The sequence below is a fragment of the Leucopleurus acutus genome (genome assembly GCF_964270905.1).
Source record: "Leucopleurus acutus genome assembly, chromosome: 2".
Lineage (NCBI taxonomy): Eukaryota > Metazoa > Chordata > Mammalia > Artiodactyla > Delphinidae > Leucopleurus > Leucopleurus acutus.
Genome location: NC_139143.1, coordinates 100613890 through 100902247, shown reverse-complemented (window position 1 = coordinate 100902247; position 288358 = coordinate 100613890). Strand labels below are relative to the sequence as shown.

At 35.0% G+C, this 288358-nt stretch overlaps 1 protein-coding gene across 1 annotated transcript; it reads right to left on the bottom strand.

Annotated features, from left to right (window-relative positions):
* Positions 1-286503: 286503 nt before the first annotated feature.
* LOC309958695 (protein BEX4-like) lies at positions 286504-287488 on the bottom strand. Its single transcript, XM_082834804.1, is given in 3 exon segments — positions 286504-287048; positions 287051-287201; positions 287203-287488. Coding segments are annotated over 3 exon segments (360 nt in total). The 5' UTR covers positions 287320-287488; the 3' UTR covers positions 286504-286956.
* Positions 287489-288358: the final 870 nt, after the last annotated feature.

Genomic DNA, 288358 nt, shown 5'->3' with positions numbered 1-288358 from the left:
AACATCTTTATTGGAGTATAATTGCTTTACAATGGTGTGTTAGTTTCTGCTTTATAACAAAGTGAATCAGGTATACATATACATATGTTCCCATATCTCTTCCCTCTTGCGTCTCCCTCCCTCCCACCCTCCCTATTCCACCCCTCTAGGTGGTCACAAAGCACCAAGCTGATCTCCCTGTGCTATGCGGCTGCTTCCCACTAGCTATCTGTTTTACATTTGGTAGTGTATATATGTCCATGCCACTCTGTCACTTTGTCACAGCTTACCCTACCCCCTCCCCATATACTCAAGACCATTCTCTAGCAGGTCTGTGTCTTTATTCCCATCTTGCCCCAAGTTTCTTCATGACCTTTTTTTTTGTTTTTAGATTTCATATATATGGTGAGCATATGGTATTTGTTTTTCTCTTTCTGACTTACTTCACTCTGTATGACAGTCTCTAGGTCCATCCGCCTCACTACAAAATAACTCAGTTTCGTTCCTTTTTATGGATGAGTAATATTCCATTGTATATATGTGCCACATCTTCTTTATCCATTCATCTGTTGATGGACACTTAGGTAGTTTCCATGTCCTGGCTATTGGAAATAGAACTGCAATGAACACTTTGGTACATAACTCTTTTTGAATTCTGGTTTTCTCAGGGTATATGCCCAGTAGTGGGATTGCCAAGTCATACGGTAGTTCTATTTGTAGTTTTTTAAGGAACCTCCATACTGTTCGCCATAGTGGCTGTATCAATTTACATTCCCATCAACAGTGCAAGAGGGTTCCCTTTTCTCCACAACCTCTCCAGCATTTATTGTTTGTAGATTTTTTGATGATGGACATTCTGACTGGTGTGAGATGATATCTCATTGTAGTTTTGATTTGCATTTCTCTAATGATTAATGATGTTGAGCATTCTTTCATGTGTCTGTTGGCAATCTGTATATCTTCTTTGGAGAAATGTATGTTTAGGTCTTTCTGCCCATTTTTGGGTTGGATTGTTGGTTTTTTTGATATTGAGCTGCATGAGCTGCTTGTAAATTTTGGAGATTAATCCTTTGTCAGTTGCTTCATTTGCAAATATTTTCTCCCATTCTGCGGGTTGTCTTTTCATCTTGTCTACAGTTTCCTTTGCTGTGCAAAAGCTTTGAAGTTTCATTAGGTCCCATTTGTTTATTTTTGTTTCCATTTCTGTAAGAGGTGCGTCAAAAAGGATCTTGCTGTGATTTATGTCATAGAGTGTTCTGCCTATGTTTTCCTCTAAGAGTTTGATGGTGTCTGGCCTTACATTTAGGTCTTCAATCCATTTTGAGTTTATTTTTGTGTATGGTGTTAGTGAGTGTTCTAATTTTATTCTTTTACATGTAGCTGTCCAGTTTTCCCAGCACCACTTATTGAAGAGGCTATCTTTTCTCCACTGTATATTCTTGCCTCCTTTATCGAAGACAAGGTGACCGTGTGTGCACAGGTTTATCTCTGGGCTTTCTATCATGTTCCATTGATCTGTATTTCTGTTTTTGTGCCAGTACCATACTGTCTGATTACTGTAGCTTTGTAGTATTGTCTGAAGTCAGGGAGTCAGATTCCTCCAACTCCGTTCTTCTTTCTCAAGATTGTTTTGGTTATTCAGGATCTTTTGTTTTTCCATACAAATTGTGAAATATTTTGTTCTAGTTCTGTGAAAAATGCCAGTGGTAGTTAGATAGGGATTGCATTGAATCTGTAGATTGCTTTGGGTAGTATAGTCATTTTCACAATGTTGGTTCTTCCAATTCAAGAACATGGTATATCTCTCCATCTATTTGTATCATCTTTAATTCCTTTCGTCAGTGTCTTATAATTTTCTGCATACAAGTCTTTTGTCTCTTTAGGTAGGTTTATTCCTAGATATTTTATTCTTTTTGTTGCAATGGTAAATGGGAGTGTTTTCTTAATTTCACCTTCAGATTTTTTATCATTAGTGTATAGGAATGCCAGAGATTTCTGTGCATTAATTTTGTATCCTGCTACTTTACCAAATTCATTGATTAGCTCTAGTAGTTTTCTGGTAGAGTCTTTGGGATTCTCTGTGTATAGGATCATGTCATCTGCAGACAGTGACAGCTTTACTTCTTTTCCAAATTGGATTCCTTTTAGTTCTTTCTCTTTTCTGATTGCTGTGGCTAAAACTTCCAAAACTATGTTGAATAATAGTGGTGAGATTGGGAAACTGTGTCTTTTTCCTCATCTTAGTGGAAATGGTTCCAGTTTTTCACCATTGAGGATGATTTTGGCTGTGGGTTTGTCATATATGGCCTTTATTATGTTGAGGAAAGTTCCGTCTATGCCTACTTTCTGGATGGTATTTATCATAAATGGGTGTTGAATTTTGTCGAAAGCTTTCTCTGCATCTATTGAGATGATTGTATGGTTTTTCTCCTTCAGTTTGTTAATATGGTGTATCATGTTGGTTGATTTGTGTATATTGAAGAATCCTTGCATTCCTTGGATAAACCCCACTTGATCATAGTGTATGATCCTTTTAATGTGCTGTGTGATCCTTTTAATGTGCTAGTATTTTGTTGAGGATTTTTGCATCTATGTTCATCAGTGATATTGGCCTGTAGTTTTCTTTCCTTGTGACATCTTTGTCTGGTTTTGGTATCAGAGTGATGGTGGCCTCATAGAATGAGTTTGGGAGTGTTCCTCCCTCTTCTATATTTTGGAAGAGTTTGAGAAGGATAGGTGTTAGCTCTTTTCTAAATGTTTGATAGAATTCGCCTGTGAAGCCATCTGGTCCTGGGCTTTCATTTGTTGGAAGATTTTTAATCACAGTTTCAATTTCAGTGCTTGTGATTGGTCTGTTCATATTTTCCATTTCTTCCTGGTTCAGTCTCGGAAGGTTGTGCACTTCTAAGAGTTTGTCCATTTCTTCCAGGTTGTCCATTTTATTGGCATATAGCTGCTTATAGTAATCTCTCATGATCCTTTTTATTTCTGCAGTGTCAGCTGTTACTTCTTGTTTTTTGTTTCTAATTCTATCGATTTGGGTCTTCCTTTTTTTCTTGATGAGTCTGGCTAATGCTTTATCAATGTTGTATAACTTCTCAAAGAACCACCTTTTAGTTTTATTGATCTTTGCTATTGTTTCCTTCATTTCTTTTTCATTTATTTGTGATCTGATCTCCATGATTTCTTTCCTTATGCTAACTTTGTTTTTTTTTTTGTCCTTCTTTCTCTAATTGCTTTAGGTGTAAGGCTAGGTTTTTTATTTAAGATCTTTCTTGTTTCTTAAGGTAGGATTGTATTGCTATAAATGTCCCTGTTAGAACTGATTTTGCTGCATCCTGTAGGTTTTGGGTTGTCGTGTTTTCATTGTCATTTGTTTCTAGGTATTTTATGATTTCCTCTTTGATTTCTTCAGTGATCTCTTGGTTATTAAGTAGTGTGTTATTTAGCCTCCATGTGTTTGTATTTCTTACAGATTTTTTCCTGTACTTGACATCTAGTCTCATAGCATTGTGGTCAGAAAGGATACTTGATACCATTTCAATTTTCTTAAATTTACCAAGGCTTGATTTGTGACCCAAGATATGATCTATCCTGGAGAATGTTCCATGAGCACTTGAGAAGAAAGTATATTCTGTTGTTTTTGGATGGAATGTCCTATAAATATGAATTAAGTCCATCTTGTTTAATGTATCATTTAAAGCTTCTGTTTCCTTATTTATTTTCATTTTGGATGGTGTGTTCATTGGTCAAAGTGGGGTGTTAAAGTCCCCTACTATGATTATGTTACTGTCAATTTCCCCTTTTATGGCTGTTAGCATTTGCCTTGTGTATTGAGGTGCTCCTATGTTGGGTGCATATATATTTACAACTGTTATATCTTCTCCTTGGATTCATCCTTTGATCATTATGTAGTGTCCTTCTTTGTCTCTTGTAATAGTCTTTGTTTTAAAGTCTATTTTGTCTGATAAGTGAATTGCTACTGCAGCTTTCTTTTGATTTCCATTTGCATGGAATATCTTTTTCCATCCCCTCACTTTCAATCTGTATGTGTCCCTAGGTCTGAAGTGGGTCTCTTGTATATATGGGTCTTTGTATCCATTCAGCAAATCTATGTCTTTTGGTTGGAGCATTTAATTCATTTACATTTAAGGTAATTATTGATATGTATGTTCCTATTACCATTTTCTTAATTGGGTTGGGTTTGTTACTGTAGGTCTTTTCCTTCTCTTGTGTTTCCTGTCTAGAGAAGTTCCTTTAGCATTTGTTGTAAAGCTGGTTTGGTGGTGCTGAATTCTCTTAGCTTTTGCTTCTCTGTAAAGGTTTTAATTTCTCCGTCAAATCTGAATGAGATCCTTGCTGGGTAGAGTAATCTTGGTTGTACGTTTTTCTCCTTCATCACTTTAAATATGTCCTGCCACTCCCTTCTGGCTTTCATAGTTTCTGCTGAAGGATCAGCTGTTAAGTTTATGGGGATTTCCTTATGTGTTATTTGTTGATTTTTCCTTGCTGCATTTAATATTTGTTCTTTGTATTTAATTTTTGATAGTTTGATTAATATGTGTGTTGTCGTGTTTCTCCTTGGATTTATGCTGTATGGGACTCTCTGTGCTTCCTGGACTTGATTAACTATTTCCTTTCCCATATTAGGGAAGTTTTCAACTATAATCTCTTCAAATATTTTCTCAGTCCCTTTCTCTTTCTCTGACCCCTGTAATTTGAATGCTGATGTGTTTAATGTTGTCCCAGAGGTTCTGAGACTGTCTTCAATTCTTTTCATTCTTTTATCTTCATTCTGCTCTGCAGTAGTTATTTCCACTATTTTATCCTCCAGGTCACTTACCCGTTTTTCTGCCTCAGTTATTCTGCTATTGATCCCTTCTAGAGAATTTTTAATTTCATTTATTTTGTTGTTCATCACTGTTTATTTGCTCTTTAGTTCTTCTGTGTCCTTGTTAAACGTTTCTTGTATTCTCTCCGTTTTATTTCCACGATTTTGGATCATCTTTACTGTCATTATTCTGAATTCTTTTTCAGGTAGACTGCCTATTTCCCCTTCATTTGTTAGGTCTGTTGGGTTTTTATCTTGCTCCTTCATCTGTGGTATGTTTTTCTGTCTTCTCATTTTGCTTAACTTACCGTGTTTGAGGTCTCCTTTTTGCAGGCTGCAGGTTCGTAGTATCCATTGTTTTTGGTGTCTGTCCCCAGTGGCTAAGGTTGGTTCAGTGGATTGTGTAGGCTTCCTGGTGGAGGGGCCTAGTGCCTGTGTTCTGGTGGATGAAGCTGGATCTTATCTTTCTGGTGGGCAGGTCCACGTCTGGTGGTGTGTTTTGGGGTGTCTGTGGCCTTATTGTGATTTTAGGCAGCCTCTGTGCTGATGCATGGGGTTGTGTTCCTGTCTTGCTAGTTGTTTGGCCTAGGGTGTCCATCACTGTAGCTTGCTGGTCATTGAGTGGAGATGGGTCTTGGCGTTGAGATGGAGTTCACTGGGAGACTTTCCCCATTTGATATTATGTGGAGCTGGATGGTCTCTTGTGGACCAGTGTCCTGAACTTTGCTCTCCCACCTCAGTTGCACAGCCTTGACACCTGGCTGGAGCACCAAGAACCTGTCCTCCACATGGCTCAGAATAAAAGGGCGAAAAAAAAGAAAGAAAGAAAAAGATAAAATAAAATAAAGTAAAATAAAATAAAGTTATTAAGATAAAAAATAATTATTAAGAAAATTTTTTTTAAGTATTTAAAAAAAAAAACGGACAGACAGAACCCTAGGACAAATGGTAAAAGCAAAGCTATACAGACAAAATCACACAAAGAAGCATACACATACACACTCCAAAAAGAGAAAAATGGTAAAAAAAAAATATATATCATTGCTCCCAAAGTCCACCTCTTCAGTTTGGGGTGATTCGTTGTCTATTCAGGAATTCCACAGATGCAGGGTACATCAAGTTGATTGTGGAGAGTTAATCCACTGCTCCTGAGGGTGCTGGGAGAAATTTCCCTTTTTCTACTTTGTTCACACAGCTCCTGGGATTCAGCTTTGGATTTGGACCCGCCTCTGCATGTAGGTCGCCTGAGGGCATGTGTTCTTCACTCAGACAGGACAGGGTTAAAGGAGCAGCTGATTTGGGCACTCTGGCTCACTCAGGCCAGGGGGAGGATGGGGTATGGAATGCAGGGAGAGCCTGTGGTGGCAGAGACCTGCGTGACGTTGCACCAGCCTGAGGCACCGTGTATTCTCCCGGGGAAGTTGTGCCTGGATCACGGGACCCTGGCAGTGGTGGGATGCACAGGCTCCTGGAAGGGGAGGTGTGGATAGTGACCTGTGCTTGCACACAGGCTTCTTGGTGGCTGCAGAAACAGTCTTAGCATCTCATGTCCATCTCTGGGGTCCACGCTGATAGCCGCGGCCTGCGCCTGTCTCTGGAGCTCATTTAGGCAGCGCTCCTAATACCCTCTCCTCGTGCACCAGGAAACAAAGAAGCAAGAAAAAGTCTCTTGTCTCTTTGGCAGCTCCAGACTTTTTCCCGGGCTAGCTGGGGTGCAGTAGCCCCTTCAGGCTGTGTTTATGCAGCCAACCCTAGTCCTCTCCCTGCAATACAACTGAAGCCTGAGCCTCAGCTCCCAGCCTCCGCTCGCCCCAGTGAGTGAGCAGACAAGCCTCTCGGGCTGATGAGTGCTGGTTAGCACCAATCCTCTGTGTGGGTATCTCTCCACTTTGCCCTCCACACCCCTGTTGATGCGCTATCCTCTGTGGCTCCAAAGCTTCCCCCCTCCGCCACCCAGTGTCTGCCCACGAAGGGCATTCCTAGTGTGTGGAAACCTTTCCTCCTTCACAGCTCCCTCCCACTGTTGCAGGTCCCTTCCTTATTCTTTTGTCTCTGTTTTTTCTTTTTTCTTTTGCCCTACCCAGGTATGTGGGGAGTTTCTTGCCTTTTGGGAGGTCTGAAGTCTTCTTCTAGCGTTCAGTAGGTGTTCTGTAGGAGTTGTTCCACGTGTAGAAGTATTTCTGATGTATTTGTGGGGAGGAAGGTTATCTCCGTGCCTTACTCTTCCACCATCTTCTAGCTCCTCCCCTCTCCCTCACTTTTGAAGAAAAGTTTTGCCAGGTATAGTATTCTTGATTGACAGTGTTTTTTTAAAAACACTTTGAATAAATATATCAGCCCACTGCCTTATGGCCTCCAATGTTTCTGATGAGAAATCTGCTGAGAATCTTATTGAGGTGCTTTATGTGTGATGAGTTACTTCTCTTTTTCTCCTTTCAAGGTTCTTTCTTTGTCTTTGTCTTTCAGCAGTTTGGTTATAAGGGTGTTTTGAGATGGATCTCTTTAAGTTCATCCTGTTTGGAAGTTACTGAGTTGTTGGATGTTTATATTAATATGTTTCATAAAACCTAGTATATTTCAGCCATTACTTCTTCAAATAATATCTCTCCCCCTTTCTATCTTCTCATTGTGGGTCTTCAAATTCACTGGTTCATTCTGCCTGGTTAAATCTGCCTTTGAATTCTTTTAGTAAATTTTTCATTTCAGTTATTGTACTTTTCAACTCTGTAATTTCTTTTTGATTTCTTTTTAGGTTTTCTTTATTTTATTAATGTTTTAATTTTGTTCATATATCATTTTTTTAACATTCTTCACATTTTCCTTTAGTTCTTTGTGCATCTCTAAGCTGTTGTTTTAAAAACTGTCTAATTGATATTTCATCCAGTTTTTCTCAGAGATAGTTTCTGTTGCTTTTTTTTTTTCCTTTGAATGGGCCATACTTTTCCCTTTCTATGTGTGCCTTGTGATCATGTGATTTTCTGTTGAACACTGGACATTTTTAATCTAATAATGTGGTAATCAAATTCTCCTCCATCCCCCAGGGTTTGCTGTTTTTGGTTCTTGTTATTTTTTGTTTTTGATCATTGTAGGCTGTCTTTATGCTGAGGATAAGCCTGAGGTGTAAATTAAAGGTCTTCTCTAGTTTAGTTTGATCCTGTACCTATTCTTGGGTATATCAGTGACTTTTTAGTTTCCCCTTTATATGCAGTTGATTTTGAATGCCCTAGTATTTAATCTCTGGGGAGTGAAAAATGAAGACAGAAATAATAAGGCTCTGCCCTAGAATCCCTAGAAGTTTCTTCACCCTAAGAGGGAGGGGCTTGCAACAATGGAGGAGGAGTGGAGCAAGGCCTACCCTCCTCTGTCTGCACCTCCATGATTAGAAGCAGTAATCATTGATCAGAACACACATCCCTGATATTTGGAGAATAGGGTTCTTATTGCTTGCCTTGGATCCTGAAATCTACAAGCTGCTCTAGGAATATGTGCATGGATCCCTGCCATGGGGCTGGGGGGTGGGGAATGGGTGGCAACTGCCCAGCTAATGTAATTGACCGAAGTTAACCCAATTTACCTTCCAAGGCTTCTCTTGGAAGTTGCAAGGCTTAATCGACTCCAGAGCTCCGAAATAACGAGGTCAGTAGATTCTGCCAGTGCAGTTGTTGTCTAGGTGAGGAAATGGATTCCTGGTGCTTCCTATTCCACAGTCTTCCCAGGGTTCTCCAGTCCTTCATTGTTTTTTCTTCCATGTAAATTACTCTGAATAAGTTTGTGTATCAAAAAAATCAGATATCCTTCCCTGATGATATTGTAGGTTCTTTCATTGTATTTTTCTCTTCATGAATTACTCAAACTTACTTATTTAAATCATCCTGTTTTTGCAAATATTTCCACTCTAAATATCAGTTAAGTATTATCTGGTCTCACTTCCTAGAACTAGTATTAAATTAAACCAAAGTTCTACAGCTAATTAGATTTTTGCTTTGAAATTGATTACCCCAGTAGAACTTTTATAAGAGTGTTTAGCAGTCAAATAAGGTATCAGTTTTCCTCAGCAAATCTGGCATTGAGGTTTTTCTAGTAAAATGCCATTCATTCAGAAAATACTGAAATATTCATGGTTGGAAATCAAATGGTAAATGAGTTTAAAGAATTTATAAAGCTTTTATCAAATCCAATATTTTTTTTCAGGCCCACCCATAAACTGACTAGGAAAAGCATTACCAAAGCCCTCTTTTGTTTTTTTTTTTCTTCCCAACTCTCTCCTTTATAGAATTTATTAGAGTCAAGATAGCCTTGGGCCTCTCCTTATTTGTTATTCCACTGAATGCCTGGTAAATAATTCCACATAGATATCTATAATAAAACCCATTTTGAAAGTATATGAACTTTCTTTTCTAAATGTCCTCTCTGTGCCAATGGTACCGCCAGACGTCACTTAAACTTATGAAGAGAGAACAAGGTAAAATGCCAACAGCATGGGCTTTGAATTTAGGAGATCCTGTTTCAAATTTTGACAAAGTGACTTTGAGAAAGCCCATAATAGCTCAAAACCACTGTTTTCACATACGTTACAGGAGTTCTATCATGTGGCTTGAATTGTTACTATAAAGCTTATTTGGAAAATGTATATTAAAGCACACAGACACTCAATTATTATTAGATCTTTTCCGCTTTCTCTTTTTGGTATCTTAATTGCATATTATTTCTTCTTCATTCCTATATCTAGTTATCCAGTTATGCAATCCAATTTGTTTCTCCTCTAAAGGAGTATTCTATTTACACATTCTTATTTTATTATAGTTTCTCATGCACTAATTGAAGACCACCTCACCTCATACTGTTTTCCCCCATAACCATGTTGTATCTGAATATTCTTCCCTAGATCTTTGCATAACTGACCTTGTCTTGTCATTGAAGTTTCATATCATATTTCCAGGAGAGCTTTTCTAAAATTCCCCACATTTCCCAACTCACTTTCCATAATTCGTCCTGTTTTGTTTACTTCATAATATTTACAGCTGAAATTGTCCTATCTCTTTATTCATTTATTTTCTGTCTTCATTGTTAGATCATAGGTTTTATGAAATCTAGGACCTCATTTCTTTTTTTTACTACTGTAAACTAAGAAGAAAAAACTGTTACTAAAATAGAGTGGACAGTAGACTTTTTGTCTATGGACAACTGACTTTCTGACCACATTCATAGGCAGAACTTTTCCATATCTTTCAATCTGTTATGTGCCATCATCCTAAAGCTTTCCACACTTTGATGTATGTTGGAAATATTTTACCATAGTTTTCACCAAATTTATTCATCACAGTCTCCCCACATATACTTTCTGACTAGGTCAAGAAGGTCTTTTCCAGCCCCAGACATATATTGTCTTTGTGTTTACTATTATGTGGAATGTACTTGACTGACTTTTTTGATCTAGGGAAATTCCATGAACTTAGATATTAAATTGTATCATGTTTATGAGTGGTTCTTCAGTTGTTTCCATTTGCATTCACTTCTATTTTTGAAATCTCCTATAGATTTTATAATGTATAGTGCACAATTTGGCAATTTAATAGAATTCTTTCACAGGTCACTGGCTATACTGTGGATATCCAGTCCTCCCCACAAAGCCTGCACTCTAGTTTTCATTCCATTCCATTCCTTACACTTCTCATACCTCAGTGTTTTTGTTTATGCTATTCCTTCTGTCTGAAAAATAGTTTTCTCTATTTCCCTCCCTGTGAAAGCACTACTCAGCCTTCAAAGTGGACCTCACATTTTAGCGGCTCCATGATTATAATTAAGCTTTCCCTTCTCTAAATCAAAACTGTCCCTTTCTCTAATTTATGGCACTAATTCTAGTCATTTTTAGCTTTCCACCGGTAACAGTGTGAGCTTGTGATGGCAGTTAAATGGACATAGTTAACTGCTTAGCACAAAGGGCCTAGCACATAATGGTTTCATAAGAAGGAAAATCAGTTCTGAGATCATTCTACAGGCCAGAAATGTTTCTAAGGAAAATGAAATTATATATATATATTCATATACCCATTTAATCCCCACAATAACTATGTGGTAAAAACTCATATATCCCCATTTTATTATGAAGTAAGTGAAACAAATCTATGAGGAAGGGTTTGCTATTATAGCGAGTAAAGTAATTTACCCACAGTCCTGCAGCTAGGAAGTAATGGAGTTAGGTTTTTGTGATTAAGAGTCTGACTCCATTTTTGTGCTGATTGCTGATATCATTCAGGCCCCAAACCTCTCTCATCCCCTCTTGCTCCACATCTGGACAAGTTAGTAAGAAAGCACAGGTGCTTTCTCTTGACAACAGAGGGAGGGAGGTTGAAGCATAAACCTCTGTCCACACATTGGAATCCTCACCCCAGCCACAGCCCCTGACCACAATAAAAACCAAAGCTCCTTTAGCTCAAGACGTTTAAGACAGGCTTGGATGCTCTCTTCCTCTCCTGAGAAAGCCTCATAACATGAGTTATAAAACATTATACATTTTTGGTTGTGGGTGATTGTGGCATCATCAGTCTTGACATCTGAGCCAGTTCGGGATGGGGAGTTGATCCTGCCCACCATGGTATAACACAAAACAGTGTTGAGCCTGGGTTGTCTAAGTCCAGAATTTAAGCTCTTAACTATCATGCTACGTTACTTCTCAGATAAATAACTAGTTTTTACATGAACTAATTTATGAATTCCTTGGAGGACAAGGTATTTTTCTTGATAATTTTTATTAACTTACCCATTAATTATTGAAATGGGAAGTATACATTAACATTTTTTTTGGCAGAATGAAATAATAGAGAATTCGAATAGTCTAGAACAGAAAATATTGAAGGCTTTGGGACTGTTATATTAAGCATTATATGTATATTATAAAACATCATATAATAAATTCTGTTCATTAATCATAACAACATAAAAAGTAGGATTCACAGAAGATAAAAAATTGAATGAATCTCCAAATCAGCCAACAAATAGTTTTTAATTTATTCTGGTGCCAAATTATCAAGAACCAGTTGCCTAAAGTAGTTCATATTTCATGTATTTTAATTGAGCAGTCACATCAATTTAATGCTCAAAGTTTTATCTTTATTTTATATAATTATTTAAAAATGGGAGAAATATCTACAAAAAGAACTTTAATCTGTTTGTTATGACAAATTAAAACACAAATTATCTGTATTAATACTTACAATAACTTAGTAGAATGACAAGTTTGATTTAAAAAAAGATTTCCAAAAGGCTGCTTGAGTCAATCCAAACATCAAATACTTTGGAGATGAAGCATGATCTTTTAAAAATATATATAAATATCTTAATTAAGTGGAATTTTTAAAGTAAAATTTCTAGGCCATCACTTTTGGCACTCTTTATCCCAAGTCTTCCATATAAAAACCTTACAAATGCTAGTTTATTCATGGAAATATTATTAGTTAATTTAAATTATGTCTGAAATATATTTTATATATTGTATCTATGTTTTAATTTGAAGTTAAAGTATAGATTGTCATTGAATAAATTCATAATTTTCCCATACTTATGGAAAATATATAAAAAAGATCTTGAAGACATGGAATACTCCTCATTTGTAGTTTTGGTACAGTCTATTGTAAGGTCTTGCCCAAAGATCCTCCATCCCTTGCTTTCCCTTTTCCATCATACCCTCTCCTTCCCTCTTTTCTTTCTTTGTAGTTATTTAACAAATATTAAGGACTTACTATGTGCCTGCCTTCAAAGAAATAATGGAGGGTTCACAGTTGTTAAGTCTGGATCTGGAACAAGTTAACCAGGTCTGGTTGGGGTCAAAAATGTTAAAAAAAAATAAAGAAAGAAAGAAAGAAAAGGCATTTGATGGAAGTAAGGAAGTGTCAGATTGGTAATAGAGCTTCCCCAAAAGCAGCAGCAGAAGGGACCTCACTGACCAGCGTCTCTACTTAGTTTGGTGGACATTAGTGGTCACCATGTTCAACATCTCAGAATGGTGGGAGATAATACGTGGCTCAGATTTCATTTCAAAAGCTATGTTCAGATATTCTACCTAGAAATGGTGACAATATTCCAAATTTATGTATATTGATTATATATTGTGACGTTCTGTAGACAAACAACCTTTTCCATCACATGTGGATCTTCCAATAATTTCAATATCAATCCTACTTTATCTTAAAAATATTTTTCATTAAAGGAACTGTGCAGAAGAGGCTGAAATCAGATTATCCTGACTGAGTGTTGCCCCCAGAGGACACAGGCATAACAAAAGACTGAGAGAATCAATAGCTGAAACTTTTAGAGGCAGTTGGAAGTGTGGTATGAAAACCAAGTGGACTGTGACCAAGAGCAGTAGTAGATGAAGATAAACAGAAAGGTAAAATCAGATCACGAATTAAAAATTCAATACTAATTTCTATACCCCACATCATTCTTTAAAATGTTACTTCATTGGCTGCATACTTAAATGAATGTCCTATAATATAAAGTTCTGTGAGTTGTTAAATCAAAGGCAACCCACTAAGAGATCGCAAAGACAGAAAGAAATCTTTCCCTTTATATAGCCAAGCAGACACAACCCATTACATACATGCTCTCAAGATAAACAATAACTAATCTTCAAATAAGAGAACTTGACAATATCATTTGTCATGCATAGTTCATCTTAAATTCACTTGGTGATTGGTATGACCATCTATGTTAGCTTCTTGACTTTATCTAAAAAAAAAACCGAAAAACTTCTCATTTCTTTATGTCAAAAGGTGATTTTGCAACTTGAAGAGAGGCTCCCACTCAAATTAGGCTCCTACTTTTACGCAGAAATTGGGAAAGATGCAATTCTTATCTTCTGAAGTTCTAAAGTTAGCAATTTGCATCTGCCTTTACAGTCTCCTCTCTGTGTTACTATAAAATAGTAACACTGCAATTTCTAATGATTTTCATTTTTGTCAGTGTCTTTCTCTGGGCAGGTTACAGCAGTCTATTGATAAATACCCAGCAAATACACAGTAAAATACAAAGCAAAGCATTTTTCAGAACGACAAATAACAGAATTATTGAATTTTTAAAAGTCAGTACTTTTATTTTCTTTGAGGGATTAACCTTTGAATGTATCATACCAATGGTGAATGGTGAAATTAGTTTCCTAATTAGCAATTTACAAATATTTTTTAGCCATACATTAATTTACCAATTGTGTTATCCTTATTGCTTGCATTTTCAAATGGTTAACTATAGAAATATCATTTGGTGGTTCCTTATGAAGTCCCATCTCATCCAAACTTAAGGAATAGCTCAACTCTGGAACCTGAAAGTCTAAATTTTTAACTAGAAGTTTCCCTTGCAAGACCCAGTACATTTTGAGTGTCAATCACAACTGTCATCACATTAATATTTCAATTTAGTCTTTTTTAGTAATTGTCCTATCTTTTCCAACAGTTTTACTATTTCCCAGATGTGAAATGCAATGATATCCAAGGCCACCATCTAATATTTAAAGTCTTATTATGAAGCACTTATTGAAATGTACAGGTTGAACTTCTGGTGTTTATGTACATTCTAAGTCTTGAGGACAACCCTATGGGCTTTTGGGTTGTTTTTGTTTTTGTTTTTAGCATTGGGTCTAAATCAATACTTATACTATTATAACAGCCAACTAAATAGCATTCACCTTTGTTTATCCATCAATATTGGGATTGGAGATAATTTGCATCCCAAGGTTAACTGAGTGACATTGGACCTGTTTTTTGCAGTCTTTATCTATAAACGTCCAATTTCTATTTGTGTGTTAATCAGATGTTTTTCCTTTCTACATCATCCTTCCAAAAGACATCAAATTTTTTTGTGTCAAATTTAGGGCTTGAGTACCTGGACACATGCTAATTACTTTTACTTTGTTGCTATCAAAAATTACTAATGGATGGGCTTCCCTGGTGGCGCAGTGGTTGGGAGTCTGCCTGCCGAGGCAGGGGACGTGGGTTCGTGCCCCGGTCCGGGAAGATCCCACGTGCTGCGGAGCGGCTGGGCCCGTGAGCCATGGCCGCTGAGCCTGCGCGTCCGGAGCCTGTGCTCCGTGACGGGAGAGGCCACAGCAGTGAGAGGCCCGCGTACCACAAAAAAAAAAAAAAAAAAAAAAAAAATTACTAATGGAGATGGTCCCACTTTTACTTTGTCAATAATCAGATTGTTAAGAGTTATATATCCAGACCCTATTTATACTGGGAATACAATTTAAAGGTGATAGGAAATGAGATTGTAAGAACCATTACTGAGTATATTAGTTTGCTAAGGCTGCTGTAACAAAGTACCATATATTAGGTGGCTTAAAAAAGAAATTTATTGTTTCACAGTTCTGCAGGCTTGGAAGTCCAAGATTAAAATGTTAGCAGGGTTGGGTCCTTCTGAAGGAAGTGAGAGATACTCTGATCCCTCACACATATCATCTGGCATTCTGTTGGCAGTCTTTGTTGTTCCTTGGCTTATAGAAGCATCATTATGATCTCTGCCTTCATCTCTATGTGGCATTTTCCTTGTGTTTGTATCTGTTTCCATACTTCCCTTCTTTATATAGACACCTTATGGTCAATTCATCTTTGATAAAGGAGGCAAAAATGTACAACGGGGAAAAGATAGTCTCTTCAATAAGTGGTGCTGGGAAATCCGGACAGCTACATATATAGATACCAGTCATACTGGATTAGGAGCCCATCCTACTCCAACACGACCTCATATTAACTAATTACATTGGCAACACCCTGTTTCCAGTTATGATGCCATTCTAGGATATTGGTGTACATCATCATATGAATATTTGAGGAACATAATTCAACCCATAAAACTGGGAGTACAGAAAGAAAAAATAATGTAACAAATAACATGTTTGTTTTCTAGTAAAATGTGCCTCTTAAAGTAGTTGAAATAACCCTACTGTTAATAGGAGAGCAAAGCAGTCTATGAGAATAGTGATAAATTTGCTAGAAGAGCTACTTTCATTTGACTTCAGTAAAAATATCACTTATTCTAGACTACTTAAGTTTCAAGTCCTTGGTAAGAACCATAGTTTAGTGTTCTTGAGATTCTGGCTTTATATGAGAAGCATGAATCCAGATTTTGTTGTTGTTTTTGTTTTTTACTTTGATGGTTAATTTTATGTGTCAATGTGACTGGGCTAAGGAATGACCAGATATCTAGTTAAACATGATTTCTGGTTGTGTCTGTGAGATTATCTCTCCAAAAGAGTAGCATTTGAATTTGTGGACTGAGTAAAGCAGCTGGCCTTCTCCAGTGGCAGTAGGCATCATCTTATCTGTTGAGGGTCTTTAGAAACTTCATCATTCTGACCTCTGTGACTCTAATATGAAATACTGATATCTGAGCAGGCAATTATAAAGCTTTAACTCTGACAAATCAGCTACGCACTTTGCATGAGCTATAGTAGGTTTGTTGAGGTAAAAAAATTCTCTAATTTGCTCCAATTTTTTAAAGTGGGAGAAAAGCTGTAACCAATTTCACTTATAAAAAAGCCTCTTCATCCTCAAATCAGTGAATGTGATACACCTCACTAAAGTGAAGGATAAAAGTCACATGGTCTTCTCAATAAAAGCATGAAAAGCATTTGACAAAATTCAGCATTAATTCGTGATGAAAACTCTCATTATAGTGGGTATAGAGGGAACATATCTCAACATAATAAAGGCCATTTATGACAAATCCACAACTAAAATCATACTCAGTGGTGAAAAGTTGAAAACGTTTCTTTTAAAGTCAGGAACAAGACAAGGATGCCCTTTCTTGCCACTTCTATTTAACATAGTATTGGAAGTCCTACTCACAGCAATCAGGTAAGAAAAAGAAATAAAACACCCAGAAGGGAAGAGAAGTAAAACTGTCACCGTTTGCAGATTGCATGATAATATGTATAGAAAACCCTAAAGTCCCCACCAAAAAAACTATTAGAAATAATAAACGAATTCAGTAAAGTTGCAGGTTACAAAATTAACGTACAGAAATCTGTTGCTTTTCTATACATTAATAATGAAATATCAGAAAGAGAAAGCAAGAAGACAATCCCAGTTAAAACTGCCTCAAAAAGAAAAAAAATTACCTAGGAATAAACTTAACTGAGCAGGTGAAAGTCCTATACTCTGAAAACTATAAAACACTGGTGAAGGAATTTGAAAATGATACAGAAAAATGGAAAGATACCCTGTGTTCTTGGATTGGAAGAGTTATTGTTAAAATGTGCCTGCTACCTAAAGCAGTCTACAGATTTAATGTAATTCCTATCAAAGTACCCTTGATATTTTTTACAGAACTAGAACAAATAATCCTAAAATTTATATGGAACCACGAAAGACCCTGGATTGTCAAAGCAGTCTTGAGAAAAAATAACAAAGCTGTAGGTAACATGCTACCTGACTTTGGGCTAAACTACAAAGCTACAGTTACCAAAACAGTATGGTACTGGCACAAAACAGACACATAGATCATTGGAACAGACTAAAGAGCCCAGAAATAAACCCACGCCTGTATGGTCAATTAATCTTTGACAGAGGAGGCAGGAATATACAGTGGGGAAAATATAGTATCTTCAATAAGTAGTGCTGGGAAAACTGGACAGCTACATGTAAAAGAATGAGTTTAACACAGTTCCTCACACCATATACAAAAATAAACTCAAAATGGATCAAAGAGCTAAGTGTAAAATGGGAAACCATAAAACTCCTAGAAGACAACATAGGCAGAACACTCTTTGACATAAATCGTTAACAATATTTTTTTTGGACCTGTCTCCTAAGACAAAGGAAACAAAAGCATAAATAAGCAAATGGGACCTAATTAAACTTAAAGCCTTTTGCACAGCAAAGGAAACCATCAACGAAATAAAAAGATAACCACCTGAATGGGAGAAAATATTTGCAAATAATATGATAAGGGATTAATATCCAAATAGATAAACAGCTCACACAAGTCAATATAAGAAAAACAAACAAACTGATTAAAAAATGAGCAGAAGATCTGAACAGTTTTCCAAAGATGACATACTAATGGCCAATAGACATGTGAAAAGATGCTTAACATCGCCAAATCATCAGAAAAATGCAAATCAAAACTGCCATGAGATATCACCTCACACGTCAGAATAGCTATCATCAAAAAGACCACAAATAACAAATATTTGTGAAGATGTGGAGAAAATGGAACACTAGTAGACTGTTGGTGGGAATGTAAAAATGGTACAGCCACTATGCAATACAATATGGAGGTTCCTCAAAAACTAAAAATGGAACTACTATATAATTCAGCAATTCCATTCCTGGGTATATATATCTGCAGAAAATGAAAACACTGATTTGAAAAGATGCATGCACCCCAATGTTCATAGCAGCATTATTTATAATAACCAAAATGTGGAAGCAACCTAAGTGTCCATCATGGACGAATAAGAAAATGTGAGATATATATATGTAATACCTGGAGAGTATTATGCTTAGTGAAATGAGTCAGAGAATGACAAATACTGTATGTTATCAATTGTATGTGGAATCTAAAAAATAAAACAAATGAATATAAGAAAACTGAAATAGACTCACAGATATAGAGAACAAAGTAATGGTTACCAGTGGGTAGAGTGAAGTGAGGAGGGACAAAATATGGGTAGGATATTATGAGGTACAAAATGCTATGATCAGCACGGGAGTTTTGACCTGCTCCATTTCTGACCTGGGCCTGTTCACCCCTCTTTAAGGCAACCTTGTGGTCCCCCACTCCCGGGAGGTCACCATATTGATGCCAAACTTTGTGCAGTCACCTCATAGGCATAGTACACTACAGCCCAGAACTCCTGGGCTCAAGCAATCCTCCTGCCTTAGCCTCCCGAGTAGGTGGGATTACAGGCTCAGGCCACCACACCCAGTGATACAAAATACTATGAATAAAATAAATAAGCTGCAAGGATATATCGTACAGCACAAGGAATATAGACAATATTTTGTAATAACTTTAAATGGAGTATAATCTATAAAAATTTTGAATCACTCTGTTTTATACCTGAAACTAATATAATATTGTAAATCAACTATACTTCAATTTTTATAAAGCCTCTTAAGATTTTAGGGCCAAACCAAAAGATCTAGATAATTAGCACATAGTTGTTCCATCAGAGGTTTTGTTTTCCCTTCAGAAACTGGAACGCACTGTTTACAATATTGTACTAGTACCCCAAATAAATTGTGCATTTTTTGGTTTTCTTTTTTTTTTTAACTTTTAAAGTTTTGTTTTTTGTTTGTTTGTTTGGGGGTTTTTTGGTAGTACGTTATTTGCACAGTGAGCTGACTTGTAGATTGTAAAACTCTGTGGCCTACAACTGACAATAGATGCTGTAAATATCAGACTTCAGTTGAGCAATATTGAAATTTGTTCGGTGAGGCCTTATGTCCTGTGAAGCAAAGAACTGTAACAAAGCCAAAATATCAGTTTTGCAATGCTCTCAAGTTTCTGAGGACACCGGCAAGTCATCTACATTTTGAACACTTATAGATCCCCTTGGTGGGACAAATTTCTCTGAGTTCCTCTGTAAGTAACTAGAAAAACATGTAGGAAAGTCCTGAAACCCTTGAGGAATACTTTGATATAATACTGGACATAAGTAAACTATGATATAGATCCTTCCTCTAGAAGAACAGAAAGAAATAGAGAGAGAAAAATAAGAACATTGATAAATTACAGAGAAATACTTTGCAGACAGTGTTACCCAAGTCAGTAGTGAGAATGGTTGCAGAGTTGGGAACTACACAGATTAATGGTAAGATTTTGTACAATTCTGTATGGTGGTTAATCATCTTTATCAAATTTACCTTACTCTTTTATTGGAAATACAGCATTATAGATGAGTTTCCTATTTAAATTTTTCTTTATTTTTTATTCCTGTATTATAATTTTATTTCTTTTAACTGAGATATTGAAAAAGGATATTATTTTACATATGACCGTGGATTATTCTTTTGGTAAACTATTTTTATTGTTGTATATCTCAAATTAAATGAGTCTCATCATTCACTGGGACCCGAAGTGATGTATTGATTTGTTCAGATCAGAGTGCTTTTCAAGCAAGGTGTGAGTGCCACTCTATGTCATACCACAAAGCAGTGTAACTTGGGGTGCTTTTCCAGGCTGGTATGAGATTGCCACTTTCTGTCATAACCTTTTACTTTCAGAAGGTACATAGTTAATTAATGCAAATGCCTTTTTCCCAAGGAGCCCCACAGGCTTTCTCTCCAAAGTATAGGATATAGTAGCCTTTAAGTTATGTAGTAAGTCTGTCTCCAGTTAGATTTACAAGAAGATCAAGAGAAAGTAAGAACAGATGTTTCTCAGCAAGAAGACCTAGCTGTATGGTAAAAGCAGGGGAGAAGGGAGAAGTAGAAGGCTGACCTGAAATACCAGCAGCTTGTATTGATCCATCACCAAATGGAAAGAGAAATTTCTGAGGAAATTCCAGAATAAGTAGCACCAATATCACCAGTTCCCACCTCCGAGGTTCCCTAAATCTGTCCATTTTAAGACACTGTCATTCTCTGACTTTCTGGGCTTTCCTGATTTTCCTGTTCTTTCAGTTCCTGCATCCCCCAGAGTCTCTTTCTATAACCCCTTTTCCAATGTGCTGGCTTTTTGCAATAAGGACATACAGTATCCTTTCTTCCTTTCTTCCTTTTATAGGTTGGCCAGAATAAGAATTATTCCCATTAGTAATGAGTTTTAACTAAGCAGCCAACATTGCACTCTTTAATTTCTTTTCTTTTTTGTTTTTTCTCTAGATTGTCCCAAAACGGTATAGCTGCTATTAAAATTTGAGTAACCGTCTGTTCTTGCTATCCTACCACCTTTTTCTTAACTTGAGTTTAGAGAGTTGGTGATAGAGCCAGACAAAAGTTGCTAAGGATAGAGTGTAGATTTGATCTGTCCCCATATCCCTGCCAATGAATTCTGAGAAATTTTCAACAGTCTGCTGATGGAAATCAATGGGGAACTCACCTGTCTTCTGGGTATGTGGCTGCAATTCCTTCCAGCTCATCTTTAGTGGAGAGACTTCAGATACCACCTTTAGCAATCCCTCCTGATGAATCTCTAAGTCCCTCAGTTCTTCAATAGTTGTGTGAGGTGGTGGAAAGTCAGCTTCCCTTGGCTACCATACTCTTTGATGTGGTGATCTTCCAGACCCCAGTGTGCTTGCTCCATCAAATGCAAAGCCTCTGGTTGCAGAATTTCATGCAGTAACCAGTGTATACCCCCATTTATGGGGCAGTAAGCTGAAAGCATGCTGCAGAGTACTTTTGCAGATTTCTGGGGCACAGGGAAAAGAAACCTTTAAAAAAGTAATGTCAGTTGGTGAGAAAGGCATGTGGCTTATACCCCAGAGGCCTGGCTAGCTTCTCAGTGGCATTAGTTTCACTGGTGATCCGAGTAGGAAAAGCTGATCTTCCTTACACTGAGACAAGAGAAATATAAACTATATAGTAATGTGGTTCCCTTTCCTACATTGATGTTTGTCAGTTGAACACCTTACCTCATTTGTTTGCCCTCTTTGAAAAAACTAGTGTATCTTCTTCCCATCCTGCTGCCTTCATATGTGGCAATCCTTTGTTCAAGTTTTCAAAGATTTCCAGATTATGTGTCTTTACCATGTCTGCTTTCCTAGCTTCCTGGTGAGTAGATGATAAGGGACTCTTGGAGGTGGAATCTGGGCTAGGCTAAGAGACCCATAAATGTGTCATCAAAGAGAGAAGGTAATTCATTACTGTTTAAAGATATTATGCTCTCGTCTATCTTTGAGAGGAAATCAAACAATGAAGGGAACTACCCATCTAAACGACGATCGTCTCCCCCTTCCCTTCACTGGTCAGTTTGAAGCAGGGAGGAATAAAGACATGCAGGGAAAATAGAGGCAGCAGGGACAGCAGAGAAGTTCTCCATAGACCTTTCACTATAAATATTGGGATTATCATGTGAAAATTTAGAATACAAGCTTCATGAAGATAAATAAGAATTGTACTTCTAGGTGAATAAAATAGTGCTTGAATAGTCAGAAAATTTAATAAATATTAAAATATATTTAAAATAAGTATTAATATCATATCTATGCAAAATAGAACTAAAACTTGGAAGTTGGTCATCCTTACCCAAGAAGAAGCAATCAGTTGGCCTGTTGTATTCAATTTATTCCTTTTTCCCATAGAATAGTCATTAAAAAATGAACTTTATTGAAAAAACTTCAGTATCTTCTACTTTGAAAGGAAGCTATCTTCTTTTGCATCTATCACAAAGGATTCTGATTTGTGTTGGGAGAAACTGTTTTGAAATATAGCCTAAGTTGTATTGTAAAGTTAAAGAATAGTGTTTTTCAGCTCAGAACATAAAGTGAAATTAAACAGTGATTTTTCCATGATTCCTTTTTGTTTGGCAATACTTTATAAGTTTAAAATGTGATAGAGATGAATGGGAAATATATATGTTTATTATAAAATTTTTCTGAAAGAAATAAAATTGTACAACCTTTACAGCAAAATGAAATTTATTTTAATTACAGTTGCAACAAATTACACTCTATTTTGTTCACTGGAAATAGGAAGCTAAGGGAACATAGCTTACAATTTTCAAACCACAGTCTAGGGTTCCTTGTTTCAACAGCCAAAGGAATTATAAAAGGAATAAAAATGAAAATACTATATAATGCAACATTAATTTTTGCTTGAACCCAAATCATAAGAACTTTCCAAATCAAATCAGATCACTTGACCATAATATTGGGTCCCAAAATGTTGCTGACAAAGTGAGGAATCCTTCCTAGACTACACAGTGCATATGATCTCTAAGTTGGTTTGACTACGAATATGGCTCTCATATGTTCAAACCAAAAGATCTTTTATCAGAGGATGAATGGCCAAACATTTATCAGTTTCAAAAACAGTACTGTTTAAATTTTTCAGAAATAATCTATATATTTGGAGCCACTGTGGTGTACTCCTCAGTTAAAATCAAAAGCAAAATCATCCAATATCACTTATCAAATACCTTAGTTTTACCTCAGGAGAAATAATTAAAGGTAGTTTATTTGTTATAAAATAAAATTAAGCAAAATCTTAATTCTAATACTAAACACAGTTCCTATGCTTATCTATACAAAGGCCTTAGATATAAAGATATCAAGTGAGACAATGGTGGTACATAAACTATTAAAATAAAAAGACTTTCAGGGGGACTTTGGTGGTGGTGGTGATGGTGGTTAAGGATCCGCCTGCCAGTGCAGGGGACATGGGTTTGAGCCCTGGTCCAGAAAGATCCCACATGCTGTGGAGCAACTAAGCCCTGCACCACAACTAATGAGCCTGTGCTCTAGAGCCCGCAAGCTACAACTACTGAGCTCGCGTGCTACATCTACTGAAGCCTTCACGCCTAAAGCCCGTGCTCCACAAGAGAAGCCACCACAGTGAGAAGCCCACACACCACAGTGCAGAGTAGCCCCCACTCGCCACAACTAGAGAAAGCCCGTGCACAGCAACAAAGACCCAACACAGCCAAAAATAAATAAATAAATAAATTTTAAAAAAAGGGGCTTCCCTGGTGGCGCAGTGGTTGAGAGTCCGCCTGCCGATGCAGGGGACATGGGTTCGTGCCCCTGTCCAGGAAGATACCACATGCCACGGAGCGGCTAGGCCTGTGAGCCATGGCTGCTGGGCCTGTGCGTCCGGAGCCTGTGCTCCGCAACGGGAGAGGCCACAACAGTGAGAGGCCCAGGTACCGCAAAAAAAAAGAAAAAAGACTTTCAGGAAATACCTTCCTGAATCAGTGCAAAAGGGTCAACATTTATTGAAGATCTGCTATACGCCAGCCTGTATTCTAAATGTTCACAAGAAAATTCGAAAGTCTTTAGGGAAAAATGTGATTCTTTTCTAACATAGTAATTGTCCATGTTAGTCAGAATGGCATTTGAGCAGAATCATGCTTTTACAGTGTTGTACACTTTTCCTCTTTCACTCATTTGTCTTAGTACACAGTCTTTCTTATGGTAAGTATACCAACTAATAATACTAGTAAAAGTAATTTACTGTACACATGTAAAACTCTATCTTAAAGGGTTTATTACTCAACAAGTTTTCATCATATTAGAATGAATCATACAAATTAGCTAACTATAAATCATCTTGTGTTAATAAAGTGCCTAAATTATTTAACAAGTTGGGTAAGGGGTAAGCCAAGGATTGGCAAACTGATCTACTTTAATTATTGAAGACAGTGTCGCCTGTATGAAATTCAGATTTCATTGTACTGAATTTTACAATTAATAATACATAATGCTAAAGAAACCACACACTATTCTTTTCTTCTAAATAAGGAGTCTGTTTTAATAAGTGAGATCTCTGGTTTTATGCTGAGAGGTTTTTTGTTTGGTTATTATTTTGCTGTTTGATTGTTTTTTCTCCTTATTTAAATATTTAATGAAAGTTTTATCCAGCTTGTGCTCTAAGGCTTTAAAGCAAAGGGCATAATTTAAAATATCTAATAAGTAAATAAATGTCAGAATACTGAAAAAATATGGGATATGCAAAACATATTAAAAGCATTGTATTAATAATAGAATAACAAATTCTACTTTTCTCTTGAGATGATTAAGTGTAAGAAATGAGATTTAGTAAGGTATAAAATCTTTTAAAAACTTGTCTGTGCAGTACTAATTTTTGTATGGCTATCTGTTGCAATATCTTGTGCATAGTAGTTATTTAAAAATGATCAGTGATATAAAACAGGTCCTGCTAAAGATGCTTTCAGTAAATTACCAAATATCTCTTTAACATTTTCCACATGTCATTGTTGTTTGTACTGAATCAAGAGGAATTTTTAATAGTAGGTAGGGCAGTCAAAAGTATTTTTTTATAAATAAGAGGTTTTAAAATTTTATTAATACCCATATATGTGCTTACAACTAAATAAGTATTATTGTGGCCATTCTACAAAGTGTAATAAAATATTATAATAGAATGATAAAGATTTGACTGTTGGCAGTATTCAAAAGCATTTAGGAAGAGTACATCGAGAAAGTGTATAAAAAAGGTTATGTTTAAAAGAAAACATTTGCTACTTTAGACATAACTCTTAAGTGAGAGGGATTTGAAGATTGCATTATTATTGTATATATATATCTTTAGCCTGAGAGTGAGAAGGAAGAAAAAGCAATCAGAGATTAAGTATAGAAATGCACATATTGAAATGAGAGTCCCACATAGCTTGTGAGAATTTTAAAAAGTGGTCACTAAAACTGAAGAGGAACTGGAGCCAGGCTATTAATGTCTCCTTGCCTATGAATTTTATATTTGAGAAAAACTTGGGGAAACTCAACATACAAAGAAATCAAAGCTTATAACAGCAAATTTCTCTGAACTTAGTTTCCAACACTCTGGTTGACAATAGTTCTATTCTGTTGTAATGGTGTTCAGTCCACTAAGATGGGATTGGTTAGTCAACATAAAAATATTCAAAAACTCACTGAAGATTAGACTATTAGAGACTATCTTAGAAGTTAAAATTTTAGTCCCTGGCGTATTTTCTTTAATTCTCTTTATGTATTTAGTAAATACCCAAATAACTACTACAATATGATTGTTAATTGTACGTTTTCCAGTCCATTCTCAAACCCAGAGAGGTATTTTGAACAGCTCGCTCTGCAACAGGTAGCACTGTCACTAGGTATTATTATCTAATTCTGCAACAGAGCACTAGATTGGTACCCAAATGCCATGACTGAACAATGGTACTCTGTAAGGTGTTAACTAATGTTTTTTAGTCACAAGCTATTTACTTATTGATTATGTTTTTAGAATTAGACTAACGCTATGGATACTCTCTTCAAAAAATTAATTTAAAGAATATATATAAAGAGAATTTTTCATATAATCTCAGAAACTGCCTAGAAACATTCAATTCCATTCATAGATCTGCTGTTAGAATCCATGCAGATTAAAAATTGCTGTTCCATTTCAAAGGGAAGAAATGGAGTTTTCTTACCTACATTTATGTACATAATCCCTAGACCAGTGTTAAATAAATGTGGGCTCTGTTAAATAAATAATATGATCTAAAAAAATCCCAGTAATTGTATTTATAAATTTATGCATACAATTCTGTACTGAAATATATATATTATAGGATAGCTGTATATAAAATCAAAATTTTAAATTATGATATAAATAGAATATAAATACAATTTAAATATTTTATTATATGAATGAATACTTTTTTAAATACTTAAGGTATTTTTACTGTACACTGAACATCCCTGTTATAGGAAACAAATATTGCAACTTATACATTTTAAATGTTTCTAATTATTTGAAAAATATTTTGCAGTATTTAGTTTAAAACCTTTATATATGCTTATGATTTCTGTGAATTTTTATCGTAGAAACCACATATTATTTGTTTTTAAAACTAAATTTTCTTCCTTCTTTAGTTAATCAAAGTTAATTAGTTATCCAGGAAGATGTTCATTTGGGAAACTTATAGTTGAAAGACCATTGTGGAAGGACTGAATTCCTGAATTTTGGTTGAATAAAGCTTTCTAGATCCATCTTCTTTCACAAATACAATACAAACTGCTAATTTTATAAATTTAAGTGCAGTTGAGTTCAGCAAATGTTTTTAAAGTATTTTCTTGATGCTTTTGCAGTGTTGAAAACATAGAGGTGGATATGATATGGTTCCTACAAATAAGGGTCTTTTGGTCTAGTGGCAGAACAACTTCTATGTTTTACTTTTTATGTTTTTCGGACAAATGGATCAGTAGATAAGACATTATTGTTTATGCATCTCTTTTTATGATCTGTCCTCCCTGAACCACATTCATTTGAACTCCACCAAATACCTAGTAGTTGGTCAGAAATCCTCTGTCTAAATAATCCAAGCCCTATCTCCCTTGCTAGAGCAAGACATATTACAGTGAAGCTCCATAGTTAGAATTTAAATTCAGCCTTACATTGTGTGGACATAACAGTCATAAAAATTTTCACTAGTCTTAGTCCTGCCCTCTCTTAAAAATTCAAGTCAGTTCAGTTTTGCCATATGACAGTCTTTTAAACAGTTTAAGACTTAACTGTCTCCATTTATTCTGTATTTTTTAAATTAGCTTCAAACTCTTAACTAGCTATTCTTACCTTCAAATTATTTTATATGATGCATTTTGAGATCTCAAGACTCCTCAAAAAGTATCTTCCCTTATTCCTAATTCTAGTTCTAAATATTTGAGAAATAAAACAGATTAAATAAGGAAGCAAAAATGTCTCCTTTATTACTAATAGAGGTAAGTCAGAAAACATAGCTTATCTTAAGAATCAAATTCATCCATTGGCTGAACTCAGGTGAAATGACCCCAACAAACTTTGGCAGAGCAAATCTAGGGGAGGCCAATGAACAGTGTTGATCAATGCAATGTCAAATGAGACAAAAACTATAAAGTGTTTGAAACTAAAATGAGAATATACTACATGTGTTCTGGCATATCTTCAGTATTCATGAAAATGTTATTGTTCACTCTTTCCACTACCTTCCCCACAGCCTTCCTGTAGCATCCAAGATGAATCTTGGGAAAACTTTGAGAGAGGTTGAAATTGGGGGACTGACTAGTAAGAATATGTTGAGAAATATGTTCTGAAAATTGAGTAAAGGTTTTCGCCATAATGACTCTAATAGTAGTATATGCTGAGAACTTCATTACGTAATTCAAGAGTTCAATTAAGTGAGACATAAGCAGTAGGGATTAGAAGACAATGCCAGCTAAACAGACTAGAGCTGTGCTAGTTGAAAGCCTTTTAGAAAAGGGGAATAGAGGAACCGTGTATGCTGACATTTCCATCTGTGTATCTGAACACATGTGCATCTCTTGGAACTAATACAATAACCCATTAATTTACTAGCTAGTATGTAGCAAAGCCAAAGACATAGCCAGGAATAGCTGTCTGTCTTCAAAAATAGTGTATTGATATATGTAGTCACTGTATTATACTGACATGTCATCTACATGGACAATAGCTTTAAATATCATATTAAGAAAAGCTTGCTGTATGTAGACCCTGTTTATAGGCAATGCTCATAAAATTTTACATTTACACATTTATCTTTACTAACATTTATCTTTACTAACATCCCTACCTAGCATGTAATGATAATACATGTTGGTAAGAAAGCTGGCCCTTGGGAGTAAGCCCAGATTTATTAATTCTAGTTTGGTCATAAACCATGTCATCTTGCATGAGAATGCTAAGTTCCTCAAAGTTCATAGTCATGTTGTAAGAGTTGACTGTTATAAGTTATATAAAGCAAGTTTAGCACAATGCCTGGTTAGCACACAGTATATGTGAAATATTAGATTGAAAGCTTTAGATGGTTATGATAATGAAATCAAGATAAAGTGAACATTGGAAATTAGAGTGTAATCTGCTAGGATCTTATTTTGCCCTCAATCTCTTATAATACACTGTACACTCAAAATTTTAAATGACTATAAAACAATAAGTCACATGGATTATATTACATAATGTTAATAAAAACCAAGAAAAAAGAAAAACTCAGTTTCTGGTTTTCTGAATATACACAAGTATTTTTTTGAAGTACACCAAATAAAATGGAGCCTAACAAAAAGTCATATTATTATTAATACTATGACAGAATTTCAATATAAATACAAATATACTATAGGGCTTCCCTGGTGACGCAGTGGTTGAGAGTCCGCCTGCCAATTCAGGGAACATGGGTTCGTGCCCCAGTCCGGGAAGATCCCACATGCCGTGGAGCTGCTAGGCCTGTGAGCCATGGCCGCTGAGCCTGCGCGTCCGGAGCCTGTGCTCCGCAACGGGAGAGGCCACAACAGTGAGAGGCCCGCATACAACACACACACACACACACAAATATATATATATATATATATATACACTATATTATAAACTAAATAGATATAGTTAACATTGTTTTTATATCCTACCAGAAATAAATTTATGATTGTAAGATGAAATAAGGAAATAAAAGCCATAGAAGTTGGCAGAAAATATTTGCATATACTTCTCAAATCTTTTATTGACAGCACTTTGGAATCCAGCTGTTATTATAATCTGTAAAAAATCAACTTTGCTTTCCCATATAATTTCCAAAAGAGATGTCCATATATCATGCTACTACACCTCTGAAAAAAATCGGATTATAAACCTACCAACAGCTAAGCAAAAGTTTATGATGTTTATTTCCCCTTCGCTTAACTGCTGTAGATGTGAAAACTACATAAAGCCTATATACTTAAAGCCTATTCAAATTGAAAAAAAATTGTAGTTCTGAATCCACATTACCTGGAAATGTAATTGTGTTATCTACAATATCAGAAAAAACTTCATATTGAAAATGGCATCTCTTTTAAGAATGATGTGTATATGTGTGTGCATGTATGTCTGTGGTTTTATATTTGGAATGGAAAAAGATTAATAACAATGTATTAATATATGGCTTCCCCATTTAAGCTTTCTCTCACAATTTATGAACATAACCCAATTATTTCCTACACAGACCTTTATTACAATCAGTCATTTGCCATGTTTCTTGACTTCATGCTGTGAACATGAACAAAACAAAATTTCTAGCAACTGTATCTGATAAAATAATGTCAGAAAATGCTTTCAAGTATTTTTTTTTTTTTTTTTTTGTGGTACGTGGGCCTCTCACTGTTGTGGCCTCTCCCGTTGTGGAGCACAGGCTCCGGATGCACAGGCTCAGCGGCCATGGCTCACGGGCCCAGCCGCTCTGCAGCATGTGGGATCCTCCCGGGCCGGGGCACGAACCTGTGTCCCCTGAATCGGCAGGCGGACTCTCAACCACTGCGCCACCAGGGAAGCCCAGCTTTCAAGTATTTTTTCTCTACAGAAACAGCCCATTGGCATCACACTTCATATTAACCTCTATAATACCTGAGAAGAGCTTTAATTTCTCATTTTTCACCCCAATGCATTTATATAACCCTTGGCTAAGTAATCTGAGGAAGTTTTAATCCAGCTCTGATTAGTAAAGACCACTGTAAAACTGTTATCATCAGCATGTTAGTCCTAGTTATCAGAATAAAATGTTGCTGATAACAGGCCATTGTTTTCATCCCCTTTTGGTTACCCAGCCAACTCCAATTTCCTTTTCCATTTACATAACATTATCATAAAGAGGCAAACAGTCATACTCCATCCTTCATTCTGGATTTGTTACCACTCTTGTTTTTTACTCATAATCCCAGAAATGCCTAAGAGAATATATATATATATATATATAAAAATATAATTATCCGAATATGTGTATGCATAAGTGTGTATATGCCTTTTTTCAGAAAAAACACTAGCTACCTAAGACAGGCTTTCAATGTTTCTGCTTCCCTTTATCAGTAATATATTTTCCCCTGGGAATTTCACGATTCTTAACATTATCTTTTCTTTGGCACTACATCACCGTTGACATATGTGATTCCCTGTTCCTATGTTCCACATTTAATACAGAATGCATATTGTTCACATCACAGTCATTGGTTCATCCATCTTTTCCTTTGGTCTTTCATACTCAGAAAGTTCTCCTCTTGTACTACTTTGTCTGAATTCAGTACTTATAACATGAAGCTTTAGAAACATGCACTAAGAATAAGAATAGGTAATTAGATTCTGTCCTTGAGAAATAGTCTTTACAGTGTTAGACACATTAATATTTCATGGATATATTTCAGTATGATTTTATCCTATTTATTTAAGCAGTTTTAAAAAAGCAAACCAATTTGGCTATAGTGGTAGAGAGGTATTTCTTTAGAAAATGGCTTTTGTTCTTTTTTTCTTCAGAGATATGAAATGACTATTAACATATATTCATATTGGATTTATTTTAACTATTCCTATGGTGCTCAAGTTTGGAGTATCAGGTACTCTGTTGAAAAATACCACTTCCTGGCACAAAAAATTTATTCCAAAGCTGGAGCTTCTATTTATGCACAAAAACTCTCTAATTTGCTCTTCCTTGTCTGCTTCACAGAAATTGCTACATCTACTCCACAACTCTGGATCTGTGTCACATAGCTTGACTTTTTCCCAGTCTGAGGTCTCTCAAATGACCCACTGATCTCCAGATATTGCAACCACAGGCAAAGGTTATAGTATCTTGATTCATGCTGTTGGGGAGGTGTGTGTGTGTGTGTGTGTGTGTGTGTGTGTGTGTGTGTGTGTGTGTGTGTGCATGAGGAGATTTTAAAATATATTCACAGCATCACTAGTATTTGCCAATAACTAAGTCAGACACATACTTACTGGCTGTTACTATCATAAGGATCAGGTTAATCTCAGAACTAAAGTAACTGGAGTTACTGGAGTAATCATCTGTCTTTTCAATACTTTTACATTTGGATGTCCTTCAGAGTTCTAACTTTTGCCCTTATCTGTTATCAGTCTAAATATGCTTTCTTAGTGATCTTATCCCACTAGGTTCACAGGTAAAAAAATGTCATTTGTGATATTGGTTTACAAATCATTCCCTCCTAACTGTATTACTGAATGTCACGTGATAAAAAAAGCTAACTTTAATTAAGTAATCACTGTATTTTAGCGCTGTCCTAAGAACCTTTCATATTTTTACTGATTTGTCCCTCAAAGGAAATACATGAGGGAGGTACTGTTTTTATACCCTTTAGAGAGGGAAATTTGGGCACGCGTGTTATGTATAGGTAACCTGCTAAAATTCTCAATCCCTTTTAACCTACATTTAATTTGAAATGTTTCAGAAACAGTGTATTAAATCAAACAAATACCTTAAAAGTACAGTGGAATGCTGGCATGAGATAAGTTTCTGTATAAGTGTGTTCCAATGTTTATATTATATGAATGACCCTTTACTTCTTCAACATATTACACAGACAAATCGAACAAAAGCAGAAATTTGAAACCAGAGATATTTCCATAATCAGAGGTGGAGAAGTCATGTGTATCCCAGATATGATTCATTTGATATGTGTTCTTAGTGAGACAAAATTTAGATAGTAATTTTCATTTTTAATTCCTCTACCCAGAGATAACACTGATACTAACTTGCTTTGTATCTTTTCACTCTATTTTAACATATATTCCTATGTATATGTATTAACATATATACATATAAAAACGTACATCATATTTAATAGCTGCATAGTATTCCATGGTAGAGATACACTCTGGTATATTGTTATTTAGATTTGGATCTGTATCAGTTAGCTTTAGGTGAATAACAAATACACTACAAGTTAGTGACTTAAAAAATGTCTATTTATTATTTTGCATAGATCTATAAGTAAGTCAGATGTTTCTCCTGATTTGGGCCAGAATTGACTCATGTTGGGTAGGCTTGAACATGTGTGGTGACCAGACTGGCAGATTGGTTGGCTCTGGACTGGCTGACCTACAATAGCCTCAGCTGAAGAAAAATGAAGCTTTGTTCCATGTGATCTCTAGTCCTTCAAGACTACCTAGCTTGTTCTCATAGTTGTGACAAAGATCCGAGAGAGAGAGTGATCTCAAGCAAGTGTTCAAGGAGAAAGAGGATCAAGAGTGATAGTGGAAACATACAGTTGCTTATTTGGACATGTACTTCCATGAAATTTGCTGCTGTCCCATTGGTAAAAGTGAGTCAAATATATGAGCACAGACTTAGTACAGGGGTATATGAAATATTGAAGACATTGAGAAAATAAATTTACACAAAGATCTTTTATTATTTCAAATTTTTTTTCTAAAATACACAATACAACAGAGAACATCCTTTAGCTAATCTTTTTATATTTATAGTTTGATAAAATAATTTTACTTTTAGCTCTGGAAGATCCAGTGCTGAATATATTTTGTATAATATATTGAGTTTGTCAAATCACAAATGACAAAGTCTAACAGCTGTGGAATCGACTTTAAAACAAAACAAAACAACAAACAAAAATAACCCAATGTTGCTTGCTCTGAATCATGAGATGTTAAGATGTTGAAAAGTACTACGAAAAGGATATGATTTTTTTTTTACCTGTGGCCACAGGACACTGAAAAACAGCTTCAGAAACATTAAGAATCAATGATGTGTGAAATGTTGACATTTTCAGTATTTTGGTTCATACTGCTACATTGTTTGGAAGATGATTGCCTTCAGGATAGAATCCCCATCACTTTATGTCAAACTTGAAAAATATTAAGTACAACACTAGATATCGTTCTTACAAAATATACACAATGGCCTAGTCAGGCAATCAGCTCCTCTGAGCTTAAAAATGGTTGACCCTACCCTACAGCTATGTATTCTAACAGCTACATACATACATTCTATGTATTCTAACAGCTATGTATTCATATTATATTTGAGACCCTATAAGAAAATTTGTTCATGAGAGCATGAATGAGTAAAATTATCCAAGCACTGACCACTCAGTGTGTATAACCTTTACTTTTTTCATTAAATCTATTTCTGGAATACTGATAGAAACACTGACTGTAGATTACCTTTCACTTTCCATGGGGATGCTTTGCCATGCTACAACCAGAGCAATATGTGTATGATAAATAGGGAAGTATGGTATTGGTGTAGTGCAGGTTTTAAAATCTACTACAAATTAAATTTAATAGAACTACCGTATGACCCAGCAATCCCAGTACTGGGCATATACCCTGAGAAAACCATAATTCAAAAAGAGTCATGTACCAAAATGTTCATTGCAGCTCTATTTACAATGGCCAGGACAGGGAAGCAACCTAAGTGTCCATCAACAGATGAATGGATAAAGAAGATGTGGCACATATATACAATGGAATATTACTCAGCCATAAAAAGGAATGAAACAGAGTTATTTGTAGTGAGGTGGATGGACCTAGAGACTGTCATACAGAGTGAAGTAAGTCAGAAAGAGAAAAACAAATACCGTATGCTAACACATATATATGGAATCTAAAAAAATAAAATTGTCAGAAGAACCTAGGGGCAAGATGGGAATAAAGTTGCAGGCCTACTAGAGAATGGACTTGAGGATATGGGGAGGGGGAAGGGTAAGCTGGGACAAAGTGAGAGAGTGGCATGGACATATATACACTACCAAATGTAAAATAGATAGCTAGTGGGAAGCAGCCTCATAGCACAGGGAGATCAGCTCAGTGCTTTGTGACCACCTAGAGCGGTGGGATAGGGAAGGTGGGAGGGAGGGAGATGCAAGAGGGAAGAGATATGGGGGCATATGTATATGTATAACTGATTCACTTTGTTATAAAGCAGAAACTGACACACCATTGTAAAGCAATTATACTCAATAAAGATGTTAAAAAACAAAAAAAAGTAAAACAAAAAAAATAAAAAGACTCATGAGTATGTAAATATGAAATTAATTTTTTATATATAAACTAGTTGAAGAAAAACACACAGCCTAAAAGTTGTGAGTTAAATTTTATTTGGACCTTACTGAGGACCATAGTCCAGGAAATAGCCTCTCAGATAGCTCTGAGGAACTGCTCCAAAGAGGTAAGAGAGAAGCCAGGGTATATAGGAGTTTTTTGCTGAAAAAAATTACGTAGTTGAACACCAAAAGATTACTGCTAATGACAAAAAACAGACATCTCAAATTAATGATTTTAGTGATTTTCTTTGTACAGGAAGATGGAAGAATCTGGGCTCATTGAAATGTTATTCTTTAAATATGCAACTTAATTATCTAGGGCCAGTATCCAAAGAACGTAATGCTTCCCATTTTTCTCTCTCCTTAATTCCCCTCAGGATTGGCAGGCAACATTCTTGTTTACTGGAATGGTAGGCAACATTCCCTGTCCAAAAAAAGTCATAAATAACCCAAAACAGTGATATTTCTCAGAAGTAGTTGACTCTAAAACAAGGACTAGAATATGCCATCTCTGCTTAGGGATCATTTGTTCAAGAGAAAGTTTTAGTCAAATTTGTCTCATAGATATGCACTAATAAGAATCCCAACAGTGATATTCAGTTAATCCCATGTTGTTTCCTGCTGACAAAAACAAGACAACAAGCCCAAAATGGTGTTGCTTATGCTAAATTCCATGTCATCAGAGACTTAATTATAGCTCTCCCAGAAACGGAATCTTAAATACATCAGGAATCATCTGATGAGCATTAGTTAGGAAATCTGCCTGATAGATCCTGCCATCTCTTAAATAACGAATCCACTATTTTTGCCAAGTGTAATCTTGTTTTTGCTCCCTTCTGCCTATAATAGTCTTTCATTTTATATAGTTCTTTGGAGTTTCTTTCTATCTGTAGATTGGATGCTGTCTGATTCATGAATTATTGAATAGAGCCAGTAGAATCTTTAAAATTTACTCAGTTGAATTTTATTTTTTAACACTTCTTATCATCTAAAGTTTATATTCCAATTCATAGTTCCAGGACACATTAATTGGACTTCTGACTGTGTCATTTCCATTCCTCAGTGTGTGGTCACAGGTTTGTTTGTTTTTCATCTAAGGCCACTAAATAGCATTTTAAATTACAGAAAAACCATCAGCTTAGTTTATTTCACATATCTTAATTCAGTCTCCTATTAGGACATTTCTTATTTTGAGTGCAGAAGTAGAAGAGAGTTGTCATTATCCTTTCCTAAACTTATTTCTTTATGTGCTGTATCTTTAATGGACTTGACTGTATTTTATATTTACCTTGAAAGAGCATCCAAGTTCCTTATACTTAAGTTAATCAAAATATTTAGTTTCTAATATTACTAGAGATCAGTTGTTGCCCCCAAAAAACTAATATCCTCATACACATTTTTAAAAAATAACAACCAAAAAAAGCCACAAAAGATAATGGCTAGAGAAAAGACTACTACTTCTCAAACGTCATAATAGTTATGCTAACTAATTAATGAGATGGATGGGCAACCATTATGTATAAAACATTTTGATAAATTCTAAGATATATAAAAGAAAATAACGTGCATGATCCATGCCATTGAGGGATTATTAATATAATAGCTTCTTATATTGTAATGCCATAACCAGATCATCCAGTTAATATGGCAAAGTAATGTAGAAGTTGTTTGTAGTTATAGGTTTTAATAAATGATTCATGATAATATTTAGCCTAACATTTTAATTAAGCAAATAAATAATTTTTCATATAATTAAAATATAAATATTTGTAATATGTTAAAATATGTATTATGTATATGTTATAGCTATATATACATACACATATATAGTGTATAATAAGAACAAGAGTAGGTTCCTTATCTTTACTGGTCTTCAAAAATATGCACTGTCCAATATATCCGCAACTTGCATGAAGTATCATTAAGTTTATAGAACATCACACGTACTCTATCCTTGATCCTATTTCTTACTTGACTACAAATCACAGTTTTAACTTTTTAAAGGCATTAACACGTTCAGCCTAACAATATATGTTTATAACATTCTCAATTTTGCAGTATGCATCTGCATAAAACAAAAAGATCCATACACATTTTAAATACCATTTGGGGTATGGAGCAGTAACCTCTTTATGCAAATCTTTCACATAAAGAAACAATATAGGCTTAGTTTGTTCTTTTCCTAGTACCTTGAGGTGTAAAATTAGGTTGTTTGAAGGTCTTCCTTCTTTGTAAACATCAGCATTTACTGTAATAAACTTAATCTCTTAGTAACTTCTTTTGCCATATCTCATAAGTTTTGTTATATTGTGTTTTCATTTTTGTTTGCCTCAGGGTATTTTCTAATTTCCTATTGATTTCTTCTTTGATACAATATCATTGATCAGTGTGTTGTTTGATTTCCACATATTTGTGAATTTCCAGTTTTCCTTCTGCTGTTGATTTCTAGTTTCACTCCATTGTGGTCAGAAAAGATACTTGGTATGATTTCATTCTTAAATTTGTCAAAACTTGTTTCATGACCTAATATGTGATCTATTGTGGATAAAATTCCCTGTGTCCTTGAATGTATATTCTGCTGCTGTTGAGTGGAATGTTTTGTGTTGGAAAAACAGGATATCCACAAAAAAAGAATGAAATGTCTCACATTATACACAAAAATCAACTCAAAATGAAAGAAAGAATTAAATGTAAGATCTGAAACTGTAAAACTCCTGGAAGAACATATAGGGGAAATGTTTCATGACATTGGTCTTGGCAATGATTTCCTGGATATGACACCAAAAAGCACAGACTGACCTCAAAAACAAAAATTAGCAAATGGGACTGCATCAAACCCAAAAGCTTTTGCACAGCAAATGAAAACAAGTAATAAAATTAAAAGGCAACCTATAAAATGGAAGAAAATATTTGTAAGTCATATATCTGATAAGGGGTTAATATCCAAAATATACAAGAAAATCCTGTAACTCACTAGCAAAACAACTAAAATACTGATTACAAATGGGCTAAGAACTTGAATAGAAATTTCTCCAAAGAAGTACTAATGGCAAACAGACACATGAAAAGCTGCTGATGTCACTAATCATCAAGGAAATGAAAATCAAATCCACAATGAGATATTACCTCACAGGATACCTATCAGGATAGCTGTTATGGAAAAAAACAAAGATGAGTAGTGTTTACAAGGATGTGAAGAAATTGGAACCCTTTCGCACTGTTGGTGGTAGTGTAAAATAGTACAGATACTTTGGAAAACAGTGTGGCGGTTTCTCAAAAACTTAAATATAGAGCTGTCATATGATCCAGCAATCCCACTTCTGGATATATATATTCAAAAGAATTGCAATCAGGATCTCAAAGAGATTTCTGCATTCTCATGTTCATTGTAGCACTATTATCAATAACCAAGGTACGGAACAACCTAAATGTCCATTGTCAGATAAATGGATAAATAAAATAAGATACATATATACAATGGAATATTAATTAGCCTTAAAAAAAGAGGAAATCTCACCATATGCAACAAAATGGATGAACATGGAGGACATTATGCTAAGTGAAATAAGCCAGTCACAGAAGAGTAAATACTGCCTGATTCCCCTTATATAAGATATCTAAAACAGTCCAACTCATAGAAGCAGAGAGCAGAGTGGTGGTTGCCAGGGACTGGAGGGAGGGGAAAATGGGTAGTAGTTGTTCAATGGCTATAAATTTTTCAGTTATGCATGATGAGTAAGTTCTAGAGATCCTCTGTTTAACATAGTGCCTATAGTTAATAAAACTATATTGTAGAGATCTGTTAATAGCATATACCATGTTAAGTGTTCTTACCATTATATATTTTTAAAAATCTCCTGTTTTTGCTAATAAAACAACACTTTTATAAATATGTTTAAATACAGTGCTTTCTGTGTAACAGTATGGTCCTAAAAATGGAATGTCAAAGAGTAAATGTATTTTCAATTTTAATAGTACCAGATTTCTCTCCAAAAATGTTGAAGTAATTGGCCAATCTCCTGGAGTATTTGAGTGCTATGCCTTGTACTTAGTGCTAGAAATTAATTTTCTTTGTAAATATTTTGCTATCTAATGGTCATTAATAATATATCACAGTTAATTTAATTTGAAATCCTAATTATAAGTGAAGTAGATAATATATTTTTGGACTTCACTGGTAAATTATTTCTTCATATATTTTGTTAAAATATAGTATTTTTGAGTATTCTGCTTTTTGGTTTGTAGGAGCTAAACTGCTTGGGAACATGAACTCTCTGTGCCATCTTGTTGCAATGTTTTTCCATATTTCTTTTGATTTGGTTTATGTTGACTTTTCTCAAAATATTAGGTGGGTCTAATTTTATTTATTTTCAGATGTAAGGGTCAGTGATGTTTATTAAATTAACATGTCTTTTCCGTAAAGTAGAAATGTCCTCATTTGTTTACATTATTCTTAAACGAGTTTTTACATTTTTATAATTATGTTACTATTGAAATGACTAAAATTTTTACAATATTAAGCATTCTCATAGAAAATATTTTACACTTTCCATTTGGTCAAGTTGTGTTTTACATGTTTAACAATACTATGATTTGCCTCATACAACATCTCTACATTCTGATTATGTATATGCCTATATCTTTTATAGCTTTTGTCTCTATTTTCCATAGAATAACTTTACATTTCCTTTTGAAACTGGTTATTGTGCATGTATTAAGAGATTATTTTACTATATTTATTTTTTATCATCTAAACTATTTGTCAATGACTCTAGGAATTTTATGTTATTGTTTTTATCATAGATAGTGATGTCATTCACAAATTATGATGATTTTTCTCTTCCAATAATTCTGCCAATTATAAACTTTTCCTATTACATTGATTTTAGCTTTCTCCAATAAGGGCTACCAATGTTTGTGATAGCTGGAATGTTTATCCCTCTGGAATTTTGATAGAAATTGCTTCAGCATTTTGTTATCTAGCATAAAATTCCCTGTTGATTTTTGGCTAATAGTCGTTAATATATTTATATATTTTCTTTCTGTTCCTATGTTCCACTAGTTTACCTACCCTGTTACAACATTCAGGAAGAAGAGAAGTATATAGAGCTCAACCTTCCAAATTTACATAATTATTAATTAACTTTATATATTCATTTGGTGACTAGAATTCCTAATTTTGCAGCAAGACTGCAAAGTGTAAAAATTAGGTAAAATACGCAATATTGCATCTAGGCCTGGAAAGTTAATAGAAGAGAGCAATAGCACTTGTTAAATAGCAATTGGCCATAAAGCATTGCATTTTTCATGAATTGGAATTACAAGTCCTTTACAAACTAATCAGAGATAAAGTTCCTTCTGCCTAATTAGATGACCTGTAAGGAGAGTGATGAGTCATTCTTTATCCTGGAGTGCAGTATATATTGAATGTCAGAAACATGAGAGATATTTCTATAATTGCTCTTACTTTTAAATAACTTGTTGAATAAATACATTAGTAAAGAATTTAAGTTTACTCACTTATAGATAATTTCTGTAGTTACTGCATTACTTGTAATACTAAATATGTTTATTTTATGTATATACAGAACTAGCTTGTTCAGTGTTTCATAAGTGTGCATCTTTTCCTCTTATCTGATTGTAAACCAGTATAATATCACAGATTTTATATTCAACTTAATGTACTGGACATACTTGTTAAATCATGTTAATTCATTGGATGCTTATCCTAGCAATAGATGAGTGGTAGTTCACAAAGCAAGAAGAAAAAATATTGTTTCTGTCACTGGATATGTTGGTGATTTTTTAAACTCAAAACAGGTTAACTAAATTATAGAGTTCTCCACTTTCAATGATGGTTCTCGGTTCTCCATTTCACAGCATGAATTTTCCTTGGTTTGCTTGAATATAGAACTTACCAATGCAAAAGATATTCATTTGCGTATACACACTCACCAACTTTCAAGTAATACTTGTACTTTGTAAAGTGAGGTAGGTATAGGCTTATTTTCATATACTCACTTATTTGTCTAAAGAGATGACTGCATTGGACAACTGCAAAGTTTTTGTTATGAGAGACAAGAGGAAGGATTGAACATAGAGTTCAGTCATAATTGTTGCAGATATTATAATGGACTCACACTGTATGCAAATTTCAAGTTCATTTTGTTCATGTTGCTGCAGCACACTAGGAAATGTATATAATTCCAAACAATAATCCAATAAAGCTGAGTGATGCCACTTAATATCAAGCATTGGCCAAAACTTTTTCAACAGTTATAGATAAGTTTAGTACAGTGTATTGTGCCATGTTACTGCTTAGCAACCATAAGAATTAATTCATAGAGGGCTGCCACATGCTATCTTGTACCTGAATTAGGTGCAGCATGCCCCCAAACTGCTTGTTCTTGTAACAGTCTTTAAAAGTTAGTTTAAGCTAAACCTCCCATGCACATATCCACAAAATAATAACCCTACCTTGATGGTGAATCATGTTGAAAATTGTTTATTTTATTTCATCAAATGTAGAAGGGGATCATAAATTCTGTTCAATAAAAGGAGAATGTTAAGAATGTGGATTCACATGCCAGGTAGATATAGTAATAAATTTGACAACTAGAATTACTGTAATAAAAAGAATAGATTTTTATTGGCAGGGCAAGACTCTTGTACTAATCTATAAAACATAAATGCCATTAAAAAATCTTATATTTAATGATATGCATGTAAATTTCCCAAAGAATGTCATCCCCATCCAGGATCTTGCACTATCTGCTAATCAAAAATGTTAACATAAATTAATTGGCTAGAAATCAATATATAAGTAAATAACTAAACAGTAAATAGTAAGTAAATGTGGTGTTTCTAAATAAAAATCTTTGAACAAGCTGTAATATCTTTGGGAGGACTTAAAAAATGACAGTGATATTTGACAAGATAAAGATAAGTTAATGCAGCAGCAACAATGTTATTTGACTGTGGATTAATGAAGTAATGTTTCCATTTTCTTCCCTCCCAGTGGGTAAAGAATGTAAATGAGGAAGGCCTGGCAAAGAAAGAATGAACTATGAGAAAGTATAATGTATCTGGACTGCCCCTAAGGAGGGTTAAGGTTCTTTCTTCTCCTTTCAATGAAGTCTCAGTATTGCCTTTGATATTAAACCACAATAGCCTTTTAGTAAAAATTTTATATTAAATTCTCTCTCTGCCAAGCACTTCTTAAATGACAAAAGCAAATGATAGTATATACTCTCTAGATAGGTGATGTCTTTATTTGTGGAAAAAAAGTAATTTTTGTAATAATGGCTGTCTAGCCACTCTTCACCAAGCTAAAAGCAGAAAAGCTTTACAACGAACCTTATCTTACAGCCTAGTAACTGCCTAGTTTCTTTTATGGCAGCTCCTGGGTCTAAATCATCTCTGAAGTCCTCAAAGCCTCTAGTACAAATCATAGCCCTTTTTGGGTACTTAAATGTATTTGTTACAAAATTGAATAAATGAAGCACCCTTTAACTTAGCCCTGGAAAATGAAAGGGAAGTGTATAAAGTAAAAGCATTTCTGTTTCCAATTCTTCAAAGGCAAATCAGTAAAGGAGGAATGGAATCACTAAAATTTTTTCCCATTGTACTAGTTATCATAGACGTTACTTCTCATATTGATGAACTACTTTTGGAAAACTTAACATATATTTTTAATGTTTATGATCATTTTAAATTGCTTTTACAATCTATAGCTACTATCTTAAGCACAAGCAAAAGAGTCAATAATATCCTTTGAGAATTATTCACAAATGTCTAATGTTAAGTATATATGAAACTAATTTTTTTCTGATTAAACATGATCTTGTATCATTTTTAAAAATAAAAATCAGATATATTATGAAAAACTGTACTGTTATTTTCTTAGCTCTGCACTTAAAAGCACACTGGAAAGATACTTAGAAGGCCATTGCATTAAAATATTTTTTTAATTATAGGACTATGAATTTGGAAAGAATGTAAAATGTTAATTTAATTTGTTTTCCATTTATATGTACAAAAATGCTTAAATTATTTACTCATCTTCCTATTTTTAATTACTCCTGGAGATTAATCTTAAAACAAGTTTAGTAACTATCTTTTTTTTTGAAAGTTGGGATTATTCATCCCATGTGTATCTAATCTGCATGGCCTCCTTCATGCTATAGTTTAAACAATTTTTTTTTTCCTGACAACTTTTGCTTTCAGAGTCACAGCTACAAAAGCATATGTCAATTTTGTCATTTGATTAAATAAAAATATTATTTAATGATGTATATAATTTTTGACATAAGAACTTTAAAATTATAGATATCATAATTCAGTGGTTGCTACTTGTCAGTCACAATTCTAAGCAGTTGAAATTTATTTAATTTTCACAGTGACAATATAAAGTGTGCATTATTACTTGTATTACTTTTTCTCACATGAGAAGTCTCTGGATATACAGTAAGTCCCCTACATATAAACGAGTTCTGTTTGGAGAATGTGTTAGTAAATCCAATTTGTTCGTTAAGTCCAACTAAGTTAGCCTAGGTACCCAACTAACACAATTGGCTATATAGTACTGTACTGTAATAGGTTTATAATACTTTTCACATAAATAATACATAAAAATAAATACAAAAAACAAAGAAAATATTTTTAATCTTACAGTATGGTACCTTGAAAAGTACAGTAGTACAGTATGACAGCTGACATACAGGAGCTGTCATCGAGTGAACAGGCAAGAAGAGTTACTGACTGGAAGATAGGTGGGAGATGGTAGAGCTGAAGGATCGTCATCAATAGGAGATGGAGGGCAAACTGCAATTTCACTCATGCCTGATGTCAATGGAACTCATGTTCGCATCTTTGAAAGTTCTTAACTTGAAGGTTCGTATGTAGAGGACTTACTGTATAATAACTCTCTACCCATAACCACTATAATGTGAGTTGGAGGGACCCTCTGTAGGGGAGGAAAAAATTTTCTCTCATAGATTCAGTTCCAGTATCTGAAGATTAAACTAACAAAAGACAGATTAACAGGAGAAAAAGGTTTATTTTGTATGCATACGAGAGACAACAAAAGAAGTAGCTAGTTCACTAAGTGGTTAAAGTTAAAAGCTTATATACCTAACTTAGTAGAGGAAGGGAGTGGGGTAGAAAAGGCTTTTATGGGGATAAGAAATATATTTCCTTAGGAAAGATGAAAGGGTTTTTAGGAGAACAGATGGAGAACAGATGGTAGATAAGAAAATTTGTGATAATATTTGTCTATACCAGTATGAGTGGTCTTTCTGTCAAGGTCAGGATCATAAAACTCCCCTAGAGAATAGATTTATATAACTTCATGTTGATGAAAAAAATTAATAGTCAATCTAAGAAAGAAATAGAGAATTTTATTTGAGCCAACCTGAGGATTTTAACCTAGGAGATGGTCTTTCAGAAAGCTCTGAGGACTGGTCTGCCTATTAGAGGTCAAAGCACAGTTATGTAAACTTTTGAGACAAAGGTTAATTTAGATCAAAGAAACATATGGACAGTTTACATAGTCCAGATCTGCATGTACCAAGTGAGTAGCTGGTCATTGTGACCCCTTACACAATTAAGAAAGGAATCTTACTTCCTAAAGAGTTACCTTGCTGGGTCCAAGAGAAAATAGCCGATTTTTTTCCAGTCTAGCAGGCATTCCTGTGTCTTCCTAGGGGATCTAGTTAATGCATAATGCAGATGCACAATGCACACTAAAGGGGAGATGGTGGTGGCACAAATTACAGAGAAAATTTTCTGTTTAAATTTTTCTTGTTCTGCCTTAAAATAATTTTATTTCATCAGTTCCCACTTTTGTGTGTGTGTGTGTGGTACGCGGGCCTCTCACTGCTGTGGCCCCTCCCGCTGCGGAGCACAGGCTCCGGACGTGCAGGCCGAGCGGCCACGGCCCACGGGCCCAGCCGTTCCACAGTACATGGGATCCTCCCGGACCAGGGCACGAACCCGCGTCCCCTGCACCGGCAGGCGGACTCCCAACCACTGTGCCACCAGGGAAGCCCCCTTCAGTTCCCACTTTTGATCATTAATCTTTTGATAGAATGTGTAGGTGATTAAATATTTGGTCCCTTGATGCCAGGGTGGTTGCTTACCTGCCCTGTATCCATCATGTTTCTCAATGCTGGGTTTCAATATCCTAGTTCTTTATTTTCTTTTAGGGGTGTTGTACTGGTAAGATATCTGTCAAGGACTAACAGTCAATTCCAAATTGTCCAGTAGGACTTACGCCAATTTTACCTTGCATGTGCATTGTGCATGTCTACTATTTTATAGAGAACTATAGATGTGATCAATAGTTTAAAGTTGTTTAGATATCTTTATCTTAATAGGAGTAGGTGACACACAGTGCAAAATACAAGAAATAATCACTTTGTAAGTTACACAAACTATAAACAAAATTGCCAATAGGAGTAATAGTGTCATTAGTAAAGATTTAAGCCAAGATCCTCCTAAACCAAACCATTTTCCTAGTGTTTCCCCTAAACTGGGAAGAGGATCATTCACAATGGAAATTGATTTTTCATATGCATCATAAGATGGATTACATTAGAAGACTAATCAGGTTTAAAAACACAACATTCAATATGTATTATAACACAGGTTCTCCCTTGGGAATCAGTTAGAATAACAAGACCATGCGATTCTGAATGACTGATTTTATCATCATGGAGACTTCCAAATTGAGTAAGCTAATGGCTTGATTACTGTCATTCTAAGCTTGCTGAGTAAATTTTGTTAACACCTCTATGTGAGTAATGACATCTTCTATTCCAAGGAAGGAACAGATATCATGGCCAAATGATCATACCATTAGAAATCTGATTGAATCCAGCATGCTCACATTAAAGACAGATTGGCAGAGGTTGTTTCCAAGGCTACCTGTAGGTGACCTTGAGCCCAAAGGAAACTAATCGTGTGTCTTCCTAACTAACCTGGGGAAGTCAAGGATATAAATTTGTTCCACAAATCCATTGGGTCCCTTTAGGAGCTACCCATTATGTCCCTGGTCATCTTAACCAGTCAGTTCCATAGCAATCACTGGTCCTCAAAGTTATGGTATATTGACAATTTTCAGGTGCTATCCACCCTAATTTACAAGTTATTGTTAGGTTGATTATCTTTGGTATTAATATGTTTGGTTTGCTCCCAGCAAAGAAGGACCTTCATATTTAGGTGGTCCTATCCCAGCGTCAGCCAAATAAATCCATACCACAACTGGGGAATAATGCCACCACAGAGATGGTTTGTTATGTTTTTAGGTTTAGCTGCAGCACAATGTTCCGATTAGGATTGAGTAACATTGAGTAAAAAGGAATATTTATGACTAGGTTCAGAACAGGTGTCATTAATTGGCAAAGTTAAGAGGGTCCTACTTAATGATATTGATGGTGATTTACATGGTAGTAGAATTTGTTTCTTCTAAAATAAAATCTCTAAGGGCTAGCCAATCTGAATCCTGGAGAGGTGAAACCCACCAGGGTAATCCAGAAGTGCTGGACATTGGTAATTGGCCACAAACGCAGCAATTGGATTGATTTTTTGAAACTTGCATATGATTAAGCCCAAGAAAAAAATGTTTGGTTCATAAGCAAAAAGTGTGAGCAATTATCAAAGTAATTGGTATACAGGCCTGGTCCAGCATCTCAGATCAGCTCTCTATTTCAGATGTTACCTTCTTCTTGCCCTGTTCTTGTAGTGCTGGTTTTAGTTAGTAGAAGCCAGATGTGGAAACAGGAGTTGCAGTCCATTCAGAGGGGGAGGCCTTTTTGAGGTGGGAAATGTGAATCCAAGAGCTTACTCCTATAAAGTTTTGCAGCACAGAGACTTGTAAATAAGGCCTGATATGGCCCTTTCCAATGTGGCTGTAAAGAGTCCTTTATCTATGTCTTTTGCAATAGACAAAATCTCCACGCCATAACCCATGGTCCTTAAGGTCTTCGTCTCCTGAGAGTTTGCTGTGGAAGGAATTAGTTACTAAATTTTTAATTTTCTTTCAGTGCTTTAACAAGTCCTTGGCAATAATGTAATAAATCACCATTAAGTAATGCTGGTTCGTCCATGTTTTCATCTAAGTTCATAGGTGGCCCAGTGATTATTTCAAAAGGAGACAATTGATGTTTGCTAAAAGGAGTGAACTAAGATTGAGAAGCACTAATGGGGAAGATTTGGCTATGAAAGATGAAAAGCCTCTGAGAGTTTTGCCAATTGAGTTTTTGGTTTTTGTTGGTTTTTTTTGTTGTTGTTGTTGGTTTTTTTTTTAATACATTTATTTATTGGCTGTGTTGGGTCTTTGTTTCTGTGCAAGGGCTTTCTCTAGTTGCGGCGAGAGGGGGCCACTCTTCATCACGGTGCACGGGCCTCTCACTGTCGCAGCCTCTCTTGTTGTGGAGCACAGGCTCCAGATGTGCAGGCTCAGTAGTTGTGGCTCACGGGCCCAGTTGCTCCGTGGCATGTGGGATCTTCCCAGACCAGGGCTCGAACCTGTGTCCCCTGCATTGGCAGGCAGATTCTCAACCACTGTGCCACCAGGGAAGCCTGAGTTTTTTTAAATTTAATTTAATTTTTTTACTGGAGCATAGTTGCTTTACAATGTTGTGTTACTTTCTGCTGTACAGCAAAGTGAATCAGTGTGCATATACATATATCCCCTCTTTCTTGGATTCCCTTCCCATTTAGGTCACCATAGAGCACTGAATAGAGTTCCCTGTTCTATATAGTAGGTTCTCATTAGTTATCTGTATTATACATAGTAGTGTATATATGTCAATCCCAATCTCCCAATTCATCCCACCCCCCTTCCCCACCCCCAGTATCTGTACGTCCATTCTCTATATCTGTGTCTCTGTTTCTGCTTTGCAAATAAGTTCATCTGTATCATTTTTCTAGATTCCACATGTAAGTGATATTATACGAAATTTGTTGTTCTCTTTCCGACTTACTTCACTCTGTATGACAGTCTGTAGGTCCATCCATATCTCTACAAATGACCCAATTTCTTTCCTTTTTATGGCTGAGTAATATTCCATTGTATATATGTACCACATCTTCTTTATCCATTCTTCTGTTCATGGATATTTAGGTTGTTTCCATGTCCTGACTATCGTAAATAGTGCTACAGTGAATGCTGGGGTGCATGTATCTTTTTGAATTATGGTTTTCTCTGGGTATATGCCCAGTAGTGGGATTGCTATGGTAGTTCTACTTTTAGTTTTTTAAGGAACCTCCATAGTGTTCTCCACAGTGGCTGTATCAATTTACATTCGCACCAACATGTGTGAGAGAACCCTTTTCTCCACACCCTCTCCAACATTTATTGTTTGTAGATTTTTTTTTTTTTCTTGTGGTACGCAGGCCTCTCACTGTTGTGGCCTCTCCCATTGTGGAGCACAGGCTCCAGACATGCAGTCTCAGCAGCCATGGCTCACGAGCCTAGCCACTCTGTGGCATGTGGGATCTTCCCAGACCGGGACACGAACCTGTGTCCCCTGCATCGGCAGGCGGACTCTCAACCACTGCACCACCAGGGAAGCCCTCTGTAGATTTTTTGATTATGGCCATTCTGAACAGTGTGAGGTGATACCTCATTCTAGTTTTGATTTGCATTTTTCTAATAATTAGTGATGTTGAACATCTTTTCATGGGTTTGTTGGCCATCAGTATGTCTTCAGTGGAGAAATGTCTATTTAGGTCTGCTGCCCATTTTCTGATTGGGTTATTTGTATTTTTGATATTGAGCTGCATGAGCTGTTTGTATATTTTGGAGATTAATCCCTTGTCAGTTGCTTCATTTGCAAATATTTTCTCCCATTCTGAGGGTTGTCTTTTCATATTGTTTATGGTTTCCTTTGCTGTGCAAAAGCTTTTAAGTTTCATTAGGTCCCATTTGTTTATTTTTGTTTTTATTTTCATTACTCTAGGATGTGGGTCAAAAAAGAACGTGCTGCAATATATGTCATAGAGTGTTCTGTGTATGTTTTCCTCTAAGAGTTTTATAGTGTCCAGTCTTACATTTAGGTCTTTAATCCATTTTGAGTTTAATTTTGTGTATAGTGTTAGGGAATGTTCTAATTTCATTCTTTTACATGTAGCTGTCCAGTTTTCCCAGCACCACTTATTGAAGAGACTGTCTTTTCTCCATTGTGTATTCTTGCCTCCTTGGTCATAGATTAGGTGACCGTAGGTGTGTGGGTTTATCTCCGGGCTTTCTATCCTGTTCCATTGATCTATAGTTCTGTTTTTGTGCCAGTACCATACTGTCTTAATTACTGTAGCTTTGTAGTATAGTCTAAAGTCAGGGAATCTGATTCCTCCAGCTCTGTTTTTCTTTCTCAAGATTGCTTTGGCTATTCGTGTTCTTTTGTGTTTCCATACAAATTGTGAAATTTGTTGTTCTAATTCTGTGAAAAATGCCCTTAGTAATTTGATAGGGACTGCATTGGGTCTGTAGATTGCTTTGGGTAGTATATTTATTTTCACAATAATGATTATTCCAATCCAAGAACATGGTATATCTCTCCATCTGTTTGTGTCGTCTTTGATTTCTTTCATCAGTATCTTAGCGTTTTCTAAGTTCAGTCCTTTGCCTCCTTAGGTAGGTTTATTCCTAAGTATTTTATTTTTGTTGCAATGGTGAATGTGATTGTTTCTTTAACTTCACTTTCTGAAGTTTCATTGTTAGTGTATAGGAATGCAAGAGATTTTTATGTATTAATTTTGTATCCTGCAACTTAACCAAATTCACTGATTAGCTCTAGTAGTTTTCTGGTGTCATCTTTAGGATTTTCTATGTATAGTATTATGTCATCTGCAAACAGTGACAGTTTTACTTCTTCTTTTCCAATTTGGATTCCTTTTATTTCTTCTTCTTCTCTGATTGCCATGGCTAGGACTTCCAAAACTATGTTGAATAAAAGTTGTGAGAGTGGACATCCTTGTCTTCTTCCTGATCTTAGAGGAAGTGCTTTCAGTTTTTCACCTTTGAGAATGATGTTTTCTGTGTGTTTGTCATATATGGCCTTTATTCTGTTGAGGTAGGTTCCCTCTATGCCCACATTCTGGAGAGTTTTTATCATAAATATTGAATTTTGTCAAAAGCTTTTTCTGTATCTATTGAGATTATCATATGGTTTTTATTCTTCAGTTTGTTAATATGGTGTGTCACATTGATTGATTTGCATATATTGAAGAATTCTTGCATCTCTGGCATAAATCCTGCTTGATCATGGTGTATGATCCTTTTAATGTGTTGTTGGATTTGGTTTTCTAGTATTTTGTTGAGGATTTTTGTGTCTATATTCATCAGTGATACTGGCCTGTAATTTTCTTTTCTTGTGATATCTTTGTTTGGATTTGGTATCAGGGTGATGGTGGCCTCATATAATGAGCTTGGGAGTGTTCCTCCCTCTGCAATTTTTTTGGAAGGGTTTGAGAAGGATGGGTGTTAGCTCTTCTCTAAATGTTTGATAGAATTCTCCTGTGAAGCCATCTGGTCCTGTACTTTTGGTTTTTGGAAGATTCCTAATTGCAGTTTCAATTTCATTACTTGTGATTGGTCTATTTATATTTTCTATTTCTTCCTGGTTCAGTCTTGGAAGGTTGAACCTTTCTAAGGATTTGTTGGATTTGTTCATTTCTTCCAGGTTGTCCATTTTTTTTTGGCATATAGTTGCTTGTAGTAATCTCTTATGATCCTCTGTATTTCTGCTGTGTCAGTTGTAACCTCTCCTTTTTCATTTCTAATTTTATTGATTTTAGTCCTCTAGCTTTTTTTCTTGATAAGCCTTGCTAAAGGTTTATCAATTTTGTTTATCTTCTCAAAGAACCAGCTTTTAGTTTCATTCATCTTTGCTATTGTTTTCTTTATTTCTATGTCATTTGTTTCTGCTCTGATCTTTATGATTTCTTTCCTTCTACTACCTTTGGGTTTTGTTTGTTCTTCTTTCTTTAGTTGTTTTAAGTATAAGTTTACGTTGTTTATTTGAGATTTTTCTTGTTTCTTGAGGTGGGATTGTATTGGTATAAACTACCCTCTTAGAACTGCTTTTGCTGCATCCATAGTTTTTGGGTCATCGTGTTTTCATTGTCATTTGTCTCTAGGTGTTTTTTGATTTCCTCTTTGATTTCTCAGTGATGCATTGGTTATTTAGTAGCATATTGTTTAGCCTCCATATGTTTGTGTTTTTTACAGGGTTTTTTTTTCTGTAATTGATTTCACCAACTGAGTTTTGATAGTACCATTAGTCCTTTCTACCATTCCTGAAGATTGGGGATGATAAGTGGAGTGAAAATGCATTATTGGTCAAATATACAAATGGATTTAATTATTTTTCCAGGAAAGTGGGTCCTTCAGTCACTATGCAACTCGGAAAGGATCCCCCAAACAGGAATTATTCTTTCCCATAGCAATTTACCTACTGATAAAGTCATTGCTCTCTTGCAGGGAAAAGCTTCAACCTGGTGTGAAAACAATACAGATCATTACCAAAGTATATTAATATCCTTGAGATGGTGGCATTTGGACAAAATCCAATTGCCATACCTCAAAAGGTCCCTTAGGAAGGGAAAAGTGACCTTGAGATCCATGAAGTGGTTTTCTGGGATTATATATAAGGCAAATGGTGTATTGGGCATATGCCTTGTGGGCTTCTGTAGTGGTGGGTTTCCAAATATATCTTTTTCCTCATAAATTCACTCATTTCCCAGAATTTGCTACTTTTAGTCAGATAAGGGAAATTCTTAGAAGACTTTTTCTGCATGTGTTGAATCTCAAATGTCTTTAGCTTAAAATAATATTTATGTCAACTCTGGGCTTCTAAGTGGCTCCTCACACTTCCATGCATTTACAGTAATAAAAAAGACAGTACTGTTCATTACATAACTATTGAATAACTTCATTCATTTGAAGAACATCTTGATATAATATGCTCACTGTGTGTTCCATGATGAGCAATTTACTGCCCATGTATTCTATTTAATATAATCTATAGATATCACAATTAGTAACCTACATTTAATGGCCCCCAGAGGGGCAGAATTCTCTTTCCTGTTTTAGGGTATATATTCAAATATCCTGTCTTACAGATTTTGTATTTACAAGTAAATATAAAGCAAATTTGTGGGCTTTTTTTTTTTAACATCTTTATTGGAGTATAATTGCTTTACAATGCTATGTTAGTTTCAGCTTCGCAACAAAATGAATCAGTTATGTATATACATATATTCCCATATCTCTTCCTGCTTGCGTCTCCCTCCCTCCCACCCTCCCTATCCCACCCCTCCAGGCGGTCACAAAGCACCGAGCTGATCTCCCTGTGCTATGCGGCTGCTTCCCACTAGCTATCTACCTTACGTTTGGTAGTGTATATATTTGTGGGCTTTTGCTCAACTCTAGGGATTGAAACCAATTGGAGGTTTTTATGACATATTGATGCAAGAATCTATGTAATTACTTCATAGTTTTTTTTTTTTAAATGCCCTATAAATACAGTGAAGAAGCATCTTAGTTTTCCCTGAAAAGTCAATTTGTGCCTGCTGCACTGAGGTCCCATACGTGTCTTGGTTTAGATGATAAAATAGGTGGTTATGTTCCCTATAAACTCACCTCTGACAGTGTAGTTGTTATCCTACTGACCTTTTTACAGAGGAGAAAAATACTGGGTGACTAGTGCATGTTTCCTTAGCTGTAGCAGGTATCCTGAAAGGACAATCTGCAGTAAAATGGAAGAGTAAAAATAAAAGTACGGAAGTGGTAAATAAAATAAAGAAAGAGATGTTTGATGTCTTAAATAGTCCATAAAATATTCTTGAAGTTTCACAGAATGATAAACTCTATAGGAAGATGCTGTTGTTTACAAATTGCTTGACAAATTGTGAATGACAATGGATAGTTGAGCTCTCAACTCATTTCACGATGCTAAGACTAAAAAAAGCAGTTACCTCTCTGATTTCTGTGAACAATATTGTGGGCTTTTTTTCGTTTATTGCAGATCTTTAACCCTATGATCACAGAGAAAATGGTTTTAAAACTGTGATAAAAATGAAATTTCATTGCACTGCCAATCATGTCGTACCTATTTTCACCGATTTCTCAGGAATTTGCTTATTGTATGCTTAAGTTCTATAAATATGGCCTCATTGATTCCTCTAAAAAAGAGTTAATTGAATTTCAAGTAGATTGAAATGATGTTTTCATTCTGATGTAAGGGAACAAAATTTGCCATCCAAATTGTGTCTCTTTGGCATGAGAATTAATTTAGGCTGATTATTTTTGAGGTCCAGAAGACTCAAGAAGAATCTTTGACCTTCCCCCTAACCACAAGAAGAATGTAGATAGAGGACCTGTTCCAGGAAGGCAGCCATCACCATAGATAACTGTAGTATGAACTAGGTGTATAGAAAGGGAGGAACCTTGCAAAATCTGTGAGTTAAAATTCTTCTCTGTGTCCCATTGTCTCTGCATGGCCCAGCAAACATTTGCTTACCAAACATTTGCTTTTCCTCCTTGTCAGTTGCCTTGCTCTCTTTTGAGGTTCCAAACCACAACCCACAACGTTGTCTTTTGTCTTTAGCTGAAGATGGTTTTTAAGGTGAGGGCTTCAGTCGTTTTGGCTAGCTACTCACTTTGCCTGGGTCTCTTCCATGTGTACATGTTACTAAACTTTTGTTTGATTTTCTCCTGTTAATTTGCCTTCTGTCAATTTAATTCTTAGACCAGCCAGAAGAACCTAGAAAGATAAAGGAAAATTTCTTCTCCCTGATACAATATTTTTAGTCACTAAAAACAAATCTGGGGAACAATTTTGTTAAAAATCAACATATAAAATATTAGCTATAAATATACATTATCTGAAATCTGAAAATTCAGTATTACCACTTATAAATTAGATGATTACTACAAATAAGACTGGTTAAATCCATTGACCATTTTCTTATTGCTTGTCAACATCATTAAACATAATTTCTGGTGTTGCCGTAGCACTTAGAAAAAAGTTGAAATACCATACTTATAAAAGGAATAGTATGATTAATATTAAAAATGATTTTAAAAATATCTTTGACTATTACAGTATCACTTGACTTAATTTTCATAGTATTCATGTGTCAAGGCTAATCTGTTAAGTAAAACTGTTTTACGTTCCAGAAAAATGGCAACTGTAAGTTCAGTCATTTTATTCATCATTATCAGATAATCTTTTTCAATAACACATTTATTCAATCCTTACTTTAGATGACTTACTTCATATGACTGTTCTTACTTTCATTATAGTTAAGGCTAGAGTATACTTAAATTTTTCTTTTAAAAATACAATAGTTTAATCAGTATAGTTCAAACAATCAAAATTGTACTAAAATTAATTGCTTTTGAAAGAGTCAAATATTTTATCATTAAATTTACAAGTTAATTTGCTAGATTTATTTTTAATGCTAGTTTTTCTTTCCTTATGTAAAATATATACACAGTGAAATTTTATTTATTTATTATTATTTTATTTTTTTACTGTTTTTTCTCAAGATTTGTATGATATATGCATACTTTATTTTTTTTTATTTTATTTTTGGCTTCGTTGAATATTCATTGCTGCACGCAGGCTTTCTCTAGTAGTGGTGAGTGGGGGCTACTCTTTGTTGCAGTGTGTGGGCTTCTCATTGTGGTGGCTTCTCTTGTTGCGGAGCACGGGCTCTAGGCACATGGGCTTCAGTAGTTGCAGCACCCGGGCTCAGTAGTTGTGGCACCCAGGCCCTAGAGCATGCAGGCTTCAGTAGTTGTGGCACATGGGCTCTAGGGCACGTAGGCTTTAGTAGTTGTGGCACGTGGGCTCAGTAGTTGTGACTCGTGGGCTCTAGAGTGCAGGCTCAGTAGTTGTGGCACACGGGCTTACTTGCTCTGCGCCATGTGGGATCTTCCCAGCCCGGGGATCGAACCTGTGTCCCCTGCATTGGCAGGCGGATTCTTAACCACTGTGCCACCAGGGAAGTCCCCACACTGAAATTTTAGAAACATGAAATTATAGAGAAATTAAAATGCCATGTAACACCAACATTCATAAATAACAACTATTAATATTTTTATATGTTATATCATTGCTTTTCCATTGCTGTTGGTATGTTTTATAGTGAAGACCCTTATGTAACGGCTTTCTGTGATCACATCTTTCCTTCCTTCAGCAGGCTACAGTCTCTCTAATGTCACTTTATTAGGAGCTAAATTTATTTACAGTAAAGGTGGTAAGTCTGCACACTTTTTCCTTTGGTTCCATTGAGCCTCCCACTTATTAAACTTGAAACTAAGGTCATTTCCTACTTTGATTTGCTTACTTATGAACCTAAATCAAATTATCCTAAAAAAGATTTCACAACTAGGGCCACGGGCCACACAGAGTACAGCTCTCCAAAAGAGTCTTGGAATACTTGGAGACATTCTTGGTGGTGACAGTGCAAGGGCGATTTAGTGTGTGGTTCCAAGGAAGCTAAACGTCCTGCAATGCACTGGACATTTCCTGATCAAAAGACAAACCCTTACCATTGGAAACAGCCTTTAAGAAGAGTGTTTGTACTTTTAAGAAAAAGATCTTACCTTTGCTTAGGATATGAGAATGTATGTGTTGGCTCTAAGCATCTTTCCTCTTCTGAGTTCTGTTTCAAATTATGTCTCAGTATGCTTCACACATCATGATTGGGGGTTGTGATATTTTTACTAACTGCATTGTAGATGGAACATCTCTCTTCCATTTTATTGTTTATTTTTGTGGTTGTCGGTGGATTCAAGGAACCACAAGTATGTCCAGTAGATGTCTTTTACCAACCTTAACCTCTACCTGAGGATATTTAAATGTGTGTGAAAAAGGAATAAGTGAAATAAATGGCACAGTAATGGTTCTGTAAAGAAGAGTGGGGTTAGGATATCAGGTATATTAGAAATAATAGGGTATATATAGGGAAGGGCCATGTTATTCCTTACGTAAGTGAAGAAAGGATGGGTCATATGCCAATAATTGGTGGTTACAGGAAATTAAAGATACTCTTCCATATTAGTGCTGTTTTCCCCAGCCTAAATCTCTCTTGAAAATTCTAAATTCTTAGATTCAACTGCTTTCTCAACCTTGCTATTTGAATGGATATTATATTACCTCAACCTTAGAAAACCAAAAACTGAACTTGTGACCATCTACCTTGAGAACCTTTTCTGTTCATAGCCTTCCTCATCTCATTTTACCAAAACTCTATCTTTGCATTTGCACAGATTAAGGACACTAGAGTCATCCTTGACTCATTTCTTTTGCAATCTAAGTTCAATACAACAGAAAACTATAACAGCCGTATCTTAAGAGCACACATAAAATATGACCACTTCTTACTCCTTCCACTGCTCTAACACTAGAGCAAGCCACCATCATCTATTACTTTGATTACTGTAATAGACTCTAATTGGTCTTTCTGCTTTTGTTCTTATTCCAGAGAGCCAGATTCTATTGCAGCATGCAGAATGTTCCTTTATAATACCTAAACTTGATCTTGTCCTCCTTCTGCTCAAACCCTGCAATGATTCTCCGTGTCATGCAGAGTAAATATCAGAGATTTTATAGTGGTCTGCTCTGTAGTATTCTCTCTTCACTCTGCTCCAAGCACCCTGTCTCCTTGCTGTTCCTCCAGTAAGTCTAGGCACACTTTCATTGTATGGTCCATGCACTAGAAAACCGCCTGGCACACCCTTATCCTTTTTGTTCAGGGCTAATTTCTTCACCTCTTTCAAGTCTTTACTCAAATGTTACTCTCTTATTAGAGACTATAATTAACCACACTATTTAATACCTCCCTTCCTCAGACTCCTGATTTCTCTTACCTTGTTTTACTTTTTGTTTTTTTAGTTCAAATAGTTATTTCCTTTAGACGATTTATTTTAATCCATTTATTATGTTTGCTTCTTCTTATTCAAGGCACCAAGTGATCTAGTCAGTTTTATTCAGTGGTATATCCTAAGTGCCTCGAACAGGGTCCAGCACAGAGCAGGTGCTCAGAAAATAATTGTTGATTGAATGAATGAATGTAAAGCTGAGAGGGGAGATTATCTGTTGAGAGTGATTAAAGGATAAGGTAGGACATGCAAAAATTTCTCTTTCTCCTGCAGTATCAATTTTCCTCATTATTGTTTTATTGTTTGTTAATATATAAACATGTTGTGATTTCTCTGGTCCATAAAGAAAAACCTTCTTTGACCATATTTTCTCCATCCAGTAAGCCTTTTGCCTTACATTGTAGCAAAACTCTAAAAATTATTTTTCCCATCTCCACTTTATCCTCTATCATTCAATTTTCAACCCAACTCTCAGGTACTTACTTATTTGAAACAGCTCTTTTCAAGCCTCCAAAAACTTCCATGTAAGTCAAATGTTAATGACCATGTATCAGTCTTTAACATATTTTGTATCTCAAAACATTTGGAACAGTTGGTCCTACCTCTTTCTTGGAAATATTTCTCCATGCAATCCTAATTTCCCTCCTACCACTTGGAAAACTCCCAGTAAATCTTTCTCTTTTCTACCTTTTAAATGTTGGGGAACTCCATTTCTTATAATAATAAGACCTTTACAACTACTCTGGGTGCTTTTTACACTAATCCCATACATTTTATTATAATTTATAAGGTAAATATTCCCAAATATATTAAATATATCTCTATTGACATATTCCAAGCTACAGACTTATATAAGATATTGCTTAATATCTCCACTTAAACTTTTTTTTAATATCCATACTTCTACCCAGTTCTCTCCTTCTAATCTATTCCAAACCAGTGGTCACAGTCATATATTTAAAATGTAAATTAGGTTGTTATTTTATCATATATATGAAACACTCTTTTTCATACCTTACTAAGCCCTCCATAGATTGGCCTATATCTAACTTTCTAAAAATATTTTCTCCCAATCTTTTCACTGTATCTGCTTAAGCTATACTGGCCTTCTTAATATCTCATCTCAGGGATGTTTCAGTTATTGTTCCTGTACCATATGTCCCCATAATTCATCCTGGTTCCTGCTTACATGTTACATTCTTAAATGTTACCTTTCTATCTAAAATTACATCATTGCTTGCTTTTTTGTAGCACTAAATAAACCCCAAATAATATTTTTGTTCACTTGATTGTTACCTATTTTCATTCCTCTGATAAAGCATCGTGTAGGCAAGGATCATGGCCGTTTTATTCCTCTTTAAAAATATTTGGTCTCTATGTAAATAAAAGTATATTTAAGAAGAGGCTTGCATGCCATGAGGTTTAAGATAAACAGGTGTGTCAGGGGTCCCAGAGACCACCCTGAAACTTGATAATTCACCAGGAGGACTCAGAAAAGGGTGTTATACTAATGGTTATAAGTATTTTTTACAGTGAAAGAATACAAATTAAAATTAGCAAGAGGAAAAGGTATATAGGCAGTGTCCAGCAGAAACCAGGCATAAGCTTCCAGGTGTCTTTTTCTAGTGCAGTTATAAGGGTATGCTTAATTCTTCCCTCAACAATGTGTGACGACACATGCAAAGTGTTGTCAACCAGGGAAGCTCACCCAAGTCTTGGTGTCCAGGGTTTGTGTTGGAGGTCAATCACATAGACATGTAGCTCCTGAATGACTGACCATAGATACTCAGATTCCAGTCCCCCAGAGCAAAAACAGGCGAAACACTATAAATCACATTGCTAGCATAAACTACATGACCAAACTGGTCCCTTATAGCCAAAGTCCTTAGGCATAGAAAAACACACTTGTAAGTTTAAATATGAGCTGGCCAACTAGTCCTTTTTTGTGAATGTGCAGAGTTCAGACAACCTAGGGCTGCTGAGTTGACCCTTTCCTGCACAAAGGGAAGTAAGTTTAAATAGAAGAAGCTGCTATTAAAAAAAAAAAAGCTTGGATGTTCTCCAAGATGTACAGGTTTTAAGTAAGTAGTCTTCACTTTGTGTGATTCTGATATGCACACAGTTCAGTTACCATGGTTTAGTTAAAATAAGACCCATACTCCAACAACATGGTTCAATTTTTAACTACCACGAAGTATTAACTGTAATTGCATAAAGTACAAATTTTGCTGCTAATTCTTCATCCACAAATCTGTATGTAAACAAGATGTGTACCATGATTAATGACCAACACATCACTTCTGGTGACTCAGTTTACACACAGATAGCAAAGGGTGTAGTTGTGTTACATCCTTGTCTCCCAATGATAAATCTCCATGACATATTCCAAAAATGGAACCACATATATAAAATATATATTACATATAATATATGGGTATTCTATATTAATAGTTTCTAGATATTATAGCTATATATATCTATATGTAATATTTTATATAGTAATATCTATATAGGAATATTATACTTAGGTATATAATAAAGAAGATACTGTTGACAAAAAATTAATCAGTTGATCTAAGAAAGAAATGGAAAATTTTATTTGAGCCAAATTTGAGGATTATAACCTGGGAAGAGCATCTCAGAAAGCTCTGAGAACTGTCCCACCCATTAGAAGTCAAGTTTTTTGACACAGAGGACTGTACATTAAATGATGTATTATTGACTGTTTTCACAGTACAGATCTAAGCATCATTTTGACTCCTTACAAGATCAAGGAGAAATGTTATCTTTTAAGGAAGGAGGTGTCTTGTTGATACTAGGAGAATGTTGCTCTTTATGGCTGAGCAGTTATTTCTGCTGATAGAGGAGGTTTGGTCGATGCACAATGCAGATACACAATGCACAGTGGGGAGAAGAGAGGAGGGCAAAGGGCAGAGAAAAATTTTTATGTTTAAATTCTTCTTGTCTTCCCATAAAATATAAATTTTATTTCATAATAATATAGATGAAATAACTGGCCCTGGCAATGTTGACACTGCCACCATTCAAGAGACTCTAAATATGCTGCCAGAGGAACTTAGTGAAGGTGAATTTTTCAACATAAATGAGGAAAGTGATTGTGGTGAAAGAGTGAAGATGAACCAAAGTAAGTGAAAATGACCAAAACACTTCACATTAAAATATCTCTCAGAGATATTTCATGATATTTTTCACAGAACTAGAACAAATAATCCTAAAAATTATATGGAACCACAGAAGACCCAGAATTGCCAAAGCAGTCATGAGGAAAAAGAACAAAGCTGGAGCCATAACCCTCTCAGACTTCAGACAATGCTACAAAGCCACAATAATCAAAACAGCATGGTATTGACACAAAACCAGATAAATGGATCAATGGAACAGAATAGAGAACCCAGAAATAAACCCACACACCTACAGTCAATTATCTTTTGACAGAGGAGGCAAGAATATGCAGTAGAGAAAAGACAGTCTCTTAGGCAAGTGGTGTTGGGAAAACTGGACAGCCAGATGTAAATCAATGAAGTTAGAATACTCCCTCACATCATACACAAAAATAAACTCAAAATGGCTGAAAGACTTAAATATAATATGACACCATAAAACTCCTAGAAGAGAACATAGGCAAAACATTTTCTGACATAAATCATAGCAGTGTTTTCTTAGGTCAGTCTCCCACTACAAAAGAAATAAAAGCAAAAATAAACAAATGGGACATAATCAAACTTATAAGCTTTCACACAGCAAAGGATACCATCAACAAGACGAAAAGACAATCTACGGACTGGGAGAAAATATTTGCAAATACTGAGACCAACAAGGGATTAATTTCCAAAATATACAAACAACTCATACAGCTCAATATTAAAAACAAACAAACAACCCAATCAAAAAATGGACAGAAGACCTAAATAGACATTTCTCCAAAGAGAACATACAGATGGCCAACAGGTACATGAAAAGATGCTCAACATCACTGATTAGAGGAATGCAACTCAAAACTACCATAAGGTATCACCTCACACCAGTCAGAGTGGCCATGATTAAAAAGTCTACAAATAATAAATGCTGGAGATGGTGTGGAGAAAAAGGAACCCCCTACACTGTTGGTGGGAATGTAAATTGGTACAGCCACTATGGAGAACAGTATGGAGGTCCCTTAAAAAAACTAAAAATAGAGTTACCATATGATCCAGCAGTCCCACTCCTGAGCATATATCTGGGAAAGACAAAAGCTCTAATTTGAAAAGATACATGCAGTCCAATGTTTATATCAGCACTGTTTACAATTGTCAGCAGCACTGTTTAAATTGTCAAGACATGGAAGCAACCTAAGTGTCCATCAATGGATGAATGGATAAAGAAGGTGTGGTATATATATACAATGGAATATTACTCAGCCATAACAAAGAATGAAATAATGCCATTTGCAGCAACATGGATGGACCCAGAAATTATCATACTAAGTGAAGGAAGTCAGACAAAGAAAGACAAATATCATGTGATATCACTTATACATGGAATCTAAAAAAATTATATAAATGAACTTATTTACAAAACAGAAACAGACTCACAGACATAGTAAACAAATTTATGGTTACCAAAAGGGAAAGGGGAGGGGGAGGGGGAGGGATAAATTAGTAGTTTGGGATTAACATATATACACTACTATATATAAAATAAACACCAAGGTCCTACTGTATAGCACAGGAAACTATTCAATGTCTTCTAATAACCTATAATGGAAAAGAATCTGAAAAAGAGTGTGTGTGTGTGTGTGTGTTTGTGTGTTTGTGTCTGTGTGTGTATCATTGAATCACTTTGCTGTACACCAGAAACCAACACAACATTGTAATTCAACTATACTTCAATTAAAAAAATATATATATCCATTACCTTTACATACATGCTGTGTAAAAAAGTGTAAAGGAGAATTAGGTGACGTGATAGAGGTGCTAGCTAAAGCTATGGTGGTAATCATATAGCAATATATAAGTGTATCATATCAACACGTTGTACACCTTAAATTCACACAATGTTATATGTCAATTACAGCTCAATAAAATTTTTTAAAAGTGCAAAGGACAAAATGTCTGTAGCTGATTCAGACTTAGAAAGGAGTATGACAATTTGTTAAGGCATAGAAAAGATGGGCTTAATATTGTAAGTTATACAGCAAGAAGAAAGCAATCATTGTTTGAACTATTCTTGATAAGTTTTTTAAATAATGAACTAAAACATTTTAAGCCTCTGTGTTTCCAATGTTTTAAATTGTACTGTACTAAATAAATATTAGTTTCACTGTATTTTTCATTTCCATATACATTTATAATCAATAGCGTGGGAGGTTTTAATGTTTTAACAAAAATTTATTAAAAGTCATGGAACATTCATGATTTTTCCATTGATTATTAAAATTGCTTTGCATAGTTTCAGTGTTTACATTCTTATGATCCCACATTACCATACAAAGTGAAAGCTGCTTGTATTTAACAAAAATCATAAAATTTTAGTTATTTGCTTTTATCTATCTGTTACTTCAGGAATTTCTCTTCAGAAATCTTTTCCCTTATGGATTTCTGAAGGACAAGACTGTGACTTGCATATTTTACATAATGAGCACCAGACTGTAAAATTTGAATCAAAGTAAAATACTCCATTGAGCATAATTTATTTGAAATGGATAGGCAATTAACACTGAAATAAGATATGAAAAAACTGAATTAAAAATGTAAATGTCTGTATTATTCTGGAGTTTTAAAATGTATTCTTCCCACTAAGGCAAATATGTACCTAAAAAGATCAAACAGTTTAGCTGCATTCACTTGCCCCAGTTCCCTAATTCCTTGCCATTTATATATGCTATCCTTTAGCTTCTCACTTTCCCTGAGTTTTCCTCAGTTGTATCTCTGTGAAACTCTGCAGTGTTTCCTAACAAAATTTTTAAGCATTAGTCTTATTTGTAGCAATTTGGTAATTTATCTAATAAAAAATTTATACATATCTTAATATAACTTACTTGAATATGATAGAACAATGTCACAATTTACCAGTTCTTCTATTTCTCAATCTAAAGGGAAATTCACCAACTGTAAGTGAATATTGTGGCTTTAGGATATAAAACCTTAGTATTTTCTCTAACTGTACAGATTTTTTTTTTTTTAGAATCATAAATACTTTCAAGCTATTTTCTGCATATAGTGAAGGACAGTAGATGCTGTATGGACTTTCAGGTGCACTCAGTGCCTTGGGTCAAACTATAACTGACTGACCACTTAAGAATCAAACTTGAGGCTTTGACACTTCCCTAACTTGCTGCAATGGCTACTGTATTTAACAGATTTGTAGTAAATCTTTAAAAAAATGTATTGTTTAATATTGTGTTCCCACTTCTCCTGTAAAAATATTACAAGGGCTATACCTCCTGTGGCTATTATGGTAGTCAAATCCAGTATAAATGCAATGCTTTGCAATAATGATGTAAATATATGCCTGTTTTGATAGGAAAAAGAAAATGACTGCTTCTTATATTCATTGAAGAATATAAATGAATATATATGTGTATTATTTGTTAGTGCTTCTTCCCTAATGTTAAGAAGTTTTCAGTTTTTAAAATTTACTTTCAAACAGGAGTTATTAGGAATTTTTTTGGTATAGTCTATTCATTTGGTGATATAGTTTCCAAGAGTTTGTCTGTAAGAGTGATTTCTATGTACTGATTATCATTATGCTGCTGTTCTTTATACCTATGGTTGTTTTGCCAACTATAAGAAACATTTACTTATTTTAGATCATTTTGGCATATGATTAAGGGAAGAAAAATTTGAAATGGTTGAAAACATAATATAGGAATTGATTCTTAAATCTGTTGGATCTTTGAACCTTTTTCCCCCTCTACTCTAGTAGGTTGTAGTTATGCAGACTTCTACATTATATACATATTTTGCCCCCATATATATTTTTATTGTAACTCTTTTCTGCATCTTTTTCTATCCCTGTTTGAAAAGAGAATTTTTGAATGTTAGCAGCTTGAATTCCAATACTGTGGTTGCTAGGAGAGAGGAAGGTATCATGAGACACAACATTTCTCTTTTGGAATTTAAAGTTTGAGTACAAAGGTTGACTAGGAAACCCACATGTCTTACCTATAATCTCTTTAGTAGGATAAAATTCAAATCCTCAGTATGACTTCAGTATGCCACTGAGCAAACCCTGAGCCTTATTGCTACATTCTTTCAGCAGGAAAATAAAAATATAAAATAACTTTTTAAGTGGAGAGATTTCTGAACTTGTTACTCTTTTAATTTAGGTTATTCATTAGAATCTTACCTTGTTTGTGATGATAACAATTTAAAGGCAAACAATTTTGGCTGAATTCAAAGGGAAAAATATTAAGATTTCAAGGAGCTTTTTGTTTGGATTTCTAAAGAAATATAATTAGTTGAAGAAGTTGAAATTACTTATTTCTACTTAACCTCTTCATGTATTTAGCTATAGTAAATTGAGTGTGTGTGTGCATATGTGTACAAATATATAAAGTTTATGAAAATTATTACATAAATGAATATTTCTCCTGTTTATATTACAACCTGTCTTTCTCTTTTCTAAGTCAATATGTACTGGACAGTGAGGAGATGGTTTTATTCAGGCTACTGCAATAGAGAGAACATTTATTAATGATGAACATCTCAAATAAAAGGAGGTTTATAGAGTTAGCTACAAAGGAGTCATCCATGAGTCTCAGGGTAGTTATATCTGAAGGGTGAGTCTTATCTGCAGGATGGAGAGGTGGTTAGTTCTTGGAATATGTGAGAGCAGTGTGGTCCTCTGGAGCACAAAATGGTGGGAGGGTTTCTTAACAATGGTTCTTTTCTGGAAGCCCAGGGCTCAGCTGAAGTCCAACTCTGATACCCGTTGTAAACCTACTGATCTAAAAACAATGTAAGACTACATTACAAGTTCTATTTAATAATGGATCTAGCTTACAGCAGTTAGAAAAAACAGTAAACCTTTTACCAAAGGCATTTTCTCAGAAAAAGTGTTTGCATGAAGGGATTACAGTTTGGCTTGAGCATGATTTATTTACATTACAGTCAATAATATGGATAAAACGGCATTTGGTTATGTTTGTCTGTCTTGTTCTCTTTGAAAAAATATTAATTTAAAACTTATGCATTTTTAACCAGGCTCACAGTACAAATGAGCCAAAAAAAAAAAAAAGACCTTAGAATCAAATTTTCTCTTAGATTAATTGTTTTTAAAAATGAAAACCCAAAGTTACTTATCATGCACAGCTCTACCTGAATTTCCAATCTTCATGTCTATCTTTTGTAAAAACATTAATGCCATCTTTATTGTGTGAAATACTGAATATATCTAAAATCAACTAGTTTGTACACAAATAGTGCATTCTATTCTTTTAAACATATTGCTCCTAGAAATTTTTATAATTTATCTAAAAAAGTATAGAAATTTGTATCCCATAGGTAATATATTAGTATAAAATAGTGTCTTTTAAGCCTAGTCAGTATTAATCAGAAGAGTAAAAAATAAAGACATTAAAATAGTAAATGATGCATATTAATATAATAAACATATTTTTCAAACCATACAAGAAATGAAGATCAAAAGTATATTTCAGGTAGTAAGATCTATGCATTAAGTTAATAAAATAAAATGTTGAGCATTATGAGAATCACTGCTTTCACAAGACAAAAACGATTGAAAACATAAAAATGTCTACCCACAAACCCTTATCAGTTTATATATCTAGCTCAGCTTTAAGGAAACATTTAATAATTTTACATTCTTATGTATAGTGTATGATTAATTTTTCTGTCTGCCTTTTTCTATTTCCCCACACTATCTCTGAATGTATTAGATGAATAACAACAGAGGGTAGAAATTATTGGCTAAGATATCTTAAAGGATAAAAGACTAGAAAATATAGATTTATGGTCTCTCCTGAAAACAGCAATTTAACAGAGGATTGGAAATATATAGGAACATTCACTGAATAAAAATTCACTAACTCGCTTAACTACAGTACGTATTTAATAGGTGTAAGGCTGTGTGCACAGTTTCTGGTATAGGATTCCAATTTCTTGAACTCACTGCCTATGAAACCTGAGATGGCATGCAAAGGAATAATGATAACTGCTGAAATTAACATTAGAATTAAAAGTCATTAGATAAACTATATTTATGTATGTCTAAGCATTTTTAGTACAAAAGAAATTTTAGAGATGTTTATATACATAGAACTAAAAATATGTAAAATGCCTTTAAGTGGTACAATGAAATCTGACTAATAATAGAAATTTAAATGAACAGAAATAAAATTTGAAAAATGTTCATGTGAAAGCCATTATGTTCATAAACTCAAGCAAATATTATTACTCCATTTTGAATTTCTTCAGGATTTTATAAATTGCTTTTTACCTTTCCTCATCCACTCTGAAATTAATTTCAGAATAACAAAATGTAATACATTTTTATTTCCAAGTTTTGGTAAATATTTATATCAAATATACATTTATATTTATACTTCAGTGAAATATTTTTGATTCCTCTCTATATATAGATTTTTTGTTTATTCATTTATTCAACTACCTTTCATTTAATTCCTACAGTTCTAAAGCACTGTACTTAGAATACAATTACTAACAAGACCAATACAGGTGCCTTATCAGTGTGAAGCTTCCAGTCTCATAGAAAAGATATACATTATACAGGCACACCTCAGATATTGTGGGTTCAGTTCCAGACCACCATAATAAAGTGAATATTGCAGTAAAACGAGTTACATGAAATTTTTGTTTCCCACTGCATATAAAAGTTATGTTTACACTATACTGTAGTCTGTTAAATGTGCATTATGTCTTTAAAAAGTCTGCATGCCTTTAATTTTAAATACTTTATTGCTAAAAGTGATAACCATCATCAGAGCCTTCAGTGAGTCGCAATCTTTTTGCTAGTGGAGTCTTTGAATTATTGTAGGAATTACTGAAATGTGACACAGAGACATGAAGTGAGCAAGTGCTATTGGAAAAATTATGCTGATAGACTTGCTTAATGCAAGGTTGCCACAAACCTTCAATTTGTAAAAAACACAATGTCTGCAAAGCAAAATAAAGTGAAGTGCAATAAAACAAGGTATGCTTATACAATAAATTATAAATGTGATGATTATAAAGGGGTGACTTTCGATATTCTGAGAGTATATTTGATAGAAGAATCCAAATCAGTCTGTGTCTTTAGGTGAGCACACTTATAAAGGAGCAATAGGAGTTAGTGATACGTTTTTAGGCACAGGAAGACTGGCCCAGAACTTCATCATAGCAAATAAAGGTCAGTATAGCTAACATATTATATTCATTAGGATTCTCCAGAGAAACAGAACTAGTAGGAGATTATATATATATATATATATATATATATATATATATATGGAGATTTATTATAGGAATTGGCTCACACGATTTTAAGTGGCAGCAAGATCCCACAGTCCACTGTCTGCATGCTGGAGAACAAGAAAAACCAGTAACATAATTCAATCTGAGTCTGAAGGCCCAAGCTTTGATGTCTAAGGACAGGAGAAGATGGACATCCTAGCTCAGGAAGAGAAAGAAAATCTGCCCTTTCTTCACCTTTTTGTTCCATTCAGCCTACCAAGGATGCCTGGATGAGGGTGGATCTCTTCACTCAATCTTCTGAATCAAATGCTAATCTCTTCCAGACATACCCAGAATTGTTTGACCAGCTATCTTGGTATCCCTTATGTCAGCCAGTCACATTGACACATAAAATCGTGACAATGTTGAGTCTTCCTATCCATTACATGGAGTATTGCTCCATCTATTTAGTTCTTTTTTATTTTGTTTATCAGAGTTTTATAGTTTTCCTCATATAGATCTTGCTTATATTCATTACATTTATACCTAAGTATTTCATTTTTGGGGGTGCTAATGTAAATGGTATTGTGCTTTTCATTTCTAATTCCATTTATTCATTGTTAATATATAAGAGAGAAATTTACTTTTTTAATCTTAACTTTATATTCTGCAACCTTGCTATAATTATTAGTTCCTGGAGGTTTTTGTTTTTTGTTTATTGTTTGTTTGTTTTTGTTCATTCTTTTGGATTTTCTACATAGACAGTCATGCCATCCATGAACAAAGATAGTTTTATGTCTTACTTCCCACTTTGTATATCTTTATTTCCTTTTCTTGTCTTGTTGCATTAGCAAGGACTTCCAGTATGATGTTGAAATGGAGTCCTGAGAGGGGACATCCTTGCCTTATACCTGATCTTGGTGGGAAAGCTTCATGTTTCTCACCATTAAGTATGATGCTAACTGTAGGTTTTTTACAGATATCCTTTATCAAGTTGAGAAGGTCTCCCCAGCCTCCAATCCATTCCTGGTTTCCTGAGAGTTTTTATCATGAATGGTGCTGGAATTTGTCAAATGCTTTTTCTGCATCTATTGATATGATTATATGACTTTTCTTTTTTTTTTGTCTGTTGATGTGATGGATTAACTGATTTTTGAATGTTGAACCAACATTGTATACCTAAGGTAAATCCCACTTGGTTGTAGTGTATAATCTTTAAATACTTTTTCCCATTTACTAATATTTTTTGAGGACTTTTGCATCCAACATTATCTTTTTCTTATTCCTACTCTTCTTCCCTACTCCTATAGAATATTTTCTACCATGACAGTTTATAAGACTGAATATCAAATAAACTGTGAAGAGGGTGAATATGCCTCTAACTAAAGCACTCTACCAGAGTCTAGAAGTCTAGAAGCAAAAAGCAGATCAAGAAGGATGGTACAAGAAACAGAATAAACAAATTACTTAAGCCTCCCTTGATGTTGTTTTTCATTTCCATTTCCCTGATACAGACTCTAGTCAGTAACCCAGTGGGAACTGATTGATAGCCATTGTTAAATTCACAATGGAATTACTAATCTATAAATTAACTATTCATTTCATTAATAAATTTTTGTACTAATTTATCTGAATTTGCAATTGCAGTTGCTTTATCCAGAAATCTTTCTTCTGAACAAGGGACTGTGATTAGAAGTATAACATTTGACCACATAATTCAAACATCTAAGAGTTATAACCATTTTTAAATTTTTCCCACCAAAACCAACTGCTACATAATTCTGTAAATTTTCCTTCTTTAACACATCTATTATAGTTTTCTTCCCTTTAGTTATTTTTATGTTCTTTCATCATCTTTCACCTCAGTTGTTGTAATCATTGCATTAAATATCGTATCCATTTCCAAATTCATATCCACCAAGACATTCTAAAATACAAATTTATTATATTACTACTTAGTTTAAACTGTTCTGATTACTCCTTATACCAAGTGCCAGAGAACAAATGTTTACTTTTCACTATTCCATAGAAGATCCTTAGTGTTGTGGTTCTGAAATTTATCCATTCTCTCATTGATAGGCATTTGTTTGGTTTCTAGGTTTTTGCTATTGTAAACATTTTAAATACGAATAGCTTTAAACATTTTGGCATGTTTATATGACTGTCGCTAATGAACATACATACAACTGGAATAAGTGGGTCATCAATTGCAAATATTCAACTTTTCAAGATAATGTCTAATTGTTTTCCAGTGCAGTCTAGAAACTTATACTTTCAAATACCAATGTTTTACAGTTTCCCACTATATTTTACTTGCCATATGTTTTAGCACTATCAAACCATAAGCTTTGCCAACATAGTGGGTATAAAATTGTGTTTATGGTAGTAATATTTTTCTTTCTCCCATCACAATTAAGGTTGAGTATTTTCATGTTATTTAAAGGTACTTTTCACCTGTATTTAACCTGTATTTTAAATCTGGTACTTGCTAGGGTTTTATAAAATGATATGGTTAATTATCATAGTTATATCTCACAACATTTGTTTAGATTCCAGGTTAAACAAAATGAATTTATGTCTACATAGTTAATTTCTAAATCACCATAGGTGGAGAAGACAAAATTTGCATAATATTTTCATGTTATCATTTAATGACTTTTCTTTATGTTTTTGTATATATATGCAGTAATATGTTTGACTATAAAAATAGGTTTCAAAGGGCTTCAAGGATATAATTATGCATTCAGTATGTTAAGCATTTTTGTTGATGCTCATGGTTTCAGTAGCAGTGTTCTTTCAAGTTAAAGAATCACTAAAAAAAAAGTCACTGGGACTTCCCTGGTGGCGCAGTGGTTAAGAATCCACTTACCAATGCAGGGGAAAACAGGTTAGTTCCCTGGTTCGGGAAGATCTCACATGCCACGGAGCAACTGATCCCATGTACCACAACTACTGAGCCTGTGCTGTAGAGCCCATGAGCCACAACTACTGAGCCTGTACACCACAACTACAGAAGCCAGAGTGCCTAGAGCCCATGTTCCACAACAAGAGAAGCAACCGCAATGAGAAGCCAGCATGCAGCAACGAAGACCCAATGCAGCCCAAAATAAATAAATTTATTAAAAAAAGAAAAAAGTCACTGATTTGCTTATGAGAACACACAAAGCTGGAGATTTTGCAGGAAGAAATCTTAAAAAGAATCAAAATTATATTTTTACAGCTGACACTGGCATTGTCCTCTCTAAAGAAAGCAAAGAATGGACAACAGGTTAAATTCATCATCCCAGTAGCTGGAAAGATTACAACTGATATAACAGTCTAGAAAATATGGAGAGGAAGAGCTAAAGGCTGTAGCCTAGACCTACAGCATGTTACCAAGAGTATAAGAAGCAAAAGGCACAGAAATGTAGAAATGTTTGAAAGAGCTATTAGTTTTATATTGTTCAAGGTTGTACTCATAACTAAGGCAGTATTTTATATGCTGGTTACATATGCTTACCCTATGAAGTCTGAAGCACTCTCTAAACTTTGACAGATTCATAGAATTATGCTACTTTAATGTGTGTGACAGTCAAATCTCATCATTTACCTTGTTATCTGCATTCACATTAAAAGACAAAATTATACTTGTGTGAAATTATGTACTAATATTGCATAATAAAATGCCTCCCTCTAGATTTTATTTATTTTACTGACATATACTTGACATACAATGTTATGTTAGTTTCAGGTGTACTATATAGTGATTTAACAATTACATACAAATGATCACCACAATAAGTCTAGTAACAAATTGTCTTCATACAAAGTTATTAAAATATTATTGACCATATTCCTTATGCTGTATATTATATTCCTTTGTCTTATTTATTTTATAACTGGACATTTGTACCTCTTAATCCACTTCAACTAATTCACTGCCCCACCTCCCTCCCCTCTGGCAAACACCTGTTTGTTCTCTGTATCTATAAGTCTGTTTTCTTTCAGCTTTGTTTGGTGTTTTAGATTCCACATATAAATGAGATTACATGATATTTGTCTTTTCTCTCTGACTTATTTCTCTTAGCATAATAACCACCAAGTCCATCAGTGTAGACATAAATGGCAAGATTTCAATTTTTATAGCTGAGTAGTTTTACATTGTGTGTGTGTATACATATATTACTTAACATCTTCTTTATTCATTCATCTTTTGATGGACACTTAGTTTGCTTCCATGTGTTGGCTATTGTAAATAGTGCTGCAGTGAACATTGGGGTGCAGGTATCTTTTCAACTTAATGTTTTTGTTTTTTTGGTAAATATACGGAAGTGAAATTTCTGCATAGTATGGCAGTTCTATTGATCATTTTTTGAGGAACCTCCACACTGTTTTCCATAATGACTGCACCAACTTACAATTATACCAACAATGTACAAGGCTTCTTTTCTCCACATCCTCACCAGCACTTGTTATTTCCTGTCTTTTTGATGATAGCCATTCTGACAAGTGTGAGGTGATATCTCATTGTGGTTTTGATTTGCATTTCCCTGATTCGTGTTGCTGAGCATCTTATCATGTGTCTGTTGGCTATCTATATGTCTTCTTTGGAAAAATGTATATTCAGATACTCTGCCCATTTTTTAATCAGGTTGCTTATTTTTTGATATTGGGTTTTATGAATTCTTTGTATATTTTGGATATCAACCTCTTATCAGATATATCATTTGCAAATAACTTCTCCCATTTTTTAAGCTGCCTTTTCATTTTGTTCATAATGTCCTTCACTGCGCATTCTTTAAGAGCAGAGTCTCTGTTTCCTATAACCCTCCATCTTCCCCAAACATAAGCCCCTCTGATTTTCAAAGCCAGACGTAATGGGGGCTCATCTTCCTGGTGCAGGACTCCTGGGCTGGGGTAACCAGTGTGGCCATGATTTTGATATTTCTTCCATTTGTGGATCGCCTACCTGAGGAGTGCATCCTGACTATACTGCATCTCCGCCACTCCTACCTGTCTTCTTTTGTTCCTTCTTTATGTCTTTAGTTGTGGAAAATCATTTTGCTGGTGTTCTGGTAATTCTCATAGATAGTTGCTCTGTAATTAGTTATAAATTTGGTGTATCTGGGGGAAGAAGTGAGTTCAGAGTTTTCCTACTCCATCATTTTGGCCCTTGGCATCCCTCCCTCTAGATTTTAATCTTCATATCAGAGCCAACATATGCTTATTATCAAAAAGACATGTCTTTTATCAATGTCTTAATAACTGCCACATATTAGAAAACTTAACAAACATTTGTTTAAAGAATAAAATCTAAAATACTTATTACCTATAACAACAAATTACATTTATATATTAATTAAAATGGGAACATTTTAAAATATAACATTTAATCTATAGCAACTATAATATAAATATAGTCTGATTTTCTGGCTTTAGAGTAAGCAAAATAGCTTTATTAATGGAATAAATGTGAATGAATATATTTTACTGATGGAAGACAATATCCTTTAAATATCAACCATATATGGAAATAATTGGTTTGGTTTAGTTTTAAATTATTCATTTTGTAATCCAGATGTAAGCATGCCTCTATAGGTATTATATCTCAGAGAGAAAGACCCATCTATTCTAGTTTTATCTGATCTTTACTTTTGTTCTTCAAATTAAGTCCTTCCAAGAGAAAGTAAATATAAAAATCCCTTAGGGTTAATGGAATAACCCAAAACACAATCCCAAAGGCATATAGCACCTTCAAAGCTGTTATTTGCTGAAAACCTGTACCCGTCGTCATGGAAATCATCCTTATGATATCCATATGTATAGATAAAATAGTAAGAACAGTTTAACCACAAATAATGTATAGAAGAATATAAAAATTAAATTATGACAAAAATTTAACCAAAGAACATCGTTTAATTGTAATAATATATTTTTTTCTTTTGTCAGTGTATGGTGATCAGCTTATTTTTGCATCAGAAATAATTCCAAAATGTGAATTAAGTTTAGAATGATTTGGTAAGTTCACTTATGTCCTCTGAAGTTACAGAGACTTATAGGGGAAGTTGTGCAACACATGATTTATATTTATTTACAGTTTCTTCTAGAGAAGTAGATACAAGTATTTTCTATTAATAGGCAGTAAAGTTGATTTTCAGAAGGTAACATATGTATGTAGATTTCAATAGAACATAATTTATATTGTTAGGAAATATGGTATACTATACATTATTTGAGGTTACATAATTTAATTGACCCCTCATCAAGAAAAAAATGTTTTCAATCAAACCTAAGGCTTAAAGGATAAAAATAAACAGAAGTTTGCTAAGCAGAAACATAGGTATACTCAGATCAGTGGTTCTTAAATTTTGACATGCAAAGAAATGACATAGGGGATTAGTTAAAAACACTGATTTCTGGGCTACATCCTCAGAGTTTCTACTTCAGTAGCTCTGGAATGGAGTTTGGAAATTTGCATTTATAACAAGTTTTTTCTACTGCTGATTTGGGGCTTCATATAGAGAATCAATGATCTAGACTCTTTCCCGAGGAAGAGGTCTAACTTTAAAAATGAATGACCTGGATTTTGATAATGACTATATCACAGATAAAAAATAAAATGAAATAACGTGTAGATATTAATTTTAGAATATTATTCAATAGGTGCAGAAACAATGTTTGTGCCTTCAGTGCTAAAATATTACTGAGAATGACACTCTTATATTACCTGGTTATTTGTTTAGACAAGAGAAGGCTTGACCTACCTGACTGTGGCTAAGTTTAAGGCAACTAGCTGTTTCACAAGATGCCACTAGGGATAGGGTAGACCTGGTTGATATTTCTAAGTTTGGTTTTAAGAAAGAGATGTAATGTGAATTGGTCAGTAGGACTTTGTTAATATTAAAACCCCATGTTCTGTGAAAGACCCTCAAGAAAATGAAAAGAAAAAGCATAAGCTAAAAAGGCAACTTTGGCATAACACGCATCTGATAAATGATTGTTTTCCAGAATACACTAAAAGCGCTCACAACTCTGTAATAAGAAAACAAACAAGTTAATTTTAAAATAAAAATAAGTTAAAAGATTTGAACTGCAGTTTCGCCAGAGAAGACATATGGATGACAAACATGTGAAAAGATGCTTAATATCATTATTTATTAGGAAAAAGCTAATTTAAAATAGGAGATACAACACATATTAGAATGGCTTTTAAAAATGACAATACTAATTACTGATAAGGGTTTGAAGCAATTGGAATTCTCATCCATTGTTGGCATGAGTGTAAAATGGCGCACTTTGGAAAACAGTTTTCAGTTTCTTAAAAGTTGAACATATATTTATAATATGACCCACCAACCCCACTCCTAGGTACTTATTCAAGAGAGTAAAAATTTATATCCAAAACAAAGATCTGTAAATGAATGTTGCTAACAGCATTTTCATAATTGCCTAAAAGTAGAAAAATGTAACTGTCTTTAACTATAGAATGGATAAACAAATTTTGGTTCATCCATGCAATGGAATCCTACTCAGCAGTGAAAAAAGGAACAAACTGCTGATACATCACAAAATCTCAAAAATGTATTGCTAAGTGAAAGAAGTTGGACTCAGAGGACACCTACTATCTGATTCAGTGTCTGTGACATTCTAGAAAAGGTAAAATTACAGGGACAGAAAAGAGATTACTCGTTTCAGGGGTTGAAGGTGGAGGTAGATAATTGACTAAACGGGGCACAAAGGAACTTTGGAGGTGATGGGAATATCCTGTATCTTGAAAGTGGTGATGGTTAAATGATAGGGAAAGTTTATAAAAATTCATATAACTGTACACCTTAAAAGGGTGAATTTTACTGTATAAATTATACTTTTATAAATCTGGCTTTTAAAATATAATAGTGATAATTTGAAATACACTGAAACAGTTTGTTTTAAAAAGACAGTACATGAGTTCTCTATTAGGTTTAACAAGGCTAAACTAATAATACCATCTTAGGTTTCTTTAATTCCTCATTGTTTGTAAAGTATACTTGCAAATGCTGTTTATCTAGTTGGCTATAGATTCTTTTTCACATTTTCCAGATGAGTGAAGGCTTAAGAAATTGCCATCGTTGTGCAAAGCAAGCTGATTGCCAAGGCAAGTAAGAGGAAGAATTGAGACTGGTCAAATTGTTTCGTCTACAAATATAGATACTGTACTCTGACAAATATTTTCATAAGGATCTCTTCCAACCATTTATAAATGTTTAAAAATATAGCTTCCAATTGAGGGGTATAGAATTTAACTTTTGTTTAAGATTGCAACTTCAGAGGCAAAAGAGGTGCTTTTCCCTCTCAGTTTCAGAGACACAAACAATGAAAAATAAATAAAGGATTTCACCTGACATGTAACTCAGTCATCTGAATGACAGTTTACTTAGGGCTATCAGTTATCATTTCACAAAAAGTGCCATCTGCTTGTGCAGAATGCTACAAGATTTTATTTAGTATATCTTATTTCATAAATTATTTTTTCATCTAATATGTTACAATAGCTTGAAGTATTAACAAATCTAAATGTTTTAGCAAGTACAAGCACATATTGGTAACTTGCAAATTATAACTTATTTGGGCCATAAAGGATTCTATTTTATGGAGAAATAACATAGTTTATAATAAAGTTTCAAATTATTTTTTTCCAGCAAAGATTGAACCAACTTTTGATTAATTAGTTATTATCACATGAGGAGTGACTTAGTTAAAGGTCATATAATTTACTCTCTTTTCAGCTTATGATATGGCACTCTTAGGCACACTCTTATGTAATTGTGAATGATAACATATTGGGAAAGCATTTAAAAATATTTTCTTATTATGCTCTTAGGCATTTGTTATATTCTTTAAACATGTTCTACCATACTTTATTACTTAAATAAAATATTTAGCTACTTTAAAAGGTAAAACAAGAGTAAAGTTTCATATATAAATTATGAATATTGGTTTGGAAGTATATTATAATTTCAGAAATAATACTCTACTTTCTTCCTTTCAATAAATTACTTAGCTTTATTTTTCTCCAGAATATTTTTTTCAAATTTTTATATTGTGGTAAAATGTTTATAATGGGAAATTTACATTTTAACCTTTTATAAGTATACAGTTTAGTGGTATTAAATACACTCATAATGTTGTGCAATCATAACCACCATCCATTTCCATAATACTTTTCATTTTGTAAAACTGAAACTCTATACCCATTAAACAGTAACTGTATATTTCCCCCTTTTCCCATTCCCTGAGAACCACCATTATATTTTCTGTTTCCGATATTGACTACACAATGTACATCCATATTGTAGCATATTGAAGAATTTCCTTCCTTTTTAAGGCTGAATTACATTCCATTGTATGTATGTACCACGTCTTGCTTATGCATTCCTCCACCTATGAATACTTGAGTTGCTTCTATGTTTTAGTGATTGTGAATAATGCTGCTATAAAATGGGTGTACGAATATCTTCAAGACCCCCTTTCAATTCTTTTGGTTATATACCCAGAAGTGGAATTGATGGATCTTACGATAATTCTATTTTTAATCTTTTGTGGAACTGCTGTACTGTTTTCCACAATGGCTGTGCAATTTTACTTTCCCTCTAGCAGTGCACAAGGATTTCAATTTTTCCACATCCTCACCAACACTTGTTGTTCTCTGTTTTCTGGCTCCTAATGGATGTGAGGAGGTATCTCATTGTAGTTTTGATTTGCATTTCCCTAATTATTAGATTGTGGAACATCTTTTCATGTTCTTATTGACCATTTGTATATCTTCTTTGGAAACATGTCTATTCAAATCTTTTGACCATTTTTTAATTGGATTTTTTTTTGAGTTTCAGGAGTTCTGTATATAATCTGTATATTAATCCCATATCAGATATAAAATTTGAAATATTTTCTCCCATTCTATGGGTTGTCTTTTTAGTTGATGGAGAGTGTCTTTTGATGAACACATTTTAAGTCCATTTTGTCTATTTTTTTTTTTTTTTTGCCACCTGTGCCTTTGGTGTCATATCCAGTAAATCACTATCAAATCCAGTGTTGTGAGGCTTTTGTCCTATGTTTCTGCTAAGAGCTTCATTGCTTTAGGTCTTGCATTTAGGTCTTTGATTTTTGAATTAATTTAAAATTAATTCTTGTGTATAGCAATGCTAAAGTAATTTCCATTTTAAAAAATATAGTTGACTGAAATTCATGCCAAGTGAATTATTTTGTTTTAAGGATATTTTCTTTAATTACTTTTTTGGACTCCAGACTATTCACATAAAGAATATAGTCCAGTCAATATTATCTCTTATCACCCTTGAGTAATACTGAAAATAGGGAAAGGAATAAGAGGTATTTCTCCCTGTAATATTGTATTAGAATTATATGTAGACTGGGATGGAATTATTTAAAAAGCCTCCTTCAATGTTGAGAGTCACCTATTTAAAATTTTTTTTCCACTGTCCCTGATTTCTTTCTTTTTTTTTTTAATTCAAACAGAAAGTCACAAAATTTATAATCATCCTCATCAGTTCACTCAGTCCCATGTAATCAATTTTTTTCATCTTGATCTTTTGTTAGCACTTTTATGAATTCATCAGTTTTCCTTTAGAGTTCTGAAAATGCTTATTCATTCAGTTCAGCAGTATAGTCAGTTGCCAGAAACCTGTACTTGTCGGAGTCTTTTCCATGAATTCCTTGAAGCTGAAACCTTTTTATAGGAACATTTTTGCAAAAGCATCAGAGTACACCCAGAACTGTCTGTAAATGACAAAAGACTTAAAAATGACCATGGTTAAAGATTTGATGAAAGTTCATAATAATGCAATTGACAAGGAAATTTAGTTATTTCTGAGATATACATTTTAAAGTAATAACTGAATTGTGACTTATAACATTATACCAGAACATATAAGATTTTTAGAAATTTCATGTAATGGCTGAAACATTTATATTAACATATTTCTATACAAATAACACAAAGAAAGTTTAGTATCAGTTGTTTTTTCTTTTTGTTTGTTTGTTTTTTTATACTGCAGGTTCTTATTAGTCATCAATTTTATACACATCAGTGTATACAAGTCAATCCCAATCGCCCAATTCAGCACACCACCATCCCCACCCCACTGCGGTTTTCCCCCCTTGGTGTCCATACATTTGTTCTCTACATCTGTGTCTCAACTTCTGCCCTGCAAACCAGTTCATCTGTACCATTTTTCTAGGTTCCACATACATGCATTAATATACGATATTTGTTTTTCTCTTTCTGCCTTACTTCACTCTGTATGACAGTCTCTAGATCCATCCACATCTCAACAAATGACTCAATTTCGTTCCTTTTTATGGCTGAGTAATATTCCATTGTACATATATACCACATCTTCTTTATCCATTCATCTGTTGATGGGCATTTAGGTTGCTTCCATGACCTGGCTATTGTAAATAGTGCTGCAATGAACATTGGGGTGCATGTGTCTTTTTGAATTATGGTTTTCTCTGGGTATATGCCCAGTAGTGGGATTGCTGGGTCATATGGTAATTCTATTTTTAGTTTTTTAAGGAACCTCCATACTTTTCTCCATAGTGGCTGTATCAATTTACATTCCCACCAGCAGTGCAAGAGGGCTCCCGTTTCTCCACACCCTCTCCAGCATCTGTTGTTTGTAGATTTTCTGATGATGCCCATTCTAACTGGTGTGAGGTGATACCTCAATGCAGTTTTGATTTGCATTTCTCTAATAATTAGTGATGTTGAGCAGCTTTTCATGTGCTTCTTGTCCATCTGTATGTCTTCTTTGGAGAGATGTCTATTTAGGTCTTCTGCCCATTTTTGGACTGGGTTGTTTGTTTCTTCAATATTGAGCTGCATGAGCAGTTTATATATTTTGGAGATTAATCCTTTGTCCATTGATTCATTTGCAAATATTTTCTCCCATTCTAAGGGTTGTCTTCTCGTCTTGTTTATGGTTTCCTTTGCTGTGCAAAAGCTTTTAAGTTTCATTAGGTCCCATTAGTTTATTTTTGTTTTCATTTCCATTACTCTAGGAGGTGGATCAAAAAAGATCTTGCTGCCATTTATGTCAAAGAGTGCTCTTCCTATTTTTTCCTCTAAGAGTTTTATAGTGTCCAGTCTTACATTTAGGTCTCAAAGTCATTGTTAAAACATATGTTTATTGTGCCAGCAACTGCCAGAAGCAACAGGATTTGAATAAATATGTACATTAACTTATGAGAGGAAAACCAATTTTTGTCTTTGGGGAATGGGTTAGACAAGTAGATTTATGTAAAAGAGTAGGAATGTTTAGGACAAGAGCACTAGATATGTGGGTTGTACTAATGAGAGGATGTTCCAATAGATTGAAGTATTTAAAAGAAGAAAGAAATGTACCAACACCAATTTAAAAATTTTCCACTTGAAAGTAGAAGTGACAAAAAACTAATCTGAAATAAATATCTGAGTATTTATATATATGTTAGACTAACATGATTTATACCTTCTAGATATCATTGTTTCAGAGATCAGTATCTGGTTGTTAATTTTTACATATGTTCATTATTAAGAACTACGAGCATTATTGATAATTGATAAAAATGACAACTTTAATGATTTATGTTTTCAATTAATATAAAGGTAGATACTTAAAAATTTTTATTAGTATATTTAGGGATTTAATTATAGGAGAAAAAGTCAATAAGAAAGTTCAAGACCTTAGCTAAAGAGGCTCTACTATTAATTCAAACACTTCAACTTCAATAGATTTAGCAGCTACCATAATTAATTCTTCTACATTTATGTGCTGCTTTTTAAAAAATATAAATAGTATAAAACAATTTCCAGGATTTTGATTTTTTTTTAACTCAGTGCCTTTTGACATGTGCTTCTTTTCTTTTTCTTTTTATTTGTTAACATCTTTATTGGAGTGTAATTGCTTTACAATGTTGTGTTAGTTTCTGCTGTATAACAAAGTGAATCAGCTATACATATACATATATCCCCATATCCTCTCCCTCTTGCGTCTCCCTCTCACCCTCCCTATCCCACCCCTCTAAGTGGTCACAAAGCACTGAGTTGATCTCCCTGTGCTATGCGGCTGCTTCCCACTAGCTATCTATTTTACATTTGGTAGTGTATATATGTCAATGCCACTCTATGTCTTCGAAGTAACATGTTGTAAATGATAGACTCTCATCATCTTGAATAAAGATGTCTTGGTTTACATGAACTATAAATACACATTATACTTGAGTAATAAAAATTTTGGAGTCTAAAGTCTCCTGATTTCCTCTCATAACATCATGACTTTTTATAAAGTAATCAGCATGTCAAATGTATGTCAAAAGTCTAGAAAGACAGCAAGTGTAATGGCTAGATATAACCCTTGCTCAGAGAAAGCTATGGAGACATAATATTCATTCAAGATGCACATGTCACTTCGTCCCAGCTTGAAGCTTGACCTACATTTGACATGCTGAAAATTACTTTATAAAAAGGCATGATGTTATGAGAGGAAATCAGGAGACTTTAGATTCCAAAATTGTTATTACTCAAGTATAATGTGTATTTATAGCTCATGTAAACCAAGACATCTTTATTCAAGATGATGAGGGTCTATCATTTACAACATGTTACTTCCAAAGTCACCCTGATCATTAGCATCCAGTTGGTGAAAGGGGAGAGAACATAAATGATCATTTGTTAGCAATACTTTTGGACTGGCAGGGAGAGGAATATGTCACTTTCTGCCCACATCTCATTGACTATAACTATTATTATGGTCACTTATCTGCAAGGGGTACTTGGGTGCTTGGAAATATGACCTACATGTACAGAAAAAGGAAATAAACTGTGGTGAGCAAGTATCAATCTCTTATGCATCACTTATTTTTTCTCGCCTCACACTTCACAACACCAACAGTATAACACAGCGATCCCCAACATTTTGGCACCAGGGACCGGTTTCTCAGAAGACAATGTTTCCATGGAAGGTGGGGGGGAGAGGGATGGTTCAGGCTGTAAGGTGAGTGATGGGGAGCGATGGGGAGTGGCAGATGATGCTTAGCCTGCTTGCCCGCCCCTCACCTCCTGCTGTGCAGCCCGGTTCCTAACAGGCCACGGACCACTGTGGGTCCAAGGCCCAGGGGTTGGGGATCCCTGCTATAATGTCTTCCATTATCACTAATAAGACTAATAGCAATAACGATGACAATAACAGCTAATGTTAATTTAGAGCTGATTAAGTGCTATACGCTCTTTTGTATTACCAATTCCTTACAGCAATCCTGTTGGTTCCGTGATATTATTATTACAATTTACAAATGTGAAAATTGAAGCACTGAAAGGAAGGTAACTTGCCAAATGTTAACAAAACTATTAATGGAGCTTATGTTTCCATGCAGGAAATTTGAGTCAAGATTATTCTTCAGTATGTGTAAACTGATATTCTTTAACACTGTGATTTGGGAAAATGGCGGGTTTAAACTCTCTGAACCTAGCTTTCTTATCTGGAGAATGTGGACAATACATACATTTTAGGGTTCATGAAAATGTACTTTAGGTTGTGCCTGAACATGGCAAAACTAGTTCCTGATACAGACTATCAAGTCACAGTCATAACCACGATGCCATCCTTGCTTAAATTCAGCATGCAGGAAACAGATATGCCAATACCATATTTACCTCCAACTCTTCTGTTCTAGAATTGACTGTGACACTCTTTGCCACCATAATTATTGACACTGAATTTTCAATGTTACAACCCCATGTATATGAGTGAAATACTTTTTTAAATTCAGTGTTTTAAGATGTGGGACTAGAGATAGTATAGTAGATTTTGGGAGATTATCATTTAACAATGCTTGTAAATGAAATTAAAAGATTTGCTCTCCTTCTCATAGCTAGCTGTGATTCCCATTCTGAAGAAGATGAAAACTTTCACTGATATTAAGAATAAGGAATAATTTTAGCAGAAATGGACCTTGCTCATGATGAATCTATATGAAGTAAAATGTCATATGAGAAATAAGAAAGAAAAGGCTTAGTAGGGGTTAGGTAAAGGATCCAGAAAGACTAGTCTTTTATTCAAACCTCTGCTTGAAACATTTAATTGGTTCCAATTGCTCTTCAGGTAAAGATCTAAATCTTTGATATGGTTCTATGTCCTACTTCAGTTAAACTCTTTTTATCTCTAGAATATTATTGCTCATTAGTTTCACTTATTTCCCATGTTCTATTCATGTAATTTTTTTTAACTCTTCCAAGCTCACTTCTGCATAAGATATTCGTACAAAGTATGTGAAAAGCAACTTCACATGAATATCTCCCTTAACTAAATCATTTCATTTTCAGCTCAAATTATATTTTATCAAAGAAGCCTTGCTTTTATTTATCAGATTACATTAATGCATATTAGACTATCTAAGATTTATCTATGATTCTCCTCTTTAGTGCTTACCAGAGTAGGAAATTATGTATTTATATGACTATTGAATTAATGCCTCTCTCCTATCAGACTTCGGGTTTTGTGGGAGCAGGGACTGTGTGATTTTCTCAGTGTATTCCCAGCTCTTAATGTACTAAATGGTACATGGCAGAGTTTTGTAAATAACTGCTGAATACATAAGTGAATCTCAAAAATATTTGTAATAGAGTTTTCATCTTCCTAATAGTTTTCCCCATTGTGTTATACTGTCCTTTTCCAATAATATGCACAAAAACAAGGACATTGTTTTTTCTGGTTGCACTTTACAATGCTCTTCACATTAAATCATAGATGAAGGGAAAGCTATACTAATTATATATTTTCAGAAGATAGGAATTCTAACACACCAAAACAAATTTCACATAAAATAGAAATATTTAATGGCTAACTCTTCCATTTCCAATATAACGGTGAAAAAAAATCTCACTGACTTGCTCATCATTAGGTTTGCAATTTTTAAAAAATGATATAAGTTATATAAAACATCTGAAAGGTTTACATGATCATAGAATGGGTTAACTTAAAATCAGTTTTGTAGTTTTGGGAACAAAAGCCAATGAGAGCTACCGATTTTTGAGAAGACTCAAATAGGAAACAGTCATTTGCCAAATCCTCTGATACCAAGATTAACAACATAATTATGTGCCAGGTTTTCATCTCTAATCTAAATCACAGTGAACATTTACTTTGAAGGAACCAATAATACAAAGAGAGGACAGAATCCATAGGATAAGAATAAAAGATCAACATCTGGCTCCAAGTCTTCCTATACGCATATATCCAAGCAATTACACAGACTGAGCTATTGAGAACTGAGTTTACAATCTCATTGCAAGTTTTTAAAGAGCTCCATACTTCAGTCGTTTCATTTTTGTGTGAGTTAATCTATGTTCATGTTTGAACCTGTCCTCTGAATTCTTTAGAGCTGATTTATTTTTCTAATGTCATATGTGCCTCAGGCAGCATCCAGCTATCAGGTCTCTGCACACCTAGGAGCTAATTGGTGGAACTGCTTTCCATAAAATATTCATAACAGGAACTATTTTTAAAGTTAATTTCAAAACTGTTTCTCTTTTCATTTTAATCTCAAATATTGCCACTGAAATTTTATGTGATATCTCTACCTACAGACAAACCTAAAAGGTATTGCAAGTTATGAACTTCCTTAGAGAAAAGATGGTGTGACTTCACAGTCAGAGGCTCACTGCTCTACATTGCAGCTTGACTTTCTTGAAAGTTGACAGGAACTACCAATCACAGAGGACACTATAAGAACTTAATACATTGATTTTCTTGAAAGCACTTTGATGTTTCCATGTATAGTGTGTTTTATTTTCTGTAAATCCTTTGGTCTTGAAAAAAGAAAAAAATACTGCTATACAAAAAATTAACAGATATATTTTCTTTAATTTTATTTGCATTTTTAAGTAATTGCATAATTTTATACTTATAAAAATGTATTCCACAAAGGTATCATGGAATTTCGGGGACCCTGAAATTCACTGTAAATAATTTCTTTCATTGAGGAAGCAAAGGAAGCACATACCCAAATTCTAGCTCTAAAAGAATTTACTTAATATTTTAATGCCCAATTTTTTTAATCAACAGAATTCAAATAATAATAATACTACCATCTAGTATTAAAAGGATGATTAAATTGGGTAACAGATTTTAAATTCTTCTAAAAGTTAAAGTTTCATTAAGTATTTCCAACTTCAGTTTCTTTTGACTATGAACTTCAGGATTATATGTGGGTCTATATCAGAATATTTTTTTTATATCAGAATAATTTTAATGTAATAAAATATCATATTATGAAAGACCTGTTCAATTCTTACATATTCACTGCTATCTATAAAAGTAAAATTAATTAATGAAATTTAATATGCATGTATTCTATACGCTTGGTGTCATAAATATCATTTAAAGCCTTCTGGGATAGAAACTTTGCAAAGCATGCTGTTTTCATGAAAGTAAAATTCTATTTTCAAAGAAAGTAGACAAGGAGAATATAAGTATGGTTAAGTTTGATGTGCAAAACTGAATATTGTTTCTAATAGGCAGCAAAATTTAAGCCTTGAAAGTAGATATTTTATGCCACACTGATAATAATATCAACTAATATGTTTCCTAGATGCTTTTATGCTGAGTATTATTTCTTGTGTCTCATATGAAAAGAACATATGGACCCTAAACAGAATTACAGAATTATTCTGTCTTCAAAGAGATTATGGAACATAGGGCTTCTCTGGTGGTGCAGTGTTGAGAGTCCACCTGCCAATGCAGGGGACACGGGGTCGAGCCCTGGTCTGGGAGGATCCCACATGCCGTGGGACAACTAGGCCCACAGGCCACAACTACTGAACCCACAACTACTGAAGCCCGTGCACCTAGAGCCTGTGCTCTGCAGCAGGAGAGGCCACCGCAATGAGAAGCCCATGCACCACAATGAAGAGTGGCCCCCACTCTCCGCAACTAGAGAAAGCCCGTGCACAGCAACGAAAAACCCAATGCAGCCAAAAATAAATTTTTTAAAGAAGAAATATTATTTTTTAAAAAGACAGAGATTATGGAACATAAATTAAACATACCAACTTTCCACAAACCTGCTTCACCTGAATTAAAACTCTTGAACTTGTGGGTTTATTGGCTGACTAATAGAATCATTCATTTGTCTTTAGATCAGTAAACTTCACAATTGGAATGGACATCTTACTGATAATGACACTGTATTTATGCTGCAGCTGTCATTGCTAGCAACATTGCATTGTAGATGATTTCTTACAATTCATTTTATATATATGTATGTATATATATATACACATATATGTGTGTGTGTATATGTGTTGTGTGTGTGTGTGTGTGTGTGTGTGTGTGTATATATATATATATATATATATATATATAAAAATTTTGAGGTTGGGCCCCAGAAATTTGGTTTTTGACAGGGACCTGTTTTAACAAGGTGATTCTAATGAATGTTAAGATTTGAGATTTACTGCTTTAAACATGCAACTCTTTTATATTTACTCATCTATTTATCTTTTTGTATGTCTTAATTCTCCTCATATCTCCTTCAGTCCATCTGAGATTATTTGTATTCAGCCTGAAGAACTTCCTATGATATTTTGGTAGTGTTGTTCTACTGGTGACAAATTCTTTTAGCTTTAGTCTGTCTGAGAGTATCTTTGCCTTTAATTTTGATGCATATTTTTAGCTGGGTATAAAATTCTAGATTTGTAGATTTGGTAAGGGGAGTTCAGTTCCTAAACTGAATCAGCAAATGCTTTAGATGAGAAAACAATCAATAATAACAAGCTTAGGATAGAAATTTAAACACTAATTTAGATCCTATTCCTACAAATATGATTTTTAGAATTTATCATTTAAAAGATTTGTTGCAACAGGGATGGTGTTCTCTTATTCATTCCAATCAGAAAAAGGAATTCCATTTACAATGATAATTAATAATAACTGAGGTAAATGGTTTTACATTATAAGAAGATATTCCGAGAATGAAAGTAACAATTCATAAAGAAACTAAATTTTTAAGCCTCATATAGTTACTATTATGGAATGAGGCATACATTGCTTCTCATTCATTCTGCTTAATTATTGAGACTATTTTAATCAAATGTGTTTTTCTAAATTAATATGAAGGAGATTTTGAGGATATCCAAAATCTATAAAATAAAGACAATTGAAGTACTTACTAAACCAAGTAAAGGGAGTAAAAATAATAATCAAGGAATTTCATTGATGGAGGAAAAATGGAGTCTTCATATCAAAATGCCTCTTTGAGAGCCAGAATAATTAATAAAAACATATCAGTTCATGTCATCATTGCAAAACAAAATAAAGCAGAAGACTATTTAAAAGTATATAATTTTGCTACAAATTAAAAAAAAACTGGCATCATATCCATCTGAAAAAAAAAAACTGGCATCATATCCATCTGAAATACAAAATGCAATATATATATATATGAGCAAAATGCAATATATATATATATATGCAAAATCTGAAGAAATTACAGGAGAAGTAAAAGGATTGTGACATCATATTCTATACCAAGCCACATTATTATTCACTGCAAGAGCAACAGAAAGGAGTTTCCTTTTGGAAACTCCTCCGCCAAAATAACATTACATAATCATGATTTTGCCCTTATCTTGTGATTCTATGTTTCTTCTGTCCTTATAAACCGAATTATTTCTGAAGCACAGTTTTCTTTTAGCTAGAATATCCCCCTTCATATCACATTGTAATGGACATGGAAATGTACTACCCAGATTTTCCCTCAAAGAAGTACTTGTTGCCTCAGTTGTCAGCAGACAGCCTACAGGTTTCAGCTCCATCACAACATATCTTCTCTGCAGACACATTAAAGGGCATATGCTAACCAGAGCAGCCAACATCCAATGAGTAATTAAGGTATGGGCACAAAGGCCCTGCTACTTTAACCCAATGTGGGTCTCCTCTGATGAGCTATATATGCTCCAGCTCTCCTTGTATAGATTTGACCGAGCCTTTGTTGAGCCTACATTGCAGTTCAACTTTTTTTCTCTGCCATATACTTTTTCTCTACATCTTTTCTATAGGTGTTTATTACTAGTAAACATTCTGTATGCCAAATTCCATCTCAGTGTATGCTTCTGAAAATCACAAACTATGCCATATAGAACCCACTTTGATACTGCAGAAACCAAAATACAAAAAATGAAGGGACCTGGTAGCAATGCATACTAGGTATCATATTTTTCCAAGTATTCTACCTAAATGGAAGAAAATGAGGCTATATCTTATCTACTTATATTATCATAAAACTCAGTCATGAATTTCTTGAAGAACAAACAACCTGTGTTGGTCTAGCATTACTATATAAAATGAAATATGTAACATTATTAGATACTGGTAACTGAAAGACTCAACCTATTATCCAGAAGTGTATTAGAGAAACAGATTTGAATAGTAAACAAGTGAAAAGAGCAAGAAGAACAGAAACTAGGTATATTTGCTTTAGATAATAAGATCTTAAGTATTAACAAACCCATGCAGAATTATTGATGCTTTACCCCAGCCCACAAAATATTTTTCCCTATTCTTCTCAACTTCAGTAAGTAAACCCCATAAGCATCTTAACTTATTTTAATTATCAGCAAAGTGTTTATAAATACCTGATATTGTCTTACTTATTTGCTTGTTAATTCACTTGTTACAAAATATAAGCTCAGGATCCTTTATATCATATGCATCACTATATCTTCATATGGTGATAAAAAATAGAAGTTCCTAACACACAGCAGTTTCTTCAGCACCATAAATACAAAGAGATCTTAAAAACAGGCAAACAAAAGACTAAGGAAAAAACACAAATGACAATATATGTATTAAAACATGCTCGGTGTTGTTAGTAATCAGGAAAATTACTTAATATAAATGTTAAGCCATGGAAACAGCAAATATTAATGAAAGAGTGCATCAGTGAGAATTGTCACATTCTACTGATGTGAATATAAATTGACCAACCTCATTGGAAAGCAATTGACATTACCTAGTACAATTGAACTTATACTTACTCCATGATCCTGAAATCTCTCTTCTTGGCCTATCTATTAAATAAATCCTTGTGTTTTTGCTCCAGAAGATGTGTAAAATCATACCATGGAAATTATATATGGAATTAAAATAATGTAAGGAACTCAAACATCCATCCACAGAAGAGTGGACAGTTTTGGGATATTCAAACAATACCTGACAGCTGTGAAAATAGATGACAGTTACATGTACATGAAAGGGTAATTATGACAAACATAGCATAGAGTGAAAAAAAGTCACAGAAGAACACACTGTACTGTTCAATTAATATCCTGTTCAAAATATGCTAAATTAGGGCTTCCCTGGTGGCGCAGTGGTTGAGAGTCCGCCTGCCGATGCAGGGGACACGGGTTCGTGCCCCGGTCTGAGAGGATCCCACGTGCCGCGGAGTGGCTGGGCCTGTGAGCCATGGCCGCTGAGTCTGCGCGTCCGGAGCCTGTACTCTGCAACGGGAGAGGCCACAACGGTGAGAGGCCCGCATACCGCAAAAAAAAAAAAAAAAAGCTAAATTAAACAATGTATTGTTCAGGGGTATATCCATTTGTGATGAACTATAAATGAAATTTAGGGAAAGATAAACATCACATTAGGACAGCACTTATTTCAAGCAGTAAAAAAGGATAATGCAATAGAGATGGAGCCCACAAAGGGCTCTACATTTATTAGTAATGTCTGCTTCTTAAGCTGGGTAGATTGTTCATTAGAGGACATTTTATAATTCTCATAATATACATAATTAAAGATAAAATAAAATTACTTGACATTCTATATACATGTGGAGAGGTTTATTTCACAAAAAAGATATGTAAATGACAATAAACATGCAAAAAATGTTAGAGTCTGAATAAATACTCTTTCTGAGGAATTCTGACTTATTTAGTGAAAAATAAATCTTAAAATCATTTATTTAAATTGGTGTCTATATTTTTGTATCTACACTATAATTTTGCAGAAATAATTAAATATCTGTGAAGTCATGAATATGGAAAATAGAAAGAAGTCCTCATTCATGTAACATATGCTACTCCATCAGCAATGGCAAATAGAAGTTATTTTTATACTGTATTATTAAGACTAAAAATTAGACTACAGAACAAACTCTAATCGTGTGTGTGTGTGTGTGTGTGTGTGTGTGTGTGTGTGTATACATACATATATATATGTATATATAGTGAAACACTGAGACAAAACTCTGAATTTACGTAAACATTCCAATGAGAGAAAAAAGGGATAATGACTTAATAGACAAGGATCAGAATAAAACAGGAAGAGCTGAGAAGGGATTTTGATAAGCTAATAAAAAAGAACCATGCTCTTGCCAGAAAGCCTCTTTTGTGAGTAATATATCTCTGCATATCCTCCTGGTAAGTATCATAAATCTTGACCTCTCAACTGATTTTGAGTGCAAAGTCCATTCAACCTTTTTGGGGTGACCACAACAGCGTTAGTGAACACATTATTTTCATCCCTATCAGGGAAGACTATAATGTGGTTCATATTCCCATGGAAAGGACAAACTATACACTAATGGTCTTGGTAATGCCTATGTTAACTCTCCATCCTACCACCACAATTTTGTCTGAAGGGAATTAGACTGCTTGGACATTAAAAAGATCATCACATTGGCCTACTGTTTTGGTGACATCATGTTAGTCATACCAGATAAACAAGACTGGCTAGTACATTGGAGATTTTGGTTAAGATACATGCTATCTAGAGGTTTTGTTAAGATTCAGAGTCTGACCATCTGGAGCATTCTTGGATATCTACCCCAAAGCAAAGGATATGTTATTGCATGTTGCAATTTCCAACACTAGGAAGGAAGTACAATGCTAGATGGGACTCTTAGGGCTTTTAATTTTGTATTTCACACATAGTAATACGACTTTGATGCATTTGACATATGATACAGTAGCCAACTAGCTTTGAGTGGGCCAAGAGTATCACTAGACACTAGGGTATTGAAGTATTTGTCATAGGAAGAGGTGCTATGTGGAGCTTATGCTGAGCTCCAATACAAGTTTCAGAACATAGAGCCCCAGGCTTCTGAAGAGAGGACAAGATATTTGTAACAGAATTTTATACCATTTGAAAAAAAATATGTGGCATCTGGCCATGGGGTATCAAATGATCATGCCCTTAAAGAGTGAGGATATGTCATACCTTACACCTAAAGTAACTAGAAAAAGGAGAACAAAGGAAAATCAAAATTAGAAGGAAAGAAATAATAAAGATTAAACTTGAAATAAATGAAACAGAGACTTAAAAAACAATTAAAAAGTCAATGAAACTAAAGCCTGCTTTTTGAAAAGGTAAGCAAAGTTGACAAAAGTTTAGCCATATTCATCAAGACAAAAAGAGAGGGCCCAAATAAAATTAGAAATGAAAGAGAAGTTACAACCAACATCACAGAAATACAAAGGATCATAAGAGATTACCACAAACAATTATATGTCAATAAAAGGGACACTAATAATGAACTATCAGAAAAATCAAGAAAACACTTTTATTTACAAAAGAATAAAGTACCTAGGAATAGCCAAAGAGGTAAAGACTTGCACTTTGAAAACCATAAGACATTGATGGAAGAAATTTAAGATGATACAAACAAATGGAAAGATTTACTGTGCTCATGGATTGGAAGAACTAATATTGTTAAAATGACCCTACTATCCTAGGCAATCTACAGATTCAATGCAATCCCTATCTAAATACCAAATATGTTTTTCACAGAAATAGAACAGATAATTCTAAAATTTTTGTATGGAAACACAAAAGACCCAGAAAAGCCAATGCAATCTTGAGAAAGAAGAATAAAGCTGGAGGTATCATGTTCCCTGATTTCAAACTATACTGTAAAACTGCAGTAATCAAGACAGTATGGTGCTAACACAAGAACAAACACATAGATCAAAGGAATGGAATAATGAGCCCAGAAATAAATCCACATTATATGGTCAATTAATCTATGACAAAAGAAGCAAGAATATACTATGGAGAGAAGACAGCATCTTCAGTAAATGGTATTGAGAAAACTGGGTAGGTACATGAAAAATAATTGAACTGAACTACTTACTCCATATACAAAATGAACTCAAAATGTTTTAAACTCTTAAAACATAAGACCTAAAACCATAAAACTCTTAGAAGAAAACATAGGGGCAGTATTCTCTTTGACATTGATCTTAACTATATATATATATATATATATATATATATATATATATATATGTGTGTGTGTGTGTATATATATATATGATATGTCTCCTCAGGCAAGGGAACAAAAGAAAAATAAATGGGAGTACATCAAAATAATGTTTTTTTGGAGTACCGATCTTTTGTATCCTTAGGTAGGTTTATTCCTAGGTATTTTATGCTTTTTGATGTGATGGTAAATGGGTTTGCTTCTTTAATTTCTTTCTGATCTTTCACTGTTAGTGTAGAGAAGTGCAACAGATTTCTCAGTATTAATTTTGTATCCTGCAACTTTACTAAATTCATTGATGAGCTCTAGTAGTTTTCTGGTAGCATCTCTAGAATTTTCTATGTATAGTATCATGTCATCTTCAAACAGAAACAGTTTTTACTTCTTTTCCAATTTGGATTCTCTTTATTTCTTTTTCTTCTCTGATTACTGTGGCTAGGACTTCTGAAACTATGTGGAATAAAAGTGGCAGGGTAGACATTCTTGTTCCTGATCTTAGAGGAATGCTTTCAGCTTTTCACCATTGAGTCATAAAAACAGAAATATGGATCAATAGAACAGGATAGAAAGCCCAGAAGTAAACCCATGTACCTGTGATCAATTAATCTACAACAAAAAAGGCAAGACTATACAATGGAGGAAAGACAGTGTCTTCAATAAATGGTGCTGGGAAAACTGTACAGCTACATGGTAAAAAAAAAAAATGAATTAGAACATTCTTTGACACCATACACAAAAATCAATTCAAAATGGATTAAAGACCTAAATGTAAGACCAGATACTATAAAACTCTTAGAGGAAAACATAGGCAGAACACTCTTTAACATAAATCACAGCAGTATCTTCTTCCAAGCCACCTTGTAGAGTAATGGAAATACAACCAAAAATAAACACATGGGACCTAATTAAACTTAAAAGCTTTTGCACAGCAAAGGAAACCATAGACAAATAGAAAAGACAGCCCACAGAATGGAAGAAAATAGCCGCAAACAATGCGACCAACATAGGATTAATCTCCAAAATTTACAAACAGGTCATGTGGCTCAATAAAATCAACAACAACAACAACAATCAAGAAGTGAGCAGAATCCCTAAATAGACATTTCTCCAAAGAAGACATACAGATGGATAAAATGAAATGAAAGATGCTCAACATTCCTAATTATTAGAGAAATGCAAATCAAAACTACAATGAGATATCACCTCACACTAGTCAGAATAGCCATCATCAAAAAAATCTAAAAACAATAAATGCTGGAGAGGGTGTTGAGAAAAGGGCACCTCCTATATTGTTGCTGGGAATGTAAATTGGTACAGCCACTATAGAGAACAGTATGGAGGTTCCTTAAAAAGCTAAAAATAGAGCTACCATATGATCCAACAATCCCACTCCTGGGCACAGATCTGGAGAAAAACATGGTTTGAAAGGATACGTGCATGCCAATATTCATTGCAGTGCTGTTTACAATAGCCAAGACATGTAAGCAACCTAAATGTCCATTGACAGATGAATGGATAAAGAAGATGTGGCACATATATACAATGAAATATTACTCAGCTGTAAAAAGAATGAAATAATGCCATCTGCAGCAACATGGATGGACCTAGAGATTATTATCATCCTACGTGAAGTAAGACAGACAGAGAAAGAAAATTATCATATGATATCACTTATATGTGGAATCTAATAAAAATGATACAAATGAACTTATTTACAAAAGGGAAACAGACTCACAGACTTAGAGAATGAACTTATGGTTACCGGGGGGAAGAGTTGGGACTGGGAGTTTGGGATTGACATGTACACACCACTTTATTTAAAATAGATAACCAACAAGGACCTACTGTATAGCACAGGGAACTCTGCTCAGTATTCTGTAATAAACTAAATGGGAAAAGATCTTGAAAAAGAATAGATACATGTATATGTATAACTGAATCACTTTGCTGTTCACCTGAAATTAACACAACACTGTTAACCAACTATATTCCAATATAAAATAACAATTTAAAAAACAATTTTTTTTTGCACAAGGAAGGAAACTGCCAACAAAATGCAAAGGCAACCTACTGAACGAGAGAAGATATTTGCAAATGATATATTAGATAAGGGGTTGATAATCCAAATATACAAGGAACTCATACAACTCAACATCATAAAAACAACCTAGTTAAAAAAAAATGGGGATGGAAATCTTCAAGACGACAGAGGAGTAAGATGTGGAGATCACCTTCCTCCCCACAAATACATCAGAAACACATCTACATGTGGAACAACTCCTACAGAACACCTACTGAACACTGGCAGAAGACCTCAGACTTCCCAAAAAACAGGAAATTTCCCACGTAACTGGGTAGGGCAAAAAAAAAAGGAAACACAGAGACAAAAGAATAGGGATGGAACCTGCACCTCTGGGAGTGGGCTGTGAAAGAGGAAAAGTTTCCACACACTAGGAAGCCCCATCACTGGCAGAGATGGGGGGTGGCGAGGGGGAAGCTTCGGGGCCACAGATGAGAGCTCAGCAATAGGGGTGCAGAGGGCAAAGCAGAGAGATTCCCACACAGAGAATCAGTACCTCACTCACCAGCCTGAGAGTCTTGTCTGCTCATCCACCTGGGCGGGTGGGGGTGGGAGCTGAGGCTCCAGCTTTGGAGGTCAGATCCCAGGGAGAGGACTGGGGTTGGCTGCGTGAACACAGGCTGAAGGGGGGCTAGTGCACCACAGCTAACTGGGAGGGAGTCTGGAAAAAAATCTGGACCTGCCTAAGATGCAAGAGACCATTGTTTTGGGGTGCGTGAGGAGAGGGGATTCAGAGCACCACCTAAAAGAACTCCAGAGATGGGTGTGAGCCATGGCTATCACGAGAGACAGGCATGAGACACTAAGGCTGCTGCTGCAGCCACCAAGAATCCCATGTGCAAGCACAGGTCACTATCCACACCTCCCCTGCCGGGAGCCTGTGCAGCCCACCACTGCCAGGGTCCCATGACCCAGGGACAACTTCCCTGGGAGAACACATGGTGCGCCAAAGGCTGTTGCAATGTCACAGTGGCCACTGCTGCCACAGGCTTGCCCCACATTCCGTACCCCTCCCTCCCCACAGCCTTAGTGAGCCAGAGCCCCCTAATCAGCTGCTCCTTTAACCCCATCCTGTCTGAGTGAAGAAGAGATGCCATCAGGCGACCTACATGCAGAGATGGGGCCAAATACAAAGCTGAACCCCAGGAGCCCTGTGAACAAAGAAGAGAAAGGGAAATTTCACCCAGCAGTCTCAGGAGCAGCAGATTAAATCTCCACAATCAACTTGATGTACCCTGCATCTCTGGAATACCTGAATGGACAATGAATCAGCCCAAAATTGAGGTGGTGGACTTTGGGAGCGACTGTAGACTTGGAGTTTGCTTTCTGCCTCTAATTTGTTTCTGGTCTTATGTTTATCTTAGTTTAGTATTTAGAGTTTATTATCATTGGTAGATTTGCTTACTGATTTCATTGCTCTCTTCCGTTTTTTTTTTTTAATATATAATTTTTTTGTGAGAGTGTGTATGTGTATGCTTCTTTGTGTGATTTTGCCTGTATAGCTTTGCTTTTACCATTTCTCATAGGGTTCTGTCTGGCCATTTTTTTGTTTTGGTTTAGTTTTTTTTTTTTTTTTGGTATAGTTTTTAGTGCTTGTTATCATTGGTGGATTTGTGTTTTTGATTTGGTTGCTCTCTTCTTTCTTTTTTTATTTTTAATATTTTTTTATTTTAACTATTTTATTTTATTACTTTTTATTTCTTTGCTTCTATTTTCTCCTGCACCATGCAGCTGACAGGGTCTTCGTGCTCTGGCCAGATGTCAAGCCTATGCCTCTGAGGTGGGAGAGCTGAGTTCAGGACATTGGTCCACCAGAGAACTTCCAGCTCCACGTAATATCAAACAGCGAAAGCTCTCCAAGAGATCTTGATCTCAATGCTAAGACCCAGCTCAACTCAATGACCAGCAAGCTACAGTGCTGGACACCCTATGCCAAACAACTAGCAAGACAGGAACACGACCCCACCCATTAGCAGAGAGGCTGCCTAAAATCCTAATAAGGTCACAGACACCCCAAAACACACCACTGGACATGGTCCTGCCCAAAAGAAAGACAAGATTCAACGTTATCCACCAGAACACAGGCACCAGTCCCCTCCACTAGGAAGCCAACATAACCCACTGAACCAAACTTAGCCACTGGGACCAGACACCAAAACAATAGGAACTACAAACCTGCAGCCTGTGAAAGGGAGACCGCAAACATAGTAAGTTAAGCAAAATGAGAAGACAGAGAAACAGAGAGCAGATGAAGGAGCAAGGTAAAAACCCACCAGACCAAACAAATGATGAGGAAATGAGCAGTCTACCTCAAGAAGAATTCAGAGAGTTGATAGTAAAGATGATCCAAACTCTTGGAAATAGAATGGAGAAAATACAAGAAATATTTAACAAGGGCCTAGAAGAACTAAAGAGCAAACAAACAATGATGAACAATGCAATAAATGATATTAAAAATTCTCTAGAAGGAGGCAATGGCAGAAGAACTGAGGCAGAAGAATGGATAAGTCACCTGGAAGATAAAATAGTGAAAATAATTACTGCAGAGCATAATAAAGAAAAAAGAATGAAAAGAATTGAGGACAATCTGAGAGACCTCTGGGACAACATTAAATGCACCAACATTCGAATTATAAGGGTCCCAGAAGAAGAAGAGAAAAAAAAGGGACTGAGAAAATATTTGAGCAGATTATAGTTGAAAACTTCCCTAATATGGGGAAGGAAATAGTCAATCAAGTCCAGGAGGCACAGAGAGTCCCATACAGGTTAAATCCAAGGAGAAACACAACAAGACACATATAATTCAAACTATCAAAAATTAAATACAAAGAAAAAATATTAAAAGCAGCAAGAGAAATGCAACAATTACCATACAATGGAATCCAATTAAGGTTAACATCTGATCCTTCAGCAGAAACTCTGCAAGCCAGAAGGTAGTGGCAGGACATATTTAAAGTGATGAAAGGGAAAAACCTACAACCAAGATTACTCTACCCAGCAAGGATCTCATTCAGATTCAATGGAAAAATTAAAAACTTTACACACAAGCAAAAGCTAAGAGAATTCAGCACCACCAAACAAGTTCGACAACAAATGCTAAAGGAACTTCTCTAGGCAGGAAACACAAGAGAAGGAAAAGACTTACAATAACCCAAAACAATTGACAAAATGGTAATAGGAACATAAATATCAATAACTACCTTAAATGTAAATGGACTAAATGGTCCAACCAAAACACATAGACTGGCTGAATGGATACAAAAACAAAACCCATACATATGCTGTCTACAAGAGACCCACTTAAGACCTAGGGACACATATAGACAGAAAGTGAGGGGATGGATAAAGATATTCCATGCAAATGGAAATCAAAAGAAAGCTGGAGTAGCATTTCTCATATCAGACAAAATTGACTTTAAAAGAAAGACTATTACAAGAGACAAAGAAGGACACTACATAATGATCAAGGGATCAATCCAAGAAGAAGATATAACAATTGTAAATATTCATGCACCCAATATAGGAGCACCTCAATACATAAGGCAAATACTAACAGCCATAAAAGGGGAAATTGACAGTAACACAATCATAGTAGGGAACTCTAACACCCCACTTTCACCAATGGAGAGATCATCCAAAATGAAAAATAAGAAAACAGAAGCTTTAAATGATATGTTAAACAAGATGGACTTAATTGATATTTATAGGATATTCTATCAAAAAACAACAGGATACACTTTTTTCTCAAGTGCTCGTGGAACATTCTCCAGGATAGATCATATCTTGGGTCACAATTCAAGCCTTGGTAAATTTAAGAAAATTGAAATGGTGTCAAGTATCTTCTCCGACCACAAAGCTATGAGACTAGGTATCAATTACAGGAAAACATCTTTAAAAAATACAAACACATGGAGGCTAAACAATACACTACTTAATGACCAAGAGATCACTGAAGCAATCAAAGAGGAAATCGAAAAATACCTAGAGACAAATGACAATGAAAACACGATGACCCAAAACCTATGGGATGCAGTAAAAGCAGTTCTAAGGGGAAGTTTATAGCAAAACAATCCTACCTCAAGAAACAAGAAACATCTCAAATAAACAAGCTAACCTTACACCTAAATCAGTTAGAGAAAGAAGAACACAAAAACTGCAAAGTTAGCAGAAGGAAAGAAATTCATAAAGATCAGATCAGAAATAAATGAAAAAGAAATGAAGGAAACTATAGCAAAGATCAATAACGCTAAAAGCTGGCTCTTTGAGAGGATAAACAAAATTGATAAAGCATTAGACAGACTCATCAAGAAAAAAATGGAGAATACTCAATTCAATAGAATTAGAAATGAAAAAGGAGGAGTAAAAACTGACACTGAGGAAATACAAAGGATCTTGAGAGATTGCGATAAGCAACTGTATGCCAATAAAATGGACAACCTGGAAGAAATGGACAAATTCTTAGAAAAGCACAACCTTCTGAGACTGAACCAGTTAGAAATAGAAAATAAAAACAGACCAATTACAAACAGTGAACTGGAGACTGTGATTAAAAATCTTTCAACAAACAAAAGCCCAGGACCAGGTGGCTTCACCGGCAAACTCTATCAAACATTTAGAGAAGAGCTAACACCTATACTTGTCAAAGTCGTCCAAAATACAGCAGAGGGAGGAACACTCCCAAACTCATTCTATGAGGCCACAAGCACCCTGATACCAAATCCAGACAAAGATGTCACCCAGAAAGAAAACTACAGGGCAATATCAGTGATGAACATAGATGCAAAAATCCTCAACAAAGTGCTAGCAAACAGAATCCAACAGCACATTGAAAGGATCATACACCATGATAAATTGGGGTTTATCCCAGCACTTCAAGGATTCTTCAATATATGCACATCAATCAATGTGATAAACATATTAACAATTTGAATGAGAAAAACCATATGATCATCTCAATAGATGCAGAAAAAGCTTTTGACAAAATTCAACACCCATTTATGATAAAAACCCTCCAGAAAGTAGTCATATAGGGAACTTACCTCAACATAATAAAGGCCATATATGACAAACCCATAGCCAACATCAATCTCAATGGTGAAAAACTGAAACAATTTCCTCTAAGATCAGGAACAAGACAAAGTTTTCCACCCTACCACTACTATTCAACATAGTTTTGGAAGTTTTAGCCACAGCAATCAGAGAAGAGAAAGAAATAAAAGGAATCCAGTTTGGAAAAGAAGAAGTAAAGCTGTCACTGTTTGCAGATGACATGATACTATACATAGAGAATCCTAAAGATGCTACCAGAAAACTACTAGAGCTAATCAATGAATTTGGTAAAGTAGCAGGATACAAAATTGATGCACAGAAATCTCTTGCATTCCTATATACTAATGCTGAAAAATCTGAAAGAGAAATTAAGGAGACACTCCCATTTACCATTGCAACAAAAAGAATAAAATACCTAGGAATAAACCTACCTAAGGAGACAAAAGACCTGTATGCAGAAAACTATAAGACACTGATGAAAGAAATTGCAGATTATACAAACAGATGAAGAGATATACCATGTTCTTGGATTGAAAGAATCAACATTGTGGTAATGACTATACTACCCAAATCATTCTACAGATTCAATGCAATCCCTATCAAACTACCAATGTTATTTTTCACAGAATTAGAACAAAAAATTTCACAATTTGTATGGAAACACAGAAGACCCCTAATAGCCAAGGCAATCTTGAGAAAGAAAAACGGAGCTGGAGGAATCAGCCTCCAGACTATACTACTAAGCTACAGTAATCAAGACAGTATGGTACTGGCACAAAAACAGAAATATAGATCAATGGAACAGGATAGGAAACCCAGAGATAATCCCTTACACATATGATCACCTTATTTTTGATAAAGGAGGCAAGAATATATAATGGATAAAAGATAGCCTCTTCATTAAGTGGTGATGGGAAAACTGGACAGCTACATGTAAAAGAATGAAATTAGAATACTCCCTGGCACCATACACAAAAATAAACTCAAAATTGATTAAAGACCTAAATGTAAGGCCAGACACTGTAAAACTCTTAGGAGAAAACATAGGCAGAACACTGTACGATATAAATCACAACAAGGTCATTTTTGACCCACCTCTTATGGAAATAAAAACAAAAATAAACCAATGGGATGTAATGAAACTTAAAATCTTTTGCAAAGCAAAGGATACCATAACCAAAACAGAAAGACAACCCTCAGAATGGGAGAAAATAATCCTGACAAAGGATTAATCTCCAAAATTTACAAGCAGCTCATGCAGCTCAATATCAACAAACAAACAACCCAATAGGCAGAGGAATCTAAATAGACATTTCTCCAAAGAAGATATACAGATTGCCAACCACATGAAAGGATTCTCAGCATCACTAATCATTAGAGAAATGCAAGACAAAACTACAATGTGGTATCATCTCACACCAGTCAGAATGGCCATCATCAAAAAATCTACAAACAATAAATGCTGGAGAGGGTGTGGAGAAAAGGGAACCCTCTTGCACTGTTAGTGGGAATGTAAATTGATACAGCCACTCTGGAGAACAGTATGGAGGTTCCTTATAAAACTAAAAATAGGACTACCATAGGACCCAGCAATCCCACTACTGGGCATATACTGAGAAAACCATAATTCAAAAAGAGTCATGTACCACAATGTTCATTGCAGCTCTATTTACAATAGCCAGGACATGGAAGCAACCTAAGTGTCCATCAACAGATGAATGGATAAAGAAGATGTGACATATATATACCATGGAATATTACTCAACCATGAAAAGAAACGAAATTGAGTTATTTGTAGCGAGGTGGATGGGCTTAGAATCTGTCACACAGAGTGAAGTCAGTTAGAGAAAAACAAATACCATATTCTAACACGTATATATGGAATCTAGAAAAAATAAAAATGGTTTTGAAAACCTAGGAGCAGGAGAGGAATGAAGACACAGACGTAGAGAAGGGACTTGAGGACACAGGGAATGGGAAGGGAAAGCTGGGGCGAAGTGAGAGAGTGGCATGGACTACCAAATGTAAAATAGATAGCTAGTGGGAAGCAGCTGCTTAGCATAGGAAGATCACTCGGTGCTTTGTGACCACCTAGAGGCGTGGGATAGGGAGGATGGGAGGGAGACGCAAGAGGGAGGAAATATGGGGATATATGTATATGTATAGCTGATTCACTTTGTTATAAAGCAGAAACTAACACACCACTGTAAAGCAATTACACTCCAATGAAGATGTTAAAAAAAAAAATGGACAGAGGACCTGAATAGACATTCTTCCAAAGAAGACCTATAGACAGCCAACAGGCACATGAAAAGATGCTCAACATTCCACTTATTATCAGGCAAATGCAAAATAAACCACAGTGAAATACCAGTTCACATCTGTCAGAATGGCTTTCATCAAAAGACAACAAATAACAGGTTTTGTCAAGGATGTGAATTAAAAGGGAACTCTTGTGCACTGTTTTTGGGAGTGGAAGTTAGTGCAGTCACTATGGAAAACATCATGGAGGTTCCTTAAAAATTTTAAAATAGTACTGCTGGGCTTCCCTTGTGGCGCAGTGGTTGAGAGTCTGCCTGCCGATGCAGGGGACACGGGTTCATGCCCCGGTCCAGGAAGATCCCACGTGCCGTGGAGCGGCTAGGCCCATGCCTGTGTTCTGCAACAGGAGGCCCACGTAACCCAAAAAAAAAAAAAAAAAAAAATAGAACTGCTATATTATGCAGTGATTTCACTTCTATGTGTTTACCAGAAGAAAATAAAAACACTAATTGTAAAAGACGTGGGGCTCCCCTGGCGGCGCAGTGGTTGAGAGTCCGCCTGCTGATGCAGGGGACATGGGTTCATGCCCCAGCCCGGGAGGATCCCACATGCCGCAGAGCGGCTGGGCCCGTGTGCCATGGCCGCTGAGCCTATGCGTCTGGAGCCTGTGCTCCGCAATGGGAGAGGCCACAACAGTGAGAGGCCCGCATACCGCAAAAGAAAAACAAAAACGATGTGCATATCAGTGTTCATTGTGGAATCATTTTCTGTAGTCAAGATATGGAAGCAAGAGATGGAACCAAAGTGTCCAACAATATGGAAGCAAGAGATGGAACCAAAGTGTCCATCTTTCTCTCTCTCATAATGGAATATTACTTAGCCATAAAAAATGAAATATTGCCAGTTGTGATAGCATACATGAATCTAAAGATTATTATGCTAAGTAAAATAAGTCAGAGAAAGATATCTACCATAGGATCTCACTTATATGTGGAATCTAAAAAACAAAACAAACAAACATAAAGAAAACATAATGAAACCAGACTCAGAGATACAGAGAATAAATAGGTGGTTAGCAGAGGTGAGGTAGGTAAGGGTGTGAAATAGGTGAAGGGTATTAAGTGGTACATACCTCCAGTTATAAAATAAGTAAGCCTTGGGGATGTAATATACAGCATATGGTATATGGTCAATAATATTTTAATAACTTTGTATGAGAATAGATTGTCACTAGACTTATTGTGGTGATCATTTCATAATATATGCAAATGTCAAATCACTATGTAATATACCTGAAACTAATGTAATATTGTACTTTAAGTTATCATAGTCCAAATTCAAATATTATCCTACTCTACATAGAGAGTAATAACTTGTATTATATTTCTAATTTCTCCCTCCATCCTTTATGCTATTGTTTTCATATTCTCATTTTATATATGCTATAAACATATATACAATACATTTCTACTGTATTACTTTGGACAGTATTTTAACAATTAAAATAGGAAAATTAATTTTGTCTTTTTCTATTTTATTGCCGCACCATTCACTTCTCTTTTATAGACCCAGCTTTCAGTCTGATACCATATTCTCTCTACCAGAAGAGTTTTTGTTACCATTTATTTTCTAGTAGGTCTGCTGGCATGGATTCTCTAGGTTTTTGTTTGAGACTTTATTTTACTTTCATATTTGAAAGAGTCACTAGTTATATTATTGTAAATAGAGGTTTATTTTTTTTCCTTTAAGCACTTTTAAGATGTCATCCCTTTGTTTTTGACTTGTGTGATTCCCAAGATGTCTGCAATAATTCTTCATTTTATCTCAGTGTCTTCATGCTTTTTTCCCTTTTTTTTCCCAAAAGTTTCAATATAATATGTCTAGGTCTGGACATATTATCTCTTTATTTCTTTGTATTTTTCCTTTTTCGTATTCTTCGAGCATTTTGAATCTGTGTTTTCATGTCTGTCATTTGTAGCTCTGCTGATATAGGAGAGAGCTGACATTCCAGTTGTTGGAGTAGCTGACTAAAGTAAGAATTCAAAATGTAAATAACCAAGCCTCTAATCATTTACCTTGTGCCTTTTTCCCCAATGGAATAGTATGCCAGTTGAGGGCCAGGTGGATCAGCCCAGACATGGGGATCTTCTCCCTGTTGGGGGAGCCCTGAGAAAATGAATCCTGCAGTTTTATGTACCCAGGAATCAGGGAGAAGAAGAGAGGATGAGCTACGAGTGGAAAAGTACTGAGTACTGAGTCAGAGTGGAGACGAATGTCTTCAAGTTTTACTGATTAGACCTTCAAATGGAGGTGCCTTGGCTACAAATGCAGATGTGCGTAAGAGCATGGCCAGTCACAGGGGCCTGAGTGAGTCCTGACTGCAAATCCCTTGGAGACTACAATGCATTGGCTGTTCATCAAGTCTGATGTGGGGAGAGCAGCTTTACCCTGTGAGGCCTGTTGGATAAAGCCTTTGCAATAATCTATGGTCCGGCCTGAAAAATTACACATAAGTTTTTGGACAGGAGCTGGACTCCTCAAAAATAATTTTAGAAAATTCTCAGCCATTACTTTCCCAAATATTTCTTCTGGCCTTTTCTCTCTTTCTGCTCCTGGGATTACAATCACACATATGTTACGACACTTGATATAGTTCCACAGCTGTTCATGTCCTGCTTTTGCTCCCCATTCTGACATTTTTCTTTGTGTTTCAGCTTGGGTAATTCCTACTGAATAATCATTAAGTTCACTGATTCTTTCCTTGGCTGTATTGATTATACTGATGAACTTATTGAAGGCTTTCTTTCTCTCTATTATGTGTTTTTAATTTCTTCAGTTTTTCTTTGATTATTTTATAATTTCCATTTCTCTGCTGAAATTACCCATCTGATCATGCATGTTATCCTCCTATTCCATTAGAGTTCTTAGAGCTTTGAATACATTAATCATAGTTATCTTAAATTCACCATTAGGTAGTCAGATAGTTGTAACATCTCTCTCACATCTGAGTCTGGTTATCATGATGTCACGTTCTTTTGGGAGTGTTTTTGTTTGTTTCTTTTTTTTTTCTTTGTCTTTTTGAGTGCCTTATAATTTTTTTTTGAAAACTGGACATTTTATGTAGAGCAGTAGACACTGAGGTCATAGTTTTATGCCTCAGAATAGTCACAGCTTTCCTTCTGCTAGGCTTTTGGTTCAGTTTTATTAATGTAGCTCAGGAGTTGGGCTGCATTTGAGATTTGTTCTTGTCATGATTTCCATCAATGCAACATAGTCTTCTAATTTACAGAGACCTTTATCTAGGGTGGCTGGTGCTGTATCAGAGCAAAATTCATTTGATCCTGAATTTTAGGTTTCCCTTTGTTCTGTGACTCAGAGACAGTATTTTTGTATGCTATTCTTCTCCTGTCCTCCTAGTAGTATGGTTTGTCATTGTAATTCAAACCATCTGCGTTGGTGATGGTGTGGAGGGAAATAGTCTCTGTTCTTGAGTTTAAGATTCAGTCTCAGGAATGCACCATGTCCATGACTCCAGGGGATATAGCTTTATAATTCTTTTCCTTCCCTGCCTGAAATTTTGGGCTCAGTGCTTAATTTTACTCCTTCCTCCAGAAGGTAGCTTTATACTTCCCTCCTCATTGCTTTCCCTCACCTGAAATGAATGTTCACCAACTAAAGCTAAGAGAATTACTCCTCCTTTGCAACATACTGTTTTGTGATGGAGTTAAAGGGAAGGATCCAGTAGGAGTTACTTGCCCCTACCTTATGGCTGCTGGTCCCCTCCTCCAGGTATGCACCACAATGGCACAGCTCTGGGCTCTTTCAAATCTTTTTGGTGGGCTCCCAGAAGGTTTGTGGAGAAAGAACTGACAAGAGGGTACAAACTCTCCCCAATTTCTGCAGCCCCCCAAGGGTTTCACAGTTTCAACAACTTCTTACTGGTGTGTGATTGTCTTTACCTCAGTTGGGTGACTTTCAGCACCTCCTCCTATAGACAGTATCTCTTCTTAAATTTTGGGTCAGTTTATTCTGTAACTACAGCTTTCTGATTAGATCAAAAAAGTCATTAATTTGAAGTTAGTTCAACTCTTTTTCATTTAAGAGTGGGAGTTCCTCCTGGTTTTCTACATTCTGGAGAGGAAACTATAAGTTCAATAGTTAATTTTAGTTCAATAAATATTTATTTTGTTCCAGTGAGTGCATAGTAATATATGTTATATATACTTCAGATGGAATTTCAATGAAGGTTCTGGAGGTACTCACTAAAATCTTTCATAAAATGGTCATCACTTATCTTCCTTTTTGGAAAGAGCAATTCTTAAAGTGTCATTTGAATGATGACTTAATAATTGGCAAGTTATATAATTAAGAATTAAGAATTTAAAGTATCTAAAATTCAAAGCTAATGCAAATCACTTATTGATAGAAATTTAGAAAACATCAGTGATTTTCTATGAACAACTGAATTGGCTATATCTGCATTCTGGGGCTACTGTGAAGTAATTTGCAAAATGTTCATTTGATCCAGAATATGATCAATGTTAATTACTTAGAAATAGCCATATTAATTTGATCAATAATAACATTCTAATTTTGAGATTCCCCTCCCTTTAATGAATATAACTCTTATTGTCATTAGTAAATGAAACCCCGGTTATACAAATTGCAGGCTAATGATATTTTACTCAAAAAAGATTCAAATGCCTTAACCCCAATATCAACTAAAATTAACCTATGTCAGGTGAAAGTATGTGTCACAGAGAATTTCTTTCAGAAAGCTATATACAAATTGGAGAGCATTATCCTGGAAGCTATCTTCCCTATTCTCAATTATTTTAATATATTTTACCTAATTTCAAAGAACTCCTTTAAAAACAGTAAACACGTATACTTCTATTCTCTTAATAATCAATGTTTTGTATTGCATCTCAATTTACAGCACTGCTTTTGCATTGACTATTAAAAAATTCTGTGATTTATTCTTTTGTAGAAATTAAGCCTCTGTTAACTTCAACCTGCAATTTTAGGCCATGTGACTAGAAAGGTGAATAATACATCATTTCTGAGATCAAGGAACTAATTAATAGGAGAAATATGGGGGATAAAATAGGATTCGGTGGATTAATGCTATAATAGAAGTATGATTTATATAACTTAGCTTTGTCTAAAAAGGATTATTTACCTCTGCCCTGTAATGGCTAGAGAAAGACCCTGCTGGAGAGGTGAAAGAATAAGAATGTACAATGCCCAAAGGTTTTATAGTAAATTTCCGAGGATAAAGGAGGCATATGCCCCCTTGATTTGGGGGACATAAATTGATATCAGTGTTTGGGATAATACAGGCCACTGCTTTAAAGCAAATAGCAATCCAATCACATGAAATGTTCAAGAACGTTTTCCATATGCAACATGGAAACAGTGCCAAGAAGTGAGTTATGTTCTTAACATCAAAGATGCGGGTTTGGGCTTCCCTGGTGGCGCAGTGGTTAAGAGTCCGCCTGCCGATGCAGGGGACGCAGGTTCGTGCCCCGGTCCGGGAAGATCTCACATGCCGCGGAGCGGCTGGGGTCATGAGCCATGGCCGCTGAGCCTGTGCTCCGCAACGGGAGAGGCCACAACAGTGAGAGGCCCGCATACCGCAAAAAAAAAAAAAAAAGATAGGGGTTATTCCTGAAATTGCTTTGTTTTCCTTCGCAATTATATTCATCAAGCTGAAAATACATATAATTATTGAATGTTTGTTAAGTGCTTGATTAGCACTGCTATGGAGGCAGAATCATGAGTCCAACAAAGATTGCTAAATCCTAATCCTGGAAACTTTGTATATGTTAAGCTACATGGCAAAGGAGAATTAAGTTAGCAGATGAAAATAAGATTCTAATGACATGACTTTAAAATAGGGTGATTATCCTGGATTATCCAGGTAGGACTAATGTAAACACAAGGACCCTTATTGAGAAAGTAAGACAGAGGAATCAAGTAAGACAAAGAAATGTGATTATGCAAATAAGTTCAGGGTGATACAATTGCTGGCTTTTGAAGATGGAGGATGAAGGTCATCAGCCAAGGAATGAGGTTCAGCTTGTAGATGTATAAAAGGCAAAGAAACAGATTCCCCTCAGCCACCAGAAAGGAATGCATCCCTGCTGACACCTTGATTTTAGCACGATGAGATCCATCTCAGATTTCTGAACTACAAATAATAAATTTGTGTTGTTTTAAGTTTCTGAGTTTATGGTCATTAGTTTTCTAATACAAAATTTATACAACTAATTTTGAAAACTAATACACTGCTCAACATATTTAATAAAGTACCATAATCCTATTTAATAACAGATTCTCTTGGTGGGAGATAATGTCAGGGAAAAATTCCCTTAGTATGGGACAACCTCATGGGAATAGAAACCAATAAAAGCTACATAACTGAGAGGCAAGTTGATTGACTAATGTATAGACAGAATTACCTAATGTCCAGAATTGTCTAATATCCTTGGTAGTATTTAATTAATCATGGAATTCTTGGGGTGGAAATTAATAAATATCTCTTAACTTCACCTCCAAAGAACAATACTTACATTATTTCTCATACTTACATTTTTTCACACCTCAGAACCCCGAGAACAAAGTTGAGCCATAATGCTCTTAAAGAGATGTTCTCTGATATTGATTATGAATCCTTCATTTAACACTCTCCAAAGAGATTTGTGACCAATTACCAGAGCAGCTGTGCACTGGGAAAAGAAAGCTGCCTAGATCTCACAGGAGTTATTCAACAATGGCTGCAAGTTATAATTCCTTTGTGAAGACAGTATTTTTACAGTGCCTCACCATTCAGAGTATCGGTTTTAAGGATCAGCTGGTACAATTTTAATCCAAATCTGCTTGCCTATAGACCCTAAATTATCTAACTGCTGTTTCTCCTGTTTCCCAGTATACAGTCGGAATTGAGAGAAACTTTACATTTTCCCCTTGAGTAATTGATACTGTGATAAAAAGCATCAAATGGAAGTCCCTGGAGTTTGGTTACCAAAGTAATAAATGAAAAGAAGTGCTGTATTCCTCAGGATATTTGAGATATTAACCTCATCACAAAAGCCTTGAAAAATGTCAGAGTAATCCCACCTTAACTCTATAGCTGGATGCTGCCATAGACAGATGGATTCAGCAGGAAACCTGTCATGCACTGAACCAAATATAATCTCTTTATAGGAATAAATAAGTACATTTAGCCCTTACCACTTTTTGTGAACTTATTTTTCTGCCAGATTCTGCTCATCTCCATATACGTAAACAGAAACACAAATAATCAACTCTGTCATTTGGCCCTAAGTTTTCAGTGCATCCAATACTGTTTGAAATGTCTACAGTAGATTCACATTATTTCTGGAAGTTGTGCCAGTCCCCAGTGGGAGAGTCGCAGCAGTGGTGCTTAGGAATTCTTGAACATTCCAGTGCCCTCTTCAGGAAGTAAAATTTTACTTTGAGAAGAAGCTCCAGATATGCTGCTTGGCACTGATAGAGATGGAATACCTGACCATAAGACACTAGTTGACAATGAAACCTATGCTGTCCTTCCTTAACTTATCCCTAGCCACATATTAAAGCAGGCCCATCAAAAATTTACCATCTAATAGAAGTGATATCTCTGAGCCCAGGTTTAGGCATATGGTGAAAGCCAATGTAAGTTAAGCTGCATAAACATGTCATCCACCTTCCTAGTATATCTCCTGCTGCTGCATTAATATCCCTCTCTCAAACTACATGGCCTCATGAGTATTTATTATAAGTTGCCTGAGAAGAATGGATGCGGATTCTAGGTGCCTCTGAGCCTTTTGCTGTTGCTGGGCAGAATCAGAATGCTTGAGCATAATAGTGCCAGTAAGAGGAGACATGGAAAGACAGCAATCATCCAGCATTCTCCCCCAAACAACCACATTGACATCTACCTCTAGAAATACGTATTTAGAAAATTAGGGCTTGTGGATGTGGGGAGTGAAGAGAATTGGCTTTCTAAGTCCATTGCAAAGTAATTTTCTTAGATGAAGGAGTTATACTGAAACAAGACACGATGCTTCTATTTGCAAGGAAGGTTCAGTGGGGCTTGCTGTTTCTATGCTATGAGTTTTTTGTTTTTTTTTAATCTATCTATTTATTGCAGGTTTTGGATCCCTATTTTTCTTACTCTGTTCCCCAAATTTTATGTAAGAAACCTATAAAAAATATGAATTCAATGATATTTTAATTCAGGGATCAACATAGAGAACTTTGGGTTTGGCTGTCAACTATGTCAGCCCTGCAACTACTAGAAATAAAAATTATTTTACCACATGTTTAGAAATCCTTGTATATCAGACCATGCTTTGAGACAAAAAATTGTGATTTGAACTTGTCACACTATTTTAAAGGACTGTCCAGGAGTCTTAGAGTCTTTGTCACATGACAAAATACATAATTGGCCATAAAAGAAGAAACAAAACATTACATACTTCACAAAACATAAAATATGAATGCCAATAAACATGTGAAAATTGTTAATTTTGTTAGTAATGAGGAAAATCCAAATTAAAACTACAAAACGTGTTAAATGTCTGACAATATTAAGTGTTGGAAGAATGTGGAGTGTGGGATCCAGCTTCCAAGATGGCACCCAACAAGCTCTACTTCCTGACATTAACACCTTTTGTAAAGCCCTCCAAACTGAACCAAGGCTGGCCTGTGTGACCAATATAATTAGGCAGAAGTAATGTGTGTCTTTTGAGACTAGGTTACAAAGGGTATCAGAGTTTCTGTCTTGCTCGCTTGGACCATTCATTCTGGGGAAAACCAGCCACCATGCCATTCGCAGGACATTAAAAGCAGCCTTGGGCTTCCCTGGTGGCGCAGTGGTTGAGATTCCGCCTGCCGATGCAGGGGGCACGGGTTCGTGCCCCGGTCCGGTAAGATCCCACATGCCGCAGGGAGGCTAGGCCTGTGAGCCATGACCGCTGGGCCTGCGCGTCCGGAGCCTGTGCTGCGCAACGGGAGAGGCCACAACAGTGAGAGGCCCGCAGACCGAAAAAAAAAAAAAAAAGCAGCCTTGCGAAGAGGCCCACGTGGAAGTGAAGCACCCGACTATCAGCCGGCACCTGAATTTGCCTACCACCTGAATGAACCACTTGTGAAGTGAATCTTCTTACCCCCGGCAAGCTTTTATGAGACTACAGTTCCAGATGGCATTTGATTTGACCTAACGTAAGACTCTGAGCCAGAACCGCCCAACTGAACAGCTCTTTAATTCCCGAGGCACAGAAAATGTGAGAGATGATAAATCACTATTGTGATTTTAAGTCCAGTTTTAGAGAAGTGTATGTGTAGCAATCAGTAACTAATAGGTGGAACAATCACAGTGTTCATATATCTACTTTGAAAGTGTAAATTGGTACAGATACTTTTGAAAAAACGAGTATTATCTAATAAATTTGAAAATGTGCATACCACAGTGCTTAGAGAACCCATTCATTCTCATATACAGCAGTGTCATGTGACAACTAATCCATAGCAGCCTTATCCATGACAGCAAACAAAACTGGACACAACCCAAACATCTAATATTTAGATAAATTCACAAATAAATGGAATATAATCATAAAATACTTTATAGCAACGAAAATAAGCAAAGTGCAACTGAGATGAAATTTCTAGTCCTGAGATAATTTCAAAATAGTGTGATACAATCTGATTCTATTTATATAAATTTCAGAAATGGAAAATAAACCATATTGTTTAGAGATGCATACATAAGTAGCAAAAATATAAAGGAAAGCAAGAAAATGATTATTTAAGAAGGCATAATAGATAATAACTGACTATTTTTCATGGAATTTTTTAAGGAAAAGGGAGGAGTTTGCCGTTGAGACTGTGCATGGTGGGAGTAGGGGACCATTTTTCTAGGGCTGGAGACTTGGTTTGTTTACATAGTTACATGGGTGTTTGCTTTAGAATTATTTGTTAAACTAGATGTATACAATGCATGCATTTTTGTATATTTTATTTTATAATATAAATATATTTAATAAATGCTATATAGTACTTATTATGTATTAGATAATGTTCTAAAAACTTTACAAATATTCACCTTTAATTTTCACAGTAACAGTATAAAGTACTTTTATTAACTCCATTTTATAAATTAGGAAATTGAGACACAAAGGACTTTAGTAAGCTGTCCAAAGTCATACATACCACCTGTAAGTGGCAGAATGAAGACTCAGACTCAGGCACTTCAGCTCTCGAGCTGTGTGCTTAGGTACTAGATTATTTTTTGCTTGTCTTGTTTTTAGTTTTCTTGTTTCATTGGTTGTTTTTTCGTTGATTTGTTTTGTCTGGTTTAAACAGAGAAGAAAGAAGAGGGATATTCCTGTCTTTGTGTGAAAACTTAACTGTGTCATTTAATCCTTCTGTGTTTCTGTGGCAAAATGAGGGGTTTGGACTAAATAAATAATTGTGAAACAAGCCTGAGGGTTGTGGGTAGGCTGGTAGGAAGACAAAGAAAGATGTAAATGGGTGGGAGAACACATTTTTAAGAGCAGTGCCACTTCTATCTCTTTTGTATGTGGTGCTCCTGTGTAAAATAATGCATATGTAAAGTTATGTTAAAGCTTTAAAATATTAGAAAATGGAGGCATTCCTGAGTTCCTCCTAAATCTGACACATAATGACAGAGATCACCATTTCATTCCTGCCTAGAGACCTTCCCTAAAACATCCATCCACATTTTTTTTTTTACCACTAAGCATCTTCAGGTTCTGTTGATAACTGATACAACTGGTATTTTAATCCCAATAAGGCACATCTAGATGCTGACCTTTGTCCCTAAAATTTGAGGGCATTTATCCTAAAACGAGCAAGGTCTTCATCTTACCACAGAGTGATCTTTGTGCTAAGATGAGATGAGATACAGAATGTCAGTATATATCTCAAAGAGTTTCAGACCTTTGGAAAGCCACAAGAAATAATAGCAGATATGGGAATATAAATATAAATAGAGATTTCTTTATTTGGGAGAAACAATGCCTTTTTGTTTAGAAGTAACATTTTAATTTGTGGACAGTTCCAGGGTAAGTAAAATTATAACTTCGAACAACTCACAAGCTTAATACAAACCAAGCACACTGAGTGATTCATGTTTCACTTAGATTTAATTATAAAATACTTAAGAAACCTTCAATCCCTATCACCCAGAAACAAAGAATGCACAAATGAAACAGGATTCAAGTGAAAATCCCTGACAGCCTAGAAAAAAACATTTCCTAGTACAAATGGAAAAATGATATATGAATAAAGTCACTTTTGTGGTTCAGAAATATAGAGATATAGAATCAAGAGACATTCCAAGGATTGATAGTCAAAAAAAAAATATTGCAACTTTCATAAACCCTTCTTATTGCCAAATTTAAACAGTTCTTTCTTCCACTGAAATTGTTCTAATCTAACTAGAGACAGACTGGGAGGCTCAAGCAAAAGAAAGGAGCAAATGAAAATTTTTATATGAAATAAGGAAATAAACAATTTAGTTCTTTTGGCAACATGTCTGCTTTCTGCATAAATGAGAACTATCCCTATTTTAATAGAGGCTATTCTTATAGAAAAAAGTCCAAGAATTCCTATGTTGAAAAGTGCCTCTCAGTCTCTTTTTATTGTAAACAGATCTACTTAGTTTGTATTTGGACAGCCCCACCCCACCTGTCCCCTCAGATGCACAAATTTGTCAGGAGAACAAAAGTAGACTTCCAGTTGGCTTCAACAAAGCTGTGAGGAAACTTCATCATAATATGCCTTTCTAATAAAATGAAGAACATACGATTTTAGAAGAAGGGAATTATTCACACTTGCCTGCCCCAGAATTTATACAGATATGGGCATATCTTGTCTTCTATTGAAATAATTTGAGATTATTTATTTCTATAAATCTGTAGGCTGTAGATAGTAATGATGGATTAGATATGGACTGGAGTATATATCATTTGAAATCAATAACAGTTTTCTCAATGATGGTAGAAATAGCCATTAAAGTTATTGACCTGCATCTTTTGAAATATTTCTCCAAGGAAAGGGTGACTGATAATATTGCTATTGTGTAAATCTGTGGGAAATTATTGTGAATTTATAAAACTGGTGAGTCTGTAAATCACTGTGTAGTGGGGTCACTCTGGATAAATTGTCTGCAAAATACTAAAAGAAAATAGACCTTAGTATCAGAATTGTTGCAAATGAAGTGCAGTGGATTTCTGAATTTCACAGATAAAAATAACTGGAAGGTTTATATCTTATACTTAATCAGTGGTTTTAAACATTTTAATGTATCCATTAAAAATATCATTGATTTTTCTATTTTGAATCAAACAGCTTTTATTTATTTATTTGGTTTCCAGCTAGGTTTTATTTTAGTGTTCAATATTATCAGCCATGATACAGGAATAATTCAGGCAAATATATCACATTAAATACATCAGGGAAAAAAAGCCACTGTGTCAAGCACGTCTTGCACTCCAGCAAATGAACATAAAAACAGAGAACAAAGTCAGCAGCATTAAATTAAAGTGCTTTTTGCCACAGTTCTTTCAGAGTCTCGCCCTCAGTGGTGTAATTTCAATTTTACATATTGTATAAGAAGCTCAAAATCTCATTCATTGCCCAGGGGCTACATTCAAAAAAAATTCATGTTTAGTTATTCTAAATAATTACCCTCCCCAAATGTGTCTCCATCCCACCCTCCTTACCCCACCCCTCTAGGTGGACACAAAGCACCGAGCTAATATCCTTGTGCTATGTGGCTGCTTCCCACTAGCTATCTGTTTTACGTTTGGTACTCTATATATGTCCATGCCACTCTCTCACTTTGTCCCAGCTTACCCTTCCCCCTCCCCATGTCCTCAAGCCCATTCGCTACATCTGCGTCTTTATTCCTGTCCTGCCCCTAGGTTCTTCAGAACCAGTTTTGTTTTGTTTTAAGATTCCATATACATGTGTTAGCATACGGTATTTGTTTTTCTCTTTCTGACTTACTTCATTCTCTATGACAAACTCTAAGTCCATCCACCTCATTACAAATAACTCAATTTTGTTTCTTTTTCTGGCTGAGTAATATTCCATCATATATATGTGCCACATCTTCTTTATCCATTCATGTGTCGATGGACACTTAGGTTGCTTCCATGTCCTGGCTGTTGTAAATAGAGCTGCAATGAACATTGTAGTACATGACTCTTTTTGAATTATGGTTTTCTCAGGGTATATGCCCAGTAGTGGGATTGCTGGGTCGTATGGTAGTTCTATTTTTAGTTTTTTAAGGAACCTCCATACTGTTCTCCGTAGTGGCTGAACCAATTCACATTCCCACCAGCAGTGCAAGAGTGTTCCCTTTTCTCCACACCCTCTCCAGCATTTATTGTTTGTAGATTTTTTGATGATGGCCATTCAGCTTTTACTTTAACAACAACAGCAACAACAAAGTCTCTTTGTCTTAGGTAAGAGAAGTATGTGCATGCATAATAACATTTTCATCTAGAATACTAAATTCAAAGAACTGATTATAGAATTCATTAATTGATTTAACATGTTCCTTTGCTTTACAGATGTTTATTTTGCATCTGCATGGTTTGAGCACTTGACATAAGATGGTAAACAGAGTATTTGAAAATATTAATCATTGCTCATGCCATTACCTGCTATATGCATTCTTCTGAGTTTTAAAAGTCTTAGATTTTTCCCTATGAGTCATAGACTGGGGAAATGAAACAGGATAGATTATTGTGTACAACTTTCTTATCATAAACACTGGTAGAAGAATATAATAGCTATGTTTTTAAGATATAGAAATCATCAGCTGATTAATGACAGTTTTAGGAAAATAAAACAAGTCTTTAATAATAATAATAATGATAACTTATTATTATTTGTATAATTAGAGCCTGTGGTCTTCAGAGTACCAGTGTGATCCTTCCTTTCCATGGAGTTGCAGAGGTGGTGTGAAAGAAATCAAAGTTTTTTCTGAGCATCAAGACTTAAGAATTAATTAACCAGAAACCTCTTGACAGCACTATATAAGAACACATGTGGCATTTGTTTTTTTTGTTTGTTAGTTTTTTACTTAACACATCATTCGTTCATTCTTCCATTTATTTACCCAACCAAAAGTATAATCAAGCATCCACTATATACCTGTATCATGCTAGGTACTGGGGTAATATCCTTTGTCAGATACTATTCTTGTTTCTACAAAGTTTATGAACTAGTGAGAGAAATCAACATTTGACACATAATTAAACAGAGAGCTACTGTGTAGTACAGGTGGTCATAAACTGAGTAATTAGGGAAGGCCTCTCCAAAGTAATAATACTTAAGATGACATCTGAACAATACGTAGGAAGCAGCCAGTGAAAGAAGGAAGTTGTGAAAGAAGAGGAAGCGTTTTAGACTGAGAACATATCTCCCGCAGCTTTCCTGTGGTGGGGTGAAAAACAACATTTATGAGACAGAAGAGTGTCTGAGAGGAGAGAATTGAAAGCAAGGGTGGCAGTAGGGAAGGCCTTGGAGGTAAATTGGGGATAATTTATGCAGAGTCTTATAGGAATATTAAGGATTTTTCTGTTTTCTTTAAGTAATGAGAAGCCAACAAAACTTTTGAAATAAGATCTTGACATGTTCCAATTTGCATTTTAATAAGATCACTGGGATTGCTTTGTAATAAATGGAGAGGGAATAGAAGTGAACCCAAAAGACATAAATGATCTGGCCCCTATATCAACTCTGAATTCATCCCAACTCTCCTCCTAGATCACCCCATACCAGCCACTCAGGCCTCCAGACATTCCTCAAGCTTTCCTAGCCCTTTCCCACCTGAAGGCTTTGCGGTGGCCTTTCTCTCTTCCTAGAATACTTCTCCTTAGATTAACTACTTGTCTTGATTCTTCAACTCTTTTTGGCTTGTTACCTTATTATAGAGGCGCTTTTTTACCTCATCTCTAAAATAACAACCCAGCTTTCATCATCCCAGTATTACTTATCTTCATTAACCTGCTTTATCTTTCTCTGTAGTACTTGTCACCATCATGCATCATGCATGCTACCTGTTCATGCATCTTTTATTGTACAAAGTACTGAGCTTTACCAGGCAGGATCTTCATCTGCACTATCCCACTGTTGTACTCCTGGCACTGAAGGATTATGCGTGGTACACAGTATGTGTTCAATAAATAATTTCTCAGTGAATGAATGAATGAATACTAAGGAATCTCTTTTAGGCACTTGGAACTCAATGATAAAGAAGACAGTCACTGCCATCAAGACCTTTATATTTCATTAAATGGAGACAGAGAAGTAAACATGCACTAGATGTAATGCTCAATTACTACATATACATATATTAGAATGTCTCGCATAGCCAAAATTTTCCCACTACAGGCCCTTAATTCTACACTGCTTAATGACTCATTTCAATGTCTAATTCAGTCATTTATTAATTCAGACAATATGTATTTACTGAATTCTTATATGCTTCAAATTCAGCAGACGTAAATATGTTTCCAGCTCTTGAGGTAAATGATATTAGGTGGTAAAAATATTCATAATATTCACATAAAAAATTTTAATAGCTTATGATAAGAGTTAAAGATACATATACATATATATAGGTATATGTATATGACGTTCTGTGATAGAACAGGGGAGTAAAATAATTGTCTGAAAAATTTAGGAGAAATTCCCTGGAATAGTGCTCTTAAAAGTGAGTCCTAACAGAAGAGTAAGATTCTATTAGGAGAAAATGCGAAATACATTCCAGTTGGGAAAAAGAAGTAGAACCCATGCAAAAATAAAAGTAGAAAGGATTAGACCTAAAAGAAAGATTTACAGCAATTTGGTGTATTTGTGGGTCAGTTGTAGGAATTAATAAAGTTAAGTTAGGGTTGAATAATAAAGAGCTCTGTATGTCAAGCAATAATTTGAACTTTTGCCTGTTTTTAAGTAGGCATCACAGAAATACTGCATTTGCTCTGACAGCGTGAACAGATTTACATTTTAAGAAGCTAAATCTGGTGACACATTGAATTTGGGTTAATAGAGTTAAGGAACAAAGCCTGGAAGAAGAACAGTTCTTTAGATAAAAGATTATGAAGGTTTATGCCTGTTGTTGTAAGGGTGAAAAGAAAGATGTGAAATAAGATATATTGCAAATGTAACTAAATAATATGGTGATGTGATTGGAATGAAGAGAGAAAGTCAAAGAGCATCTAGTTTTCCCCCAGATGACTAGGGAGATGGTGGTTGTCTAGTAGACCTGAAAAATGAGGACTGAGGGATCAGTTCAGCTAAAAGAAGATGAGTTCTGGTTTGGACAGGTTACTTTTGTCATACCTGTAGGACTCCTAGGTGGCAAAATATTGAGAATACAAACCTTGATAAAAGGAAAAAACTATCAATATGTATGTTTTAAGATCATTGGCATGTTTATGATGTATAATATGATATAATATACGATTTCATCAAGGGAAAGTAAATAATTGAAGAGATGAAATCAGTTTGGAAACCTGAGGAACATCAGAAGCTGATGGTTAAAAAGAATGTTTATTCATAATTGCTAAAACCTTGAAGCAAGGTGTTCTTCAATAAGTGAATGGGCAAACAAACTGTGGTACATTCTCACCATGGGATATTATTCAGAGATTTAAAAAATGAACTATTAAGTCATGAAGAAGACATGGAGGAAACTTTAATACATTTTACTCAGTGAAAGAAGTCAATCTGAAAAGACTAAATATTGTATAATTCCAACAATATGACATTCTGGAAAAGGCAAAACTATGGAAACCATAAAAGATCAGTGGTTTATAGGAGTTAGTGGAGAGGGAGGGCATGAATAGGTGGAGCACAGGGGATTTTTTTTAGAGCAGCAAAACTATTCTGTATGATACTGTAATGGTGGATACATATCATTATACATTTGTTAAAACCTATAGAATGTACAATACAAAGAATGACCCTTAATGTAAACTATGGACTTTTAATTAGTAATAAAGCATTGACATTGGCTCATCAATTGTAACAAATGTATCACAGTAATGCAAAATGGTAATAAGAGGGGAACCTGGGGGTGGGGAACTCTATATTTCCCACTCAGCTTTTCTGTAAACCTATTCTAAAGAATAAAACCTTTTAATTTTAAAAAGTTAATTACACCAAATGCTGGCAAAGAGCGAGAACAACTGGGGAGAAAAAAGGAAAAATAGAAAGAGCCAAAAAATGAGACATAAAAAGGTATGATCGAATGAATACTGGGAGAATGAAAACTCACGTGGAAAACAAATGCCATGCTTATGTCAAATAGAATAAAAACTGAAGAAGTGAACTTCATTTTTTGAGTTCATTGATAACCTTAAGAAAAGATTTCCTAGGGAGAGGATTAAAAACTAGAATTCTGTTGGCTAGAGACTGAATTGGAACTAGTACCTAGAGACTTAATTTCTTTGCTGCAGTTTCTTTTACTTCAACTTCCTCACTGTAGACAGTGCAGACCTTCTAAAGTACATCTTCTAGCCATTTCGATGCACATGGGCCATCAGTGATTATTCACTATCTATATGATGAAGCCCAGCATTTTTAAATGTATGCTGTACATGCCTTAAATATATATTTAAATCTTCCTCCCTTCCAGACTTGCATAATATGGAAACAATGCTCAGTTTTAATAAATGAGTGAGAGAAGAGATATATTTTAATTGAAGTTCTTCTTTTATATATAGACTCAGAATAGTACTATCTTTAAAATTTTGGACCAATTCCAATGCCTTGAGAAACAAGTAGATTAGAATACATATTGAAATGGTCAGCAATGGCAGTGATGTATTTTGCTTGCTCCTATCAGGAAAAGCAGGGCCTTGATGTAAGTATCATGAGAGAATAAATGAAAAGCTTTTTAAGATTCCAAATAACTATTTGTGACTTGGCATTTGAAGGAGGTTATTTCTATCATGCCTAGGTACTGAAAACTAAACCTGTCAGGAACTGAGGAAATGCCAAAGTAAATCGGGTAGTTTCCCTGGGTGATCCAGAGCTTAAACTGATGAAATGTTAGCAAGATCTATAGGTGTGAAGCAAACCTGAGGCTTGGCATTGTTGCACATTTTGGCTGCAGGAGAACTTTTCTGTTTAGAGAGCAGCAGTTCCTGATAGAGCCCAACTTGCTCCTTTCACATGGGGACTATGGAGGTGAGTCACAGCCCTGCGTCTCCCAGGGCAATATCTACCACTGATGACACCACTGTCTCCCTGAGCTGGACACCAAAGAGATTTTCAGGTGGCCTTACATACTCATGTTCTGATCCACTTTGTGATGAGCTCATAATTTAACTCTCTAGGAGAAATCAAATTGAGTTTAATTTCAAGTCTTTGAAAGCAGCTCTAATTCTGTCTACAATCCCCTAAAACCACATGAAAAGAAATGTGATGGTAAGGGGGCTTTTACCTTGCTTTCAACTTAAGTGAATAGCCTCACAATTTTAAAATAATTTAAATGACTATCATTTATTTAATTGAATGAGTATCAGTATCGCTTTTAGATTTATTTTTTTTGGAAAAAAATTTTCCTCAGGACTATTATCTTAGCTGAACTTGGAACACTTAGAGTTTACACTGTCAAAGAATGTATACAACTTAATAGTCACACTTACTTTAAATACACAGATTCCCCCAACAATACAGAGTAAGCAAGCAAAGGATGCATAGTTTTGTTAATAATAGTCCAAATTTTGTTTCAGCTGTTTAGTTCATCTACATCAAACAGCTCTCAATCTAGAATACCAAGCTGCATTCTTAACTGAATACTATATCTCAGCACATCTGGAAACATATATTTGATCTAAGGAAGTTGGTATTCTCCAGAGAAGTATCTTGTACCCAATGGTTACAGAGGTATACATCTTTTACATTCTTCAAATTTACTGAACAATATTTACCATGTTATTTACAAAATCAGAAGCAACATACACACCAGATATGGACATCTCATCTTATTTTGAAGAAATAATCTTCAAAAGTATCTTTATTATTAAAATATATTCTTAATTGGTCATCACACTGGATTTTAAAGCAACTTAAGACTGGTTATTAAAGACATAGATTCACAGAATTTACACAAGAAGCAACTGAATTCAATATTGATTTCCTTAATTTCCTCACTTGATTTAATGTATTTATAAACAGATAATTGAACAAAACTCTTTCTGTCTGTTCCCCTGCCCTAACCTCTACTTTGGCAATAATGAGGCCAGAAAAAAGTGACTATTAGAAATTCTATGCATGGTGACCTAGGATGTAAGGTAAATTCTGCAATGCAGGAAAATCAACCCTTATCAAGTAAATAATATTTCCCACAATTTGAATCTCTGTGAAAAATATTAACAATGAAAAGTCACTGTCTAGCCAACACTATAGGGGCTTAAAATTTTATTTACTTAGCATTGCTACAGGTTTTTGCTTTAAACTTTCTTCCAGTTATTTGGTACAAATCTTTTTGGGTTTTTTTTTAACATTTTTATTGGAGTATAATTGCTTTACAGTGGTGTGTTACTTTCTGCTTTATAACAAAGTGAATCAGCTATACATATATCCCTATATCTCCTCCCTCTTGTGTCTCCCTCCCACTCTCCCTATCCCACCCCTCTAGGTGGTCACAAAGCACTGAGCTGATCTCCCTGTGCTATGCGGCTGCTTCCCACTAGCTATTTTACATTTGGTAATATATATAAGTCCATGCCAATCTCTCACTTCATCCCATCTTACCCTTCCCCCTCCTCATGTCCTCAAGTCCATTCTCTATGTCTGTGTCTTTATTCCTGTCCTGCCCCTAGGTTCTTCAGAACCATTTTTTTTCTTTTTTAGATTCCATATATATGTGTTAGTATACAGTATTTGTTTTTCTCTTTCTGACTTACTTCACTCTCTATGACAGACTCTAGGTCCATCCACTTCACTGCAAATAACTCAATTTCGTTTCTTTTTATTGCTGAGTAATATTCCATTGTATATATGTGCCACATCTTCTTTATCCATTCATCTGTTGATGGACACTTAGGTTGCTCTCATGTCCTGGCTATTGTAAATAGAGCTGTTTTTTTTTTTTTTTTGCGGTACGCAGGCCTCTCACCGCTGTGGCCTCTCCCGTTGCGGAGCACAGGCTCTGGACGCACAGGCTCAGCGGCCATGGCTCATGGGCCCAGCCGCTCCGCGGCATGCGGGATCCTCCTGGACCGGGGCAAGAGCCCGTGTCCCCTGCATCGGCAGGTGGACCCTCAACCACTGCACCACCAGGGAAGCCCTAGAGCTGCTTTTTGACCAACCTCCTAGTGAAATGGAAATAAAAACAAAAATACACAAATGGGATCTAACGAAACTTAAAAGCTTTTGCACAACAAAGGAAACCATAAACAAGACAAAAAGACAACCCTCAGAATGGGAGGAAATATTTGCAAATGAAGCAACTGACAAAGGATTAATCTCCAAAATTTACAAGCAGGTCATGCAGCCCAATATCAAAAAACCAAACAACCCAATCCAAAAATGGGCAGAAAACCTAAATAGACATTTCTCCAAATAAGATATACAGATTTCCAACAAACACATGAAAGAATGCTCAACATCATTAATCATTAGAGAAATACAAATCAAAACTACAATGAGGTATCACCTCACACCCGTCAGAATAGCCATCATTAAAAAATCTACAAACAGTAAATGCTGGAGAGGGTGTGGAGAAAAGGGAACCCTCTTGCACTGTTGGTGGGAATGTAAATTGATACAGCCACTATGGAGAACAGTATGGAGGTTCCTTAAAAAACTAAAAATAGAACTACCATACGACCCAGCAATCCCACTACTGGGCATATACCCTGAGAAAACCATAATTCAAAACTGTTCATTGCAGCTCTATTTACAATAGCCAGGACAAAGCTTTTTCATATTTGGTTTTCAATAAATATGTATAGTTTGAAACTAAATATGCCACATTTTTATGATAAAATATTAGGATTCATAATTGGTGACAAAAGAAAGAATTTGCAAATATTTAGAGATTAAAGTGACATCATCCACTTTTTTATTCAGTGCCATACTGTCTCTGCTAGCAATGTCAAGGTGCTTACCATGTGCCGGGTAAGCTAACTTCTAAGTGAGCTGCAGGTATTAGCTAATCTAATTCTCACAATTACTCTAAAAGGTAAATGGCATAATTTTACCTAGTATGATGAATATAAAAACTCTAGCATGACCAGGAACCATAAAATTCCTAGAAGAAAACATAAATGGTAAGCTCCTTGAATAGGTCCTGCAGTCATACTTCTGGGTATTTATCCAAAGTGAATGAAAAGGGGATAGTAAAGAGATATCTGCTCTCCCATGTTTATTGCAGCATTATTCACAATAGCCAATATATGGAAACAATCTAAGTGTTCATCAACAGATGAATGGATAAAGAAAATATGGTATATGTATATAGACAATGGGGCATTATTCAGCCACAAGAAAGAAGGAAATCCCGCTATTTGCAACAACATGGATGGACCTTGAGGGCATTATGCTAAGTGAAATAAGCCAGCCAGAAAAAGACAAATACTATATGGCATTACTTATATGTGGAATAGGGAGAGGATGGTAAAAGGGTACAAGCTTTCAGCTATAAGACAAATAAAGTCTGAGGATCTAATGTAAAATATGGTAACTATACTTGATAACACTATTGAAATTTGCTGAGAAAGTAGAATGTAATATTCTTGCCAAATAAATAAATATGGTGATGAATGTGTCAATTAACTAGATGGAGGGGAGAATCCTTTCACAATGTAAATGTATATCAAATCACCCTGATGTACACTTTAAATATCTCATAATCTTATACCTCAGTAAAGCTGAAATTAAAAAACAAAAAGAAATTCTGGCACAGAGAGGTTAATTAATTATAATCACTGAGTAACAGAACAAGATATCAAAACAGGTAAATATGGATACACAGTTCACTATTTAACCAATTTGCTATCCTAAAATTTAGTTTTAATATCGAATAGATCAATTTCATACACATATAAGAAATCAGTTATATGGGTATAAATATGTATTTTGATAATATGGCAAAAGACAACAGCAACAGTCTCAATAAAGTTTTATTAAATAACATTTCTGATTTGAGTTGTTTTTTGGTGAATAAAAGGAAGGATCCCTTTAGTTAAGTAGCACCAACTGAGTAGTTGCAGACTGGAGTTGCCAAAACATCAAAAGAAGAAGCTAGAAGCAATGGTCCAGTGTGGGTCTGTGTGCTTAGGTGATACAACAACCCAGATGGATTTGTAGATTGTAATATATATTTACATATGAGGTTTTCTGGTCTTCAGGATGGAGTTCAGATATTTTTTCCAGTTCACATAAAAATATTCAGATTTTACTTTAATATTAAATAGAAAGATGATTTCCCAAAGTCTGGAAAACTCAGGAACATCTAGACAAAAGGAAAATTTTTTAAAATAGTGATTATATGTAAAATGCCTAAATATGTATGCCTAAAATGTTTTTTAAAAACTAACTGAGAGCAACCATTTAAACAATAAGATAGGAGAAAACATAAAAGTAAAAAAAAAAAAAATGGGATCATATTTTAAAAATGAAAAATAGAGATGGCAAAATTAAGGAAGATTAAAGATGAAAATCAGTGAAATAAAACATTAATAAGGAAAAGAGACTTTAAAAACAAGATTTAAAATTAGAACATTATAAGATTATAAAATATGTGAAAAAATACAGAAGATAACATGAAATGAAGAGTCAAATGTGAGAAGAAAAAAAAAACAAGGAACTTGGATGCTAACAATAAAATTAAAGGCAGCACAAACAGTAGGTATATTCCATTGTTACATATAAATAGAACATAAAATTATTTTAAATGTATATATTTTACATATAGTTGTAGCAATAACAAACCATTTGCTGAAGTCTAGCTCATGGATAAGAACATAACTGATCCCAACAGAATTTCATAGTTTGGAGATGCCAGTAGAAATGGTTTTCTAAGGCAGAATCATAAAGAAGGAGAGTAGGAAACACTTTCCAATTGTATCCGTATTTCAACTTTACTTGTAAATTAAGAGAGGTAGAATTCTGGTACAGACCACCATGCATGATCACAAATTCAAATATCCTGACTGTTTGGAATGCAAATTCTATGGAAGATTCTCCCACAACAGATGCTGTGATACATGTTGTTTTGACATATACAGATACATAAGGGACGTGAATGTGAAAGTTTAAGGGTTACAGGGCTCCTGATAGAAAGAGTGGAGGTAAATGCAGATGGAGTCTTGTAAATCCAATGATTGATTAATTATTAGTGTATTTTTTAAAATTAGAGGTAAGACTTAAATGGAGTACAGCAAGGTCACCCCAGATATGGACCTGAGCAGCCTGTCCTATTTTGTACCATAATGGAATTAACATCTAGGATGATGGCTTAGAATACTTTCTTATTGAATTTTTTAGATGACATCAAGGCTGTAAAGAGATATTTATTACATTAAAAAAAGTGAATCTGATCTTAATTTTTTTTTTTTGCGGTACGCGGGCCTCTCACTGCTGTGGCCTCTCCCGTTGTGGAGCAAGGCTCCGGACGCGCAGGCTCAGCGGCCATGGCTCACGGGCCCAGCCGCTCCGTGGCATGTGGGATCTTCCCAGACCGGGCCACGAACCCGCGTCCCCTGCATTGGCAGGTGGACTCTCAACCACTGTACCACCAGGGAAGCCCCTGATCTTAATTTTAAAGACCTTGGCAATCTTGTGGTATAAAGAGGAACTTTGTTAGGCAAAGTTTAATAGAAATAAATATAAAGTCTGGTGTTTTTAAAATAGTTCTACAATGAACACATAAAATGACATATATTTAAGAGTTTCTGTAGAAACAAATATCTGCTTTTAATTGATTATCTAAATTTTAACTAAAATTTTATTTTAACTTCAAAAATCTGAAAATAAAGTGACCTTAGTATTAAGGCTAAATAGACATTGTCTCAAATAATAATTTAATGCCTTACATAAACAAGATACTGGGCATGAAAGGGTACAAAGAAACAATCCTGTTGTCATTTGGAGTGAACTTCAGGGGAAAAGACTAATTACAATATATGACTGAAAGTGCTATAAAGAAGATAATCATAGAGTCCTAGAAATGCCCAAAGTAGGGGAACCCATTAATGAAGATTAAGAAAAATTATTTTAAAAGAAATTTCATGTAGGCTGATGCTTGGGAAAATAGTTTACATGCAGAGAGAAAATATATATTAAAAAAATTGGGAAATGAGCTTACTAGACAAACCACTAGCAGTGTGCTCAGTGAAAAATAAAGATGGATTATTAGAAGAATTAACATTGTGTGTGGTTTCCTGTGGCTCCTGCAACTTTCCCAACTCTAGAAAAGCTAATAGAAATCCTGTAGTTAGAAAAAAGATTTCCCTGATCTTTACCCTCTAGCCATTGCAAAAATTTTCTTGAACGCCCAACTCCCAATATTAAACAACTTTATGCTTGAAATACCTAGAATGATCTAGTTTCCATTTTCCTGACCAAAATTTTGACCAATGGGATGGATGCCATGAGATAACTGAATTTGAATAAGATCTTTCAAAAGGTAGGATGGATAAACAATTGGAATGTGTAAAATTGGAATTAAGGGGATCAATGATTTAATTGAGACAGGACTATGACCTGAGAAGAGAATATAAGTTTTTCTTGTTGTTTTTGTCTTTAAGGGATGAAAGGGAGAAAGAAGAGTTAGGATTATTGCCATTTTTCTCACACAGGTAGCTGAATGACTGGTCTTTACCTTTGCTGAGTCTGGGAACCTGAAAGAAACTACTGCTTTGGACAGAAAGTAAGGTGGCAGAAGGAAGTTAATGCCATCAGTTTGGAAAAACAGTGAATTTGAGGTGTCCTTGGACCAACCAAATTTACCTTTAAAAAAGAGAGAACTATCAAGAACTGAAACTCAAGAGAAAGACCTGGGTTAGAGATATGTAAGAATCATACATGGTTAGAAATTAATGCAAATGATGAGTGTAAATGATAGCACTCAACAGAAGTATAGAGAGTGAGAATAGAAGGGAAATCAGAATTTGGGAGAACTCCAATAATAAGAAAAAGCAGTTTAGTAAGTAACCTGAAATGAAATAGAGAGAGACCTAGGGAGAAAATCAGGCAAGTATGCTTTCCTAGAAAATAAGGGAATATAGAGTTTAAAGAAGAGGAATTCACAAAGTATAAAATGTTAGTAAGAGGTCAAGTAAATTACAAATTCTCCTTTGAATGTTTAATGGCAAGAAGTTATTGGTGTCCATGTAAAGCAAAATTTCAGAAATTTTTTGTGGGTAGAGATCAGATTGCTGTAGGTTTGAGAGTGACTGGAAGGTGTAGAGGCAGTGATATGTAAAATACATTTAAGAAGTTTGGATGTGACTTGAGGAGAGATAGAGAAGAGAAGTGAAGGGGGAATATCAGGTTGATGGGGTGATTTTTATTTTTTACATTTCTGATTTTTAATTGCATAATACTAAAATTTTTGAATAAAATGATAGAGAACACTTAAGTATAATAAGTATTGACACATCACATTCTCTATATGAGTAGATATACAAAAGTATTTTTAATATCAATAAGTATGTACAAAACTATTTCAGTTGGTATATAATAAGCCTTTATATAAAGCTGCAATCATTTACTTACTCAAAGCTTCTTTTTAGAGACTTAGATTTTTTTGCCATTTTTGAGTTGGAAATGTGTCACTGGTTATTCACTTCACTTGAAAGGAGAAATAGCCAGATGTGCAATTGTATACTGCTTCATGGACTGTGGCCCATGGTTTGGCTGGATGGTCAGGAACTCAAAAGGAACATGATTGCAAAATTGTTGACAAGGAAATTTGGGGAAGAGAAATGTTAGTAGACCACTATGAATGAGTAAGAAATGTGGAGATAATTGTCCCATTTGAATGTTCACCCAAGGGCGACCTCTAGAGGACAATTATAATAATTAAGTGGATAGGATGACCAATCAGCCTCTTTCCCCATCCATCCCTGTCATCACTCAATGAGCTCATGAAAAAAATGACCATGGTGGCAGAGATGGAGATTATGCATGGGCTCAACACATGGACTTCCACTCACCAAGCTCAACCTGAGTATAAGCACTGCTGAGTGCCAATCTGCCAGTAGCAGAGATCAACACTGAGTCTCCAATATGGCATCATTCTTTAGAATTCTTAGAATGATGCCAGCCTCCTGGTGGCAGATTTATTACATTGGGTCACTTCCACTTTGGAAGGGGCAGGGTTTTCTTCTTACTGGAATTGACATTTACTCTGTTTACAGGTTTACCTTTCCTGCACACAAAGCTTCTGCCCAAAGGTCTGCGGACTTATAGAATGCCTTATCCATTATCATGGTAATCCACAGGAAATTACTTCTGATCAAAGAACTCATTTCATAGCAAACGAAATATAGCAAGTGACCCAGGCTCATGGAATTTACTGGTCTTACCATATTCCTCACCATCCTGAAGCAGCTGGCTTGATCGAATGGTAGAATGGCCTTTTGAAGACACAGGGAGAGCACCAGCTAGGTGGAAATACCTTGCAGGGCTGGGACAAAGTTCTCTAGAAGGATATATATATATATTCAAAGTATATATATATATATATATATATACTTTGAATCAGTGTCTAATATATTGTGATGTTTCTCCCATAGCCACGATCCACAGGTCCAAGAATCAAGGGGTGGAAATGGAAGTAGCACCACTCACTATTACTCCTAGTGACCCACTAGCAAAATTTTTGCTTGCTGAACTTCACTATGACTTTAGGCTTTGCCGGCCTAGAGGTCTTGGTTCCAGAGGAGTAATGCTTCTACCAGTAGACACAATGATTCCAGTGAAATGGAAGTTAAGAGTGCTACCTGACCACTCTGGTCTCAAATGTTTCTGAATCAACACTGAAAAAAGTGAGTTATGGTGCTGGCTGGGGTGATTGATCCAGATTAAGGGGCAATTGGACTATTATTCCATAATGGAGGTAAGAAAGAGTATGTCTGGAATACAGGAGATCCCTTAGGGTGTCTTTTAGTATTATCATGCTTTGTGATTAAGGTCAATAGAAAACTACAACAGTCCAATCCATGCAAGACTTCTAATGGTCCAGACCCTTCAGGAGTGAAAGTTTGTATCACCCGACAAGATAAAGGACAATGACCAGCTGAGATGCCTGCTGAACGCAAAGGAAATACAGAATAAGTAGTGCAAGAAGTTAATTATGAATACCAGCTGTGACCATGTGACAAGTTACAGAAATAAGGACTTTAATTGTCATGAATATTTCCCGCTTGTTTTGTTATATGTGAGTGTGTGTGTAATATCTTTGTTTTCTTTCCTCTCATTACTTTATCAAGTAATATAAGATGTATTGACTTTATATCATAGTATTTAAGCATTAATTTTACATCATAGTATTTAAGTTACAGGAGAACAAGGAGAAGAATAAACATCACTCAAGGGCTTTACCTCCTCTTTTGGGGAGGTGTGTTTTCAGTTTTATACAAGCTAGTTGTATCATGTTAGGTGGAATTATGGCCTTGTTATTGTCGTCATTTCGAGACTAAGTGTGACTTAAGTAGATGCATGTGGGTGCCAGTTGACAAGGGGTAGATTTGTGATGGTTAATTTTATGTGTCAGTTTGACTGGGCTATGGGTACCCACATAATTGGTCAAACAATCTGGGTGGGCTTGTGAGGGTATTTCTGGATGGGATTAATGTTTAAATTGGTTGACTGTGTGAAGCAGATTGTCACCACCAATGTGGGTGGGGAAACTGCTCTGGCCTGATTGCCTTTGAGTTGGCTGTTGTTTTTTCTTGCCTCTAGCCTTGACTTGAAACATCAGTTCTTCCTGGGTCTTCAGCCTTTGAACTGAAACTACCCCATCAGCTTTCGTGTTCTTAGGCCTTCTGACTCAGACTGGACCTACACTATCAGCTCTCCTGGTTCTCCAGCTTGTCAACTGTGAATTTTGGGATCTGTCAGCCTTCATAATCAGATAAGCCAATTCATTATAATATCTACCTATCTATCTATCTACTCCGCACGCACACACACACACACACACACACACACACGTGCGCGTGCGTGCATGTGCAAACACACCCCATTTGGTTCTGTTTCTCTGGAGAATCCTGACTCATACAAGCATCTGCTTAGAACTCCACTTCTTTAAATTTTATGTGTCATTTTCTATAATAACTGTCACCATCCCTGGTTTATGCATGAAAAAAAAGGTAGACAGTTGGATGGATTTAGGATTGGACTTTTTACAAAGTCTAGTATGATGCCAGGGCATGGGGACAAGGGAAATGATAGAAGAAAATGGTTAGAGGTAAACCAAAGCACAGATGAGATAATGAAAGTTATACCACATCAGAATAATTGTATTCAGTGATAGATAATTCTCTCCTTGATTCTCTTTCACCTTGTTAACACCTAGCTTCAGCCTGAATTTTCTTCTTCTTTTTTCTATTTCAGAAACGTGCATTTGCCTTCAATATATTTTAACCATCTCTCATGCCCACAGTATACTGGAACAGGGCACTTAATCTTACACAAAAACTCAAATACAATGAACAAAGTTTAGTCCTCTTTTCATTTGTGTTCCAGACCACTCGAAAACACCTTTGTCTTCTTGGAAATTCTCTATCTTTACTTTTAATGAACCACTTTTCCTGATTCTACACCTAGCTTACAATACAGTTTTTAAAACTCTGATTATTTTTTAAATATATGTTACCTGAATGGTGTTGAATTCATCTGCTATGTGTTCAGTTGAAATCTCAATCTACCCAGTTTGGAATTAAAGTTCCTTGCATAATCTATATCTCAAACTGTTGCTAAAAATAACCTCAGAATATCTCTTACATGTGCCAAAAATATTCACTTGATCCAAGAGAAATAATACTACAATCTTGAGTCTACTCACTCTGAAGATTGTATCAAAAAATAATGCCAAACTCTGATTTGACATAGCCACAACCATCACCAACACTAACTGAAGGAGAGTTAGAACCCCACTGTTGCCTAATAAATTCTTGGATAGCTTAGCTACCTTTTTTAACATTGAAAAAAGAACAATATCTATACTAACCAAGTGCTTGGATTCCTAACACTCTACTGAGTCCATTTGTAAATCCTGATATTTTTTTGCCTGGGTGCATACCTCTACCAAGGTAATATGAGGGAAGATAGGTTAATGTGGTTCACCCATACTGTAATTTAGAACGACCAGTCCCTTTGGATCCTAAATTCTTCTGCTATGTCTAAATAACAGTAATAGGCTCATTTATTTTTTAATGGCATTTATCATTAGGGTTATACTGACCTTCCCTGAAATCTGACTTCTTCAGTTGCTCTGTGCTCCCCTTCCTGACAAATATTTGGCATTTCTGTAAATATCTGAATCTATACCATAGAGGGAATTACGTTAATGCCACTGGTTATCACTGTTTACCTATAGGTACTCTGAGAGAATGGCATTTCTAACTCTTTATATTTAATCACAACTTTTGCCTTGCAAGAATCATAATCAATAAAATTAGCAGAAAACATAAGTGAACTTATTAGTTACTTATTTAATATCAATGTGACTTCCAGAGGACATTCAAAAGGTCAAGCCAAAGGGGTGAAAGAGCTATACATCTCTTTACATAAAGTAGAAAAATTATGTTTAGAAAAAAATTACCTAAAACTCAAAGCCAGTGTATTGAGAGTGAATATCTGGGAACCACAGAGTAGATAATGGTGAAGATTTCTAATGCATATGTATTTCACATAATAAATTTTTCATGATAGACACGTAACAAGAAAACAGTTTATATCACTAGTATGCAAATATATACAAATTAAAGTAGTGATTTTACAGAAAGGCAGATTTCAATGATGTAGCAACATTTGTGCATGTGTGTTGTGTATGTATATTTTTGGTTAATTTTCAGTGTCTGGAAGGGAATACACAGTGCTGCTGGGAGTACAAACTGAAGTTACATTTTAAAGGGCATTTTAGTATAATGTGTCAGTTTTCAATAAATTATTCTAAGAAAATTATTAAGAACCTGTCTCTAGATTTATGTATAAATATGTGTATTACAGCAAGATTTATAGAAACTGAAGACAATAAAAAATTTCTATTATAAAGAAACTGAATAAATTGTGATATAATTATGGAAAAGACTTTGAAAGAGATTTTTGAAGAATAGTTACAATATATAAAATTAGGAAATGTTTAAAAGCAAGTTGCTGAATAGAGTTAAAAAACATACACCAGGGCTTCTCTGGTGGCGCAGTGGTTGAGAGTCCGCCTGCCGATGCAGGGGACATGGGCTCGTTCCCCGGTCCGGGAAGATCCCACGTGCCGAGGAGCGGCTGGGCCTGTGAGCCTATGGCTGCTGGGCCTGCGCATCCGGAGCCTGTGCTCCGCAACGGGAGAGGCCACAGCAGTGAGAGGCCCGCGTAACGCAAAAAAAACCAAAAAACAAAAAAAACATACACCAGTTTGAAGTATAAAAAACATTTAAAATAAAAAACTGAAAGTTTAAACATCAGTATGTTAACAAAATGTACATTTGGGACTAGAATTTCAAGATTCTTATAGGCTTGTGTGTGTGTGTGTGTGTGTGCAAAGAAATAAAAATAAATAGGTAAGATAGATAATAGATGTGTATAATAATCTTAATAAAAAGTTTAAAAACTTGATTAACTAGAATATACGGGTGTTTTGCTAGAAAACTTAGGTCAAAATTTTAGCCTGTATTTTATAAACTCAGAATCCCTGACCTCCCTATCTTCTGAATCAGACTCTCTGAAGAGGACTCTGGAATCTGAGTTTTAAATAGATGCCTCAAGTGATCATTAAGCACTCTACATTAGAGGGAAAAAAAGAGGATGCTTATCATATAGGAGAACGAAATAGCTTCCACTTAGTTTGAAAGGAAATGGTAATCTCAAAACAGTGCCAGGGGGCTTCCGTGGTGGCGCAGTGGTTGAGAGTCCGCCAGCGATGCAGGGGATACGGGTTCGTGCCCTGGTCCAGGAAGATCCCACATGCCGCGGAGTGGCTGGGCGCGTGAGCCATGGCCGCTGGGCCTGCGCGTCTGGAGCCTGTGCTCCGCAACGGGAGAAGCCACGGCAGTGAGAGGCCTGCGTACCGCAAAACAAAACAAAACAAAAACAGTGCTAGGATTTTATAACCTTTGGATGAATCCTTTAAGGGTAAATGTTGAGGATTATAGGGAATTCTTAAATGAAGCAGCATTATAAAGAGTAGAATGAAGAAAGATGAGAATAAAAGAAAGTGGAAGAACAAGTCAGAGGAAAAGAAACAGTGAAGAGTATAAGCAGCTGTAGAGTATTAGGAATATTTTGTTTAAGTGGTTCTATATCATAGTGTTCTATATCCCTTTATCCCTTTAGAAGATAGAGTGAGGTCAGGGATTCTGAGTTTAAGAAGGATTCTGAGTTTAACAAACATCCCAGGTGATTCTGATTCAAGGGATCCTCAGGCTACACTGAGGAAAGCTGCCACACCTGACCTGGAGGAGAAAACCACGCGAGAGGTGGGGAGGCTGCAGAAGCAGCATGTGAAAGACTGTAGCAGGGTTAATCTCGGCTATCCTGACCTGGCCTCTCCATCCAGAACTTCTTCACATCTCAGAGGATGATAAGTAGAAAAAAACATTCTGGAAGGTAAGTTTCAGAGCTGGGCAGATTTTCTGCCTAGACCTCAGGCCTTGCCTGCGGCCACTTTCCTCTTTTTCGTTAGGAAATATGTATTAGATTTCAGTAACTGTGGTAGCTGTTGGGATATACTGGAGAAAAGATGGTATCATTTTGGCCTTCAAAGAGTATAATTCATAGAAAAAATGGACATTATAAAAGTAATAATAAAATGTAATTAAAGTTATGGGGGAGAAAAATATAGGAAACTTGGAAAACAAAACAAAAAGTTTAATAATCAAGGAAGAGTGCCTTTAGGGTATGATATTTAACTCACGTTTATGGAAGAGGTGTGCTGGCTACCAGTAGGCACTTTCATACTGTAAGCAGAGGAAAGGAAGGAATATCCCTGAATGGAAGTAAGATACATTGCATTTAAAATGTGCTGGAAGGGCTTCCCTGGTGGCGCAGTGTTTGAGGGTCCGCCTACCGCTGCAGGGGACACGGGTTCGTGCCCCAGTGCGGGAGGATCCCACATGCCGCGGAGCGGCTGGGCCCGTGAGCCGTGGCCGCTGGGCCTGCGCGTCCGGAGCCTGTGCTCCGCAACAGGAGAGGCCGCAGCAGTGAGAGGCCCGCATACCGCAGAAAAACAAAAAACAAAAAAAAAGTGCTGGAAGATATTTATTATTGTTAATGCATAGTGTGAGAAAGGGAAAGGACAAGAGCTCAGGCTAGAGAAGTCAACAAGATAGATCGATCGTGTGCGTCCTTGTTTATCATGTTTATGGGTTGATAACTTGATTTTAAGGGAAATAGGGAGTGAGTGAACCATATAAAGGGGAGACATGTTGATAATTTGCATTATTGGAAGTCCACTTTGATTGCCTTATGGATAATAATTTGGAAGTGAGCTAGCTTAATGATAGAAAAGTTCAATTATGATAATTTTCTGGGTGAAAACTAACTGTAGCCCAGATGAAGTTAGTGGTAGTAAGAATGGCAAAGATCAGATTAATTTCAGAAGTATTTATGACATTGCATTAAAACTACCTAGTGATTTTTTTTTTTTTTTTTTTTTTTTTTTTTTTTTGCGGTACGCGGGCCTCTCACTGTTGCGGCCTCTCCCGTTGAGGAGCACAGGCTCCGGATGTGCAGGCTCACGGGCCTAGCCGGGCCTAGGCCGTGCCTCACGGGCCTAGCCGCTCCACCGCATGTGGGATCTTCCCGAACCGGGGCACGAACCCGTTTCCCCTGCACTGGCAGGCGGACTCTCAACCACTGTGCCACCCGGGAAGCCCTACCTAGTGATTTTTGAATGAAGATGATGGACTTGTTTGTTCTGTGACAGATAGCATTTCCAGAGAAGTGGTAGGATTGGGATCATTCACTGATTGGGGAATTGTTAGAAGTGAGGGCATAAAAGCTAAAAGCTTAGACAATATTTCAAAATGTTTGACTCTGAACAGGTAGAGAGAGGGGATTCCTGTCAGAAGTGATAAGAAAGAGGATTATGCATTCTCACTTGTTAATGGTGAGAATTACTGAAGTATTTTAATTTTGATTCAGTAAAGCAATTAAACTTGGAGAATGAGATGAAGATGGAAAAAGAAAAGTTTCAAATTTAGGTTCCTTGAATAGGTTAAAAGTTATGGCCTTCAGAGCCTAAGTGAAGAAGAGACTAAACAAAGGAGAAATAGCTCGTCTACTGGCACAAGGAATACAGAAGGAAAACATGTCGTAGATACAGGTGAGTTAGTTGGGAAGAAGTTAAAGGTGTTCTGATGGCTTTGCTTATCTTCCTTGAAATACAGGGCCAGGACCATCTTCTGATGGGTGAGGGGGTGTGGATTATGGGTCGTAAACTTGAAAATAGTAATAGATACTTGCAGTAGTAATTGTGGGGAATGGAAAAGATAACTGGTTAAGGATACACAAATGGATGTCTAGGCAGTTTTAAGGCAGGCTTTTGTTTAATGACTATGAGTGTGAAGTGGCAAGAATATGTGCAGTAGCTAATGTTCTCAGGTGGCTCCTAAACTGCCAGCTATTTCCCACAGAAGCTAAAAGGGAAAAATAGATGAGTAGGAAACATATGCTTAATATTCTTCCAGATTAATCTCAATCTGGAAGGAAGTTACTTATACGCTTATCATTCTATATATAGGTGTTTATGGGAGAAAATGTTAAAAATCAGAATCATGCATAGAGTAGCTATGCGTGATAGCCAAGAGTGGAGTACAGCAATAGCAGTTAAATAACTGTTTGCTTCCTTCCGACATTTTCTCCCCAATATGCCAGAGAAGACGGGGGGTGCAGGATAGTGAAGTAGAGAAAGTATACGTTACTCACATTTGGGTTTAGCAGGCATCAAGGAAGGAAATACAGTTTAAGCCATTATTTCCTCATTATCAAAGAAAAAAAAAGTATCTCAAGAAACCAAGCACAGCCAGGTTAAAATCAAGTTTTACAAAAAAAATTTCAGCTTTCTGTCAAAATCACCTGCCTTGTTCAGATTTGATGGGCCAAATAATTGTCAAAATCCCTTTATCTTGTGTCCTCACTCCAGGAAGGCATTTAAATTATAAAGTAGCAAAAAGAAAGACTGTATTCTATGATCAAGGGCCATACACCTCTAGTTAAACTGTGATGTGACCACTTCTTACTATCCTGGGAGCTCATCCTATGCTCATTCCCTAGTGTCAGATTTTAACTGCCAAATCTGACTTGATGTTTCTCTTTCCTCTGACATTATTTTGAACTGTTCTATAAATTCCAGTTATAGTTAGTATATTCTGAATTTCCCCACCACTTTTCCCATCCCTATCTCAGTTTGACAAATGGTCACAAAAATCTCCAGTCTTCTTACACTAACACATACTTCCTCTGTCTTTCCAATTTGCAGATCTCAACCTTGACCTACCTACCAAAACTCTATACCTGCTCATGTGTTAATTTACATTGAACACCCAAAACTCCTACCTTGATGATTCAACGTGACATACTTGGCCTAAGGTTCACAACTGTCATTCTGTCAAACCAGATATCCTTTTTATTCACGCCAAGAATGAAACGGATAATTTTCTTCTCTCAGTAGAGTATATACGTACTTCAATCTCTGTTTATATTGCACCAAACTTTTATCTACCTTTATTCTGTATGCCAGTATCTTCTCAGACACATCTTGAATGCATATTCTGGTATATTCTGGCTTACACATCTCTGCGTTTGGTGCCTCTTAACCATATTTTCTAATATATACACATTAAATTAATTAATATATTTCTTCAACACTTTGACTAATCTATTCTGTATTTATTACTGACTTTTAATATAGGTTCTGCATTAGAAGCCTTACAGAGATCCAACTCCCAATATTCCTTCTTAGTTACTTTAAAATCACTAACAACTTGGCAATATCGATACTACTTTATTATAATACTGAGTTTCCTCAGTACTGATTTGTTGTAGTTTATCTTATGACAGGGTCGAAAGTAAGCTCATCACACGAGATGAATTGTGCCAAAGCACAGCGGTAGAGGGCTGCCGCTCGCTCAGGCAAAACAGCGCCATCTGTCCTGCTGTGGTGACTTTTATTAAAGCATTATCTAGGTTTACACTTTAAGACTTGTTTTCTTAACATTTCAGAAATGTCAAAGCAGCAACCTATGTTTTTATTAATTATACAAGCAATAATTGGCTTTCTTGAAAACATGCCGTGCTTCGTCCTTGAGCGCAAAAGCAGCACAAGGTTCCCACCATTATTTTGATTATACTGAAGTAGCACAAGGACATTTCCTTGCGTTCCCACCACTCTGATTATACTGAGGACATCTCATGGATCAGTGCTCTCAATGCTTCTTCGCAGGCCCCCGGTTTGCCGGGGGGGCGCTCAAAACAATCAGGACTGTTCACAGCTCTGGCTTATTCGCATGCCCCCGGTTTGCCGGGGCGGCTCAAAGCAATCAGGACTGTTTGCAGTTCTGTCTTATTCGCCAGCCCCCAGTTTGCTGGGGGGGTGGGGGGCTCATGGATCACGTCTCCTTTCCATGTCCTCAGTTATTCCACTATACTGATTTGACTTAATATATCTTTAAAAAGATGCAATATTCATTGACAGTAAGATGGAGAAACATGGTAAAATATATATTGTGGTAACTCATGCAATAATATTTATGGAATATTATACAACAATGAGAATTTAAAATCTACAATTATAGTCAACAATTAGGATGACTCTCACAAACGTAATGTTAAGTAAAAGAAGCAAAACATAAAACATCTTGTACAATTCAATTTCTGTGACTCACAAAAACAGACAACTAATCCATGTTTTTAAATTTTAGTATAATTGTTATTTTTGAGATTGATGGGAGGGCAAGCTTGGTATTAAAAGAGGGCATGAGCAGGGTTTCTGGGTTGCAAGTAATGTGTCCTTGATCTGAATGCTGAATACACGGGCATATTTACATTAAAAATGCATTTAGTTATATATTTATAATACTTAAGTAAATAGCTTTTAAATGAGGGCAATGGATATTCCTACTGAGTGAAATAAAATTTCAGTGGTTGCCTGCTAGGAGAAAATTATGTAGATTCTGCTTGTCCCAACCCATGAACAAGTCGTTTGCAATTAATGAGTTTATCCAGGAATTGCATTCATGCTATTTTGGTCTGTGACCCAATATTTATAAAAGCCAATATAGATTAGATTCATAGATCAAGTGTTCTTTGTAAAGCTATCATCAGAGAGGTCAACCTTTGAGCCATAGTCCCTTACTTAATAAGTTTCATAAGCTCCTCAATCCTGTCCTAAAATCCTGATGTATAATACAGCAAAAATATTTAAACATTTAATTGAATGCAGTGTTTGCAGAACAAATTTGTAAAAGATAAATAACAGCATTCAAGTTTGAATAAATTGCACACATACTCAGAACACATTAAACCTAAATGTTTTGTTCCTGAAGCAGCTTCTTTATTTACTTTGAAATAATTTTTTCTGAAGAATTATTCTTAGAAATAGACAAGAACATAGAATACATGGGATGGGTTACTTAGTTGACATTTTGGCTTTTGTCTTCCTTTTAACTGTAAACTTGAAGTATTTTAAAGTAGTATTTTTATTACATGTCTGTGAACCCTAGTTAAAGCAATATCAGTTATACCTTAATCTTTTGAAGAAATCTACTGCATATCTCTTGTAAACCTATGCTCACCAGCCAACCTTTCCAATAGTTATAAGAATTACATCAAGTTGGCTTTTCTAGCAGGGCTGTTGAGAGCCACTCAGTGTTACTGACCTTTTCTTGATAATTGCTTCTACTTTTACCATCAGTCTTGTGGAAAAGATGATTTCACCTCTATGTATCCAGGCTAGCAGGGCTGTAATTATGGAAATTTACTTATGTTTCCTACCCTCCATTTAGAAAATATTGAGATGGTCTCTTTCAGCATCTAAATCCTCCCAATGACTTGAGCAATCACTTGTGTGAGTTGCTCATGTAAAAAAAGGCATATCTTGGAATACTTACCTTGTTCACTGTAACTTAACTATTTCAAATGACTTTGTCCTGGCTGCACATTTGAGTAACAGAAGTAGCTTTAAAAAAAAGACCAAATCAAAGCAACCCTATTAATGTTCTTCTCACTTCACATTTGAGGAAACTGAAGGCAGCAGTGGTTAACTTTCTCAAGATCGCATACCTAACTGGTGATGTTGGGACTTAACCAAACACACATAATACCACTTTCCATTTAATAGTGTTCTTTCTCTGAACAAGTATTGGACAAATTTTACTGCTCTTTTTCTGTGTTCTTCCAGAGGATTTAGAACAGATGACTCCACTTTAGCAGTTTTAGTAGCTAAGGAATCTGAATGCTCTGCACTTGTATTGGAAGCTGGTCACTTAATTTCTGCCACCTGTGTAGCAAGTAGAAACTTGACTTGTCAAATGTATTTAGTAAATAAATGTTGTTGGGGGATTATTGTTAATTCTTAAACCTAGTCATTTCAGGATTGAGGCAGATTGTATAACTATGCCTATAGAGCAATAAAACTCTCAATAGACAAAAAAAAAAAAAAAAAACTAAAAAGCAAGAAAACAAGCATCAAATGCTGACAGTTTGGTCCCATTGTTTCTCATTTAATTACTCTATGATGGTGCCCAAGTATTCTTTTCAAGAGATCCCACATGATTTACTATGAAGGCAAGACTAAATATCACTACATGAAGGCTCAGGCTCTCAATCTTTGTTCTATGAAGCTACAGGTGTACCTTATAGTAACATTAGGAAAGGCTGTGAGTTGAAATAAAGATATCAAGATTCAGAAGGTGAATCTACAGAAAGTGAATCCAGACTCTTCCTCCGCTATTTAAAAATCGTTCAGCTCTGTATTTTTCTATGTTGAGAAATTATGCTTGAAAAACTAGTTGAGCTTTTTAAAATGTTGAAATCACCCAGTTAAATGACTGCTCCTGATTCTCTAGAGATGTGGTTAGATCAGTATTTGTCATATTTAATTTAAAGATTCACATATACATACATATGGACATAAATATCTAAGTCTTAATAGGAATTGAGTGGTTCAGCAAATAGCTGTTTTTCTATATTTCCTATGACTTACATAAATATCGATAAGGAAACTTTTCTCCCTCACAGTATTTTTTCAAAGTCTCTCCACATAGACCACTCGAATATTTTTTCTTTCATATATTAAATTCATATGTTAAGAGTTTTGAATAAAATTATGACTTGAAATCATGCAATGAAGGTCATAGGAATATAGGCACAGGAATGAAAAGATCAACAAAAGCAGCATATTTTGGATCTACTTTGTGATGGCTCACTCTGCCTATTTGAGGAAGAAAGAGACACCATGGGTAATAGATTAGATTTGCTCTGCTGGGCTTTTTGAGGGTTGAATTAGCTGTGCAAAATTTTCCATCATACTCTAAAAAAATAGAACTATGTACAAATTTAGACGAAGATATCCTGAGAGTAAAACAGTAATAGTTAATCTAATCTAAAGTCAAATGTTAAAAAGGCCATTGACAATGTTCATACATGACACAAAGCAGTAGTTCTCAATGCATGTTGAAAATCATCTGACATAACATTCCCTGGACTCCATTCATAGAGATTCTGATGTAGTTGACCTGTGGTGCAGCCTGGCAATCTGTGGCTTGTTTGTTTTGTTTGTTTATTTGCTTGATTGATTGTTTACAGCTCCCTAGGCAATTCTAACTTGCCCATATGGCTAAGAACTACTAGAGGATTGCTGGAGGCAATGATAGTCCTCCCAGGTAACATCTGTAATGGCCAACCACATATAGATATTTAAAGGCAAGAAATAGACTGCTCAAGCAATAGGACAGGGCAGTGAACTCAAAATGAGGGCATTATGTGTCAGTGGGAAGAAGCTGACCAGAGGCATGAAGAATGTTCTCTATTATTGGGAAGAAAAAGTGCTAAAGTTGAATATTGACATTAGATCATCTCTTGGCAGCTGATGATGTGACTTTAGCACAGGGAATAAGATGCAGGTACCATTTTATTTTTCTTTATTTTTATACACTTTTAAGCTTTTGTTGGTCCTAGTCTCTAGTTGCTAATATTTAACTTTCATTTTCAAGCTTCAAATTATGTGTACATATACTCGTTGCATAAACTTACATATACTGTTCATATGGTTTAACATGTTAACATACTTTCATGATTTCTTTATGTCAAAATGTAAGTATTGGCATCTAGAATCCACTCCTCACTGTAATTGTAGATATCATTCATTGACAACTTACTATGTGCTACATTCATGAGATACATTCTCTTAGTTAATTCTAACAATCTCTGAGTTAGAAATTTATGTCTCTATTTTGCATGTGAAAACCCAAGGCTCAAAAAATTAGGTCTATTGCTTGGGGTCTTAAAATCCTGGTATTTAACACAATCTCTCTGACTCCAAAATCTGGGCTATTAAACTCAAATAATTTTTATTTGTTTTGATTTATTTTATTATTATTGCTTTAAATCCTTAATTTTAACTATTTTAGTGTTCTTTATTTTTATATACTTTTAAGCTATTAGTACACTTATTCTCTTTGTGCTAATATTTAAATTTTGTTTTCAGATTTACCCTTTATACTCATATCTTTATTTTTTACACCTTTTATATATTTTTATTGAATATTAAATTCATCATATATATCAACTTTTGTTATTAAAATTCAATTATGAACTTTCTGTACATTACTTATTTTAATTTTATCTTATAATACCACTAGTTCTTAGATTTAATCAATTTTCTCATAGTTCTATATAACTGTATTTTTTTCTTTTTATTGTTTTCTTTCATTTTTCTTTCCTCAAGTTTTAATTTTTTCCTGATGACAGGCAAAAAATGTTTGAAAGCATCATAAGATGGAAAGCCCATTTGACAGCTAGGCATTCTAGGAGACTATTCTTTATTAGTCCATTTATTGAATACCTACTATAAGAAAATATCAGTGAACAAAACAGAATAGACAGTCCTCTTCCTGGTGGAGAAATATATGTTACAGTATATTAGAAAGTTGCATGTTTACATATTCTAGAAACAATGGAGAATTATTTGGAAATTTTTAAATAGCATAGCAGCATAGGTCTATTGAAAAGGGGAAATTTGGGCAAGGATGTATACAAGTGATATTAAGAATATATATTTTAGATGGAGGAAGTATCAGAAGCAGGTGTGCTGGGGCAGAGAAAGTGAGGAGGAGAGCTGAGAAATATGAGGTCAAAGAGATAATGGAGAACCAGATCCACAGCCTGCTTTGTAGGTCTGTCTTATAGGCCATTGTAAAAATGTTGACTTTAACACTAAATGAATTGTGTGTTGAATAGAAGAATGTAGTACCTGGCTTCATATTTTAAAATGGTAGGTCTAGCTGCTGTGCTTAGAAGAGACTAACTGAGGTAAGGGCAGAAGCAGGGAGATAATTTATGAAATGACAGATTCCAGGTGGTTGACATCTAGTTATATTTAAAGCAGGATCAAAAGAATTTCCTGATGGATTGGATCAGGTATATGATAAGAAAAAGATAAGAGTTAAGTACACCATAAAGCTTCTCGTGCATTTAAAAAAATTTTTTATTGTACTATAGTTGCTTTACAATGTTGTGTTAGTTTCTACTGTACAGCAAAGTGTATCAGCTATACATATACATATATCCACTCTTTTGGATTTCCTTCTCATTTAGGCCACCACAGAGCATTGAGTAGAGTCCCCTGTACTATACAGTAGGTTCTCATTAGTTATCTGTTGTATACATAGTATCAGTAGGGTATATATATATCAATCCCAATCTCCCAATTCATCCCACCCACGCCCCTTTCCTCCTTGGTATCCATACATTTGTTCTGTATGTCTGTGGCTCATTTCTACTTTGTAAATGAGATCGTCTACACCAATTTTTTCAGATTCCACATATATGCGCTAATATACAATATTTGTTTTTCTCTTTCTGACTCACTTCACTCTGTATGGCATTCTCTAGGTCCATCCACGTCTCTACAAAAGACCAAATTTCGTTCCTTTCTATGGCTGAATAATATTCCACTGTATGTATGTACCATTTTTATTCTTCTGCCCAAGCTGATCTTCATTATTTCTCTTTTACAAACTGTTTCCCGTGAATCACTGGGATTCTTTTTGAGTGTCTTTTGAGTGTCAATTATGATTTAGTATACATATTTTAAATGGCTTTTATTATAAATAGAGAGTTTGAACTATAGCATAATCAGAGCTTGTTCATTTCTCTAATTTAGTTCACTGTATTCTTTACCAGTACATTCAATACACCTTTCCTTCTTCTAGTCAATTAAGAGATATACTGTTTATTCCATCTTATACTTCTTGCCAGGCCTGTGGAACTCTTAATTAAATGGTATGGTTTCTTAACATCCTACAATGTCTAGTCATAGGAGAAGGAGCACAGTTTAAAAATAATATAGCTGGAAATATAAATATGATGAAACTATAAACATACAGCTCAAGAAAGTCAAACAGAAGAGAAATATTATGAAAAGTACACCAAGGCACATTATAATGAAAAGGATCCAAAATCTGTGATAGAGATATTAAAAGCAACCAAAGACAAAAACACAAAGAAACAAAGATAGAGATGACAACACATTTATCACTAGAAACTAGGCAAGCCAAAAGAGAGGGGAACAACCTCTTTAAAGTATTGAAACAAAATTTGTCAACATAAAATTTTATACTGGGAAAAAATCTTTCAAAAAGAAGGCAAGAAAATGGATTTTTCAGACTTTCAAAAGTTGGAACAATACATCATTAGCAGACCCATACTTTAAGATGTTAAAAAAATCCTTCAGGAACATGGAAAATGATACTAGATGCGAATATGAATGTACTCTTAGAACAGAATCAGAAATGATGATTTTATTGGTAAATTATATGAGATTTTCTCACTATTTAAATGTCTTTAAAAGATAATCAACTAGTTAAATACAGATAATAACAGTATATTGTGTGAAATGTATGCCATGACCACAAAGTTTGGGTGGGGAGATGTGCAAGTATACCAGTATAAGTTTATTAAACTATAGGTTAAGTGTTACAATATCCCTTGAAGGCAAATTATAAGATAAAGATGTATAAGTCATAAAGCAAGCACTAAAATAACAGAAAGTCACAGCTGCGAAGCCAGAGAATGGAATTATACAATTTGTTCAGTTAATTTCCCCCAAAAGGAAACTGTGAAAGGAAAAAGAGAACAAAGAAGAGCTAGGATAACTAGAAAATAAACTGGAAGATGATAGATTGATACTTAATCATATCAGTAATTACATTAAATGTAAATCACCTCAATTCACCAAGTAAAGGTAGAGATTGTTCCAATAGATGTGCTTTTGCACAGTATGAAATAAACTTTGTTCTCTGCCTCCAACCATATAAATTTCTTTAGCTCAAAATGGAACATAGAATTTAATGTAAAATCTAAAATTCTAAAACTTTTGAAGAGACATAGAAGCAACCTTTGTGACCCTAGATTGGATTAGGCAAATAACAAATTGAAAAATTAGACTTCATCCAAATTAAAACCTCCTGTTCTTGAATAGGTGCTGTTAAGAGAATGAAAGATAAGCCAGATGATTAAAAAAGCACTAATCATTTGTGTAATAAAAGACATGTATCCTGCATATATAAAGAACTCTCAAAACCCAACAATAAGAAAAAAATAATTCAGCTTAAAATGGGCAAATGATTTGAAGATATTTTATCAAAGAAGATATATATTGAGATGGCAAATAAGCATGTGAAAAAGGCTCAACAGCACTAGTCATTAGGGAAATAAAAATTAAAACCACAATGAGATGTGGTAACATACCTACTTGAATGGCTAAAATGTAAAAGACTCACCATAATAATTGTTGAAGAGGAGGGACTCAAACACTTCTGTTGAGTATGTGAAATATAATTATGCTAAATGATGGAATCCAGACAAAAAAATATAGAATGTATGATTCTATTTACATAAAATTCTAGGAAATGCAAACTGTGGTATAGTGATAGGAAGATCAATGGTTTCCTAGGGATGTGGCAAGAGGAATGGAGACATGAGGAAGGAAATGATTACCTAGGGCATGAGAAAACATGGGGAGTGATGTTCATGTTCAGCATTTTTATTGTGTTGGTAGTTTCATGGGTATATACATATGCCATAACATCAAACATTTTGAACACATGTGATTTATTGAATGTCAGTTATTCCGTAGCAATGCTGGTTTTAAAAAAAAATTAAATATAAAGTGATTCACCTGATTTTACTTATTTCTCCAAGTAAAGACATTACTCTGCCTCATCTCTCATTGAGGCAAAATGACCTATATTTTAAAAAATATATTTCGGGTACTTTTCTAATTTTTGTTAAGGAAATGTTTCCAATTTGATTCTTTGATGTAATTCCCCATTCTCTGCCATAATGTGTCATAAATGCTTATAGTTCTGCTAATTGTAGTTATGTATATCTTTTTTAATTTAAGCAGTGCTAAAGCATGCTTATTGATTCAGTTATTCTCAAGGAGGTCATATTTATATACCATCAAACATCAAATATAAATTGTTTCATGATATCTAATTGATTCTGTTAATTCTGAATAAATTGGTATGTCCTAACACACCCAAATGTGGTGATATTAGCAAAGGATTAAGACATTAAGTATTAAAAAATGAAAGAGTTTTAACACAAACTTGTAAATCAGCTATACTTCAAAAAAAACAGTGAATTAAGGATCCCAAATGTCTTTATGATAAAGCTCTACAAATTATTAGGTCCTCCTGTGAATTACTGATACTCATTTTCATTTGGAAGCCTAGTTCTGTGGCTCTTTTCATTTTTTTTTTTTGTAAGGTTTAAAATGTAATCATGCAATCTAAAGCAGCATGTGCTACATCTACCTAAGGAACTCATTTACTGAGCCCTGCCATCTGAACAGCAGGGAGCTAAGTTCCCTGAAGTGCCTCTAAGCATTTCAGGCTCAATGAGTCAAGAATAAATCAAACCCAGCTTCTGTGAAAACAAACACCTGCCAGATAAACCTACTAATGGGTGGTTAACAATTGGCAGTCCTGCCCCATCTCCATGATACTAGCACATTGTCACACTTAAATCTCAATTGAAGCAAGCTGTAGTAGGATATTGAGCCTAAAAGAAAATGATTTCCCTTGATCATTTCATATTATTTTGTGAGAAGAGAGGTTAAGGGAATACAGTCAGAATACCAATGGAGAGAATGGTGAAAAGTTGTAGAAAGAGGAAATCATCTTCTGATAAATCTACAGTTCATTTTAAATATACACAGGGGAACCAGTGCTGTCATTTTACCTCAATACTCAAATACTATTCAAAGTGATGCGTTAGTTTCACTTAATATTAATTGAACCATGCCACTTTATTTTTTAAATATTTTTATTGGAGTATAATTGCTTTACAATGTTGTGTTATTTTCTGTTGTACAACAAAGTGAATCAGCTATAAGTATCCCCATATCCCCTCCCTCTTGAGCCTCTCTCCCATCCTCCCTATCCCACCCCTCTAGGTTATCACAAAGCACCGAGCTGATCTCCCTGTGCTATGCAGTTGCTTCCCACTAGCTATCTATTTTACATTTGGTAGTGTATATATGTCAGTGCTACTCTCTCACTTCGTCCCAGCTTCCCCTTCCCCACCGTGTCCTCAAGTCCATTCTCTACGTCTGCATCTTTATTTCTGCCCTGCCACTAGGTTTATCAGTACCGTTTTTTTTAGATTCCATATATGTGCATTAGCATATGGTATTTGTTTTTCTCTTTCTGACTTACTTCACTCTGTATGATAGACTCTAGGTCCATCCACCTCATTATAAATAACTCAATTTCGTTCCTTTTTTTGCATGCCACTTTATTATAGCTCTTTTTGTACACAGGAGAATAAAATGTAAAGTAGGAATTCATTGCACATAAAAGAAGCCTCATTCTTTAGTCTAGATAGAGTGCTGTGTGGGAAATGAGAAGGTTTCCCACTACATAATTTTGTATCCAAGGAACAGGAAAGAGCAGCTAACCTTCCCTTCATAGGTGGGATTCAGTGAGAGGTAGTCTCTGTATACACATCCTCTGTGGATGGAGGGGAAGGGCAAAGATAACAGGAGAGACTGGCAGAGGGTGTGGTTAGATGGAAAACGGCAGGTTGCAGTCTCCACTTGTCTCCCAGTTTGTTTAAGTCTTCAAATTTTGTGATATAGGTTACCATCAGTTTCTCAACCCTGAAGGCACAGAAGTTACATGAGAGTGGGTCTGTCTACTTCCCAGAGACTGTATCAGCATGGGACAAAGAAATGGGGCCATCAAAGGAATGACAACATAACCCTGACAGACAGCTCAGAAAGCACATGCAGCTGATTTCCCAGGGGTATCTTCGGCATAGAGGAATTTATGTCAAGCCATGATCTACACCAGACTATAGGTTTTTAACAAATGATTGGAGGTTCTTCCTAACACAGAAGATAACAAGAAAAGTTGACAATGTTAATCAACAGAGAAGGACCAGTGCCCAAATGCACATTGACCCTTCCCTTACATAATAATGTTGCCTAAAGCTTCCCCTGGAATCCAGGGGAAAGGAGAGAGGGTAGAACCTTCAAGAGGGGAGACAATCCTCATGTGAAGATGAAATTTTCATTGACTAAGTTGTGAACTAGGTATTGATTTTTAATGCCTGAGATATTTAGTAAACTAAAACGAAAATAGAAAAAAAAAGTCACAGAATTTAACTGATGATATCAGAATGAGTTAGAGCAAATTGCCCTAAATAGAGTGAGGAGTAGAAAACAAACTTACTTTTTGTCCTTCCATTCTAAGGAAAACACAGTTCTTGGAAACTTTACACCCTAAATATCTCCCTTATTTGTTCCATTGTTTTATCCACAGAGCAACTGCTTTGGTTCAGGCTTCTTAAACTCTTCTGTCAGGCCACAAAGTCTTAACCTTTAATCTCAGTTTTTTCTAATCCACTGTTCACATGGGGTTTGGAATTTATTTTATGGGAAATGAAGAAATATAAGTCAAATATTTTTATTTTTTCCTTCTTTTAGAAAGTCTTATGATTAGTTTTTCATTCTGTTATATAATGAATGCCATTAAGAAATTTACTGAAAATGAAAGTATGAATGAAATATCTTTAGTATATATTTACGTGTATTTCATGTTGAATGTACTTTAAACTATCTGTGTATAGAAAATCCATTAGTTGCACCCACTATTGGTTTGGAATTCTGTGAAAATTTGATACACTAGGAATAAAGTTTATATCAATATGCAGAATGTTTTTGCTAAATAAAGTCCAGTTCCTCATTTATTTAACCTAGTTACAAGAAAAAACTGCCAATAGAGGTGCACAACTGCAAGCTGTCATAAGTATTTATGCTGTGTTTTCACTTATTTCATTTTATCTTTTAAATTTTATTTATTTAACATTTAATTTTGAAATACTTTCAGATCTATTGAAAAGTTGCAAAATTAGTTCAGAGAGTTCCCATATCCCCATCACCTAGCTCCCCAAGACAGCATCTTGTTTAACAGAAGTACAATGATCAAAACCAGGAAGATAACATTGATGTGAAACTATTAAGTAATCCATAGATACATGCAAATTTTTCCATTTGTCTCTCTAATGCCTTTTTTCTGTGTGTAAAGGCATTTAATTGTCATGGCTTCTTAGTTTCCCATATTCTAGAACATTTCTCAATCCAATTTTGTCTATGAATTTGACATTTTCAAATGGCACTGGCCAGTTATTTTGTACAAGTTCTCTCTGTTTTTACTTGTCTGATGTTTCCTCATGATTTATTTCATGTTATAGATCTCCATGCCATTTATTTTAAAATATTTTGCAGTACCTCTTTCCATTACTTTATAGTGAGCTCCCTTCAAGCTGTAGGGGAGGAAAAATTTGTTGCCTTTACATTCCTAGGTTCCCTGGCTAGGGCCCTATAAGCTAAACTGACCAAAGAAAGATTAACAAGAGAAAAACAAAGACAAGTTTATTAACATGTGCAATGTGCATTCATGTGGGAGAAACACACTGAGAGGAGTGGTTAGAAGCTGGGGCTTTTACAGCAATTTAAGCATATTAAGAAATGCATTATAAGCATATTAAGAAAGAACAATAATTTTGTAGAGAAGTGACAAGACGAAGGAAAAGGACTTTGAACTTCTAGGGTAGCAAACGTGGAAAGGTAAATACATGGGGAAAGTAATGGTAGATCAGGGCTAGTTGGTAAGGTTTGTTTCCGTAGACTCTTCTTAGACACTGTCTAACTTCTGGTGATAAAGATGTCATCCCCTTCTTGATACTGAAAGTGGGGAAGGGGCTAAACTTTCACAAGGAGAATTTATGTTCTGCCTTCAGGCATATGTGGGATGGACAGAGAGCTCTTACTGGAATTGTTTTCTCAAGTGCCTTCAGCTCATAATCCTATGCCAGAGTGGTTTGTTTTGGGGTGGCATACTCTGAATCCCTTCAAAGCTAACCTAAAACAGTAATAATTTATTGTATTTTACCATTTCATTTAAATGTGCTTGATTTTTAAACAATAGTTACCACATACATTAGGTGCAGACAAATACTGTTTGATTCCATTTATACGAGGTACCTAGAATAGTCAAATTCATAGAGTCAGAAAGTACGTTGGTGGGGGGATGGGGAGGGGGAGGGGGAATGGGGAGTTAGTGTTTAAAGGGGACAGAGTTTCAGATCAGGAAGGTGAAAAGTTTGGGAGATGGATGATGGTAAAAGTTGCACAAAAGTGTGAATGTACTTAGTGCCATTGAACTGTACAGCTAAGTATGGTAAAATAGTATGTCTTGTTATGTGACTTTCACCACAATAAAAATTTTTTTTAATAGTTACCGTAAAGAAAATAAAACACCCTTGTATGTGATTTTAGAAACATGCTAACTGAAAAAGGAATTGTCCAGTTGAGAGAAATTGTTTGCAGTGCACAAATTTAGAGATATTAAGAGTAAGTTTCTTAATGATTGGAATTCTTTATCAAGTTTTCCACTCTATAGAAAATAAAAGCTGTATTTCTATTTTATCTACTTTATCATTGTTTCTGAATTGCATTTCATTTCTTGTTATTGTAGATTTGAGACAGAACCTCATTGTTATAAAACCAGAGGAATATTCAGCTAATCTGATTGTCCAATTGACTGATCCTTCTTAACCTTATACACTAAAAGAGAAGATTGGTAAAACCAGGCTGTTTATTGTAATTAAATTAGTGAAGAATTTTAAGTGAGTTTTAAATGAATGAAATGCATTTCCAGAAAAAGAGAAATAGTTCAATTTTTCAAAACACATTTCCTCCCCGGGAAAGAGGGATCCTAAGTGGAGGCAGGAAAGGAAGAAGCCATAAAGCACCATTTCCTTGCTATAAAGTCCTGGTTGAACAAAAGGGCCCACCACACTGTATATGTAAGAGTCAGCAAACCAGACTTCGAATTGGGAGCCAGTGACAACCAGAAACACAGACCACAGTGTAATCATTTTCAAAGCAGGTAGAGCAGCAGTGGAGCAATAACCTGTCCTCAGGGAGGCAGTGACAGCAGTGCCAGCAAATGTGACAGGTGACTTCCAGAGTCAACGCCTGTGGACAGCACTGCAGTCTCTATGGGCAAAGGTGGTGTGTCCTCACTGGAATGTCCTAGGGTATCATGTTTGCTGTGAGCCCAGACATTACCCCTCCTCTTTTTCCTGCACTATTGTTCATGCCAACTTCTGTAGCTTTCTCTCCATTTCTGCACTACTATAAGTTGTTTTTACTGCTTGAAAAGTCAGATTTCTAATGTGCTCAATAATGAATGCTGGCTCATATACCACATAAATGATATGACTCTAGATGTGATCTTTCTCTTACTTGTTTTTTGATGTTTCATACACTGCTTAATTTGCATGGTGTTGTATATTGTCTTGATCTTTGACCATCTGTAGAGTTGTAAGTTTTCAATATTAATATAGATTCATTTTAATATATAATCACTATACATCATATCTACCCACATATATTTTGAAACAAAAGGTTTAAACATATGCATCAGAACTTCATATCTAATTGTTATAGCTTAAAGTACTTGCCTTGGGAGATTATATACTAACATCAAAATGCCTGTCAATTGTCAGAATATTTTGTGTATTTCTTTAGAACCATGTAGAAATTAGTCTCTTCATTTTATCATTCTGCCAGTCTCCCCCCTCCTTTTAAGGAATACAAGAGTATTTTTTTATATCGATTAATTTTTATATCCATCAAGCCAGGTTCCAGGGATTTCATATTTATAAAAATTAAATCTATTTTTAAAGGATGATGATTTGCTGTCATTGTGAATATAGAAAATTCTCTGTGCCTTTTAGTGACTGGGCTTCTCTGTGTGGGCCCTTGGGAAGTTCTCTCCCACATGGATTCCCTTACTTGTCCTGACCAATTTCACTTTTTTGTCTTGGAATGATTCCTCCTTGAATGTATCTTGGAACCCAGCCATTATGCCCTAAGGCATTCCAAGCAACCACAGGAAGAGGTCTTTGGAAGGGAATCAAGCCTCTGGCCAACACCAGTAACTGAACCCACAGTTGAGTCTAAGGCTTCAATTGTTCTAGCATCCCAGCCACCAATCATGTGGAACAGAAGAATAGCCCAATAAACCCACAGAATCTTACTGAGAGACAATAAGTAATCATTCTAAGCCATAATAGGAATTCCTTAATAGGAATAGGATGGTTCTTTTTTTTTTTTTTTAACTTTTTGGAGGTATAATCAATTTACAATGTTGTGTTAGCTTCAGGTTTATAGCAAAGTGAATCTGTTATACAAATACATATATCCACTCTTTTTAAGATTCTTTTTCCATATAGACCATTACAGAATATTAAGTAGAGTTCCCTGTGCTGTACAGTAGGTCCTTATTAGTTATCTATTTCATGTATAGTAGTGTGTATGTGTCAATCAGGAATAAGGTGGTTCTTATACAACTGAAACAAGTCCTAAATAAGCTTAGATTGCTTAAAAATTAATAGGAAAAATACTTAAGGAAATTGTACCTTTATTTGCAGCTTTCATCTTTACTTTCATAGTTATCTCTTGCATTACAATGTCCTTTTCAATATTCTTTTCTATATAGATATATTTTCTCTAGCAGCACTTTAATTTTTCTAAAAGTAGTGTCTACTCTACTTTTATTACTAATATCAACTATCAGTGACTTTCCTAGTCTCTTTTTTGTGCGTGATTACAACATTTTTGGAGTGACTAAAAAAGGTAATACAAACCAACAAGACAATCTCTTAATAATTTGAATTAATATATTACTTTTTCTTTTTTTTTGCGGTACGCGGGCCTCTCACTGTTGTGGCGTCTCCCGTTGCGGAGCACAGGCTCCGGATGCGCCGGCTCAGCGGCCATGGCTCATGGGCCTAGCCGCTCCACGGCATGTGGGATCTTCCCGGACCAGGACACGAACCCGTGTCCCCTGCATCGGCAGGCGGACTCTCAACCACTGCGCCAACAGGGAAGCCCAATATATTACTTCGTTAATTAAAAAAGTAAGCAAGGTATTACATCATGATAAAGTAAAATGGCTTTTCTCATCCTTGTCTTCATATTCTTTTTCTTCCTTATCTAACCACAAGGACAACTAACTATGAATTTAACAGTTAATATAGAGAAGAGCATTAACTTATTTAAAAGTTATCACTGACAAACAGAAAAGACATAATCTGTTGAAACATACCCTTAAAGTTTTAAATATTAGATTTACTAATGTGGACGTTGATTCTTTCTGGCTTTTTACTTTACTCCTAGCAATTACTTTTTAGGGTTCATATGGACCCCCCCAGACACACACACACACACACACACACACACACACTAAACAACAATAAAAAAAACCTGGCTCTACCACAGGTAGATAATTATCAATATCTATAGCTTTAGGTATTGCTAAGTAATTTTACTCATGGCTTTAAAATCTACTATACTTCTCATTCGTTGAAAGCCCTTGACTATTTAAAACTGTATTTTATTTTACTTTAACTTTGAAGATCACACCTACAGACGACCCAAAGCAAATTTTTGGTTTTAAAAAGTTCTTCATTTGTTTCCACCAATGACCAGGTAAATTTTGATCACTTTTTCCTCTTTTTGTAGTATTTGTAGTCTTACTTCAAAGCATGTTTCCAACTGTGCTAAGTGACCCTTATTGTATCTAAATCTGAATAAGACTATTCTCTGCCCTTATTTGCTATTCTTACCCGACCCTTTCCATTTGAGTTTGCAGTTGCACTATTACCACCATGCTGACAGCTTCAATTTTTTTCCTTAGCTGTCATTTTCCCAACAACATTCCATTAGTTCTTAAGATTGCTTGGTCTTTCCTCCAAATGTATCCTAATACACTTACTGGATAGGCTTCTCTACAGGGTGAGAAACAGGGTGCTTAAACATAAATATCAGAGTTATCAAAACAAAACTATAGGGGCTTCCCTGGTGGCGCAGTGGTTGAGAGTCCGCCTGCTGATGCAGGGGACACGGGAAGATCCCACATGTCGCAGAGCGCCTGCACCCGTGAGCCATGGCCGCTGAGGCTGCGCGTCCAGAGCATGTTGCTCCGCAACGGGAGAGGCCACAACAGTGAGAGGCCCACGTACAGCAAAAGAAAAACAAAACAAAACAAAACAAAAAACGGTAAAAACAAAACAATATTTCCAATCTATTTCAACAAAAAAATCTAATGTCAGATTTAAGTAATGTCATGAGATGAATTTACCATTACCTACTCAAATATTCCAACAGATTAATTTTTAGGCGACTGAAACTTTGAGAGAAATTCTTTAAGTAATTTAAAGATATTTACTAAAATTTTCAATTTTTGTTATCAAAGAATAGAGTTTATGTTTCTCATACCAATAAATTATACATATTTAAGTGTACTGAATATTTTCTAAACTTTTTGAAAGTTGTGTGTTCCATTATGCATTTTTGTCATTATTTATGCCATGTAATATCTATAAACAAAACCCCAAATTGTATGAACAAAACAAAACTCATGTAATAAATTGCCAGGTAATCTTGCAAATCAGGAAATTAAGTCTCTGAATGCTGAAATACAGGTCCCAATATTGCACATCTGTTAGTTTCTATGCATTTCTCTATACTGTGCTTAATCCCTTATAAACAATATCTTGTATAAATTATGCATCAAATGAGATAGACTAATACTTTAAAATTTCTTTGTACAATTTATCCTTTCAATCATTCTGACATTTATGTCAAATAATATATTTACAGAGAAAGACATATTTTGATGGATGTTTCTTTCATTTTTGCTATCAGTTTGCCTCAGTATTTTGACTCCAAGTACCATAATAATTAAACATTGTATCCAGAAAGAATATTTTATAGCATGCTTACTTATTGCTAAGTCCATCTACTTACTATCTATAATTATTATTACTTGATTAGTAGAATCAAAATCACCGTATTTCTTAAGTTATACTTATTGATCATATATCAGTTATAAATTTTACTATAATGTATGTCATAAAATTTACTATAATATATGCATATATATAATATATACATCTTATTTCTGTTATATATGATATAGGTAACATAATTTATATGCATATATAAGTACACATACACACACATATGGATAGATCAATAGAAGTAGTGAGAGTTGATATCCTGACTTGCTATTAGGGTAATATAATTCTGTTTTTCACCATTAAATAAAGTGGCAGCTGTAGATTCCTCATATGGGTCTTTATCTTGTTTAAGAAGTTCCCTTCTACTCCTAGTTTGTGTAGATCTTTGATCAGGAATGGTTGTTTTATTTCGTGTATTTATCTTTTCAGGTCTATTGAGTTGATCACATACCAGGTTTATCCTTAAGTATTTCATATTTTGAGGCTATTTTGGTGGTATTATTTTTCTTAAATTTCAATTACCAAATGTTTGTTGGTAGTAAATAGAATGAAAAATGACTTTCATAAGCTAACTTTGTATCCTACAACATCACTAAATATAATTATTCATTCCAGTGGATTTTTTATACAATACATTCCATTGTACTGTCTACATAGACAGTCATAGACGTACATTGACACAGTTTAATGTCTTTCTTTCAAATCAGTTGCTTGTTTTCTTTTTCTTGCTTTACTGCACTGGCTAGAATTCCAGTACAATGATGAATAGAAGTGGTGAGAGCAGGCACCCTTTTTGTATTGTGATTTTAGGAGAAAAGCATTCAGTCATTTATCATTTTGTATGATCTTAACTCAGATGTTTTTTATCATATAAAAGAAGATACCTTCAAATTCTAGTGTGATGAGATCTTTTATCAGGAATGAATGTTGGAATTTGAAAAATGTCCTTTCTGCATATTTTGAAAGGAGCATATGATTTTTCTTGTTAGGTTTTCAACATAGTCGATTGTATTTCTTGATTTTTGAATGTTAAACAAACATCCCACTCCTCTGAGAAACCTCAGTTTCAAATGTATTTTCTTTTTTATGCATTGTTTCATTCAAGATGTTAAAAACATGTTTAAAAATTTTGCAATAGTGTTATGAAGATATTGGTCTACAGTCTACTTTTCTTATAATATCTGTGGTTTAGGTATCTGGGTAATTCTGACATTATGGTATAACTTGGAAAGCATTCCTTCCTTTTCATCTCTGGAAAAGTTTGCATGAATTTCATATTATTTCTTCCTTAAATGCTTGACAGTATGAACTGGTGACAATATCTGTGTGTGAAGTTTCCTTTGTATGACAGATTTTGTTAAAATTTCAATTTGTATGGAAGATGTGAGGCTACCCATGTTACATATTTTTTCTCAATAAGTTCTTAGGTAGTTTGTGTCCTTCAAGGAACTTTTCCATCTTATCTAAGTGGTAACATATATTCCTTAAAGTTGTTCATAACATTCCCTTATTATCCTTTAATGAATGTACAATCTGTACTGTTTCTCATGCCTTATATAGTAATTTGTGTTTTCTCTCTATTTTCTTGGTCTTTATGACTAGAAATTTATCAACTTTGATCTTATCAAAGAACCAGCTTTAGAGACTATTGATTTCCCTATTGTATTTTGTTTGTTTCATATTTATTTTTGATTATTTCTTCTACTTAATTTGTATTTGATAAGCTTATATTTACTCATTTCTTAAAATGGAAGATGTGGCTATTGATTTTGAGTCATTTGCTAACATTGAGTATTCTTTGCTAATATTCATATTTAGTGCCACAAATTTTCCTCTAGTACTGCTTTAGTCACATTCCTCAAAATTTGACATATTCTGTTTCATTTTCATTCAGTCCAAATAATTTCTAATTTCCCTTTTCATTTCTTATTTGATCCATGGATTATATAGGAACATTTTATTACTTTTTAAATGTTTCTAATTTTATGTGGCCAAGGAACACACTATGTATCCCTTGAATATTTTAAAATTTACTGAGGGTGTTTTATGCCAGAATGTGATCTGCCTTGGTAAATATGTCATGTGTTCTGGAAAACAAAAACTCCAGTTGTTGAGTAGACAATTATTCTATAAATGCCAATTAGTTCAAGTTGATTGATAGTATAAGTTCTCTATGCCATAACTAATTTTCTATGTATTTGTTTTGTCACTTACTGAAAGGGGAATTGAAATCTCTATACCGTGCTTTTTGTTTACTCTGCTTGCTCATATGCTGGTTTTGGTTCATATTTTTTGAAAATCTTTTATTAGGTACATAGAATTTGAGATTATTATGTCCTTTGATGAATCAAATATTATTAGGAAATAATCTTTATCTCTGGCAATATTCTTTGCTTTGAATTCTATTTTTTTTATAATATTGTGGCTACACTAGCTCTATTTTGCTTTGAATTAGAAGGACATTTTATTTTAACAAAGCCTTTTAAAAGTTTTTAAACTTGTAGCTCTTTTTTTTTTTTTTTTTTTTTTTTTTTTTTGCTGTACGTGGGCCTCTCGCTGTTGTGGAGCACAGGCTCCAGACACGCAGGCTCAGTGGCCATGGCTCATGGGCCCAGCCGCTCCGCGGCATGTGGGATCTTCCTGGACCAGGACATGAACCCATGTCCCCTGCATTGTCAGGCAGACTCTCAACCACTGCACCACCAGGGAAGCCCTGTAGATCTTTTATTTAAAATGTATTTGTTATAGGATGCATTTAGTTGTGTGTTTCTTTTTTATTCAATCTTATAAGCTCTGCCTTGAAATTTAAACCATTTATATTTTGTGTGATATTGATGTGGTTGGTTGTAAATATTTTGTTGCTGTTTGTTTCTGTTTGTCTCATCTATTCTATATTATCATTTTACCACTTTCCAACCCTTCCTTTCAATTAATTATCTATTTTTATGGTTACATTTTATCTTCTTTGTAAACTTATTAGCTTCTCTTCTTTGATCATTGTTTAGAGATTGCTTTAGGGTTTATGGAATATATAATTTAATTTCCTTCAATTGATATCAAGTTATATATCTCCTCAAGCATAGTGTGAGAACATTACAATATTATACTTCCATTTCTCCCTTTCCAAACTCTGTACTATTGTTTTCTGTATTTTTCATTTACAAATATTATAAATCCTACACTATATTATTGTTTTATATAGCCAACAATTTTTAATATATTTAAATGACAAGAAATTGGTATCATACTATTTCTACTTCTTTGAAAAAATTTCTTAACATTGTTTGTTCTTGTTTTGTGGTGCCTTTGTCTGGTTTTGGTGTCAGGGTGATGCTGGTCTTGTAGAATTAGTGTGGAACCATCTCCTTCAATTTTTTGGAATAGTTTGAGAAGGGTAGGTGTTAACTCTTTTCTAAATGTTTGGTAGAATTCACCTGTGAAACTCTCTGGTCCTGGACTTTTCTTTGTTGGGAAGTTTTCATTACTGATTCAGTTCCATACTGTTAATTGATTTGTTTATATTTTCTATTTCTCCTGATTCAATCTTAGGAAGTTGTACATTTCTAGGTATTTATCTATTTCTTCTAGGTTGTCCATTTTATTGCTGTGTAATTGTTCATAGTAATATCTTATAATCCTTTGTATTTTTGTGGTATCAGTTGTAACTTCTTTTTCATTTCTGATTTATAAATTTGAGCCCTGTCCCGTTTTTTCTTGGTGACTGGCTAAAGGTTTATCAATTGTATTTATCTTTTCAAAGAAACAGCTCTTAGTTTCATTGATCTAGTCTATTGTTTTTTAGTCTATTTTATTTATTTCTGCTCTGATTTAATTTTTTTCCTTGTACTAATTTTGGCTTTGTTCTTCTTTTCCTAGTTCCTTTAGTTATAAGTTTAGATTGTTTGAGATTTTTCTTGTTTCCTGATGTAGACTTGTTTTGCTATTAACATTGCTACTAACATCTCTCTTGGAACTGCTTTTGCTTTATCTCACAGATTTTTGGATCTTTGTGTTTCCTTTTTCATTTGTTTCCATGTATTTTTTAAATTTTGTCTTTGATTTCTTCAGTGATTCATTGGTTGTTTAGTAGTGTATTGTTTAGCCTCCACATTTTTTTTTTTTGCAGTTTTTTTCCCCTTGTAGTTGATTACTAGTCTCACACGATATGTTTAAATTTATTGAGACTTGTTTTGTAGTCTAGCAAGAGATCTGTCATAGAGAAGGTTCCATGTGCACTTGACAAGAATGTATATCCTGCTGTGTTTGGATGGAATGTTTTATATATATATATATATATAAATTTTGCCTGATCTAATGTATCATTTAAAATCAGTATTTCCTTATTGATTTTCTGTTGGGATGATGCGTCCATTGATGTAGGTGGGGTGTTAAAGTCCCCAGCTATTATTGTGTTACTGTCAATTTCTCACTTTGTGTTTGTTAATATTTGCTTTAAGTATATAGGTGTCCTTTGTTGGATTCATATATATTTACAATTGTTATATCTTCCTGTTGATTGATTCCTTTGTCATTATGTCATGTCCTTCTTTGTCTCGTTAGGTATTGTCTTAAAGTCTATTTTGTCTGATATAAGTATTGCTACCCCAGTTTTCTTTTCATTTCCTTTTGTATGGAATAACATTTCCCATCCCCCAATTTCAGTATGTGTGTGTCTTTAGATCTGAAATGAATTTCTTGTAGAAACCATATATATGGGTCTTGTTTTTTAATCCAATCCACTTTTGTCTTCTGATTGGAGAATTTCATCCATTTACACATAAGTAATTATTGATAGGGATGTACTTATTGCCATTTTGTTCATTGTTTTTGTTAATTGTTTTGTGATTGGTTTTGTAGTTTTTCTTTCTTCTTCTTTTCTGTCTTCTATTGTGTTTTGATGGCTATTATTAGTGTTATGCTTGGATTCTTTACTCTTTTCTGTGTGTGTATCTACTGTAGATTTTTGGTTTGTTGTTACCATAATGATATCTATATCTATATTTTGCATTTTTATTTTCCTGTCCATATTTAATGTTTTGACATGTTATTTTACATTCTTTTTGTGTATCCCTTTACTACTTACTGTACATAAAGATGGTATTACTACTTTTGTCTTTATAAATATTTGTATTACTACTAGATTTATAAGTGGTTGTTCTACTACCTTTACTATATGTTTGTCTTTACCAATTAGAGTTTTTCTTTCATAAATTTTGTTTTTCTAGTTGTGTTTTTTTTTTTCTGCTTAGAGAAGTCATTAACATTTCTTGTAAAGCTGGTTTAGTGGTGCTGAACTCTTAGCTTTTGCTTGTTTGTAAAACTCTATCTCTCCTTCCATTCTCAATGAATTCTGAATTGAATTCTGAATTCAGAATACTCTAGCCTTTCTGGGTAGTGTATTTTTGTTTGTGAGTTTTTTCCCTTTCATCACTTTCATGCAGTTTCTGCTGAAGAATTGGCTGATAGTCTTTGGGGAGTTTCCTTATATGAAACTAGTTGCTTTTGTCCTACTGCTTTAAGAGTCTCTCTTTTCTTTAATTTTTGCCATTTAATTATGATGTGTTTGGTGGAGAGATCTTTGGTTTCATCTTTTGGTTCTCTCAGTGCCTCCTGGACTGGAATGTCTGTTTCCTTCCCAAGGTGAGGAAAAATTTACCTATTATTTCTTCAAATAAGGGCTTTATCTCTTTCTCTCTTCCTTCATGATTCCTGTAATGTTAATATTAGTATGCTTGGTATTGTCCTAGAGGTCTTTAAAACTATGCTTTTTAAAAAATTCTTAAAAAAATTTTTTCTGTTCAGTTTGGGTAATTTCCACTACTTTGTCTTTCAGATCACTGATCTGTTCCTTTTTATCATCTAATCTACTGTTGATCCCTTCTATCATATTTTAAAAATTTCAGTTAATGTATCCTTTAGCTCTGTTTGGATCTTCTTTTATATTTTCTAACACTTTATTAAACTTCTCACTGTGTTCATACATTCTTCTCCTGAGTTCATTGAGCATCTTTTTCATCATTACCTTAAATTGCTTATCTCCATTTCAATTTGTTTTTTCTTCTGGGGAATTGTCTTATCCCTTAATTTGGAACATACTCCTCTTTTGCCTCACTTTGCCTAATTCTCTGTGTTTATTTTTATGTATTAGGTAAATCAGTTACATTTCCCAATTTTGGAGAAGTGGCTTTATGTAGGAGATGTACTACGGGGCCCAGCAATACCCTCCCCTCTGTTCACCATAGCTATATGCTCTAGGGTGCCCCCATGTAGGCTAAATGGGCCCTTCTATTGTGGTTGCCCCTGGCCTGTTTGGCTGCCAGACCCTACCTGAAGTAGTGGCTGCCAGTCCACTGGAACAGCTGGTTTCAGTTCTGGGTCATCTTGGGGCTACTGCCAGCCTGCTGGTGGGTAGGTAAGCCCCTGGCTCTAATAGGCTAGAGGGAGAACTCCAAAATAGTGCTTTCTAGCACTAGTATCCTTGTGATAGAATGAGCCTCCCAAAATGGCTACCACCAATGTTTGTGTCCCCAGGAGGAATATCAGTTGCCTCCTGCTTCTCCAAGAGGCTCTCTAAGATCAGCAGGTGGTCTGACCCAGACTCCTTTCAAATTACTGCCTCTGGGCTGGGATCAGAGGATTTGATATTCTGTGTATGCCCTTTAAGAGTGAAGTTTCTCTTTCCTGCAGCACTCTGGCTCTCCCATATGCAAACCCTGCTGGTCTTCAGAGCAAGATGTTCTGGGGGCTCAACTTCCTAGTATGGGACCCTGGGTTGGGAAGCCTAATGTGGGGCTTGGACCCCTCACTCCTTGTGGAAAATCTCTGCAATTGTGATTATCCTTTTGTTTGTGAGTTGCCTACTTGAGGGTGTGGTCTTGACTATACCATGTTTCTGCTGCTTTTACCCATATTATTGTGGCTGTGAAAAATCTTTTCTGCTAGTCTTCAGGTCATTCTCATAGATAGGCGCTCTATAAATAGCTGTAATTATGGTGTGTCCATGGGAGGAGGTGAACTCAGGGTCTTCCTACTCCTCCGTATTGGACACAGTTTCAGTTTTCTTATTATTAGAATTTTTTTTAATTAATTAAAAGTTAAAGTATTTTAGAGTTAAGAAATAGTGTGCTTCAAAATCACCATAAACGGACAATGAATTAACATCCAGAATTTACAAAAAATTCCTATCAATCAAAATTTAAAAATACAACAGTAAAATGAGCAATACATGAGAGCAATCATTTCACAAAGTAGAAAATACTTATGTTGATTAAATGTAGAAACATTTAGCCTCATTAGTAACCAAAAAAATATAATTTAAAACTAAAATGAGATATAATTTTAATCCCATTCAGCTGAAAAAAATCAACATATTCATGAAACCAAATGTTGGTGAAATTATAGAGCCCCATAAATTTTGTACATCATTGGCAGAACTGTACATTGGTGCACACACTTAGGAAAACAGTTTGGCCTCATAAAGTTGAACCCATGTATAATCTACATAGAATGTCACTCTTAGGTTTATGATTAGCAGAAATTATTGGTTATGTGGTATAGCAAACATGCATAACAATGTTCATAACATTGTTTATCATAGCAAAAAATATAAGCATAAAAACAAAACAATTTAGTGTATCCTTGCCATGAATTTGCTTGATATTTTGGCAAAAACATTTGCATGATGGCACATAGACCTTAAATTATGGGTTAAGTGCTGAGTTTATGATCTAAACAAAGTACTTCAGGAGACATCACACTGAGAGGTATTCTAATTAGGTCTTCTTAACTCCTCAGTGTCTCGCAGTAAATAAGCGTGCATCAGTAACATGTTATTATTGTGTCTGTATCATATAGCATTTCAAGTAAGAAAGATAATATTTGGACAACCTAAAATATTTATTCAAGCTTCAGGAAAAAAACTACAAACTGGATGTTAATTAGTGGAGACATATTTTACTTGACCTCTATGAAAAATATCCAGGGTTTATATTACTTTGCTCTTTTCACCACCCTGCCTACAAATACGCAGGTAAAGATTTGTATGACAATGAAAACTAACCACGAATATAATACCTCCTGAACACAATATTCAGTACCTAACAATTATTATGAAGAAATTAGCAATAATAATTATTTTTATATGGAATTAACAATATATTTCATGAAATTAGCTTAAATATACATCATATTTTATTTTCTTTCTTCTTAAATTTCCTCTTTAATTTTTTTTCCTTTCATTGAACATTTAATTGTGGACTTACTCTATGTCAGATATTATGAAAATAGAAGATTTGTGGCTTGTAAATTAAATTTTTTATTATCTATTCACTTTATAATTTTGATAATTATTATACTTATCTAAATCAAACTAAAAAAATAACATATTCTTTATCTCTGGACAGATTCTATGAAACAATATACTCGAATTAAAATCACATTTATTAAAGCATTCATGAGAGAAAAACTGTATCTTGTAAGGTGGAAGATGAATGAGTTTGGGATTACTCTTACTTATCTCCTTTCCACTTATCCATCTCCTTCAGCCAGTGATGAGGAAAGCTTTCACTACTGGATTACCAATGTCAAGTACCCTAGAAGAATTGTGTGCTGAGGAATTTGAAAGTAGTAAATGTATAGTGTGCCAAGCAAATAATAGACTCGGGAAATATAAACTAGTAGTTGTAGTAAAAAGAAAACTGTGTTATCAGAGAAAAAAAAAGCATAAAAAATTGTATTTTACAACTGTATTTTATGGTTACATTGACTGCCAGGTTGGGGACAGTGACAACTTCTTTATCTAACAAATGCCTACTACAAACAAATATGTAAAATTGAAAATAACCTCTGAATTTTTGATGATTTTTTTTCTTTTATGCTATTTGATGTATCATATTCAAGATGATAAATTTGGATATTTATAATAGGATATATTTGCTTTTAGTTTTAAAAATAAATAAATATTGATTTGATTTTTATTATAAACTCTACATTGAAATTTAGGTCTAGAATAAATTAAAAAATTTTAAATGTCAGTCATTGGTCACTAAAACTAAAATAAAGCTTATATTTGAATAGTAATAAAAATAAATAACAATACATTTATGTAGTGGAATTCTTATGTTTTCTTAACCATGGGTGACATGAGCATTGTTGTTTTTGTAATTAAGTTTCTCATGCAATAACTCAGCAAGGTGAGGGTGTCTATGTACTTAATATCCTTCCAAATATTGTACCCTGTTTTTATTTAATAGCAGTTCCCATAAATAAGGAAGCTGATAGAATAAAATTTTATCCTATCTTTCAGTGACAAATTAATCAATACAGTTCATGGTATTAATAGTTTCTATAATTAGGAAAATACATAAATAATCCCCTTTGTTTAAAGTTTATCAAAGAAATACAATATTTGAATACATTTCCAAGACAAGAAAATTATTTTAATGAATAAAATGAAAGCTCCTCACATGCAATAGATTTTAAATATGTAATTAAATACATCATGTAGTAAAGTGTTGATTAGATATTAAAGCTGTCTTCATCATTTAATGTCTTAAAACTGTGTGAACAGCTATTTGCTATAATACTAATGCACTAGTATTTGATATAGTACAAGTTATTAAGGACTTACTATGTGCAGATCCTGAAAACTAAATAGATGGGTAGGACATATTCATTACTGTTAAATGACTTACAGTAATGTTTACCAACAAATAAGTAAATGTTAAGGGAGTGAATTCAGTTATAATAATTTTTTTCTGTGTGTGCTGATGAAAGAAAAAGTCCATTCTGCCTGTATTGTTTCATTGAGGAGGTATTATTTGGTTGTGGTCTTGAAAGATAGTGAAGATACCATTACGTGGCAAAAGTAGAAAGGAACACAGGAAAAAATAGTAAATAAATTGTATAAATAAAGAATTGCCTAATTACAGTGTCTCTTTTATAGCAAAGACTAAATAAGGGTCATCTCATCATAAAATGAGAGTTTAAAGAAAACCGGGGACAAGTTCATTTTCTTTTAGATGAGCTAAATGAGGATAAATTGATTAAACAACTTTTAACAATATCAAAACATCTTTCCAAATATTGAAAACAAAGTAACAGCATAACTGAAATGTATATATCTCTTGTTTAAATACTAATTAAGAAAGATAATTTATTCTAGTAATATTTTAGTGCATATTATTTAGTAAACAGAACAAGAGAAGATTGCTTTATTTATTCATGCATCTTATTTTATTTAGTGCATCAATAATACAGAAAAAGTTTGCTGAGGATTACCAAACAATGGACAAAGAATGATAGGCACTGAAAAAATTTCATCAGATAAAATTATTAAAACAAAGGTAATTTCTAGATAAATACAATTAATAATAATTTATTTTGCTACATGATATATTTACACAGGGCCTAAAATTTGAGTTTGAATTCATAATTCACATCTTAAGCTACTTAAAGAATTATTTAGGCTGATTCAGTTTTCTGCAGTACCAGGTACGTGCTTCACTACCTCAGTTTTATTAGTTATCATATCCTTTTTATTTAAAAGCAATAGCTTCTGTTTTTAAATAACAAGATGATAATGAATTAATTGATTCTTTTTTCTTTCATTATTTTATTCATTTACAAACAATTTTGTACATATGATATGTACCAGGCAATATTCATGAATATGCTAGGGATATATGCATCATATTGAAACATACATACCCACTCATCAAAACAAAGAACAAAAAATTAATATACAAATAAATAATCATATATATAAATAAGAAATATTCAGATAGTGATAAATGGCAAAGAGGGAAAAATGATATAATTTGAAAGATAGTGGCTGGAGGGGATGTCAACAGTAGTTACAGTGACTAGATATGCTGCATGGAAGGTGATTACATCGAATCAGCATGAAAATATCTGGCAGAACACTTGAGGCCAACATTGTCCAATGGGACATTCGGCAAGGATGAAAATGTTCAAAATATGTTCTGTGTAATATGGAAGCCATTAGTCACATGTACCATTTGGCACTAGTAATGTGGCTATTTGGCTGAGAAAATAAATTTTAATTGTCTTTACTTAATTTAAAATCAAATTGTCACATGTGGCTAGTGACTACTCTATTGGAAAAACATGGCTGTGGTTCCTCAGGTGGGAATTGGTTTGCCAAATTTGAGCAAGAGAAGAAAGGTCAATGTTGTAGTATATAGTAAGCATGTTTCTAAACACAGGTTTGGAAAAAAACAGGAAAAACATCTGGTAGAGCATTGTAAGCTGTGTTGAAGTCTGCTTTTATTCTAATTGAGAAAGCGATAGATGTTTTAAAAATTAATTTTTTTGAGGTGTAAGATATAATAGAGTTAACCTCTGTCTCTTTTAACAATCAGCATTCATTTTCAAGAAAGTAAAACCACTGACTATTTTAAGCAGAAAGAATGACTATATACAGTGGCAGATTTACCATGAGGCTAAGTAAGTTTTAGAAGCCCTCATTTGTACAGATTTTAAGGCTCTGGGAGAGGGCTTTACATTACATTCTCTTGGTCAACTGTCTTTAAATTTTTTCCAAATAAAGATATTTAATATACATGTTAACTTCCCCCTGCATTAAATATGGAGATTTACCTATGGAAAAGCTGAATTCAAGACACATTGAATTTACCTTTAGTGGGATATATTTATGTGGTTCACTTACAAGTTAAGTTACTACTAACTCTTCCATTTTAGGTATGGCTTCTAGGAATAGTCCTATCATCACCCTATGAAAGTGCAGGGTCAGTATTTATATCAAGATATGAACAAGTACTCTGGTTTCTGTCACTAGAAGAAGGTCAGTAACAGGCTTAAACAATGGTTGAAATGTAGAGAGACAGAAGTCTTTCAGTCATCGTGTGTAAAAGTATAATTGGTATTTGTTTCTCATCAATTTGTCAACAAAACAGAAGTTCTTTCTGTCAGAAATATACTTGAAAAGGCAGCATATAAAATTATAAATGTTATGTGTGTGTGTTTGTATAAGTGAGATTATATATATACACATATACATATAGATCACATATATACACATAAATTCTTTTCTAATGGAAATTGTTCAAAATAGAATTTATAAGAATTTCAGAATTCCTGATTGTGGGGACACAAAACTATGACAGTGATACAGTGGACATATCTTTATGAGAAATTATGTTGCATGCATACAGCTATCAAAAATAAAAAAATATTCAAATAGCTATGCTAGAAATGAGGCAGAAGTGAATTGTCTTTCTCTATTATCGCTATAGAAATATTACAAAGTTATTGTCACAAGAAGAAGTGATCAAAGTGTGTCCTTCCAAAAATAAAGACAATGTATATGTGTATTAAGCACTTAAATTTTCTTAAAAGTTAATTTATTTTTTCTATACTTGGTGATGACCATTGTATTTGTCAGCTATTAAAGTTTATAATTTGTGTTTTTTCCTAAGTAATTTACTTTCATACCTAATTTGCACATATAATTTTGTATTTTGCTTAATAAGAATCTCCCAAATTGTATATATTTTAGTTCCCATGAAACCTATATCCACCCATGAATAAAAAGAATATGTTATTTCAATATACTTAGGACTGAAAATGCAGTCTATGTAGTCTTGGCTTTCAAGGAAAGACTACCAGAAAAAGCCACAGGAATGACCAAAATAAAAGGTAGTCACTACATTTGCTACAATTCAGTGTGTACATAATCAGGAAGCATCCCTTGTGACTGTCACCTTCAAAGACACCCCGTCAAGGCTGTAATCTAGGGATCAGGAAGCTGCTGCTCCCACCCCTGCAACTGCCTCTTTAGACTCATAATACTTGTTACCAGACCCTGGAACACTGCTGCAGAAAAACCCATGTCTCCATGGTCAGGTGGATGGTAGAAAAGAGCTGAGACAGCACGGGGATGACCTCTGCCTCAGCTCTGCTTTTCAAATAATCCATCTCTTTACCAGAACCTAATTCCCATGGAGAGTAGTCTGCAAGACAGTCTGAGAAATGTCATTTTTAGCTTTTCATCCTCCCTGATATAGAAAAACACACTATAGAAATTCACACTCATGGTCAGTCTGAGATTCGCCTACCTATTAAATATTTTCACTTAATTTTGTTGAAAGGTCATCATTTCTGAAGGAGGCCTATTGTATTAGTTTGCTTGGGCTGCTATAACAAAACATCAAAAGTTGGGTGGCTTAAACAACCGAAATTTGTTTTCTCATAGTTCTTGAGCAAGAAATCCAAGATCAAGATGCCAAAATATTTGGTTTCTAGTTAAAGCCAATTTCGGATTGCCAACAGCTGCCTTCTCACGGTGACTTCATGTTGCTTTTCCTCTGGGTGGGCATGGCGAGAGAGGGAGAGAGGTAGATCTGGTCTCTCTCCCTTTTCCTTATGAACACAAGTCTGATGGGATTAGTGTCCCACCTTTATGACCTCACTTAACCCTTATTACCTCCTTTTATTTGGTCCTATCTCCAACTATAGTTACACTGTGGGTAAGAGCTTCAATATATGAATCTTGGGGGGATGCAATTCAGTCTGTAATGCCTATGTTTGTTTAATACCAAATTTGGGGGGAGAAATAATGTAGGCTTCCACATATATTGCTTTAGTTCTCAACAAAGGAAAAACATTGAATATTTGTATTTCTTTTATTTTTATTTTCTATATTGAAAATTCAATAGAAGTGAAGATTAGGGAGATGAAGAGAGGTAGTTTTATATCTACTGAAAACTATTTTTCTTTCTTTTAGTAATTGATCACACACTCTCTCACACACACACACACACACACACACCCTAATTCTCTAGCGGGAGTGCCTTCAAAGATCAGATGACACACAATGCTTTCTTTCTCTTTAAGATACTCATATTAAATTTACCGTGAAGTGCACTGGCATTCTGCATTCCTAAATTCACTTGGAGGGTTGAACTATCTGCCTATCAACTGCATCAAAATTTCCCTCTACTTGTAGCCATCTTAGGAGGGTCTGTGTTTGACAGGTGATTCCGATAACCTGTGGCAAATGAGAAATGATATAATGCCAGGGAAAATAGAACAGTTTACTACCATATTAGAGATTTCCTTTTCCATATTTGTTGTGACAATCAGAAATTAGTTGGGCTATGACCTCAACCGTTTCAACTGGCATGACCGTCCTTCCACGGAGATTTCAGTGGTAATAACTTGCTTTACTGTATATTTTATACATGCTGAATGGAGACTGGGTTTAAAGGAGCTGGGTTTAGGCCCTGGTGTGTCCATGTGTTAGACGCTGGAGTTCTTCCAAAAGTGTAACATAAGTGAGAGTTTGCCTTATTTCCACAAATTGTCTTACAGGTTTCCTTAACTGTAGCCTCAGCCTCTCAGATAATTCGGTTATTTGTGATTCTGTTGAGGAGCTATCAATTCTTGAGTTGTTTTTTTCATGTACAAAAAAATGCTGAACATCTGATCTTCATCTGAATCTTGTTTTATCTTTAGCTTTAAAAAAAGAAAAAAAACCAATACATAAAAAGACTCTAACCTGTGGATCTCACCATATACTGTTTAGTTTTATTTGTTTAAAATTGATTACAATCTTCCTCTCTTTTATTCCTTCTATCATTTCAATGTGAATTTTCAAAAGGAGAAGAAATAAATATATGTGTTTGAATTGCCATTTTGAACCACAATCATAAACATCATGCATAATCACCACATAGGACGTATTTTGAGAGCTGGCTTATGGGATTAATATGTATACCAAGTATGACAAACTTTAGCAAAAAGTGATACCCAACTAATGACAAAGTTAAAGTAGAAACCAAAGTTGACCACAGCAAAAATGGAGGATGAAGCAATCACAGGGCTCACTTGAAGGGAGAGTGTTTGTAGAAGGGGAAGGCATTCCTGAATCATGCATAATGTTAACTATTAGTGGCTTTGTTATACATTCTGGGCTTCCCTATTAGTGTACTATTTACAGGTATGTTATGATATAATTTAGCAATCTTAGACAGAATCTCCTGCATATCATGGATATCATGATAAGGGAATTTTGACAATAGGACTGGGAAAGATTTAACTTGTAATCAAGAGAGAGAAATGTGATATATGCATTGACATAAATGTCCTGAGAACCCTGAGCAGCTTATATTTTTTGGTGCAATTTGCTTTCTTGTCCATGTAGGCATTACAGTAAATAAGGCTGGGTTAACATACGTTCTCTGACAATCCCAGGGAGACCTCATAAAAAAAGGAGTCCGTAACTCAGAGGAGAGTTTTTCTCCCACTTCTCTGAGTTACATTCGTTAGTAATATTTTACCTCAAATTTAAAAGTTTATTGTGTTTTCTTAATAAAATAGTCTTCACTTCCTTAAGGAATGTATTTTTTAATACGGAAAAAATATAATTTTTCTTCCCTCAAATAAGGAAGATTATAATGTTTACTCTCTTGAAACCACTCAAATTATTGAAAAGAAATCAATATCCATATCAGATATAGAAGCAAGGTGGACCCCTTCAAAGGTAAGGGATATTCAGAACTATCTTTATATTTTTGCCAGATATGGATAGAGTTTAAGTTGGAAGATAATAAAGCATGTTACTAAAATTATAGGTTTTTTTTAAATTTTAAAGAGTAGTTATGTATGTCTAGATTGAAATGACCCAAATTTTAATTTTTATTAGTATCACTAGCGGGCTATGGCTTCTTCACTTTTCCTAAAATATTAAATTAGTGATCAAATTGTATCAATTATAATTTTAGAATCACTTCCCCATTCTTTATTTTTCCACTTTACTATGTTATCTTTGCATTTCTGAATGTTTATTCAGCAGTTTTTAAAAAGGCATTTTATTATTCCTGTACAGGCTAAATTCCTTTATAGGATAGCGTCCATTTTTCTTTAAAACCATTCTTCAAAAACCATTCTCTTTCCATCTTGCAATTCATTTTTCATACTTATGATATGTCAGTATTCCTAAAATGCACCTTCTATCATGTCATGACCCTGTTCAAAAATGTTATTTCCTACTGCCTACAGGATACATTGCACTCTTAGCTTGACATTCAAGGCTTTCAAAAATAAAGACTAAGTTATCTTTTCAGAGCCCTTAGACTCTAAAATATGCTATCCACTTAGGCTAATGTGTTTCAACCACTTCTGCTGAACACACTTTTCAGTTTTCCTGCTTTAACACATGCACTGTGGTCTCCATTCTCCTCTCAAACCAGTGTAAGCCTGAACCCCATTTCAGGAGCCAACTCACATTCCTCTCCTGGCACATGGTGTAGTACTCCCTCCCTTCTCTGATAGTCTATAGTAATTAATTTCCATAAATTTTGATAGTATACTGAATTGAGTTATCTGTTCCATTGCTATGTTCAATAACCTTCAAAATATCTTATTTTAAAAATCATCTTATATTTATGTCTCATCCTTCCAACACCTGCAGTAAATATCTTACAGGTGCTCAGGTATTCTAAAATACCTGTTTGGCTGCAATACATTCCAAGGCATGGTGGTTAGGAAACTATTTTACTACAGAGAATCAAATTCGTACATCTATACTACAAAGCATATAAAATGAGGCACCTACAGGATTATACACTTTATAGCAATCAGTGTTTTTCCAGTTTATGAGATATCTTCAATAATGCTCTATCGTCTTGTCAAATAATCAGGATTAAGTTTATCAGGGGCTTAAATTCAATCTCTGATTGTCAAAGGACTAGTTTTCTCTCCCTAATTTCAGGCCAGTTGTCTACCCTGATGAAGCAAAATTGTTTCTTTCCAGTAAGGAATATTGGAATATTTCTTCCAGTGAGGAAGCTGAATTTTTCATTTCCAGGTCCAGTACTCCTGCTCTAAGTAGCTTGGAATCCTATGCCAAAGTCTGCAATATTCTGTTCTTCTACCTCCCTACTTCTATAGAATGCAGGCCCACAGGTCATGGCTCAGGGGAAGACAGACAGACCGTGAATATGGCTGGAACTCATTCTTAATCAGACACCTTTATTAACCACAACCATTAAGTTACCTTCCCAGTCCCTAAATAAGCAGAAGAAAAGCCCTTGCAAACTTATGCTATTATTGATTTTCTTATTATTTGAAGATTTTTGTCATAAATCCTTAGCCTTGGTGAGCTGGGCTGCATCACGTGAAGGATATTTTATGCTTAAAACAGAAGTAGTTCTTTCCCTAGCATACACCTAAAAAGAGTAAGCTGGAATTTACCCCCTAAATCCTGGAGTCGAGTTAGTTTAAATGGTGTACCCAAAGACTTAGATTTTTCATTCTGGCTTCTCCTCCCTCACTGGTCTCCAGCCTTGTGAGACTAAGAAATAGGGACTAAGAAATCAGGGGTAGACAATTCTTAACAAAACTTGGCTTTTAGCTGCCCACCTAGACATAGTGAAAATTGTCCTCAAGCACCAGGACCCAAATAATGTCCTTAAACTACTTCTAACCTAATTTTTATCTTTTATAATGTCTAGTTACTTAGAGTTCTGAGATTGTCCCCAGACTTTTAATAAAATTAATTGGATATTATTGAATGTCCACACCTAAGATAAATTTGTGAGGACACAAAAGTAAAAAATACTGGTCTATTCCATACTCTAAAAATAGAAGGGAAAACTTATAAAACAACATCTATCATAGAATTTTTTGCATTATCTACTATTGCTGTGAATAAAATACTATGGTAATAAGAAATATGAAAGCCCAGAATGGATGAGTTGATTTTCTCGTAGTAGAAGGATATTTGCTACCATCATCATCATTATTAAATAATAACAATAATAACAACAATAATAATAAAGGTTATATCAATGAAAAATAATTCCAGGGAATAAAATTGAGGAATTCTTTTTTTAGGTAGCACTGGGAAACAAGTAGAAACTCCAGAAAGAAAAGAAACAGAAAATGGAGTAGTAAAATATAAAAGAAATAATAGGAAAAATCATCCCAAATAGAAGAAAGATATAAATGGCTTAATGTCAAGATAACAACAAACAAAAAAAATTTATATAATTCACATCTTGGCACATGATTGAATTTTAGAGCACCAAGAATATTAAAAATATACTTTAAAAATCTCTAGGCAAGTAAAAAAATCTTTAAGTGAATGAGAATTAAATTCATTTCTATTCGATTGAAAATAGTCTCAGAATTCCGAGAAAAAACAATTTATTCCAGAATTTGACACTTGTTCAAAGCTATCATTCAGATTTGCAACTATCATGAATGGATGCTAAAACCATTTGTTTTGTAATGGAGTGATGAGGCTGATAACACTACACCTACAAATTGATCTTGGTTTCACTAAACGCATGTCACCAGACATATTTTTCGTGATGTGATGTAATAGAAAGTGTATAAATCTGTTCACAGGAAATAAAAGAGAGCAGCATTTTAAATTATACGTAAAAGAATGTAAAACTTTCCCAAGGACAAGCCATCCTGTTCCTTTAGCAAATAAATAGAACAAAAAAGGAAGAAAGGAGGATTATTAGATAATAGAAAGACTTAAGCAACAGAAATCCAAAGGCAATGTTTGATCATGTTTGTATCTTCTAAAAAGCACGTGTCAAGGACACTTTTAAGACAGTTTGGAAAAATTGAATATAAACTACATAAAACATGATATTGAGTAGTTGTTAATTTTATCAGATGTAATGCCCAGGTGATTTTATATATATAAAAAAATTCTTGTCAGAGTGGCTTCATGATAGCTGAAATGACATGATGTCCAGGATTTACATTAAAATACTCCAGGCAATTAAAAAGCAGAAATTTGTGTGGAGGATGTGGTAGGATTGGTGAGAGATTAATAAATGAAACAGGGTTACTAAAATATTGATAATTATTGAAATTGGGTGTTCAGCATATAGTCTTTCTATATATATTTTTTTAATTCCATAATATATCTTTTATATATCATATACATGATACAGAGATAGATATAGATATTTTCAAATAAAAGAGCAATAAACAGTGCTTAGCAACTGCAATATTTTTCAGATATTCAAGGAATTGGAGTTTTACCACCCATGGAACTTCTCTGAAGTAATATTTGAACAAAATTAAGCTTTGTAGTTAAAAAAAGTAGAACAAGGTAAGTTAGATAAAATAAAAGAAAAAATGTCATCCATGATTTTTAAATTTTTGGAGGGATGACAATTAGGGTTAGAGAAATACTGAATTAAAATGTGAATGTGATGATCAAAGAAATAAAAGTATAATGCACAAGTTTCAAATGAATAGAAGTGTTCTTCAAATAGAGTATCAAATAAAATAGAAATAAATGGAATAACAGAGAAAAAAATTTAACTGAATTGATCCTGATGGCAAACAGAGGAAACAATGTAAAACTTTAAATCATGATATGGAAACACAAAAATAAGAAAGCAGAAATGAGTATACATATTTCACAAATCACAATAAAGACCAATAGGATGAGTTCACCAATTAAAAACAGAGAATGTCCAATTGAAAAAACAACCAATTTACAATATGCAGACCAAAAAAGAAACAGCACAGGTAATTTACAAATAATAATAGAAGAAAAACACACCAGAGCAACTCCCTAGTACCTACCAATTTTGGATAAGGGACACATAACTTGGAGCCATTTTAACTTAAAAAAAAAAAAAAAGCTAATCTATTTTGTATTATGTGTGCCTTGCGAGGTAATAGCATTGTTCAGTCAGAACCCATCTGCATTTTTTTCTTTCTCTGGTTCATTAAAAATTTAATTCTATGCATTTTGCTTAGGAGGGAGAAGCCACCAAGTGTGCTTAGTCTGCCATCTTGGAGTAGAAGTTCTTGAGTCCTTTATGAAGGTCATCTTATTTAATCCAAATAGCATTTTGAAGTATATATTAATATTACTTTCCAAATTTCCAGCACCACTATTCTCTTCTCCTCCCTTGCCTTCTATGTTTCTTCTCTTCCTTGTCCTCCTCCTCCTTCTATTTCTTCTCTCCTCACTTCTTCTCCCTCTCCCTCTCTCATATTATAATTTTTAATTAAATTTTAAATGTTTCTTTTTTTTTTTTTTTTTTTGTGGTATGCGGGCCTCTCACCGTTGTGGCCTCTCCCGTTGCGGAGCACAGGCTCTGGACACGCAGGCTCAGCAGCCATGGCTCATGGGCCTCGCCACTCCGCAGCATGTGGGATCTTCCCAGACTGGGGCACGAACCCGTGTCCCCTGCATCGGCAGGCGGACTCTCAACCACTGCGCCACCAGGGAAGCTCCTAAATGTTTCTCTCTTAATTTTAGTTTTCAAAATTATTTAAAATCTTCTCTTTTCTCCCCTCTCCCTCTTTCTAATTTCTTATCATCACCAGATATCTACCAAATAGTTATCATTACCCCAATCTCTAGAAAAAGCCCATAAACACAGCAGCCCAATAGTTTGACCAAAATCACATGGCTCTGTTTATTTTACAATACAATCTGCCTCATGGGCTTCCTCTCCTCCCTTTCATGATGTTCTTTTGGGAAGGGGTTCTGCAATAACACTATAAAGGCAATCATTTCTCAAGTTGAACAAATCTTTTCATTTCATTTGACATGTAAATCCAAGCTGGCAAATTGTGACCCATAAAACCTGCTGCTCAACTTCTTTGAAATCGTAGAGAGCTTTTCCATATGTAAGGAAATCCAACAGCCTTCTTCTTGTTACTACTAACATTTTCTGTAAAAACGCTTCTTTAAAAGTAATAATAGCCAGTGCGTCCTAGAGTACAAAATTACACAGCACATTTCTTTCATATCTATTCCTTTTTCAAGGTGCTTTTTAGGAAATCATGAGATTGAGCATGAGTCTTAAGCATATTTTGGTTCAAGTTCTGTGTCTTTATAAAACATTATTCAAATGATCTTTCCCTTTTTACTCCTTGATTTCTCCTTTAATCTTTTAGTTTAAATGTCAGTTGGTCGTTATATGTTTTTAATATACACAAAGCCTGCTTCTTTCTTTTTAACCTACAAGAAATTTAAAATGTCATGTCATCCCCTAAGAAAGGCCCTCAATTTTTCAAATTCTTCTATAATTAACATTACCCAATGTTTAAAAATTAATATGCACATGTTTTATTGCTTTAATAATAATAGCTAATATTTATTAGGAACTTATTTTATGTAAGACCCTTTGCTAAACACTTTACATATATTAATCAAATTTTATCTTCATGCTAATCCTGGTGATTATATTATCCTCCTTTTAAAAATGAGGAAATTGAGCAGACAGGTAAGTAAGTTGCTTGAGGTTACCTAGTTATAATGTAGAAGAGGCAGGCTTTAAATCTTGGCAGTCAGAATCAGATTATACTATATCTTAAGAAGATTTACATTATCTTATTAAAATAAATCAGACCACTTAGTATATATCATTACCTTCCGATGTTATGATAATTACTCTTACAGTTAATTTATATATGATTTTTGGAGTTTTTTTTTTTTTTTTTTTTGCAGTACGCGGGCCTCTCACTGCTGTGGCCTCTCCCGTTGCGGAGCACAGGCTCCAGACGCGCAGCCTCAGCGGCCATGACTCACGGGCCCAACCGCTCCGCGGCATGCAGGATCCTCCCGGACCGGGGCACGAACCCGTGTCCCCTGCATCGGCAGGCAGACTCCCCACCACTGCGCCACCAGGGAAGCCCTTTTGGAGATATTTTTACATATAAAGAAAAACAATCATGCACGTGTATTTAAAATTTTGAATTAAAATATATTCCCCAGATTAGTGCTCTTTGGAATAAGTTTGTTAATGCTTTAGTTAAAAATTCTAATTATAAAACTGAACCATCTAATATTAAGGTGAACAAACTAGAAAATAAAAAAGCAATTACTTTGAAAAATTAAATATATAGAATGAGCAGCATAGAAATTTTTTGCACCAAGACAAGAGGAAGATGGATTCCTATGATATGCCACAGAATCAAAACAAATGATTTCAGTTTGTTTGTTTTTATTGCTTAAAGTGAAAAATTCTGTCTTTTTTTGAGAGTTCAAATTAGAATTTAATTATAAAGCACAAGAAAACAGGATTCAGTTGCAGTGCAATTTACTGCGTTTTTTTTTCCCTGAAGAATGATTTTTTTCTTTATGTCAAACATCCAAGAAACTAGCAAAACTAAGTATTATAATATGAAGTCAAGGAGAGTAATATCCTTGATTAACCTGCAAATAAATTCTTACCTTAGAAATACATATCTGTAACTGTTAATTCAATACCTGAAAAAAATGTTCAATAAAGGAAGTAATAAAGAATTATGAAATCAAAATCTCCTTTTAATATGTGGAATTTAAACACTAATTTGGCATTTTGAAATAAGCTAAAATAAATGAGCCATTTTAATTCCACAATAAAAAGATATAACAAATAAAAAATTTGTCGACAGGTCAAAAGACTGCATTTGCCATTTGTACTAAATAGAAAAACTAATATTGATCATTTTCTGGGAAGATAATGGAAACATAATATTATTTTAGTGTTCTCCCTGCTTTTATGAATAATCAATGCATGACTAAGTTTGCATAGTTTCACAATTTAGGGGGGATATTAAGTTTCATAACACAAAATTAGAAAATTATGCGGCTATATTTTTATCATTTCAGAGTCATTTTTAATATCAGAGGTTAATTAAATTTGCTGTTCCAAACCATTAAGTATTATATCAATAATATTCTTGGAAGTCAATCTTTTTTGGTTCCCAGAAGCATAATTTTGAAAGCCTAAAGCATGGAAAAAAGACAATAATCTTTGTCAAAAGCAGAGAGCATATTTGTTACTGGCATCTATATATTTGTACTTCAAAACTTTACAAAGAGAGGGAAAACCACATCTATAGACCATAGAAATTAACCTCCAATGAATTATTGTCACCTCACCAAAGAAACAACTCTTCATTCAGGAGTACTGCTTGATACAATTACTATAGTGAGGAATAAAATAGATAATGAATCTTCTCTGTTTTTTTATGCTAAATCTATATGAAATATCTGCATAAATATACAAAATGAAATTCATCACCTAAATTGACTCCATAATATCAAATATATAGGTGTTCATAATCTTAGAAGAATTGAGAGTAAAACATTAATTTAAAATGAGATTGAGTCAGTATGAGCACTAAATTGGGAAAGTATTAGCTTTGGTCTTTCTAAATGCATCATAATATTGCTTGTTTGCTCCTTGTTTTTATTTATTGTTCCTTAAATATATGAAACTATTTTAAGGCATATTATTGCATTTTTACTTTACATTCCCTAACAATAAGGTAAATGGATATACATAATTTAATTTAGTATCCACTTTTTCTGTATGGCTATATGTGACCATAATAAATTAACCATAACAAATTCATTAATAGCAATGTTTTTATCCAGGTACATAAATAAAGTCAAAGTTCTTTGATAAACAGAGATTTTAGAAAAGAGAATCAAGGTAATGACTTCTAAATAGAATAGCAACTAGGAACCTAGGATCATGGATGGCATCTTTGGCAACAACAGTATTTTCTTTACCAAACCATGAAGAATTCCTATTATTTAGCCTTACCAGTTCATTAGGAACATATTCTGAATTCAAAGGAGAATATTTTTAATAGCTTTATTGAGATAGAATTCATATACTATGGATGCACCTATTTAAAGTGTACAATTCAATGGTTTTTAGTACATTCACAGATATGTACAACCATTATCACCATCAGTTTTAGGATATTTTCATCACTTCAAAAAGAAACCCCTTACCTTTTACCAATCACCCTTCTGAACCCTTAATACCCCCTAAGCAATACCTTAAGCAGCCACAAAACTACATTCTGTCTCCATAGAATTCCCTCACTGAAACTTTGTAATGAATGAAATCGTATAGTGTGCCATCTTTTGTGACTGACTTCTTTCACTTTGCATAATGTTTTCAAGGTTTATCCATGTAGAATATATTCAGTACTTCATTCCTTTTTTTTAAACTTTTTATTTTATATTGGAGTATAGTTGATTAACAATGTTGTGATAGTTTCAAGTGTACAGCAAAGTGATTCACTTATACATATACATTTATCTATTCTTTTCCAAATTCTTTTCCCATTAAGGTTGTTACACAATATTGAACAGAGTTCCATGTGTTATACAGTAAGTCCTTGTTGGTTATCCATTTAAAATAAAGCAGTGTGTACATGTCAACCCCACACTCCCTAACTATCCCTTCCTGCCACCCATCCCCCCGGTAACCATAGTTTGTTCTTTAAGTCTGTGAGTCTGTTTCTGTTTTGTAAATAAGTTCATTTGTATCATTTCTTTTTAGATTCCACATATAAGTGATATCATGTGATATTTCTCTTTCTCTGTCTGACTTACTTCACTCAGTATGACAATCTCTTAGACCCATCCATGTTGCTACAAATGGCATTATTTCCTTCTTTTTAATGGCCGAGTAATATTCCATTGTATATATGTACCACATCATCTTTACCCATTCCTCTGTCGATGGACATTTACGTTGCTTTCATGTCTTGGGTATTGTAAACAGTGCTGCAATGAACATCAGGGTGCATGTATCCTTTCAGACCATGTTTTTCTCCGGTTATATGCCCAGGAGTAGGATTGCAGGATCATATGGTAGCACTATTTTTAGTTTTTTAAGGAACCTCCATACTGTTCTCCATAGTGGCTGGACCAATTTACATTCCCACCAACAGTGTAGGAGGGTTCCCTTCTCTCCACACCCTCTACAGCATTTCTTGTTTGTGGATTTTTTGATGATGGCCATTCTGACTGCTGTAAGGTAATATCTCATTGTAGTTTTGATTTGCATGTCTCTAATAATTAGCGACGTTGAACATATTTTCATGTGCTTCTTGGTCATCTGTATGTCTTCCTTGGAGGAGTGTCTATTTAGGTCTTCTGCCCATTTTTTGATTGGGTTGTTTGTTTTGATGATATTAAGCTGCGTGTGCTGTTTATAAATTTTGGAGACTAATCCCTTGTTGGTCACATCATTTGCAAATATTTCTCCCATTTTGTGAGTTATCTTTTTTTGTTTGTTTACAATTTCCTTCGCTGCACAAAAGCGTTTTAGTTTAACTAGGTTCCAGTTGTTTATTTTTGTTTTTATTTCCATTACTCCAGGAGATGGATCAAAAAAGATATTGCTGTGATATTTGTCAGAGAGTGTTCTGCCTATGTTCTCTTCTAAGAGCTTTATAGTGTCTGGTCTCACATTTAGGTCTTTAATCCATTTTGAGTTTATTTTCATGTAAGGTGTTAAAGAGTTTCTGTTTCCCCCAGTCCTGTGGAAGTCCTGCAATCAAATCCCACTGTCCCTCAAAACCAAACTCTCTGGGGACCCCTCCTCCCATTGCCAGACCCCCAGACTGGGAAGCCTGACATGGGGTTCAGAACTTTCACTCCAGTGGGAGAACTTTGGTGGTACAATTGTTCTCCAGTCTGTGGGTTGCCCACCAGCGGGTATGGGACTTGATTCTATTGTGATTGCTCCCCTCATACCATCTCACCCTGGCTTCCCCTTTGTCCTTGGATGTAGGGTATCTCTTTTGGTAGGTTCCAGCATTTCTTTGTCAATGGTTGTTCCACAGTTAGTTGTGATTCTGGTGTTCTTGTCCTTCTACTCTGCCATCTTGAGCTAATCCTCCTTCATTCCTTTTATATGGTTGAGTAATATACCATTGTATGAATGGACCACATTTGTTTATCCTGTTGATGGATACTGTTGTTTTATTTATCCTGTTGTTGCTACTCTGTTGATGGACATTGGGTTGTTTCCAAATTTGGGTTATTATGAATAATGCTGCTATAATCATTCATGTCCGAATTTTTGGGTGGACCTATGTGTCCATTTCTCTTGGGTATATTCCTAGGGATAGAATTGCTAGATTGTATAACTCTGTGTTTATTCATATTAAGAACTGCCAGACTGTGTTCCAAATTGGCTGTACCATTTTACATTCCCACTGGCAGTGTACGAGGGTTCCAATATCTCCACATCCTCGCTGACATTTTTTTGTTATCTGTTATGTTAGCCATTCTAGCGTGTGTGAAGTAGTGCCTCATGGTTTTGTTATGCATTTCCTTGATACCTAAGACATTGAGCATCTCTTCATGTGCTTATTAGTGATTTGTATATCTTCCTCAAAGAAACGTCTATTCAGAATCTTTGCCCATCTTTTCCCAGTTTATTGAGAAATAATTGACATATATCACTGTATAAGTTTAAGGCATACAGCATGATGGTCTGATTTACATATATTGTGAAATGATTACCACAATAGGTTCAGCCAACATCTGTCTTCTCATATAGATCCAATAAAAAGAGAGAAAAAAAGAAAAAAAGGAAAAATAATTCTCCTTATGGTATTAACTCTTAGCATTTACCCTGTTAACAACTTTTCCATATTATCATACAGCAGCAATAGCTATAGTCATGTTGTACATTACATTCCTAGTATAAGAATTACTTATATTTGGAAGTTTGTACCTTTTGACCACATTCATCTAATCCCCCTTCCCCCCACTTCCCACTTTCCTCCTCTGGTAACCACAAATCTGATCTCTTTTTCCATGAGTTTGCTTTGTTTGTTTGTTTTTTAGATTCCACATATAAGTAAGATCATACAGTATTTGTCTTTCTCTGACTTATTTCACTTAGCATAATGTCTTCAAAGTCCATCCATGTTGTTGCAAATGGTGATTTCTTCATTTTTTAGGGCTGAATAATATCCCATTATATACATATGTCTAAGTCTGGACTCCCAGCTCTGTTTATACATCTATATGTCTATCCTTTGACAGTGCTACACTGATTTGATATGCAGTAATTTTTAGTAAGATCTATAGTAAGATGCTTTGTACTAAGTTTTGAGAAATTGAGAAGTGTGAGAACTCTGACTTTGTTCTTTTTTCAGGATTGTTTTGGCTATTCTAGGTCTCTTGCAATTTCATATGAATTTTAGAGTCAGCTTTCTAATTTCTATAAAGAAGGAAGCTGGGATTCCTCATAGGGTTGATGTCAACTCTATAGATCAGCTTGGGGAATATTGCCTTCTTAACAATTTTAAGTTTTCCACTTCTTGAACATGGGATAGTTTTCCATTTATTTAAATATTGAAAAATCTTTTGCAATAATGTTTTATAGTTTTCAGAGCATAACTTTTGCACTTCTTTGGTTAGATTTAGTCATAAGTATTTTATATTTTGATGCTATGTGAATAGAATTGTTTTCTAAATTTCATGTTGGATTGATCTTTGTGAATGTATAGAAATACAATTGATTTTTGTGTATTGATCTTATAGCTTACAATCTTGCTGAACTAATGTATTAGTTTTAATAATTTTTAGAGGATTTCATAGGACTTTCAATTGTCAACCTCAAAAATAAAATAACCAGTTATTTTACTAGCAAAGTGGGTTTATTTGGGAATAGCAGAGGATTGCTATTTGGGACAGGCAAGCTATGGTAGTGAATCATGGGCAAGTCCAAAGAGACAAGGAGGTCAGCTTTTAATAAGTTTTTGGAGGAAATTGGGGAGGTTTGTTTTGAATACAAGTTCAGTGGAGAAGAAAGGAGCTCCAGGTTGTGGAGGTTTATTATTGGCTACAAGCAGTGGTTAGTGCATTGCTGCTGGGACAGGGACGAGTCCTCCTTCCTTTTCTTAAAAGCAGGAGATGAAATTCCTATGTGGTAAATGTCCTCCCTTGTATCAGAAGAAAAGTAACATTCTTTTTTTTCTAATTTTTAAATTTATATTTTTATTGAAGTATAGTTGATTTATAATGTTATGTTAATATCTGCTGTATAGCAAAGTAATTCCGTTATATCATCATGGATAAGAAGTTGATACTGAGAGAATTTCATACAAACTGACCGTGTCAAAATAAGTCTTGCCTTCCTACTTCCTGCTGGTTATGTAGGCTGCAACAAGCGGTCGGTGAGAGCTCTCCCTTCAGAGCTTCCTGACTCCATTTTAAATGATATTTTTCTTTCTTTATTTTCACACTATATATAAGATCATGTCATCTGTGAAGAGAGATAGTTTTACTTCTTCTTTTCCAATCTGGATGTCTTTTATTTGCTTTTTTGCCTAATTGCCCAGGCTAGAACTTCCAGTACAATGTTGAATAGAAGTGACAAGAGCAGACATCATTGCCTTCTCTTGATCTTAGGAGGAAAGCATCCAGTCTTCACCATTAAGTATGATGTCAGTTGTGTGGGGGTATTTTTGTAAATACTCTTTATCAGGTTGAAAAATTTCCCTTCTATTTCTAGTTTATTGAGTATATTTATCATGAAAGGCTGTTGGATATTGTCAAATGCTTTTTCTAGATCAGTTGAAATGATAATGAGATTTTTGGGTTTCTTTATTCTGTTGATATAAAGTATTATATTACTACATAAATCCCACTTGGTGTAAAAGTTCACTTCATGTAAAATTCCTTTTACATGGGGCTGGATTAGATTTGCTAGTATTTTTTGAAGATTTTGCAAGAGTCAATAAATATTTCTAATTTTTACCTTTTATTTTTCATTCCTGGTCATCTTCTGACTAAGCAAAAGTGCCCATTATTTCTCTTATAATATTAAAATACTCTACTTATTGTCCCTGCCTACATTTTTCTGAATCATTTTTTTTTCTTGCTAAAAAGTAAATCTCATGCATGTGGTTTAAAATAGTTAAATAGCAGTCCAAGACATAGCTTCTCCCAACTTGAATAAAATGCCCATGGCATTTCAGAAATAAGATAAAATTCATGGCAAAAAAATGTTCTCACAGAAACCCATCTTGGCTTGGGCAGATATTTCTATTTAGCAGACATAGTGGTAATTTAAATTAAATATATCTTTCAAATATGATGCAAATGCCATCATCATGAAAGATGGTGAAGTTCTGTTTCCAGCACCTCTTGATTACTAGCTCTAATAGACAATGCCTGTGTCAACCTGAAAACTTGATAGCAATCTTTCTATTCTACCAATAATCCTTTTATGGTAGCCAAAATATATTCTTTTATCCTAGTTGGTAACACCTCTTCCAAAAGCATCTGAAAATTATAATTCATGAAAAATAATGTCAGTCAGTAAGAAAAACAATCAGTGTCATACTAAGGTTGCAAAGAGTTGGGCCAAGTAGTAAATTGCTGATGGCATGGATGACAAACAGAAGGGTTCTAGTTGTGATGTATGGTTCTAGTTCTTATTTCTTAATTTGGTTCAGTTTGTCATATAAAGAAAAAGTAGGTTGTATAATATTAAAATAAACCAGGAAAAATGCACTAGATGAATGTCTGATAGATGATGGAAATCCATGTGTGTGTGCAAACAGACTATTCCCTGACTACAGTTATTCAGTTGTTGAGCTGAAATGGCTTATGGTCATATTTTCAAAAATTGCAGAAAAATTAATAATGTTCCTAATGGATAAAGTATTTTCCCAAAAATAAAAAATAAAAGGAATATATGTAGTATCAATTAAGAATCACAGAATCAGTAATATAAATGCGTAGCATATTTAATTTTTAGAAATTAAAACCAAACTTGATTATTTTTGAATATTATAAAAAAGGTTCAACTTCACCAATACAAGTACAAGCAAACATAACTATTAAAATACATCAAACTGGAAAATACGTAAAAATTAAATTCTCATTTTCATTGACTGTACTGTGATACATGCACTTATATTGCTAAAGAATTTAAATTATCCATTTTGGAGTATAAATGAAAAAAATTAAAGAGATATTAAAATATTTAGTATTTAATTTGTGGATTTGAAAGAGAAAGAGCAAAATGAATAAAATACTAGAAAAAAGTTATAATAAATGATAAAAATAATTATACCTAGGTGGTTGAATTATGTGTAATTTGATGCTGTTCTTTAAACTTGGTTGTCTAATACTAAATATGTTTTCATTTCTTTTAAGTGAGGATTATGTTGTACTGCTGGCAAAAATAATAAAAGGAAAACCTTATTTAGATAAATCCTTGTGAACTTATTTTTTAACATCTTTATTGGAGTATAATTGCTTTACAATGGTGTGTTAGTTTCTGCTTTATGACAAAGTGAATCAGCTATACATATACATATATCCCCATATCTTCTCCCTCTTGTGTCTCCCTCCCACCCTCCCTATCCCACCCCTATAGGTGATCACAAATCACCGAGCTGATCTCCCTGTGCTATGTGGCTGCTTCCCACTAGCTACCTTTTTTATATTTGGTAGTGTATATATGTCCAGTGAAAATATAAATAAAATTTCCTTCACTAATCCTCCAAGAAAGGGTAAATATTAGTCTGATGTTACACTTCTCTGTAGCCCTAAATGCAAAAGAAATGTCAACAGAACTCTGGAAATGCAAAGTTAATGACAAAAAAATAGTTTAACCTAGTGAAGTTACTGTTTGTGTATATGAGAGATGATATTACCTAGAAGTTAAGTTTGTGGGTAAAAGGAATCAGAATATGCCACTCCAAGATATGTCATTTGGCTTAAGGATTATTTTGAGCTGAAGGCAATTGAGAAACAGCAGATACCTTTTCCCCTTTCTGCCTACAGGCAGGGTATAAATTTCCCTTTATGAAGATGTTCCCCCTCTCCTCTCCCATACCTGGAGGAGAAAAACAAAAAAAACAAAAAACCTTAGCACTGGAGATAAAAAGCACTAAGTTGGGTCTGCACAAACAAACCTTAATAACGTAACCCATATCTTCCATTAGTTTCCCCCATATATTTACCTCCCCACAATTTACCACCCCTGGAAGCCCAAACCCTTTTTCCTTTGTCTTGTCACTTCACAAATTCATTGTCCTTTATTAAGATGGTATATAAGCCCTATATTCTAGCCAACCCTTTCAGTTACTCATCACTTAGTTCCTGCAGTGGTATGCATGTTGAATGTGTAAATAAAAATAAACTCTGCTTTTCCTCCTTTTTTTCTTGTCTTTTGATTCATGAACCCCAGTCACCGAACCTAAGAGTCAAGGAAGAAATTTTTTTCTTTCTCTCCTACATAAGTTTTTTTTGTGTGTGTGTGGTACGCAGGCCTCTCACTCTTGTGGCCTCTCCCATTGCGGAGCACAGGCTCTGGACGCGCAGGCTCAGCGGCCATGGCTCACGGGCCCGGCCGCTCTGTGGCATGTGGGATCTTCCCGGACCGGGGCACGAACCCGTGTTCCCTGACTCGGCAGGAGGACTCTCAACCACTGCGCCACCAGGGAAGCCCTCTCCACCATAGGTTTTGACTCAGACCAGACCTGTGTTCAAATTCCAAACCTACCCCTTATTGGCAGTGTGACCTTGGGAAAGTTACATAATCTGTTTATATTCAGTTCCTATCTGAAAATCGATATTATAATAATACCTCAAAGCATTGTTGATAGGATTAATAGAGATAATGTTTTCAGCACAGTACTTATTACATAAGTAGGTATTTAATTTTAACATTCATTATTTTGTTTAAAAGCAATAGAAAACCATTCTTCTGTATTAATGACTTGTCCTTTAACAAAAATTGAAGTTGTCCTCAGGCAGGTTGAGACGTTAATGTTAGATCTTAAGAGTGAGAAAATTGCATTATGTAACAGCAGTATTACTACTTGAAACCAATTTTTAGGTCATTGAAATTAATAATTAATTACCTTTTGAAAAAATGGTTATAATATCTGAAGTAGAAAATGTTCTTGTAAGATGTTTCAAATATTCAAAAATAATATTGCAGAAATCATTAGGTTGCTTAGAAAACATCAGTTTCGCCTTTTCACTTCTTAAATAACTTTGTATACATAGTCACATCTAAAGAAGAATCTTGATTAGTTCAAGTCAATCCATAGATGTTTCATTTTCTCATCAACTGTTATTGAATCAGGAGCAGGCAGGTGACATAATCTGGCTCAATTAGAGGAAAAGGAAGGTTTTTCATTTCAAGTTTGGGAAAGTGGTTTCCCCCATCTCCCTATAAGGTGAATAAGGAAGCATCCAACCCTGGGAGTTAACTGCTCCCAGTTGCCAATACTGAGGATTCAGAGCAGAGATGAAACAAACATTTTTCCTTGATATCATCAAGCTGCTATTGTACATGGAGTTTAATATACCTCTTGACTTCCTGGTATGTGAGATGCTCCTTGTTTAAGCCAGTTTGAGGAGAGGTTTTCTCTTAAACGTATATGTAATGATAAATATTTTATAACAGAAAATGGTTCTTAAAACTCAGATAAGTTATTAAACATTTTGTGGAAAAAAGTACATTCAGGGACTTCCCTGGTGGTCCAGTGGTTAAGACTTCGCCTTCCAATGCAGGGGCTGCTGCAGGTTCAATCCCTGGTCAGGGAGATAGGCTCCCACATGCCTCGCAGCCAAAACACCAAAACATAAAACAGAAGAAATATTGTAACAAATTAAATAAAGACTTTAAAAATGGTCCACATCAAAAAAAAAATCTTAAAAAAATACATTCAGTAGAAAGCATTGCTCATATTTGATTAATAAAACTCAGAATATTTTTAAAATTGTTATCTTTATAGAAAAATTAACACCAGATTTATAGATTATTTCAATTTTAAAGGAACAAATATTATCCATATTACATAGACTCACCTAAAATATAGTCAGAGAAGGATAATTTCCCAAATGATTTGTGAAAATATCAGTACCCTAAAGCACACACCTGTCTAATATAGTTACCCCAAATCTAGTCTAGCCTCATTTATGAATAAAAGGCTAAGATGATCCAAATAAGGTGATAATATACTGAATACTGAATCATATTAAAAGTGAGCAAGTAGAGCATATTCTAGATATGAAAATATGGTTGAGTAATATCTTCAGCCTCTAAGGGGAGCTCAGGCACCTTTCCAACCTCATCCCAGCTGTAAGCATAAGAAATAGGAGGACAATAATGAGACTAATCAAACACAGGCTTATGGTTTTAGACGATGGTGCTAGGACAAAAACAAAACAAAACAAAACACATTTTTGGGTCACTTTTGAAAAATATAGCTTCTCAAGCCCTGCCTGTGAAAATACCAATTCAGTAAGTCTGGCAAAAGGACAAGTTACGTGCATCTTTAATAAGCAACCTAGGAAATTCTGATGAAGATTCCTGTGTTAGATAAATTGTTGGTTAGATGACAAAAGAGACAAAAATCTCTAAAAAGTGGTCTTTTCTCTTTTTTTTTTCTCTTTCCCTGGCAGTGGGGTAGAATTTATTAATAAACAGATGGAAAAAATGGTGAGAGTATTATATAGGAAATAAATGGTACTATCTAGATTTACACTGAGCAACATCTGAATGAAGCTTTCACAGACCCAATTTCATAAAGAAAGAGAGAGGCAGAGCCAGAGAGACACAGAGAGATACTAAAGATGATTCAAATTCTCAACTTGAAATGTCAATAGTTCTTAATGACAGAGGGAACATTATGGTCATTTGGCTAAAAACCCTCAGAGTTTGGTGCAGGAAAAAATATTACTTGAGGTTAGAAGAGATGAATTCAGAAATTCTGGGAACAATGGATTTAGATCTTTCAGTTAAAAGCTGCAAGAGACTGTGTTAGGTCTACATAAGGTAGGGGAGAAAAAATATATCAAAGTTTTGAAAATTCAACTTGACCTGCTGGAAAGGAAAGAAGAATAGAGAGAAATAAAAATAAAATATACAGGGAAATAGGGTCAGAGCCACCTAGAGCAGAGAAAGAGTTGCTTGAAAGAAATGTTTCTGCTGACATTGGTATGCCAAAGGTTATTCAGTGCCAGAATTAAATTAAGATAAACAGCAAAGTTTTATGGTGGATAACATGGAAAATGATTATTTAATTTTCATTACCTCTCAGGCTCCCAGACTTAGTAATTAAGGAAAATAGTACTTTTGCTTCAGGAATCTATTGAGTTTCTCTAACAGGGATATGTGGGAACAATTCCCCTGCCAGGATCCTAAACAATTTCATAACAAAGACAGTGTCATACAGGATATTTGGGGTAGAAAAATGCAGAGAGAAAAGTAGGAGATTGACAAAGTGGGAAATGAACAAGCCATGAATCTTAGAGAGCTGTGTGTTACAAATGTTAAGTTAACCTGCTCATGAAAGAGTATGGATACAGACTCATTCAATTAGGCATTGATGGTGTTTAAGCATAGTTGATTGACAGTCCATCATAAAACCCGGATGAAGAGAAAAAAACCTGGTGATTGGCAGGTACAGCACTGTAAATTTCCTGATTTTACAGAAGAGTTTGACAGAATGAGGGATGCCCCATTCACATTCCCCTTCAATGAATGATTCACTGTCCAGCTGTGAGGAATATGGTTACCTCACAGCCTCCAGCTGTTAGCTTCTTCTAATTCACATCAGCATTCAAGCCCAGGTCATATTCTTTTTGGAGTGAGCCTTAGCCAATGACTGAGCAAGATGGTAAAGCCCAGGCTTAGCCATTTCTGCCAAAGTTGAGACTCCTCTATCTAATAGTATTTGTTTCAGGGTTCTGACATTATTATCCAATGGCTTTTTTTTTTTTTTTTTTTGCCTAATCTTGCTTTCTCCCTTTTATTTCACAGGTATTACTCCCCAGTAAACATATTGAACTCTTAATGCCATCTTAGCATCTGTTTCCTGGAGAATCCAAGGAGGACAAGGGACATCAGATGAAATTAGAATAAAGGTTTGTTGTTATTTTATGTTTTGTTTTAGTGGGAAGTGACAGTTTTTGTGCTCTTATTCTACTCTACTGCTCCAGAATATAAGAAATACTGTACTAATTAAATGCATTAGAGGAAATTTATCGAACATGAGTCTTAGTTTTGGGGTAGTAGACTCTAGGCAACTGTTCCATTTTCCTTTGCAGCCCTTATCTGTATCTGATATTATTTATTTTTATTACCAGTCTATCCCACTGGAAGGTAAAAATCTATGTAGCCTTTTTTTAAAAATCACCTCAGTATCCCCAGTGCTTCAACATTACCTATTATATAGTAGGCATACAAGGTATGTTTTATAATGAATGAGTGAATGAATGAGTGATTTGGCTGATGAACAGCCTAACCAGATTTCTGTCTCTTACCACAATATAGCAACAAATCTCAAAAATTTACTATAATATAAAGGATTAATAAAGCAAGTAGTACTTTAAAATGCAGTATTATGTAAATCAATAATATAAATGGACAAGCACAATTACATTAGAAGGCCTAATGTAGTAATCAAATGTTTACATTTCAATTTAGAATCACTATAGTTTTGAAAATTGTTTACTGTGTTGTATTGACAAATATGTTAGCATTGTTGATGTGATATTTAGGAAGAGTAAAATAATTTTGGAAAAATTCCAAACAAAGCAACTCTCAGTCAAGGCAGCATTACTCTTGCAAAGTTCTGCATGTAATAAAACTATGCAAAAATAGTTTGTGTTTATATATGTTGACCAGAGTTAAGTTCTATGCTCACATAATGTTAAACAGATTTTATATATGTAAAATGTTTTTGTAAATTGTATAACCTACACAAATGTTAATTGTTTAAAATCAATGTCATGGAGGTATAGTTTACATAGAATAAAATGCATCAATTTTTTTAACTGCCCATTTCATTAGATGTGGACAAATGTGTACACCTGTGTAACTACCACCACAATCAAGATACAGCACATTTCCATCACTCTAAAGAATTCTCTTGTGCCCCTTCCCTGCCAACAATCCCTCAACCCTAGGGTCCCAGGCAATAATTGATTTGCTTTCTGTCAGTATATATTAGATTTCTATTTTCTAGGGATTCAAATAAATCAAATATAAACATATTAAAAAGTAAAATGAATGTCTTGGAGGCTATCCAAAAATCTCATGGAATACAGGAGAATCCTTCATTCTATAAATCATGATGAACATTGTAGGATATAATATGAAGGAATTAAGATTCAGTACTGGAAATATAACTACCCTAAGTATTATAGATAGCAAGTAATTTAATATAGGGAATTAAGAGTTTACACCATTATTGGAAAGGTTGAAGAAACAAGTTCTAGCCTGGGCCTATTGAAATATTTCCTAGAAAAATCTATAATTTCCTGCTATAGCATTCCTATTTCTAAGGCTGCCACTGGAGCTATGCTGGCCTAGGTCTGGGAACAACAGCATGGCCACAGCAGACCCCAGGCAAATAAGACTGCAGTGTGGATACCCAAAGCTGTTATTCAGGAATCAGACCATATGAAGAAACCAGAGTTACTGTCCTTGTTCCTTAACAAATAGAAAGCTGCTTAACAGAAAATAGTATCTGATGCAGAAAAATGACAACTTCCTTAAACAGCAGCAAATGGCAGTAGCCACAGGAAGATGTCATTCATCTTATGTCTACCTTGTCTACTTTCCAAATCTGTAGCAAGACTGTTTCATTGGATTAACCTAAATAAAAATATCCAAACCTATCTGCAAGGAAATCTTTGGATTTAATCCTTCCAACTCCTGCTATACTGGGAGAGGGCCAACAGTGGGAGAGAGAGGTACAGTGAGTGGGAACGGGAATGGATGTTAATTGACAATGGACAATATGCAGCAAATCTAACATACCTGGTCCCTCCTATTAAATGTGTTACAGTGGCCAAGTCTTATTGTGAAGCCAAGAATGCCCCTGCAAATGTCCAAAATTCCCTCTAGTTAAAGGTTGACTGCCACTGATTTAGAGTGTAATCTGCTATGGTACTTAAATTTGAGTATAAGATTTGCTTGAATTTTCTTAGTAGTATATACATTAGGCTGGTGATATAGTTTGCCTTCTTGGTACGCTGAAACAGGAAAAGTGGGGCACATGAAAGACTTGGTTTGGGGAGAAATGAAATTTCCAATGTGCTAAAGAAAGTAAATTATATTGTGGTTCATGTTTCAGCTGATGAAAAGGAAATCAGGACCACAACTAGGAATCTCAATGGTTCCTGGCTCAAAATCAGCAAAATAAGGATAACCTTGGGGAGGAAAAAATTTTGTACTTATTTTAGGGACTTTATATTCTCCTAAGAAAAATGAATGGAAGAAAGAGTCTTCAATCTGCTCAGATTTCTTTGGTGGGATAAAGGGAAAGCCAGAAAATTCATACTGCTAGGTCAAAAAGAGTTGCCTTATTTAGTCCTTGAATATTAACTAAAACTTAAAATTTTAGCTGATGTACATTAAAGATATGAGTTTTTCTTTCCTTTCTTTTTCCCTGTGATAATATTTACAGAAACTGATGTTGGTTGAGTTGCCAGAATCCCAGGGAGAGGAACTGTCACATGAGAAACTAGTGCAGATGGGAAAAGTGAAATTGAGTAAAGAGACAACTTACCCCACTAATATTGCCAAGAGCAGTTGCCAGAATTTTTTTTCTATTCATAAAGATGAATTAAAAGTTTTCTAGCAATAAATATGCAAAGGGAAGAGTTTTCAAACTGGCTTTGAATTTTGGAAGTTTAATAAAGCCCCACATGTTCCGCCAATACTAAGGTAAGGTCTATTTCTTTCATATCTGAGGGCCACTCCCCAAATAGCTCTTTGGAGAGCTCTATAATTTCAAACTTACATAATGTACATATTGTACATTTTAATAATTTGCTTTTAAAATTCCCTATATGTTTAATGTTTAATATTTATGTAATTTATTTTAGGAATTAGTATTAACATGTCTTAAAATTTAAAGGAAGGGCTCTTATAAGGATGTCATCTAACCCAGTCTATTTACATGGAATATATAGGACCAAAAAATTATTAAATGGCTTTTCAAAGACATAGAACATAGTAGTGATAGAATTAAAAGCAGAATCTATCATTTTTCCCTTTGCATTGTAAAGTACATTTCACCTACACTACCAGTTGTCCAAATATAAAGACTCAGAACCTTCCAGCTTGTGATACTAGCTTATTAGTTCTGTAAGATTTTTCTAATGGGGGTATATTTATAACTTTTTGGTGAGCACATATAAAGAACAACTTCATATATATATACATATATATACACACTATATTAATTTTTTGGTTTTATAAACATGAAAATATATACATTTAAAATAAAAGTCTTCTGAAGTCCTATCCCTTTATAGCAAAGGTGATAATATAATAATTATTTTTAATTTTTTTAAATCAAAAGTTACATATTTTATAAAAAGAGAGAACTTAATTAAAGCAACATAAATCAACTCTGGCTAATTTAAACAGAAAATGGCTTCAATAAAGGATATTGGATGGCACATAGAATTTTGCTAAGAGAGCTGAAGAACCAGAACTGAAGGCTACACAGCTATAAAAGTTGTCAGAAGTTACATGACAGAACTGATCCATAAAGATATTGTTGCTCCTCTATTGAAGATTAGATATAGTGCAACAGATAGAGTCAGCATGACACACCTGAAACCTTGTTGTAAAGGAACCTGAGAGAGTAAATGTCCTCCACACTGAAAGATGGACATATGTAGCAGGGAATTCCTGAAATATTGAAAGTAGGTCTGGCTTTCCCATGGAAATGGTAGTTTGAAATGGAGATAATAATTTATCCCCTTACTAGAGAGTGGATGGAGAAACCATGAGGGTATTAGTGGACTCACAAAAGCTGACTTGTACAGAATGTTCTAAAGAGGGAACAAAATGTACTATGGACTCTTGTGAGGGACAGGTGAAAACATGGCACTCAAACCTCATGGTAGATTCAGAAAAGCCTTCTGAAAAACAGAGTATCTTGAAGGTTAAAAAATACCTACATATTTTCTTGGTATACTTAAGTTACAATGTTAGTAAATAAAAGAAATCAGACCAACATAAAAAGCAAGTTACAGATTTAACAATCTGTTGATCTGTATGATAATAATAGGAAAAACAGAGACAAATGGGACATTATATAAAGACATAATTTTTGTACTCCTTACATTTTTAGAGAGATAGCCAAAAGAGACTGCAGGGGGAAAGCCAAAGAGGCAGCCAAAGTGGGAAAGACCCTGGGAAAGACCCTGTTTTTCCCTTCCAGTCGTATGAAAAGAAACCATCCAAAACAACAACAACAACAACAACAACAAAAGATCATTTTGTCCCAATAGATAACCATGTTTACCCCTCATGCTAATACTGGGTCTTCAGAAAATAGAGCCCTCATTAGAAATTAACCTGGAAATTGAACTTTGAAGAAGACAGGAGTGAATAAGAATGGAGAGATAGATGTGTTTATCCCAGTATTTCTTTTTTCTTTTTTTTTTTTTTTTTTGCGGTACGCAGGTCTCTCACTGTTGTGGCCTCTCCCGTTGCGGAGCACAGGCTCCGGATGCGCAGGCTCAGCGGCCATGGCTCACGGGCCCAGCTGCTCCGTGGTATGTGGTATCTTCCCGGACCGGGGCACAAACCCGTGTTCCCTACATCAAAAGGCGGACTCTCAACTACTGCGCCACCAGGGAAGCCCCTATCCCAGTATTTCTTAAGTGAAATATGTATAAGATGTATATAAACTAAGGTAATTTAATGAGGACCTTTCAGGAGGAGTGCAAACTCCACTGCCTTTTCTTATATAGTTACTGCTCAATGCACATTTTAAATAATTATGGGCTTAGAAGCGTGTTACTAGTTTCTATATTTTAAGATGCCTGAAAATACATATTAACTAATGTATATCTTTTATGCACAATAAAATTGCAATACTGACCAAAACAAAGCAAATATCTAGTAAAATATAGCATTTGCTCAATACTTAGTAATCATAAAAATATCATATGGGATTCCAGAATGGATATTTTTAATGCAATTAAAACTGGTTAGCTAAAGAATAATTTTGGAAACAGATGTGAATTTGAAATTAGGTAGAGATTTGAATCGATAAAGGCACACTTCTGGAGTTAAATTAACTTTGAGAAAATCTGAATATTGAATATAGATGAATGTAAAAACTTTTCTTAGGAAATAAAAGTATAATTTACAGAGTGGAAAGATAAAATTAGGTAAGAAAATATGTTTGAAAACAATTTTATACTTAAACTAGAAATTTTTAAAAGTAATTAAATACAATGAAGTTGTAGAAGTATTTTTTTTTCCTAGTATTTTTACATGTAGTCTTGTATAGTTGATTACCAAGCAGAAGTGAACACAGGTATGTCCTTATTCCAAAGACTGAAAGTAACTTCAATAATTTAATCAAAGTGTCCACTCAGAATTTATATAAAGGTGTTCAGTGAGCTTTAGATTCTGTTATAGCAAAAATTATGTAAGATGAGAAAACAAGGAGGTCACATCATTGTAGAAGAGACAGTGACATCATTCACAAAGGCAACACAGGAGGTTAAAAGTATACCAAGAAAATGGGTTACAATTGATTTAGAAATTTCAGGTAAGAAAAGAGTAAGAAAATGTGTGTTTATATTTAGTCAAAACACTACTGGAGAAAAAAATAAACAATACAGATGAGGCCTTCTTTTTTTTCATTTGTGAAACTTGATAAAAACAAAACAACCCTGAGGAAAACAAAAGAAGATACTGAATAGGAAATGATCTGAAGCAAATCTTTAAAATTGAAAACAGAAGATGGTTCCCCAATTGATATTAACTAGAAAAAGGACAAACAAATCTATTGGAAAAAATGAATAAGGAATATACAATTAACAGAAAATAATATGAACTTCCAATAAAACATATGAAAATATTGAATATTTACCAATTCAAAATTTATCAAAGTCATGCAAATTACACCAACATTAAAATGTAACTACTTGCCCATCAGAGAGGCAAAGATATCTAGTGGAAGAAGTTCTAACACATTAGGGCCTTGTGGGAGGGCAATTTGTCAGCATCAATCAGAATATAAAGAGCACGTACTACTCTTATATACAGAAATTCCAATAATTATCCCTTTTTCTTTATTAGTTACTTAATAATTACTGATCTCTTACCCAGAAAATATTATTTCTTTAAGATTTATATAGTAAAGGATGAAAATTGGGAGATCTTTATATGTGATCAATTCCATAGGATTAAAAAAACACAATTCCACTATTACTAAAAAAAGCTTTTATAAAGGGCAATATTTCCAGTTCTTATCAATTTTAGTATGGTTTTATTTTTCATAGTGTCATATTTATATACTTTTACACAAAAGTGTTTTTAAATAACGAAATCCAAAATAGGTTAAGTGGCACATAGATGTTTGATGGGCTTGAATTTTAAAAATAAAACAAAAATAAATTTGAATATTGAAATTTAAGATAATGGATATTAACAAATAAAATTAAAAACAAAATATTACATACAATGTTTAATTAGAATATAACCCTTAATTAAGATTTCCATCATAATAAAATTTTTAAAAATATTATATAATGTTATAAAATAAAGAACTGTAAACTGACATTCTGAATTTAGACTTGTGTACATAATTTCTCAGCATTATCCTATATGTGGGAAGCTGAGGAAAACTGAAATCAGAGATTCAGATTACTTAGCAGAAACATTTTTGATGTGTTCTTTTTTGTTGCTTTCCATAGATATAAGACAATAGTTGCATTCAGTTAACTAAGTTAAGCGGAGGTGAGTTTATTGACTGTGTGTCAAAAACATAAAATAAAAAAAATTTTTTTTTAAATGTCAAATGGTCTTTCATTTCTCCTCCTTGAGATTCATGTCTCTATTCTTTCTCTATCTTTCATGTCTACTGTTCTTTCAACCCCTTTGGAGTAGAGCCAGACACGGCATCTATAGTGTGAATATGCCTGCTATATTGCTGTTTGATCTTCTTCCCTTGATGTGTCAGTTTCTTTGTGGGCTGCCTACTTGTCAAACCATTTTTATTCTTCAAAACTTTATACATAATTTTAAAATAAGCTGTGCAGATCTTAGGGCACTTGATAAATTTTTCACAAGTTAATCACACTTACATAGCATAAACACTGCTGCTTATGTGTTTAACACTGTAAGGACAAGCATGTATTTACTCAACTGCAACCAATTAGATACAAATACTCAAATTGTAGGTTAAAGAAAGGTGTTTGTGCTTCTCTTTGAATTAGTAAAATAAGTAGATTTAGGAATCTAGCTCAACAGAATGCATCCAGTATTTGTAAGCATCAAAATGGAGGATGTATTTTTTGCTAAAAAAGCAAATCAATGCACATTATTTAATGATTATTACACTAGGATATAAAAATCTTAATTCTCATGTTATCCAATGATTGGGTAGTCGTGATTCTTTTTTACCTAGGAGAAAATGCATTCCTCATCCTTATTTAAGTCTCTTCCTATTAAAAGGAAGATACTCTCTAGTCAGGTACATTTTATAAAACTTGGCACTCATCACATGGGAAAAAAAATGTCCTTTATCTCTGTGCCTCATACAACCTTAGACATGAAATAATTGTCAAGAAAAGCAATACCTGTTGTGTTATTGAGCTTAAGTCATTCACCTCAAAGTTTCTGTAGGTTACAATGGAAATATACTAATTTATGGGAAGAAATCCATTTTAAAAAGTGTACTCGGGCTTTCCTGGTGGCGCAGTGGTTGAGAGTCCGCCTGCCGATGCAGGGGACACAGGTTCGTGCCGCAGTCCGGGAAGATCCCACATGCCACGGAGCGGCTGCGCCCATGAGCCATGGCCGCTGAGCCTGCGCGTCCGGAGCCTGTGCTCCGCAGTGGGAGAGGCCACAACAGTGAGAAGCCCGTGTACTGCAAAAAAAAAAAAAAAAGTATACTCAGTAGATTATTAATAATGTTACTCTTGAGAAACTACATAGGGAATGACAAGGCCATCCTAGTATTAAAAAATATTCTACAATGTGGACCAAAATCTATCTTTACCAAGCCCAGAAAAGGTCAGACAAAAGAGAATTTAAGTAAACTGTACACTTTTATAAGACGTTGTTAAGGTCAACTCAAGTTAATATTTTTTAGTCCTAGAGAGGTAATAGAGAGAAAGGGCAGACATGATCAGGAAAGATGAAGAAAAAAATAAATATATTTATCGTAAACCAGGGAACAGTTATTTTTTCTCAGATATTCACCATCAAGATTTCAAGCACATTTTGCCAGAAATCTTAGGTTGTTAAAATTATACCAAAACAACAAGAATAATGAGTAGCAGATTTGCAAATTAGCTTCTCTAAAACTATGAGAGATTTGTAATCCCAAAATACTACTCATGAGCAAGGGCTGTCAAAGTTACTGAAGGAGTATGAAGACACAAAGAGAAGATGCATGCAACTCTAATTCTCAGAAATAATTACAGTAGAAGACAGTTGTCTAAACTGATAGTTCATGAGGGACAAAACCAAAAATCAGCAGTGTCTTATTTGCAGCAATGGGAGTGGCATCTGAGGCTGGTGGCAGAAGTTACTCTGAATTCCACAGAAGAAAACAAGAGCTGGATTTGAACAGGGAAGTGTGCAAACTATCTTTCCAGAAAGCTGTCATTCAGAAAGGAGGCATGAAAAGGGTATTAATTTATGGGCAAACTGCTGCTTTCTATTATATAGAAACAAGTACATAAAAAACAACTATCCCCACAGAGTCCACATTCCCTCAACTACACACAGACACACACACACCAGAAATATATGAAACTTCATGGACAATTGGTAGATATTCTTTTTGGCTCCAGAGATAGGTATGGCCCCTCTTGGAAATAAGTAAAGGGATACTTCTTTCTTATCTATACTCCTTACCATTTTTTCTCTTTTTTTTAAATGAGATATAGTTGATTTACAATATTATATAAATTTCAGGTGTACAACATAGTGATTCACAATTTTTAAAGGTTTTACTCCATTTATAATTATAAAATATTGGTTATATTCCCTGTGCTGTACAGTTTATCCTTGTGGCTTATTTACTTTATACACAGTAGTTTGTAAACACTTAGTCCCTTATCCCAGCCTGTCATTCCCCCATTTCCTCTCACAACTAGTAACCACTAGTTTGTTCTCTACAACTGTGAGTCTGTTTCTTTTGTGTTATATTCACTGTTGTTGCAAATGGCAAAATTTCATTCTTTTTTGTGGCTGAGTAGTATTTCATTGCATATATACCACTTTTTTTTAGTCCATTCATCTGTTAATGGACACTGAGATTGCTTCCATGTCTTGGCTATTGTAGATAACACTGCTATGAACACTGGGTGTATGTATCTTTTCAAATTAGTATTTTCATTTTCTTCAGATATATACTCAGGTGCAGAATTGCTGGATCAGTTGGTAGTCCCATTTTTAGTTTTTGAGAAAGCTCCATACTGTTTTCCACAGTGGCTGTACCAATTTACATTGCCACTAGCAGTGTACAAGGTTCCCTTTTTTCCACAACCTCACCAATATTTATTTTTGGCTTTTTTGATGATAACAATTCTGACAGGTGTGAGGTGATATCTCATTGTGGTTTGCATTTCACTGATAATTGTTGAGCAGCTTTTCATGTGCTGTTAGCTAACTGCATGTCTTCTTTGGAAAAATGTCTATTCAGGTCTGCTGATTTTTTAATTGGGTTGTTTGCTTTTTTGGAATTGAGTTGTATGAGCTGTTTATATATTTTAGATATTAATCCCTTTTCAGTTATATCATTTTCAAATATTTTCTCCCATTCAATATGTTGTCCTTTCATTTTGTCAATGGTTTGCTGTGCAAAAGCTTTTAAGTTTCATTAGGTCCAATTTATTTATTTTTGATTTAATTTCCTTTATTTATGAGACAGATCCCCCCCAAAAAATTGCTACAATTTATGTCAGTGTTCTGCCTTTGTTTTCTTCTAGGAGTTCTATGGTTTCCAATCTTACATTTAGGTCATCAGTCAGTTTTGAGTTTCTTTTTGTATATGGTGTGATAAATTATTCTAATTTTATTCTTTTACATGTAACTGTCCAGTTTTTCCAACAGCACTCATTGAAGAGACTGTATTTTCTCACTTGTATATTCTTCCTCCTTTTGTCATAGATTAATTAACTATACGTGCGTGGGTTTATTTCTGGGCTCTCTGTTCTTAATGAACAATATATCTGTTTGTGTACTATTTGCCATACTGATTTGATTACTGTAGCTTTGTAGTATAATCTGAAGTCAAAGAGTGTGATACCTCCAGCTCTGTTCTTTCTTCTCAAGATTGTTTTAGATATTTGAGTTCTTTCATGTTCCTATACAAATTGTAAAATTATTTGTTCTAGCTCTGTGAAAAGTGTCATTGTTATTTTGATAGGGATTGCACTGAATCTGTAGATTGCCTTGGGTAGTATGTTCATTTGAACAATATTAATTTTCCAATCCATGAACATGGTATATCTGTCCTATTGGTATCCTCTTCAATTTTTTTCATCAGTGTCATAGTTTTCTGAGTATAGATTTTTTTATCACCTTAGGTAGATTTCTTACCTAGGTATTTTATTCTTTTTGATGTGATTGTAAATGGAATTGTTTCCTTAATTTCTGTTTCTGATAGTTTTTTGTTAGTGTATAGAAATGCAAAAGATTTCTGTATATTAATATGTTAATTTTGTATCCTGCAACTTTACTGAACACATTTATGATATCTAGTAATTTTCCATGGCTTCTTTAGGATTTTCTACATATAATATTATGTCATCTGCAAACAGTGAGTTTTACTTTTTCCTTTCCAATTTGGATTCCTTGCATTTCTTTTTCTTGTCTGATTGCTGTGGCTAGGACTTCCAATACTATGTTGAATAAAAGTGGCAAGAGAGGGCATCCTTGGAAAGTTCCTGATCTTAGAGGAAATGCTTTTAGCTTTTAACCATTGAGTATAATGTTAGCTGTGGGTTTATCATATATGGCCTTCATTATGTTGAGGTATATTCCCTCTATACTCACTTTCTGGAGAGTTATTTTATCATAAATGGATGTTGAATTTTGTCAAAAGCTTTTTCTGCATCTACTGAGATGATCATGTGGTTTTTATTCTTCTATTTGTTAATGTGGTGTATCACATTGATTGATTTTCTGATATTGAAACATCCTTGTGTCCCTGGGAAAAATCCCACTTGCTCATAGTGTGTTATTCTTTTAATGCATTTTTGGACTCAGTTTGTTAATATTTTGTTGAGGATTTTTGCATCTATGTTCATGAGTGACATTAGCCTGTAATTTTTTGTGTGTGATATATTTGTCTGTTTTTGGTATCAGGGTGATGCTATTCTCATAGAATGACTTCAGAAGCATTCCTTCCTTTGAAATTTTCTGGAATAGTTTGAGAAGGATAGGTGTTAATTAGGCTCTAAATATTTGGTATAATTCACCTGTGAAGCCATCTGTTCCAGGACTTTGTTTGTTGGGTGTTTTTGTTTGTTTTGTTCTGATTCAATTTCATTACTGGTAATTGGACTATTCATATTTTCTATTTCTTCCTGGTTTAGTCTTGCGAATTTGTACATTTCTAGGAATTTGTCCATTTCTTCTAGGTTCTCCATTTTATTGGCATATAGTTGTTTGTAGGAATCTCTTAGGATCCTTTGTACTTCCATTGTATTGGTTGTAATTTCTCCATTTTCATTTATGATTTTATTGATTTTGGCCCTCTTTTTTTCTTGATGAGTCTGGCTAAAGGTTTATCAATTTTATTTATCTTTTCAAAGAACCAGCTCTTAATTTCATTGATCTTTTCTATTGTTTTTTGTTTGTTTGTTTGTTTGTTTCTATTTCATTTGTTTCTGCTCTGATCTTTATGGTTTCTTTCCTTCTACTAACTTTGGGTTTTGTTTGTCCTTCTCTTTTTAGTTCCTTTAGGTATAAGGCTAGACTGTTTATTTCAGATTTTTCTTGTTTCCTAATATAAGCTTGTATCATTATAAATTTCCTTCTTAGACTTTCTTTTGCTGCATCCCATAGATTTTTGATTCAGATTATTTTGTTTTCATTTTCATTTGTCTCAAGGTATTTTTAAATTTCTTTTTTGACTTGTTCAGTAACAAATTGGTTGTTTTGTAGCATATTATTTATCCTCCACGTGTTTGGTTTTTTTTTGCAGTTTTTTTTTTTTCTTGTAGTTGATTTCTAGTCTCATAGCATTGTGGTCAGAAAAGATGCTTGATGTGATTTCAATCTTTTTAAATTTACCATGGCTTTTTTTTTGTGTGTGTGTGTGTGGCCTAGCACATGATCAATCCTAGAGAATGTTCCATGTGCACTTGAAAAGAATGTGCTGCTTCTGGATGAAATATTCAATATACATCTATTAAGTTCTTCTAGTCTAATGTGTCATTTAAGGTCAGTGTTTCCTTATTGATTTTATGTCTTGATGATCTGCTTATTGATGTAAGTGGGGTGTTAGAGTCCCCTACTATTATTTAGTGTCAGTTTCTCCCTTTATGTGTGTTCATATTTTCTTTATGTATTTAGGTGGTCCTATGTTGGGCACATATATATTTATGATGGTTATATCTTCTTGGATTGATCTCTTCATTATTATGTAATATCCTTCTTTGGCCCTTGTAACAGTCTTTGTTTTAAAGTTTATTTTGTTTGATATAAGTATTTCTACCCTGGATTTCTTTTGATTTCTAGTTGAATGGAATACCTTTTTCCATTCCCTCACTTTCAGTCTGTGTGTGTCTTTAGATCTGAAGTGAGTCTCTTGTAGGCAGCATATATATGGATCTTGCTTGTGTATCCATTCAGCCACTCTGTGTCTTCTGATTGGAGCACTTAGTCCATTTACATCCAAAGTAATTACTGATATTTATGTACTTATTGCCATTTTGTTAATTGTTTTTAGGTTGTTTTTGTAGGTCTTTTGTTCCCTTTCTTCATATTTTACTCTCTTCCCTTTTGATTTGATAATTATCTTTAGTGTTATGTTTGAATTCTTTTCTTTCTTTTGTGTGTGTTATCTATTATAGAGTTTTTGTTTGTGGTTACCTTGAGATTTATATATAGAAATATAGAAATATATGTATATATATGTGGATATAGATATGATTATATTTTACATCTAATTGTTTTGTGTATCCCTTAACTGCTTATTGTGGATAGAGATGATTTTACTACTTTTTTCTTTTTACCTTCCTTCTAGCTTTGTACGTGCTTGATTTACTACCTTTACTGTATATTTGCCTTTACTGATGAGTTTCTTCCCTTCATAATTTTCATGTTTCTAGTTGTGGTCTTTTCTTTTTCACCTAGAGAAGTCCCTTTAACATTTCTCATAAAGCTGGCTTGGTGTTGCTGAACTCTTAGTTTACTTGTCTGTAAAACTTTTGATCTCTCCATCAAATCTGAATGAGAGCCTTGCCAGATAGAGTATTCTTGGTTGTAGGTTTTCCCCTTTTATCGCTCTAAATGTATTGTGCCCTTCCCTTCTGGCCTGCAGAGTTTCTGCTGAAAAGTCAGTTGATGGTCTTATGGGGGTTCTCTTGTGTATAACTTGTTTCTTTTCTCTTAATGCTTTTAATATTCTCTCTATATCTTTAAATTTTTTCATTTTACTTACAGCATGTCTTGGTGTGTTCCTCTTTGGGTTAATCCTGTTTGGGATTCTCTGTGCTTTCTGGACTTGGATGTTTCTTTTTCCAGGTTAGGGAAGTTTTCAGCTATTATGTCTTCAAATATGTTCTCTGCTCCTTTCTCTCTTCCTTCTCCTTCTGGAACCCTATAATGAAAATGTTAATATGCTTTATGTTGTCTCAGAGCTCTCTTAAACTGTTCTCATTTCTTTTTATTCTTTTTTTTCTTCAGTGGCAGTGATTTCCACTACTCTGTCTTCCATCTCACTGATCTGTTCTTCTGTATCATTTAGTCTACTGTTGATTCCTTCTAGTGTTTTTTTCATTTCAGTTATTGTATTCTTCATCTCTGTTTGGTTTTTCTTTATATTTCCTAATCTTTGTAGAAAACAAAAATTTCTAACTTTTCTTGCTCTGTTCATCCATTCTTCTCCCAAGGTTTTGATCATGATCATTACCTTGAAATCTCCCTTGGGTAGATTGGTTACCTCTACTTCACTTAGTTCTTTTGTGGGAGCAGGGGGGGTTATTTATCTTGTTCCTTCATTTGGAACATGTTCCTCTGTCACTTCATTTTGCCTAATTTGCTGTTTTTATTTCTTCGTGTCTGGTTTCCTGACCTTGGAGAAGTGACCCTTTGTCGGAGACATCTTATGTGTCCCCACAGTCTAGTGTCCCCTCGGTCACTAGAGCTATATGTTCTAGACATGTCCCCAGTGTAGACTGCTTGGGTCCTTCTGTTGTGGTGAGCTGACTACTGTGGGTGGTTTGGTAGGCTAGATGAGCCTCTGCTCATGTTGGTTGGTTGCAAGGCCTTGCACTATGCAGAGTCTGCTAGCTGCTGCTTGGCAGGGCTAGGTCATGAAGCAGTTCACTGCAGAGCCCCAGTGGGCCTCAGGGATAGTGCCGGCTCACTGGTGGGTGGAGTTGGGGTCCAAGAGATCCTGGTGCTGGTGTCCACCCACCAGTGGGTGAAGCCAAGTCCTGACTCTAGTACTGGCCCACTGGCAGGCAAAGCCAGGACCTGGTGTCTGGCTGCAGGGCCCATGGGTCCCAGAGCTGGTGTTGGACCACTGGTGATTGTGGCCAGTTCCTGACAGAGCTGGCTGCAAGTTCAAGATATTCCAAAGCCTGGTGGTAGGGAGGGTGAGGGCCCAGCCAGTCCCAGGGCTGTTGCTGGCCTGCTGATGGATGGGCTGGGTTTGCAGACTGTGGGCCTGTGGTTTTCCTGGGGCTGATATCCACCTACTGGTGGGTGAGGATGGTCCTGATGTTATGGCAGGTTCACTGGTGGGAGGACTGGCAATTCTGAAGCTGGTACCTGCCACTTTTGGATGGATCTTGGTCCAGGGGTCTCTGGCTGCAGCGCCCTGTGGTCCCAGATCTAGTGCCTGAGCACTAGATTAGGGCCTGGTCCTGGACTCTCTGATGGGCAATGTTACTTCTGGTTGGCTGTGGGCTCAGGGGGTCTTAAGGCAGCCTGTCTAGTGGTGGGTGGATCTGTGTCCTTGCCCAGTTAGTTGCTTGGCCTGAGGCATTCCAATACTGGTGTCTAAGGGCTGGTGAGTGTGGGTAGGGCTGCATCCTGAGGTTAGTACACTAGAGGGAAGATTCCAAACTGGTGCTTGCCAGCACCAGAGCTCCCCACAATGGCCTCCACTGGTGTCTTTTTCCCCACAATGAGCTCCAATTGCCTCCTGCCTCTCTGGGAGAATCTAAAAGCTCAGTAGGTATGCTGGGCCCTTTCAAATTACTGCTTCTGTCCTAGGTCCCAGAGCATGTGAGATTTTGTGTGTGCCCTTTAAGAGTGGAATCTCTATTTCTCACAGCCCTCTGGCCTTCAAAAATTAAGCCATGCTGGCCTTCAAAGCCAAACGTTCTGGTTCTTGTCTTCCCAGTGCAGGACCCCCAGGCTGGGGAGTTCAGTGTGGACCCCAACCCCTTGCTCCTTGGGGAGAATGTCTGTAATTGTAATTATTCTCCTGTTTTGGGGTTGCCCACCTGGGGGTATGGGTCTGGCTGTACTGCAGTTCTGCCCCTCTTACCTGTCTTATTGTGGTTTTTAATTTATATCTTTAGTTGTACATGATCTCTTCTGGTAGGGTCTTGTCTTTCATTGATAAGTATTCTGTAAATTGTAATTTTTGTGTGCCCATGAGACAAGGTGAGCTCAGCATCTTTCTACTCCACCATTTTGACTAATGCAATGGATGTGCCTATACTCTCTCCTTATATGATCTCATCTAGTCATATAGTTTTTAATACTGTCTGTATTCTGATGATACCCAATTTGTATTTCTAGACCTTATCTTTCTCTGGAACTATATTTTATATCCAAATGTTTGGTTCACCCTTGGCAGTCTGAAAGGTATCTCACGTGTAACATGTCTAAAACCAAGCTCTTAATTACAATTTTACAAAATTGTAAAATTTTGTTCTCTCTAGCCTTTTTCTTATCAATAAATAGCTATTCACCTTTTCCATTTACTTAGAACAAAAATTTTGGAAACATCCTGAACTTCTCCCTTTACTTCATCTTCATTTCATCATTAAAGCCTGCAATCTCTACCTTAATATAGTATCCAGAATTCAATTTCTTCTCACTACTTACAGTATAAAAACCTCATCCCAGATAACCTTTATAACTCACATGAAATCTTGCAATTTTAATGTTTCTGTATTTCCCTTCTTGCTTCTCGAAGTATTTTCCACCATTGGTACTGAAAAACTTTTGAAAATATAAGTTAAATCATGTCATCCCTATTCTTTAAACCCTCCCATGGCTTTCCTTCTAATTAATAATAAAACATAAAGTTCCTACTTTGACTTATCAGTCCCTACATATTTTTTCTCATTGTTAACTATATGCCTTCATCTTCTAATATCCTCCATTTTGCTAACACTTCTCCAGTTAAAGTTCTTTTCTTACTATTCAAACTATTATGCATGTTCCATTTAAGTATTTTTTCATGTAATTGCTTTCTTTCCTGTAATACCTTTCTCACAGATATGCACAGGACTTAATTCTTCAGAAAATACCATCAATACTCTCCAAACATACAATAGAGTTCTTCTCTAAAAATCTCTTCAAAAATATCAACAGCACTCTTCACTTTCTAGTTCCTTACTGTGATGTATTTTCCTTAATAGAACTAAAACTATCTCATATATATTATATATAATTGCTCATGTTTTATTGCCTTTCTTCTCTCACTAAAGTATAAGGTCCAAGAAAATATTTTTTCTTTTCTGTTTCTTGGTTTTATATATCACCAGTTTCTACAACAATACATAACTGAGTCAGTCTCTCTTTTTCTCTTTTTTTCTCTCTCCCATCCCACTCCCTCTCTTCCTCCTTCTTCCTTTGTTCCTCCCTCTCTCTCTCTCTCTTTCTCCACATATCATGAGCATCAGAGTTAGGTCTCTTGGAGTTTAATACTCATTTTCTGACATAGTTATTTTGGGATTTTTAATATTCTATGCTATTATTTTCATACAACCTGAATATACTGAAACATATATTTCATAAACTTTATACATGTTATATGATCAATCTTAGCAATTTTAGTATTAAAATTAATTATTTTGCTTAATCTTGATAAAAATAAGTGATCATTTGCAAATTTAACATTTCTAGTAGTTTATATATTTTTAGTGAGATGATTTTTATGTATTAAATCCATGATGGTTATATATTCACTGATGATTGTAACTTCTATTACCATAAAATGACAATATTCCATTTAATGATTTTCCACTTAGTTCTATTTTATCTGGTATTAATAATAGCATTCATTATTTTTGCCTTCACTAGTATATTTAATATATTCAACACATAATGCCATAACCATGAATTAAAGTTGATGCTAACTCATAAAATAATGGTTATTGCAGAAAAAAATTGTTGTCATTATGAAGCTTAAACTCAATGGGAAATTCCCGCTATCCATTTACTTTTCTTTAGGTACCTAATAAAAAATTTAAATCTTATTTTTGAAAAAGTCAATACATGAACATATTAGAAGAGTTCAAAAATTTCAAGTTCGACTTATGTTTCTTAGAGGAACCAATTTTACCTGTTTTGTATGTATGTATTCCTATAAACATAATCTATGATTATACAAGTACTTACATATACGTATTCCGTTGTTCATTTTACCCAAACAGTAGCATCTTGCTTTCTTTTCCCTACTTAATACCTTGGTAGTCATTCTACATATAAGCTGCCATCTTTTTATAACAGTTTATGTTAAGTTAATTATTTCAGTTTGGATGCATTACAAAGCTCTACATTTTCCTCCCCCTCCCCAACATTTTATATTTTTGATGTCACAATTTTTATCTCTATATTTTGTGTATTCATTAACAAATTATTATAGAGTTATTTTTATTACTTTTATCTTTTAACCTTCATACAATCTTTGTAAGTGATTTACCTACCACCTTTACAACATTAAATCATTCTTATTTTTACCAAATATTTACCTTTACAAGTGAGATTTACACTTTCATATGTTTTCCTGCTACTAATTATGCCCTTTTATTTCAGCTTAAAGAAGTCCTTTTAACATTTCTTGTAAGGTCAGTCTAGTGCTAATGAACTCCACTAGCTTTTGCTCGTCTGGAAAACTCTTTCTCTCTCCTTCAGCTCTGAAGGACAACTTTTTCAGTAGAGTATTCTTGTTTGGCAGTTCTTTCCTTCAGTACTTTGATGCTTTCTTTTTAAGAGCTGACTAGTATTTTATTGCATAGATGTACCAAATCAACCAGTCCTCAATTCATGGACAGTCATGTGTCCAGTCTTTTGCAATTATAAACTACTACTGTGGATGGCCTGGTAGGCTTGGTGGGCCTCTGGTCAAGTTGGTTGGTTGCCAGGCCCTGCCTTGTGCAGAGAATACCAGCTGCTGCTTGGAAGGGCTGGGTCGTGAAGCAGTTCACTGCAGAACCCCAGGGGGCCTTGGGGATAGTGCCAGCTCACTGGTGGGTGGAGTTGGGGTCCAGGAGATCCTGGGGATGATGTCCACCCACCAGCGGATGAAGCCAGGTCCTGGGACTGAACATCTTTTTTTTTTTTTTTTACCAGATATTCATTTTTATTTATTTATTTATTTGTTTGTTTGTTTGTTTGTTTGTTTATTTATTTATTTATTTTTGGCTGTGTTGGGTCTTCGTTTCTGTGTGAGGGCTTTTTCCAGTTGCGGCAAGTGGGGGCCACTCTTCATCGCGGTGCGCGGGCCTCTCACTATCGTGGCCTCTCTTGTTGTGGAGCACAGGCTCCAGACATGTAGTCTCAGTAGTTGTGGCTCACGGGCCTAGTTGCTCTGCGGCATGTGGGATCTTCCCAGACCAGGGCTCGAAACTGTGTCCCCTGCATCGGCAGGCAGATTCTCAACCACTGCGCCACCAGGGAAGCCCTGAACATCTTTTAATATGCTTATTTTCCATTTCCATATCTTCTTTGTGATGTGCCTGTTCATATCCTTTGCCCATTTTAAAATTGGGTTCTTTCTTATATTACTGTTGAGTTTTAAGAGTTCTCTGCATATTTGGGATACAAATCCTTTATCAGATATGCATTTTGCATTTTGCAAAGACTTTTCCCCTGTATTTTCACTCACTTAACAGCATCTTTCACAGAGCTGAGGTCTTTGATCTTAATAAATTTCAACTTAATTTTTTCTTTAATGGATCATGTTTTGGTGTATCTAAAAGCTCACTGCCAAACACAAGTCAACTAGATTTTCCCCTGTGTTATCTTTTAGAAGTTTTGTACTTTTGCATTTTACATATGATCCATTTAGAGGTAATTTTTGTGAAATGTGTGAGGTCTGCGTCTAGATTCCTTTTTTTTTTTCTTTCATATGGATGTCTAGTTGTTCCAACACTATTTGTTGAAAAGACTATCCTTTTCAATTGAATTGACTTTGATCTTTTGTCAAAGATCAGTTGACAAAACTGTATGAATCTATTTCTGGGCTTTCTATTCTGTTCCACTGATCTATGTGTCTATTCTTTTCCTAATATACGCTGTCTTTGTTACTGCAGCTTTGAGGTTGGGTTGCATCATTCCAACTTCTTTGGTACTGTGTTGGCTATTTTGGGTCTTTTGCCTTTCCATATAAACTTTAGGATCAATTTGTTGATATATACATATAAACTTGCTGAAAGTTTAATTGGGATTACATTGAATCTATAGATCAAGTTGGGTTGGGTAGAATTGACATCTAATGATATTGTCCTCCAATCCATGAATTCATAATATCCTTCCATTTATATCTTGCTAGATTTCCTTAATCAGAGTTTAGTAGTTTTCTACATATAGATCCTATACATATTTTAGATTCATACCTAAGTATTATTTTTTGTAAATGGTATTGTTTTTAATTTCAAATTTCAATTATACATTGATGGTATTTATTAAAGCAATTGACTCATATATTAACCTTGTATATTTTAGTCTTGCTGTAATCACTTATTATAGTTCTTTTTTTTTTAACTTTGAGATTTTCTACATGAACAATTATGTTATCTGTGAACAAAGTCAGTTTTATTTCTTCCTTCCCAATCTGTTTAACATTTATTTCCTTTTCTTATTGTATTAGCTATTACCTCCAGCACAATGTTGAAAAGAGTAGTGAGGGGATATCTGTGCGTTAGCAGGAAAGATTCTACTTTCTAAACATTAAGTATGATGCTAGCTGTAGGGTTTTTATAAATGTTCTTTATCAAGTTGAGGAAGTTCCCCCTTTATTCCTAGTTTTAGAGGGTTTTTCTCTTTTTTGAAGCATAGTTGATTTATAATATTGTGCTAGTTTCAGGTGTAAGCAAAGTGATTCAGTTATATATATATATATTTTTTTCATATTATTTTCCATTGTAAGTTATTACAAGATACTGAATATAATTCCCTGTGTTATACAGTAAATCCTTGTTGCTTATCTATTTTATGTATGGTATTTTTATCTGTTTATTTCATACACCTAATTTATCATACCTCACCTCCCCTTTGTTAACCATAAGTTTGTTTTCTATGTCTTTATGTTTCTATTTTGTATATAGATTCTTTTGTGTTGTTTTTTAAATTCCATATATAACTGATATTATATTTGTCTTTCTGTCTTACTTCACTTAGTATAATATTCTCTAAGTTCATCCATGTTGCTGTATATGGCAATATTTCATTCTTTATTATGGCTGAGTAATATTCCACTACACACACACACACACACACACACACACACACACCCCACATCTTGTTAAGCCAGTCTTCTGTTGATGGGCACTTGGGTTGCTACCATGTCTTGGCTATTGTAAATACTGCTGCTATGAACATTACAGTGTATATATCTTTTTGAATTAGAGTTTTTGTTTTTTCTGGATATATACTCAGGACTGGGATTGCTGGATCATATGGTGGCTCTATTTTTAGTTTTATAAGGAAATTTCATACTGTTCTCCATAGTGGCGGCACCAATTTACATTCCCACCAAGTGTATAGAAGGGTCCCCTTTTCTCCACACCCTCTCTAGCATTTATTATTTGTAGGCTTTTTTTTTTTTTTTTTTTTTTTTTTTGCGGTATGCGGGCCTCTCACTGCTGTGGCCTCTCCCATTGCAGAGCACAGGCTCCGGACGCGCAGGCTCAGCAGCCATGGCTCATGGGCCCAGCCGCTCTGCGGCATGTGGGATCTTCCCAGACTGGGGCACGAACCCATGTCCCCTGCATCGACAGGTGGACTCTCAACCACTGTGCCACCAGGAAAGCCCTATAGGCTTTTTATTTATTTATTTATTTATTTATTTTTGCGGTACGTGGGCCTCTCTGCTGTGGCCTCTCCTGTTGTGGAGCACAGGCTCCAGACGTGCAGGCTCAGCGGCCATGGCTCACGGGCCCAGCCGCTCCACGGCATGTGGGATCCTCCCAGACCGGGGCATGAACCCATGTACCCTGCATCGGCAGGCAGGCTCTCAACCACTGCACCACCAGGGAAGCCCTGTTTGTAGGCTTTTTGATGATAACCATACTGACTAGTGTGAGGTGCTACCTCATTGTGGTTTTTATTTGCAATTCTCTAATAATTAGCTATGTTGAACATCTGTTCATGTGCCTGTTGACCATCTGTATGTCTTCTTTTAGAAAATATCTATTTAGGTCTTCTGCCTGTTGTTTGATTGGGTTTTTGTTTTTTTAGTATTGTTGTATGAGCTGTTTGTATATTTTGGATATTAATCCCTTTTCAGTTGCATCATTTGCAAATATTTTCTCCCATTCTGTAGGTTGTCTTTTCATTTTGTTGATGGTTTCTTTAGCTGTGAAAAAGCATTTAAGTTGAAAGGTCCCATTTGTTTAATTTTGCTCTTATTTATTTTGCTTTGGGAGACTAATCTAAGAAGATATTGCTAAGATTTATGTCCAAGAAAGTTATGCCTATGTTCTCTTCTAGGAGTTTTATAGTCTCATGTCTTATATTTAGGTCTTTAAACCATTTTGAGTTTATTTTTATATATGGTGTGTGGGAGTTCTAATTTCATTGATTTACATGTAGCTGCCCAGCTTTCCCAACATCACTTTTGAAGAGATTTTCTCCATTGACTAGTCTTGCCTTGTTTGTCATAGATTAATTGACCATAGTTGTATGGGAATATTTCTGGGCTGTCTGTTCCATTAATTTATATGTCTGTTTTTGTGCCAGTACCATGCTGTTTTGATTACTGTAGCTTTGTAGTATGGTCTGAAGTCTGGGAAGGTTATGCGTCCAGCTTTGTTCTTTTTCCTCAGGATTGTTTTGAAATTCTAGGCCTTCTGCAGTTGTATACAAATTTGAGGATTATTCTAATTCTGTGAAAAATGTGACAGATATTTTGATAGGAATTGCAATAAATCTATACATTGCTTTGGGTAGTATGGCCATTTTAACAATATAAATTCCTCCAGTCCAAGAGCATGGAATATCTTTTATTTCTTTGAATCATCTTCAATTTCCTTTTTCTATGTTTTATAGTTTTCAGTGTATGGACCTTTGACTTCCTTGGTTAAGTTTACTCCCAGGGGTTTCTTTTCTTTTCTTTACTTTCTGTTTCTGGTATTTCGTTATTAGTGTAAGGAAATGCAACAGATTTCTGAATATTAATCCTGTATCCTTCTACCTTGCTGAATTCATTCATTAGTTCTAATAGTTTTTGTGTGGAGACTTTAGGATTTTTTATGTAAATTATCATGTCATCTGCAAATAGTGATAGTTTCATCTCTTCCCTTCCAAACTGGATACGTTTTATTTGTTTTTCTTGTCTGATTTCTGTGGCTAAGACTACCAATACTATGTTGAATAGAAGTGGTGAGAATTCACACCCTTGTCTTGCTCCTGAATTTAGTGGGAAGGCTTCCAGCTTTCCACTGTTAGGTATTATGTGGCTGTTGGTTTGTTGTAACTGGCTTTTGTGTTGAGATGTCTTCCCTCTATACTCACTTTGTTGAAAGTTTTTATCACAAAGGATGTTGAATTTTGTTAAATGCTTCTTCTTCGTCAATTGAGATAATCATATGTTTTTTGTCTTTCCTCTTGTTAATATGGTTTATCACATTGATTTTTGTATGTTAAACCATCCTTGTGACACTGGAATGAATCAAACTTTATCATGGTGTATGATTTTTATGTATTGTTGGATTCAGTTTGATAATATTTTTTTGAAGATTTTTTGCATCTATATGCATCAAAGATACTGGCCTGGATTTTTCTTTTTTGTAGTGTATTAGGGTGATGGTGGTTTCATAGAATGCATTTTGACATGTTCTCTCCTTTTCTATTCTTTTTTTTTGTTTGGTAGAATTCCCCAGTGAAGCCATCTGGTCCTGGACTTTTGTTTGGAGGGATTTATTTTGTTTTGGTTTGGTTTTTGTTGTTGTTGTTGCTTTAATTACACATTCTGTTTCACTTCTGTTGATTGGACTGTTCAAACTACCTGATTTTTCTTCACTCAGTTTTGGCAGGCTATATGTTTCTGGAAACATGACCATTTCATCTAGGTTGTCCAATTTGTTGACAGAACTGTTAATAGTATTCTCATGTGATTTTTTGTATTTCTGTGGTATAGATTGTTATTTCTTTTTTATGTTTTTTTTTTGTGTGTGTGTGTGTTTGGTACATGGGCCTCTCACTGTTGTGGCCTCTCCCATTGCGGAGCACAGGCTCCGGATGCGCAGGCTCAGCAGCCATGGCTCCCGGGCCTAGCCACTCCGTGGCATGCGGGATCTTCTCGGACTGGGGCATGAACCCATGTCCCCTGCATCAGCAGGTGGACTCTCAACCACTATGCCACCAGGGAAGCCCTGTTGTTATTTCTTCTCTTTCATTTCTTATTTTGTTTATTAGGGTCCTCTCTTTTCTTCTTGGTGAGTCTGCCTAGAGGTTTGTTGATTTTGCTTATTTTTTCAAAATCCAGATCTTGGTTTTATTGATCTTTTCTACTGTAATTTTAAGCTGTATTTTATTCACTTCCTCCCTTTATTATTTCATTCTTTATTATTTCATTCTTTCTGCCAACTTTAGATTTTGGTTTTTTTTTCTAATTCTTTTAGGTTGTAGGTTATGTTGTTTGAGATTTTTCTTGTTTCTTAAGGAAGGCCTGTATCACTATGAACTTCCCTCATTGAACTGCTTTTGCTGCATCTCAAAGATTTTGTAATATTGCCTTTTTCTTTTTCATTTGTCTCAAAGTATAATATTTTCTGATTTCTTTTATTTTTTCATTGACCATTGTATTTATTTTTTCCACATTTTTTTAAATCTGTGGTTGATTTCTAGTTTCATACCATTGTGGTCTGGATAGTTGCTTGAAAAAATTTCTATCTTCTTAAATTTGTTGAGGCTTGTTTTGTGTCATTGTATATGGTCTATCCTAGAGTACATTCCATACACTCTTTTTTTTTTTTTTTTTTTTTTGCGGTACACGGGCCTCTCACTGCTGTGGCCTCTCCCATTGCGGAGCACAGGCTCCAGACGTGCAGGCTCAGCGGCCATGGCTCACGGGCCTAGACGCTCCATGGCATGTGGGATCTTCCCGGACCGGAGCACGAACCTGTGTCCCCTGCATCGGCAGGTGGACTCTCAACCACTGCGCCACCAGGGAAGCCCAATCCCATACACTCTTGAAGAGAATGTGTATACTTTTTTTTTAAACATAGTGTCGTGTAGATTTCAATTAAGTCCAGCTGGTCAGTTGAGTCACTTAGGACTTCTGCTGTCTTATTGATTTTTTGCCTGGATGATCTGTTCATTGACATTTGTGGGGTCTTAAAGTCTCCTACTATTATTGTATTATTGTCAATTTCTCCCTTTATGCCTGTTAGTACTTGTTTTATATATCTAAGTGTTCCTATATTGAATAGATATACATAAATAAGCATAATATCCTCTTCTTGTATTGATCTCTTTATTTTTATATAATGTTTTTCTTTTTTTTAATGGATTTTGTTTTAAAGTCTATTTTGACTGATATGAATATTCCTACCCCACTTTCTTGTCATTTCCATTTGCATAAAGTATCTTTTCTCATCCCCTCAGTTTCAGTCTGTGTCTTTCACTCTGAAATGAGTCTCTTGTAGACAGCATGTTGTAGGTTTTTTAAAAAAATTATTTCCTTGCTTTTTATTTTTTTAATTTTTATTATTATTTATTTATTTCTTGGCTGCTTGGCATGTGAGATCTTACTTCTCCGACCACAGATTGAAGCCGTGTCCCCTGCATTGGAAGCGAGAAGTCTTAACCACTGGCCTGCCAGGGAAGGCCCAGTTATTTTTTTTTAATCCAATCTGTAACTCTATGTCTTTTGATGGGAAAGTTTTAGTCCATCGACGTTTAAAGTAATTATTGATAGGTATGTACTTATTGCCATTTTATTTCTTGTCTTCCAGTTGTTTTTATAGTTCTTTGTTTATTTTTTTATTGTTGTTTTTCCTTTTGTCATTTGATGATTTTCTTTTGTAGTATCCTTGAGTTACTTTCTGTTTGGTTTTTGGAATCTTTTACATGTTTTTGATTTGTGGTTACCATGGAGTTCAAGTATGTTGACCTATAACTATACCTACTTACTTTAAACTAACAGTCATTCAAGTTCAGATACATTCTATAAGATTTACTTTTGGGAGTTCCCTGGCAGTCCAGTGGTTAAGACTCTGTGCTTCCACTGCAGGGGGTGTGGGTTCAATCCCTGGTTGGGGAAATAGGATCCTGCATACCATGCTGCATGGCCAAAAAATAAAAGAAAATAAAAGAAAGATCTACTTTTTTTATACATCCCTCCCTCACATTTTATGATTTTGATGTCCTATTTTACTTCTTCATGCTCATCCTTTTACTGTTTATTATAGTTATAATAGCTTTTATGATTGTTTTTATTATTTTTAAATCTCCGTACTGGTTTATTTAAATGATCTTCAACCCCTTTACATATTTGCCTTTCCTATTGTGATTTTCCCTTCCTTTAGATTCTTGCTTCTTTTCTATTTACAGAAGACCCTTCAATATTTCTTTTAGGGTAGGTTTACTATTGTTGAATTCTTTTAGTTTTTGCTCCTCTGAGAAATTTCTTTATCTCTTCCTATCCTAAATGACATTTTTGCTGGGTAGAGTATCCTAAACTGCAGTTTTTTTCCCTTTCAGGACTTTTAATATATCATGCCACTCCCTTCTGGCCTGCAAAGTTTCTGCAGAGAAATCAGCTGATAGCCTTATGGAGGTTTCCTGGTGACTAACTCTTTGCTTTTCTCTTGCTTACTCTAGAATCCTATCTTTGTCTTTAAATTTGCCACTTTAATTATGACATATCTTGGTGTGGGTCTGTTTGGGTTCACCTTGTTTTGGACCCTCTGTTTCCTGTACCTGGATATCTGTTTCCTTTAAATTTGGGAAGTTTTCCACCATAATTTCTTCAAATACATTTTGATCCCCTTGTTTCTCTCTTCTCCTTCTGGAACACATATTATGTGTAAGTTGGCATGCTTAATATTATCCTGTAGATATCATATGTTGCTTTCATTTCTTTTTTATTTGTCTTTCTGTCTGCTCTGCTGATTGGGTATTTTCCATTAGTCTATCTTCCAGATCACTTTTTCATTTTTCTGTCATTTAGTCTGCTATTCATTTCTTCTACATTGGTTTTTATCTTGTCAATTGAATTGTCTATTTTTTATTTGTTCATCTTCATAGTTTCTAGTTCCTTGTTACAGTGATCTGCATTTCTATCAATAATCTTTCTTAATTCCTTTAGCATTTTTATTTTCTTCTTTTTGAACTTGGGGTCTGTTAGACTGGTGAGGTCTCTTGTTCTTTTAATTGGGAGTAGTTCCTCTGCTTTTTCATTTTCCTTAACTTACTCTGTCTCTCTGAATTTAGGAGAAACAGTTATCTACTGTGGTTGAAGAGGTGTTTTTAGGTTGGAGTCTCCCTTTGTAGACTCTGTGTGTTCAATATTTTTGGTGTGAAGGCTGGTTTTGTTCTGGGTGTCAGCCATGTCTTTCCTTGGAGTGTGCTGGCTTTTATCCCCTTGATATGGGGTGTGATTGATGTTATTGTATCTAGATCCTGTGCTAAATGTGAGGTGGAGATTACTCTTTGCTCCATGGGTGTCACTGCCTTGTCGGGGGTGGGGTCTGATCCCCATTTGCTGGAGTAGAAGCCCAGAGGGTCAGGTTTGATCAGGTTCCATTGCCCTTGAGTATGTGCCCTGACCAAAGGAGATTACTGAAGCAAGTGAGGCCAATGTGGTTACAGTGAAACTAAGCACCACCTGTGTATGCATCCCACGTTCCGTTCAGAAGCAGCCCAAGGTAACATACCTTTCTCTTTTGTGTTCATCCCAGATCTAGTGAAAGGCTATGATGTGGAGTAGGCTGGGGTTGGGGGTCAAGGCATTTTTGATATAGGAGTTTAAGTGGCTGTGCTATTGCCTGAGATCTGTGCAGCCTCTGTGGCAGACTTCTCCCATACCTGCCTGCCCCAGATCTAGCGCTAAGCTGTGGTGTGGAGTGGGCAGAGCCAGGGCATTCTCCCTGGGAAGTGAATCACAGCATACTCTCACCCAGGACCTGTCTTCTGGAGATTCAGTGCTTAGCCACTGTGCATTTTTAGTGCTGGCTCCATCTAGATCACAGTCCAGGCCCTCTAGTCTATCTCTGTATAGCTAGACTGAGTTCTCTCCCAGGGTCTGTCTAGCCAAGATTCAGTGCTTAACCACTGCACTTTCCTGTGGTGCCCCCTGGTGTGTGCACTGATAATGTCCACCCAGCTAGACCCACTACCCATGTGTGTGCACTGACAATGGTCTTCATGGCTCTGCCCCGATCACAACTCAGGTGCCCTGGTCTGTCTCTGCACAGTTAGAACAAATCTTTGCCCTGATTTCATGACAGGCTATGGTGTGGAGTGAGTTTGCGCCTTCAGATTAGGAAGGATGTTGAGGTGGCAGCCGCCAGTGCAAGACTTTCTTTGCCCGAATTGTCAGCAAGCCAGCACACGTGCACTCCTTGCAAGTAGAGTCTAGGCTTCTCCAGCCCTTCTTTCTCAGTTGATTTTCCAGCAGGCGAGGGTGTTTGTCTCGTCCATGGTGTCCTGGTGGAGGACACCAGGACTGGGATGCTCAGATTGTGAGTCAACCAGCTCTCTCCAGAGGGAGGGTCTGCCTGTGTAGACCTTCTCTTCCTCACAGATCCATTCCTGGGGTGCAGGTTCCTGCTCAATGGCTTTTTCCCCTCATCCTACCCAGTTATGTGGAGATCTTTCTTGCAGCTTCAGTTGTATAGGAGATGTTCTGCCAGTTTCCAGTTAGTTTTCTGTGAGAATTCTTCCAGGTGTAGATATATTTTTGATGTGTTTGTGGGGGATGTGAACTCCACATCCTCCTACTACACCATCTTTTTTTTTTTTTAATTTATTTTTGGCTGTGTCAGGTCTTAGTTGTGGCATGTGGGCTCTTCATTGTGGTGCACAGGCTCCTCGTTGCAGTGCGCAGGCTTCTATCTGGTTGTGGCATGCAGGTTTTCTCTTCTCTAGTTGTGGCATGCAGGCTCCAGTGCACGTGGCCTCTGTAGTTGTGGTGCACAGATTCCAGAGCATGTGGGCTCTGTATTTTGCAGCACACAGGCTCTAGTTGAGGCGCATGAGTTCAGTAGTTGCAGCACGTGGGCTTAGTTGCCACATGGCATGTGGGATCTTAGTTCCTGACCAGGGATCGAACCTGCGTCCTCTGCATTGTAAGGTGGATTCTTTGCCACTGTACCACCAGGGAAGTCCCCAACACCACCATTTTGATCCTCCTCTCCTCCATTTTCTTCGTTTTTAAACATATTATTTTATATTGCAGTAGAGTTGATTAATAATGTTGTTAGTTTCAGGTGTACAGCAAAGTAATTATATATATGCATGTGTCTATTTTTTTTCAAATTCTTTCTCATTTAGGTTGTTACATAATGTTGAGCAGAGTTCCCTTTGCTATACAGTAGCTCCTTGTTGCTTATCCATTTTAAATATAACAGTGTGTATATGTCAATCCCAAACTTCCTAACTAACCCTCCCCCACCCCCACCCTTTTCCTCTGGTAACTATAAGTTCGTTCTCTAAGTCTGTGAGCCTGTTTCTGTTTTGTAAATAACTTTATTTGTATCATTTTTTTTAGATTCCACATATAAATGATATCATATTATATTTCTCTTTCTCTGTCTGACATACTTCACTCAGTATGACAATCTGTACGTCCACCCATGTTGCTGCAAATGGCATTATTTCATTCATTTTAATGGCCGAGTAATATTCCATTGTACATATGTACCACATCACCACATCATCTTAATCCATTCCTCTGTCAATGGACATTTAGTTGATACATTGCTACATTGTCTTGGCTATTGTAAACAGTGCTGCAATGGATATTGGGGTGCATGTATCTTTTCGAATTATGGTTTTCTCCAGATACATGCCCAGGAGTGGGATTGCTGGATCATATGGTAGCTCTAGTTTTAGTTTTTAAGGAACTTCCATACTGTTCTCCACAGTGGCTGGACCAATTGACATTCCCACCAACAGTGTAGGAGGGTTCCTTTTTCTCCACACCCTCTCCAGCATTTATTGTTTGTAGATTTTCTGATGATGCCCATTCTAACTGGTGTGAGGTGATACCTCACTGTAGTTTTGATTTGCATTTCTCTAATAATTACTAATGTTGAGCATCTTTTCATGTGCCTCTTGTCCATCTGTATGTCTTCTTTGGAGAAATGTCTATTTAGGTCTTCTGCCCATTTTTGGATTGGGTTGTTTTTTTAATATTGAGCTGCATGAGCTGATTATATATTGTAGAGTTTAATCCTTTGTCCATTGATTCGTTTGCAAATATTTTCTCCCATTCTTCATCTTGTTTATGGTTTCCTTTGCTGTGAAAAAGCTTTTAAGTTTCATAAGGTCCAATTTGTTTATTTTGTTTTTATTTCCATTACTCTAGGAGGTGGGGCAAAAATGATCTTGCTGTGATTTATGTCAAAGAGTGTTCTTCCCATGTTTTCCTCTAAGAGTTTTATATTGTCTGGTCTTACATTTAGGTCTTTAATCCATTTTGAGTTTATTTTTGTGTATGGTGTTAGAGATTGTTCTAATTTCATTCTTTTACATGTAGCTGTCCAGTTTTCCAGCACCACTCATTGAACAGGCTGTCTTTCATCCATTGTATATTTTTGCCTCCTTTATCAAAGATAAAGTGACCACATGTGAGTGGGTTTACCTCTGGGCTTTCTATGCTGTTCCATTGATCTTTATTTCTGTTTTTGTGCCAGTACCATACTCTCTTGATTACTGTGGCTTTGTAGGATAGTCTGAAGTCAGGGAGCTTGATTCCTCCAGCTCCGTTTTTTTCCCTCAAGATTCCTTTGACTATTTGAGGTCTTTTGTGTCTCCATACAAACTTTAAGATTTTCTGTTCTAGTTCTGTAAAAAATGCCTTTGGTAATTTTTAGGGATTGCATTGAATCTGCAGATTGCTTTGGGTAGTATAGTCATTTTCATGGTATTGATTCTTCCAATCCAAGAACATGGTATATCTCTCCATCTGTTTCTGTCATCTGTGATTTCTTTCATCAGTATCTTCTAGCTTTCTGAGTACAGGTTTTTTACCTCCTTAAGTAAGTTTATCCCTAGGTATTTTATTTTTTTGCAATGATGAATGGACTTGTTTCCTTAATTTCTGTTTCTGATCATTCATTGTTATTGTATAGGAATACAAGAGATTTCTGTCTATTAATTTTGTATCCTGCAACTTTACCAGATTCATTGATTTTCTCTAGTAGTTTTCTGGTGGCATCTTTAGGATTATCTATGTATATTATCATGTCATCTGCAAACGGTGACAGTTTTACTCCTTATCCAATTTGTATTCCTTTTATTTCTTCTTCTTTTCTGACTGCAATGGCTAGGACTTCCAAAACTATGTTTAATAATAGTGGCAAGAGTGGGCACCCTTGTTTTGTCCCTGAACTTAGAGGAAATGCTTTCACCATTGAGAATGATGTTTGCTGTGGGTTTGTCATATATGGTCTTTATTATGTTGAGGTAGGTTTCCTCTATACCTACTTTCTGGAGACTTTCTGTCATAAATAGGTGTTGAATTTTGTCAAAAGGTTTTTTTGCATCTATTGAGACGATTATATGCTTTTTATTCTTCAGTTTGTTAATATGGTGTATCACATTGATTGATTTGTGTATGTTGAAGAATCCTTGCATTCCTGGGATAAATCCCACTTGATCATGAGGTATGATCCTTTTAATGTGTTGTTGGATTCTGTTTGCTAGTATTTTGTTGAGTATTTTTGCATCTATATTCATCAGTGATATTGGTCTGTAATTTTCTTTTTTTGTAGTACCTTTGTCTGGTTTTGGTATCAGGGTGATGGTGGCCTTGTAGAATGAATTTGGGGGTGCTCCTTCCTCTGCAATTTTTTGGAAGAGTTGGGAAGATTTGGTATTAGCTTTTCTCTAAATGATAGAATTCACCTGTGAAGCCATCTGGTTCTGGACTTCTGTTTGTTGGGACATTTTTAATCACAGTTTCAATTTCATTACTTGTGATTGGTCTGTTCATATTTTCTATTTCTTCCTGGTTCATTCTTGGAAGGTTATACCTTTCAAAGAATTTGTCCATTTCTTCCAGGTTGTCCATTTTATTAGCATAGAGTTGCTTGTAGTAGTCTCTTAGGATGCTTTGTATTTCTGCAGTGTCTGTTGTAATTTCTCCTTTTTCATTTCTAATTTTATTGATTTGAGTCCTCTCCCTCTTTTTCTTGATGAGTCTGGCTAAAGAGTTATCAATTTTGTTTATCTTCTCAAAGAACCAGCTTTTAGTTTTATTGATCATTGCTACTGTTTTCTTTGTTTCTATTTCATTTTTTCTGCTCTAATCTTTATGATTTCTTTCCTTCTACTAACTTTGGGTTTTGTTTGGTCTTCTTTCTCTAGTTCCTTTAGGTGTAAGGTTAGATTTTTTATTTGAGATTTATCTTGTTTCTTGAGTTAGGGTTGTATTGCTATAGACTTCCCTCTTAGAACTGCTTTTGCTGCATCCCATAAGTTTTGGATCGTCGTGTTTTTGTTGTCATTTGTCTCTAAGTATTTTTTGATTTCCTCTTTGATTTCTTCAGTGATCCCTTGGTTATTTAGTAACGTATTGTTTAGCCTCCATGTGTTTGTGTTTTTTACGTTTTTTTCCCTGTAACTGACTTCTAATCTCATAGCGTCGTGGTCAGAAAATATGCCTGATATGATTTCAATGTTCTTAAATTTACTGAGGCTCAATTTGTGACCCAAGGTATGATCTATCCTGGAGAATGTTCCATGTGCACTTGAGAAGAAAGTGTAATCTGCTGTTTTCGAAAGGAATGTCCTGTAAATATCAATTAAATCTATCTGGTCTGTTGTGTCATTTAAAGCTTATGTTTCTTTATTAATTTTCTGTCTGGATGATCTGTCCACTGGTGTAAGTGAGGTGCTAAAAGTTCCCCACTAGTATTGTTTACTGTCAGTTTCCTCTTTTATAGCTGTTAGCATTTGCCTTATGTATTGTGGTACTCCTATGTTGGGTGCATATATATTTATTATTGTTATTTGTTCTTCTTGGACTGATCCCTTGATTATTATGTAGTGTCTTTCCTTGTCTTTTGTAACATTCTTTATTTTAAAGTCTCTTTTATCTGATATGAATATTGCTACTCCAGCTTTCTTTTGATTTCCATATTCATGGAATATCTTTTTCCATCCCCTCACTTTCAGTCTGTATGTGTCCCTACGTCTGAAGTGGGTGTCTTGTAGACAGCATATATATGGGTCTTGTATTTGTATCCATTCAGCGAGCCTGTGTCTTTCGGTTGGAGCATTTCATCCATTTACATTTAAGGTGATTATCAATATGTATGTTCCTGTTACCATTTTCTTAATTGTTTTAGGTTTGTTTTTGTAGGTCCTTTTTTTCTCTTGTGTTTCCCACTTAGAGAAGTTCCTTTAGCATTTTTCGTAGAGCTGGTTTGGTGGTGCTGAATTCTCTTAGCTTTTGCTTGTCTGTAAAACTTTTGATTTCTCCATTGAATGTGAATGAGATCCTTGCCAGGTAGAGAAATCTTGGTTGATAGGTTCTTCTCTTTCATCACTTAAAATATATCATGCCACTCCCTTCTAGCTTGTAGAGTTTCTGCTGAGAAATCAGCTGTTAACCTTATGGGAGTTCCCTTGTATGTTATTTGTCGTTTTTCCCTTGTTGCTTTTAATAATTTTTCTTTGTCTTTAATTTTTGTCAATTTGATTACTGTGTGTCTCAGTGTGTTTCTCCTTGTGTTTCTCCTGCCTGGAACTCTCTGAACTTCCTGGACTTGGGTGGCTATTTCCTTTCTCACATTAGGGACATTTTTGACTATAATCTCTTCAAATATTTTTTCGCACCCTTTCTCTCTCTCTTCTCCTTCTAGGACACCTATAATGCAAATGTTGGTGCGTTTAATGTTGTCCCAGAGGTCTCTTAGGCTGTATTCATTTCTTTTCATTCTTTTTTCTTTATTCTGTTTCATGGCAGTGAATTATAGTATTCTGTCTTCCAGGTCACTTATCTGTTCTTCTGCCTCTGTTATTCTCCCATTGATTCCTTCTAGTGTATTTTTCATTTCAGTTATTGTATTGTTCACCTTTGTTTGTTTGTTCTTTAATTCTTCTAGGTCTTTGTTAAACTTTTTTTGCAGCTTCTCAATCATTGCCTCCATTCTTTTTCCTAGATCCTGGATAATCTTCACCATCATTATTCTGAATTCTTTTTCTGGAAGTTTGCCTATCTCCACTTCATTTAGTTATTCTTCTGGGGTTTCATCTTGTTCCTTCATGTTGTACATAGTCCTCTGCCTTTTCATTTTGTCTGTCTTTCTGTGAATGTGGTTTTCATTCCACAGGCTGCAGAATTGTAGTTCTTCTTGCTTCTGCTGTCTGCCCTTATAACGTTGTAGTATAGTGTGAAGTTGGGGAGCCTGATTCCTCCAGCTCCCTTTTTATTTCTCAAATTGCTTTGGATATTTGGGGTTTTTTGTGTCTCCATACAAAGTTTTAGATGTTTTGTTCTAATTCTGTTAAAAATGCTGTTGGCAATTTGATAGGGATTGCATTGAATCTGTAGATTGCCTTGGGTAGTATAGTCATTTTTACAATATTGATTCTTCCAATCTTTAAAGATATACTTTTAGTATATCTATTGTTCAATTTTTGTGCTGTAAATTGTATACCAATGGAGCAAGTGGTATGGAGTAATACAATATGGAAGAATTTAACTTAAAGAAAGAAATCTACCCCAATTAATGTTTTTAAAGTATTTTATTGCTAATTCTTATTTAGGTTTTCTAAGTATTTTTTCTGGTTCACCATATCCTCCTGAATCATTGCCCTCCTTTAAAGAATGTTTTCTTCACTCCAAATGCATTGGTTACTAATTTAAGTTGCAAACAATACAAATGGATCCTGGCTAACTTCTGAACAAAATAAGTTCATTGGAAAGATACCTGTACCAGAGAGAACTGAAGGAAAATACGAGTCAGGATTGGAAAACATGTAGGCATGTATCAAGAAAACTAAGCCGAAGTGATTTTATAGGAACATTCTGGTTAGAATGACCCAGTTGGCTCTAATATCAGCAGGAATGTGATGCCACTTTTGAGTGATAAATAATTTTTCAACTCCCCTCACACCTTTCACTCACTCCCTCAGAGCTTAAGAGTGCATCATTGTGTGTCATTTTGGCATAGCCTAAATTGTGCATTAACGATTGGGCTATTAGGAACAATGGAGAACTATCTAGCACTTTGGATTTGTAGTTGAGGGAGGTTCTTGTTTTTTTTTTTTTTTTTTTTTTTGCAGTACGCGGGCCTCTCACTGTTGTGGCCTCTCCCATTGTGGAGCACAGGCTCCAGATGTGCAGGCTCAGTGGCCACGCTCACGGGCCCAGCCGCTCCGCAGCATGCGGGATCCTCCCAGACTGGGGCACGAACCCACGTCCCCTGCATCGACAGGCAGACTCTCAACCACTGCCCCACCAGGGAAACCCAGATTCTTGATTTTTATGAGACTTACAAAGTTAGGAATTTCCACAAAATTTGGAAGAATATTTGGATTGCGATTACCCAAAGATTGATAAATGGCCATTATATTGAAAAAATTTAACATGAGTTTTAAAGAAAATTTATGTGGCATAGGGGAATACTTAAAATATATCATTTGTCAAAATTTTAGTATGGGAAACATTTTTTCTAGTACAATCAAAATTTTATTTAGAATGATACATGTAATAGAAAGGGACATGAAAGTGCAACATTAATGATGATATACCATTTTAGAGCTTGGTTATGTGATTAGAAGTAATTTGTACTCTCTTCTGAATCTTTCAGTTATTGTTAACAGATACTACTATAGATAAGTATCTATTTAATACAAGGAATTCAATTATTATAAAAATAGTTAAGTGTTTAGAGGCATAGAGTCTATGATAATTGTCTGGAATGACCCACTCAGAAAAATACTGTCTACAGTTAGGAAGCTAGTGAGTCAGAAAGTTACCATCCAAAATATTATCTCTAGTGTTTTATACCTCCTTTGCCATAATCTGTAGATTAGGAGGCTGTGGCAATTGTTGGCTCTAGGAATATGTTGCCTATCATAGCTGCGATAGTATTAGCGAGTTTGCTAGATTCATACCTGCAGAAAAATTATTACTGCCACCTTTATTTCAACTTCTCCTTATATAATAGTGCCTTAACCAGGGTTTTCTATATCAGTTTGCTAGATATTATACATGTATTTTATGATCAATAAATGGTTGCTAATTATTTGTGATAATGATTATATTAAGCTTGAATATGGAAATAAATGCTAACTTTTCTAGATGTTTCATATTAAAGAGATTATCTCAATAAGTGGATGACATCCTGGACAAAGGAATAGCTGAGATTACTGTTTGCTTTATATATATGTTGAGAGTATTAAATACGTGGTTGTTTTCTGTCAGTCATCACTGAGAGATGGATCCAATGGCTCAATTAAGCAATATTCAGGATTTACATTATTTTGTGTTATAACTCGTGTACTTGTAGGTATCATGTTTAATTTTGAGAAACTTAAAAGATTAAATCTATAAATAAATAAACATGTATTCTAGAGGAAAAAATGCATGTTCAGTTTTAAAAATTTTGCACTACAACCATAACTATAAACTCCTAGCAGCATTGGTTCTTCATTATGGTCAAAATTCTATCCCAAAATATAGAATATTATATAATTGTTGGAGTAATTCCAGCAGTGAGATACCAATTAAGTAGTTTGTTAAGGAGTGCATTGCAACTTTGCAGTGTTTTTGTCATAATTTCACAATCAGCCATAATCTAGTAAGCTGCCTACTGGCCCAGGACAAATATGACAATAAAACTCTCAGGGGATTACAGAAATAGAAAAATATTCAAAGAAAGCTTTCAGCTGGTGTAACTTCTCATCAGGAATCATCTGATAATCATCTGGAGGCTGAGAAAAAGTACAGATCCTGTCATCTTTTTGTGAACTTCCATTATGAAGCTGACAGTGGAGGGGGGAAGGGTAAGAAGCAGGAATATGAATTACGTCATGCCTTAAGGAAAGAAAGAGATGTAGCATTGGATTTACATGGCCTGGAGTGGTTCGCAAGTCTAAAAAGGAAGGCTTTCTTTGCAAAACCACTATCTACTTATATTTTATTTTATTCTGCCATGATTTCCTTTGAGATGTTATATGGGTTATATGACTTAAAATGGAACATATAGCTGAACGATTGCAAGTACTGAATCTATATGACTTTGGCATCATTGATCATTGTTCATTTTTCTAAACATATAAACTGTTGGCAAGGTCCATGAACCAGTCACTAGAGGAAAGCTCACAGTGGCAATTTTAGAGTGAGGCCAATCCCTGTAGAGGAAATACCAAAGGAAATTTTCTTTACTAGAAGATACCAAAATTTACACTACTGGATCATGATAGGATGACATAGAAAACAATTGCCAGGGAAATTTTTAGAAACCCTTCATGACTATAAGGAACATAAAAAGAATGAATATGTAAAAGTCAAATTCTATAGGTCAAACATCTCTTGTTTATTTCCATTAACCTGAACTTAATGATCGAAAGACAAAACTGTTTTAAGTGCTCTAATGCTAATACAAATGATGGAGGAAAAGGTAATGCCAAGTTGTAACAACACAAATGAATACTATTCTTTTTACTAAAATCAAATTTTCTGGCCTGAGGTTCTTACAAAATAAACACTGTGAGTTACTATTCCTGAAACTGTGTCTATTGTACCATACTGATACCCAATATTATGAAGCTGAATCTAAAGATATATGGAGGAAGCAGAAATGGGGATAAGATACTTTCTACCTACAATGTCTACTCAGCATAGGGATCAGTGTTGTGGATTACAGAGGCCTATGGATAAGAGCTGAATATGGAGCCACTGCGGAGCATTATAAAAATAACATGGGAATTTCTCCTAGAGAAATTTTGTTCAAAAAAAAGAAATCCCATTTAATGATTCTACTGTGCTTCAGTTTAGGGAACTAATGGAAAAATATGGACACTGGGGTCATAAAGGCAATTCATGATTACTTAATATTGATTTTACATCTTTGAATCTCAATTTCTACCCATATTATTTTTCATTGAAGATTCTATGAGCTAACACTTACAAATTTCTTCAGTTAATGTTCAGTAAATCTGATCTCCTTTCTTATTCAAAGAAACAAACCTACTCATTACTGTTATTTAGTTCATATCATAAAATTTATACAAAAGAATGTAAGAGTGCTGAGTAAATGCTGAGTATTGTATTTCTGGATTGTATTAAAGAAAGTCCCCAAAGAATTAATCTTCCGACTGACTTATATTTTGGAAAAAGCAAACAAAAAACACTCCTCCAAACCCTGCTTCTTTTACTCCTGAGGTAGAATAAAAACAAACAAACAAAAGATATTTGGTCTTTGCTCCTGGCACAGAGTTTCAAAAATTCTAAGTTTCCTGAGTGGTAAGACTGTCTTTGTTATTCTTAGGGGGTGACTCTCTAGGGAGTGCCAGCCAGCTTTAGGATGGGGGATGGTCTCCAGAAAATCTAACCACATGATTAGAGGGTTGAACCTTTCAGTACCACCCCTTCAGAACTCCAGGGAGGGGAGACTGAGTTCAGTCGCTTGGCCAATGACTTAATCAATCATGCCTAGGTACTGAACCCTGAAGAAAAACTCAGAACCACAAGAATTGGTGAGCTTCCTGGATGCTGAACATATCTATGTACTGGGAGAGTGACTCACCCTGACTCCAGAGGGAAAGTAAATAGCCTGTCCCCCTCCCTCCCAATACCTTGACCTATTTCTCTCTTCCATTTGTTCTGTGTTGTATGCTTTGTAGTCAAACTGTAAATACAGTGCTTTCAGTGAGTTCTGTGGATCATTCTAACATTTCAAACTTGAACAGGGGTCATGGGAACCCTGGAATTTGTAGCTAAGTCAGGCAGAGATATGGGTAGGCTTGAGGACCCCACTTGTGGCTGGAAGTCTTGTTGGGAGGCACTGGGACTCTCAACTTGTGGGATCTGACACTAAATCTGTATAGTGTCAGAATTTAAGAACTTTGCCTTCAACTTGTGTGATCTGATACTAACTTGGGTAGTTCATGTCAGAATTGAATTAAGTTGTAGGACATAAAGTTTTTGTCAGAAAATTGGTATTGGAACATAATTCCTGTGCTATGTAAGTTGTCTGTATTTTTGCGATCATATACTAACTTCACTTACTAACTTCTATGAGTTTTGTATTATTCATTGAAAGCTTTAACTCCTCTTTTTGCTCATATTCTTTGTCATAACATCAGTATCCTGTTATCACCTTTGGATGACTTCTATGTATAAGTGTATGATCTGTCCTGAGACCTTGATTCTCAGTTTTTTAATGTTCTCATTTCTATATCTATCTCAGCTACCCATTCCTATTAATTACCCATACCTCTTAATACTTTCATAATTGAAAATCGAATCAAATATTTAAATGTCCAATAATCTCACCAAAACCATATAAATCCTTTATTGTACTTAGTTATGTAACCATCCTTCAATCTCATGCAAAGCTCCAAGCCATTGAATAGTATCAACTTCCCTGCACTTATCAGCCTTTTTACTTCTCCTAGTTATGTAGCTTAGGGTTATGCGTCAACATTAAAATATTTTCTTATAAATATATTCACCCATCCAGCTCCAGTGTTATTCCAACATATTCTTGTTACAAACTGCAGCCTTGGATAAATAAATTTATGGTAATTTTATCCATTCTGTAGCTCAGCATTGATGGAGAAAAATCATACAACTGGGTATGTCAGCTCATGACATAAATTCATGCTTATAAATTACAAATTCATGATTGCCATTCCTTTTTTGGGGCACTAATACTGCCCAGTAATATAATTACAACTCACTACCTAAGATCCTTCCCTCCCCCTACCCTGCATCACCCTCTGGTCTGACTATTTCCTGTCTGCTACACTACATTATCTTCTAATGGTCCTTTTCTTTCCTTCCCAAACATAATCAAGATAGAATTGCCTCATGCTGTATTGAGTCAACCAAAGCCTTACTATTCACAAATGTGCAAACCTATTTTCTATTTGCATCCATCTTTTCCTTCTTTCTGTTACAAAAAGAATGTTTTCCTTTCTAGCAAAGGGCAAACTTTATACCTGTATTATGAATTGCATCCCCTCTTACCTTAAAGACATTTCCCCTTTATTCTCACAGTCTTCTGAGTATTGTCATTGAATTTTTTAAGCATCATTGGGGTTAATAGCCAAACTTTACCCAGTAACTCCTATTTTAATAGCAAACAAACTTAAGACAACAAGAACAATAAAAACATGTGTCTGAATTTCATTGAGATCTTTGATGTTTTCAAAATACTCATTGCATCAATGTTTCAATTTTCTTCTAATCTTCAAGCTTATCAAAAGTTTTCTACAACCCACTGACTCCACAATTCACTTCCAGCCAACTTTCCAAACTGTACCCTTGGTTACCATTCTTCTCAATCTACGTATTCAGACCTCTAACTCTGTTAGGCAAGTATGTCTTTTTAACTTTAATCTTATTTAAATATTAATAGTGTTTAAATTAATTTAAAAATGTGTTGTTTTGAAATATTCTATCTCTTGGCTTTCCTGGTATTGTATTTGCCTAATCTCACTAACAATTTTTATCTCACTAACTAATTTTTCAATATCTTTTTCAGTATAATTCTGTTCTACTCTAATATAGATTTTTGTTTTTTCAGGATACATCCTAGGCTGTTTTCTCTTGTGGGCTCAATCTCCCAATCAATTCAACAGCATATATTTACATGCTAATAACTCTTAAGTATATATCACATAGACCTTGCTTCTGAGCTCTAGACAAACATTCCTGTGAGAGTTATCTATCTGTTCTGTGTCTACTTAGATTCTGTATTTGTCTATTTGGCACCCATTCATCACAGCACCAGTTACATTAACTATATTTTCTTTTCTGTATTCTTGATGCTATAGCACTTGGGTGCCTTACAGACCAGGGGAGAGGCTGCCTCTCCCAGGGCTAGCTAATTCTTAATGATAATAACAGCTTGCCTCTGAGCACGCCTTTTATATACAAAGCAACCAATCTCGGTCACCCCAATCACCTCCTTATCTAACTCTCCCACACCCAGCCAATATTAACCCTGCCCTAAATCATCCCAGGGACAGGTACCAGGCAACTGGAGAGCATTCCTATACCTCAAAATCTGCTGTAACTATTCAAAGCAGCCAATCTTAAACTGTTTACTCTGTCCTAACTTGCCAAGAAAACCCCAACAAAACCTCTAGCCTAGGCTTTCTCTTTAACTTCTGCTTCTGCCCTGACCAAAATCTGATGCTTTCTCATGTGGCTCTTCATGGCACAGTGAGCCCTTATGTCTCGGGAAATGTAAGTAATGAAAATCTTCCTTCTACGGCGTGAGCCTCTCCTTGTCATCACTTGGTCGCCTCCATAGATGAAAATTCTGTGGGTACATTTAGGTTTCTTCCATGTCTTGGCTATTGTAAACAGCGCTGCAGTGACATTGGGATACACTTGTAACTGAAGGGTAAATGCTATTCATATAAGATTAAAGTGATATTTCATGCTCGTAAACATTGGTCTTTTTAAAAGGGTTTGGAATTTTTTCATCTTTTTTTTTTTAATATTCCCTATGTTGTACAGTAAGGTTTGGAAATTTTAATTCAATGTCTAGATTTCTTTGGGCATATTGATAAACAATGTGGGGCTCCGTTTTGCTATCTCTCAAATAGTCAGTTGTAGTCTCTGTTGTGCATTGACAGGTTAAATGAATAAAGAAGATGTGGTACATACATACAATGAAATATTACTCAGCCCTTCAAAAGAATGAAATAATGACATTTGCAGCAACATGGATGGACCTGGAGATTATCATACTAAGTGAAGTAAGTCAGATAGAGAAAGACAAATATCATATGATATTGCTTATATGCAGAATCTTTAAAAATGATACAAGTGAACCTATTTACAGAACAGAAACAGACTCACAGAGTTAGAGAATGAATTTATGGTTACCGGGGGGATGGTTGGGGGGAGGAATAGTTAGGGAGTTTGGGATTGACATGTACACACTGCTATATTTAAAATGGATAAGCAACAAGGACCTACTGTATAGCACAGGGAATGCTGCTCAATATTCTGTAATAAAACCTAAATGGGAAAAGATTTTGAAAAAGAATAGATACATGTGTATATATAGCTGAATCACTTTGCCCTACACCTGAAACTAAACAACATTGTTATCACTTTGCTCTACACCTGAAACTAAACAGCATTGTTACACAACTATGCTCCAATATAAAATTTTAAAAAAAATTAATGTAAAAAGAAAAAATTCTGTGGGTACAAATGAGACACAGCTACCAAATTATCCAATATAGAAATTTGAGCATTTGTTATATTCTTTTTAAGTCTTCTCTGCTTAAACTTTCTCCATGCCCACTACAACTATCTCATAATAGGAACCAAATTCTTGACGTTTTTGTCATTGTCCCTTTCTAATCCATTCTTCAAACTGAAAGCAGAATAATATCTTTAAAACCAAAAAGATCACAATGTGTTAAAATCTTTCAATAATTCTCTATATCCTCAAAGATAATGTCCATACTCCTAAACGAAGCAGACAAGAACTTCTATTACCTGGATTTTTTACTTCTCTGCCTCACCACTGGCCAGGCCCCTATTTTTACCCTCACAGCCATACTGGATATCATGCAATGTTCTGGAAACACTGTGTTCTTTTCACATTCAATCCTTTTACACATGCTTATCCTCACTTTGGAATAATCTGCCTCCACTCACTCACCATGGAATATTCTGCCCTGAGACCTCAGAAGGCTTTCCTGACCCCTTACAGTGTTGGCTGGTCTTACAATTCCTTATAATGACCTCTGTGTTCACACTTAGGTTTCTTTATTGAATAACCTCTTTACTTTTCTGTATCTTCTATTAGGCAATAGGTGTCTTGTGGTCAGGCATTGTGTCTTAACCTTGAACGCTAGTGGCTCCCTAACACAGTGCTTGGCATGTACTTGGCATTCCAAAATATTCCAGAAAATTAATGAATTTGAGATTCACTCCTTGAAATTGAACGTTTATGTAAACAACACTTTTCTACAGAAATACATTTTGTTCCTTTTTATTAAAATGTTGTCATGTCTCTAAGGAGAAATCAGCCCAGTTTTGTTTACTAAGTGTGGGTGGAATAGGGGTAGTTGTGGCAAATAATGATAAGATTTTTTCCGTCATTATTTGCTAAAAGCTAATAGAATCCCAGTACAATCTGCATTTTCTAAGGATACTTTCTGCGTGAGGGACCCATTAATAATCAACAGCATTGTTAAGGATTAAAAGAAATTATCTGTGAAAGGATTTAGTTAGCAACTCAGTTCTGATTAAGCATAACAAACGTTACATTTGTTTACCTATGAATAGTTGCCTCTTAACTGATCTGCCATACTTTCTATCCTTGACTGCTACGTACTCCTCCTGTTGTCAAATTTTTGAGGAAGAAGGCTCAGGTTGTATTTAATTAGTCCAAGAGGCTCATTTATTGTACTTTGAATGTGCCAACAGTTGATTCTTTTAAGCTTAGGTTAACTTTCTGCAAATAATTCATTTTAAAACAAAGAATGAGTGTTTTAAAAGCCATTGTCAAAAGTTTAAATTTCAAACAAAATGGAGATTTGTTTTCACCTGTAATGTCTAGATTGTTTAACATGAGAATCTATATCAAAATTAGGAATTATCCATGCTGGTAATACTTGAAGTACATGAAAGCCTGCATTCTTTTCAAAAGTATTTTGTGAATTCTAAACTCGGAGGTAGGCAGTGAGGATGCTATTTTTCACATCCCCAAAGTTCACAGTCTTCTGTAAAAGAAAATTTAAAACACAGCATAGTGATACCATTGTAGTAATAAGTACAGAGGCTTTCCTATCACAAGGGAAGGACTAAAACAATGGAGGTTTTATTGATGTATTAAATATTGGTCGTTACCCCTTATTTATGGAATATTTTCTCAGCTGTTTGCAGAGTCTGAGACAGGGAAGTTTCCTAAACATTGTAATCAGTGCCAGCTTCTCTTCTCCCCTCCACAGTCCCCTCAGTTCTTTGTTCTCACTAGGTACCGGCTTAAGAAATCATTTTAGTTTCTGCAGAAGTCAGTTGGCTTTACTGGCATGAGTAAAACAAAGTTGTCAACCCCAATACTATCTTTTTAAATATTTTTATTGGAGTATAGTTGATTTCCAATGTTGTGTTAGTTTCAGGTGTACAGCAAAGTGATTCAGTTATACATGTACATATTCATTCTTTTTCAGATTCTTTCCTCATACAGGTTATCACAGAATACGGAGTAGAATTCCCTGTACTATACAGTAGATCCTTGTTTGTTATCTATCTTATATATACTGGTGTGTCTATGCTAATCCCAAGCTCCTGATTTATCCCTCTAACCCACGTTTCCCGTTTGGTCGTCATAAATTTGTTTTTGATATCTGTAAGTCCGTATCTATTTTGTAAATAAGTTCATTTGTATAATTTTAAATTATATTCCATGTATGAGTGACATAATATGATATTTGTCTTTCTCTGACTTACTTCACTTAGTATAACAATCTTAAGGTCCACCGATGTTGCTACAAATGGCATTATTTCATTCTTAATTAAAAAAAATTTTTTTAGTCATATATTTTTTTCGTTTGCTTAATATTTTTTTTAACATCTTTATTGGAGTATAATAATTGCTTTACAATGGTGCGTTAGTTTCTGCTGTATAACAAAGTGAATCAGCTATACATATACATGCATCCCCATATATCCTCCCTCTTGTGTCTCCCTCACATCCTCCCTATCCCACTCCTCTAGGTGGACAAAAAGTACTGAGCTGATCTCCCTGTGTTATGCAGCTGCTTCCCACTAGCTATCTATTTTAGATTCGGTAGTGTATATATGTCCATGCCACTATCTCACTTCATCCCAGCTTCCCCTTGCCATCCCCATGCCCTCAAGTCCATTCTCTATGGCTGCATCTTTATTCCTGTCCTGACCCTAGGTTCTTCAGGACCTTTTTTTTACATTCCATATATATGTGTTAGCATATGGTATTTGTTTTTCTATTTCTGACTTACTTCAACCTGTATGACAGTCTCTAGGTCCATCCACCTCACTACAAATAACTCAATTTTGTTTCTTTTTATGGCTGAGTAATATTCCATTGTATATATGTGCCAAATCTTCTTTACCCATTCATCTGTCAATGGACACTTAGGTTGCTTCCATGTCCTGGCTAATGAAAATAGAGCTGCAATGAACATTGTGGTACATGACTCTTTTTGAATTATGGTTTTCTCAGGGTATATGCCCAGTAGTGGGACTGCTGTGTGGTATAGTAGTTCTATTTTTAGTTTCTTGATGAACCTCCATAATGTTCTCCATAGTGGCTGTATCAATTTACATTCACATCAACAGTGCAAGAGGGTTCTTTTTTCTCCACACCCTCTCCAACATTTATTGTTTCTAGATTTTTTGATGATGGCCATTCTGACCGGTGTGAGGTGGTACCTCATTGTAGTTTTGATTTGCATTTCTCTAATGATTAATGATGTGGAGCATCCTCTCATGTGTTTGTTGGCACTCTGTATATCTTCTTTAGAGAATGTCTACTAAGGCCTTCTGCCCATTTTTGGATTGGGTTATTTGTTTTTTTGATATTGAGTGGCATGAGCTGCTTCTATATTTTGGAGATTAATCCTTTGTCAGTTGCTATGTTTGAAAATATTTTCTATTGTGAGGGTTTTCTTTTCATCTTGTTTATGGTTTCCTTTGCTGTGCAAAAGCTTTTGAGTTTCATTAGGTCCCATTTGTTTATTTTTGTTTTTATTTCCATTTTTCTAGGAGGTGGCTGAAAAAGGATCTTGCTGTGATTTATATCATGGGGTGTCCTGCCAATGTTTTCCTCTAAGAGTTTTCTAGTGTCTTGCCTTACATTTAGGTCTTTAATCCATTTTGAGTTTATTTTTATGTATGTTGTTTGTTAGGGAGTGTTCTAATTTCATTCTTTTACATGTAGCTGTCCAGTTTTCCCAGCACCACTTACTGAAGAGGCTGTCTTTTCTCCATTGTATATTCTTGCCTCCTTTATCAAAGATAAGGTGACCATATGTGCGTGGGTTTATCTCTGGGCTTTCTATCCTGTTCTATTGATCTATATTTCTGTTTTTGTGCCGGTACCATACTGCATTGATTAGCTCTAGTAGTTTTCTGGTAGAATCTTTAGGATACTCTATGTATAGTACCATGTCATCCACAAACAGTGACAGCTTTACTTCTTCTTTTCTGATTTGGAGACCTAGGGACACATACAGAGGGAAAATGGGGGACGGAAAAAGATATTTCATGCAAACGGAAATCAAAAGCAAGCTGGAGTAGCAATTCTCATATCAAACGAAACTGACTTTAAAATAAAGACTAGCACAAGAGACAAAGAAGGACATTACATAATGATCAAGGGATCAATCCAAGAAGAAGATATAATAATTGTAAATATTTATGCATCCAACATAGGAGCACCTCAATACATAAGCCAAACACAAACAGCCATAAAAGGGGAAATCGACAGTAACATAATCATAGTAGGGGACTTTAACACCCCACTTTCACCAATGGACAGATCATCCAAAATGAAAATAAATAAGGAAACAGAAGCTTTAAATGATACATTAAACAAGATGCACTTAATTGATATTTATATTTATATGTAAATATATTTATATTATATTTATAGGACATTCCATCCAAAAACAACAGAATACACCTTCTTCTCAAGTGCTCATGGTACATTCTCCAGGATAGATCATATCTTGGGTCACAAATCAAGCCTTGGTAAATTTAAGAAAATTGAAATCATATCAAATATCTTTTCCGACCACAATGCTATAAGACTAGATATCAATTACAGGAAAAAATCTGTAAAAAATACAAACACATGGAGGCTAAACAATACACTACTAAATAACCAAGAGGTCACTGAAGAAATCAAAGAAATCAAAGAGGAAATAAAAAAATACCTAGAAACAAATGACAATGAAAACACGAAGACCCAAAACCTATGGGATGCAGCAAAAACCTATGGATTACTTCCCAAGAGGGAAGCAATACAATTGTATAGCAATAAAATCCTACCTCAGGAAACAAGAAACATCTCAAATAAACAGCCTAAACTTACATCTAAAGCAATTAGAGAAAGAACAAAAAATCCCCAAAGTTAGAAGGAAAGAAATCATAAAGATCAGATCAGAAATAAATGAAAAAGAAATGAAGGAAACAATAGCAAAGATCAATAAAACTAAAAGCTGATTCTTTGAGAAGATAAACAAAACTGATAAACCATTAGCCACACACATCAAGAAAAAAAGGGAGAAGACTCAGTAGAATTAGAAATGAAAAAGGAGAAGTAACAAGTGACACTGCAGAAATACAAAAGATCATGAGAAATACAAGCAACTATATGCCAATAAAATGGACAGCCTGGAAGAAATGGACAAATTCTTAGAAAAGCACAACCTTCAGAGACTGAACCAGGAAGAAATAGAAAATATAAAGAGACAAATCACAAGCATTGAAATGGAGACTGTGATTAAAAATCTTCCAACAAACGTAAGCCCAGGACCAGCTGGCTTCACAGGTGAATTCTATCAAACATTTAGAGAAGAGCTAACACGTATCCTTTTCAAACACTGCCAAAATATAGCAAAGGGAGAAACACGCCCAAACTCATTCTATGAGGCCACCATCACCCTGATACTAAAACCAGACAAAGATGTCACAAAGAAAGAAAACTACAGGCCAATATCACTGATGAATATAGGTGCAAAAATCCTCAACAAAATACTAGCAGACAGAATCCAACAGCACATTTAAAGGATCATACACCATGTTCAAGTGGGGTTTATTCCATGAATGAAAGGATTCTTCAATATACACAAATCAATGTGATACACAACAAATTGAAGGAGAAAAACCATATGATCATCTTAATAGATGCAGAAAAAGCTTTCGACATATTTCAACATTTACAATAAAAAACCTCCAGAAGTAGGCATAGAGGGAACTTACCTCAACATAATGGCCATATATGACAAACCCACAGCCAACATCGTTCTCAATGGTGAAAAACTGGAACCATTTCCTCTAAGATCAGGAAGAAGACAAGGTTGTCCACTCTCACCACTATTATTCAACATAGTTTTGGAAGTTTTAGCCACAGCAATCAGAGTAGAAAAAGAAACAAAATATTTTTAAAAGGGATTTATTAATAGTCCCATTTTTTAGAATATCACAGCCTAAATAGCAAAATTGAAGCATTTATTCATATTAAAGTGTAATGTGAAATGTTTTACTTTAAATAATGCATTTCTAAAACTGGATTTTACTCTACTGGTGGTATTTACTAAAGTCCTTGTATGTCAGCCTTTTCTTAAACAGTAGGCTCTAGAAGCAATGTTCTGTAAAGATTTCATTATTTACGATTTTCCAAATGAAGAATGGTGCTGAATACTTTAATTCACATATAAACATCATAATGTGCCTATTTGTTTAAAAGACCAGTTAACTTGTTTATACGTTTTTTCTCTACTAACATAGACTGTCAAGACACAGATGAGTTGATGAACAAAGATTGGAGGACACAGAGCTTCACTTAAAGTGCTTTAATTACCCTTGCAATGCTCTCTAGGGTCAATTAATTTAGAAAGGTGCCTAAATTGAGGAAGGTGCATTAGCAGTCCTAGCTATAAATTCAACAATACAGTATGTCTTTGCCCATTTTTAAAATGTGCATAATAGACTATTTCTAGAACGTCGCTTTTACTCTGCTCAACTAAGATGCTATCTTTTTCGGTCACACACACAAGTGTGTGTGTCACACACCCTTATAGGGATTTTTTACCCTATAAATATCATGTACCTACAGAATTTGATGGGTGATAATTGCATAATAGTAAGGGAATTTAAAGTCTTCAGGCATTTTTTTTTTCAAATAAAACAATGGATAAGTTTTGCTCTGTTATAGAATTGAGTATACTGTTTCATATTATATCTGAAATATTATGGCATTATAAGATTTTTTAATCACACTACCCTTGGTTTTTAGAATTATGATCCATTAACAAATCATTTTTATCTGCAAATATGAAGACTTAGTATCAGCAATAACAACACTTTTATTAAATTTTATTTTATTTTGATTTCTAAATTCTTAGTCAAAATGTTTTAATTTTTCCCTTAGACACATATATTGAGTTTTAATGCTTGTTTTTAGTTTTCTGAATTTAATAATCTTTTCTTTCATTTTTATATTAAACAAAAAATAATGCAGCAAATACTTTCTCATAATAACTAAACTGACAAATTAGTTGAGCCTGTGTGTGTGAACATTCACATTTTTCTCTTTTATTTGATGGCCTAGGGGAGAATGGAATGAATTATCTCTAAAGATGCAGACAAGATCTATTTGATACATTTTTACTTAGTAGACTGCCTCATAGGAAGATACCAGTAATATTCAATGAAATCAGAATTCTTTGTGGTTAGAAGATAACACTGTATTTTTTTGAGTTAAGAGAAGAATGCCTGTAGAATATTTTCCAGAATAATTTAAATAATTATTTTATTCCTGTTATGTGTGGAATTGTGTACCCCTCCCTGAAATTCATATTTTTAAAACCTACCTCCCGGGCTTCCCTGGTGGCGCAGTGGTTGAGACTCCGCCTGCCAATGCAGGGGACACGGGCTCGTGCCCCGGTCCAGGAAGATCCCACATGCCACGGAGCGGCTGGCCCCGTGAGCCATGGCTGCTGAGCCTGCACGTCCAGAGCCTGTGCTCCGCAACGGGAGAGGCCACAACGGTGAGAGGCCCGCGTACCGCAAAAAACAAACAAACAAACAAAACCTAACTCCCAGTACCTCAAAATGTGACCTTATTTGGAAGTATGATCTTTAGGTTAAAATGATGTCATTAGGGTGAGCCCTAATCCAATATGACAGGTGCATTTATAGAAAGGGGAAATTTAGAGACATGCACACACATGAGGAGTTTGCCGTCTGAAGAGACACAAAGAGAAGATGACCATCTACAAGCCAAAGAGAGAGGCCTGGAGCAGATCCTTCCCCCACAGCCCTCAGAAAGAACCAATCTTGCTGACTTCTTGCCTCCAGAACAGTGTGAGACAATTAATTTCTGCTGTTTAAGCAATCCAGTCTGTGGTAGTTTGTTATGGCAGCTCTAGAAAACAAATACCACCTCTGCAATACATATATGTTTTAAAAAATGAAAGTGATTGCTTTGAGGGAGTGGTAATGAACAAAATCATCCTTCCATATCCTATCTGGACTTTGGGTCCAAAAGGCTAGCAAAAGTAAAACTCATTTGAGAAGTTTTATGTAACAATATTTTCTTTTAAAATCGCATGAAATAGATCACTTTGAAAATGTAAATCAGGAGCATAATTTCCAAAATTAATTTTTAAATCAATTATTATGTTTCTTTTAGAAACCAAACACTTGAAGAGTGGAAATACATGCCTGCTTTCTCTAAATTCTCAAAAGGATCATTTCAGAAGGCATATGGTGAGTTAGCCTGACCCATGTATGTCAGCTATTTATTTTCACAACTTGTAGAGAAAGCAGGGCTATTTTAGTAGCAGAAGTTACCAGAAAGTTATTTTCATAACCTTTTCCCCAGCATTATGCATGCTAGAATGAATTAAGAAATCCTACTTTAATCAGATATTTGACACCAGTAAAATGAAACCCATTATATAAAATATTTAATGTTAAGAATAAAATAAAAACTTTTTTTAAAAGAATAAAATATGCATTGATAATTTTGTATTGTACAGTATAAAATTAGACAAATTTTATTTTTATCAGCGCTTTTCTTAAGTTAATGCAAAACTCCATCCATTATATACAGTCAATATATTTCACATTTGGTATTACTTGGGAAATGCCAGTAGAGATGAAGAGGAAAAATTTAGTTGAGCATTTAATAGTCTATGGTGACTTATAGATAAATATTACATCTGTCCTGGTATTTTTTCCAGTTAACCTTTTAGGGCTGACTGTGGGAATGGAGAGACAGCAGTATTTGAGAATGATAGGCTCTCATGCACCTGTTTCTTATCTATGGCAAGTAACAAATCTGTCGGTTACTTTCCAAATTAAAGAGACAAACTGTGACCCAGACTAAATTGGTAGCATGTTCAAAGTATCAGATTCAGTGAATCTAGTACTTTTGTGTTCCTTTATGAAACATTTTAAGACTCATGCTTAAATCATCTATATTTAAAACACCAATATAAAGTTATTAAAGTTATTTATTGTGAAGCTTATACTCTACTAAACTTTTAAAATTATACATTTATGGCAGAGATCAAGATGGCAAAGTAAGAGGATGTAGAGCTCACCTTTCCCAATGAATATATCAAAAATACATCTACATATGGAAAAGTTCTCACTGAAAACTAACTGGAAACTGGCAAAAGACTCCTGTACAACCAAGGCTGTAAGAAAGATGCACATGTAATCAAGTAGGAAGGGAAGAAAAGCAATCAGGTCAGGACCTGTGCCCCAGGGAGGGGACTCAGAGGAAAATGAAGATTGCACACTTGCCCTGGGGAGTGAGCAGATCGAGCCACAGACCAGGTGTCCTAAATCCTGGGGTCCTCCACAGGGGAGACAAGCCCCTTGGCTGGTTGGAGGACCACTGGGACAGATAGAAGGCTAGACAGGCCTAGACTCCATTCGTGAGGAGCATGTGCAGGCTGGCAAACCCCCAGGACAGGGCAGAGAGACATCTGCCCTAGTGGCTGCTGAGTTTCCCATGATTGCCTTGCCAAATACCCCAGTCCAAGCCAAGCGAACAAGCTGGCCCTGCTCACTCCATGCCACAGCACAGCACTGGATTGGGGGCAGCCAAGGCCAAGGAAAAGACTTGACCTTGGGATTCAAGAGGCAGCCTGGTCCCAGGGCAAAGCCTGAGTAGGGTGGTGGTGGCCACTGTTGGTGCTTACTCAAGTGGCACCCCAAAGCAGCCCGATTTCTGATGGTAGCCATTCTGCCACAGCTCACAACTCCCATACACACAGAAACACACAGGCCCTGACTTCACAGGGGAGTGGTGCCACAAGAAGATGGGGGACAGTGAGCAGCTGTGAGAGACAAAGTGTCTTGCCCCCGAGGCAGTGGGGAGAGGTCTGACCTGGCAGCTGCCACCCCAGCTTGCTGTGACTGCCTTGCTGTGCACCCCAGCCCAGTGTGACCTAGCCCAAGCCCTGCTCAAACCACACCACAGAGTGGCAGTGGATCTGGGGCAGTTGCAACTGGAGCGAAGACTTAACTATGGATTGCATCTGAGCAGAGCTGCAGATGACTGCACAGGCAACACATCAGACCTCTGTATATGCACAGACCCCACTTACTTCAGCACTCCCCTCCTTTGGGACAAAGGTCCTGGTGTGGGGAAAGGGCAAAACACCCACTTAAAGGAAAAAGAGCCGGCCCAAGCCCAACTATCAGGGCGTCTACTCCAGCAGCTTAGAATCAGACCCTGCCCCCGACAGGTCTAGGAGGGCTACTGAGCAGAGAGAAACTCTCACCTAAAATCTGGTCCAGCTTTAGCTCCTCTATCTCCAGCCACATCCACTACAAAGGTGATAGCTGCCAGCACATCCTGAGGAAAGACGTGACTTGTGTCCACATCAAATCCAGCCCTCTTACCAAAGGCATTGGGCATGTACAACCTGCACATGGATGCTCCCACATAAGAACCCCTCTTCAAGACCACAGTAGGTAACTGTTCCACCTAAATGCACAGAGGCAGAGAAAGTTAAGGAAAAGGAAAAGGAACTACTCTCAATTGAAAGAACAAAAGAAAACTCCTGAAAAGATAAATAATGAGATAGTGATAAAAACTTTACCCAGATAAAGAATTCAAAACATTGGTAATAAAACTGTTAACAGAATTAGGAAAAAGAATTGACTAGACAATGAACATGTTAACAAGGAACTAGAAAATATAAAAAAGACCTAATCAAAAATAAATAATTCAATAGCTGAAATTAAAAAAAAAAACACTAGAAGGAATGAATAGCAGACTAAGTGATACAGAAGAATGCATAAGTGATCTGGAAGACAGAATAATGGAAAACACCCCATCAGCAGAACTAACAGAAAAAAATAAATAAATGAAAACAACCCAAGAGATCTCTGAAATAACATTGTGTTCCAACATTTGCATTATAGGAGTTCCAGAAGGAGAAGAGAAAGAGAAGGGCATCCAATATGTATTTGAAGAAATTACAGCTGAAAACTTCCCTAACCTGAAGAAGGAAACAGATATCCAAATACAGGAAGCACAGAGGGTTCCAAACAAGATGAACCCCAAACAGACCCACACCAAGGTATATCATCATTAAAATGGAAAAAGTTAAAGAGAGAATTCTAAAGGGATCAAGAGAAAAACAAAGAGTCATATACATGGAAATCCCCTTAAGGCTATCAGCTGATTTCTCTGCAGAAACTTTTCAGGCCAAAAAGGAATTGCATGATATATTCAAAGTGCTGAAAGGAAAAACCTGGCAACCTAGGATACTCTACCCAGCAAGATTATAATTTAGAATGGAAGGGGAGATAAAGAACTTCCCAGAGAAGCAAAAACTAAAAGAATTAAGCAATACTAAACCTATCTTAAAAGAAATGTTGAAGGATCTTCTCTAAATGAAAAAAGTAAGAATATAGGAAAGGGAAAATCCCACTAAGAAAAGCAAAATATACATTAGGGATGGACTATCACTTAAATAAGCCAGTACATAGGTAAATGACAAAAAAGTGTAAAAGCAACTATAAATACAATAAATAGTTAAGGGATAAGCATGAAGATGTAAAATATGACATCAAAAACACAAAATGTGGGAGATGGGAGTAAAAAATATAGATCTTTTAGAATGTGTTTGAACTTAAATGACTATCAGTTTAAAACAAGTAGATATAATTATGGGTCAACATACATGAACCCCATGATAATCAAAAACGTAGAATAGGTACACAAAAACTAAAAGAAAGGAACATGAGCATACTATTAAAGAAAATCATCAAACCATAAGGAAAGAAACAAAGAGAAAATGAACAGAGAAGAACTACAAAACAACCAGAAAATAAGTAAGAAAATGGCAATAAATATATACCTACAAATAATTACTTTCAATGTCAATGGACTAAATGCTCCAGTGAAAAGACATAGGGAGGCTGATTGGATACAAAAAACAAGACCCTGTAATATGCTATCTACAAGAGACTCAATTCAAGCTGAAGACACACATAGTCTAAAAAGTAAGTGGATAGAAAAAAATATTTCATGCAAATGGAAATGACAAGAAAGCAAGGCTAGCAATACTCATATCAGACAAAACAGACTTTAAAACAAAGACTATAATGAAAGACAAAGAGGGCCATTACATAATGATAAAGAGGTCAATATGAGGAGAGGATATTATACTCATTAACATAGGAGCACCTAAATATATAAAGGAAATACTAAGAGACATAAAGGGAGAAATTGACAATAATAGAAGGAGACTTTAACACCCCACTGACATCAATGGCCAGATCATCCAGACACAAAATCAATAAGGCATCAATGGTCTTAAATGACATAATAGATACCTACAGGACATTACATCCCAAAACAGAAGAATACACATTCTCTTTAAGTGCACATGAAGCATTATTCAGGATACATCACACGCTATGGCACAAAAGAAGCCTCAACAAATTTAAATTTAAGAGGATCAAAATTATATCAAGCATTTTTTTGAATCACAACAGTATGAAAATAGTAATCAACTACAGAAAGACAAATGGGAAAAGAACAAACACATAGGTACTAAACAACTGGCTACTAAAAAATCAATGGGTCAATGGAGAAATCAAAGAGGAAATTGGAAAATACCTTCTGATAATAAAAATGGAAACAACTCTTGAAAATCTATGGGATGTAGCAAAAGCAGTTCTGAGAGGGAAGTAATGATACAGGCCTTCCTCAAAAAATAAGAAAAATATCAAATACACAACCTAACCTATAACCTAAAATAGAGAAATAACAACACATAAAGACCAAAGTCAGCAGAAGGAAGAAAATAATAAAGATCAGAGAGGAAATAAATAAAATAGAAATCAAAAAACACTAGAAAAGATAAATGAAACCAAGAGCTGCTTTTTAAAAGAGATGAACAAAATTGATAAACTTTTATTTAGTCAGGCTTACCAAGAAGAAAAAAGTGGACCTATAATATGCCTAGAAGTGAACACAGGTGGAATACTCTGACATAACTCATAACAATATTTTTTTGGATCAGTCTTGTAAAGCAAGAGAAATAAAAGTAAAATTAAAAATGGGACTTAATTAAACTTAAAAGCTTCTGCACAGCAAAAGAAACCACCAATGACATTAAAACGTGACCTATGGAATGGGAGAAGATATTTGCAAATGATATGACCAACAAGAAGTTAATATCCAAAATATATAAACAATTCATACTACTCAATATCAAAAAAAAAAACAACCCAATCAAGAAATGGGCAGAAGATTTCAACAGACATTTTTCCAAGAAGACATAAAATGGCTAACAGGCCCATGAAAAGTTGCTCTTCACTAATTATTAGAGAAATGAAAATCAAAACAGCAATGAGATATGAGCTTACACTGATCTAAATGGCTATCATTAAAAAGTCTACAAATAACAAATGTTGAAGAGGATGCAGAGAAAAGTACACTGTTGTTGTACACTGTTGTTGGGAATATAAATTGGTGCAGCCACTGTGGAAAACAGTACAGAGTTTCCACAGAAAACAGAAAATAGAATCACAATATGATCCAGCAATTCCACTCATTGGTTTATACCTGGAAAAAATGAAAACAGTAATCTGAAAAGACAGATGCGGCACAATGTTCATAACAGCAGTATTTACAATAGCCAGAATATGGAAGCAACCCATATGCCCCTCAACAGATGAATGGGTAAAGAAGTAGTGGTATAAATATATACAATGGAATATTGCTCGGCCATAAAAAAGAATGAAATTCTGCCATTTGCAGCAACATGGATGGACCTAGAGAATATTATGCTTAGTAAAATAAGTCAGACAGAGATAGATAAATACTGTATGATATCACTTTTTAGGAATCTAAAAAAATAATACAAATGAATGTATATGCAAAACAGATATAGACTCACAGACATGAAAACAAACTAGTGGTTACCAAAGGGGAGAGGGAAGGTAGAAGGGGAATTTTAGGAGTATGGGATTAAGAGATGCAAACTACTATGTATAAAATAGATAAGCAACAAGGATATATTATATAGCACAGGGGATTACAGCATTATTTTTTAATAACTTTTAATGGAGTATAATCTGTAAACATACTGAATCATGATGCTGTATACCTGAAACTAATATAATATTGTAAATCAACTGTACTTCAATTTTTTTAAAAATTTATACATTCATTTTTAAATTTAAATGATTTAGGAACATAGGAGAAGTCAAGTCACAGACAAAACATGACAAAAAATACAGGTAAAAACAAAAATGTACTTATGTTTAATACTGAAAATTTTCATGTAAAGTCTGATATTAATTCCTTGCTTTCCTCTGTAAAAGCTATTGTGATTCAAATGATTTAAGTATGACTGGTCTTGATTATTCTAAATTTTAAATTCATAGAATTCTGCCTTATATTTTATGTAATCAACTCTTCAAAAATATTTATATGCCTGAGATTTAATTTTGATAAATCAAAATAAATGTTTTTCACTGTATTTGATGCTTTATTTACCTGCCCTAAACTTCATTCTTCTAACTCTTGACAATACGTTTTATCTATATTTTATCAAACAGTGCTTCTAATAATGTGCTTTCTAGAAAGAAAGATTTTGTTTCTTTATTTTCAGAATGTGTTTGAGTCTATATGACTATCAGTCTAAAGCAAATAGATATAGGAAGGGGTTAACATACTGAAAAAACAGGGTAACCACAAGTCAAAACATATAGTAGACTCACAAAAATCAAAAAGTAGAAAACACAAGCATGAAATAATAGGAAATTATCAAACCACAAAAACAGAAAGGAACAAAGAAGAAACATAGAATCAACTGGAAAACAAGGTTTAAAATGGCAGTAAATACATATCTGTCAATAATTACCGTAGAGCTTCCCTGGTGGCACAGTGGTTGAGAGTCCGCCTGCTGATGCTGGGGACACGGGTTCGTCCCCTGGTCCAGGAAGATCCCACATGCCATGGAGCAGCTGGGTCCATAAGCCATGGCTGCTGAGCCTGTGCATCCGGAGCCTGTGCTCCGCAACGGGAGAGGCCACAACAGTGAGAGGCCTGCATACAGCAAAAAAAAAAAAAAAAAAAAAAAAAATTCCGTAAATGTCAATGGACTAAATGCTTCAATCAAAAGACATAGAGTGGCAGATTGAAAAAGAAAACAAGAATCTACAATATGCTGCCTATAAGATACCACTTTAGGCCAAAGGACACACACAGATTGACAGTGAAAAAGATATTTCATACAAATGGGAATGACAAGAAAGCAGGGGTTGCAATACTCATACCAGACAAAACCGACTTTAAAAGAAAGTCCATAAATAAAGGTAAAGAAGGACACTATATATTGGTAAAAGGATCAATACAAGAAGATTTTACCCTTGTGAACATATATGCACCTAATATAGGAATACCCAAAAACATAAAACAAATACTAACAGACATAAAGGGAGAAATTGACAGGAATACAATATTAGTAGGAGACTTTAACACCCCACTCACATCAATGGACAAATCTTTTAGACAGAAAATCAATAAGGCAACAGAGATCCTAAATGATAAAAAAGAACAGTTAAACTTAGTTAATATTTTCAGGACATTATATCAAACAAAACAAAACTCCAGAATACACATTCTTTTCAAGTGCACATGGAACATGCTCTAGGATTGTCCACATACTAGGGCACAAAACAAGCATCAACAAATTTAAGAGGATAGAAATTATCTCAAGCATCTCTTCTGAGCGCAATGGTGTGAAAATATAAATCAACCACAGAAAAAGAAATGAGAAAAAAAAATGCTTACATGGAGACTAAACAACATTCTACTAAAAAAAACAATGGGTCAATGATGAAATCAAAGAGGAAATTAAAAACTACCTTGAGACAACTGATAATGAAAACACAACCATACAAAATCTATGAGATGCAGCAAAAGTCATTCTTAGAGGGAAGTTCATAGTGATACAGGCCTTCCTCAAAAAACAAGAAAAGGGTTTCCCTGGTGGCACAGTGGTTGAGAGTCCGCCTGCCAATGCAGGGGACATGGGTTCGTGCCTCGGTCCAGGAAGATCCCACATGCCGCAGAGCGGCTGGGCCCATGGGCCATGGACGCTGAGCCTGCGCATCCAGAGCCTGTGCTCTGCAACGGGAGAGGCCACAACAGTGAGAGGCCCACGTACCGCAAAAAAAAAAAAAAAAAAACAAGCAAAATCTCAAACAACCTAACCTACCACTTAAAATAATTCGAAACATAAGAACAAAAAACCCTCTAAATCAGTAGAAGGAATGAAATAATAAAGATCAGAGGGGAAATAGAGATTAAAAAAACAATAGAAAAAAATCAATAATACCGAGAGCTGGTTCTTTGAAAGGGTAAACAAAATTGACAAACCTCTGGCCAGGTTCACCAAGAAGAAAAGAAAGAACCCAAATAAGCAACATAAGAAATGGAAAAAAAAAAAAAAAAGGACACAACAACCAATACTGCAGAAACACATAGACACACACACAAAACATACGGGAAAATTATGAACAATTATATGCCAACAAATTCCACAACCTAGAAGAAATGGACAAGTTTCTAGACACATAGAGCCCACCAAAATAGACTCAAGAAGAAACAGATAATGTGAACAGACCAATCACTAGAAGTGAAATAGAATCTGTAAAACAAACAAACAAACAAAAAACCCTCTACAAACAAAAGTCCAGGACATACAGCTTCACAGGCAAATCCACCAAACATAAAAAGAAGAACTTATGGTGATCCTTCTCAAACGATTCCAAAAGATTGAAGAGGACGAAACACTCCCAAAGACATTCTATGAAGCCACCATCACCCTGATACCAAAACCAGACAAGGCACCACCAAAACAGAAAATTACAGTTCAATATCTTTGATGAATATAGATGCAAAAATTCTCAACAAAATATTAGCAAATTGAATCCAACAACACATAAAAAAGATCATGCTCCATGACCATGTGGGATTCATCCCAAGTTCACAAGGATGTTTCAACATTCACAAATCAATCAATATGATACACCACATAAACAAAAGACAAAAACTACATGATCTCAGTAAATGAAGAAAAAGCATTTGATAAAATTCAACATCCATTTATGATAAAAACCCCAAAGTGGGTGTAGAGGGAACCTATCTCAACATAATAAAAGATAGTTATGACAAAACTACAGCCAATATAATACTCAGTGGTGAAAAGCTGAAAGACTTTCTGCTAAAATCTTGAGCAAGACAAGGGTGCCCACTCTCATGGCAATCATACAAGAAAAAGAAATAAAATTTATCCAAATAGAAAAGGAAGAGGTAAAATTGTCATTATATGCAGATGATATCATACTATATATAGAGAACCCTAAAGACTCTACACGAAAACTACTAGAACTGATAAATTCAGTAAGGTAGCAGGATACAAGATTAACATACAGAAATCAGTTGCACTTCTTTACAGTAACAGTGAAATATTAGAAAAATAGGAATATAAAAAACAATACCATTTAAAATTGCACCTCCCAAAAAAATAAAATACTTAGGAATAAACCTAACCAAGGAGGTAAAAGACTTATACACTAAGAAGTATAAAATGTTAATAAAGGAAATTGAAGATATATCATGCTCTTAGATTGGAAGAGTTAATATTGTTAAAATGGCCATATTACCCAAAGCAATCTACAGATTTAATAAGATCCCTATCAAATTGCCCATGACATTTTTCACAGAACTAGAACAAATAATCCTAAAATTTATATGGAACCATGAAAGACCCAGAATTGCCAAAGCAATTCTGAAGAAAAAGAACAAAGCAGGAGGCATAACCATCCCAGACTTCAGACAATACTACAAAGCTACAGTAATCAAAACAGCATGGCATTAGCACAAAAACAAACATACGCATCAATGGAACAGAACAGAGAGCCCAGAAATAAACCACTTTGCTTTCTTAAGAAAAAGTAGAGTATAGCATTTAGTTTTACAAGATGGAAAGAGTTCTGGAGATGGATAGTAATGATATTTGCACACTTATGTAAATGCACTAATATCACTGAATTGTACACTTACACTGATAAAAATGGTAAATTTTATGTTATATGTATTTTAACACAGTAAATATTGAAAAAAATTTTTGAATCATATAAAAATTTACATATAATGAGAACCTTTTTTTCCACCTCATTTGAAAGATTAATACTATAAGAATAACATCCCTTTTTTAACATAGAGCCAAAACATAAAGATTTTTCATTTTCTTCTCATTTTTCAAAACTTGAGCAATAGATTATAAAAGAGTTATGGTTTAAATGACAGGCACAATAACCTGAAATAAATATTAAGACATGCATTAGATTGCTTTGAGACTCAGTGTCTCATCGGTGCATATATTTGGAGTAAAACACACTTTGCCTAGCAAAATGCGCTCATTGGAGTTATATCCCAATGTTCTAACCCAAATGAAGCATATTAGTAAGACTTAACCTGGCAAAATCTACATATTCAACAATATTTAGACAGTTATTGAAAAACTCCAGATTTTTACTAAACAAAGAATTTTTAATCCAAAAGTAAACTGAGGAAATCAAACTTACACATCAACTAAGAATGTTTTAGGGTTAAAATTCACATCTCCAAATTCCCAGTATTGTAATTTCTTCCCCAAATTACACTGCCTTCCAACATGCAATGATTTTATCTTTGGTTGACACTGAAGGTACATGGGAGATGTAATTGCTACAATTCGACTATGGCAGCAAATGCCAATCTCAACACTCTTTAGGCAGTACATGACATTCATTGCAATGATTTATTAAAAACAACCTTTATCTGCATATAGAAGGGTTCTACTTGTTTGTTGATGGGCGTTGGCGGGAACTAATGCCACATATTCAATAGATTTTTTAAAAATATAAATTATATGGCTATTTCAAATCTTTTCATCCAATACAATTAAAACTTAGTGGCAATTAGTTCAAATTTGGAAATATACATAATATTTGACCTAAACAGTGCTTTGAAAACCAGGCTTCATGTCTCCACATATAGTTTCAAACCCTAACTCTTCCACTACATCCTATCCTTCCATGAACAACTTGCTTCATTTATCTAAGCATCAGTTTCCCTTAAGTAAAATGGGGATAAATATCTACTTCATATAGTGGTTGTGAAGTTAATGTATATAAAATCCTTAGTGCTGTGCTTGGATTGAGGACAGTCCACAATTCTTATCTCTTATTGTTACTACTAATTATTGATAGAGATAAAAGCAGGTTATTGAGTGGGAAAAACTCTCATAACAGCATGGTTTGAATTTAGTAACAATGAAACAATAGCAGTAACACTACATTTTTCTTTCTGCCTTGTTTTCCCTTTGTGTAAGACTCACAGCATATTTTTCTAGTACTTTTTATTCCAGTTTAATTTTTTTCTGATATCAGCTTCATCAGCACTAAGGGAGAATATGAGTTCCTTAAAAACCAGGGCTTCTATAGGTTTTGTTAGTGTATCTTAAGGCTGTAGAACAGTGCCTAAACCATTTTAGGCATTCAGTAAAGTTTTGTTAAGTGTTGATTTCCATTTGGATAATATTTTTCACTTATTAAGAATTGTTTTATCTACTTTTTGTCTTCCTTGATTTCCAATAGAAACAAACTCCACATATTATTAAAAACAGCTCTCTGGTCCCCATATCACTCCACTTTTGATACCTCAGAGCCAAACACTTTCCACTCTTTTATCTTGTCATATATTTTGTTTGTTTGTTTTTAAACCTCCATATACCTAAATAATATTATCACATAAATAATTCCTAAAATCATCAGTTTTAGAAATGTTTTAACTTCCTGCAGTTGAAGATAAACATTTGTCTGATATATTACACTGCATCACCAAATTCAGCACATGTATTCACACAGGAATTTGTACTCACACGTGCTAATATATCAATAGTATCTATAGTCTATAGGTTGAAAATAGTTACTTTGTCTATATTATTCATTGTTTATATTATTAAGACTACATAAATGTCATCTGCAGCTTAACCTCATAGAATTCGATTATCTTATCCTTTCTTGAGTAATTTCTTGTCCCTGAAATTAATAGTTGTCTTATTTTTCATTTGCTTAATCTTTTATGTACTTATCATATATTCAGCTACAAATACTCCATCAAATTATATAAATCTTCTTTAGCAAACTCATTTGAAAAAATGAAAAACTGAGCGATAGTAAGGATTAAAAATTATTTGAAAATCATAGCCATATCCATGTCCTGCAGCTGCTGTAACAAGTCACCACAAACTAGGTGGCTTATAACAAGAGAAATTTGTTTTCTCGTTGTTCTGGAGGCCAGAATTCCAAACTCAAGGTGTTGGTAGGGTCGTGTTTCCTCCAGAGGCTCAGTGGGAGAATCAGTTCCACAAGTGTCTCCTAGCTGCTGGAGCTGGTGGCAGTTCTTGGCATTCCTTAGCTTGCAGATACATCACTCCAGTCTCTGCCTCCATCTTCACACTGGCTTCTCCTCTGTGTCACTGTGTTTTCTCCTTTTCTGTCTGTCCTCAATCCCTTTTCCCAAGTAAGGTGACACTCACAGATTCCAGGGATTAGTGTGGGAATATATCTCTGGGAGAGGCCACCATTCAACACACAACAGTAACATTCTGTTGAAAATTATGTGTTTTCCCTTCAACTTTTTTCCTAAAGAACAAAAATCGTATATATTTAAAAAAATATGCTTACTGTATAGGATGTATCATATAAAATTTTGTCTAAGACATAAATTTCAATTGTAAAAGAGGTAAAAAAAAAGAGTGGATGCACAAAACAAGCCACAAAACTATATTTGCTAATGCATAACAAAATAATAGTGTTACTAGACCAAGCATCTTAGGACAGATGATATTCATTGTGTGTGCAATGTAGCAAAACAATGCAAGATATGGAACTGACACAGTGCTGTGCTTATCAAAAATGGTTCACAGAGCACATACTACTAAGACGTGACATCATATCTAAAAAAACAGAAAATTATTCCTCTGCAAATGTGAAAAATAAGCTCAATTACTGTGATGTGTTGATTAAAGTATCTCAATTCCTCTAATACCATTAGAAAATAATTTGGTTTAACTAGCAACTGTGTAACTTTGATTCTTTTTAAAATATGAAACAATCCAAAGTAAAACAGTAAATGGAAAACTTTAGATGGTTGTAATCTAGAGGATTATGAATAAAGAACAATATACAGAGATTTGATACCTTGATTAACCTAAAAGAAATATTGTTAGCTTTTATTTTAAACTTAGCTCTCAAAGATATTTTACTTCTTTTAGTGTTATCAGCATTTAATATTATGCAATTTCCTGGGTATGTTACATGAGAATAGAATGGTTTTGAAATGCAGTCATAAAACAGTGTATATGTGACAAATTTAAAATGCTAATATTTCTTTATGGCATGAAAGATTTACTGATTCAAAAAGCAATTACAATTCTAATTTATTACCATACTATTCCAGCGGCAAAATCCATTTTCTAATATACTGACATTTATATTGACGTCTGACTGTTGGTTTAATTACAGTTAAGCTGTTAATAGAACATCAACTCTGCATTGTCTTTCTAGATAACTTTTCTAGGTTTGTGTAGTTTGTCAATTCAACTGGTTAAAGACTGTATGCCACCAGTGAATAAGATTGCTGAATGGACAATCTAATTCAGTCATTAAAAGAAAGCCCTTCTGCAATCAACATAGTTCTTCCCTTTTATAATGATCAAGTCAGCTTTACTTTGATGAAGCATATTGGTTAGGAACTTGTCCTAAAGCTATTTCGAGAAATCTAATAAAGTGATAGCAAATAAATTAAGAGTTATTTCTCTTTTACATAAAAGAAGTTCAGATGTAGGCAGATTAGAGACTGCATAGTGATTCTTTCCAGCTTTCTCTTTTGCAGCACTTGTCTACCTGCTTTCAGGGCACCTGCCAGAGCTTTGGCTTATGTTGGTCATGTTTCAGGAAGCAGGATGGCAGAATCAAGCAAACAACCCATGAAACCTCAGAGTCTGTTTTCCTGTTAGGGAACTTTTCCAGAAGTGTTACACAGTAACTCCCTTTATGTTTTATTAACTAAAAACATATCACATGGCTAACTCATCTTGCAGGGCTGCCAGTGGTAGGCAGAATAATGGCTCCCCAAGTATATTCATGTCTTAATACCAAGAACCTTAGAATTTGTTACCCTATTTGGCAAAAGATTCTTTGCAGCTGTGATTAAGATGAAAGACCTTGAGGAGATTAAACTTGACGCTTAGGGTGGGCCCAGTCTAATCACAAGTCTTTAAAAACTGAGAACCCTACCCAGCAGGCTCAGAGAGATAGAGAGATGGAACATGAGAAAAGCTCAACCTGCAGTTGCTGGCTTTAAAGATGCAAGAAGGTGTTCACATGCCAAGGACGGTGGGAAACATCTATTGGATTGGCCAGAAAGTTCATTAAGGATTTTCCCTAACATCTTCTGGAATAGAAGCTGGAAAAGTCAAGGAAATGCATTTTCCACTAGTGCCTCTAGAAAGGAATACAGGGTACCAACACTTTGAGTTTAGCCTGTTGGAACCTATACCAGACTTTTGACCTACATGACTGTAAGATAAAAAATGTGTGCTGTTCTAAGCCATTAAGTTGGTGCTAATTTGTTTTGACAGAAATAGAAAACTAAGAAATAAATTTTTTACCTGTGGAGGATTAGTGCCCCCCCCCAAAAGGATTTCCTTGGATGAAGAAGTAGTGAATGGGTATTAGATATTATCTTTAATATTATCAACCTTTCTGCCTTCACCCCACCTCCAGTGAAAAGCAAGATAATTAGAATAAACTAGAATCCCAACCAATTTAGGATGTTACTGATCTGGTAGGTAAATAGTCCAAACTCTAGATGACACTAGTCAATAATATTTAATATACCAAGATTTTTAATATTTACCTTTTAGTATTATAAAGTAAACATCTGCACTAAAATTACTAAGGGACAGTTGTGGTTTCAGATTTTTATGATTAGTACTCTCTTTTCCTGGAATCTTTTATGTCTTATCTTTCACAACTTTAAGGTCCCATCTTAAATATTTTCATTGCCAGGAAGGCTCCCTTGACCACCCCTGCCTGAATGGTGTAATTTACCACATCCCTTCCCATTTCTCTCTCTACAGCATTACTCTATATTATTCCTGTCACAGAGCTAGTATTTATTACTGTCTAAAGTTACTTGTTCATTGAAGGTTTTACTTGCTTTTTTCCTATTGCTCCTATAAGAATGTGAGTTTTATCAAGTTGGAACTCATTATGTCTTGTACACTCCTGTATCTCAAATACCTAGAATACTTGGCACTTATTATGCACTCAATAAGATTTCTTTGAATTAATGAGAGCCCAGAGGGCTTTAAACTCATATATATAATGAGTGAATTTTAATTGTTTAATATATGTGAAAATCATATAATTGATGTTATATTAGTCAATAAAAATATATTAGGTGCTGTAACAGAAGTATGAGCTAAAAATATGAGTGAGGCAGCATTTGATAATGATGTATTTTGCACTGCATCCAAAAACTGACAGGAGCAGAATGGACTAAGTTTATTCTAAGCAGAAAAAAAGTATATGAAAAAGCAAAAAATCCTGCAATTGTCTAAAAAAGCAGTCGTCAAGTTTCAGTGCTCATGTGGATCACATGAAGTGTTTCTTAAAATGAATATTCCTGATGCCTAATCACAGAGGTTTTAAGAAATCAGACCCCACTGAGAATTCTTTTAACAAGTTAAAAAAAATGGTGAGCAAGTAACTAAAAAGTCATTAGAGTTTTATGAATATTATGTAGTTTTTACCTCAATGGAAAGAGAAATGGATATAGAATTGTTTCAGGAAGAATAACTGGACTCAAATAATATAAAATCATTGGACAATTGAGAGACATTTATGAGGTACAATCAATAGTTGTGATGGATAATTGGATGGGGGAGAAATGTATAATTTGGAGGCTATCGCCACGTTTTCCTCTGAGAAAAAACACTACAGGTAGTTGAAAAGGAAAGGGAAAATTTACTTTTAAAAAATAAACTTGGTTATTTGGTGGTGCCTAAAAGTTGCTTATTTGGCAGTGCCTAAAAGTTATTTTCCACATGGTTACTAAAAACAAAACAAAAACACACTACATCTTGTACTTTTATGACCTTGTGTAACAGTCTCCAATATCAAATTTGGGTTGGTTCATGTGCATTGATTTGGGCAACAGGATGCTAATAAGCTTGATGTAAGTGAAGGGTTGAGAAGCACTTTCATATACAGGGTTGTTCTCTTAAAATGTAGCCTGGATTCTCCTTGGAACTTAGCTATCATGATTTGAGAAACCAAACTCAGTAATATGGAAAGGCCACATGGAAGAGAACCCAGACTCTGACCAAAGACTGATACTCTAGTCAACAGTGAACACCTACTTACCTACCAGACAACAGCTGAGCCATCTTGGCCTTGTACTCCCCAGCAGACATAAAGTATCCTTGTTTTAAGCCTCTAAGGTTTGGAATGGTTTGTTCTGTAGCAATAGCTGAGTAAAGCAGAATTTGGTATCTAGAAGTTGGGTGACGCTGTAAACAACAACAACAAAAAGTATGATACTGGCTTTGGGATATGAAAGTTCGATAGGTAGTATGGATATAAGCTATAGTGACATTGGTGAGAGCTGGAAGTTCAGTGAGGAAATTTTTAATGTGAACTGGAGAAAGTGTAACGTGATACATAGAGGAGGAAAGTGTGACAACAACTGTCATCTGCAGTAATGTGGAAGACAGTAGATGTATGCAGTGAACGTGTTTATCTGGCTAAGGTTAACAGGCAGAATTTTTAATGACTTCCTTTACTGAGCATAATAAAGTAAGTTTAGAGGTGGATGAATTAAAGAAGAAACTGATCAGTTTTAAAGCAGAATCTGGAGGGAAAATATTTAAACCAGAACCATTTGGGCTAGGGAATAACACTGTTTTTCATTCTCTCCTTCTACAGCTAACAAAAGAATCTAAAAGGTCCTTAGGATCTCAAAGATCAAACCCAGGGTGCTACCAGTAAAAATGGAATCAGATTCAAGATCAAGTCCAATACATAGCTGTAAGGTCCTTTGTTACAACCTCAGAAAGATTTAAGGGCATTGTCCTACAGAACCCTGACTCCAGAAGTGGAGGGGGGCTTATCCCTAGGGGATTTGTGGGTGGTCTTGTGTCTAATGAGTAAACCCCAAAATGATATACAGGAGATGAATCTCACATGTTTTCAAATGCAATATCTTCATGGAATCATCATAGCTCAGACTAAAAATGTGGAGATGGTTGAAAATGAAAAGATACCTTTGAGTCTCCAGTCATCTCCCAACTTCTACAAAGAGGAAGCCAACTGAGAAAGTTACTTACCCACAAAAATGGGCTATTTCTTATGGAAAAGGAAGTATAATGCAGAAGGTAGTTTCAGAAATCCAGAGGACAGAACCAAGTACCAAGGAAATCCACTTCCAGGGGACAAACCTCATCACTAATTAATATGCATTTCCTGCCCCCAGAAGAAAAGGAATTTTAGTAACATGCAAATGCTTTGGAGCAGTGATTTCTAGGTGCCACTGATCCACTCCCTCCTTTATTTATTTATTTACTTGCCCATGCTGCATGGCATGTGGGATCTTAGTTTCCCTACCAGGGATGGAACCCACGCCCCCTGCATTGGAAGCACAGAGTCTTAGCCACTGGACTGCCAGGGAAGTCTCTCCACTCCCTCCCTTAGAACTCAATTGTTACTGAGATTATTCTGTCTCAGCTTCACCATTATTATGTTGCCTGTGTCTCATGAGTTTAAAAGTAGGTAAAGACTGAAAAAATAGATAAGAACTTCAGGTAGAAAAGAACTGTACTTGAAAAGCTACACCTGAACAATTGCCCCCAAATTACTTCATTGGTATTTAGACCTGATTCAGATGAAGAGATTCTGTATCTTAAATCTGAGCCCAGTTTTGTAATCAAAAAGATAAGTGTATTTTGTATGCGGGAGGACTATGACCAGAGGTACCAAAGGCAGACTGTGGAAGTCTTTGACATTGTTAACTCCCAATAAACCACACCTCTTAGTATTCACACCCTGTGTATACCCTTACTCTTGAGTCAGGTCACATCCTGTGATTGTTTTAATCAAGAGAATACAATAGAAAAGTGATGTCATGTGCAATTTGCAAGCCTTTAGAAGCTGGCATCTTCAGCTTTTGTGCTCTTAGGAACTCTGAATTATGATGTGATAAATCCAGGTACCCTGCTGAAGATACCACATGAAGAAGTCATGTGGAGAAGGAGAGTCGCTGAGACTACATAGGAGAACAAAGGTCTAGTCATCCCAGAGTCCAAGCTGACTCCAGCCTTGAGCTAACCAACTGGTTAAATGAAGAGGAATGGAGCCTGGCAAGACCAGCAAAACTGCCCAACAGAACTCAGCCCTGATTTCAGGATTGTGAGCAAATAAAATGTTTCTTGACTCAAGCCACTCAGTTTTGTACTGGTTAGTTATTCAGCAATATATCACTAAACTAAAATCCAAGCGGAAAATGCTTTGAAAATAAGGGTATGCTGCTAAGATATAGTTGAGGCTAAACAAATAGATGTGGGACCAGTCATGACATCAACATTTATAGAAGAGCTGACACCATTTTAGGGGATAATATGGCCTAGAAAAATATGCAGAAGATTAATTCTTATGGCAGAAAGATAGATATCCCCTATATTTAAGATGCACACATGGAAGAGCCACCAAAAGAGATTAAGAACTGTCAATAATTAGGAAAGAGTCATGAAAGCCAAGAGAGAAATTGTATCTAGTAAATATTGAGTAGAGGTCAAATATAATTTCAGTTTGCAGGTCTACTGATTTGGCAATGAAGAGGCCATCAGTGCCTTCCATGATAGCAATTTCAATCAAGTGTTGTAAGTAGCATATGCATTTTGCTAGACTGAGAAGGAAATGGAAAAGTAAAGTGAAGGTATACTGGGGTTGGGGGTATGTGTGTGTGTGTGTGTGTGTGTGTGTCTGTGTGTGTGTGTGTGTGTGTGTGTGTGTGTGTGTTTTGGATACAAAGTTGATCATATGTTTTAGATTGGCATTAAAAAGGTAGAAGAAAAATAGAAACTCAATGAAAGAGAAGGGGAGGAGTCAAAATGAATAATTGATTGTTCATGATCATAGAGTTGTTGGGATCCTATTTATTCTTGAAGAAGAGGAAAGTAGCATATTTGTCTTTCTGAGAAAGAGGGAAAGTCTCTGAGAAGTGATGACTACATATGCGTACTATCTTAAAAGAAATATGAGAAAATTAACTTGCTAGTAGATCTACAGTGATGTACTCTATTTCTTCAGTAAAATTCGGCCTTGAATTTATTACACAATTGAATCATCAACAGACCAAAGTAATCTCATTTATTTAAAAAAATGGCAGGAAAAAGAAATATGTATTTACTTTTTGACTCAAAACCAGCAGGTTAATTTTTCTATATTATTTTATCATTAGAGATCACTATTTTTTATGTAGAATAAGATGTTTTTGAATGGTAATCTTTTTTGTGGCTAAGCTGATATTATGAGCTATGTTACTTGTCACTTATTACTCAAACTTTGTTCCCTTTTAAATAAAAGCAAAACTTTTAGCTTTTGTTAGAAAATTTTGTTTTTTAAGTACTCAGATTTGATTAGAACATTTTAATATCCTCATATAAAAATAGTAATATATTTTATATATTTATTTTAATTTATTTATTTATTAATTTATTTTAATTTATTTAATTTATTAAATTTTAATTTATTTATTTAGTAATTTTAATAATAAATAATTTTAATTTATTTATTTAGTAATTTATTTTATATTTATATTTAGTAATATATTTTAGATCTGCATGTTCTTTGCATTAAAAAATAAACCAAATAAAATAAAAGATAACAGAATATTTCAGTAAGTTACATTAGTCTATCCAGAAGCATTTGAAGAAAAATTCAGAAAATAAAATATTATATAATGTCTACTTATTCTTTCTGAATTTCGTATTAGAAAAACAAACCTCTAATATTGTTGCCACTGGATATTCTAAATAGCAGCAAAAATATCCAACTATAGATTGAGAAAGCCAAGTGTATGTGTGTGTTTATATGTATTATATATATTTTTCTGGCATTCTTACTAATTTACATTTATCAAGCAGAAGAATTACAAAATTATAAGTCATGTCCTAAATTTTAATTCAATAAAATAGCAGAATTATACTACAGGAAGAAAAAGGTATTGATTACTTTCCTGAAAACCACATGAATATTTCATTTGCTTGAAAGACTAGGTAGCAAGAAGTTATTCAATGTAAACTGAAATCTAAATCAGCAGGGGACAATACCAAGTGTAGGAACAATGGATAAGACCTTGCAGGATGACTTCAATGCAGTTGAAGATGTACATACCCTATAACACAGCAATTTCACTCTCAAATCTGTAACGTTGAGAAAAGTTTACATATATGCATGGAGAGATGCTCACAAATGTTTACTACAGAGTTGCTTGTAAAAACAAAAAAAAGCAAACTTTTAAATGTCAATAAACAGAAAAATAAATTGTGGTAGATTCAGCTAAAATGAATAATATATCATTATATGGAACAACATGAATACACCTCCAAATCAGCCTGGCTGGAAAAAAAATTGTATAAATGGTATCATACTTTATATATCCTGCAAAGTTGAAAATGTAGGCAATGATACAATACACAGATCTATATATAGATAATAATAATAATAAATCTTCCCAGGAATAAGACACACTAATTTCATGAAATTAAAAACATTTGGCAGGTGTGGAGGGGGTCGGAAGAAGAATAAGAGAGAACATGATAAATAAGGAGAAAACAGGGCAAAGTAAATATATTGGCATATTTGCTTCAAATCCATATCAATTAGATAGATAGATAGATAATCTCCAAGACAAATACAGCAAATTATTAAGGCTTGAGAAACTTGATTGGTATAGATGAGTATCTGTTATTTTTTTTCCATATAATTTTATGTGCTTAAACTATTTCAAAATAAAAAGAAATAACCATTAAGATGACAATGACGATGATGATAATAATAAGAAAAGTCACTGAAGACCTGCTGACTTCTTGCATATGCAAGAACTTCTAGTGTGAGACTCAAAAAATAAGCACGTCTCTTGAATAATTTCTTTCTTAAATAGCTCTACATATGAAAGCAGTTTGGCAACTTTTATACTGAATATATACTTGCTAGTATGTAATAAATTGATCTAGTACAGAATTTTATAGGTACTCAGTTCAGAGTCTAATATCAATATGAAGAAAGATGTCCTGATATGTAACAATCTAAAACATGTTCACTTTATTGTTATGACATTCTCAGAGGATTGTGGTGCTTCAAAGAGAAAAGCGATCCCCTTTAATGTAAAGACCAATGGTAAAACCCAAGCCAAACCTGAAGGAATTTTTCGGAAAGCAGTGAATTAACCCTCCTAGCACTATGAAAAAATGAAAACTACAAATAAATATACTGGCATGTCACAAACAATGCCATGTGCCCAAAGTAGCCAATCTCAAATATTATCAGTGCCTATTTTGTACCAACCACTCTTCTAAGAACTCCCATTATGAAGAAGACGTACAGCCCTTATTGTTAGAGTTGACAGTAAATGAAAGTAATGAGAGGCAAACCTGAAAACAAATTACAAAAGTGTGATAGACAGTATATCAATAATAAAATAGAAAGTTTTATAAAATGAGGTAAAACATAGATGTAAACGTAGATACAGATAGAGATTATAGGTACAGTTATCTTGGAAGAAGCCTGGGTTTACTGATACACAACGTTGTTGATTTGAGCATTGTAACTACAGGAAACCTAACCATGCAAAAAAAAAAAAAAAGAAAAATTGTTTTAGTTGTCAAATTGGTCAATCAAAATATTAGTTTATGGGAAACATTATTTTTTTCATGCTGAAGCATTATAGCACCTCTATGTGAACAGTTCAGGAGATTTCAAACACATTTTAGTATAATTCCAAGTTAGCAATAATAGAGTAAAGCATATTACTCTTGAGAAAATTACAAATCATGGAAAGTGATGAGTAATTTCAAAAGGTCAAGTATTCTTTGTTCATTTATTCTCTATTGAAAATGATATCTATGTTTTAAACTTATGATTAGCTTAACTAATCATAAAACAATAACTTAACACATAATTTATGCCATCTTTGAAGTAAATTAATAAAACAATACTAATCTGAATATATGTCTCTGGACTTTTATTCAACTGTTCTTGGTGAAGTTTTCCTGCTTGAATAGCTCTAAAAGACTATCCTAAATTGAAAGTCAGACATATTAAAGATACTAGTATGATCTTTATGCTCCTAAGATCAGCCCTTCCCCAACCTCAACCTCTTCTCTAGATCTTGAGTTCCTGTAAAATTATAATTTTTACAAAGGGAAAAATCATGACTTTTGCATAAGTACAAAATGAATATGTGTCAAAATTTTTACTTAACTAATTCCTGAATGAGGGAACTAGCAAGGTGTCATAAGCTGGTTAAAAAAATAATTCAAGGAGCATATGCATATATGTTCAATGAGGTATGCTAAAATGAAATTAACACATGCAAAACTGACATTTTTCACAGGAGAGGGGGAGTTATGCACCCCCACTGGACAAAACTACTTTTCATTTCTCTGAAAGAGGATTATTTGCATCACTATTAATTTTCCACAATGTATCAAACTATGAAATACCCTAAACACTTTGAAAGATGCAGACCTCTATCCATAAAATCAGATAACCTGATAATTTTTTGCCATTTCAAACTCCTTCACAACTTTTTTCCTGACCAAAGCTAGAAAAGACATAGAAAAATATGTGTAGAAGTAACTTAGAATGTTCTATTAATTTCTTGAAATAAAGAGCAATCAATAGAAAAGTCTCAAAATTGCCTCAGTAGGGTACAGTTGGGTTTAGGATTGTAGTAATCTTAGAAACTCTTTCTCGCATGAAGCATACCAGAACAGAGGGCAGAAGAGATGTTTTTGATGTCTCTCTCTTCTTGGATCTTATATTCTCCTCAGCCTCCTGCTAACTACTCACAGTATCCACGATGTGTAGTGCTGTCAAGTTGAATCAAGGCCATTCTTATTTTGGATTTTCAATCAAGACTTTATTGTATCATCAGTTCTGATGGACTTTGAGAAGCCTATGAACAGGAAAAATCGTGAAGACTGGTATTACTGCTCTTATACCAAAAATGCCTGCAACAAGACAAGAAACAAACAAGAACAAAAACTTATTCAGGCAATTTTCAAGCAATTCTGTCTTAAGGTTTGAAAAACATTCTGCCTTAAATTAATGTGAAATCCTTGACAAAGAATGGGAGAGAAGGAATTCTAAATTCTTCCAATTTTGTCTGAAAAAATGCTCAGTGTTCTGGCAAAACTCTAAAAATATAATGCCTGTTAATATCTGTTATTTTAACAAAGTATTAGAGCTATGAATTAAAGTTTTATATACATGTAGACTTTTATATAAATATATAATAGTAAATATATTTTATATACAAATTTATATTAATATAAAAAAGTTTATATATATACAAAACTTTAATTATATTTATAATAAAACTTTAATAAATATATACCCATCTTGCCAGCCTTGTCCAGCTTCTTCATGCCTTGGTCTTTACATTCTCAAAACTTTTTTTTTGTAAACAAAATCCCTGGCACTCAAATTATTATCTTAGAAATGAACTGAAATAAATTGTTTCAGAAAGTAACAATGGCATTCCTTTCTCTTTGCATTTCTGCATTAATAATGTAAATGCTTCCAGGAGCAAAAACTTGTTTTAATTAATAAAGGGAAAGTTACACAGAATTTGAAAAATAAAACATTAGTATTTTGATTTATTTCCCATTATATTTCTCTTCACTTATGCTGTATATTGGCACTGTTGAGAAAGCCAAATATATGTTCTCTCTTCCCTTGGTGTGAAAATTCCTCCTCCTTTTTCTCCTCCTCCTCTTCTTTCTACTTCTACTCCTCTCTTCTCTCCCTTTCTTCTTTTGATTTCTATCTACATTTACCTTTCCATAACCACCAGTTTTGCATTTGCCATCACCTGGTCAACCAAAACTCTTAGCTGAGAACTAGGTCAAGATGAGTCAATGAGTCAGAGCTTCTATTATATGACATTGACTGATGTATTGCAATTCTAATCATTGATCTAATGGTGACATGGCTCAGAGACTTGTACCAGTACATCCATGTTAAGTAGTATCTTTATATGACTATAACTTCAATCAGCACATTTTTTAACAACTCCTAACAAAAGTGGGGGAGTCCTAGACCTTCCAAACCTCTACTGTGTGTAATGCATACATGTGTAAACATACATCATTTAAAATTGGCTCAAATACAGTATATTCAGAATTTGGGGGGGAAGTCTACGTTAGTAACATTGTTCTTTAGACCTAGTCATTGAATATACAAATATATATAATCATATAAATATATATGTATGTATATATGTGTGTAATTATACAACAGTATTTTCTCTATAAATACAAAAATACATACCATAATATATGCATATCTGTAAAATATAAAATAGATCTATAGAGTCCAAGTAATAAGATACACTTTCTATATGAATCTGTTTTGTTCCTAAGTTTTGGATAAGTTTTGGAAGCTGGTACTGCAATGAATAAATACATGCCTACCTCAAAAATTTTACACCAGCCTACTACATATCTGAAGTTAAGGAACAAGAGTTCAGATAGCCAGAGAGAAACCTATGTATTGAATGGGTCTTAATTGTGGACTTAATTTGGCTCTTTGATGGGATTAGGCAATTCTGCCCCCTTGTGGTGCTCAGTGGACTCGTAGCACCAATCTCCTGCAGATCATGTAAAAAGTTTGGAAGCAACTCTTAACTGTCATTGACTGTGTCTAAGCATTAAAATCAAATGCCCAGAAAGTATTTTGATATTTATGGGGCTCAGGAGTATTGGGAGGAAAAACAGAAATCATTTCTGATTAGGGTAGAGAACTGCTGAAACAAACAAACAAATTCTCAGTGGCTTTACACATGATTTGTTTCTCACTCAGTATGGATATTTGTGTTAGGCAACCTCCCATAGAGATGCAGCAACTCAGGCTCTGTCTTACGGTTGTGCTGTCTTCTAGGTCCTTCAAATTCTCTGCTGGATGCCCAATCTGGTCAGCAGATGAGGAATAAAGAAAAGAGAGAATTGTGTGGGAAGCTTTTGAAGGCCCAAGCCTCTAAATAGTATATGTGATTTTTATCGATATTCCACTGTCAAAAAAACCTAGTCACATAGTCATACCTATCTGCAATGGTGGCTGAAAATTGAGTCTAATTTGGTCAAGAGAAAGAGAAATGAGTTTGGCCAAGAACTAGCTAGCCTCTGCCTCTTTTTCTACAATTAGGTCTCAGATGAGTATAGATCCCACTCATTGATTCATAACCCTAAAAAGAAACTAAACTGGAGGTAAAAAACAATGCACTCCCTTAGAGAAAGTCATCATCAGTGATGTAAAAGGCCAGCAGAATAGGCCATACTAAAGATCATTATCCAGCTATCAGGAATAGCAGTGATAGGCTTTCACCCAACACAGTCTCCTTCCTCAGGTTAGGCATTCCTCTCCCTTACCCAAGAGCTCATCACTCTGGGAAGTGAGGCAAATCACTAAAACCCCATGAGCTCTCAATTAGAAATTTCTCAGAAGAGCTGGTCAAATAAGTAGAGGGTGCTGGGGAGTAAAATATTGAGGTGTTTATTTTCCATAAGATATATCAATATATTAGAATACAATTAATACTGTGCAGTGGGAAAAGATGTACCATCTGAGGGAAAACAAACTTGCTCTAAAAACAAAAGCAAAAGTGAAAAGGTGGATAGGTTAGTTTGACACCAAATCTGCTATCTACAAAAACAGTCTATCACTGAGTAAAACCTTGTCTCATTGATTTTGAAACAGGAAACTCAAAACCAAAACCTAAGTGCCCCTAATATTAGGCCTATGGGTAAACTTTTCAGTATCCTGAAGGAAGATACTGGGTACCATGTAGTCCCTCAGACCATTAATATCTTTCCTAGTATTGAGGCAGAGAGGAGGGAGAGGGAAAATACTCTTTTTTCCCCTACTACTACCCATTGTGATTAGCTATCTGCTCTTTGCTTGGTTATAGTAAGTTATCTTCTGTGAACAGCATCATATACTTGGTCTTGCTGTCTTTTTTCCCATTGGTGTTTGCTGCTTTTCTGTCTAACCCATACTGCCTCTAGTGGCAAGCACCTGAACCCTGACTCACTTGGGAGGGTGTATTTGTAAGCTCTTTGGAGTGCCATGTCCTAACCAATCCTCTAATTTGGAGAATTTGTATCAGGCTTAACTTCTATTTTCCCACTTCTCCTATGTCTTCCATCACACAGTCTCTTGCTTCCAGAAAACTATCTCCAGAAAACTGCTTTCTTGAGCTGAAATTGTGAGAAGCTAAAGGCAGACAGCTGACATCCCAATTGTCTCAGCAATGACTATCTGATTTTCAGGAGACTCATACAAAGTTGTCACATCAACAACAGAAAGTAAATATGCCCTCACCCCTACTCCCATCCATATGACCTCTCTCAGGTCCATTATGTTTCTTTCAGGCCATTTTCCTAATGCCACAGCTCTGTGATTTCAGAGGATGAGCACATTTCAGACAAAGGATTATCACCAGTCCTTGACTTGCTTGGAAAGGAGAGATTTGTTTACCTCCTGAATACCATAGAAAATGAAGTAAAGGAGTGATACCAAATGTTACCCTCACCAAAAGGCAGGGAAGGGCAAAGGGATAGGCAGCCCTCCATTCTTCCACTCTGTTCCCAGGGAAGATCTCTGATTGGTCCATTGTATATAATTTGCACATTCATAGGCCAAATTCCTTGCTACGGATTTGTACTATGATTTAACAGGTTTGTGTAATATGCTCAGCCTTGTGTCCATAATAGCGGGGTACACCAATTGTTGCTCCAAAATAATCATGGAAGATAGGAGGTGAAGTTTCACACAGGAAATGCTCTTACCAGAGGAAAGAGAAATACTGTGAAGATAAAATTAAATATCTTTCAACACATAAATAGAAAGAGAATATATGTGTAGACTTGCACACAGATTTCTATATATCTTATATAGTAATATAATGGAAGAGAGGAATAAAAATGTAATAGAAATAGGGCTCAACTTGAAGTTAGTAGACTTATTTAATGTCTTTTCCTGGTTCGACTGTTAATCATTCTGGCCTTAGGAAAATCTTATTTTCTACTGTGATCATTTCTGTCTTCCTAAAATCAAGGTTTGGGCTACATTAGAAGTCAAACTCAATTTCATATGGGTACTAAAATTATAACACAGATGTATGACATTGGCAAGGTAGGGCTATCCATCTAGCTTCTCTTTATTTGCATATTGAACAAAAGAGAATAAAAGAAAAATGTTCTCTCGTTTTCTTGAACTATGCAGGCTTCTAGGTACATCTGCCATTTTATAAACTTTGAGAGTTAGGCAAAGACAAGCTATCTATCCAGTGAATACTCTTATTCTCTCTTTCACACTGTAGAATTGAAGGAGCTGCAGGCAGGGACTTCATTTCTCAGCCCAACCCTTGCATTTATGTGGCATATGGGGCTTGTTACACCGAAGGACTGTCAGGAGAAATGGTATGCATCACTTCCAGGTCGTGGAATTACATAGATGCAGAATTATGAAATGTATATACTACGTACACCCTTTCCCTTCCACTAAGTGATCACAGATGATCTCGAAATCTCAGGTGATCTAAAAGTCACAAGATGAAAGGAAAATGAGTTCTTAAATCACCACTTGGAAGAACACACACACTGAACTATAACATAAAAAAGAAATAAAATTATTTTGGGTTAGGTCACTGAACATTTTCTTGTTTCTCACAGAAACTAACCCTGCTCTAATGAATATAAAAATAAAAAGGGAAGAGATAAATTGTCTTTATTCAAAAAAAAATATATATATATGTACATGGTGATAAATGGTAAGAAGACACTATTGTAGTGTCTTGGAGACCACAGTGAATGATTGGGACAGTCTTGAACCAAAGAGCACATACGAATTTTCTGTTTTTCCCGTAAGAGTTTGAATTCCAGTAATTGTGGGATTTTTATCTATTTTGTTTATTTTAATTTTCTGAGCAACTAGAGGAATATTATGCAGAATATGCTATAAATAGATATTAGTTTGAATAAACAAACGAAGGAATAAATATCATATATAAAGGAGTCAGTTGCCAACAACCATAGTACATTGCTGTTATTCAATAACGCAGATTTTCTTTTGTCAGATTTTTTCCTTTTTCAAGAGAAGTTGTAAATGTGGCTATTTTATGTTGATTTAAAACATCTGAAAACACTTTATAGACCAAAGAAATAATTTCTGTGAGTTGGATTCAGCCCACTGGCAGCCAGTTTGTGACCTCTGAATCGTAGTATTGATTCTCAAACCTGGATGAGCTGAGTGCTCTTGAGAATCCCTTTGGGAGCTCTATGCTAAAATTAAAAAAAAAAAGTTGGCTCTCCTTTCAACCTATTAATAGAATCTCTAGGAGTGGGGCATATATATATATATATATATATATATATATATATATATATATATATATATATATACCTTAAAAGTTCTTCAGGTGATTTTCAAATAACCTGCCTAGAATTAATCCATGGAATAGTACTAGGAATCACTATATTATATGACTCCAACTTGTATGCTAAAATTTATATTTTCTGGCATAAAACCTAATAAGAAATTAGACTAACTTATGATAGAATTTTAGAACCCCAATAATTTATACAAAGAAAGTTCTTCTTTATATTATTTCATTAACATCTTACCTTTTTGCATTCATGAGAATTTCTAGAATTTCTTTCATATTACTAACAAACATATCTAGCCTTCATAATGTTACTGTGTAGTATCAGAGATAAGTTATAAAGATACTGAATAAATCTATAACATATTCAAAACCTACAAAATGAATGAAGCCTTAGGTAAATTGAAAACACCAGTGTTTTCCAATACCTAAAAGTAATAGTTACCAGATTTCATCAGCCCACTTTCTTTGACTATGGAACAACTTTCATCTTAACAGAGTTGGAGCAAATATTAAAAGAAATATTTGAATATTGATGTGAAAATAACACCCACTACCAAATATTGATTTGAAATATCAGTAATTTTTACAAAATTTAATTAGACTAAGTTAAAGAATAATCAATTTACATTTTGTCTCACATCAGGGATCTTTCAGTAATAAATTACATAGTATCAAATTATTACCCATGTATTTATTTAAATTGATCATTTCCATTAAATATATTGAATGAGCTGTTATAAATTTGTGTGTATTTAATCACTGCACTGAATTTGATCCAGTTGTAGCTGACTCTAAATGTGAAACATTCATTCATTTAATAATTGTTTATTGAGCTCCTTGGGGTAGCTGATCAGTATTCCAAGCATGGGAGGTACAAATAATGATAAACAATTACATTCCCTCCCCTATTTGAGTTCATATCAGAGAAGGTGGACACTAAGCCAATAATTACATAAACAGTGATTGAATCACAAATGTGATGATTGCAAGAAGATAAAGTCCAGTGGCTTGAGCACCTATATTTTGGTCAGGGATAGCATATAGCTTGTGAGGTCAGGGAAGATATATGTAAGGAAATATCAGACTTAAAGGCTGAGTTATCCAGGTGAAGAGGGAGCAGAGTGGAGCAGAAACGTGTCAAGAGAGAATAGATGATGAGTGAAAGAATGTAACGTGTTCTTAGTAGTTGGAGTAACATGTTCTGAAATGAAGGTATGAAGAACCTTGATTTTCAAAATGAGATTAAAGAAAACCCTTGACTAGGTTTCAAGTTATCAGGAAATAAATATTTCTGGGGATTTTCATTGTTTTTATAAGATTATTTCCTGAGTATAAATTGGAATGTAGGGAGAGAAGAGGGGATGTAGAAATAACATTAAAGTGCAACAGAAAAGTCCAAGAGAAGATGGTGACTTGCCCAATAAGTATGGAAAGATGTGTGCTGATTAAAAAAAAAATTAAGAAATAAAGAATATAGCACTTCCTTAAAGAAGTCTAGGTTGAATCTTTCTAATGTAAATTAGGTCACCTTACAATATTTTAAAATGTACAGCCTATCCCCTTTATAAAATTTGTAAGTGCCCTCTTATTTATGTGATGTTTTTTAACAACTGTCCTTCACTAGTTGGTAAGGTCCACAAGTGCAGGTTCCACGTCCTTTCTATTTGTCACTGAAGTCACCATTTATGACAGAGTTTGGCAAAGAACACTTTTTGCCTAAGTTATTTTGATGGGATTGGAAGGATGATCTGGAAAACAGAAATAAAAGATAACTTCTAGGTTTCTGACATAAACAGCTAGAAGTGTGATGATTTTTTCTAGGTGAAGGGAAGATTATTAAGTCTGTTCTGAATGTACGATGTTTAGAGCTCTGAGGTATCAGAATAGGGCTTTTGAGGAGACAGTTGGACGTAAGGTCTGTGATTTAAAACAGACATCTGAGAGATATACATCTGGGATCTGTCAGTATGCAAACCGTGTAAGAGGGTTGGAGACTACATCATTTAAGCAAACAGTATAAGAAGATAAAAAAAAATCCTGGGACAGAATCTTGTGAAACTCCAAAATGTAGAGCTCTTAGAAACAGAGAGAATTGTCAAAGAAAACCAATAATCCAAAGCCTGACGGGTAGGAAGAAAAAACAAACAAACAAAAAGAACTGTGTCCTTTTCTAAGAATCTAAAAGAGGAATGTGTTTGAAAGGAGTCATTAACCGGGTCAAATAACTGTGCGGTCAAGTGAAAAGGGAAACTCTACAAATATTCATTAGCTGTATTTGTTTGAGACTGTTTGTCAAAATGCTTGACTTCTTTCCTCTGCAGCCCCATAATCACATGTCACTTGAATTGTCACCATCCATCTACCATCATACACTCAATAACTAAAGCCAGAAATCTGGGTGTACTCATTGATCCTACTTTTCTCTACTTCCTAAGGCCTTGTTCTTTAAGCAATCCTGGCCCTTCAACCTCCAAAATGTATCTGCATCTCTCCCTGTCTCTGACTTAGCCAACCACTGTCCTACTTCAAATTATCATTATCACTTACCTAGGCCACTCTAACTGTACCTGTTCCTGCCCTTGCTCCCTGCGTCCCTTCATTCCATTCAACATCTTAAAAGACAAAACCACATGCTATCTCTTCCCTACTTAAAAAATTTTCAGTGACTTTTCTTTACAACTCTAATAAAACCCTAGCTACCTACCAATGATTCTAAAGCATTCCTGATCTAAAGCCTGATTGGTTGCAACCTCTCCCCTTTCACTGGCCTCCCTACTCTCTAAACTCTGTTCCTATTAGCCTTTGTAAAAAAATTTCCAAGAACACAACAAACTCTTTTTCACCTTATGGTTTTGGTCATGCTTGTGCCTTTTCCAGGAATGTTTTTTTCATCAGATATGATTGGATTTAGATCTCAGCTTGTCCTCTATTAACAACAACTATCAAAAACTTCTCTTACTACTTAGGTAAGTAACCCCATTCTACACCAGATCACTTTTCTTTAAGATTTATCTCTATTTGTAAACATCAGTATTTGTCTACTTATGCTCTGTCCTTTACTAGAGGAGCAGTGTGGCCTTTGCCATCCTGTTCATGGTTGCATTTCCCAACCCTATCACAGTGTCTGCCAGAGAGTAAGCATTTGATATATAGTTGCTGAAGTGAACTGAATTAGTTAGAGCTGCGTTACTGAGGTGATGGGAACAGACTCTGTGTTGGGGAGGCTGGGGTGGTGATTGAGTGGTAAAGAGAAGACCTAGGAAAATGTGACGGGAAGGAGGGAAGGAGACAGTAGCTTTAAAGAGCTGTGTTTCCTGGAGAAAAATTTAAATGCTCTTTTAATGGGTATTATAGAGAGAAGGAGTAAGACTATATAGCAGAAATAGGTTGATATTTGATAGTGAAAGATTACTGACAAGGCAAGGGGGGCTGTGATTCAGACACTGGTGAAGGGATTAACCATTAATACAGGACAAATTCTTTTGTTAAGACAGAAGCATAAAACTTGGAAAGGGAATGGTTGGTATGCAGTGTTTCTGAACAGTTCCATAAATTTTCAGTTAGGTAGTGATTTCACTTTTGCTTCTGATGATCCTTTTTTTCCTTATTTTTTATTAAAAGCCTATGGTTACTTCATCATTAGAAAAATTCAAATTGATAATTTCAGTTCAGTAGGTTAATGGAAAATCTTCCTTATATCGTATTGTAGGTAGTTGCATACACTCCTGATATTAAATTAAAGCGAAACTGTCCCACTAATTCAAATAAAATATATCTTCTTTATTCTGTACATAGGTCTCAAAATGCTGGCGTATATTACTAAGATATTAAAGAGAGGCATTGTGTTCTGGCTAAATTTGGAAATGCTATTAATTCTCTACATATAATTTCTACTGCCTGTCAAAACAGTTTAGTCAGTAAGTTTTATAAACTGGTTTCTGAATAAATGCATTTCTCATTATTTTTCAGATATTGTATATAATTCCCGATTGCCTCCATTCACACTTTCTCACACATATAATCTCATGCCTTAAAAACCTCATGAAATCTTTATGTGAGAGGTTGTCAACTCTGATAATTAGCAATAATGCCTTAAATTTCTACTACTGAATGGGTTATTCAAAAATAGGGGAAAAATTAAATTTTAAAAATTTCCTTTGCTAATTTAGATAATTTAGCATTACATAACTTCATTTTCTATAGGGAGGTCAGTAGATTCACTAACAAGAAGGAACTAAACTCATTATTTAGGCTCATTCATGTTTGCCTTGTTGATGAGCTGAAAACAGTAGATACACCCAGAGAGCTTTTTAATTGATAAGTCCTGGACGTTGTTCTAGATCAGAACTGAAGAAAGTGTGTAAATATGCAAGTAAAAAAATGGATATAATAGGTATACTGCAGATGGTTTCCTGGGAAGTTTGCGTCTATTGTATCCCTATGTCTCTTCTTAGCGAGAGCTCACAAAAGAGCAAGAATATATCAGAAAAAATATTCACCAAAGAATAGTACTGACCTTAATGGATTGAAGAATAACTAAGCCAGATGTATGAAAAGATTTCCTTCCTGTGTCAAAAAGCCATGACGCTTGACTTCCAGAAACAAATAGGAAGTTTGGTTGGTCTGTAGGTCTCAAGCCTTTCCTCCACAGAGGACTCCTCTTCCTGCTTCTTCAAGTCTGCTCTGGAACTCACTCTTTAGTGTGGTGTTGACCTGTTGTTTTTAAAAATGAGTAATATATATGGACTGAATATCTGTGTCCTAATAAAAAAGAAAATAAAAATTGAGTAATATAAAGGTTAGTAAAACAAGCTGCAGTGACCATTCTTCTGGCTTGTCCAAAGATGATAATTATTTATTTCCTTCACCACCCTTTCTCACCCTTGGTAAATACTTCAGCTGGGCCAAATGACTTACCTGGTGGTATAACATAGACCTCAATTACAGAGTGGTCTGGGACCTTGCTCTTCTCCTGGTCAGGCTGTAATTGCTACAATGTCCTGTTCATTGTTACCACCAGGAATGGAAGAATGGAAAAACTTCCATGTGAATTTTAGACCTATTGCTCTCTGATGATATTATGTAGCAATAACCCTAACTTCTCAACATGGTCAGAGTCAATTACATCTTCTAGCATGTTACCTCATTTCTATGTCTACAGTCTACTAGCATGAGAAGCCCAAAATACCCTGATCACAGTGGTTTTAGGTTCAGTAATCCTTACTACCCACTGGTGGAAGGATCCTGCTCCTGGGATCTAAAACCAGTAATCCAGCATCCCTAAAGTAATGATATAGGAAGAATGAATTCTACTGGATAGTTAGTGGGAATAGTGGTGGGAGAGGTCAATTCTAACTTTTTGTTTTCTAGACCCATCTATTCTAGCTTTTGGGGACACAGCAATATATGGTTTTTGGTTCAATAAATATACCATATACCATCCTGGAGGAAAGTATGAGCAACCCAGGCTGGCATCAACCCTTCTATAGGCAATTCCAAATTTCTATCAGGTTGTCTGCTTCTATATGATGCAGTGTATTGTCATGAATCTTGTGGACATGTATTCTTTGTCACACCTCTTTCACTGTGAAATGTGTTTCTTTGTCTGAGACAATATTATGCATTATTTCATGTCAGTAAATAAAACATCGTAAATCCCTAGGATTGTGGTGCTGCTAAGGTATTACGTGTAAGAAAAGCATACCACCATCTGGAATAGGTGCAACTCCAGGAAGGATGAATTGCTGACGCCTAGAGTGGAAACGTTGTGATGAACTGGCTTGCTATCCAGTGCTGGTGGTTCTCTTAGAGGAGAGTACCATATTGAGGGCTCAGTTTTGATCTCTGATGCTGACCAGTTGGTCTTCAGCAACAGCACTCTTAATGAAGATTCCCTGATGTTGACCCAGTTCATAGCTTCCAATCTGCCACTTTGTCCACTCCATTCAGGGTGCATTTCGTAAGCTATCTCTATGTTATGGAGGTATTTGGCAGGTTGAAGATGGTGGGGTTTGAAAATTCTTCTCCTTAAAGGACAAAATAAATTGGATAGTGAAAACAGTTCAGTTGAAAACAGTGAAATGACAACAGTGAAAACAGGGAATGTGGTAGTCAATTTCATGTGTCAGTTTGACTGGCCAGGGGGTGCCCAGATTAAACATTATTTGGGGCTGTGTCTCTGAATGAGATTAGCATTCTGAATGAGATTAGCATTTGAATTGGTGGATTCAGTAAAGTAGATTGCCTTCCCCATTGTAAGTGGGCATATTCCAATCCCTTGAGGGCATGAATAAAACAAAGGCACAGGAAGGAAGAATTTGCCCCTTTTTTCCCCTGCCTCACTGATTGAGCTGGGTCCTCTTATCTTTTTTGGCCATTGCTCTGGGATTTACATCATCAGCTCCCCTCGTTCTCAGGCCTTCAGACTCAGACTGAATTATACCACTGGCTTTCCTGGGTCTTCAGCTTCTCGTGGGACTTCTCAGCCTCTATAATCACATTAGCTAAGTCCTCATAATAAGAAACCTCCTTTAACGTCTATTTCTATAGATCTTATCTATGCCTATATCTACATCTATATTCATATTATATAATATGCAGATATCTCCATCCTACTGCTTCAGTTCTCTGGAGAACCCTGATTAGTACAGTAAAGAAGTTCAGCTGTCTATAGATTCTATCTAGAAAGTCTTTCAGGAAATTACACCTTCAATTGAGAATAGTCCTTGGGCCAAAATAATGGGAGCAACTTGGAGTTTTCAGAAGCCAAATCTATGTTTAGAAAAGATATTGGATGAACATATAAAACTGGAAATAAATATAAACAAGAGAACTAACATTTATTAAGCAAACCATATTATTCAACATGCAATATCCCCAACGATATATGACATTTTTCTTACGATTCCATTCCAGTTGCCTTTCAAAATTAGTATTAATATCACCACTTTATAGGTAAGGTAATTTAGACCCAAAAACACTTACCAAAATACCTTAGATTACACATTAATGATAGAGACCTGGCTGTTATTCAACTTAGGACCATTTTATTCCAATGCTTATGCTCTTGTTGAGTGAAAGAAACCAGACAGAAAAGAGTACAAACTGTATGATTCCATTTATATTAATTTTTTAATAAAATTCAAACTAATGTATAATGAAAGAAAACAGATCTGGGAAACACAGGTAGGAAGGGGGATTGAGTGCAAGGGGCACAAGGAAACTTCTGGGGGAGATGAAAATGCTTTTATCCTGATTGTGGTGAACGGTTTCATGGGCACATATATTTGTCAAAACTCTAAATTGTACGCTTTAATTGCACATAATTGTTTACCTAGTGGTGTAAATTATGCTTAATAAATGACAGTTTTTATTAGTTATAAAAATAAGGCACTCGTGCATGTACTGAAAACACAAGATAGTATAAAGAGAATAATACAAATTATCCAGAAGTAATCTCTATTTTAGTTTTCCTTTATACCTTTCTTCTAAACATGAATGTGTGATTGTTTGTATAAATTAAAACTTTTACTAAATATACACTCAATCTAATAGATTTTATATTTCAGCAAATTTTCCTTATATACACACTTTAAGCAGAAAAGCTGTAAGTACTATAAACTTCGCAGAAGTGAAAATATTTAAAGGAAAGCAAATTCAAACATGCTGCAAACACAAAGATATTCTCTCAAATGAAATGGATAATTTAAGCAATAGGGTAATATTTTCCAAAATATGAAGTGATTTTATTGAAGTTATAGTGATATAGACAATGCATATGTGGATATACTGTGAAAAACAAAAACATATAAACAAAAAAAGAGCTTTTTAATTGTCACTTGTCTATACTTACCAAAAGCCATAATAAAATTCACATTACCCATTTAGTTATTTTACTACAAGTCATTCATGAGAAAATCAATCAGCAATTCAGCCAAAATCTAGGTAAAAGGATGTTTATGCAGTACTTTTTAAAATAGCAAAAAAATTACATAACTTGTCAACAATAAAAGAGTGATTATGATAAAGCCAGTCTCCATAATAAATACAACTTCAATTCACATTAAACTAATGCAAAATTTTTATATTTGTCTTCCTGTTTAGATATTATATACCAGTTATAGATCTGAAGTATTTACTGCACAAATCACGTGACATGTTATGAGTCCCACATTTAGCTTTTAATTACTTTATAAGTACAAATCTATCTCTCCTTTTCCTAATTGGGGATATGCTCTCTTACATCTCATACCTATGGTCACAAGGCTCTTGCCCTCCTCCTGACCTCAAGACTAATGTCAAGGGGATCATTGATGGTATTTTTTTTTTTTTTTTTTTTTTTTGCGGTACGCGGGCCTCTCACTGCTGTGGCCTCTCCCGTTGCGGAGCACAGGCTCTGGACGTGCAGGCTCAGGCCATGGCTCACGCACCCAGCCACTCCGCGGCATGTGGGTTCTTCCCGGACCGGGGCACGAACCCGCGTCCCCTGCATTGGCAGGCAGACTCTCAACCACTGAGCCACGAGGGAAGCCCCAAGGTCCTATTTTTAATTTCTTAGTCTGTGATATTATTTTTCCCAACATTTGAATAAATTGTTTTACAAAATTATGATATTATGAAGGCATTTTAATCACAGTTTCCAATAACTAAAGGATTATGAAATCTTTGACATATAATACTAAGTTAAAATGACAGTGCACAATTCAGTATCCAGCCTAAAGCAGGGAAATAAAGACTAGTTCAAGGTTGAGTAAAGCAAATACCATAATGATGGGGTTTGAGAGAAGTATATAGTTGTAATTTCACCTCTGAATTGATTATAGCTCTAACTGTATTTCTGTATTGCTTATGTTTTGGGTTTTTTTTTTTATTATTTGGTTTTGGGTGTATGCGGTTTTTTTTTTGTTTTAAAGCATACAGCAATGTTGGGTAATGTTTAATTTCTTCTTCAAATACCATCTTTCAACTCCTACTCCAGGACCTAGATTCTGTTAGTCCTTACTGCTAATTTGTACCTTCCAGAATAAGTTGCTTTTACCCAGAGGTTTATCTCATACTGCAAAGGTTTTACCAAGGTGTAAGAAAGCACAGTTTAAATAACTGCATCACTCCTAATGAACATTTATGAAGGACCTACTATGTACAGAGCACTGCAGTGTAAATTCTGGAAATTCTAAGATAAAATACAGAATACCTATGACATAACTTGAAAACAATGCTGAGAAATAAACACATAATTTCAATGCAACATAAAAATGCTTTGAGCAAGTAAAAATTTACTGAAATTGGGGGTCACAAAACACATAAAATATAGGTTGGATGGGGAAAGTTAGTAACCTTTTTTGGATAACTGAGTTTTGAAAGATGAATTTAATTTTACTATTAAAGAATCAGTATAACAGGAAGAGTAAGTGTAATGTGCAAAGACACACTCACAGAGAGATTGAGGATGTGTTTAAGGAGATAGAAATTGTTCCATGTGGCTAAAACATAAAGTTCAAGATGCCAAGTGGAAATAGATGAGGTTGATGAGACAGGAAGATGTCAACTCACAAAGGGACATAAATGTTGTAAAAATAATTTTGACCTCCTCTTGAAGAAGATAGAGAAAATTGAAGACTTTTCATCAGAGGAGTGATATAAACAGTTCTGCATTTGATATGGTCATGCTGGCAACAGTGTACATGAACTTGAGGTAGGTGAAGATTACAGGAAAATACTGAGTAGAAGGCTGTTGTAGTAATTTACCTGGAAGATAATGGAGATCTGACAGTGCCAATGAAATAAAAGAGAATAAACTAAAAAGACTGCAGTAATGATAGTTAATATTTATAAAGTGCTCACTATATGCCAGGATTTATTCTAAGTGCTTATAACCTACAACTTAGTGTACTATATGCATTAAGTACTATTGTTCTTCTCAATATATAAATAAGAAAATTAAAGCACTGAAGACATGAATTAATTTGATCGGGATTACATAGCTAAAAAAGTTCTAGAATCCAGATTTAAAGACAGATATTTAGATTCCAGAGTCCTTGCTCAGAACCGTCGTAGCAGATCAACTTGCTTAATTGAAGAAATAAAAGTCAAAGAACAAAAGACACAGTTTATTTACTAATAAGAATGGGTGGTAAAGATAATGGACTATTTATCCCAAGCATTTAGGCTGTAAATGGAGTTATGCCATTATTTTAAGTTAACTACATATGTGAAGGAAAAGTCTATTTAAGGGTCTAAAGAATATAATGAGCACCTGAACATTTCCAGTGGTGACTTATTCCACCTCCTCTAAGAGTATGTATGGATAAAAAAGAAAAAAGATTCAAAGAAATACTTTAAAATTCAAGTCCATAAACTACAGTACATACCATCACTGCCTGACAAATGCACTTGCTAAAATTTCATGCTTTTTCATCAAGACTGAAAATAACTTGCTTCTTTAAACTCTGTATTTTCCATTGACTACTAGAGGAATAATGCAAAAACAACATCATTTTTGTCACCTTGCTCATTGACTGGTAACAAGCTAATGGCTAACAAATAGCATGTAGTTAATCTTTTCTCCAGATTAATTCATGTGTACAAACAGGGTAGAGATACATTTCCAAATTAGTGTTCTGACAGCCAGTGTTCTCATGCATATTTTATTACAGCCTGATGTACTAACATTAGACATCCTCAGCACCTACCATCAGCAGGGAGGCCAGCAAATACTGTGAACTTCACAGAAGTACAAAATTTCTTGTAGTAAAAAAAACTCTGTAGAGAGATTTAAAAAGAATGTCCAAATCCTTAAAATAATTTGAGCACAAACGAGGCTATATTTGTACAGTTGTTATCTATGCTATAAACAATGATATCATAATATGTTTCCAGAGGCCCTGTGAATCTAAATTCTACCTCTGGGCTGACCTACATTCACTGAGAATATATTCTTTGTGCTGGTTTACCTCGCTGCTCCTTCCCAGAGTTTTAGAGCTATTTGTTCATAGCATTTGCCGACTTGCTCACACTGAATTTTCTCTCCCAGTTCAGTGCTTTTCAGAACACCAGATTGGAGGTACATGTGTTACCAACACTCTGTGCAGAGCTGCAGTGAACACTACTTTCATACTGGTAGTAACTGTTTGCTATTTAATTTTAAATCTACCTTCTGGCATCTAGGAAGGACCCATCTAAATCTGTCTGCCATGAAGAACACGGAGCATTAGCACCTCTTCACAGCCTTCATCACAGCGAGGAGCTTCAGGCTATTGGATGTCATACTCTCTCAACCTGCCTCCTAAAAACCCAGTCTGCCTTTCTTGTTTTCATTTTTTCTACTTATTTGTCTACCAGAGCAGTGTTGTACACAATGTGGTATGTGAGAGATCCAAGCCTGGGGCTCCAATTAGAAAGGGTTGAATAGCCAGGATAACTGCAATCTGCCTACCATAAACATCTTAGGCTCCAAGTGTGTTCACTGTTGAATAGGCAAGAGGCCTAAAGGAAAAAAGGATATTTGCTTAATCATTGCTGGTATGTAAGTTAGGTTTTAACTTTTTAATCTCTTGAAAGAATGAAAATAATGGCACTTATTGGATGGTGCAATACCTTTAAAACACTGGGACACCTACTTGGGTAATTTTCAATTGTAATTCTCATACTACATATTAAGACACATGGACTAGGGTAAAATATTTACTTTTATTTTTAATTATCCCTTGCTTGTCTGACTTTCATTTCACATGTTTAGATAATGGTTTAATATAAAATTGGTATAGCCACAACTTCCTATTTGTTAAAAACAAAAAAAATCAATGAAAAAACATAAGCACTGTGTATTAGGATTCTCTAGAGAAACAGAACATCAGGAGATATGTAGCTATAGATATAGATATATAAGTATAGGTAAAGGTAAAGGATATAGATATAGATAAAAGGATAGTGATAGAGAGGTTAGCGATAGAGATTGAGAGAGGGACATTTCTTTAAAGGAGCTGGCTCATGTGATTGAGGAGGATGGTAAATCCAAAATCTGCAGTGAGGGCTGGCATGCTGGAGACCCAGGGAAGAGTTGCAGTTGGAGTCCAAAGCGAAATTCCTTCTTGTTGAGGGGAGTTTTCTTTGTTCTCATAAGGTCTTCAACTGATTGGACAAAGCCCATCACATTATGGAGGGTAATCTACTTCACCTACTAAGGTCTTCACATTACATTATAGAGGGTAATCTACTTTAACATTCAAGAAATGTTAATCTCACTGGAAAAAAAAAAAAAACCCTTCACACAAACATCTAGAATAATGTTGGACCAAATATCTGGGCACTGTGGCCCAGCCAAGCTGACACAAAGTTAACCATCACAAGTATCATATATATTTCAAAAGAAAATTGAGAATAGAACACATTCATTTGTCAGGATTTTTGATTATTATATTTATTAAAAGATATGGTATACCTAGTTTCCCCTTAACATCTAGCATTCTTTCCTTACAGGAACATTCTTGGTTACTTTATATTCTACAGTGGTTCCAGTTCAATTCGACTAAATTAAACACATGCCCACAAGCAATATAGGGTAAAGTCAGAGCTAATATTTTTCATTATTAAGAAGGGACATGATGTCTCTCTCTTTTCTCATAATTTTTAACAATTTGCCAAATTGCAAAATGCATTAAAAATGTTCTTAGATATTGCCAAAAATCCTTAACTCACCTAGACTACTAACTTTAGCTGGCTCTTGATAACTTAAACAAGCTGAGGAGTATATCAGCTTCCTTTGTGAGATGTTTTTAAAACACCCTATCCCTTTTTCATTTTCTTGAAAAATAATGTACATTGTCTATAGATTTTTACCCATAACTTAGTGAATTTATGGAGAAATGAACACTAAATATCTAAGTATAGCATATGTTCTTTAAAGTGAACTTTTTTATCCTAAATCTCAGTTTATTTTCTGCTAAAATAGAGAATTTGCAATTCTTTATCTAAGTTTCGTTATGTTCCCAGTGTTCTGTGCTTCACTATCCTAATCATCAATCCACATGTCATGCCAAAGGGTAAACCTGCAGTTAAGCCTGAGGTATATGGGAATAACAGCTCTGCTGATTAAAGTCCTTAGTAAGTGTTTTACATTTATGTCCCTGATAATCTATTCAGCAAATCTATGAAGTAGATATTATTCCCACTGCACAGCTGACAACACTAGGGTAACATAAGTTACCACTGTCACACTGCTAACATTTTTTATGATAAAGCCATAATAGGTATAACCAGGCTAAGTAAATTCTGTCTCTGGGGTTTAAAAACTTAAACGACTTAGTTACTCTGACATTTTGTGGTTATTTATTTATATAAGCACTATTACTAGGGTCACCAGCTAAAATTTAGGATGTCTGGTTAAATTTGAACTTCAGATAACAATGAATAATAATAATAATAATAATAATGTATGGGACATACTTTTACTTGAAAATTAGTGTTTATCTAATGTTCAAATATAACTGGTCACTTTTTATTTTATTTGTTAAATCTGACAACCAATAATATGAATTAAATATTATGTATGATTAAAAAATTAGTCAATAAACACTCTGGAAACAAATCTCTTATCTCAGTAGATAAAGATTTTATTTTTCTTGTTTTTTAGGTACTGTAAGACCACACAATCACGATTTTTTGAATCTTTGACAGCCCTCTTGTGCCCACAACTTCTACATTCCATTGTTTCTTTCCATATTCTTTGTTCTCATTTTCTATCAACTTGTTTCAGTTTATTTCTCTCATATTTTTCTTGGAGTGGCTTGAATATTTTAAATATTGCAAATCAAAGTGATTGTTCCTTTCTTTCTAGTTGCTAAGGTGATCAATCATATCGAGTGAAAAAAATATTCTCATCATTTCTCAGATTAATTACTGCTGAATATTCAGAGTTTGTTTATAATATTTCAATTTGGCACTTTTCCATATGCCCAATGTGGTCAGAAGGCTGATCTCCAAAGAACTGAGGAATATTAGGATCACTATTTGTAAATTAATTGATGGCTATAAAATACATACCATTAACTTATTTTTTTTTTAAATGGGATTTTTTTTTTTTTTTTTTTTTTTTTTTGCGGTACATGGGCCTTTCACTGTTGTGGCCTCTCCTGTTGCAGAGCACAGGCTCCGGATGCGCAGGCTCAGCGGCCATGGCTTACAGGCCCAACCGCTCCGCAGCATGTGGGATCTTCCTGGACCGGGGCACGAACCCGTGTCCCCTGCATCGGCAGGTGGACTCTCAACCACTGCGCCACCGGGGAAGCCCCATACCATTAACTTTTACTTGAAAGTTCAGATCACTCAGAAGTCTAAGGAGGAAATTAAGTTATAAAATAAATGATTATTTTTAGCTTAATTATTCCTTAGCAAGAGCAAAGAGCTCTGCAAGAAGTGGAACATTCCCAACTAAACAGGTCAAGAAATTTTGGTTTTGCTCAAAGCACTTTGGAAAATGATGGTATCTGCTTGTATGGGACCCTTGATTGGTAGAATATCTTCTATAAGGAAATGTTCATTAAAATATTTTACATTTTATCTAAAACTGTATATAACAAGATATCTATATTAGTTTCCTTCTATAATCAATCCATCAATCATAACCATATCCCTAAAGGGATTTTAGATTTAGATTTCGTTCTAAATAAAAGGGAACATAAATTTCCTAGGATCTAGAAATTGACATTAAATATGACTTTAAATATTATTTATGGAAAATATGTATCATTTCAAATTTAAAAATTCTAATCTATTCTAAATCATCCTTCTAGTACCAAAGAACATCTATTGGCTGAATTTTACTATGGTTTTCCTGAATCAGGGACCCACATAATTCACATGTGCCTGGAAACCCTATCCTCGCCTCTTAGACAATAATCACAGACCCCCTCTGGACACTCTTGGGCAAACATTCAATTTGTCTAAGAGATCATCAAAACTATTTCAATAACCCCAAGATTTACATAAAACCCAGTATTCCCAAGTTGTCATTCATTTTCATGCCTCATTACCTAGACACTAATCTCCTTTGGGCTTTACATAGACTTAATCTCACACACCTTTCCCAACCTTTAATCATTCTAATCTGAAGCTCAGAATCCCCAATCCCCAAAATTTTGACTCTCAATAATATCCTTGCTGATGTTCCATTCATCTTCTTTCTTTAATTGATATTAACCTATCTCTTCTAGATTTGGTTGATTCCTCTTCAACCCTCCTGATTAATTTTTTTTTTTCTCCTACTCCCCAGGCTAACATTGTTCCTAGACACGGATTATATATTCACCTTGCTCCTCATTGCCACTTCCCAATCATTATTTTCCAACTTCTTTAAAACTCTTTCCTTCATTCTAAATTCATGATAATAATATCACCCATTGCTTTTTGCATTTGTTTACAGATTTCCACCTCATTTCTCATTTCTTCAGTACTTTAGCAACTTAGTGTTATTAAACAGTAAAAAAACAAACAAACAAAAACCTTACTGTTGCTTTTATTTCTTTACATTATTACTGTTTTATTTCTTGGTAATTCTGATACACTGGTAGAAGTTACTTCTAATACCTTCTACATTTCTAACTCATTTACCCTAATACTACAACTCCAAAAAATTTGAATCCACCAACTTATTTATTAATCATTAATCTTACAAAATTCTCATTGACTCTTATTTCACCTATGATCTCAATTCACTCTTTATCTGGTTTATACTAGACCAATCATCTCTTTAATAACTCCTTATATACACTTTTATCTCTCTGGAAACTCACACATTCTATTGTACATGAAGAGTGAACCCTAAGTCCAACACTATTTCATATCTTCATCTAAATAGCTAATGTATGTGTATAAATATAAAACTAGTCTAGTGTCAATTTAACTTGATGAACAATAACGTTGGCCCTTGGTGTTGGTTAGCAAAACTGTTGCTTTTACTCAGCTAGTTCACTCTCATAATCTCTTCAATGATTATTTTATACCTCTGTCTCCTCATATCTCATGTTCTTTTCCTTATTCCTCATTTTCAAGTAATGAAAATAAAAGCTATTAAAAGAGAATGACTACCACTCCCACTAATAAAACCATCTACTGTCCCAGACTTCACTTCTTGTATTTTTCAAAGGATAAAGAGCTGGTAGTCATATCTAACAGTACATCCTGAATTTGTTCACTGGCTTCCCTTATTTATCAGATATTCATATGCTTCTCTTGTAATTTTCTGCACTTTCTCCCTAATCATTCATCATTCCCTCCCTACTCCCATCAGCATATACCAGAGGTTCTCAAAATTTCTCATTTCCTGCTGCCCTCAGTGTGCCTCACTAATTTTTTTAGGGATCACAAGCCACAACAAATATTTACCATTTCTGTTACCAAGCAGTTCAGTCTAAATAAGTTAATCAGTATTTATCTCCTAAAAATTTAATACCCCATGAAGTGACAATCATTTTGCCTGTTGCTCAGGCCCCAAATCCTGACTTCCCTCTGTCACACTCCACATCCAAACTTACTGGCTCTAAATTGACAAAAAATATTGTCTCTAATTTCACAAATCAAAAATCTAATAACTTCTAACCAGTTCTACCACTACCACCTGACTTTGAGCCATCAGTATTTCTCATCTAGGTTATTACAATAACCTCCTGCTTCTACTATTGCCCTCTACAAACCACACAGCAACAAAAAAAAAAAAGACCCTTTAAAACCTACATTCTTCTCTTTGAAACAATCCAGTGGCTTCTCATCTCACTCAGACTAAAATTCAAAACTCTCTGTGATCTCCCAAACACTTCTATATCCCTTTGACTTCATCTCCTACCAGTCTCCTCTTCCAGCCACACTGGCCTCATTTCTATTCTTTGAACATGTAAGCATGGTTCATCTCAGAGTTCTTGTATTGTTCTCCTGCCTGAATTGCTCTTCCCTTATATAAGGATTTTGGCTAATTTCCTCACTTTTTTCTAGTCTTTACTAAAAGCACCTTTTAGAAAAAACAGCCTCAGTTTCTATCCCATCTAAAATAGTACCCTACTTATTCACTCAATATCTCCTTGCCTCGATTTTTCTTCATTTATCTTCATTAATCACCACACAAAAGAGTCTATGTTCATTTATTTATATCTTGTCTGTTACTCTCTGGCACCCCATTCAGAATGTAAATCTTCTGAAAATAGAGACTTGCTTTTTTTGTTGTTACTACTGTATCCTGGTTCATATTAAATTTTAATAGATATTTTGATGCATGAACAGACAGACAATTGAATTAATTTTTTGACAACATTCTGAGGCCACATTCAGTTTGTGATGATTGTTTAGAAATTTTAGCAGCACAATGTCAGTACACTTTATAAATATTTTCGAGGAATAGGAAAGGACTTCGTTTTGACTATATTACATATTCTGAAAATGAGTAGTTATTCAAAGTGTCGATAAACCAAGAGGTCAGTTATTTCCTGTAGTATATGCAAGGAATTGCACTCAGATTTATATTTCTAGAGCTAGGGTGAAAGGTGAGTACTGATGGGGTTGAGGGAGAAAAAGTAAGGCCAATTTATGAATGGCTTCATAGCCACTTTGTTCCTCAATGTCAGTGCCTTTAGGAAGTCAAATTACAGATCATGACACGTTGTGCAGGAACCAGTTTTATAACGTCAACTCTTTTTACTAATCAGGCTGAATTGAGTCATTCACCTTCTTGTGAAAATAAATAATGCATTTTAATGCTTTTTGGTGTTCATATAGGCATTTTCCATTCAAATGCCAATGCACTTCAGGAAATCTTGTTTCCTATTATTTTATATGGCAGAACTACATACAACAAGCTTATCAATTATTTTAATGTGAGCAATTAAGCTTTCCATTCCCATAATTAACAATGCATAGCGTTCCTTGTAATGTGTTTTCATGATCGTGGCTAATTGTATGCCCCTGATAATTTTTAATGAATTTGAGGGTATGTATATGGAAATTAATGGACAATAAACATGTAAATTTATTAGCTGAATTCAATTCAATGCCATTAGTTAAATGAATTTTACTATGCAAATATATTTTAAACACTTTAGTGATTACTAGTTTACCTACAGGTAGGTTCATTCACCTTCATATTTCAAAGCACTATTACTAAAGAAATGTTGAATTAATTGTCAATAACTGTAGGTAGAAAGCTTGTAATGACAAAAGGGTAATGAATATATAAAAGGATGGTCAATCTTACTAGTGGTAAGGAAATGCAAATTTAAATAATGGTAAGATATACTCAGCATTATAAGGAGAGTATATCCCACAATTTAGGGAGTACATTATGTAGGGCCACGATATACAAATGTGCAAGTTGTTTATTTTATCAAGGGTGACAGGCCAAGGAGAGAAAGGGAGGAAGCCTGTGCTCCATTAGACAAGCTTCCTGTCCTGGAACAGAGCTGTGTCTACCTAGAAGAATTAGTGCATTTCTTAATTCACATTAAGTTGCTTTGTAGGCTGGTAGAAGTACCTATCAATATTCTAAAAATGTTATACTGTTAGACCTAGCACTTCCATTCATAGAAATCTATGCAATAACATTCCTGTTAACATGTTGTTTGTTAAAGAAATATTTTTAATAGAGAATATAAGGGGCAATTGAATTACCTATCAAAAGGGGAATAATTAAATAAGCCACAATATACATCTGTAGTATGGACTATTAGTTTGCTTTTAAAAATAATAAAGTAAATCTGAAAGTAGTACTATCAGAAGATATTAATGGTATTACCATTAAGTGTTAAAGTTATGTAAAAATATTAAAAACCACAGTGTCACATACATTTAACTATAGTTACCTCTACACAAAGATACACATGACATGTATATTTCTTCAGTTCTAAAGAATCCTCTATTCTAAGTTATGCAGTCTAAGATATTTTTAGAAGAAAAAGAGCACAGGGCACTACATTAAACTTTTTTTAGGTAAATTAAAGTTTAAGTAAATTCAACGTTTACTTGTAGACTTTTTCATATAATTTAAAATATGAAAAATAGCTCTTAGTGAAAGAATATGTAACTTCTGTATTATGAGAAACATACATAGGAGAATACAAACTTGAATACTAAGAGTAACTACACTTGAATCATGGAACAAGCAGGTAAGTGGTTCATACTTATACAGTAAGTCCCTTACATAGGAACCTTCAAGTTGCGAACTTTCAAAGATGCAAACATGCATCTGGTTCCAGCAAAGAACCAGAACCTGTGCTATCAATGTCAGGAGTGAGTGAAATTGCAGTTGCCCTCCATCTCCTATTGATGACGATTCTTCAGCTCTACCATCTCCCACCTCCTGTCCCTGCTCCAGTCAGTAACTCTTCTTGCCTGTTCACTTGATGCCAGCCCCTGTATGCCAGCTGTTATACTGTACTTTTCAAGGTATTATACTGTAAGATTAAAATGTTTTCTTTATTTTTTGTGTTCATTTGTTTTATATGTATTATTTGTGTGAAAAGTATTATACACCTATTACAGTACAGTACTATATAGCCAATTGTGTTAGTTGGGTACCTAGGCTAACTTTATTGGACTTACGAACAAATTGGACTTATAAATGCGCTCTCAGAATGGAACTTGTTCATATGTAGGGGACTTACTACATTTTGATACACATATATTGGCTAATTATCTGCACTGGTCATGTATAGCTTTTTAAATAATTTTAGGTCAATATACAAAGATAATACAGATTGTTTAATTGGTTAGGGAGATTTTAATATAATCACCTTTTAATAGGTCATGGAAATTTTAAAAAGTCAGAGTGTCCTAAAATATATGATACTTAAGTTTATTTTTTTATTTTTTTTGCTTTGTAAACTGCTTTATTAATTTCGTATTATGAAAAGAATAATTTTCCTATAACTGGATGAAATTGCCCTGCTGACAGAAAGTTTCACAGAGACAAAGCAATATTCAATTAGAAACTGGTAAGTGGAAACACCAAAAGGTTTACAGAAAAAGTAAATCAGAAAAACTACAAGCATGTAGAGCAGAGGCCACATTACTGACCTCAGGGATAATCTTAGGATTCAAGGTATAAGGCAAAACTCATAATGATTGTCAGGTTCAGGAGTTTGGTAGCGCAAATGATGCCTCATTTGCTGCTTCTTAGTCTTTCTCTGATTTCCATCATCTGCCCTATGTGCTTTTCTACATCATCCCCCACTTCATTGTGATCAATATGCCTGCTGGGTATGGACCATCGAAAATTAGGGACAAGTCGTCTAATCCGTCCCAACCTGACATTTCCTCCAGGCTTCTGGCCTCTACCCCCCTCCTAAATCGCGTGATTCCTCTCCATTCTGCAAAGGGGCCTGGTCCCCGCCTTCCTTTTCCTGTTGGGTATTTTCCATGTTGAGATTTTTTACTGCTTGTTCCTCTTTGGACGCCATTGCTCCTGGGCCTATCCTCACGGTCTCCTGCCCCTCCCGATTCTTGCTGCAAGTGCGCCGCCGCGACACTTCGACTCGCAGACCTGCTCCTCCCGCGCCTCTTACTTTTGGGGGCCGCCCCCGGCCCGCACTCCCGCAGGGACCGAGAAGGCACCGAGCAACAGCTTGGTCTACCATTAGAGCGCAGCGAGCGCCAGTTGGCGCTGGCCGTTCACGTCGGGCCTCCGTCACCGCGGGACGCTGATACTTAAGTTTAAATGAATGGTTATGGGTTAAAATTAGTACTGTAAAACTTATTCACAATTTAATAAATAATATTTATTTATAGTATTACGTGCTTAGCACTCTTTAAGGAATGTAATCCAATAATGGAGAAGATTTACACTCTTCTTTCACTCATGAAAGTTATGCTAGAAGTATTTCTTATATAATTATAAAGGTACTAGAATTTTATTTTAAGAATATTTGACTAACTACAAAAATAGGTGCTATATTAGGCAATCCTGAAATCATCAGTGAATTCTCAAGAGCAGCAGATGTTGAAATAAACTGAACAATAAATTCATAACCAATGTAAAATGTAAAATTTCTATCTTTATGTTGCTGAAATTTTCTGTAAAATAAGTTTATAAATATGTGTTGCATAATCAAAACTACAATGAGGTATCACCTCACACCAGTCAGGATGACCTTCATTAAGAAGTGTACAAATAACAAATGCTGGAGAGAATGTGGAGAAAAGAGAGCCTTCCTACACTGTTGGTGGGAATGTAAACTGTACAGCTGCTATGGAAAACAGTATGGAGGTTCCTCAGAAAATTAAAAATAGAGTTTCCATATGATCCAGCAATCCCACTCCTGAACATATATTTGGACAAAACTACCTCAAAAAGATACATGAACCCCTCTGTTCACAGCAGCACTATACACAATAGCCAAGATATGGAAGCAACCTAAATGTCTACTGACAGATGAATGGATACAGAAGCTGTAGTACATATACACAATGGAATACTACTCAGCCATTAAACAGAATGAA